This window comes from Pantherophis guttatus, chromosome 1 (assembly GCF_059756535.1).
Source record: "Pantherophis guttatus breed Tessera chromosome 1, ASM5975653v1, whole genome shotgun sequence".
In the NCBI taxonomy this organism is placed as follows: domain Eukaryota; kingdom Metazoa; phylum Chordata; class Lepidosauria; order Squamata; family Colubridae; genus Pantherophis; species Pantherophis guttatus.
In genome coordinates this window covers 169,446,552-169,678,804 of record NC_142063.1, presented here as the reverse complement: position 1 = coordinate 169,678,804, position 232,253 = coordinate 169,446,552, and the positions used below count along the sequence as shown (strand labels likewise).

General features: G+C 38.9%; 4 protein-coding genes, 3 long non-coding RNA genes and 3 other non-coding genes across 13 annotated transcripts; 2 read left to right on the top strand and 8 right to left on the bottom strand.

The window, feature by feature from the left end:
- Positions 1-17,618: 17,618 nt before the first annotated feature.
- On the bottom strand, positions 17,619-45,412 carry NOP58 (NOP58 ribonucleoprotein). The gene is made up of 15 exons (XM_034431003.3): positions 45,219-45,412; positions 43,617-43,693; positions 42,296-42,348; positions 38,691-38,815; positions 37,442-37,578; positions 35,794-35,858; positions 33,949-34,083; positions 32,948-33,093; positions 31,369-31,495; positions 30,670-30,833; positions 30,024-30,158; positions 29,418-29,479; positions 27,065-27,195; positions 22,979-23,127; positions 17,619-21,740 (listed from the first exon to the last, which is right to left on the bottom strand). Exons 1-15 carry the CDS (start codon positions 45,261-45,263, stop codon positions 21,684-21,686), a joined length of 1,608 nt encoding a protein of 535 aa, XP_034286894.2. The 5' UTR covers positions 45,264-45,412; the 3' UTR covers positions 17,619-21,683.
- LOC117675080 (small nucleolar RNA SNORD11) lies at positions 31,167-31,252 on the bottom strand. The gene has a single exon (XR_004594112.1). It is a non-coding gene; the product is annotated as a small nucleolar RNA SNORD11 (small nucleolar RNA).
- On the bottom strand, positions 32,059-32,146 carry LOC117675084 (small nucleolar RNA SNORD11B). The gene has a single exon (XR_004594114.1). It is a non-coding gene; the product is annotated as a small nucleolar RNA SNORD11B (small nucleolar RNA).
- On the bottom strand, positions 38,996-39,083 carry LOC117675070 (small nucleolar RNA SNORD70). The gene has a single exon (XR_004594109.1). It is a non-coding gene; the product is annotated as a small nucleolar RNA SNORD70 (small nucleolar RNA).
- A 355-nt stretch (positions 45,413-45,767) lies between the features above and the next one.
- Positions 45,768-47,615, bottom strand: LOC148116623 (uncharacterized). The gene is made up of 2 exons (XR_015731189.1): positions 47,414-47,615; positions 45,768-47,320 (listed from the first exon to the last, which is right to left on the bottom strand). It is a non-coding gene; the product is annotated as an uncharacterized LOC148116623 (long non-coding RNA).
- A 47-nt stretch (positions 47,616-47,662) lies between these two features.
- SUMO1 (small ubiquitin like modifier 1) lies at positions 47,663-57,742 on the top strand. The gene is made up of 5 exons (XM_034431015.3): positions 47,663-47,831; positions 51,016-51,090; positions 52,189-52,266; positions 52,456-52,527; positions 55,816-57,742. Exons 1-5 carry the CDS (start codon positions 47,820-47,822, stop codon positions 55,882-55,884), a joined length of 306 nt encoding a protein of 101 aa, XP_034286906.1. The 5' UTR covers positions 47,663-47,819; the 3' UTR covers positions 55,885-57,742.
- Positions 57,743-58,650: 908 nt separating this feature from the next.
- On the bottom strand, positions 58,651-146,754 carry KIAA2012 (KIAA2012 ortholog). 4 transcript variants are annotated; one of them, XM_034430988.3, is made up of 23 exons: positions 146,670-146,754; positions 142,199-142,330; positions 132,566-132,835; positions 126,910-127,078; positions 126,332-126,487; positions 124,411-124,604; positions 121,899-122,088; positions 120,663-120,793; positions 119,509-119,659; positions 117,494-117,742; positions 116,628-116,759; positions 104,629-104,720; positions 102,127-102,192; positions 87,708-87,783; positions 87,454-87,615; positions 72,982-73,075; positions 72,026-72,191; positions 71,246-71,381; positions 68,941-69,323; positions 65,306-65,508; positions 64,663-64,835; positions 60,151-60,370; positions 58,651-58,895 (listed from the first exon to the last, which is right to left on the bottom strand). In XM_034430988.3, exons 2-23 carry the CDS (start codon positions 142,283-142,285, stop codon positions 58,751-58,753), a joined length of 3,645 nt encoding a protein of 1,214 aa, XP_034286879.2. In that variant the 5' UTR covers positions 142,286-142,330; positions 146,670-146,754; the 3' UTR covers positions 58,651-58,750. The 4 variants fall into 4 exon arrangements, with proteins under 4 accessions (XP_034286879.2, XP_034286882.2, XP_034286883.2 ...); XM_034430991.3 differs by having other exon boundaries at positions 72,026-72,188; XM_034430992.3 differs by having other exon boundaries at positions 87,708-87,762; positions 146,670-146,749.
- Positions 146,755-153,212: 6,458 nt separating this feature from the next.
- Positions 153,213-170,100, bottom strand: LOC117673596 (uncharacterized). The gene is made up of 3 exons (XR_004593517.3): positions 169,860-170,100; positions 156,737-156,849; positions 153,213-153,932 (listed from the first exon to the last, which is right to left on the bottom strand). It is a non-coding gene; the product is annotated as an uncharacterized LOC117673596 (long non-coding RNA).
- Positions 154,163-157,757, top strand: LOC148116622 (uncharacterized). The gene is made up of 3 exons (XR_015731188.1): positions 154,163-154,483; positions 154,953-155,082; positions 157,604-157,757. It is a non-coding gene; the product is annotated as an uncharacterized LOC148116622 (long non-coding RNA).
- A 2,436-nt stretch (positions 170,101-172,536) lies between the features above and the next one.
- FZD7 (frizzled class receptor 7) lies at positions 172,537-177,476 on the bottom strand. The gene has a single exon (XM_034430974.3). The coding sequence runs from the start codon at positions 176,584-176,586 to the stop codon at positions 174,880-174,882; it is 1,707 nt and encodes a 568-aa protein (XP_034286865.1). The 5' UTR covers positions 176,587-177,476; the 3' UTR covers positions 172,537-174,879.
- Between the last annotated feature and the right edge of the window lie 54,777 nt (positions 177,477-232,253).

The window sequence follows — 232,253 nt, the reverse complement described above, 5'->3', positions numbered from 1 at the left end:
TGCGACCCAGAAAAGCGTTTGCTCCTTTTTCAGCACTTGGTGCCAAAAAGGTTCGTCATCACTGAGATAGAGTGTGGGATGTAACAGTTGCAGCTCAGTCTTAAAAGGATATTAAGAACTTCCTGCTTATGTGGAAAATCTAATATATGCTGCTGCAGAAAGTAATGTCTGTATCAGGAATGAGCAATCGTCTGTCTTGTCAGATTAATGTTTAATGTTTATTCATCGAAGGAAAATTACAAATTTGAACAAGCAAAATGAATACAATTTAATTGTCAACAGATGATAGGCACATTAGTGCCTTTACACATGCCCCCTTAAGGACCGCTTAAATATGGGGTGAGGTCCACAGAAATTGGAATTAAAACTATGAAAGTAAGATAACTGAATCAGGTAGGATATTCCAAACTTTGACAACACTATTAGAAAAACATTTTTTTACAATCAAGTTTAACATGGTTTACATTAAAGCAATTATTTACATGTGTATCTTACAATTAATACTAAAAAAGTCATTTACAAGCAAAACATTACTATGTACAATTTTTTATGCAATACCTACGTCCAGTGATGAAATCCAATTTTTTTTACTACCGGTTCTGTGGGTGTGGCTTGGTGAGCGTGGTGTGGCTTTGTGGGCATGGCAGGGGAAGGATACTGCAAAATCCCCATTCCCTCCCCACTCCTGGGGAAAGGATATTGCAAAATCTCCATTCCCACCCTACTCTGGGGCCAACCAGAAGTGGTATTTGCCGGTTCTCCAAACTGCTCAAAATTTCTGCTACCGGTTCTCCAGAACCTGCTGGATTTCACCCCTGCCTACATCTAACTACAAGTATCATAGTTCTAAGCTTGAAACCTAATAGCATAGAATATTCTATTATGGACAGAAGAGTGCAAAACTTTTCATGTAAAGTACTTCTGAACTCACTTGATTATATTAATATCCAATATATGGTAAGGATTTCGAACAGTGAAACAATATTCTAGGATCTCTTTTGTAAGCTCTAGTGAGCAATACAGTATTTCCAGAAAAGAAACTTCATAAAATTAAATTTACAACTGTTAGTGCTTTTTCAGTGGTGGGATTCAAAAATTTTTACTACTGGTTCTGTGGGCATGGCTTGATGGGCGTGGCAGGGGAAGGATACTGTAAAATTTCCATTCCCACCCCACTCCAGGGGAAGGTCACTGCAAAATCCCCATTTCCTCCCAATCAACTGGGACTTGGGAGGCAGAGAATAGATGGGGGCGGAGCCAGTCAGAAGTGGTATTTACTGGTTCTCCAAACTACTCAAAATTTCTGTTACCAGTTCTGCAGAACTGATCAGAACCTGCTGAATACCACCTCTTGTGCTTTTTAGCAATGCTGTTTCAATGAACCTTAGAACATAAGTCATTGAAGATGAGTACATCTAGATCCTTAGCAAAATAAAGGTCATCTGCTAGATCAGTACCATCTAACTTATACTTTACATTCTGGTTTTGCTTTCCAATATGTAAAATAAGCATTTCTTAACCAACCTGAAGTTATCAAATAGATGACCATTAATAAATGACTACTAAAAACATAGTCAATGTCATTTTACAAAATAAGTGAATTTTCTGTAGTATTAAACAATTTATATCATCAATAAAGAAGACACAATTTATTTTAAGTTGATCAAATAAGTCATTTATCTACTTCATGTATTACTAAAATTCCAAAATCTGTCCTAACCCTAACCTTCAAAGATAAAGAAACTACCTTCTGAGTGCACTCTCTCTGACCATTCCACTGGAAAGTTCTGGCATTTCCAAAAGGCTGATTTACTTTGGCTTCTCCTAATTCCGGGCAGTGCCATAGATCCAACCCTGCTACGCAACATAGAGAAGCAACCATTCTGAAGCAGCACTGCAAATGAAGGAAGGAGAGGATATACAATGGCAAGAATTGGTGCTTAAATTATTCAAGGCTTTTCAACTGTTGGCCTAGCTCAGGGGTTTGCAACCTTAAACACTCAAAGAGCCATTTCACCCATTTCCCACAGAAAAGAAAACACTGGGAGCCACAAAACGCTTCCCGTGCCTGACTATTTCTTGAGCGGCTGCAAAACTAGCATATGTAGTTGAATTAAACGTTCTGTTTTCTTCTGAAACTTTACTTTTCTTGGATTTATCTATGGTTGGCCTACCAGGGGTTGAAAAGCTCAATAAATCGTGTGCTAACGGGTGTCGCATATTGGCGGTTGTGACGCATATTTTGAGTGACAGGGAGCCACAGCAGAGGGGTGAAAGCCCATGCGGCTCCAGAGCCACAGGTTGCTGACCCCTGGCCTAGCTGGAGATGAATTCATAGGCATCATTTGGACTTTATTTCAATCAAGCAAATAACTTTGGCAGGCACTATCATTAAGGAAGTATCACTCACAAATTACCCCTTCGAAAGGGATTGGTAAATTTATAAGATAATCACATCTTGAAGGTATTTTCTATATAGATAGTGACTGTGAAACACCCTCCCTTTTTTTTTAATAGCTTGATTGATAGCTGCCTTCCCTCAGAACATATGGGAAGTTCTTTTAAAACCACCAAGTCCTAGAGTTGTTCCCATTTGCTACTTGTAAGTACATAGAAAATGAGATTTCTTCTCCACCTAAGGAATGTGCTTTGCCACATTAATCTGCTGATCAATGCAAAGCTTGTCTGCTTCTTCGTATCTTGAATAAATTGATGTTTAAAATTCTAACTCATATCATTCATCAGTTTCAGTCCTTCATGTATATATAATACACAATACATATATATGTGTATATATATTTCTGTGCAGGTACATGTGTGTGCATGCACATATGTATATCAGTGATATCGTGCCTCTGTTGCCTTACCCCAGTTACACTATTGCTAAAGAATGCAACATATAATCTGGCAGATGTTTCCGATTCCCATTGTTTAATATGTAATGTCCCAACGGATATTTAACACCCATTTCCCTGAATTTCATTGTTAGAGGGATGACTTCTTCATCTTTGGGCTAAATTTAGCTATCCTTTCAAGCTCAATACCAGGCTTCCTGAGTCTGAATTCTTGGAACTGTAGTCTCAGCACGTCTAGAGAATGCCAAGTTGGAGAAAGTTAATGCTTCTGAATGCAAGCTGTGCTTTGTGTTTTTGTTCTCCATGCTTTGGAACATAGGTGATCGTCCTTTACAAGTCTCTTTGCCTCTATCACACTTTCCCTCTCTGCACTGGACCTGCTATTTTAAATTGTTGACCTTATTCCACTCACAATTTCCTATTATATGAATCTTCAAATATTCAGAACGTGCATTATGATCAACTTGTAATGAGAACACCCATCCTGGACTTACACTTCTTGTTTTGCCCTTTAGTCCTCTTTCTTAAAATCCCACTGGAATCTGCCCCCAGATAAAACCAAATGCTCTTGGGTGTGTGTGGAAAATCTTTGGCAATGAAAACCTTAATCTTAGAGCAACAGAATGCAATTTTATATCAAGAGAAATGTAAACATTAAGAAATATTTATTTCTGGAGATAACTAAGAGAACTGTGTGTCTTGTATTGGAAGCACAAAGGATCACGAAGCTTCCCTCCAGTGATACTGTTTGATGAACAAACTAAGCTTTGCTAAAAGTGAAATATCGGGACTTTATTCTATTCCCCTCCAATCAGACCCCAGGATATAACAGGGTTTAAGCTTTGATTTTAATATTTACACCATGCATTTTTATATGTAACTAACACAGAGGAACAGAATTGCAAAATCAGAAAGTGTTGTTGGCTAGATAGGAGACATGGGTATTCTGCTGAAAAATCTTGCAATCTCTTTCTGTTGATATGTGGCAAATGCTTATCCAGGTCTTCATGACCTCCAGGCAGCGGCAGTGGAATTTCAGAAAGTGATTGTGTCCAAATAATCAGCTACTGTATTTTTCTACAAATATAAGGCATGAGAGAGGATTTTTAAGGCTATGTTCAGCTGGTTATTTCTAAGGAGCAGAAAAGGCAGCTGCTCCACAACTATTTTCTATGAGCCTTGATCCGGTTTCAGTAGATTGAATGTTGAACATTTAATACAGAAGCAAATTGGTTTAGTTTCAATGAAAGGTCTTTGTCAAGACCTTTCATTGACCTTTCAATGAAAGGAGAATATACTCTTGTTTTTTAAAAATCTCTCAGAAATTGGAATAAGCATTTTTTATGAATAATTATTAAAATTTATACCCCAGTTCAGATCCCTATTCAGCCATGAAGCTAGCACTGAGCTTTTGGCTGTCATTGCCATTACAAAACAGAAAATGGCCATTGTTCTGTGGAGAAAAATGAGATAGAAGTTGAATATTTATGAATAGGATTGCTTTCTCAAGAAGGATTAGGCCCATTTCTAAATGCTATAATAAGAGCAAGCAATTATGTGCATATGTGAACAGACTTTCTGAGGTCAACCTTTCCTGTCACCTCAAAGGTAAATCTTTGACATGGAGTCAAGGCAGCGTATTCCACAATTTATGCAGTACAAGTGGTGATGAGACCAATAGATATATGAGACATTTGGCAACCCTTACAGTTCTGAGTTCTCTTACCCAGTTCAGATAAAAGTAATTCAAGGATCAAAGCTATATTCCCAGAGTTTAAGGGATGATCTGCTCTTGGTTCTGTAACAACTTTTGAGTATTCTCTTCAAGGCTATCTTCATGTCTCTTTACATTATGGAGTGGGGTAGTGGGGTGCAAAAAAGAAAAGAAATAGTAAATAAGCATCTAATTTGAAATCAACTTTTTCTGATATAAAATTTTACTTTAAAAAATATAATTTCAGTGGTTTGCTGGAGCTGGTTTGCATGGTTTACCCATCTCTAGCTGTGTTGCATATTGCCAGCAATAGAGCTGTGAGAGCTGATTCTTAAACATATACCAACACACCATTGGGTAGAATGCATAAAAGCACAGTAGTCATAATCTTATTCCTGAAAAATATAAATTCTCGTGCTCTTAAAGACAAGCATATAGAAGCTATTAAACTGGATGGTCCCCACATTCTCCGGTCATTTTCTTAATAGTTGCAAATATGATCACAGAACATTTGAGAAGCACTGGGCTAGAGGCTATGGGAAACCAATGCTTTGTAACTTGCAATGTCTTCCATTAGTAAACATTTTATGAGCAGGCAAGCCTAATCCAATAGCTACTTTACATGCATGCTCACAAATTCCTAATGTGCCAGCTCAAAGCGATCCTTTTTCTTACGATACACTTCTTGGTTTTATTCATTATTAGTTTAAACAATTTTACTAGGTTCCAGCTGGACAAGTACTGTACATTCTTGTGAACGCTATGCATTCCTTGTCCCAAAACTAACAGATCTGGAAAGTTGGAGAAGGAGAGAGTGGTTGTCAGTCAATTCCCAGGGTTGGTTTTGCTGCTCTCACAACAGCAGGCAAAGTTGACAGAATCTAAACCAGTGCCAGGGGGGAAGAAAAAAAAAGACTGGAAGGGAGCATGAGTCAAGGAGCACGCAATCAGCCTCCTTGCTGTCCACAGTTGGGTGTTAGCACTATGGAAAGCAGATGTTGTGCCAGAAGGAGACAGCTTTTTGCAAGGGGGAGGGGAGGAAATACTTTAAATCAAAAACACACATCCTTTTCTCTGTGTGTCTTTTCCTAGAGTAGCATCTAGTAATATAACAATGAGTTCTGCATCCCTGTGATTTCATCATCTGAAAACATCACACACTCCCAGGAACTATGAGATGGTTCATATAATCCCCTTTTAGATTATGATTTGATTTCAGACTTCAGGAAAACCAATATTCCTGCTTGGAAGTCTGAGTTGTCTTCTGTACTTGTTTAAACAACTAACTATGGGAACAACTGTTTTTATTCGTTCTGGCAAACAAGAATTCAGCAACAAGAACTTAGCACAACAGACAAACCCAAAAAATATTCCTGTTACAACTACGTTCCATCTCCTTCCTCTCAAGGATTAAATCAAGGACCTTTAGCATGACTCACTGATTGACTGCTAAAAGATATAGTAAATGAGGAGTGGTAAGGATGGGGATACATACATCTAAGTGTCTCAGTAAACCCTTCCTGACCACCGGTAGCGGAAATTTTGAGTAGTTCGGAGAACCAGCAAATACCACCTCTGGCTGGGCCCAGAGTGGGGTGGGAATGGACATTTTGCAATATCCTTTCCCTGCCACCTCTACCAAGCCACACCCACAGAACCGGTAGGGAAAAATTTTGCATTTCACCCCTGCTATAATGGTAGTCTCCATTTTTTGCAGAAAATGTCAACCAGTCTGCACCCATACTCATTGCTTCCAACCTGGCTAACAGCTGTGCTCCCCCTCTGAGCTTCCAGAGACTATCAATTAACACAACTACTTTCACTCACACTATCAAAAGGAAAGGACTTCCAGGCATTTCCCATCACTGTTGCTGCCTCGTCCATGTAATATTCTGTGTGTAATGTCTACATTTTTCCAGGGATGGGTAAAATACTGTTTGCGAAAGGTTGCCCTGTTGTGCAGTGGTGAGGGAAGATTGTTGGTAGAATTATGTAAATAGATACATTTAAAACCCTTTGTGGTTGTCATGGTAGCAAGCCTGCACTTTGAGAGCTTCAGTAGCCCAAGTTTTGTAATTGGCATGGTGGCAAATGAGCACTGAAATCCTTTGCATTTTTGATATCCTTCCCCTATCACAATGGCGAATGAGAATAATGAGACTGAAAACAATTACATCTAGCAAACACCAGGATGTTAAATGTTGCTTGTGGTTGCTATGGCTATTCTGATTTCATATGGAACTGAAATGGTTAAATTGAACATGGTAAAAATTCCTTCCAATGGATGAAGATATTCTTTTGTAGATGCTGAAACTTCCCCATGTTCTAACTGTTGTACTAACTGTTGTACTAACAATTTTTAACAGTATAATTTTTAAAATTCTATTCTATTTCAGAAAAGAACTGGGAGTGAGGAACATACATTGCTTTAGAAATGAAATAGCTTCCGTATCATGAAGCCAGCAATTAATGAGGTGTTCTGTTGGTGAACTAAAAGGGATATTTGGATGCCCAACTTTATTCTGCTCCAGCAAGCAAATTGAGTGAGTTGCAGTTTATACCATTTCAGCCGTCACCAGTAGCAAACTTGGGGCAATGTAGACTCCAGCCAGCAAGGATCTGTACAAGGTGTCTTGTTCTTTTTGGCTTCTGCAACTTCAGGCAAACAAGAACTGCCAAAACAGATGCATGTTACTAGAAAAATACAAGTCATTTATTCTAACATATCCAACTGGCATTCCAAGAAACTGACATAAGATTTTAAGACAAAGCTTGGCAGTTTTTTTAAAAAAAACAGTCTTCATGAGGGCAACTTAGTTTATGTAATAGTCATCATACAGGCAACTGCTTTCTTTTAGTTCCAGAAAAAGAAATTAAAATTCATAGGCCTGGTCATATAATTGAACAGATCTTTGTTGTTTCCTGTGTTACATCCTACGTAATACATGACCTATATTTGGAGTTGATGGGATGTGAGGAATACTAATTTGGTTTCCAAGAAAGTCTTTAGGCCAGTATTTGTAGCATGGTGCAAAATGGGGCTTTGGTTGCATTTGTAGCCAAAAATCTGCCAGAACTGACTAGTACTGACCAAAACAATGGTGTGCAAGTCACATGTAGTGTGGGTACAGTTAAGGTTGGCACAGAAATGGTAAGTCCATTTCTGTGACTTACTTAAAAGCACAATGTTGAAGCTCAATTGGTCAAAACCAAGATTGGCACTGGAGGTTAATATCTATGGGCTCATTTGGTAATGACCATAGTATATGGACAAGTACAACCTAACATGGAAGAAATAAAGAATGTAAATTAGACAGAATGAAATGAATGAAAGAAAAACTGATATTTTGCATGTTTGTGAAAATAAGAGGCAGAGAAGGATGATATAATAGGTCTGAATGAAGCTGGTCTGATCTTGTAGAATGGATTCATGAGGGAAAATGAAAGTGTATGTTTAATTATGAATGAAATGACTAAAATGTGTATTAAAATATGAATTGATGATATCTAGATTGTTGTGAGTGCAAATGAAACTAGGAGTTCATAGGTTGATGGTAGTAACTTGTTACAATCCAGTGAATGGTGATAATGGAGTTGTGGTGGGGGGAGGAAATCTGCAATATTCTGAATGAATTTCTACTAGGATAGATGGATGGATGAGAAGTGAATGCAAGTTGGTAATCAGATGAAAAGGTACAGAAAAAGGTTATGCTGTGCCAAAACAGAGGCAGAGAGGACATTCTCAGTATGCCTGAAAATGTTTTTTGCCATGTCATTAAGTAGCCAGGTACACTTAGGGCTTGAGGTATCACTGATGTTGTTATATTGCAGTTTCAGGCTTGAGAGTAATGTTGCAACCAGTTGCCAGTAAATTATTTAAAAAGCCAGTATCCAAATTAACATTTATCCTGTTTAGTCCCTCCTATCTCCCCCAAACCCATTCAAATTTGTGAGACATGTTACACTTCAAGAACTAACTCAATGGAGAAGAATCCTATTCTCTAGAATACTTCAGTCTCCAACATGCAGTGCTGTTGCCTGCATTATACACGCTCCCCTGATGTTACTACTAAAGTTTTCTACATTATTGTTATAGAAAAATCTTCTATTACTTGCATCGGACTGGAACTCTTCAAAGCCTTTGCTTTCTGTAGCTCATGGGATTTATAAATATAGTCCTCGACTTACAACAGTTCATTTGGTGACCATTTGAAGTTACAACAGCAGTGAAAATATGACATGATCATTTTTTACACTTATGTCTGTTGCAGCATCCCCATGGTCATGTGATCTAAATTCAGATGCTTGGGAATTAACTCATGTTTACGATGGTGTCCCAGGGTTATATAGTCACCTTTTGGGACTATAACAAATATTCTAACCAATAAAATTAATGGAGAAGCAATGACTCACTTAACTGTGGCAAGAAAGATTGTAAAATAGGGCAAAACTTACTTAACAAGTATCTCACTTAGCAACAATAGTTTTGGGCTCAATTGTGGTCATAAATCAAGGACTATCCACATTTAGCAGAGCATCAAGTTGGCAAAGAATGCTTTTAATATGTGCACAGAGGCACACATCCACACACCCGCCTTGCTAGATGCTAAGAATGCTATTACCTTTTGGGAAGAACTGGTTGGAAGAATGATTATTTTTTGCAGTACAGAAGTTTGTTTGCTTATCCCTGTTACAGCCTGAGCTTTAAAATACACTTAACATCTAAAATGAGCTCCCTCTGCTGTTTCTTTTAGCAGTGTTCATTGAACAAAGAATAGTTCATTCTTTGTAGAAATAGAAAGTTTCTGAGGCTCTCTTTGTAATTATTCCTTTTTAATTTCCAGGAAGAATTCTAGTGCAAATAGATTTCTCCACCTAAACCTTCATTGCTTGACTCTTAAAACAGCTGTTAGAGATGCAAATTATTTTCTTTCTTAAAACATTCTTGGAGGTACATCTTGAAATATTTGGATTTGTTTTCCTAATCAAAGATGCCTTAGTCTGCTGTTTTGGAATAGAAGCTCTTGTTCTTTTAGGTAGAAAACTAAAATATCCAGAGCAGTGGTGAAATCCAAATTTTTTTACTACCAGTTTTGTGGGGCGGCATGGTGGGCATGGAGGGAAAGGATACTGCAAAATCCCCATTTCCTCCCCACTCCTGGGGGAAGGATATTGCAATATTTCCATTCCCACCCCATTCTGGGGCCAGCCAGAGGTGGTATTTGCTGGTTCTCTGAACTACTCAAAATTTCCGCTACCAGTTCTCCGAACTGCTCAAAATTTCCGCTACCAGTTCTCCAGAACATGTCAGAACCTGCTGGATTTCACCCATGATCCAGAGGCATTTTTTTTTCTTTGGGCATATTTTGAAGTTTTCCTGATAGTTCATCTTTCAGTTATATCACATTTAGGAGCTCTAAGTGATATATGGTACATGGCCTTCCCTATTCCTACTTTTTATCATAAGACCAATCTTGTGAGGTAAGTTAGGGTTGAGACAGAGTGATTAAACCAAAACCATTCAGGGCACTCAGAGCTACATTTCTGATCTCTTCAATCCCCTTTCTCCACTTTTGGGTGCCAAACTAATATTTTTGCAACTATGTCATCTTATCCATTTCTACTTATATTTTTAGATTATTATCAGTTGACATATAGTCAAAAAGTAGAATGTCACTTATTTACTTACTGTCACTTTTCTGATCTGGCATGGATATGATTGTAATGTTCTCCAATTTGTTTACTTTCTCAGCTGGCATTGCAGAGATTATCATACATTTGTAAGCGTCTTTCATTCTGAGCCCAGTGGGAAAAAATAGCTTGATTTATCTACCTTAATCCATATGTATTATATAGTCAATTTATTCCTCCCCAAAGCACCTTTTTAAAAAGATGAATATATTTGGGTTTATTTTAATACATTTAAGAAATAGCACTGCATGCTGATAGTTGTGGTTTCCAGTTATTGTAACCTTGACTCAATACTGGTCCTGCTGACAACAGCTGAAGATTCCAGAGATAAGATGCATCTCAGAAAGATTTAGAAGGTCCTGGAATCAACCTCCCTGAGTTGATTTCCTGTGTTGAAGACTGATAGCCATTCTTAGAACTTGGTAAAGGCTGACTGAGACCACTGTTAGATGTAAATCTAAATCTTGTGGTTTGTATAAGGAGCTTATGTTAGAGAAGATTTCAGACTGTTCTGACAAAGTCCAAGAGGGTAATTTACCAGTCACCTATACAAGTTTTATAGTATCTTTCAAAAGAGAGATTACTGAACCTAATTGGTTCTATTCTTCATAGAGAAGACAGTAAGTACAGATGTATTTTGTTAGAGGCTGATTAGAAAGACCTCAATTTTTGTTAAACGGTTTGAACTATACGGTGACAAAATGTAGGGCAGTCTGGAGTGGCTTACTTTCATTTCCATAGCATTGTTAGAAATCTCTGCTTATTTCAGGAAAAGATTGACTCCTATTCATGAAATAGATTGAAATGCAGTCCACATATGGAGCAAAGGCTGTCAGGTTGCTGAGTGGCTTCATGCCCTGCCATAAGCGTCCCCTATAAGGCAAAATTCTTCTTACACACTACAAGATACACTAACATTCAAGTATTTTGGTAGAATAAATTTTTCTTAGTACTATCACTGAAAAGTAAAATGGGGATGATGAAAAGCAAAAGGGCACAAAAGTCGGCCAATCATTCTTTAATTCCTACCTAAATTACTAGGATTTTATTTATCTAATTCTCCAACTAGAATTCCAGTGGGCTACTCTTGGAATAAATAAAAGCCATTCCTTTATCTAGATCGGTGTTTTTTCAACTTAGCAACTTTAACATGTGTGGATCTCAACTCCCAGAATTCCCTAGACAGCTTTCTAGGATGGGGAATTCTGGGAGTTGAGATCCATGCATCTTAAAGTTGCTAAGGTTGAGAAACACTAATCTAGATGGAATGCTACACAGAACTGACAAAATGAGAAATGGGACCCACAATTCACTACTAGGCCAAACAGGCCAAGTGCAAACAGTCCATGTAAGAAATACTCCTGATCACAATAAAATGGTGGGAGCAAAAAAAATGGGGGTTGGAGCATCTATGTACACACACACACACACAAACATGCACACATACACAGAGAGTAATGTGTGACCAGTTTCTTAGCCTTTTTAGAAGTTCGTTTTGATTATAATTGCCTTTCCCTGGCATAAGGTAATTTATTTAGTAAAGCCAAGACTTTGACTTCCCTTGAGAGCATCCCGTTCCTAAAGAAAGAATTATCAAGAGGGGAGAAGCTTTGAAGATTAAGTATGAATCAGTGTACGGCTGCAAAAGGGGGGGGGGAAGAGAGAACAGAAGCCTTTCTACCTTGCATTTCTGGACACTGGCCTCAAATAAAATAAATAAATATATAATTGGGCTGTCTTTGTTGTTGGCAAAAACATTTTTTCTTTTGTGGCAAATTATAAGTATTATATTTTAATATAAAGTCTTCCATTGAAGTCCCAAAGGTGCTTTTTCAAGAGGCAACTGGACTTTCTGGTTTTTTTCCTTAAAGATGTTTCACTTCTCATCCAAGAAGCTTCTTTAGCTCTGAAGAAGCTTCTTGGATGAGAAGTGAAACTTCTTTAAAGAAAAACCAGAAAGTCCAGTTGCCTCTTGAAAAAGCACCTTTGGAACAATTGTGACTTGGATGACAGAGAATCTCCATAGACATCTTCCATTGAAGACCTGTATATAGGTAATCCTCTATTTACAACCACAATTGAGCCCAAAATTTCTGTTGCTAAGTGAGACATATGTTAAGTGAGTTTTGTTCCATTTTATGGCTTTTCTTGCCACAGTTGATAAGTGAACCACTGCAGGTGTTAAGTTAGTAACATGGTTGTTAAGTGAATCTAGCTTTCCCATTGACGTTGCTTGTCAGAAGGTCACAAAAGCGGATTACATGACCTTAGGACATTGCAGCCGTCGTAAATATGAATCAGTTGCCAACTGTCTGAATTTGACCACATGGTCATGGGGATGCTGAAATGGTCGTAAGTGTGAAAAATGGTCATGTCACTTTTTCAGTGCCGTTGTAAGTTTGAACAGTCATTAAATGAACTGTTGTAAGTTGAGGACTACCTGTACTGCACAAGCCAGGAAAAGGGCTGAGAAAATACCTACAGACCACCTCACATCCTGGACGTAAACTCTTTCAACTCCTCCTCTCAGGACATTGCTATAGGGCATTGCATGCCGAAACAACTAGACACAAGGACAGTTTTTCCCCTATGCCATCACTCTCCAATTCCCACAGCACTGTCTTATGTTATGTATGCCTAATGATATTTACCCATGTAATAGGGCTGTATTGCTACTATCCTTCTGATCTTTCCTATTACCTTCCTCTTTTTTTTCTTTTTCTTCAGGGGAAAGCGCGAACGCAGTCCCCCACTACCTTCTTCTATTGGCATCTTATGATTTATCACTTCATTGTTTGCATATACAACTGAGAGCTTATCCGCTGGAGACAAATTCGTTGTGTGTCCATCACATTTGGCCAATATAGAATATTCCAATCTATTCTTCTGTGTGTGTGTGTGTGTGTGTGTGTGTGTGTGTGTAGAATTTATATATATTCTAATACTACTTGCATCAGAAAAGAAAAATTGTGTGTATGTGTGTGTAGGCATTGAACCTACACATAATGCTCCTGCCTTGTATGGTCCCCACAACAACAACTCTGTGAGGTGGGTTGAGCTGACGGAGAATGACTGGCCCAAAGTCACCCAGCTGTTTTTCATGCCTAAGGAAGGCCTAGAAGTTAGTTTCCTGGTTTCTAGGCCAGTACACACCTCCTCACAGAGTTTCTAGCTCACATTGCCCCACCAAAACCACATACTGGCACATGCTTAGATTGAAACAGAATTAATATCTTGACCTCAGAAATAGGTTGTGCTCAACTGCCAAAAAGGAAATGCAATTGTAGATTGTTATCAACAAAACTGTGATGTTTAGATCAAAAGTCATTTTCTTTCTACTTTACTGCTAGTTTTGGGCACTGCATTTTAGGAAGGGCATTGGAGCATGCTGAGAGGAGAACAATCAACATAATGACTTGGAAAGGTGAAAAAATAATGATTTGAGGCACTCAGTTTAAGCTGGGGAAGATTGCAGAGATCTAATCAGTCTTCAAGTATCTGAATGGTTGTTACATAGAAAAAATAAAGCAGAATTGTTCACTTATTTCAGAAGACAGATCAAAAGACAATAGGATTAAATTACAAGAGAATAAATTTTAGTTGGATATCAGAGAACAAAACATCCTGACAGTAAGAATTTTTCAACAGTGGACCAAATTGCTTTGGGAGTTAGTGCCTCTTTTCACTGGAGATATTTAAGCAGAGGGTAATGTCTCAGAGATTCAAAAGTTGTGTACTTCTGCACTGGATGCAGTTGGACCAAATAGTTTTGAAGGCTCCTTAAAATCTCTATATCCCATGATTCTGGGATCAGGGAAAAAAACCCTCCTAAGTCTCTGGTGGAACTGCCTTGAAGACCAACTGGAAGCTACAGCTGGTTTAAAATGTAGTAGCACAGGCAGTAATGGGCAATAATGGGCACTGTGCCCATGTGCCACTGTGCCTACAAAAGCTGCATTGAGAAAACTAGCTGGCTTGCAGGTGCAATTCAAGGTTCTGATCGACACCTCAAAGCTCATAATGGTTTAGGGCCTGATTACTAGAGGGACTGTCTGTCTCCAATTATTTCTGCCTGCCGGATATGTTCAAGAAGAGTAGGTGTGCTCCAGGGGTGGGTTCCACTCAGTGGTGGGATTCAAATAATTTAACAACCGGTTCTCTGCCCTAAAGATTTCTTCCAACAACCAGTTCACCAAACTGCTCAAAAAGTTAACAACCGGTTCTCCCAAAGTGGTGCAAACTGGCTGAATCCCACCACTGGTTCCACTTACCTTTACTACCGGTTTGCAGCGGGATCGCGCACATGCTTGCTTTGCTGGCATGCACGCATGCTCTTCTGCACATATGCAGACCACCAATGATGATGTCGTGCTGGGTGGGCGGAGCCTCCCACCGCTTTTACTACTGGTTCTATAGAACTGGACAGAACCGGGAGCAACCTACCACTGGTGTGCTCCTAGTCCAGTATTAAACAATGCCATCTCATGGGACCAAGCAAGTGTGTGTTTTTTTGTCATGGCTTCACCCTCTGGAACTGTCCCCACAGTTATATTTTGCATCCGCTCTTCTGGAGTTTTGGAAAGCCCTTAAACCTTCTTTTGTTTCCAGACCTGGGGTTAGTGTGTGTGTGTGTGTGTGTGTGAGTGTGAGAGAGAGATTGATTTCTATTAATGTGGCTATTTTTAGTTCAGGGTGCCTCTTGTTAAGGTTTTTAATTGCTTTAACTATGTATTAGATTTTGCAAAGCACCCAGATTCTGCTGGATTGGCAGCCATAATAAATCTAATGAAATAAAAAAATAAATAATGCTAACAGTAAATCCTCACTTTAAAAACAATGTGCTATTGCCAAGGAATCTCAAACATGTCATTAAGATGGTAAAATATTTCCTTTCATTGCCCTCAGTTTACCAATTTTTAAAACTATTTGGAATGGAAGGATGAATTATTTTAGGGCATATCAGTGCTAAAATGTGTACTGCAACACTACCAAGCATCTGTTAATGCCACCTGAAGCTGTAGGCACAAAGCTTATAGCCGCAGTGGCGCAGTGGTTAGAGTGCAGTTCTGCAGGCTACTTCTGCTGACTACCTGCTGCCTGTAATTTGGCAGTTCATATCTTACCAGGCTCATGGTTGATTCAGCCTTCTATCCTTCCAAGGTGGGTAAAATGAGGACCCAGATTGTTGGGGGCAATATGCTGTAAACCACTAGAAAGGGCTGTAAAGTACTGTAAAGCGGTATATAAGTCTAAGTGCTATTGCTATTTGGACCTTCACAATACCTCTTGCCATTAAACATCCCTTTTTTGATTAGTTAATATCATCTCTATGGCTTCCTGATTGATCAAACTTGAACCAATTCAGGAAAGGTTATTCAAGAAGCAGGGTGGATGTTGGTCATTAGAAATCCTGATGAATCTTGACTTTCCACTCTCTTGATAACATTGGCTGATCTACTCCTCTCTCCTAGGCCTCATCCAGCATGTAAGAACTTATTCTAAGACAGCCCAGACACTCCACAGCGTGCAACAGCTAAATTAGTACACGCAAAACAATGGATCTTTTTGATGTTACGAAAATCAGTATGAAAAACAATGCTAATAGCAAGGGAAAACATTTGAGCTTTGTAGAATGATGTGTTACTGAAGTGTCTGTTTGGGAACAAAAGAACTACACAGTCAAATCTGACACAAACAAAGCTGAGCTCTAATGCAACAAGAAGCTCCAGTCTAGCATCTGGACTTTGAACGTGTAGAAAGACTTTGTATTATTTTGCATGCATGAATTAGCTCATCAGTGCATTAATATTTGTCCCTGGAAACCTGTTGGATGAATTATTATTCTTGATTAGACAGCTTCAACTTCCTATACCTTTTTCATTTTAATGCCTCCTGACGGTTATAATTTCCATTGGACCAGATTTCTAATTTAGGCAATATCTCATGTAGTGGTGAAGCAGGCCCATGATGGGGCTGCCTTTGAAAACTAGTGCAAAATAAAGCAGTCCCCACCTACTGTAGGTGACAGCTACTATAAGCACAACAATTTTGCAGACATTGCATTGGTATCTAAGAGCTTCTGAGTACAATTCAAAATGCTGGTTTTTTTTGTAGTTTGGTACCCAGGTATCTTCAATGCCAATCTCCTTCAGATAGAACCAATTTACCCAATCCACTCATCCTGAGTTGGGATATTGAGGGAAAGGCCATCTATTCCTCTAGAAATCCATAGTACTATTTTAAATGTTTTACCAGCTTTCAGGAGGACAGTTTTTTTTCCCATACAGTTGTTAACATATTTTATTGCTGGACTCTGAGTGTCAGAAAGGGTTGAAGAATTTTTAATATAATTCCTTCTTTTGTTTCATATGGAATATTTTCACTGTGTTACTCCATGGTAACTTTTGCTGCATAAAGATACTCATAGTTAGATTCTAACATCCCTTATTAGGCTTTCCCCAGACTAGATAAATTTTATGATAAACTCCTTCTAGAAGACACTCTAAAATGCTAACTCACAAAGTCTGCATTAATAGACTGCAGAACTTGTGCTTTGCTAATGTCAAATTGAGGATTGATTACTGCTGTATTGGGCAGGATATTAAGAGCCTTGTATAGCTCTCATTTTACTGCATTATTTCCTTTTTACTGTGCTGTGTTTTATCTTACTACCTTATTTTTCGGAGCATAAGATGCACTCCCCCCCCCACAAAAGAGGGTAAACATTTGGGTGCGTCTTATACATCAAATGTAGTCCCGCCCATCCGCCGGAAAATGGGGCACACTGAGGCAATAGGCTATGGCAATCCCTGCAGACTGAAACAACTGATCTTCGGGAGACCGATCCAACTGACAATCAGCTGCTCGTGCTAATCAGGCTATGCTGAAGCTGAAACGGATTGTTTGCTGCAAGGAGGCAAATTGCTGGGAGGCAGAGGCAGATTTTTTTTCTTGTGCTAATCAGGTTGTGCTGAAGCTGAAATGGGCTGTTTGCTGCAAGGAGGCAAATTGCTGGGAGGCAGATTTTTTTCCTTGTTTTCCTCCCCCAAAAAGGTAGGCGCGTCTTATAGTCCAGAGCATCTTATACTCCGAAAAATACAGTACTTTTATTTTGATAGGCTTGGTGAGTTGTGATCTATAATCAAATCATTTGTTTGTCCATCCATCCATCCATTGGAAATCTTAGCAATAATCTAATTCTACCAAAAGGAGATTTATTATGAAGAGCTATATGTATATTCTTTGATAATTAAAAAGTACTGTGCAATGTGGATTTTTAAAATAGTTTGCCATAATTTTCCAGTTGTCTAATTTATCAGGCCCAATCCAGTCAAAACTCAGTGTTATTACATTCTCTTGGTTTTAAAGTGAACAAGTTTAATATTTCTGTAAGTTTTCAATACTGAAACCAACTAGATGTTAAACTACTGAAATTTTTCCATTTTGTGTCTATCATTTACAGCATATTAACATATTTAAAACATTTGTAACCCAGGTTTTCAAGGAGTGCCACTTTAATTTCATTCTGTGGGTTACCTGATGACCCAACTAACAAAAGTTGCTTATGTAAACATGCTGAATAAGCCAGCTCAGGAATCATCAAGGCTTAAGACATTTGAAAGAGTACTAAAATGGACCCATGGTTTAAGACATATTGCAGTACCCTTCAGATACCACTCCCAAGTTGTACTTATCCTCCTTTTTTGTGTTGCAATCTGCATAAACACCTATTATTTTGGGATCTTTTCCCTGCAAATATTTTAATATTTTGGTTATAGAACTAAGTGCTCCCTGCTCAGTTGACGCAGTGCCTGGCCTCTCCCTTTGTCAGGTAGACACCCAAACAAGGAAGATAAATGACTAACCTCTACAGTATGTGTCAATTTTACAAATAACTGAAGTACTGTCTGACCTGTTTTAAAGACAAACCATAAGATGGGTGATCTTGGGCCACTCCCTTTCTCTCAGCCCAACTCACCTCACAGGGTTGTTGTGATGAAAATAGGTGATGGTGTGTTGGATATGTTCACCGCCTTGAGTTATTGGTATAAATAATAAAGGTAGGATACGAATAAATAAGAGGGAAGAGGTCCTAAAATTGCAATTTGTAGCTAGAAAACAAACAAAGCAGTCATACTAGTCCACTGGCAAGAGCCAAGACGTATTTAGTTTTACCGGTAATTTATAAAATACCCTCAACTCTGCTCATCTGTATATTTTCTTAGCAATGTTTTTCACAAGAGATTTGCCCCTGCCTAATGCTGGGAATGGCTGGCCCAAAGTCAGCCAACTGGCTCCATGCTGAAGACAAAACTAGAGCTCACTCTCCCTGTTTTTAGTCCAGTGCTAACTATGTAATTATATGTAATTAGCACTTACCTATGTTATACATCTCTCTTTATTTTTTGACGCATTTCCTCTTCTGGGGAGAAAAACACAACTCCCAACCTTCTGGGAAAATTCTCTGTCCCATTCTAATCCATGGGGAAATATTTTCTGCAAGCAATATGGGGCAGGAGCTTGAAGAATTAGTCTAGGTAATTTTGCTGCAAAAGCTCTGCTCCATAATATAATTCAGGACCTCAATATAATTGGATGGAGAACAAGATGATTCTAATTGATATTAAAAAAAAATGGTGACATCACTTGACTTATACTGCCTCACACAGGACCAATTAGGATTTTAGGAATGATGTTATAAAATCCTCCACTAAATTTAAAAATCTATGTGGCATTCTAGCAATATATTTTACCAGATGTTAAAAACCAACAAAAAAGCTGATACCTAGAACATGCATAGCTAATTGTTTATAACCATGGTTATTGAACACATCCAACCTTATGCCTGAAAGTCATTTCCCAAGTATTTCCTTTACAGAGAAGCCTCTTGTTTTCCCCCCAATTTTCCACAAGGAAGAATAACATTTGCTCCTGTAATTCCCAATATTGTTTTCCCATCCCAGTACATGTGCTCAGAGAGTAAGTAGAACTATCTGTGCCCTGGAGCAACAACTGCTTCATTTATGGTTTTAATGTGCAATGCATGCTTACACTGCATTTTTAAATATAACCCAGCTACTGCACAGAGCATACTTTTAGAGAAAATGTGCAATTATATTCTTTAGAATAGAACACGAACACTTGGCTGCAACAGCTTTCTCGTGTTTATAATTAATCTGGAATTTTGTTCTCCCTCTCCAAATAGTATGTGATCCCCCAAGCTTCCACGAAGAAGCAATTTCCAAGAATAATTTGTTGCTTTAAAAAAGAGGATTCATTTGGTACTATCAAGAAAAATAACAGCTTGGTAGAGGTTTTTTTTTCATCAATTCAGAATAGAAAAGGAGAGTGAATCACAGCCTATCCAGCTAAGCAACCATTTTCCATAGCAGCCAACCAGCCATGTCCCTAGGAAACAGACAGGCATTGACGTAAAGAAGCCACTCATCTATTCTTTTACTATAGATGCAGCTTCTGAATCTGAAGGCAGCATGTGTTCCTCACAGATAGCTGTAGTCTCCATCAGTCTGTCAAATTCATTTTAAAGGTGGGTTTAATCATTTCCCACCCCCAAACAGAAAATACTATTGGTTTAGGATTGGGGCACTTGATAAATGTGCACCATCCTTAACAGTAGATTGTTGTTTTAATAATGCAACAATCAACAGACATTTCCAACACTCAAACTTATGATCATTTTGACACTAGTTTAACTATCAACAACAATAACATCCTGGCCAAAGATGCAAAATTCTTCCATGCATGTTTCTAAGATACTGCCATATCTTATTAGCAGAAAGGAAAGGAGGCGAGGCGAAGGCTTAAAAGATCACTAACTGAATTTTCCATCTGTTTTCTTCATGGTCCAAAACTCCTTGGAGTAATTCGAGCAGAAGTATGTTCTTTGAATATTCAGTATTTCATGCTTATTTTTCAGCCACACTTGGAACAATTTTAAGTCACGGAAGTGAAAGCTACCAATCTTTCAGCATCTCCATTCCAGGTAAATCTTTGACTACACTGTTCTGTAGGCCCAGCCAAAATATCAGCTTTTCAGTCATTTCAAAATATATCCCTGATAAAAATGCAGCCTCTTGTTTGGATCAAGAAGAAACAGACATATAGACCAATCTTTTCTCTTTATAATCAGTATCGTTTGGGACATAGCGAAGAAAGTATTGGATATAAGATTTCAAAAGGGGTATCTGGTTGGCAAAACAGAAATCTTACTCTACCATAAATACCATTTGGTGAAATATCAAAGCTGTCACATCACTGTTATTCAGGGATACCTGTCAGTATCTTCCCATGCCCTTTTCATGCTAAAGTTGTCCTATAAAGTTTGTGGTTTCCACTAGGACCCAGAAGTTTCTTCTTGCAGAGAACTTTTTAATTCTCCTGATATTGCCTCTTTTTCTGCTGGCCCTTTCTTGCTGCTTCTGAAGGTCACGGAAATCAGGGGCGCAACAGTTCATGTGAATTTGGGCTAGTTCCTGCTTCTCAACCAGCAGTACAAAGAGTGGGGTGAAGAGAAAGGAAACGACTTGGTTTCTTGCTTACCAAATACTGACACAGCTACCATTTGAAGCTGCAATGGTGCTGAACAAGGGGACTTATATCCCACTCATTGAAGTTTCAACTATTGCACCTGTCATACAATCACAATTTGGATGCTTGACAATCAGTTTGCACTTATAAAGGTTATAGCCATTTTCAATCTTCCCTGCTGGCTTCACACAAGCAAAGTCAACGGGGAAGCTGGGGGGTGGGGGCAGGTTGTAAGTTGTTTGGGTAAGTCAAACATCATGCTTTATGACAATTCTGGTCCCAATTTCCATCATAACCCAAGGACTACCTGTAAAGGGATTTAACTGAGTAGTGCTGATTGTACTTTTTTTTTTTTTTTAAGAATGCTGTTTCTCTGTATCAATTGGACATAGTTCTATTTCTGTTAAAAATTTAAAAGGCCATTATTTGTATATATTCAATAATTTGTATATATTCAATAAAACTATTCTGTATGCATTATTTTAGCATGTTCTGCAATAGAACCACACTGCATTCTATCTGCTAAATGTTGTTGCAAGAAAAGATCTTTGAAAATTTTCTTCATAAAATTAAATTGATAGTAATCCAATTCATCCCAGTAGGGGGTTTTGTTTGAGAAGGGAGACGCATTGTTACTCATTTCAAGCAATCATACTACTTTTTTGATAAGCAATTTCACAACAGTTTATAGTGTTACTGAAGCAAGACTATAACCATAACAGGGCAATGTTAAAACTAAGATCAGCTTTAAAAACAAAATATTGAAGGAAAATATACAGTTTCTTGATCTTAATGATTAGACAAAAATCTATTTCAAAAATTAATGTCCCCCAAGTCCAAATGTGAGCCAAACCATCCAAGAAAATTCCCTGTTCTTAATCTTCTAGCTCTTCTTTAATTTTCTTCTTTTTCTTTTTCTTTTTCTCTGTATTCTGAAACATAAGCATTGTTACATCATTTCACTATGATAAATGAAAATATAGTATCTAGTTTTTTTCCTGTAAGAAAGAGATGCACAGCACTTCATGGTCTGATTTTGCTTCTACAAGTTAATATATTTAGAGAGAGCAGCTTACCTAATTGTAGGAATACATGATTAGCTCTGATGTAACATTAATGAAATGAGTCAATGGAACTGCACAGTAGAGTATGAAAGCTTTTTATCTCCAAGCATCTTAGTGGAACAGTTCCACTTCTGCAATTTAGACAGAGGTTATCTGTCTAAGCACTTTGGGATTTTAAATGGAAAGAACATAACCTCAGATTAGATTTGGAAACCTCCTTTAAGCATATTAGTGGTAGAAAGGAAACTAACCAGGATTTCTTTAGTAATGGTGAGTGAAGAGACTTAACTGTTTTCGGAAAGGCAATTTTCTACTAATTAAAAAAATGATTTATTCCTTTCTATAAATCTTCCTTAGAAATCATCAATAAATAACATTTACAATCTTTTTTTTTTAAATGTAGAGAAGGCTATCAATAGAACATCAACATGGAGGCTGTACCTATTGGTATAAAACTTTTTTTTTTTTTTTTGCGATCACATTCTGCAGCAACTGTATTATATAACCTTGGAAGATTCTAAGCAAATAAGCTAGAAAAGAAATCTGGCTACCAGGTGCCTTCCCACCCTACTTTGTTGTGCCTGTGATTTTTGGTGGCTTCCCGAACAAGACCATGCGATTTTCTTGGCAATATTTTTCAGAAGTGGTTTACTATTGCTGCCTCCTTCCTTAGACTGAGACACAGTGACTGAGCCAAGGTCACACAGCTGCCTTTGTATCTAAGGCAGGACTAGATCTCATGGTCTCCCACTTTTAACCCAAGGCCTTTAATTACTGCACTAAACTACATATATACCCCTTTTTCTCTTTGATAGTCCAGATTCTTCTAGGCTAGGTATGCTTGGGATAAGGTTGCTAATCTGCTCACCTGTGAATCAAACATATGTTTCCAATGAGTCTACATTTAGCTAAACAATTGGGTTTTGTTTGTTCGTTTTACTTAGGTCAGGTGCATAAATAAATAGTAAAGATGGCTTTGTTAAGGCAGTCAGATTTGTTGCACCAGAAAATATACAGCCCTGGCCAGCATCATTCACATTCAAGGTATACAGCAGATACAATTCTGGAGGGCAGCAAGCTGGGAAAGGCTATTTTCAGTGTCCTACCTCCACCACCCTACTGGTCGATGGCTCCTCTGCATTCTCTTCTACCCAAACAGATGTTTCCTGAGTTTTCTGTTTTTTCTTTTTCTTTTTCTTCTCTTTAACATGTTCCTCCTCTTGTTCAACTTGCTCATCCTCATCCTGTTCCTCTTCTTGTGTCAGGCAGGAAAAAAATTACAAAAACAAGTTAAACAAAACAGAAATGCTAGGAGTTAGCCAAAGTTGTTAGTGGGCATTTTTGAAAAATGAGAGCATGCTGCTGGCCATGATCCATTCCTGACACATCAAGGAATAGTTATGGATTATCACAATCCCAAATATTGGAAAACAAGCTGATAAGAGATGTTTTCTGCAACTTCATCTAGTATTTTAAACACACTTTGCTTTATCACTCTGTGAGTATTTTCTGCCTACCTACGTAGATGAACAATTTCCAAATTGAATACATTCAGTAGCCACCTTTGCTACTCTCTATGGATGTCCTTGGGGAGGAAGAGATGTGGTAAGAAGGCATTCCATTGACTTAAAGCAATTACATTCATGGAACTCAACTGGAAGAAGTTATTGAGGACTGCCCATAATGTAAATTGTAGTATACTCAAAAGATACCATGTTTGGTGTTATTGTGAACCATCATATAATGTTATACTTATTCTTAAAAACATGTTTCCCCTTTGAATGATTCAAAAGAAAACAGTTTAGTACCCAAACCATTAAACTAAACATCTTGTCAAATAACTGACAAAATCTAAAACAGAAAATCTTAAGAGTATTTCTTGCTGAAGACATCTTTGGAAGTCCTTCCAAGATCAAGAATCTTTTCTTTTCTTTTTTTTTAATTAAAAAAAAACTTTATAAAACTTTCTAAAAAACTTTTTAGAAATGTTTTCCCATCCCCCCTCCTCCCTCGACCTTCCCCCCCCTACTTCCCAGAGCAAAATACAGGGTATAGCATTTAACAATCATATACTAACATGTGCTAACTATCTATAGACTCCTATCTCCCTCTTGTACTTTAACTCCCCTTTTACATGACTAAATTTAAATACTTTTCTAAAATCTCTTTATTCATTCGTAAGCTATTTGGAACTTTTTAGTCCGATATTTGCTTTGAATATAATCAATCTATCTTCTCCATTCCAAAATATATCCTTCATTTGAGTGGTCCTTCAAATATGCTGAAATTTTGGCCATTTCTGCTAAATTTGCTACTTTTAGTGTCCATTCTTCAATAGTAGGCAAGTCTTCCTTCTTCCAATACTGCGCCACCAAAAGTCTTGCTGCGGTTATTAAATTTAAAATCAGATTAGTCTCTAATACAATCTCTAATTATACCCAGCAAGAACAGCTGTGGAGTAAACTTTATCTTCTTTTTAAGAATATTTTGCATGAGCCACCATATTTTTATCCAAAATGCTTTGATTTTTTTGCATGTCCACCATATATGATAATACGTGGCATCATCACTCTCACATCTCCAACACTTGGGTTGCAAACTTGGATACATACCAGGTAACTTTTTAAGACCTAGATGCCATCTATAAAACATTTTGTAAAAATTTTCTCTCAAATTTTGGGCTTGCATAAATTTTACATTTCTAACCCATATTTTTTCCCCACGTTTCCATCATTATTGGTTCCTCAATATTTTGTGCCCATTTTATCATACAGTCTTTAACTAACTCTGTTTCTGAATCTATTTCTATCAATGTATTATACAACCTTTTTATATGCATTTGACTCTGGTCTCTGATTTGTTTTACCAAGTTTTCCTCATTTTGTGTGATACCAATTTTCTGATCCTCTTTCCATCTAGCTTGTAGCTGTCCAAGTTTGAATTATCCTTTCTTCTTTTAATACATTCAAAGACTTTAACTGTAATGTACCTCTTTCCATATTAAGAAGCTCTTTATATGTAATCACATCTTGTTTTTGTTCTACACTTATATTCTCTATCGCATGTCTGGGTGTCAGGTTACTCTAGTGCTGACACTGGGTACTGCCCATATAGGTATCTTATCGTTTAATTTATATTGATACTTTTTCCAGACACGCAATAAAGCATTCCTTAATATATGACTTTTTAAAATCTTGTCCACCTTCTTGTCATATAATAAATAGGTGTGCCAACCATATATCAAGTCATATCCCTCAATATTCAAGATTCTTTCTTCTGTTAAATTGATCCAATCACTGATTGCTGATAGGGCAGCTGCTTCGTAATATAGTCTTAAATTGAGCATTTTGAGACCTCCTCTTTCACGTATATCTTGCATTATTTTTAATTTTATTCTCAGTCTTTTCCCTGCCCAAACAAAGTTATTAATACCCTTCTGCCATTCCCCCAAATTTGCATCCTTTTTGAGTATTGGTATCATTTGAAAAAGAAATAAAAACGTAGGCAAAACATTCATTTTTACTACTGCTATTCTTCCCAACAAAGACAATTGTAATTTTTTCCAGTTGTCCATTTCTTTCTGTATTTTTTGTCAAGAATCTTTTCTGTTGTGGAGCTGGGAGTAAAAGGGATGGAGATCTCACTTCTCAAATTTTTCACCAAGAAACTTTAATCTAGAGGTGTGACTTAATTCACCAAAAGCAAAACAAAGTTCTTCAGCTTCAAAAGTACTGTAAGGTAGGAACAATAAGGCTGTGAAAAGGGCCCATGAGCCTCTCCTTCTGAACCATGGCTTACACCTATCCATCTCAAAGTGTTGGTCCATGCAACACTGCTTAAGGGCTTTGTACTCCTGCTTACCTAGATGTCCTGATACACCAAGGTTACCATCTGCAACTTTCAAACGTATCTATACAATAATCATACAAACCTCATTTTCACTCATAATGGAGGGTGATATAGAAATGTTTTATAGAAATATAGATGCTATGGAGTAGGACAGAGATAAGCAAAATATGACTCCAGATGTTGGAATGCAACTCTCATCATGCTGCTTAAAGACTGCTGGGAGTTAACATCCAACATCTGGACAAACAGCACTCAGTTCATTTGTAAGGTAATATAAGCCACATATTTTCTACCATCTTAGTTCACTGATGTATCTTTACAGTAATGTCACATAGAATCTATTCACAGTTCCTAAATTAACTAAAATGTACTTATGAAATGAATATAATTCCTAGGTTGCCAACTAAAGCTTGGCTGATAAAAGCTTTGCCAGAAATAAAATATAAAAAAACAACTGTTTTTTTTTCTAGAGATGCTCAGTTAGGTACAGTACTTAAGATTCAGGGCACAAAACCCTGAAGACCACCCTAAGATTAATTAGGCACGCAAAAGACTAAAATGCTGAAGAATGCTGTGTGCTCTTCAGCACACATGTGTTATGGCTACCTTGGGGAAGATTTCCTTATTCACAGTGCATTATAATGCGGGATGTGGCCAAATCATAAAACAGCAATTTACTAGAAGGCAAACTCATACAGTTGTGTCCCATCCCATTCTTTATTCCCTCCCTAGCAACTGACCTTGGTTTTTTTTTTCTGGGTTGATAAGGCAAGTTCAGTGTAATATTCTGGACTACAGCCACACACCATTTTTTTTTATTTTCTAAGAATGTCTATGAGCTGTACCTTTGCAGTGTGGCAGCTTTCCATTTATTTATTTATTATTAAAAGAATCTAAGAAAAAGTCACGTGGAGCAGGTAGCCTTGTATGAAAAGCAGTGAATGTAGGTAACAAACAACTTCCCTTTAAAATATATTTTAACACATTAAAAATACATTGATGCCAGGACCTGGTGTCATGGAATTAAATTTAATTAATTAACTACCCACATGGAAAAACAGTGGGATAAAGTACATTAGGATTTGAAGTAGGCCTAGAAATAGAAACCCAAAAAATTGCTAAAGGGAAAGAGACACTTTGCACTATAGAAAACAAGGAGTTGTTGGGGAAGAAAAACAAGATTGTTCCTTCTCTCTGGACTTCCAATTAGCAAATCCCCCTCCCCAAACAAATTGACGGAGAAAAAAAGGCCTACTCTTATTGACAAATGCAATTTAGCAAATCAGTATTCAAGTATACAAAATCCTTTTACAGAGCCACCTTTTAAACTTCATTAAACCAACCTTTGATTTCTATTTTAGCCTTCTTTGCCTTTTGTGGAACTGCCTGTTCTTCATTCTCTTCCCGTTCCTTGCGCTTCTTTGGGACCAGAGGGAGCGTAGATTCCCCAGAAGGATCATAGACCTTCACTTCACTGGAATATTTAAAGAGTATAAGCAAATTGTAAATGAGTGGAAACCCCATTAATGCCAATTGCTGGGTGGCAAAGTGAAGTAGAAGTACTGCCACAGCACCATTAAAAACCTTAAGTCTATTCATGTTGCAGAATCAAATATGAAACTGTTTCAAAATAATTATGAGGTGTTGTGGCGAGACGTACAGAAAGATATGGAGACTTGGAAAAAACTGCAGCTGTCTTTACTTGGAAGAATAGCAGCAGTTAAGATGAACATTTTGCCAAGATTTCTTTTTTTGTTTCAAATGATTCCGGTGCTTAAAAGTGATAAACAATTGAAAGAATGGCAAAGAGGATTGAATAAGTTTGTTTGGAACGAGAAAAAGCCAAGAGTGAAACTGAAAATTATGCAAGATGTTCCAGAAAGGGGAGGCCTTAAACTTCCAAACCTACAGTTATATTATGAAGCAGCAGCTTTGACGCAAGCAAGTGATTGGTTTGGAAGGAAAAAGACTGGAATATTGAATATAGAAAGTTTTGATCTTGAATTTGGTTGGCATGCTTATTTATTTTATGAGAATAAAGTGGACAAAAAATTCAAAAGCCATATACTTAAGAGATTCCTTGATGAGAGTTTGGAAGAAGCACCGATTCAAAGGGAATACAAAATACCGTTGTGGTTGGATCTTGGTCATATCATGTGGAATACAAATATAATGTCACTCGGGGGGTTGTTATATAAAGAAGTTCTTTTTACAGATGCGGGCAGATGGCAACTGAAGACATTAGAAATGCTGTTGGAAGAAGGGATTAATTTAACCTGGTTGCAGTATAATCAACTTCAATTGAGATGGAAAGAGGACCAAAAAATTGGTATAATGATGCATGAAGAAGAATGTTTAGACATATAAAAGAGAAAGGTCCAATGTATATTAAAAGGGTATATAATGTTTTGTTAGAAAGGGATTCAGAAACTGAATTGGTTAAAGTCTGTATGATAAAGTGGGCACAAAATTTTGCAGAACCAGTGATGTTGGAAACATGGGAAAAAATATGGGTTCAGAATGTTAAATTTACTCAGTCACAGAATTTGAGGGAAAATTTTTATAAAATGTTTTATAGATGGCATTTAGATCCTAAGAAACTGTCATGCATGTACCCTAATGTTCAACCAAAATGTTGGAGATGTGATTGCTAAGACGCCACATATTATCATATGTGGTGGACTTGTAAGAAAGTGAAGGCCTTTTGGGTTAAAATTTGGTGGGTTATGCAGAATGTTTTGAGGAAAAAAATTCAGTTTTCTCCACAACTGTTTCTGTTGGGTATAGTTAAGGGCTTTACATTGGGTGAAACAAAGTTGATATTGTATATGATAACAGCAGCGAGATTATTGATAGGGCAATACTGGAAAAATGAAGTTATACCTACTATTGAAGAATGGACTTTGAAGATGGCCAGTTTTGCAGAGATGGCGAAGATTTCAGCATATTTAAAAGATCATTCACAAGAGACTTATCTATGGGAGTGGAAAAAGTGGATAGACTATGTGCAGAATAAATATCAAACTAGGAAATACCAGGTAGCTTTTAATTGGAAGTATTATATAGGGATAGAATAATAGAATTTTTGTGAAGATGTGAAAAACATATAGGGGGTGGATGGGTTCAAGTTTTATAAAAAGGGGATTTTGATTTGGATTATATTCTGAGGAAGTCAGTGGGGGAGGGGAGGGTTAGGGAGGTTAGGGAGGGAGGGGGGGAAATGGGGAGAAAATGTAATTGTAAAACTTTTTCAATAAAAAAAAAGAACCTTAAGTCTGTTTCAGTACAGTTCTTCTGTGATCTAATGGACGTTGTGAAACAGCTTCAATGAATTTATGGCGATTTGTGAAAAGCTTAAAGGAGCAGATATTGGGTACATTACACCAACAGTTTTACAGTGTAAAAGAGAGGCTCTTTTTAAAATAATGTTAAATACAGATGCTAATTAAGAAAAGTAAACTTCACAGGTAGGTATACTCAATCTTATCAGTTCATTATGGCAAAAGTTGGGAAAGCCTTTATTTAAAGATTACAATCTACAGTTTCACAATGGCTAGAAAAGCAACCAAGCTAGGTGGGCCTGAAATATTTATTTTGACAAAAGGGACATTTCTATGAAAGTGAAGTATCTGAGCAGAAAAATTAAATGCTCTTGGCAGTGTTACCCATGAGTAAAGTGAACATTCATATACCTACCTCTTGTGCTGGTATTTGTCAGCACGGGCCACAGCTTTTCCAGTACCACTTATTCGTCTTATCTGGACAGGAGTGGATGGGGAAAAAAAAGAAAAGAATTAAAAATTGATACAACCCAATGAAGTCACTTAAAAAGATTAACGGTTAAAAATAGATGATAGCGGAAAGAAAAAAAACCATAATCAGCAAGGGAACCAAGTGCTCTTTATTCTTACAGGTAAAAAGAGACAACTGGTTAATAAATATATTCCATATATTTATTCAGGATATTAGTTCTATATCCCAAAGGGAAGGGAGGAAATTGCCAGGGAAAAAGAGCAGCCTTCCCAACTCCATCTCTACTCAGATGTGTTTGGGTGATCGATTCCCAAACTCCAAGCTATTGTGGCCATCAATCTCCCAAAACATAGGGAGACCATGGACAAATGAATTTTATAACTTTCTAAATTCATAGACCTTTTGAAACAAGGTTCTTATCTTTCCTGTTCACCCTGTAGCCACCAGCTGCTTAACCACACAAGCCTGAGGTATTTCTGAAACATTTTCAAATAATTATTTATCCTCAAAGGTGCATTTGTGAAAAACACGAGGCTTTTATAAACATACTCCTTTCTCCTCCAGGTGCCGTAATCTTGTTTCTACTTTCAATCTGTTCTCGGCTCCCATCTCAGCACTTGTGCTCTCTCCAAGGGCATCATAACGAATAGTCAAAGCTGTTTTGGCTGCTAGCATACGTGAAATCTGTGGGGGGAAAAAAGTGAAACAAATCTCGTAATGTCACAAATTATCCCATAGACGAGTGAGAGGTCTCCAGAATGTATCTATCAGCCAAGACCTGTACAAGCTGAATGCTCAGGGCAGAGAATATTTAATCACGCTTGCTGGGACAAATCCATTTGTTCTGGTTCCTCATGCCAAACTGACTAGGAAGAGACAAATTCAGACAGCCCCGCTTCTTTGTTTAAACAAGCATTCCTTGGGTATGATTTAACTGATGGATGGGGGCAGTGATTTTGTTTTATTTTTTTCCACATAAACACTGGATCAATACAAGAACCACTGTATTAATGGTTCTTAGGCCATGGAACCATTCAGAGCTGATGTAGAGTAAAAGCACTCTAGAAGTAGAACTTTAAGCACCCTTCCTTACTTATTTTCTTATCTCCTGCCAATTAAACTTGCCATATCTCAATCAGCCTGTTTCAGAAACAAAAGCAAGAAGAACAAAGCAAGTGATTGTCCAACCTCTTACCTTTCCTTTATTTTTAGCTGTTGTTTGCCCTACAAGGGAAGCATGATAAATCAGACCAAACTTTGGAGTGTCACGCTTAGTCTTCAGTGCTCTAAAAAGTGCTTTCTCAGCTCCCAGAATCTGAACTGTTGATGCTGGATGCTTCGCTAGATTCAGCAGGGAACCTATTGCAGACAAGATAATAGTAGATTATATGAATGAAGTAAACTCTGAAATAGGCCCTTTACAAAACATTACGTTCAAGATTTGGAAATGACAAAGCCTCATACCTCCTACCTTCCAAACCGACTAAAGATCTCTAGGAAACAGGAACAAAAGGCCTCACTGGGATGGGCATTACTGTACAATTGTACAGTTGTACAATTCCCAGGAACTGTAGGGACAATCCTGAACCTAAGTTTGTCTGCTCCATTACATGATTTGAAAATAACCTAAGGGAAGCATAAATCTGGCATTTGGGAGTGAATGAGTGAGAAAAGCAGAGAATGGCTCAAGAAGTGTCTCAGAAGAGGTAGTGACTAAAGTTGCTTTCACCTTCCAAGAGGAAATCAAGCAAAGTTCAAATAATGTCATCATCGTCAACTTCTTGACCTGACAATGCAACTTTGCATTATGGTTTCTTGTTTAGTTAATCTCCAAGATAATTATAGTAAGGGGTGCTGCATGCAACCAACATACAAACTCAGAATTGCAACATACCAGCATGGGCAATAAGCCTTGCTCCTACTAGTTCTCCCACCATAATAGTGAGGTTAGGTGCAATGGCCATCATTCTATTTTTCAGATAGTCATACAGCGTTGCTCGATATTCAGAGATCTCAATAACCTGAAAGACAAAATAACAGAAGGTTCAAACTATGGAATATTGCCAAAGAAAACTGGGAATGATATTCCTTAACAGGTATTAAGGCATCAGGAGTATGATAATCTATTATTATGCGCAACCAGTCACGATGTTGACTGGATTTGGCATTTTTATCCATCAATTGAGACCTACCCAAGGACCTGGGATAGGAGTTGTTGTTGTTAAAGGTATTGTCAGAGGATGCAAACTGACATCCAAGTAAAGCTACTTTTTGCAATTAACCGATAGTGATTTTTATTATTATTACTAGGAATAAGGATTTAAAGTATGAATACTTCAACAACAAAAATTCTAATCCAGCATAAAGAAATAAAACAGGATTTTATTGTGATATTTTTGCCCCATTACCACTAAGTTATATCGGCCTCCTGGCACTATAATGACCTGAAAGATACCATTCTGCTATCTTAGTGTATACCTAGAAAAGCTTCTGCAGATCTCAGAACAGAAAGAAACAAGCAAGTATATATATTCAACCAAGCAGTTGTCCTGAACATGTTCCAATTATGATAACCAGTTACTTGTGATGGCATCAGAAGAGGTAGTGACTATGCAACCCTCATAGGTCGTACATCAGGAAAGCATCATTAGAGGAATCATCACTTGCCACCGAAAACTAATATAATTTGCAAATTTGGTTGTCTTCTAAAAAATTATAACACGATCAATTTCCAAACAGATTAAAAACTAACCACAAGATTTGGGGGCAATCATATTTTGATTTCATAAATTTGCTTATGTATGCAGTACCTATGTGTTTCCCTTTTGCTTTCTACTTCATGTAAACCAATTAAAGCATGATAGGTTGTGGTTTCACCAACATTTTTTAAAACTTGGTTGCCAGTCTTGGTACAAATCAGCATATTAAATTAGCAATAGCAACTTCAGACTTATATACTGCCCCATAGTGCTTTACAGCTCTCTGGGCCGTTTACCATGTCAGCATCCAGTATTGCCTCCACCAAGCTGGGTCCTCATTTTACTGACCTCAGAAGGATGGAAGGCTGAATCAAACAAGCCTGTCAAGATCAAACTCCAGAATATGGGCAGTTTGCCTGCTGTATTGCAATCTAACCACTGGGGTGCCTATCCTTAACTATCATTATCAAAGCTAGTAATCACCGTTTCTAAATAAACTGTGGTTAAATAGATGTTTTCTGAATTAATTAGAACATGAGATATAAACAACTACAAGGACTTTGACTATTTGTGGACAAGTCTTTCTTCATGCCTGAGCTCATTAAACCAAGATATGATCAACCAAACTGAATTAATCCACTCAGATTCTATTTCTTTAGCTTTAAAACTTATTAGGAGTAAGCCAAGTGGCACTTAGATGTGTTAAATGGCCTTCTGACTGGTAACTTTTAACCAGCCTACTACTGCCTCTGTTCATTTGCCACTACACATCACCTGATCACAAAGATGCTGTATATTGCTTATATCTTCTTCTGACACTTCAGTCCCCATGGAGATCTCTGCAGCTGCTTTCACTTCTTCTTCCACCTCCTCCGGAAGGAGCTCAGACAGATCAGAAGAGGAAAAGTTTATTCTGTCTCCTAGGGAGTAAAAATATAAAGTAGGAATAAGGACAAACAGCAAACAGAAATTAAGAGTTCATCTAGCTATAGGTTTGTCATACCTAGATGAGCATGAAAAGGAAATTAAGGAGCAAATGGATGATTTTCATGTGTTTATGTCTAACAAGGAATTTCTACTTAGCAGGGTGGATTTGATTTAAATCGAGTTGATTTAAATCAAGATTTAAATCACTAGTAAAAAGGCTTGATTTAAATCAACTTGATTTAAATCATAATTTTTAAAGCGCAACTGTCATCTCTGCTACTCCTTTGACCCACTGTTGACTCACCGATAGTCCCAGTGTTGCAGAATATACAGCCTCATGCTACATAACTAAGCTCCATTTCATGCTGAATAAACTAAATTATTTATGTATCTTAAATAGAAAACTATCTTACGATAGATTTTTACCCCAAGTTTTTTATTAAAATAAATTCGATAAAAATAAAAAAAAAATCCAATTTAAATAAAAAAAATCTGATTTTTTTGATTTTTTTAAAAAATCATTGATTTTTATCCATCCTGCTACTTAGTAATTTAGATAAGAATCTATAGTTAAGAACAACTTTTCAATATCTAGTCTTTTCATTTCATTCCGCATACAACTGCAAAATAGAGTATCACTATATGTAGTATTTTTCAATATTGAAGAAGTCGGCAGAATACAGAAAAGAGTTTTGTTGTTTATGTAAATAAGAAGACAAAGTTAGTAACCCAACTACATTCTTTAGCTGTTATAGCCTGGTCCTCACAGCTGATAGGAAAACTTGAATAACTTCAGAGATACTGAATAGGTCAGATTGTTCACCATTTGCAGTTTAAGCATTACTTACCAATTTTTTGTACACATTTACAGTATGCTAGATTATCTGTGATAATTTTGCCCAGTTCAGGAAAATGCCACCCATACCATTCTCTACAACGCATAATGTAGTTATTCAATTCTTTGTCCAAGTCATCAAGAAGAGCTGGAAAAGGCAACATACGTGTTTCATTTAGTTTGGTTATATTTTGGAAATAAACGTTTTTGAAAATAGTATTATTATCATGTAATGTCTCAATTATATTTATTTTTTGAACACTCCTGTGAAACATGGCAATTTAAAGTTATCAAAGGATTTCTGATATGTTTTACAAGAAGACACTTAGATATAAAAGGACATCTCTTCTAACATTGTAAGGTGCCCCAAAAATATCAGCCTGAGAAGATGGAAAAAAGGTACCATTCATATTTTTACCCCTCAATTCAATAACTATAATGGTATATCTTAATTTCTAGGATCCTTTTAAGTGAAGGCTAATTCTGTTTTCCTTCTAACATGAGAACATGCACAGCCATATTTAAAATGATCTCTTCAAGATGTATCACATACTAGTAATTTTTTCTGTATTATCTTGGAAGGTCACCATGCTCTGGTTTCAAATACATGCCCACCATCCATACTGTTCATTAGTTACGGTCTATATAGCTTTAGAAGTTATTTTCAACTTCTTCAGAATCTCAACCTAATTAAAATAAAAGTATGAATTAATGTCTGTAGTGTTTAACCAATTAATATGTAAAGAGCTTCCAAGAATGCAGAAATGTTTTAAAAGTTATGTAGTCTTATGCTGGAGCAACTTACAATCAAAAAAGTTTTCCAGTTATGTATGGTGTCTTATCTTATATAAATGGCTGCCTTGAGCATAAAGAATCTCTTTAATTATCTAGGACAGTGATGGCTAACCTTTTCTGGACCGAGTGCCCAAAGCACTTTTGAACTTTTTTTGCATGATCACACCTGCAAAAATGTTATTTTTTGCAACATTTCCAACATTTGTTGTTATGGCATCATATACTATCTATAAAACATTTAGTACCATAATTTCCCCCCAAATTATAGCTTGCAATAAATTTGATTTTTTCCATAGCTCTAGTGTTCTTCTGTGATTATGCCTTTGAGGTTTTCCATCTACTTTCTCAAGCAATTTTAATTTGTTCCCTCTGCATATCATATTTCAATGCCAATCTCTATATGATGCTAATAGATGATCTTGGGGTTTTTTTTTGTGTTTCAAATTCTGTCATCATTCTCAAAATCCCTCCTTTCTTGAGATCAAATTTTATTCTTCCAGTAATTTGTAATTACATCAACCATCAAGATGTTTTTGCTGTGTTTTTTAGTCTTTAACCATTTATCCTTTGTCTTGCAATGCTACTAAGCAACTAGCATTGTGCTGTATCAGCCAAAATTGTTCATTTTATAGCTTGTTCAACCTTTAGGGTAAAGTCTTGCCATTATACATGGTATTTTCTGACAGATTTCTTAAAAGGCCGATGATATATCTTTAATTACACCACTTTAGGAATTGTGCTGTCTAAGATGCATTACAATATTAGGTCTATACTAAATCATACACTTAGCCAATTCTATAAAACTGACCCTATGTATTAAGCAAATCCCACAAATCTGAACTGAGGGTCTCATCATCAACCTGGTTTCCTTTTCATCTCAAAGACTCTGTCATCTTGATGTTGGCATTTGACCACATCATAAATTGGATATAGCAGGACTGTTAGGATTAACAAGAACAAAACCCAAATTCGCCAGTATCATGCTAGGGAGTTTCATACTGATCCCAAACTTGCAGACCCTAATACTGTACATCAAAAGCATTTCACTTAAAAATGTACTTACATATTGCTTGGATAATCATTGTATCAACTTTGTCTGGGCTGAACTTCAATTTATATCGTGAGAGGCTAAAAATAAAACACGAAAGAAATAATTTTGTATACAAGCAGGTGACAACACTAATGAAAGTTTATTGAAAAATATTCATTATTAGCATTCCCTGTATTGGAAGCATCTATTTGTTAAAGGCATACTGCACAGCTATTAGTTAAAGAGAATATTTGTCTGGAACATGGGGAGAGATTCAAACCCAGGCACTCATATCCATGAAATGTCTTTGAATATTAGTAGCTCAGATCAGTAGTTATGTTATGGGTTTGAGCTCCGAGCATAGTAATTTGGTTGCAAATATTTTGTCTCCTTTTGAGGAGACAATCCAAAGCACACTGAAGATGTCTCCTCGAATGGGGATGGAACATTTGCATCCAAATTGCCAAGCTTGGAGCTCAAACCAACAACATAACTCATATCCATCTTTTAAAACTGTTGATGGGATTGTTTTTACTTTATGTGCTCACTACTTTGCAGAAAAACGTAAGTTTAGGTCATAATCAAACTTGGTATTTGCCACAGATTCTTTTGTTTCATCAAAAAGTAATCCACTCATTATACTGCGGAAATTAACTTTCAAAGAACTTTTTAATGTTCATTATTCTCTATACAGTTACCTGAAATTCAGTAACTTTTTCCCCAAAGCATGGGTTTGGAAGCATTAATAGAGTTGGAAGAGACCTTGTAGGTCATCTAGTCCAACCCCCCAAATACATACTCATGTATAGAAGTGAAACTTATATTCTACTTCATATATGATAAGCCAATAGGTAAGATAGAAAGCTTTCCTTAATGTGACACCCTCCAAATGTGCCAAATGCTTCCATCATTTCCAGTCTGTGTTTAATTACTTAGGATTTATATCTAACCATTTTACTTGACATTCAAGGAATCCATAGCAATTAAAAATACAAATTACAAAATATAAAAATAAAAAAACAACTGAAATCAAGATAAAATTCTAAAATCAGTACCACCGAAGTCAAAATTCAATTAATGAAAGAAATTCTCCTAAGTGTCAGGAATAATGGGATGTTAAACATGCCTCCTTTTATCTACATTCCGGGGGGGGGGGGAAGTGAGTGGGAGGGAGAGGGAGACACACAGAGAGAGAGCAAACTATGCAGGAGAAAGTCTTCTCCTGCATAACAAATAGACAAATTTCTGACAATAAAGGGGCCAGAAGGGCCTTTCCTGATCTAAATAAACTAGTAACAAAATCTTTCAGGTTCAGGGAGATGAGATTTTTGATTGTATCATACAACTTTCTCCCTTTAGAAAATGGGAAGACATCCCTCACTCCACAGAGTACACGGACCGTCTCTCATATCCATGAGGCTATCTTAATCAGTCTGAGACATACAGTAAGCCAGTAATGGCAACTTTCATCTCTTCATATATTAGTTCACATTGGGTGAATATTTGGGTTATATTTGCTGAAAAGAATCCACATCAACATGGATACTTTCATCTGGAATCCAAATGATTAATCCAATTAATTACAATTATTCTGTGTTGGGGGTGATTTTGAGATCTAATATACCAGAGATACGCCCCCGGTTTCAAAAAGCTGATATAATCAAGAATGGGAAAACAATACCTGTGTGCCAGTCCTAAACACATAGCTGCCATCTCCCGGGATGGAAGGCCACTGATAAGTCCTTCTATTTGAGTGCGAATGCCCCTCATCAGCTCGGTAACCATTGGACTATGGATACAACTTAAGTTCAGTTTCTCCTGCAGAATTTCAAATTGTATCATTTTGATAAAAATGCACACAATATGGTCAAAGCTGCAAAAATATAACAAATATAAGTTTGCCCAAGACTAAAGGTCTACATTGTTGTATACTCCATACTTCTTCCCCAGACTATTTTTGCCCTCCAATCTAACTAGCCATGAAGGCCAATGGCAAAGGACTTATAAATGGCAATCCAGGTTGGTCTCCACTGTTTGTGTGTGTGCAGCTGCATATATACACACATATTCATACATATGACGTAAGAATCAACAGGCCACGAACTTCCAGAAAAAATGGCACCATCAATTCAAACAAGGACAAATCAGACAGATTGATATAAATATAAAATTTCATTTTTTTCCTTTTGTACAATGTTTATTAAATTAGAACCCTGCAGGTAAATGTCTTGATTTTTTAAATTTAATTTTTATCTCTACATAGTGACATATACATACGTAGTTATGTAAGCCATAACTAATAGGATTGCAGAGAATCCTACTTAAATATGGTAAGATTTTAAGAGCTTGTCTTTCCCATGAGATCCTGCAGAAGAGGAATGTTGCACCTGTCATCAATCAAAGCGGGTCATCTGGTGGGACCCAGAAAGCTAGCCTTGTCGTGGGGCTATAATAATCATAGTTTCATTGGTTTCAAGATGCCGGTTTTTGCAGTTGGCCAGGGTTTTTTTTTAACCGTTATTAACTGCCCAGAATAACTACGAATAACTGCCAGCTGTGATTTCAAATGCTCATTCCTGTTCTCTGCACAGGCCTTTGGAGAGGACAATCAATGTCTCTTTCTTCCTTTCTGTTCCCCTCTCGGTTTAATTTCCTTGTCATTAATATGCCTGTTTGTCTTATGCTGTTTTTGTGGTTTTTATATAGTTTTTAAACCGTAAGAATCGTAAACCACCCAGAGTTGCTAGGAGTTGAGAGGCATATAAATTTAATAAATTAATTTATGGTGTGATGGGGCACCATCACACCATAATGCATATAGTGTGATATGCACTGAATAACTGAATAAATAATGAAATTATTACAGGCCCTTCGCACATGCCATTATTGGAATACCACTTAGCCGTTTCAATTTAGATATTGAGACTCACCTTGATTACACCTCCCAGTTTGGCATCTGCTACAGCTAGCTGTTCATGGGCATCTTTGGCTACTATTTTCTTTAAGATTTTCTTTAAATTTTTGCTGATTTTGCCTTCTACCAGTGCTGTGGATGCTTGAGGAGAAAACAAAAAGCTTTTAAAAATCTAGAATTTTCTAAAAGACCCAGTCAGAAAAATAAGCATGGAATAATAAGAGAATAATGCACCCATGTTATTAGTTTAGGTAATGAAATGTTTGCAAGAAAACAACCAAGTTCAGAAAGTACCAAGCATAGCTCACAAAACAGTTCATTTTCTCTGTTGTCTCAGTGGTAGTGACGAAATGTTGTATGCAATCACAGTGATTCAGTCCACTAACAATACATCATTGACAACAGAAATTAGTATGAAGCCTGCAGATTCAGTTCTCAGGCCTGTAATCTAGTTTTACTAAAATCTAGTTAATACTACACAAATCCCACTATACTGGATATATCTTATAACAATATTTTTTAAAAAAAACATGATAAAGTCACACAGAAATAAAAGCAGTGAGCACAGAAAGGATAGCAAACATATAGTGTGCACTCGCTCTCTCAGCTGCTATCAAGCATCTTTACCCAGAACAAGATTAAATATATGGGACCTCAATCAAGGTCAATGCTACTAGGCACAAAAGAAGAAAAGGCTTTTTTTAACCAAGCCCTTTGTTTTTAAGTGGATTTTACCTCCCCGTACTGGTTAATGAAAAGTAAAATGTTATTTAAATAGAGATACAGTATTTTTCGGACTATAAGACACACCGAAATATAAAACGCACCTTAGTTTTTGGGGAAGAAAGCAAGAAAAAAGCTGATTGGAGTGGATCGGCCTCCTGGAATACCCCCAATCAGCTATTCCCAGAGGTGAACTTTAGCAACAAGTTCATTGGCTGTGAGCTCTGTGCCTTGCTTTTTTTTTTTCAGCCTCTGAAATCTCCGTTTGAGAGGCTTTTTTTTCAGCCTCTTAAAGGGAGGTTTTAGAGGCTTTGTTTTGGGGCTACATTTGGACTATAAGACGTACCCAGATTTTCACCTCTTTTTTGGGGTAAAAAGGTGCGTCTTATATTCTGAAAAATACGGTAATCTTATAAAAGTAAAGTTGCTCCTAACATCCATCTGTGCTTGGAGGTTGGAAAAGGGTAGCCATTTTATGTCACCCAATCTGGCTTCAGATACCATGAGACACTCTAGTTTAATTGGATTAACATCCATGGCATTAGATTGCAGAGGTACATTGTCTGCACTACAATCTTGGCCACGATTCAGTTTTGGATGATACCAAAGCATGATGACATTACAAATATGCTGTAGTAGCACCAACCCGATTAGATTATTCTCAGTTTATCTAACTTGATGCTCTCCAAATATGCATTTTTGCTGGAGATAATGGAAATTATACTCCAAAACGTCTTGAGGAAAACAAGTTGGAGAAGGCTGCTTTAAATGGTGAGAATGCTTTTGTTAATGGATTTTCTTGCATACATTATATTTATTGATATGTTCAGGTGAAACTCGAAAAATTAGAATATCGTGCAAAAGTTCATTTATTTCAGTAATGCAACTTAAAAGGTGAAACTAATATATGAGATAGACTCATTACATGCAAAGCGAGATAGTTCAAGCCTTGATTTGTCATAATTTTGATGATTATGGCTTTCAGCTCATGAAAACCCCAAATTCACAATCTCAGAAAATTAGAATATTACATGAAATCAATAAAACAAGGATTGTACATAGAACAATATCGGACCTCTGAAATGTATTAGCATGCATATGTACTCAGTACTTGGTTTGGGCCCCTTTTGCATCAATTACTGCCTCAATGCGGCATGGCATGGATGCTATCAGCCTGTGGCACTGCTGAAGTGTTATGGAAGACCAGGATGCTTCAATAGCGGCCTTCAGCTCTTCTGCATTGTTCAGTCTCATATCTCTCATCTTTCTCTTGGCAATGCCCCATTCTCTATGGGGTTCAGGTCAGGTGAGTTTGCTGGCCAATCAAGCACAGTAATCCCATGGTCATTGAACCAGGTTTTGGTACTTTTGGCAGTGTGGGCAGGTGCCAAGTCCTGTTGGAAAATGAAGTCAGCATCCCCATAAAGCTCATCTGCGGAAGGAAGCATGAAGTGCTCCAAAATCTCCTGGTAGACGGCTGCGTTGACCCTGGACTTAATGAAGGACAGTGGACCAACACCAGCAGATGACATGGCTCCCCAAATCAACACAGACTGTGGAAACTTCACACTGGACTTCAAGTATCTTGCAGTGTGTGCCTCTCCATTCTTCCTTTAGACTCTGGGTCCTTGGTTTCCAAATGAGATGGAAAAGTTGCTCTCATCAGAAAAGAGGACTTTGGACCACTGAGCAACAGACCAGTTCTTTTTTTCTTTAGCCCAGGTAAGACGCTTTTGACATTGTTTGTTGTTCAGAAGCAGCTTGACAGGAGGAATACGACATTTGAAGCCCATGTCCAGGATCTGTCTGTGTGTGATGGCTCTTGATGCACTGACTCCAGCCTCAGTCCACTCCTTGTGAAAATCCCCAACACTTTGGAATGGCCTTTTCCTGACAATCCTCTCCAGGCTGCGGTCATCCCTGCTGCTTGTGCACCTTTTTCTTCCACACTTTTCCCTTCCACATAAATTTCTATTAATCCAACTTCTTTTGCAATTACCTTTTGAGGCTTTCCCTCCTTACGGAGGGTGTCAATGATGGTTTTCTGCACAACTGTCAGGTCAGCAGTCTTTCCCATGATTGTGATTCCTACTGAACCAGACTGAGAGAGCATTTAAAGGCTCAGGAACCCTTTGCAGGTGTTATGGCTTACTTAGCTGATTAGAGTGGGACACTTTGAGCCTAGAATATTGAACCTATTCACAATATTCTAGTTTTCTGAGATTGTGAATTTGGGGTTTTCATGAGCTGTAAGCCATAATCATCAAAATTATGACAAATCAAGGCTTGAACTATCTCGCTTTGCATGTAATGAGTCTATCTCATATATTACTTTCACCTTTTAAGTTGCATTACTGAAATAAATGAACTTTTGCACGATATTCTAATTTTTCGAGTTTCACCTGTATACTAGCAAATGTGAAAATAGTTGAAAGTGCATGTCTACCTTTCAGAAATTTATTTGCAAAATTAGACATTTCCAAGGACGTAAGTAAAGCTATACAAACTTGGCAAGAAAGAAAGGAAGGCAGGGTGGCAAAATGACTCAATACAGCATATGTTAAATGCTATTTCCAAGTCCAATTTAAAGCAGTAAATTTAATTCACAAAAAATTAAAACTTTATCCTCCTCACACCTAATCACTGATCACACTCATTAGAGCTGATAAGAATTGGAATCCAACATTCCAGATGCCAAGAACTTCTCCTACCTTAAGCAGCTTGCTGGTAAGCTAACTGAAGGGCCACCTCCTTCAAGTAAATCACTGTTTCTTCTACAATAACAGCTCTAGAAGGTCAACTTATGTATCCCTGAAAATTGCACTCAATGTCTGGAAACTAGTTTAAGATAATGCTATCCTTAAAAGTGATCAATAACCTTAATAGAAAAAGTATTACCTGCAAGAGCTTCTGTTGTGTCTTGAAACTTCTCAAAGTGTTTCAGTTTTACGCTAAATAAAAAACATCAAAATGTTTTTGCAAAGATCATCAGGACCAGAGCAATTGCTCTCAATTATAAATATTTTTCAGGAAAGTCAAAAACTGATAAGCATGCAATCTCTGCCTTTTTTTTTTTTTTTTGGATTAATTAAAACTCCCAGTTCATCAGGTCAATGTCTCCTATACGAAGAGGAAAGTATACTTTAAAAGATTTTGGTTCAGGTGTTAATTAACTTTTAGGCAAGTTAGCCACCCATCTAAGAATTATACGTAGTCCTCGCTTACCAACTGCCTTGGAGAACAACTGTTTGCCATTATGACAGTGAGGAAAAAATAACAGTGACCAATGCACAAACTTTGATTCATCTCTACCTCAATCCCATTTGCCATTACAGTCGGTTAGTATGAGTTGTCCAATGTAAAATGTAAGCAGTTGAAGTCACATGATTTTTCACTTAGTGACCACTTTGCTTAACAATGGAATTTTTGGTCCCAATTGTGATTGCTATAATGAGGATTACCTGTACAGCCTACTTTATAGAATATGTAACTATTACAAGTGTAATAGACACAAAATATAAAAACATTCTGCATACACATATTCTATACAAACATGAATTTTATAAAATTATAAGATACACTTAACTACCGGTAGTTCATTAATCAATTCTATTATTTCCTACTTATTCCTAACTAATCTGTGTTATATAAATCCTGTTCCACTTCAGCAAGCCTTCTCGTACAGATACCTAGGCCTAGTGGTCATTCAGATTTTTGCAACTCAGATCTGATAGTCCTAATTACCATAGTGCTGCAGAATTAAACATAGCATAAACCTAACTCTTAGAATGAAATAGCTTTGCCACTCATTCCAAAAATTCTAAGTGGCTAAAAATGTCAACTTAGTTGTCAGATATTTTTTAGTCCTTTGGAAGAGTTTACAGGTGCAATAAAACAAAAATAGGGAAATACAGAAAGACAAAACCCACAAAACATCAAAAGATACAATGCCAAACGGCAAGGTATCATAACGCAAATTCCCATCAGAAAAACTCAGTGTTCACCATCTTCTGGAAGATGGCCAAGACATAATAACAACAACAAGTTGATTTCTAGATGCTTTTTCTACCAATGAGAACATGACTTAAGTATTTATATCCTGTATTCAAGAATTTAAAGTAATTCCAGAAAACCCCATAGAAAAAAATCAAGACAGACAAAAAACTAGTGGCCATGCTCTTGAAATATTAGTTACGACTTCTTGAAGAACTTTACTTACACTTTATTAGCTTTTTCAGGTGTTTCAAACTCTTTCCATAAATTATCAATTTCTTGAAGCTTTTTCTCATCTATAACCTGTGGTAAAGATAAAGATTAATGAAATATATGCAATATTTGGCAACAAAATATCTGTCTTATTTGTCACTATGAGAAATTAAAAATGTGAAACTATATTCCAAGCTTTGAGGTTAAAAAACAACAACAGGTCTATTTTATGAACTGTATATCCATGCCACTTAACTTTTCCAATTTCAGTTAGAATATAGTCCAGGGGGAAGTTGTAAACCTTTTTACTAATGTTTATTTAGCTGGCTTAAATTTGGCTTCAAAATTGTGACTTTGAATAGCAGGATATGAAAGTTCATATCTTATTATAACCATCTAACCATGGTTATTCTATGAATAAAAAGATAAGAACTTTTATATCTTGCTATTCAAAGTCACAATTTTGGAGCCAAGTTTATGAATCAAGCCTAAAATTAAAGTCCATCAGTAGAGGCAGGACATAAACTGAATGAATACAATAACAGAGTGAGGTACTCCTGCCTCAGACAAGGGCTATTTTTTTGGGAGGGGGGAGGGAGTTCCTTCAAGCAGCTCTCTACAGAGAAATTAAATATTATCAAGAATGTCCATGGCAATTAAAAAGATGATTTAGATTCAGGTTTTTGCGAAATTATACAGGTAGTCCTCGACTTACAACCACAATTGAGCTGAGAATTTATGTTGTTAAGTGAGAAACTTTTTAAGTGAGTTTTGCCCCATTTTACAACTTTTCTTGCCACAGTTGTTAAGTGAATCACTGCAGTTGATAAGTTGACCCAGGTGTCAAGTGAATCTAGTTCCCCCATTGACTTTGCTTGTCAGAAGGTTGCAAAAGAGGATTACATGACTCTAAAACGGTTATAAGTCACTTTTTCATTGCGGTTGTAACTTTGAACGGTCACTAAATGAACTGTTGTAAGTCGAGGACTACCTGTAGTTTGTTAATGAGTTTTCTCTTTCTTTGGAAGTAAGGAGCCAGCATACAAAACGTCAAGAGCCCTTCCCGGATTAAAAGCAAATGCCTTAAAAATATATAATTGCTTGTCCAGACAACCAATTGGATAAAGATAGAACCATGTTCATTGCAATTGTATGCCTCTAAGTTATGAGAGCCTTTAATCACTAGGGGACTCATCTCACACTAAAACCAGAAATGCATTAAGTAGGAATGTTCCAAAACTTGCTTCTTCCCCATTTTTAACAATTTGTCCTCTCTCCTCCACCGACCCACCCACGGCAAAGGAGAAAAGATGATCCATCCACGAGCATAAAGTAGGCAGGACATCGCCAATCAATTTCGGGGACATTTCAAAATGGATTCGGAAAGCTTGAGAAAGCTGGTCATCTAAAAGGTTGGTCAACATTTCTTTCAAGTTGCTAGCCCAGTAGGAAAAGGGAAGTCATCCTTTACCGCGGGGGGGGGGGGATAACGCTATATAGCTCCTTCTGCCATTCAGCGCAGCAGAGGCGAAAACAAAACCTTCTGCTTTCGACTCCCGCCATCAACCAAAACTCCCCCCCCCCCCAGCCAGGAACACGTGCTGCCCATCCTCACCTTGAAGATGGCGTACCCAGCCGCCGTCTCAAACAAAACCAGCATCGCTGCGGCGGGATCGAGAGCGGGGAGCGCAGCTGCTCCCCGGGAAAAGGCGAGGGGATTATGCGCGTGGCAAAAGAAACGAGGGTGAACGGACCACGCGCCGCAGGAGCGGAAGTCTCTGCCTCGCTTCACCCGGAAGTGCTTTTGATGGCCTGCCGGGAAGACGGAACGGAGCAGAGGGCGGGGGAAAGGAGCGAACGTTTCGATTTTTTTTTTTTTTTGAAACAGCGGAGCTCGCTACTTGATTTCGTCCCGTAATTGTTTATGCGATCTAAGGGGGCGGGGGATCCTTTTAATTCCTAGGCTTTTCTAGGTTTCAGTAAAACTCGTTTGGGGGATTTTTCGTCTGCGTTTCTGTATATTTTAAATCCGGACCCAAAGTAAATATTGTAAAGTGTATATAAATTGACCAAGATGTCAATATTTGCTTCTTAGCAAAACGTGCATTTTTCGACAGGAGCTAAGCTTCCCTACAACAGCAAGAATACATCGCAACGTTAAATATATTGATTATCTTTATGATAAATGAATGTCTTTGCATAAGTTTGACACAAAAAAGCTTAAGAAAAATATGCTTGGACACAGACCTTAGAATCAGACCTAAACAAATATAATAAAGCCTGCACCCTCGGTAATTAGCTTGGAATAGCGTCTTTCTATTTAAAATTATTATGCAATTTAGAAGATAAAAATGCTGTGTTAAACCTGAAAATGATGTAAAACCTAATGATTTGATACCGTAAGTTTTTTGCATCATTCTTGCAAAGGTGTTAAATAATCTTTAGTCAAAATAAGTGACCCCAGACCACGTTGGTGTAGAGATATGAAAAATGACAGATATATTGACACTGATAATATGGAAAATAAGAATCATTTTTTAAATTTTATTTTTGTTGCTTTTCAAATTACACAAAATAGGAACAAAATACAAAAATACATTATCAAAAATATACATAACATGCTTAAAATAAGTGAAAAAATGCAACAGAAAAATAAGAGTATAGTTTACATTCAGTTACAATTCTATTTATATATTTTATTAGATGTTTTTATATCTGCCTTTATTACTTTATATTTTTATAACTTAAGGTTACTTATAAAAGTTACTTATAACCTTGAGTTACATATTACATATGTAATATTCCTTCCTTTTTTCTCATTACAACCCTGTGAGGTGAATTGGCTGAGAGAAAATGATTGGCCCAAAGTCACCCAGCCAGCAGCACTAGAACTCATGGTCTCCTGTTTTCTAGCCCGATACCTTAATCATTAGACCAAACTAGCTGTTCTGGTCTCAATTGTGATTGCAAGTCCAGGACTACTTGTAGACACACTAGATCTGTAGATGGTATTTGCTTAATCAGTTGATCTCTGCATTTTTCCTCTTTGGTGCAAACCTACAAATTGAAGAACACAGTGATTTGCTCCACATCTCTTTTCTGCAATTCCTGCTGCTCAACTCCCCCGATTATTATTAGCTTGACATGATAAAATTAGGATTTTAGAAAAGTCCAACTACGTGACATTCAAATAGCAAGCTTTCATATTTCAGCTGTATAAATTGAGGGGGATGGGAGAAGAAAGTAGAACATGCCATTAAAGTTCGAAATCTGCAGCTGTGTTGGCACCTGGAAGATGGTTCAGCGCAGCAGCCAATCATGCTTTTTCATAACCCTAACCCTAACCCTAACATAGTCTCCGAGGTAATATATCTTCTGCTTGGAAGTCCAGTGTCAAATACCAAGAGAAAAGGGGGCTCTAGTTGTTGCTTAGCAGCACCTATCCATGCCAAACTAGCAGACATGCAAGCTGTGGTAACATTATCTGAGACAGGCTGCGTTGCTCCATAATTTTTTCGGGTTTGCATATTAATATATGCAAATATCACAATACAATTCGTGTCTTTTTTTGCAACTCATGTTTTGTCAATGAACACTCTTATCATCTGCCGTCCAATCCATGTGGGTTGCATCACCCCTCTTTTGTGACCTGGTTATGGTTGAAATATAGGTAGATGGTTCCACATCGAAGCCCGCGTAGCCGCCACCTCTCTCTACCTGGGCACAAGATGGAGGAAAAAGTAAATCAGTGGCTGATCTTTTTCAGCAAAGTTGGAAAATACGCCGCTTTCCGTCTTCCAACCTCGCTACCATTAGGAAGGACAGCGTGCAACCTCGGAGGAAAGAGATGAGCGATGCAACGCGGAAAGGCTGCAAGGCGTAACCACCCCTCTGCTCCTAGGAGGCCGTGCGCAAAGCCGGAGCAGCAACTAAGTTGCGACTGTCGTGAACGCTGCAAAGACCGGGCTGCGAGCGGCTCTGGAACTCGCGCAAAACTGTCCGCGGAGTCCCTGGGCGGGGGCGGAGCAGAGTTGCACTGCGCTTCTTCGGTGGGCTGTGCCTGGAGAGCGGGAAGTGAGCTCAGGCGCAGAGGAAATCCCGCCTGCCCGCGCCCGGCCTGTGTGTTGTGCTCTCCGTGTTGGCGACGCCGAGAGCGAGATCGGCGAGGCGCTTCTCCGGGGGTGGCGGAGGGGCCGGCTGCGTCTGCGAGGGAGACATGTCGGATCAGGTGGGAGGCTCGCGCTGGGCAGGAAGCAGCTCGCAGTCGGCCGCCCCAACCGCCCCGCTGAAAGGCGCCCGGGCAGCCCGCAGGCGGCCAGATGGGGCCACAAGAAGCCGGGTCCCCTCGGCCGGAGGGGCTTACAGGCATGGGACACCCCGCTCCCCTCGGCGAACCTAGGCCGGCTTGGCCTCTCCGCATCCGTTTCGTGCCCCGCGTTTAGCCCTCCTAACGTGCTTCCGGGCCATGAAAATAGAATCGCCCCGATCCCCCCGCGGTAGAGATCGGAGTTGGCTCCTATGTAGGAAGCCCATCGGGAGAAATAACAAAAGGCCAAAGTTTCTGTTTGGGCTCCTTTTTGTCTCTTTCCCCCCTCCGCGACCCCGCTTCTCGTTCGATGCGGCTTTCATTCCAGTCTTGACTTTCAGAAAAGGGGGCGAAATTTCTTTAGAAACGACCACGATGATCGTAAAGGAATCATTGTTGTGAGATGTTCTGCAAGGCTGCTGCTTGCACCGGGAACATCAAGACTTGTTCACCCGACCTGACATTTCCTGTTTCGTTTACTCGAAGCATGTTTTGGCAGGATAGCCTTTTTTTAATTGCATAAATTTTGACATTAGTTGAACAAAAATCACACTAGAACAAAGATACGGCAGCATAGCCTTTTTGTTGCATTTGTATGGCATACTAGAAGAGAAATCCATGCAGTGGCCAGACGGAGTAAAAACCGCTCTCTTTAGCCATTAATTCAAACGGAATTAGAAATTAAATGTAATGGCCCAGTTTTATCATTGGACTGTCTTAATAATATTAGCTTATACCTATTATGAGTCTTTGCTTCATGGGGCCCTTTTCAGCCAGTGTGAGCAGGAATTTACAAAAGGTTGCTTTCAGTTTCACTTCCATGCAATTAATTGAGGATTGTGGATTATTTTAAGAACAATATAGTGGCAAGGTCAATTGGTAATCTGTGTTTTAAAATTGTCTTGCTTCAGGAAATAGTAATTGGAAAGAGTTAAATATAGTAGGGCAAACTTCCAGTCTCCTTGCAAGCAAATGGAGATTCAACATGGACCCAGGGCTCATTCATATAATGCTATCATAAAGTGTTATATTTGAGCAGTTGGACTGTTTTATGAATTTGCATAGGGAATCCCTATCTTTTAAAGTGGGGAAGAAATTGGGCTGTTAATTTTTTTAAAAAAACTATTGTCTCTAAATATTTAAATCAGTGATGATATTACCCCAGTGCCATGTTAGTCGGTAATCCTGCATTTCAGATTTTCTTCAGTATCAAAAGGAAATAGTACTGGTTATATTTTTATGCTGCTGCTGCTGCTGCTGCTGCTGCTGCTGATTATTATTATTATTATTATTATTATTATTATTATTATTATTATTATTATTATTATTATTATTATTATTCTTTGTATAACTTTGTTAATTTACATTCATAGTCAAAGAAAAAGGCACCAAATACTGTCCTCACATGTTTTCTATAGGGTTCCAGAGCACTAAATACTAGAGAACCTTGAAGTCAGTTAAGATTTAGAACTGCCCTGTCCCATGATTTCATTGAAGTATTTCATGGAATTTTTTTTAGTTAGAACTTACAAGTTTCAGAATATATACTAAATAGGAATGAAATTGAATCAGTAAGAAGACCATTAAAAGCAATGTAAATAAATATCCTGTTCTGGTACTTTCTGAACTACGGTATATAAAATTGAAACTTAGAGGTCAAACTCTCCTCTTCAGAGAAGCAAAAGGAGATTTACATTTAATTAGGCACTACCAATAGATTGTTTTCCCTGTGAATAAGTAGACTAGGTTCATTTTATGTATTTACTGTATTTTTAGGTACTTGCACATTGTCTGCATCTAGATTGTGACTAACAGAAGCCTCTTATTCACTATTCATTGCAAAATAAGCTGTAATTTAACTATGTTCTGAAGTGAAGAAAGGCTAAGCTTGTTTATTTCTAGCTATATTTTATCTTGTGATTTGAATTAAAGGAGCAAATACAAGTAGTCCTTCACTTATGACCACAATTGAGCCCAAAATTTCTGTTGCTAAGCAAGGCAGTTAAGCAATTTGTGCCTCATTTTATTACCTTTTTTGCCATACCTGTTAAGCAAATCACTCCAGTTGTTAAATGAATCATGCGGTCATTAAGAGGAACCTGACTTCCCCCACTGATTTTGCTTGTGGAAGCTGGCTGGGAAGGTTATCAATTGTGATCACATGACACCAGGTCAGTGCAACTGTCATAAATACATGCCAGTTGCCAAACACCTAAATTTTGATCACATAACTATAGGGATGCTGCAAAGGTTGTAGCTATTGACAACTGGTCATAACTCACTTTGACCTCAACTTACAACAATTCATTTAGTGACTGTTCAAAGTTAATACAGCACTGAAAACAGAGACTTAAGACTTTTTCACAATACTGTTGCAACAACCCCATGGTCACAAGATCAAAATTCAGATGCTTGGCAAATAGTTCATATTTATGACAGTTACACTGTTCCGAGGTCATGTGATCACCTTTGTCACCTTTTGACAAGCAAAATCTATGGATAAGCCAGATTCACTTAACAACTCTGGCAAGAATTTTGTCCCATTTTGTGAAACAGGACAATATTCATTTAACAATTCTCTCACTTAGCAACAGAAATTTTGGGCTCAGTTGTGATTGTAAATCTAGGACTGACTACCTGTAATCATTTCTTAGATTTTGAAGATTGGACCAAGCACCCAGACAGCTATAATTTTGCCCATTGAGAGTATTTCAGTGATTTTTCTTCTCAGTTTCGTAACTACATTGATTATCATATAGGTATTAAAATTGGAATTTAGAGCCTTTTTTGAAGCTCTGAATTGATGCTTTATCAAAAAATATAATCAAGTATAAAATGAATGAAATTAGAATTCTAAAAATTGGGAATTGTTTAGTACTTTGTAGCATCTTAGTTGTAACTTTAACAGATACTTTATATTTTTATTAATGAAGCTAGTCATGTTGAGTTTATTTTATGTTCTTCCTCTCCCTCTAATCTTGTCTGAGGAGAACAAAAGAGCTAGAGGAAATTCCAAAAAAATCTTATTATGAACTAATTCACTGTTAATATGCAAAAAAGAGAAGCATGAAAAGAATATTCTCATAGTTACCATTTTTTATTGCAGGAAGCCAAACCTTCAGCAGAGGATTTGGGTGATAAAAAAGAGGGAGAATATATTAAACTTAAGGTCATTGGGCAGGTAAGTTCTAATGTATTCTAGTTAACATTTATCCTTCCTAAATTTATAGGTATAACCATATAGATAGAGTTATACAGTACATGAGTTTTTTTTCTTTCTAATACTTTCCTGCAAGTACAGGGTCTGCCTTTTTTTGTCTTCTAAAATATGTTTTAATGTAGTACTGTATATATGTAGACTAGTAAATAGTGTTTGCATTTTGTAAACATAAGTATTCTTGCATAAGAGGACTCTACAAAAATTTCTTAACAGTCCTATCATAATCAGGAGTCTGATTTTGTATTAAATTTGAGCTTTCCTGGAATAATCAAGTTATAAATTCTAGAAGCAAAAACAGATGTAGCCATTCTTCTATGCATGCTTCTAAAGTAGACTTTGAAAAATAAACAGGTTGATGAATAAGAATCAATGTGTTAAGAGTTTTTATGTTTTAAAATCACAAAAATGTTTCCTATAATAGGATATTTGAAACATTTTGAGCTTTGTTGCAAACTCGGAACAAAATGTTATTGTGTACTTCATAATTCGTTTTATTTTTAACATTGTTTTTATAATGGAAGATTATACTTAGAAGTTTATATTTCAGCATGGATTCAATGGTAATAAAGAATCTGACAGTAAAAATCTATTACATTTACTTACCAAATCTATATTAAGTTACTTACTTACACTTTACCTACAGAAAAGTTTTTATTAAAATATTTTTATTAATAAGTAAGAATCAACAATTAAACCTTGCTTTCAGGCAGATTTCAGTCTGTCTTTTATGTCCAAAATGGTTCTTGATCGCTGAGCCCATGTTTAAAAGGTTTCTTATTCCTAACCCTATTGCAAGCTAGTGGCAGTAGGGATGTAATCTCTTTTATTGGAAAATGATTTCCCTAAATCTCTTATGTGTGGAAGAATTTAAGAAAAAGCAAATTGTGAGATGTAAGAAAGCTTGAAACTCAAGTGTGGAATGACACATTCTGTTATATTTCAAGCATAGTTAAGGAATTTAAGGAAAAAGTATTGGATCCAAGCTCAAAACATTTTACATATCTATAATAAGTGCCATTTTAATACTATATAGAATTATATTTTGTGTTCAATTTGCAGGACAGCAGTGAAATTCACTTCAAGGTGAAAATGACAACGCATCTAAAGAAACTTAAAGAATCATACTGTCAGAGACAGGTTTGTGACTTGAAGTTTTCCTTGCTCACATGATGTTAAATATAAATTGTTCAATTTTATGTTCCTCTGCACCTGACTGAATGTATTACTACATAATTCAAAAATTAAAATAAAGAAATGGATGGTAGACAGTATCTGGGTTTTTGTTCAATCAGTTTAAATTGACTTTCTCCATTTCTCTTTGTTTAGGGAGTCCCAATGAATTCACTCAGGTTCCTCTTTGAGGGTCAGAGAATTACTGATAATCATACTCCAAAAGAGGTAAGTATTCTTGGAGATCAATTCCTAGTACTGTTTGTAGTTATTTCAGTATTTTATACCTTTTTGGCAATAGCTATTCAAAGAAGTTAGATTGACCCAAAACAAGCAAACAATCCAAACCTGGTTATTTAAGAGTAGAAATGAATTTATTTAACAAAGTGAATTTCCATTTTAAATTACCGTATTTTTTTATGTATAAGACACATTTCCCCGCTCCCCAAAAAAGTGGGTGGAAATTGCTGTGCGTCTTATACAGCAAATGTTGGTGAAGCCCCGCCCTCCTGCTGGCCCCCACCCGCTGGCCTCTGCCTCCCAGCAATTTACCTCCTTGAAGCAAACAGCCTGGTCAGCTTCAGCACAGCCTGATTTAGAACAAGCAGCTGATTGGCGGTTGGATTGGTCTCCTAGAATACCGCCTATCAACTGTTCCAGGCTGCAGAGATTGCCACCGCCCATCGCCGCTGCCACCTATCACCGTCTCTGCGCGCCCCATTTTTGTCCACCATGCATCCTGTTTTTGGGCTGTTCCAGGTGGCGGGGATAGGTGGTGGCAACGAAACAGGATGCGCATAGGCCAAAAATGGCACATGCGGAGGCCAAAAATTGGTGATAGGTGGCAGCAGCGATGAGTGGCGACGGGCGGTGGCAATCCCTGAAGCCTGGAACAGCTGATAGGCAGTATTCCGGGAGGCCGATCCAACCGCCAATCAGCTGCTTGTTCTAAATCAGACTGTACTGAAGCTGACCAGGCTGTTTGCTGCAAGGAGGTAAATTGCGGAGAGACAGAGACAGAGTTTCCCCCCATTGTTTTCTTCCCCAAAAGCTAGGTGCATCTTATAGTCCAAAAATTATGCTATATTACTGAATTGAACAAAGCTTGAAGAAACCTGGGGTGGACATTTGCTTTGAAGAATTGTCAGCACTTTTCAGTTATTGCAGTACAAAACAAAATTCTGCATATTTATTATTTATAAACATCTATCTTTTGTACCAAGTTCTTAATTGTTGCATCTTAAGCTTCTAGAAAAATTAAATTAGATTCTGGATGTCTCCTATCTCATATAAATGTATTAAAGAGTTTGTACTACACAAAAATATTCAAGACATGTTTTCTTGAAAAGCAACTCCTACTTCCCATATGTCCAAATGTGAACTATGCTTTAATGTCCTCATGTTTGACAAGGTTCTCCAGAATTGTTCAAAAACATTTGACTGGATAGTGTTAATCTATAAAACATACAATTTCATTTTCTGGCAAACAAAAATAATTGATACTGATTCACTGATTTAAAAAAATTCTAAAGTTCCCTTGATATACAGTTTTAGATATCTATTGTACATGTATTTCCTTTGGCACAAAATTAGAATATCTAGTCATTTTTCATCTGTATGTATATTAGAATGTAGAATGGTGAATAAATTTTGATTAAATTTACAGAAATGAACGTTGCCTGAAAGGGCACATTCTGAAGGTTAAATTGTGGCTCTGAAATTGTTTTGTATGACCCAAATGGATTCAAATAAATAAAAATTATGTCCCATTATATTATAGAACTTATTTTCAAGTAGGTTAGTTAAAACCTTTTTACAGTTAATACAGTTCAATACAGTTCTGTTTGAATTGTAAATTAAAGCTTGTATGTGTAATTCATGTTTTGCTTTTGCTGATTCCTGACGGAATAAAATATATCACTTTCCAGAAAATGAGGTCCAGATATTTTAAAGGTAGCAAAGTGCTATTAAGAAGCCTTTCTTGCAGGTGCAGTCCATGTGATTATTACTATGACAGTTCTGTTGGATCTCTTGTAAAGGGCTTTATCAGTAACTTATAAAAGTTAATCCTAGATTTTTTAAAATATATTTTCTAAAAACTGAACAATTTTAAATGTTACCTGAATTAAGTGAAACAGCAGAATAACATTTGCATTTTATAAACTGATTTTAAAATTTATCCATTAAATTCGTAAGTGCTGGTTTTTCTTTCAAGAAAAAAAAAAATCCTCCAGGAGTTAGGGAAACAAATTGAGGAGAAATGCATTGGTCTTTGAAAATTGGAAGGCAGGGCACATGAAAAGTTATCTGTTTTCTTTCATATTTGGAATTTTGGATTCAACCTGTGTTCCCCTAAAATATATTTAAAATTGGTATCAGAACATATTTTGGATTATTTTATTAGGTAAATAATATAATTCAGTTTTGGGGATTTGAGTATATATGAACAATATGCATTGCTTGCTAGTTGACAGTGAGTAGTCAACTTTAGTGATTTAACCTACTAAGGAGGCTCAAACCTGGCTAGTATATGAAAGGGGAATCTTCAGAAAATGTACAGCTGTAGGCAAGACAGGACAGTTAAAAAAACTTCCTAGAAGATGGCAGTGGCAAACCATTTTGTTGCTATAAAAACCATGAAGTTCCCAGGAAATTGTAACTCTTATTAAATGTTTGTTCAGCATTTCTATCACTTAGAGAAGAACTTCCAGTTCCAATTACTGTTCTTGAGAGGACTATCTGTATACATAAAAACTGATAATACTAAAAAATTGACAAGGCACTAAAACGTTAGCTGCTGTTCCTGGAGTTACCACCCTGCATCTTTCCTACATTATCCACAAAGCTCATGAGAACGACCGTTTATTTCATTCTATAACTATTTATTAAATTTATTTGCCATCCATCTCAAGTGTGTGATTCTAGGTGACTAAGAATTAAAAAAAAGAAAATGATTACCCAAGCTCTGCAAAATATTTATAATCTATACAATTATTGATTTATTTTAAAATGTATATGATAATCCATTTTAACCAAGCTCATAACTATACTATCATATAGTTATGATGGTATAGTTATAAATAGCACTGCATTTCACAGAAGTCAATAACTTCTTCTCTTATGCATGGAGAAAGTGAAACAGATCTATAGCTTATATAAACAGTTTGATAATTATCTTACTATTGTGCAGAAGACTATAGTAAGATAATTTACTAAGAGTAAGTTACCAATATGTATGGGAATATTATTTTAATTTAAAATTAGGGCTTAAATCATGCTTTGTGGTATAAGATTTTTAATGAATGTGTATTGTGGCATATTTATATTTTTAAATAAAGTTTTAGTAAACCCGATACCTGCTGAGAATCTCTTTATATAAGCACTGTTTACTTATTTGTCAACTCTGCTGCTAGATTTTTCTGCAGAAAATCCACAAAATCAATGTGCATGGTGAGCATCCAATATGGCTGTATATTTTGGATTTTTAAAAATAAAATTGTGGTTCTTATTTTACAGCTTGGAATGGAAGAAGAAGATGTGATTGAGGTTTATCAGGAACAGACAGGAGGCCATTCAACAATTTAGAATGTTTGTTTTTTTCCCCTTTCCCTTTATCCTTTTTTATTTTTAAATAATAGTTCTTTTGTAATGTGGTATATAACACTGAATTAAAACCAACACCACATTCCTATGTTTTAAATATTATTTCCAGTTGTCTGTTTTGAATTCTTGTGCTCATTATACACTGTCATTGTGTCAGACTTTTGTGATCCTACTGCAGTTGTACTTCCCAATTTTTCCCGTTTCCTCTTTAGAAAAGCAACTGTCTACACATGCAGTTACATGTTGGCAAGGGTCATGAATCCAAGCCTTGACTATTTGGCAGTGGGCAGAGGTTTCTACTATTGACGTTGGCCTGAAATTTAGGTGTGTGACTTTTATTTGTGGATTTTAAGAGAAGAAGATACAGAAACTTTTTGAAATATAAACAGGAGGATTGTGTCCTAATATTAAGAAGAGTTTTCTGTAGATTTTACTGAGAAGTATCCAAATACTGATGGCAAAAATGTAGTTTCTTTATGGTAACATTATCTTTGAAATGGCTTCACTGAAGATAACATGGAAATTGTTTGGGGTTTTGTCAACAGAAGATCCTAGGAAAGTTCTAATTAATGTACACCTTCATGCAACAAGAGTAATGATTTTTATGTTGTACCTTTTATGTTTGCCTGGAATGTGGTTTTTCAATGGACATAGATTGTATTGGCTTCCCTTTAAATAAATAAGAGGAAACAAATTCATAAACCTTTGCATTTTCTTTTAAGACATAGATTTGGAAGATTATTTTAAAAGCTAGTGAAGAATATTTAAAGAAGATAATTTTTTATCGATGCTGGAGGATGTTACACAGGAAAAAGATTGATTCACCTTTGAGAATTGAACACTTTCCCTGCTGCTTGCTCTCAGTATATAAGTAGAAATCAAGAATTTATCTTTAACTGGGAGTTGTATTTTGTAATGTGTAGCTCTGGAACTCTGAAAATTAATGGTAAATGAAGAATAAATATGGAAAAAATAAAAATGCTATCCAAACACCTTCATTGGTGTTTAAAAAACAGGGATGTATATTGGGACTCAAATTAGATATGAATAAGCCCTAACCTATTGATTTCAATACAAGTTAACTCTACCTTGTAATCTATATTGGGTCATGGATAACCTAGGTACTTTGCAGAGTTACATGCATCCCATATGCGTGCACTACCGGTATTAGTGTGATAAAGGTTAGAGACACTGAAAAAGCACTGATCTAAAATCAGTATCCTCACTTTTTAGAATTCAAGTTTTTCTTTTGACTTCAATCGGTTCAGGATTGAAGACCTGGCATTAAATCCTGTTTGTATAGAGAAGTAAACTAGTTGATTTTTCAGACAGCTCCCATTGGCAATCTTAGAGTGTAAGTACCTCTGAAAATAAGTTAATTTTCTGGAAATAAATTATTTGTGTTTGGAAGTTACGTGAAATAGTGTTCTGGAATGAGGCCTGATCAACAAAACCTTTTTTTTCCTAAGTGATTGTCTAATTCAAAATGTTCTATCTTCATATCTCTTTTAGCCAATTGCAGAACTGTCAGAAAACCTGTCAATGCTAGAAAGATTCTTTAGCTCAGGTTTGCAATATTGATGGCAGGGCTAGAAACGCTGCTCTACCTCGGGTTTATTTTTGTTGCCAGGGGAAAGGGAAAGGTCAGAAATTAAGACTGCAATGTTCTTAAGCATTCTTTAACAAACCATTTAATTGTATTTAATTTTCAGGCACTTAACTGTAAAGTGTTAAATGGATCTTCTCCAATGCTTGTAGTTTCCATGTCCCACTTCTGATGCCTTTTTGTACGCATGCCAAACTTTTTTTAAAAATTAAAACTTGTTTTCAAAAATCAAAATCTGGACTTAAGTGTTATCCATATCTTTAGCATTAAACATCTGAATGAAGTCAGTGGGAAAGATTTGTAACTTGATCCTTGTAACATGATTATTTGTCCCTTACACTGCAGTTCCTCCTAGAGGGCGGGCAGCAATTTGCAAGAGAAAAGTTTTAAATGTCTACAATAAAACGCATAGTTACTAAAGAATAAACAATTAAAAAAAAGGCTCCTTTTTTTAAAAAATAAAAGTAATAGCATAATTAGTCTGAAAGAAAATTTGGGGTCCAGCTGAACTTGCTTTAGAACTTCTGCAGCTGAGAATTCCTTACACCTGAGCAGTACATTACACCAAACTAATTTCTAGGACCATAAAAATTCATTCACAGTGAAAACACAAAACACCGCAGAAATGAGAATATGAATCATGCTCTTAGGTTGTCTCTTAAATAGAAATCCCAAGGTCCCTATTTCTGGAGATCACCTTGCTATTTCAAACGTGTTATTCGTCAGGAACATCTATATTTCTATTTTACAAAATAAAAATATAGTTCATATCTTAAATTTAATCTCGAGATTCATAACCTAAAAAACAGTCTCTTATGCCTTAGGATTTTTCAAAGGAAAAAGCCTACTTGTAGCCTAAAAAAGAAGTAGCTAGAAGGATAGAGAAAAAATAATTTAGCAAGTTTAGAGATGAAACTGCATAGGAACCAATCAAAAGCAGGACCCACAGATGGCATTTACTACGACCCATCAACTGTGGTTGGGTCAGTGTTAAAGGAAGCTCAGCATGTTTGCAATAACAGCAAATAGATTATATTTACATATATCCACACACATCCCAGTATGGGTTAAAAATTATTTAGAACGTTGTCTAGATATGTCAGTACTTAGAGATCAGACAAAATTTGGAGAAAAGCACTTAGTAGTTCTACATTTTACTTCTTAGTCTGTTGGAAAACTTGTCAGAATGCAAGTTTGCTTTTATCAAACTACCCAAACAGATATTTGGGCATGGCTAGGACTTTAATCATCTTCTGTTGTAAAAAAAGGACGCTGGAAGTAGGAATAAACCCACGGACGCGAAATATCCTGTCTTCGATCCAGTCCACAGGCTTCTACAAGTAATTGATACTGAAATTGTTGCTCCTTCTCCAGTTCTGCCATTTGTCTGGAACCAGATAAATTAATAAAAGAAAATCTGTAATTTTAACGAAATTATAGGGAACAGATATGGAAAGTTGAAGTGGGTTGAAAAGCAAAGATCAGTCCCTAGCTTAGTGATGGCTAACTTTTTTGCCATTGCGTGCCAAAAGTGGGAGCGTGGGGGGGTTGCGCATGTGCCCATACCCATAATTCAATGTGCCCCCCCCCCATGCATGCACGAGCGACCCACTGGGCTCCCCCCACTTTTGGCAAGTGATAGCATGGTGGGCCCGGTAGACCCATTTTTCGCCCTCCCCAGGCTTCGAGAAAGCCTCTGGAGGCCAGAAATGGCCATTTGCTGATTTCTGGTGGGACCGGAAGTCCCGTTTTTCGCCCTCCCCAACCTCCAGAGGCTTTCTAGGAGCCTGGGGAGGGCAAAAACGGGCCTTCCCCATCCTCCAGAGGCCGGAAACGGCCTGTTTGCCAACTTCCGGTGGGCCTGGAAGGCCTGAAAATCAGATGCGCGCGCCGGAGCTGAACTAGGGCAACGCTCGCGTGTCCACTGATATGGTCCGTGTGCCACCTGTGGCACGCGTGCCATAGGTTCGCCATCACGGCCCTGGCTGAACAAGGAAGACATAGGGCAAGGGACTTCTTATAACTCATCCCCTGTTGGGACACAGAGCAGAGCTTCCTCATGACACCTTCAGTTATGGGCAAACTAGTTTCAAACTGAGTCTTTCTTAAATCTTGATCTCAAGCAATATGCAGCATTAATGCAATAATTACCAATTTGTAACTTATAAAATAAGAATTATAGTATGTGTTCCACTAAAAATCCTTGCCATAGCATTTGGGAGCAGCTAAAAATTAAAATTTCACAGGCAACTCACTGCCATTAACATTAAGCATTAATACTGACCAATTGGCAAAATTGTATTGCTAATAAAAGCCACTCTTCCTTATCACAAACTAGAGGAGCATATTTACTGGTAAGGGGCGGAACACACTAGGATGAATAGTTATTGGATGCCTGGACATTTAAATGAAAGACATAGCTTAATGGGTGAGGTGAATATAATAATGTATTTACTGGATGCAGGAAGAGGTTCTAATCTAGAAATGTGACTCAGTTCACTTAGGCTAAGTCTAAGAGGAAGACTGAAGTTATCTGACATTAAGTTAGCCTTCTGGTAGATCGAGTGCTATAACACCTGAAAACAGGCATCCTCCCATAATTCACTATTAAGAATGAATTTTTCCTAGGAAATTATGTATACCTTGAGAGTAATAACGCTTGCTTTCTTGCTTCTTCCAAGGCAACTCTAGCCTCTTCCTCAGCTCTTCTCCTTTTCTCTTCAGCCTCAAGCCTCATTTTCTCTTCCTCTTCTTTTTTTCTCTTCTCATATTCCAACCTTTGCTCCTCGGCCATTTCTGCTAGCTGTCGCCGTTCTTCCTCCAGCTGCACCTCTATTTCTTTCTGTCTGCGTTTTTCTGCTTCTAAGAAACAGAGAGCAAGTGAGCGAGTTAATAGCTATTTCTATTTCAGGAGAAATAAAGTAATTGAAGTGAAAAGATAGGAAAAGACTGTATTTAGGGGAAACTCAAGTGCATGATTAATTAGATTTATTGCAAAACATTTATATTTTTGCACTGTGGTGCACTGTGTGCTCTTGTGGGGATAAAACAGGAGTGTGGTGAAGTGGAACCAAAATAAACCTCTAGTTCAGCGGTTCTCAACCTGGGGGTCGCGACCCCTTTGGGGGTCGAATGGCCATTTCACAGGGGTCGCCAAAGCCCTCTCTCGCCCCCCCACGCCTTCACTCACCCTCACTCTCTGCTCTGTTGGATCGCTGGCCGTTCGCTTACCCCGACCACTCCCAATCTATTGCTGCCTCCTGAGTCCCAGCTGATGGCTAGAGGAAAAAAAATGTTTAAATTCTTGCCGCGGGGCTTCAAAGGGCTGCCCTAGAGCCAGTGGTGCAGCCGAACCATTTGTTAAATTGCTGGCTTGCCCCGCCCCTCCGCACCACTATTTATTGCCAATAAGTAGTGGTGGGCGAGGGGCGGGCGAGCCAGCAATTTAACAAACGGTCCGATGTTTTTTTGTAATTTTATTGGCCCGCGGAGCTTCAGCATAGGCTAATTAGCCCTTGATTAGATCGGCTCCCGACTCTCAGCTGATTTGCTCTCAGCTGTTTTGCTCAGGGCTCTGCTGCTTGTTTGCAAAGAGTGCTGGAGCAATTTTTTTCCCCCTAGCTATGCTGAAAAACGAAACTGAAAGTAAAGAGGCTGTTGGCTTTGCTGTTGCTGCAACGTTGGAAAATTAGGCAGGCAGATTTCTTTTCTTTTTCCTCACCAAAAAAGGTAGGTGCAAACAATGGGAAATTTAGGGAAAAAGAGGAGAGTTCAAGATTTTAAAACACAAAAGAAAAAAAGCTCTATTTAACTAGGGAATTGTAATAATTGAGATACTATTAATTGTATATTGTGTTGAAAGCAGAAATAGTTAAATTGTGGTTTGGAGGAATATATGGGGGAAATTATTTGGTTTATTATTGGTAAATATAATTAATTGATTTGTAAGAAATTGGATTGCATGGAAATAATTGGAATATTCATGTTCATATTGATTAATATACAAAAAAGGTAGTTATATAACTAATTGATTTATATTAAAATGTTGAATTTATATTAAACAACTGTAATATTACATAATTAACCAATGTGAGGATGGATATAAAAATAGATGACAATGGGAAGGGGTATAATATAGAATAGAAGGGAAAAATTGAATTTGATTAAGATTAGAGATGAGGATGAAGGGTAATATTGGTTTTTTTACAAACATAGATGAGGAATAAATATGGCAAAAAGGAAATATAGAAATTGTAAATTTAATTGAAATGACTAAACACTGTTTAAATTTGTGAACCGGCCAAATACTCTGTTCAAAGTGTTGGAAGAAATCTTCTAGGTTCTGCTCCAAGTGGGGAAAAAGACACTGGAAACATGGAGACTACTTGGAAAGATGGTTTAATGGTGGACAGGATCACATGGCTTGCGTTCCTGAACAGAAAAAGGCAGATACAGTAAATCCTCGGGTTTTTATGCTCTCTCTGGCTCTGCATTTCTTGGGGCCCTGAAAGAGTATCCTAATCGGTTGTCAGACTCCCAGGGGGTGGGGGTCTTAGCTAGCCTTGCTGGCTGATGGTCACATGTGCTTCCCAGGTCACATGTGGTGAGTTTCTGCTGCTATTGTGTAGAGGGCTAATCCTATCTTTGTTGGATCTTTGGCAATTCCTACTATGGCTCTGCCTGAAGGAGGTAGATCTTTGTTATGTAGAATAGACTGGCCCAGGCCTTAATGGCCATTGACAAAGGGTGGGGGCAGGAAGATGGGAGCTGCTTCAAAACATGCTTATCCCAGGGAAATATAATATTCTGCCTTTTTCATATTTCCTAAAATAATTCACCCTTCCAGGAAAGGGGTGGGTGCTAACTTCCTACAAAAGAAAATACATTGTATGTTTGTATGTGTGTTTCTAATTATTGTTATTTATTCATATTTGTTCTCTTTTATTCTTTAAAATTTAACAATTCATTCTTTATCTTAATATCTTTATATTTGTTTGGGGTTGGCTTTCTTCCCTTTCATCTTTTTTATTGTACAGCAATCTTTCTCCTCAAACCTACCACCTCTCTCTTTTCTTTCCTTCTTACTTTCTCTTCCTCCCTCTCTTCTTCTCCTCCCTACTTCCTCTTCTTTTCTCCTTCTCCTCCTCTCTTCCTCCCTCTTACCCTCACTCCTACTCTAATTTCCCTTCCCTTCCTTCATCCCTCTCTATTGCTGTATCCTTTTATGCATATGGACTACTCAGAGGGTTGAAAAAGTTATTTCTGACTGGTCCTCGCACTTTTGACCAGTCCTCAAACTTACGACTGTCCTCACATTTTATGTTTTTGCCCTATCTTGTCACCATGGTGAAGAGAAGCAGTTGTGAAATGAGTGACACGGTTGTTAAGAATGCTACAATGGGCATAAATGATGACCAGTCATAAGTGCGAAGACCGGTCAAAAGTGCGAGGACCTGTCAGAAATGACTTTTTTCAGCCCTCTGAGTAGTCCCTATACACATAGCCATGGCCACCCAGTCACATGACCAGCTAGCTACGCCCACCCAGTCACATGACCTCCACGCCACGCCCACAAAATAAGCCACACCCACAGAACCGGTAGTAAAAAAATTTAGAACCCACCCCTGGTTGGGGGTCACCACAACTTGAGGAACTGTATTAAAGGGTCGCGGCATTAGGAAGGTTGAGAACCACTGCTCTAGTTGATAATAAGTTGAACGCTTTGGTGTTTTCACCAGAAATTGAACACTTATTTATTTGCCCACGCAGGCCTTTCCTTAGCTATTGTGTTGCTGTTAACATTAAAATTGTTTTTAGATTTTTATGATCTTTACTGGTTTAAATGACTGTACAATTTATTATATTTATAACAATTATTTTGTTTTTATGACAAGCAGTATAGAATGTTGAAAATTAATAAGAGTTGTACATGATAACAAAATTTGTCTTGAAGATTTCTTTGGAGATATAAATAAAACATGGAATTAAAAATAATTCTTCAAATCCACTAGATAAACTGAAATGAATTTCACGAGACCAATAGCCAGAGCCATAGCACTTACTTAACATCAGTAATCGGATTTCCTATAGAGTTAAATGAGCTCATATTCATTGATTCAATAATCTTAGCCTCTAGCTACCATTGAACTGAACTGCTGAAAGAAATGCCTAAGAATTCCATTGGAGAGCAGAACTAAGGAGAGGGGAATTGAAAACAGTCTTGAAACAAAAAATAATTTTTTGTTAAAACAGGAATATACTTTCTCCAAGCAGAGGATTACCCTTGGCCTTTGAGAGGTGCAGCTGAGATAGCAACAGCCATAGCCATTCAAAAAGCCATTTGAAACATCCAAAGATATAATAAAGGCAAGCTTCTACAAAATGGATATATATATTTCTTATAAACTACAGTAAATAATTTTTCACCATGAGGTGAAACTAAAGAACTAATTGTCCTTCCTTGGCCTGATTCTAATCTCTAAACTTTGCCAAATACTTGATTACAAATACTTCTATTTTGCTGCCTCCCGTTAATCCAGGAAATTTGTCAATGATATCAAAAAAAGCTTAATTTTCTATAAATGGCACAAGAGCCTTACTGACACTCTAGAGTCTAGACCACTAGAAAATTAATATTTCACTGGGAAATGTTTTGCACTTGTCTATTAGAATGTGCACTAAATTGGTAAAATGTCACGAAAATGTTTCTATTCACATGCTAGGAATAATGACTTTGAATTCAGAATTTATCCTTTGCTTATGGTTTTCTTCTTTACCCCCATGTCCTCTGGGTATTGTTTTGAATTTGGGGAGTGGTATGTGTAGTCAAATGAGATTTTGACTGATTTTTTAAAAACGGGGCAATTTTTCAAGGATAGGAAAGGAATGATATGGGTATATTTGAACCTATTGGCAACTTTTAATATTATTCCAAATACACAAATACACTTTACTTTTGAAAAGCCCAAGGCATTATAAGATATACTAAAGTAGCATTTCCATCTAGTGGACCCTGCTATTTTCCTTGGTGACCCCCAAGTATCAAAGCCAGGCACTTAGGAACTTCCTAGGAAATTAGAAAGAGGAGTCCCATCTTACTAAGGATCTCCACAGAGCTGGTGTTGGCTCTGACATCACGGCCCTTCTTAGGTTACCTGCCCGTTCCAGTTCCTGTGCCTGCTTCTTCCTCTGTATCTCCAAAAACCTCCGGCGCTGTTCCTCCTGTAGCCACCGGGCCTGATCTTGGGCTGCCTTCTCAGCTTGTCGTTCCCTTTCTGCCTCTTCTTCCTGCAGCTGCCGCTCTGCTTCAAGCTGCTGTTTTCTTAAACTGAGAGAAAATAAAGTTGGTCATAAAAGTCCAGTAGGACTCAGGTAAGCATTGCCTGGGAATGTACTGTAGATGAAACAGATAAGACCGGAAATAGACATTAGAAACAATTCTTCTCAAGCCCTAACTTGGAAATATGTCAAGAGCTATTGGATTTGCAATTTACTTTTTCCTTTTTTTCTATATGATGGGGCAAGAAAACTTGTTCCAGTAACTCTAGGAGCATCATCATAGCTAAGAACCATTTCTACACTCTTCACTGGGTTAGCTGGAGGGAGCACTGCTGGTTTGTGATGTTCCTTGCCTGTTCTTAATTTCTGAAGCTTCAAAAGACTTTGGGGAAACAGGGACAGAAAAGGTATCCATGGTTTCTTGGCAGTTTTTGGATGGGGGTGGGAAAGGGAAGGGTGTGGAAGCAACCCGCAACTTCTCTTGTATCAAATAGGAGATTATTATTTCTTTCTGCTCACCGAAACTCCTCAATCCTCCTTTGCTTTTCCTGTTCCATTTCTTCTCTCATTTTCTCCATACGCTCCTGCTCTTCCTGCTCTTTCCTTTTCCGCTCTTCCTGTTCTTTTCGCTTTGTCTCCACTGCCAGCCGTCGCTTTTCTGCCCTCTCTGCTATTAACCTGTCTCGTGATAGTTTCAGCTCTTCTTTGTACAGAGACAAATCCTGATCAATTGAAAAAGGAGTATAAAAGAGGATTAGGATCAAACACTAAATCAGGCCTGGACTTCACTAATGGAGCAGAGAAGGGCATTTCCAATATATTTGGTATCTGAAGACGGCAGATGCGGGATTTATTTAAACTGTCAGAACTCTGTCAAACTTTATCAAGTTTATAGCAAGCATTATTACATGTATTCCAAGGGCCTTTAAACACCCCACCCCCAACACACACACACTATTACCTTCACAACAATTTTGTACAATTGTTGTGGCCCCGCCCTCTGAGCCTATCCCATCGGAGGAAGAAAGCTCCGAGCATGAGGAAGAGGAGTCAGCCAGGCCTCCCTCTCAAGGCCCCTCCCCTCTGGCACTGTCTCAGGTGCCGGCCGAGGGAGAGGAGATTAGCTGGGAGACAGGTGTCTCGGATGAGAGTGAAGGAGAGACATCATTCCTGGACGCACGCCTCCGAAGGCGTGATAAACGATTGCAGCAGCTCAGGAGGCGTGCTAGGGATTAGAACTGAGTCACTGGACCACACCCCAGAGACTATATAATAGAGGGTGGTGGCCAGTGATCCCTGTGACGAACAAAAATAAACCTTGGATAGTCACTAAAGCATCGTCCGGAACTACTGAGAGGAATATTATTTTCTGTTGGACTCTTGTACGCTGAGTATATTATCTTTCTGTTTCTGTGGAAATAAAAGCACTTGGCAGACGGTGTGTATATCGCTGCCAAGTTGGAGATAAAGACCTGGGTGTGTGCCAAGTGCTTCCTTAACCCTCGGCTGGCCGTGTTCGTGTGTGTGTGTGGACGGGGACAGATCAACAATAGGTTAGGTTGAGAGATGATGATGGGCCAAAGGTCACCCAATGCGACTTATCCTGGCATGGAGATTTGAACTCAAATCACCCTATTTTACTTAAATGCTGTAATGACAATGTTCTGATTGTCCCCAGGCTTTTTAGAGTGCTTCCATGTGATGACTTTACACCAGTTTCAAAATCAGTTTTCATAACATTGAAATACAGTATTGAGAACTGGCATTTTTTGGCTTATAGTGAAATGGAAACACCATTTCCCCAAAAATAAGACCTATCAGGAAAATAAGCCCTAGCATGACTTTTATGTGTGCATCTAATATAAGCCCTACCCCCAAAATAAGCCCTACTTAAGAGCCTGTGCCCGTCCATTCTGTCTGGTTGCTCGGGATGCCAAAATGAAGTGAGGCAAGGCAGTTAGGGGTGTGGAGCTGCCCCATGTGCCCTGTACTGGCTTACCACAATGCCCCCGCAGCCAGGCTACCCATGTCCCGACAATGGCCTCATGGCAGCAGCACTGGCAGCAATGTGCAGCAAGAGCCCATGTGACCGCCAGCCCACTTCTGTTTGCTCACAGCTCCAATGGAGCAGGAGGCCAAACGATGTGTTGGTGCCATGGCTACAAGGTGAGGCAGGTGTCAGGGCATGGATGGCCTGGCTGCAGGGGCCCTGAGGTAAGCTGTGTGGAGTGCATGGGGGAAGCTCCACCCACTGCCTTGCCTTGTGGCCATGGCATCGGCATGCCACTGGACCTTCTGCTCTGTTGTGGTTGTGAGCAAGCAGAAGTGGGCCAGTGGCCATGTGGGCTCCTGCTGGACATGGCTGCTGGTCTTAGCCCTGGAGCCATCTTTAATGGGAGTCTTCAGGGCTACCACAGTGGTGGCTGGGCAAGCTGTGGGAACGGGAGTGGGGAGGTGGAGATAGCGTAGGGTATATAATCATAACATTCTTTCCCTGGGGAATCAAGGATGTCTCGGCAGCACCTGGGGAGGCATGAATGGAAATTAACCCGAGTTGGGACAGTGACCCGATTGGACCATGTGATGCACATGTGGATTGAGGGGAAGGAACTTTGACTTTACTTTGGGTGGGAAGAACGCAGGGCTTTCAGATTTGGGTTTTCCCCAGATGTGCCAATATGACATCTCTAATAAATCTATACTTTGAGGAAGATGCCTGTCTCGGAGTTTTGATTCTGTTGGGGGTGTTACTTGGAACCCTGACAGCTGGTGCTGCCGCTGTGAGGCAGTTGTCAGGGTGTAGATGGCCTGGCTGCTCCATCCCTCCCATCTCACCTCATGGCTGTGGCACCACGAGCAACCAGACAGAATGGGTGGCCGGCCGGCTGCGCAGGCTCTTAAGTAGGGCTTATTTTGGGGGTGGGACTTATATTAGACATATATGTAAAAACATGCTAGGGTTTATTTTTGGGATAGGTCTTATTTTCAGGGAAATGGCGCACGCGCACGCACTCATAGAGACACACACAGTGAGAGGGAGACACACATATACACACTTGCTAGTAAAATGAGGCAAGGGAGCTATCTCTCCCACATGCCATGTTAGGAAAAGGACAACAGGTAAAGAATATTGAAATATTGGCTCATCCATATGGCATAATCTGAAGCTTCAGTTAACAAGGGCAGCTACATTATGTGTTATAAAGTCAATGTCTTTTAAACCTCTCTGCAGATCTCTTACAGGGTCTCTAAATGGATTGGTGCCTTATTCCTGGCATTTTTTCTAAGGGTTTTTTATATTTGAAATAAAGATATAGTTTCAGAAACTGTAATATTAATAAGTGGACAAAGAAAATGACTGAAGTTATTTAATAATATAACATTAATAAAAGATAATATCAAACCAAATACACTGAATTGTTTTTATTATATGAAGAAGAAGTATAATTCTTTGAACTCCATTATAATTGTATGGGAAAAAACTCTTTTGAGGGCAAAGCTATGAAGTTAAAAATTAAGCTCATACAATAGCATATTTCTTCATCGTCTGAACAGAATTGGCATAGCTGACCATAGCTATAGATGGACCCAATATTTGTTACAAATCTCACTGTATGAATACTGCACAGTTTTTCAAGAACAGAGAATTATCATATGCAAGTAAAGGAGGATGACCTGAAACAGGGCTCCTATAACATACCTGAGTGGAAATGTTAAATACAGCAAGCAAGCCTTAGCAGGACTACTGCTATAATTTTTAATATTAGCTGGAGGTCCAAATACCACATTATTTTCAACATGCTTTTTTCTGTGCAATTTTGTTTTCTGAAATGCCTTGGAGCAATTGAGGAAGGCAACAAGCTCAAGGCCTTGGAATATCCTAGTAAATGCTGTAGTTCCACACAAAAATGTTGGAGGAAATCCTACTAAGGCAGTGGAGCTTACTTTTCATCAGACATTCATGAGAATCTGCTGTTTATTGTCTGCCTGGCAGACAATAAGCAGTGTCCACTTCTAATTCAGATAAATCTGATACAAAGGTGGCAATGAACAGTTAACTTCTTATATTTTATCATAAGCTGCAATAAACAAAAATTATGTAAGGAAAATTTAAATGAGCCTTTATTCGGAGGGGGGTGGGAAGCAAACCTTACCTCCATTAGCTGATTTCCCTGCTCGGCATCAGCCTGAGAACCATTTGCAGTGGAGACTGCTTTGTAGGTGGCAATGGATGTTTCACTAGCAGGTCCTGGATGAAACCCAGAAGTATTGCCAAACTCTTCACTAAACGTTTGGTTCATATCATGTGTCAAGGGATGCTCCTCCATAAAAATGCTAGAATCAGGAAGACTTTGGTCACCTTCTCCTCCTCCTTGTTCCTCTATAAGACAACTAATAGGTTCTGCTTCAACATCGTCTTGCCCTGAATCTGTCTCGTGGGTTCGCTCTTCCACACTGACTAATCGTTTGGCAAGTGTGGGTTCTCCCTTGGACTGAGCAATTGTTTTCCTAATAATTCTTTTTTTTCTGGGCTTCCCTGTAAGAAAGAAGTATTTTTGTTGTTGTTAGTTGTGAAGTCGTGTCTGACCCATCGCAACCCCATGGACAATGTTCTTCCAGGCCTTCCTCTCCTCTACCATCCTCTGGAGTCCATTTAAGCTCATGCCTACTGCTTCAGTGACTCCATCCAGCCACCTCATTCTCTGTCGTCCCCTTTTTTTGCCCTCAATCTTTCCCAGCATTAGGCTCTTCTCCAGTGAGTCCTTCCTCTCATTAGGTGGCCAAAGTATTTGAGTTTCATCTTCAGGATCTGGCCTTCTAAAGAGCAGTCAGGGTTGATCTCCTCTAGGACTGACTGACTGACTAAAGTATTTTTATTCTGCTCTATTCCACAGATCTATAGCTGGGACTAAAATTACCTTTTGTAAGTCATTTGGGTGGGGGGATGACTTCACAGAGATTTTAAAATTATTAATTGTAGGATTAGGCCTATGCTACAGAAAATTGTGCAATAGTACCTTCACAGCAGTAGTGGGTTTCAATTTTGGCGCTACCGGTCCGCTCGCAAGTGCTCACGACACTTCTGCACATGCACAGAAGCTTCTGCACATGTGCAGAGACGTCAGGGCAGGTGGATGGAGCCTCCCGCCACCGCCGCTACTGGTTCGCCCTATCCAGGGCGAACCGGTAGCAACCCACTACTGCTTCACAGGCGTTTGGAAGCAAAGTGATAAAGAAAAACAGCTGAGTTTTTCTGTTCCCCAAATCTATACCTTAAGAAGGAACCTTGTCCCACCTGTTTCCCTCCCCCAGATCTGTTAAAGCATCAGCATCTTATCTGCTCATATGCTTTTTTTTTTTTTTAATAAAATGGGCAGTCAGCCCACCAAAGCTTTCTATTAAGATAATTTATCCAATAGATCATTAGGACTGAGCACTTAGAAAATTAAGAGCCCTAGAACTCACTGGGGAGCAGCACTTCCCAGCTATTCATTAAAGCAGCTGAACTTTATTTAGGTTTCTGCCTCAACCTGGAAAAAATGTAACTGGTTAAAAAAAGCCATTGAAGTTCATGAGTTGGCTTGTCAAAAATCCCACATCTTGTGGAAGCCTGAAAAAGATGTGCTGATTTATCACGTCACACACAGGTGCTACCCTCATGTAAATTCTGAAGTATTTTCTCCAAAACATTAACTGCTTTTTTGTATTTGGGGGGGAGAGTGAGTCCTTCTATAGTGCTTTATTTGTAGAAGATTTGGATTTTTTTTTTCTGTATTTTAAATGGTGCTCCATTGTTATTTCGCCAACAGATCAGACTGATTCACACAATCTTTTTAATGCTTAGAATAGCGTTCCTTCCCCAGAGGCATCACCAATGATTTCCAATAGAAGAGAATATATGTAGCTCAGGGTTGAACTGTGGAGTCCTTGGTGGTCTCTGAGCTGGTTGTTTGGTTGCAGATGTTTTGTACCTAACTAAGTAACATCATCAATGCCCTAGTCTACCAACGACTTCTTTATATTAGTGGCCAGAAAAACTAAATGAAAACCAAGGAAGGTTCATCAGGAAAGGAGGTCGAAGATGGCACAAATGTGCCAAAATCTTGCCTCTGCCAATTTAAATGAGTATTTTCAACTTTAGAAAAATAATACAACTAATATAATCTCACCAAAACTCCTTGCTCATTGGTAGATAAGATAGTTTCCCAGTTTTCTTTTATTCATTTCTTGGCTAATTTTCTTTCAGTTTACCTTGAACTTGACAAAGGGTTGCTTTTTGTAAAGCAGGTTACATGGCCACCAATCTAGCCCTTGCTTATTAAGAAACTGTTAGAAAATTATGTCATTCTCTCTCTCTCTCTCTCTCTCTCTCTCTCTCTCTCTCTCTCTCTCTCTTTCCCTCCCTCCCTCTCTCTTGACTTTTTCCTAAATTGTCAATATGTAATAGCAAAGTCGTACCTACAACAAACTCTGTCTGACTTTGGTATTTCTCTTTCTTCAAATTCTTTTTTTGTTTTTTCAACCCATCTCCAGTTTTCTGTATTGGCTGTTTTTTTTGTCTTTCAGTCCTTTTGCTCTTTAAAACTCCTTCAGCCTGGAAATAAGAAAAGAAGAATCAGATGTAGACATTTCTTTTTTAATGTCACCCGATCCTCTGTCTGGGAAGTGAGTGCATGAACAAAAGCAGAGGCTGGGCCTAGTCCAATTCATCCTTATTGTAATTTTTCCAGAAAGTAGCATTTTTTTCTCATCTGCACTGAGCATCTCTGAAGTGAACTGCATCAATCTACTGACTGACTGACCAACCAACTACCAAACTTCCTATGTCTAGTGACAATTAAAGGATAAATAATAAATGAACCACTCCTGGCAGAAAGAATACATGAAGCATCTCCACATGATCTAAGAAGTGTAGAAAGCTGAGTCTAGGACAGAATGGTAAGAGAAAAGGAGAGAAGTTGCAAGGGAAAAGGCAAGTATTTCATGACAATTAAGAGAGATCAACATGAGTATTGCCTGCCAGCAATGCTAAAGCCGATCTGGAAACTGACATTACATTTGCCAAGTTCCAGTTTTTCTAAAGTGATGAGATAATGGTACTCTGAAATTTATCACCAAGTAAGTCCATGTCACCCAATCTAGCTTTGTTTCTCTCCTTCCTCCTCATTTCCTCAATAACTCGGGTCCAGATCAGTTTTGTTTGTATTGCAGGCACAAGATTGAAACCCCAGCCCATACCTGTTTGAGATGGGCAACCTCAGCTGGCTGGCTGGTTGACTCTGACATATATTCGTCCATGCCAAATATTACAGAAGCATACAGGTCAATTCTTGGATTCTTCATAACTTCTTCATGGTAGTCAAAAGGTTTTATGGAAGCATGTTCAGGATTTGGAGCTTGCCTTCTTTGATAATACAATTAAGGAATCATATTTAGGTCAGATAAAGGTCTTTTCAAAGCCAAATGCTTTTCTGGGGAAGCACTACCTGGTTTAATTCTCTAGAGTTACTACACGTTCAGCCTGATGGAGCCTTTGTATTCTTGCATTATATGAAAATATGGTGGGTGGAAATATATTATCCTGAAAGGCCACCCTGTTTTGGATCCACAAAGGTAGAGCACAAACTGTGTGGCCCAAGTTGGTTGAAGAGACCCTGAGGTTTTTGATAATGTTTGATGAAAGTACCTTGTTTGACAAAAAACCCTTGTTTGTTTGCTTGTTGATTTATTACTGGTATTTTTATGCAGCTCTACTCTAAAAGAACTCTGAGCAGTCTATGGCAAAGATAACAACATTATAATTATATGAACCAATAGAGATAGAGCTTAAAAAGAAATCTAACTTCCCTCAAATACTACAAAAGTTGACTGTTCTTAGCTATTTTAGCAATGTAGCACCTACCAGATGTGTTGGACAATAGTTCTCAAAACTGACAGCCAGTTTAGACAGTCTGGAATTCTAGAGTTTGTAATATAGTTGGAGTGTCTCTACTAGTTGGAAAATAGACAAATATACAACCATCTACCCATTATACCTACATACACAGTATACTTCTCAGGTATCTAAATAAATCTTCTATCAAGAATTTAAAATGTTTGTCCAAGTTTGCTGATGCATCGGGTCTATGTGCTTGACTGTCTTATTTTCTTGCACTGAGCTCTTCTACAAGTTAGTAGCTGTCCCATATACTTACATTTCAGATGTAGAAATCTTCAAATGAGCAAGATGTGGTTCATAGTGGAAGATATTAGTTGATCGAGCTGAGGAATCTAGTTGTTCCCCTTCATCTACAAAGGAAAAGGGGAGGTAAAAGAGCTACATTTTAGCAGGTTACACTTTGAATCTTGGCAAGAAACCAGGTAAACAGGCAAATCATCAGCCAGATAAGTCATTTCTTTCTGAGAAAATTGGCCCTTCCATTAAGGAGAGTGAAATGATCTTCTCAAGCAACTGATCTTGGTATCATGAACAGCAGCAAATTGTTAGTAATTTAATGTGATGTTAACTATATTGTATTTGCTCAGCATGAGAGTGAATGCTGTGGCCTCATTTGCCAAAATTAGATAGCAAGGATTTCTAATATCTGTTTCTAATATAAATTAGAACCTATTAAGGTTGACTTTGGTTTTATCCTAGTCACATAGATAGATCCCTTAACAGATGGGATTAGGTGCAACTTTATTTAGCAAACTGGTATAATTTAGGTTGTTGGTTATTTAATGAAGAATTTATACAATTTTGTTTCTTCTCATTGAATTTATAAACCCTTCTCATAATTGAAGTGTGATGAAATCCATTTGCATATTTGAAGGTTCTCAAGAATGCCATCTGGATACATAGGCTGGTATATAATCAGCCATGATCTTGTCATCCTTGCCATGTTTTAATTTTTCCCCTACCCATCAATTTTATTGATTTCTTTTTATTTAAAAGACTTATATGGCTGGTCATCTTATGTACTATAACCCCGATGGCTCACAAAACAATAAAACATCAAAGCATATTTAGAAATCATTAGCAGGAAACTCCTGGCACCCTCCCACTCACCTCCAAACAAACAAAATATGTTGTTGTTTTTTCTGCGCTCCAGCCTCACCCTACCCCAATCTGAAAGTTTAAAGTGATTACTTCAGTGGTGGGTTGCCCCCTGTTCGGTCCAGTTCTATAGAACCGGTAGTAAAACTAGCAGGAAGCTCCGCTCACCCACCACGATGTCATCATGGGTGATCTGCACATGCATAGAAGCTTCAGCGCGCATGCTCCCATTGTGAACCAGTGGTAAAGTAAGTAGAACCCACCCCTGGGTTTCTTCAGCTGGCCTTATAAGGGCAGTGTCTTTATATCTTTTGCTTTCTTTGACATTACCTCTATCATGTGAAAATGCTAACTGACTGCATGAGAGCAATTTTTTAAGAGTGAGCTTCTGAGGAGAAGAACGCTACTGTCTGGAATAATTACAATCACTTTTGTTAATTCACGTATAACTACAAGAGCATTATATGGCAAAAAAAACAAAACCTGGTAATGCTAACTATAAAAATGAAGTCTCTGAATCTGCAGTGTTTAGCCAAGGGGCTCCTTGCAACAGCGTGGAATGTCTGGAAGGTAGCAGCTTCACCATCCCAGCCCCCTGTCTGCACACAAAGCGCAACAAGTTGTAGCTTTAAAAGTGAAGTCTCCAGAGGATTCTCTTTATACTACCTGGGAAAATCTGGAAATTGAAGGTCACATTTCTTAAAGGTACCAAGGTTAAGAAATACTAAACTACTAACTAGACCAAAATCCTAAACTGAAGAGACTTTAGGTCTGATCTGTTAGCAATGGGCTATTACCAACAGAGGGAGCTCTTGATCCAAGAATAGACAATCAACCATACAAAGTGTTTCCTCAACCCCTTGATTTACAAGGGAAAAGGAGCAGATGCAAAGCTTTTGTATTAAGTCAGCTGACTCAGTTTGATATCCTTCAGGTATATAACATTATAAATCCGATTTCATCTAACATCATCCCTGCCCAGAATGACAACAGGGATTAATTAAAACCTAAAAGAACGAAGGGATATCTAGTAAGGAAATATTGTTTTAAAGAAATACAGATATTACTCTTCTTACAATCTTTGGAGTTATGAACTTTTGCTATTACGAATAAACCCGTCCACAATTCCAACCGCGTGGGTAATTATGGGGGCGACATGGCGTGAGCTGCACCGGCTTCCGGTGGTCTTCCGGGTGCGCTTCAAGGTATTGGTTCTCACCTTTAGAGCGCTCCATGGCTTAGGGCCCAGTTATTTACAAGACCACCTTCTACCACCGATAACCTCCCACCGGCCAACTCGGTCCCACAGAGAGAGCCTCCTTAGGGTGCCGTCGGTCAAGCAATGTCGACTGACGACCCCCAGGGGGAGAGCCTTCTCTGTGGGGGCACTCGCCCTCTGGAACGAGCTACCCCCAAGAATACGACTAATCCCAGACCTCCGGACCTTCCGTCAAGCTTTGAAGACCTTCCTATTTCAGCAAGCTGGACTGGCTTAAAATTTTAATGGGTTATTTTAAGGGTAATGGGTTTTAATTTTTGGGAAGCCAATTCGATTTAATTCTGCTTTTAAATTATTTTAAATTTTATATTGTATGTATTTTCACCGCCCTGAGTCCTTCAGGAGAAGGGCGGTATACAAATTTAAATAATAAAATAAATAAATAATAAACCTACAAGGTCCCAAAAGTTGAGACTTTTCAGTGTGATGCACATCTATGCTTGTTTGGACTTGCAAATAAAATGTATTTACAAATAGCCACTTGGAATATAACCTCTGTTTATAAATAGAACACTCTTTGTACTAAAATACATTTTGAAGTATTCTGTTCCTTTGGCTCTGTTGTATCATGTAACTGCTATAGAAGAAGTTGGCCAAGAGAAACCACTGTTTTCAGTAGACTCTTAAACTCTTAGATAAATTATGAGCACTATAGAAGATCCTACACTGACTCTCTCTGAAGAAAGAACTGTTGAATTTAGTGTCTTGTCAATGGACACAAGATTTCAGTCTGAAGGTACTGATCTGATACCTTTACACAAAAATATGGAGAATGATTTTTTGTGTGCAGCCCAGGGGTGAAATCAAGCAGGTTTTGGAGAACCGGTAGTGGAAATTTTGAGTAGTTCAGAGAACTGGCACATACCACTTCTGGCTGACCCCAGAGTGGGGAGGGAATGGAGATTTTGCAATATCCTTCCCCTGCCACGCCCACCAAGCTATGCCCACAGAACTGGTAGTAAAAAAAATTGGATTTCACCACTGGTGCACCCTTAGTGTACACCCCGTAAAAAGACAAAACAATTCTTCAACAGAGTACTCAAGACTTCATGTTATTTAAAATTTATTGGCCATCCAATTTCAATGTACAGTGGGTGCTGTTCAAAATTAGGAAGAAAATATAAGAAATAGCTAAAAACATTAAATCAACTAAAAACATTAAATCAGCTAAAAACATTAAATAATATGAACAACCCAACATTAAATCAGATGAAAGGTCCAATATATAAATAGCCATGTAATGTGTGACTGCTGATATCTGATGTAGTAGCAGTGGTTCCAAGAAGAGGCAGCATAAATCATAGTTATTTTTAGTCAGCAGAGCTCTGGGATATATAACCATATCTTTCTAGCCTATTGGAAGCCATTGTTCTTAGGTTATCTTTACACAGCAGCTCCAGGGAGCACAGAGAATGTCACCACACTACAGGTAGGGAACTGTTTCCCAATGATGACCTGTTTGTGAGAACCTGTACCTCCTTATCTGCACGTAGAGAGAAGGCAACTACCCCTGGCACAATAGGTTTAAAGTCAGAGTCTTCTGTTTAAATTAGCTCTGTATCCTCATCCTCCATGTGATAAATAGGCCATTTAAGGGATAGAAACTTTCATTCGTAGTCAGGCTTCCCAGGGCTACCACTAGGACAAAGATATTGTACAAAATGGAGAATTCTAACTCCACTGTAAAGGTATTTTGGCGCAGAATGATGGAATATTTTGATTGCTTCACTATGTGCCCAGATAATTGCCAAAAATGAGAGAGAAAAATAATGTTGCCGACATGTCTAAATGGCAGTAAATCAATGAGGCACTGAGTTAGACTTTGGACTGTTTAAAATCTAATTGGGGGGAGACTTTATAGCATCCTGGCTCTGTCATTTCCACATTTGCTGGGCCCTTTGCCAGGCGCCACTTGTAAGGCAGGAGATGGGAAGATCCCATAAGAGGAGCGCATGATGTGGCTCCTTTTGGTGCCAATGCTGGTGAGGCAGAAATCTGTCAGAAGCGATTCCCACTTTCTGATTGATGGAACTGCAGCGCAACTTGCTTCACACAAACATCAATCACCTGCCTAAAGTAGTAGAAGTGACATGGAGAATTTGTGTGAATGATAACAACCTGGATAAAATCAAAGTATTCTACTTCCATTCCACTGAGGATCACAGTGACAAAAACACAAGAGTTCTTACTCAATATGCAAAATAATTTGGAGATTAGTTAATAAGACAGGACTTATGTGTAGCTGTCTTTAGAAGGCAAAAATAGATTGTCTTCCAATATTCTGAAATTTAAACAGGAAGCAAATCAAGAATAATTCAATAACATAACAATATACAGTAACCAAAAAGCATTTTTTAAAAAAAATCTAAAGCAGGTTAATGGTTTGTTGAAACTATTAGAGCTGGATTTCAAATTATATGTTTAAAAAAGGCTATAGCACTATTGTTTAACTTATGTATGTAAAATATAGCTATTTTACTGATGAATACCGGCTGGTGCAAAACACTGAAAAACAAATTGTTTCTGGATAAAGATTGAGACATTTGACACAAGGTCGCATCATGCTCTCACTTCCTAGCATGGATTTGGATTTATGTACATTGTATTATACACACAGAGACACCCTCATTATGCATTTAACACATTATTATGTGCATTTGGAAACTTTACAAATCCAGATCCAAGAATCAATCACCCTAAGGGGGCATATTGGTGGCATCCATTTATAGCCCTTCTTGCTGTGAGAAATTAGGGAAGCTCCATTTATACATAGCCTACGGGCCCTTCCCCTTTGCTGAGTTAAAACCCATTCATCAATCAGCAAAAATTAACTGCCTTCATGGCCCATCCTTATCCTGCATTTGTTGTCTCCATTCTGAGTCACTGTCAAATAATGCTTGCCTTGATTGTGGGTATGCAAATGTATGGTAAATAAGGCATGTGGTTGACTATCAGTTTTGCTGCTTTCTCTCTTTAGGCCCATCACTAGGAGCAGGAAAGGCAACTTTACTCTGCAGTAGAAATGAGGCATACCTGATTGCAGATCTCCTCTCAACCTCACCAAGTTCTTTGCTATAGCCCTTTCTCCTGCACCCTGTTCAATTATAGGCAGCAAAGGGAGGGGAGGACCCATTCCCCCATCAGTTGAAATGGTCAGCAATTGCTTCTCTAACCTCACCGGTCACTCTCTTCCCCTGTGGTGTAAAGCAGGGGTGAAATCCAGCAGGTTCTGACAGGTTCTGGAGAACCGGTAGCAGAAATTTTGAGCAGTTCGGAGAATCAGTAGCGGAAATTTTGAGTAGTTCAGAGAACCGGCAAATACTACCTCTGGCTGGCCCCAAAGTGGGGAGGGAATGGGCAATATTCTTCCTCTGGAGTGGGGTGGGAATGGAGATTTTGCAGTATCCTTCCCCTGGAGTGGGGTGGGAATGGAGATTTTGCAGTATCCTTCCCCTGCCATGCCCACCAAGCCATGCCCACCAAGCCACACCATGCCCACCAAGCCATACCCACAGAACCGGTAGTAAAAAAAACTGGATTTCACCACTGGTGTAAAGGGTGATGAAGAATAGCAGATTTTACACATCTTGAGGTGCCCTTAGATTTTTAAATCTTTGGCACAGCTATCTTTTCCTGCATATCTGTAGAACTAGAAAAGACAGTTGACAGATGTGAAGATTCCCTCCCTTGGGCTTCGTTGGGCTAGCTGTTGTAAGAAGAAGAAAAGGGAAATACTAACACAAAATGAGCTCTTTGGATACAACTCTGTAGGGAGTTTTCAGAAATTGTCTCACTGTTACAGGCTTATCTTACTCACAAGAATCTCTCTGTGTGTGAAGTTCAGAAGTAGAAATCAACTAGCAATAAAGCCCAAGTTTCACACAAAGGTGTGCTTTAGGAACTTCCCCGGTGTGAGCAATGGGTAGCTGGGGTTGTTAAGCAGTTTAGCTAACAAATGTTGGAAAATCACAGATCAAGAGAATGAAATTCCCCTGCTAATGCACTGCACCAATTCTTTAGCACTGCCAGCAGCAGCAGAAGAAAACGGTCTTTGGTTAGCTATTGTCTGATATGTACAAACAGGCCTTAGCTCAAGTCCCCTAGAAATTTAATTTAAAATTTGTTTTCCTTTTCTAAAAACTAACATCTGTCATTTCTTAGCTGCACTTTTATATTGTGACTTCTATTCTGAGTTGAGATTTCAGCTGTGTCTGGATGTGGATGGAAAAAAAGCATACATAAAAGATTGAATTCCGGTTTATATACTGTAAGATAATTCTACAAATTAAGCACAAGAAATCTAATCTGTTCTAGATCCAGGTACCTGTAATATGGTTTCACCATCCCATTTTTACAGTATTTCTTATTAATCCTTTTTTTGAGCAGAATATTGAAAAACACTTCTAAATGTTCAAAACTGCAAAAGTAATAAACTAAATTTTAATCTGTGTATAAGTTCAGGATAAGTACATGAAACTAAATCGCATCCGATTTTATACAACATCTGATTGACAGGCATGATACATCTGTTGTGAAAGGTGCACCTATTTTACTTCTAAATGCCATTTTGCCCTAAGATAAATGGAGAAATTGTGACTAGGAAGCAGCTAATATTTTGTTTTGCATACTAGAAGATATCCAGATATCCAGCTAGGATTGTAAAATCATAAACTATAATTTTCAAACTATAATGACTAGGGTCACACAAGAGGTTTAAGTAAAAAAACCAATCAATCTCATGTAGGTTTAATGCAATATATGAACTATGTCAGCATTGTTGGTGTATATTGTGGAGAAAAATGATATAAACAGGCAAGTCCCACTGTTCAAACTGCTGTACTGTAATCAGTGGTGAAATGTAAAATTTGTTGTTACCGGTTCTATGGACGTGGCTTGGTGGGCATGGCTTGGTGGCAGGTCATGTGACTGGGTGGGCGTAGCCAACTTTAAAAAAAAAAATTTAAAGCATTTTTTTACTACCTATTCGCCCGAACCAGTAGTAAAAAAATGCTTTAAAAATATAAAAAAAGAGGTTCCAATGATCACAGCTGTGCACACGATCTTCGGAAGCTTTTTTTTTAACTTTTAAAAGTGTTTTTTTACTACTGGTTTGGGCGAATAAGTAGTAAAAAAAATGCTTTAAAGAAGTAAAAAAAAGATTCCGACGATCACAGCTGTGCCGTGTGATCGTCGGAACCTTTTTAAAAACTTTTTTAAAGCATTTTTTTACTACCGGTTTGGGCGAATAGGTAGTAAAAAAATGCTTTAAATTTTTTTTAAAAAGGTTCCAACAATCACGTGACAAAGCTGTGATCGTCGGAACCTTTTTTTACTTTTTAAAGCATTTTTTTACTACTGGTTCACCCGAACCAGTAATTTTTATCACTACTGGTTTGCCCGAACCAGAGCGAACCGGTAGTATTTCACCCATGCTGTAAGTTTTTATCTGCACTCAAATACTTGTCGGTTCTTAAGCAAAACAGGCTCTTTAGTTAATATTCCCTGCGTTTTAGTCCAGTTCATATAAAATGTGTTGCTGGTTTGCACAAGTGTTTATATTATCTAAATCCATGGTGCCAAGTGTTCAGAGCTACTAACAAAATCACCTCCCTACAACCCAAATGAGGGTGTTAAAATTATTGTTTACAAGATTGAAGATTGAAAGGAATATAATTTGATTTCACAAGAAAAGAACAGGAACACTCATTATTAACATAAATAAATGTCAATCTCTTAATCACTTTCTAATTCTTTCAACCCGCCAAGAACTTCCAGAGTAAAGTAGGGGGAAGTGAAGAGGCTTCAAGAAACAAGGGAACAATGCTTAGAACCAGCACTTACTTACCTACTTACTTATTTATTTATTTATTTATTTATTTATTTATTTATTTATTTATTTATTATATTTCTATACCGCCTTTCTCCCGTAGGACTCAAGGCGGTGTACAGTCAAGAAAAATATAGACACACAAACATCATAAAATTGCTAATTAAAATTGTTACTTAGTTTGGTCAATTAAATAAAACCCAGAATTAGATAACATTTAAAAAATCATTCGCATGTTTGTATGTTTAGCCCTGCCTGTTGGAACATCAGGGTCTTGAGGGCACGGCGGAAAGCACAGAGATCAGGGATATTCCGTATCTCCGGGGGCAGTTCATTCCAAAGGGTTGGAGCCCCCACAGAGAAGGCCCTCCCCCTGGGAGTCGCCAGTCAACATAATTTGACTGATGGTACCCTGAGTAGTCCCTCCCTGTGAGAACGAACTGGTTGGTGGGAGGCTATTGGTGGCAAAAGACGGTCTCGTAGGTACCCAGGTCCTAAGCCATGGAGCGCTTTAAAGGTGATAACTAACACCTTGAATCGCACCCGGAAGACCACCGGGACCCAGTCCAGCTCGCGTAGGAGAGGTGTTACATGGGCGTAACGAGCTGCGCCCATAATCACCCGCACGGCTACGTTCTGGACCAGTTGGAGCCTCCGGGTGCTTTTCAAGGGGAGCCCCATGTAGAGAGCATTACAGTAGTCCATACGGGAGGTAACTAGGGCATGAGTGACCGTGCGCAAGGCGTCCCGATCCAGAAAGGGACGCAACTGGCGGATCAGGCGAACCTGATAAAAGGCACCCCTAGCCACGGCCGTCAAATGATCTTCTAAAGATAACCGTGAATCCAGGAGGACACCCAAGTTGCGGGCCCTCTCTGTGGGGAGCAAGATCTCATCCCCTATTGTCAGTGATGGTACCAGCTGACTATACCGGGACGCCGGAAGCCACAGCCACTCGGTCTTGGAGGGGTTGAGTCTGAGCTTGTTTCTCCCCATCCAGATCCGCACGGCCTCCAGGCAACGGGACATCACAGCAAGGGCATCATTGGGATGGTCTGGGGTGGAGATGTATAGCTGTGTGTCATCAGCATACTGATGAACACTCACCCCAAAACCATGGATGATCTCACCTAGCGGTTTTACATAAATGTTGAACAGAAGGGGTGAGAGGACTGACCCTTGCGGCACCCCACAAATAAGGTGCTTCGAGGTCGACCTCTGCCCCTCTGCCAACATAAACTGCGAATGGTCAGAGAGGAAGGAGGAGAACCACCGAAGCACGGTGCCCCCTATTCCTAACCCCTCCAGCCGGTGCAGTAAGATACCATGGTTGATGGTATCAAAAGCCGCTGAGAGATCTAATAGGACCAGGATAGAGGAGCAACCTCTGTCCCGAGCCCTCCAGAGATCATCCACCAATGCGACCAATGCCGTTTCTGTGCTGTATCGTGACCTGAAGCCCGACTGGAACGGATCCAGATAGACAACTTCATCCAGGTATCGGGGTAGTTGTCGCGCCACCACACTCTCAACAACCTTCGCAAGATTCTGAAATGCTGACTCAACTTAATGTGTGAATCAAAGCTAGAAGCCTTTCAGTCATAATTTTCATCACAGTTTTTGGAACTGTAAATCTGTGAACATTTTAATTACAGTGTCATGCATATGCTTCTAGAAACAGGTGACCTTATATCAGGGGTGAAATCTAGCAGATTCTGACAGGTTCTGGAGAACCGGTAGCGGAAATTTTGAGTAGTTCGGAGAACTGGCAAATACCACCTCTGGCTGGCCCCAGAGTGGGGTGGGAATGGAGGTTTTACAATATTCTTCCCCCAGGAGTGGGGAGTGAATGGGGATTTTGCAGTATCCAAAGCCACCAAGCCACACCACTCCCACCAAGCCACGCCCACAGAACCGGTAGTAAAAAAAATTTGAATTTCACCACTGCCTTATATGCACACTGCTTTGAATTCCTGGCAGAGAGGTAGATATGGATAGATAAATATTAGCTCTCACCCAATTAAAATGTTCATAAGCAATTGAGAAAGTTGATTGCTTTCATTCTTCTGAAGATGAGAAACAATCAATGGCTCCAGACCCAACTATTCTGATCTTGTTGACATGGAGATATTTTTGAGCTGCTATGTATTCTACATTGTTCTATCACAGCTTAAACCAGCTGGCTTTGTAATAACTGTGCCCTAGATAACTCACACTCCTCAGAATTCATCAAAGTTTATATTTTGACTGATCTTCCTTTGCAGAAGCTGCTTAAATTTACTGCAAGTAAAATGGGATTAGAGTTAATTCCTAGGGGGATATGCTCAGGCTCTTAATTCAATTTTTTCATGATTTATTCTTGTGCAAATACAAAAGAAAACATTGTGGCTAATTAGGAAGGATCCTGAGATATTTTGTGTTAAATTCCAGCCTGAACACAAGTTGTACAACTGATGGCATTTACAAATCCATTTAACACATGATGGCAGTAAAATATATTCAGTGCATCATTGTACATATACCAAGTGACATAGCTTAGCTAACAATGTCTGTACGGTGAATATACACATGGACAATTAACACTTGCTTATAGAAAACAATTGTTTGATTATGAGTAATAGACAACTAAAAAGCATGAAACTATTTCTACATGTTACATGGGCATGGAAAATTCTGGTTCTGTCCATTAAGCAATATCTTCTGATAGGACATAGAAGGCACACTGCCTCTATTGCAACTCCTGCCATCTGGAATAGTATCCCCTAAGAGATTTGAACAGCCCAACAATCTTGCCAGTCTTTAAAAGAGCATGGAAGAACTGGCTTTTTTTTTGCACAATTCTCAGTCAACAAGGATGTGTGTCAATTTGAGAAGGTATTGCTGACTGTAATGCTAGGCGAAATCACAGTATAGAAAGAACATTCTCCTCCTATCTCTCTGACTGATCGCAAACTGTGTTGACGGGGGGCAGCGGTCGACCCCGAGGTGCCTTGTTTGTGGGGTGCCATAAGGGTCGGTCCTCTCACTCCTGTTCAACATTTATGTGAAGCCGCTGGGTGAGATCATCCGTGGTTTTGGGGTGGAGTTCCATCAGTACGCTGATGATACTCAGCTGTACATCTCCACCCCAGACCATCCCAACGATGCCTTGGAAGTGATGTCCCAGTGCCTGGAGGCTGTGCGGGTCTGGATGGGGAGAAACAGGCTTCGACTCAACCCTTCCAAGACTGAGTGGCTGTGGCTGCCGGCGTCCCGGTATAGCCAGCTGGCGCCATCGCTGGTTATTGGGGGCGAATCATTGGCCCCCACGGAAAGGGCCCGCAACTTGGGTGTCCTCCTGGATGCACGGCTGTCTTTAGAAGAGCATATGACGGCCCTGGCCAGGGGGGCCTTCTATCAGGTTCGCCTGATATGCCAGTTGCGTCCCTTTCTGGATCGGGACTCCCTACGCACGGTCACTCAAGCGCTCGTCACTTCTCGTCTGGACTATTGTAACGCTCTCTACATGGGGCTCCCCTTGGGGTGCACCCGGAGGCTCCAACTGGTGCAGAATGTGGCCGCGCGGGGGATTATGAGAGCGACGGGGCGCTCCCATGTGACTCCTCTCCTGCGCGAGCTGCATTGGCTCCCGGTGGACTTCTGGGTGCGCTTCAAGGTGTTGGTGATCACCTTTAAAGTGCTCCATGGCTTAGGGCCGGGGTGCTTACGGGACCGCCTTCTGCCACCAATTGCCTCCCACTGGCCAGTTCGCTTCCACAGAGAGGGCCTCTTCATGGTGCCGTCGGCCAGGCAATGTCGGCTGGCGACCCCCAGGGGGAGAGCCTTCTCTGTGGTAGCACCTACCCTCTGGAGCAATCTACCCCCATCTGCACTGTTATGAAAGGTGTTATGAAAGTCATATTTCAGGTTGATAATAATTGCATGTTACATTTGTTACAGCCCAGTGAATGATGGCAATGGATGCTCATAGTAAAAAATTCTGCAACATTTTAAATGAATGTGATCCATTTAAACATTTTTCCATTAGGAGACATAAAGGAATTAGTGAGAGTGACAAAGTATATAGAAAATGTATTTGTACTCAGAATTCCAAGAGCAAAGGGGAATTGCAATAGTTTGGTGCATATTTGCTTAGAAAAGATTTATTTGTTTCAAATTTGTGTTTTAAGCATAAATTTACTGATGGAAAATGGAAAAGAAATGAAACATGTTTGATTTAATTGTTATTTATTTAAATGGATGAGGAATAATTGATTTAATTGTTTATAATGAATTAATGAAGGTTACAAGTATAATGAAAGTATAATTAAATATGAGATAGATCACTTTTTCTAGTGGTGTCAAGAGTAGGTTTTTGGGCAAAATGAACATTGGTAAAAAGGAAAGAAAATAGAGAGAAGCTGCAGACAGAGAAAGTACAATCGTTTTATGAAAAATTATTATGAGAGATTAATCTGTCAACTGAATGAAGGGAGATTGGATTCATATAAAAGAATAATTGCTGGAAAAATAGAGGATGACTGACTTCTATTGTACACAGAGAAAAAGAGAGTTGCAAAGAATGTAATCAAAGAAAGCAAAGAACTGTTAAGAAATGAAAAGTTTATTTTGGAAGGGGAGTGAAAAGGGATAAACAAAAATCCTCCAACAAAATGAGCGGAAATAAAAAAGACATACAAATGATCTGGGATGACAGGGAAGTGAGGGAATGCTGGAAGGAATACTTTAGAGATTTATATGGGAGTGATAATATGCCAAAGAGTGAAATTGAAATTAATGCTATAAATGTTACTTTCAAAAAAATTATGCAAGTGAAGTCATATATGCTCCGAGCACATTGAAAAATGATATGGTTGCAGTTTAACCGGAGACATGTTAAAATAAAGATGTGGTTTATTTATGGGATGACTGTGGATTAATGTAATAGCTATGTGAAAACTGAAGCTGTGCCTGATAATTGGAAGAATATGGTTATTGTTTTCCCAAATAAAAAGAAAGGTAGCAAGAACGAATGCAAAACTATAAGGGAATTAGTTTATTAAGTGTACCCAGGAATGTGTTTGGCAGATTTCTGCCTGAAAGATAACAAGAGGTACAATGAATGAATGTGATGAATGCTATATGGCTCGATGTCAGATAGGGTTGCATGAGCACTTCAGATTTTTACTTTTCAGCAGCTCATTAAGACTGCATGAATGTGAAATAATATTTACTGTATGTTTGTTGATTCAGATGACAGTGAATAAGCTTGAATTATCAAATAGTTTGTTCAAATACAAAGTTGACGATTGGTTGTTGAATACAGAAAGAGCTGTATTTGATAGAAGTAAAGCATGTGAGAATGAATAAATGCTTAGTGAATTATTCAATATTTCCATAATGTGCCAGGAGTAAATCAAAGATATATGATGTCTCTTTGGTTATTTGTTGTACTGAGGGATACCTGTAAGAAATTCTTTGGGGAAACATTACAGCTACATTTGTCAGGATACCTTTTACTGTATATGTTGTTGATGCAATTTTATCCGCTGATAATACAAGTTTTCGATTGACTGTATGATATAACTAGAACTATTGATCTGAAAATTAATGTATCAATCAGCATGTGCTATAGTTGTGTCTTGTAGAGTAAATGGAATAAATGATTGAAAATTACACATCAGTGATGAAAACTAGAATAAGATGAATTTGTGTATATTGGTAGAATGTTTAATAAAGATGGATGGAGAAATGTTAAGATATACAAATGCTAGTAAAAAGTTAGTAGGTAGCATGTGGTCCATTTCATGGAATGAATGTTTGTCACCAAAAAAAGCACACTTCTGCTCACTTTCTAATCGAAAAGTGAGAATTGGTATGTCGGGAGAAACAAGTTGAATGCAGTGGGAATGAGTTACTTAAGAAGTGTGCATGGTAAATAAGGAGAGATAGGATCAAGAATGAATGGGTTCTGAATAACTGTGGATCAAAAAGGTAACCAGAAGGAAAGAAGTATGTTGAGGAGATTCACTCATTATAAATAATGAATGAGGATCAAAGCAAAGCAATTTGAATAGAACAAGAGGAAGGGGAAGACTGGGATAGTTATGGTTGGATCATGGAGCAGATGCGATTGATTTTCAAAAGAAAGACCTGAGAAGTTTTAAAAAAACAAAGGCAATATATGTGTTGGTGTAAAAATGTGGTTTGCAAGGATAGAATGGATGGAGAATTTGGGAACCATCTGAGCATGGTAGGACATGGAAAGTGAGAACTCCTTTGAAATATCAGAATAGATTTTTACAAGCTAGGGATTTCTCCATAGGGCTTGTGATGCCTATAGAGGGCAAATGCCTAAGTATATTGCTTCTGAAGCTAGTTTTGTTGGGTACAGCTGTAACAAAACAATTGATGGAATACAAGTATGCTTTTCCAATGAAATCCAATCTATAACCATTCAGCAAGCTAGCATTGTTCACTTCAAGGGAGTTATCACTATATATGGGCATATAGAACTATAGCCTTAATGCATTAATGAACAATACCTTGCATAATGTCACTAGCATTCCTCTGCTTCATGCTGTGTGTTTGTGACAAGCTGGAATAACCCCTTTCCTCCTCACTCTGCTGTGGGTAGCTGTTTCTGCAGAGACCAGTTTGACTTGGCTGATGTCTTTCTCCAAACTCAGCAGAAACACCCTCATTTCCTAGTGTACAAGACAAGATAGCAGCTTTAATTCCAATTTCTGTTCCTGAAGCAAGAATAAATACTTTATGAGAGAAACTGAGGTAAATTTACCTGTGATGACTTCGTGATTTTCAAAGCCAGTCCCATTTCTTGGTAAATGTTGAGTCTGTTGAGTTAGGGGAAGTTCCTTTTTAAAAAGATAAGCAAATTTTGCAAATTTGAATTATGTTATTCTCTTGACTCTTTAATAAGGTATGTGCTGTGGAAAATATAGCCTATTATGGTATCTTGTGTCGAGCAATTACAGCACATAAAATAACAACATTCTTAGAAAGATCCATCCTAAATCCTTTCCTGCAAACTATATTTCTGTCACCTCAGCACTTTATGTAGATTTCTTTTTCATTTCTGCATTTTAACAAGTTATTTTGTTTGTGCCATTGAGTTTTCTGCTTCTTGTGGAACAAAATGCTAGAGGTCCAGTAAATATTTAACTTTATTTTTATGCTATCATGTCTTAATTTAATTTCATACACAGATAGTATTCAACGTATGACTATAATAAGCCTGACAATTTTGGTTGTAAATCATGGCAGTAGTAAATGGGCCATCATCATGTGACTGACCCGATTGTATGAAATTTTTATGTGGCAGTTGCAAAATGAACATCACAGTTGTTAAGTGAATCCATTATTTGTTATGGGGCATTTTTTGCCAAAAATCAAAGGAAAACATTGTTTTTTGGCAAAAATGTCATAAATCATCTTGTACATGTGAACGACTCAACCATTGCTAGACTTGTCAACTGGTAAACTGGCAATTTGAGAGCTAAATACCATGTAATGGAGTGAGCTTCCCACTCTGGTGGAAAAGTAACAATGTTCCATGCTCCTTCGGCACATAGTCATGCTGGCCACATGATCAGAAAAGCATTTTCGGATAACACTGGCTCTTTGGTTGTGAATTGGAATGAGCACACCCCTATAATTGGACACAACTGGCAGGGGAGACCTTTACAATCGCTAAGGTCATAAATTGAGGATTACCCATACTTTATTAGCATGTAAACTGTTAAAAGCTGGATCTAGCCCAATAACTCAAAGACAGACTTCGATTCTTTTCTGTAACTTTATTATAGATTTAATGGTACTGGAGGTCACTGACCTTGTACCTTTCTCTTTCAGGTATACATCTGGAATAATCTGTGGACCATGTGGTCAGAGCCTTTATACCCAGGATGAGGGGCAAAGAGGTAAGGAGTGGCTACAGGGGTTATGGGATATGTGGTCAGTTAACCCTTGCAGGTCCGGGTGATCAGGGAGAAGTAGTAGTTAGACATTTACCATGACAAAACCTCCTCTAAATGTCTAACTGGGTACCTGGGGAAGTGGTTGCATACATACAGAGAATATACAGGCACAGGCACGAATTACATGTAAACATGCATTTTAGACATGAGGTACGCATGCTGTTTATGTGGTAGGGGTTTAGTGAGAATATCTGCTGTTTGCTCCTCTGTGTCACAGCGTACTGCCTTAATGAAACCTATTTCTGAAAACTGCCTGACGTGTTTGTATTTAATGTCAATGTGCCTAGACCGCTGACCTATAGCATCGGCCTTTGAGATCTCTATCGCTGCCTTGTTGTCTTCGTGGATGACTATTGGATATGAGGGTTCAGCCCAGATGTTGCAGAGCAGGTCATCGAACCATACTAAGTTGTTTGCGGCCTTGGATAGGCAAACAAATTCTGCTTCCATAGTTGATGTGGCCACCAGTTTTTGCTTTCCAGTGTACCAATGGATGGGGCAATTGTTGAGTAGTAGCACGTAGCCAGAGGTGCTTTTTCTGCACTCTATGTCCCCAGCCCAGTCAGCGTCAGCATAGCAGGTTAGCTTTGGTTTCTCGGATGTTTCTGGCTCTAGGCAGAGTAGGGCATCCGCACTGAATTTTAAGTATCTAAGTAGTCTTTTGATGGCGTTCCAGTGTGTTACCATGGGTTTGCTTACATGTCTGGACAGTAGATTGACGGCCAAGGCAATGTCGGGCCTGGTCCAGTTGGATATATACAGCAGTGACCCTATCGTTGATCTATACAACTTATTGTCTGTGAAAGGTTCAGATTCCTCATACATGGTCTTCAGGAACTCTGGTTGCATGGGGGTCTCGCTGGGTTTTGCTTCGGACATGTTGCATTTGGACAGCAGCTCGATGATCTTTTCTCTCTGGGAGAGGCGGAAACCCTTGTTGGTTTTTATCACTTGGACCCCCAGGTATTTATCGATCTTTCCAAGTGACTTTAGGGAGAAGTGGCTACCCAGCTCAGTGGCGAACTTGTCACATCTGTCCTTGTGCTTGCTGATGTACAAGATGTCGTCCACGTAAACGAGCACACCTTCGAATGTGTTGTTTTCTCTTTTCGTGAAGAAGCATTTGTCGGCTGAGGTGGCCTCGAAGCCCATGGATCTGAGAGCTTTGGCTAGGCAGTCATACCACCTTTTGCCCGACTGCTTGAGCCCGTACAGACTTTTGTTCAGCAGCCAGGTTTGGTTCCCGCCCTCGTTATACCCAGGCGGTGCTTTAACATATATCTCTTTGTCCAACTCGGCGTGCAGGTACGCTGTTTGTACGTCGAATTGGAAAACCTCCAAGCCCAGGATGGTGGCCACCACCAGGGCGCTTTTGTCTTCTTTTTTCTTTTTTTTTAAGTTTTATTAACATAAACAAACATAAAACACAAATACATGTAAACACTTATACATTAACAAAGAGTCAATCGACTAACTTCTAGAAAACCTTCGCATCGGTGATTAATGTCCATTTAACCAATTTTCCTTAATCATGCTATTTACAAATTCACTTGCTTATACCTTGATATATTCATTGAAGTTCAGCAGTATCTTTCTACAAACATATTAACCATTTATTTATACAATCCTACGGCTCATCTCATGTATCTATTTCTACAATTCTTGAGTTATGTTCTCCTAATGTCCTATGTTGTTGGCCCTATCCTTCTTTCTAACCATGTGTACCATTTTTGCCAAACTAAATAAAAGTCAGTGTTCTCTTTATCTTGGAGCTCTTTTGTGAGTCTATCCATCTCTGCGCATTCATTTATTTTTGTTATTATTTTTTCTTCTGTTGGTATTATCTCGGATTTCCAATTCTGAGCGTACACTATACGTGCCGCTGTCAATATGTGGATGGTAAGATATTTTATCTCCTTGGTACACTGTGCTGTAGTCATTCCAAATAGAAAGAGTTCTGGTTTCATTTCTACACTTTGCCTCGTTGTTTCTTCGATTATTCTCTTAATCTCTTGCCAGTAGCGTTGTGCCTTCCTGCAAGACCACCAGAGATGGTAATATGTCCCCATTTGTGTCTTGCACTTCCAACACATTGGTGATGTGTTTGGAAACATTTTAGCCAAATGTGCCGGAGGAAGGTGCCATCTATAAAATATCTTGTATAAATTTTCTTTGTATGGAATCGACAGTGTCATCTTATAATTTTCTGCCCATAGCTTGTCCCATCTATCCAACTCTATATTGTGACCTATATTTCTTGCCCAGCTTACCATGTTTTCTTTCACTGTTTCCTCCTCTAATTTATACCTTATTAAATATCCATAAATTTTAGATATTATTTTCTCATCTGTGCCTTTTAAAATTTTATCTAGTTCACTTGGTTGGCTTTGAAAATCATAATGTCTCCGGTCTGCTGTATATTTTGACTCAATTTGAAGATATGGCCACCAATCAATCATAATGCCTCGTCTTTCCAGTTCTTGTCTCGTAAGTAGGTCTCTCTCACTACTCAACAATTCTTGATATTTCCGCATCTTTCCTATTTCTATAGTGTTTGGATAAATTAGCGCCTCCATAGGCGACAACCATCGTGGGATTTTACTATAGTGTTGCCTTCTGATATCTTGCCATGTTTTATATAGTGCACCTCTTATTACATGTCTCTGGAAGTACGGATGTTGCTTGTCTGTGCCTTCCCACAGAAAGGCATGCCAACCTCGACTCAGATCAAATCCCTCCAAGTATAGCGTTCTCCTATTTGATAGATCTATCCATTCTCTGATCCAATTCAACGCCGCCGCCTTGTAATATAGCTCCCAGTCTGGTAGACCTAGGCCTCCCTTCTCCTTTGTGTCCTGTAAGCATCTTATTTTAATTCTAGCTTTCTTTCCTTGCCAGATGTATTTCATTATTGTCTTATTGAGATCCTTAAAGAAATCTTTTCCCGGACCAATTGGTATCACTTGGAAGAGATATAGGAGTCTTGGTAATATGTTCATCTTTACAGACGCTATTCTGCCAAGAAATGATAGTTGTACCTTATTCCATCTTTCCAAGTCTTTTCTAATTTGCTTCATCAATTTAATGTAATTGTCCTCTCTAATAGTTGTTGCTTTTGTAGTAAGCCAAATTCCCAAATATTTTACTTTCTTCGCAATTTGCATTCCTAATTCTTCTTCTAATTTTTCCTCTTGTATCATTGTCATATTTTTGGTCAAGACTTTGGTTTTTTGTTTATTGATCTTAAGCCCCGCCACTTTGCCATACTCCTCTATCTTCTCTAATAATTTGACTCCCGCTACTTCCGGTTGTTCCACTATGAAGACCACATCATCCGCGAAAGCCTGTAGTTTATACTCCTCATTCCTTATCTTCAGTCCTTTTATTTCTTCTTCCTTTCTTACTTCCTTTAGAAGGACTTCCAGTGAGATTATAAACAGTAGAGGCGATATCGGGCATCCTTGTCTTACCCCCTTTTGGATGCTTATTTTTTCGGTCATATCTCCATTAATTATAATTCTCGCTGTCTGGGAAGAATATATTTTCTTAATCATTTTCAGGAATTTGTCGCCGAAATTCATAATCTGCAGTTGTGCTATAAGGAATTTCCAGTTCAAATTGTCGAACGCCTTTTGCGCGTCGAGAAAGATTAGCGCTACCTGATTATTGATGTTTTGCTCGTAGTATTCGAGAACGTTTATTATTGTCCTCATGTTGTTTTTTATTTGTCTCCTTGGGACAAAACCATTTTGGTCGGGGTGTATATAATTATGTATAATTGTTTTCAGCCTCTGTGCTATAATTGTCGTGAATAGTTTATAATCTACATTTAACAGCGAGATGGGTCTATAATTTTGGACTTTAGTCGGATCCGTATCTTCTTTGGGGATGAGTGAGATAATTGTTTCGGCCCAAGATTTAGGTGTTTCTGCTTCCAGCAGTGCCTCATTGAGAACTTGTAGTAGTAGTTCGTCTATTGCAGACTGGCAGTTTTTATAAAATTCCGTTGGAATTCCATCTGGACCTGGGACTTTGTTGTTCTTCTGTTTCTTTCGGGCTTCCATCAACTCCATCATTGTTATTGGTTTATTCAGTATTTCTCTGTGGGATTCTTCTAATTTCTGGATATTTGCTTTTTGTAGGTATTCCATAATATCTTGGTCTTGAGTTTCTTCTTGTGTGTAGAGGTTTTGATAGAATTCCCTTACTATACGTTTTTTATCTAAATTCATACTATATAGTTGTCCTGTTTCATCCTGCAATTGGTATATTATTCTTTTTTCCCTCTCTTTCTTCAGTCTGTATGCCAGCCAGCGACCTGTTTTGTTTGCATATTCAAAGTATTTCTGCTTGACCATTTTCATTTTCTGTGCGATTTCTGCTTGTGAAATTAAGTTCAACTCATGTTTAGTACGATTCAATTTTTCCCTTGTTGTTTTGTCGTCAGGCTGTTTCTGTAATTGTGACTCATATATGTTGAGTTCTTCCATTAATTTTTTCCTCTTTTGTTGTTTATCTTTATTTTTTTTTGCTGTGTATGCTATTGTGAGGCCTCTTATATAGGCCTTAGTAGTGTCCCACAGATTCTGTACTGAAGTCTGCTCCTTTGTGTTTATTTGATAAAATATTCTAAGTTCGTTCTCCATCATCTGCACATAATCTCTATCTTTTATTATTCCGGTATCCATCATCCACCTCTTCTGCTTTCGCTGTCCTCTCCATGTTATTTTTATAGGATTATGGTCGGCCCATGTATTCGGTATAATTTCAATGTCTTGTAGATCCTTCCTGAGGTCTGGCGTCATCCAGGCCATGTCAATCCGAGACCATGACTGGTGTGGGTTTGAGTAGAAGGTATATTGTTTGGTTTGTTTGTTGGCCTCTCTCCATCCATCATGTAATTGCAATTCTTCAGTCATATCCTTAAATGTATCCGGTAAGATTCTTTTTCGAGTCTTACTTTGTTTATTACTTCGATAGTCATCTTGTATATTCACGATTGCGTTGAAGTCTTCGACAACACAGATATTTTCGTACTCCAAATCTTTAATTGTATCCTGTAGTTTCTTGTAAAATTCTCTCTGGTTTCCATTAGGTGCATAGATAGAAGCTAGCAATATTTTCCTTGTTTCTGTTTGTATTTCAGTTATTAAAATACGTCCTTCCGAATCTGTATATATCTGTTTAGCTTTTAAATGGTTTTTGACATAAGTTGCCACTCCTCTCTTCTTATTATCTCCTAGGGATGTGAATAATTTTCCTAATTTTTGATTCTCCAACAATATTTGTTGCTGTCTTTTAATGTGTACTTCTTGTAAAGTTATCACATCTAAGTCCAATTTTTGCAATTTCGTAAATATATATTTCCTTTTCCTTGGGGAGTTGAGTCCGTTTATATTAATTGATATAATTTTTATTTCTCCTTCCATCTCTATCGAGTTTATCTATTTGTGATTTTCAACTTTGCTGTGTTTCTGGTAACTCTTTGAGTCTTTTCCCTCGCTCCCTCTCTCTCCATTCTTTCTCTCTCCAATCTTTTTGCCTCTTCCTGATCTTTTTCTTCCTTCTCCATCCGCCGTGTCCCGGGTTCCGCTTCTCTCCTTGTCTCCTGTTCCTCTTCCATTGTAAAGTGCTGGTCAAAGAATTCTTGAGCCTTTTCCAGATTATCAATCTTGTACTTTCTTTCATCCCAGGAGATAAGTAGGCCTTCCGGTAGTAGCCAGCGGAATTTTATTTTAAATTTATTTAGCTGGGTGGTCAGGAAATTATAATTTCTTCTTTGATCTCTCGTTCTTCTTGGTATTTGTTTGAGAGTTATGATTTCTCTTCCCTTATGCATGATTGTCTCTTCCCTCATCTTCCTGTAGATCTCTTCCTTAATAGATTTTTTCGTGAATCTTATGTGAATTTCTTTGGGTAATTTGTTTCTTCTTGCGTAGTTCGTGTACACCCTATATATTTCATCCATTCCGTTTCGCAGTTCATCCTTATCCACCTGGGTTGCCTTTGCCAGTATCTCAATCATTATTTCACTTAGATCCTCATCCTTCTGCTCTTCTACATTTTGAAACCGTAAGTAGAATGATGCCTTTTCCATTTCCAGATAGGTTAACGCGTCCTCAGTTTCCTTATTAAATGTCCCTTGATCTTGTTCCATTCTTTCCATTCTGTTGGTCGCATATTCTACTCTTTCTTCCACCTTTTGGATCCTCTGCTCGTTTTCTGTTATGTTTTGCTGAATTTGTTCTATCTTCTCATCCATATTTTTGATGTTATCTTTAATTTCACTCACATCTGACCTCAATTCTTCATGATTTTTCTTGGTCTCTTCATGATTATGTGCCATGGTTTCCTGCATTCTATTCATGCCTTCCTGGATCATTGCTAGTGCGGAGTGGATGTTCTGTAGGGCAGGACTCATCTTCTCCTTTTCTGTGGTTTCAATTACTTTCTGTTGAGCTGGTGAGGTCATAAGTATCATTTGGCCCGATGGTGTTTTCTTACTTATTTTAGCTGTTGTCGTTATACTTGTGGTCGCCATTATTATCTCTTTTTTTATTCTTTCCCAAATTTTCATATACTGGTCAATATTTCAGGGTCTGTTTTAAAATTTCACCCAAATTTATTTTTCTCTTTTTTCCAGGCTCCTTTGTACTTATAAATCAATCAGCATGGGAAGCTAACTGGGAGGGTACCAGGGCGCTTTTGACGCTCTCCGCCCTGATGGTTGGCGAGTAGGTGTCTGTATAGTCTTCGGGGTATCTTTGGGTGAAAACCTGCGCGACTAGTCTTGCCTTGTACAGGACCTTGTTGTCTTCTAATGTCTTAACTCTGAACACCCATTTGGTTCCTATTGGTTTTTTGTCCTCTGGAATTTGGGCAGGTGAGTATACTTGGAGGTTCCTTAGGCTCTCCATCTCCTTCTCCATGGCAGACATCCATTTTTCTTTCTCTTTCTGGGGGAGCCCGAGGATGTCCTCGTATGAGCTGGGCGTGAAATGGGTGTTGTGGATGGCCTTAACGTAGTCCTCCAGCTTCCTTGGCAGCTTGTTTCTGGTTTCTCTGATTGGCCTGCTGGGGGTTGGCTCGGTTTCCTGCATGTTGTCTGCCTCTTTGTCTGTCAGGTCATCTATCTTCAGGGAAGGATGCCCTTCTTTCCACTCTTTGATGCTCGCCTTGCGATTGTTGGCTTTATGTCCTCCGACCTCTCTGACCTCCTTTTCCCCTTGGCCATGTTCGAATGTGACCCCATTGGTGGGAATGTCGTTGGAGTGTACCCTCGACCAGTTTGCATTTTCGTGGAAACTGGCTGACCTGGAAACCACAAAACGGTTGTTGTTGTCGACAAATCTGTAGCCCTTTGTGCCCGGTTCGTAACCTACAAATCTCAGTCTTTTTGATAATTTCTCCCCTTTCTTTCTTAATTGTCTGGGGATGTGGACATCGGCTGGGGCGCCGAATATGTGTAAGTGTGCGATGTTGGGCTTTCTGTTGTATAGCATCTCGTATGGTGTCTTATTGATAGAGCTTGACCACAGTCTATTCAGGGTGTAATTAGCGTAGTGTAGTGCCTCTGACCAGAAATGCTGCCCCATCCCAGCATCCTCCAGGGCGCACCTCATCATGGTTTGCAATACCCCGTTCTTTCTCTCTGAGACTCCATTTTGGAAGGGGGAGAAAGGTGAAGAGGTGTAATGCGCTATGCCCTGTTCTCTCAGCCACCTTGTGAATTCCTTGGCCATGAATTCTGAGCCCCTGTCTGTCATTATCTGCCTTATTCTCATGTTATGTTGCATATTTACTCTTCTGTGGAATTCCTTAAACCTTTGGAATACTTCATTTTTGTGTCTGAGTGAGTAGACATACCCGTATCTGGTGTAGTCATCCACAATTGTGAGGAACAATCGCTTCCTATGCCCTACAGAGGGTTTCAATGGCCCTACCAAGCCCATATGCACCAATTGGAAGGGGGACTCTGTGGTTCATTTGGATCCCCTGGGGATGGCCTTAACCTTGATCTTAGAACGCTTACAGATCGAACACTCCAAGTAGTTTTCGCAGTTCTTTACTTTGAGATCCTCGGTACATTCCGTCATTTTCTTTACAATGGGGAAACTTATGTGTCCCAGCCTCCTGTGGAGGAGGTGGGCGCAGTTATCATGCAATGGCTTACCGATAGATACAGACTTCTTGGCATTCTCATGGCCACTTCCTGCCTCTTGCTGCACCCCCTCTATTTCTGGACACTCATCTACTTTGTGGTTCGTGTTGGTATCAATGCCTTCTTCCTCCCTTGCGCTGGGTGTGAAGTAGGGAAGTCCCTCGTGTATGGTTACCTTTCCTATCTCTTTCCCTTGCTTGATCAAGTGTGCCTTTCCATCTTTGAATTTTATCTCTATGTTTGTGTCCCGTGTCAGCTTTGTGATGGCTAGCACGTTGTGGGGTATCTCTGGCACGTACAGTACCCCTTTTAAATCCCCTATCTGTGTGATGTGTACATTTCCTTTCCCCACTACTTTGACCTTGCTTTGGTTTGCCACCTTTATTTCTGAGTCTACTTCTGTGAGTGAGTCTAGCAGCTCTGGGTTACAAGTAGTGTGACTTGTGGCCCCTGAGTCCAGGAGCCATGTGTTTCTCTCTGCCTTATGTTTGTCATTTGGGTCATCGTGCCTGATCCCGTACATGGAGCCAGAGTTACTGTCCCTGGAGTGGTCTCTGCGCTCGTGGTGTTTCCTGGGGTTGGGTGACCACCCTCGCCCCCTTTCCTTTGGGTACCTGCGTTCAGGTGACCTCCCCCCTCTACTGTCGTGCTGTCCCCTGTCCCTATGTTTCCTGGGGCAATCCCTCTTTAAGTGGTTCCTTGACCCACAAGAATAACATTCTGAGGTATCCCTGGCCCTATCTTGGAAATCCACCCTCTTCGTGGGTCTAGGATCCCTTTTGGATAGTTGGCATTTCCTTCTCAGAGTGTCCTCTGCGACAAGCTGACTGGTCGGTGCGCCTAGTGTTAGGTATTGCAAGCTGAGGCTATTTAGTTGGGTTATGAAGCTGTCCCAACTGCTATCAAGAGAGTTTATGCTTATGCTTATCATGCTCTCTTCAGTGATGATTTCCCCCCTCTGCATGAGCTCTGCCCTTGTAGCATTCATCTTTAAAATGTGCTCACTCATGGGGACCCCTACCTTGTGCTTGGTGGAGTGGAACTCCCTAGATATTCTAGTGGTAGTGGCTCTACTCTGGCTATAAAACAGGTTACATAGTTTTTGCATAACATCATAAACAGTCAGATTGTCCTCAATAGATGGATACATAGCAGATGGAATGGAGGTTAACGTGATACAAAATGCCCTGTGATGAATACAGTCAATTTCCAGTGACCAGGGCTTTTGGGGAGGTCTGTTAGCTAGGAACAGTGCATTCTCTCTCATGAGAGCAACTCTTAATTGTTGACTCCATTCTATAACATTACCCCCATCTAACTGTAATTTTGGCAAATTGGCATAATTTGCCCCAGAAATGTTAGTAAGGTTACTTACTGGGGGGAGCTGTCCATGGTCCAAACTGTGATTGAACTCACAATAAGGCTTTGGGATGTCTGTGGCCATTCTGTACTTGCTTGGATCTATGTAGCTTGCTTCTCTTGTTACAGGCAGGTACTGGGCATGCGCGAAACTCATTCCGCGCTGGAGTCCATCGGGTGAGGTTCCTGTTGCTGGAGCTCCCAGGCCTAGGCCTAGGCCTGTCGGTGGGAGGCTGGACCCACTCCCGGTGGGTCCGAAGATTCCTCCTGAAGGTGGACACCACTGCTGGATGGCCGGATCCCCGGCGAAGAAGGGTAGAAGGTGAGGAGGTGACGCGGTCGTAAGTCGAGGACTTCCACGGGTCGGCGGTGCGGCAGCAGCAGAGGTCGTAGGTTGAGGATTCCCTGCACCCAGCGGCTTGGTGGTAATGGTGGCGGCGGCAGCGGATCCTCCCTCGTGGTCGCTGGTCCCTGGTCGCGTGGATCGGCCTGGTGGATGTCGTGGCGTTGGTGAGTAGCCGGTTCTTCTCTTCTCCCTCGGGCCTCGTGTAGTTGGTGTAGCGGGTGGCGAGTTCGAGTCCTGCAGTTGATCCTTCCTGCAGGTGGGCTGTCTTTTGTGCCGGCTGTTGGTGTGCACGGTGTCTTTAGTTGGCTGTGACTCGGTTGCCTGGTCGTTGTTGGTTGTCCTGGCCTTCTTGTGTTTTCCAGGATTTTTTTTTGATTTTTTGATTGCTGCAGGAGGCTCGAAAGCGAAGCCCAGGGCAGCGGTGATGGTCTCGATTGCCTTTTGCAACTCGAGATCGGTAGGTGGTTTTTTCTTAGTGATTGTAGTTTCTTTGTGGTCGCTTTCAGAGTTGGGTTCTTCGTTGTTGCTTTCTGAGTCCCCCTCGTCTGTTTCGGGGTTCGGGCATTTTCACGCCAAGGGATTCAAATCCTGGCTTCCCATTGGCTGGTGCTCGTCCCAAGATGGCCGCCGGGAAGAGGGCGCGAAAATGGGTTCTGCCAGCTCAGGATCATCGGGTTTGGGTGGCTTACCCTTTTTTGCTGGCTTTTCTCTCTCGGTGGTCTTTGGTGCCTCAATCGCTGCTTTTTGCTGCTCGAAGAGGCTTTGAAGGTCCGCGATGAGGTTTTCTTTGTCGCTGCTTGCCTCCATCAGTTTCAGGATGGAGAGTTTGAATTTATTCATTTTCTGTGCTGTTTCTTCTTCCAGGGCAGTGATCTCCTTGGATGGCCCCTCTTCATCTGATTGTGAGTCCAGGCTGGAGTCCTGCTCGCTTCCAGCTTCTGTCTCCTCCATGGCTGTGGCTTTGGTTGCAAGTTTCTCAGCCATCTTCTTGGTAAGAGCTCTGGTCTGTGCTCTGTTTGCTTCTTCAGGGTAGGCGTTGGGTTCAGTCATTATCTGGAGTTATGGGCAACCGACCTCTGCTACCATTTTGTTAAAAGCTGGATCTAGCCCAATAACTCAAAGACAGACTTCGATTCTTTTCTGTAACTTTATTATAGATTTAATGGTACTGGAGGTCACTGACCTTGTACCTTTCTCTTTCAGGTATACATCTGGAATAATCTGTGGACCATGTGGTCGGAGCCTTTATACCCAGGAGGAGGGGCAAGGAGGTAAGGAGTGGCTACAGGGGTTATGGGATATGTGGTCAGTTAACCCTTGCAGGTCCGGGTGATCAGGGAGAAGTAGTAGTTAGACATTTACCATGACATAAACCTTGCTCCCCTTTTCCTTTTTCCAATCAACGGTCACCTTTGCCTATTCTGATGAGGCTGAACTTCTATTAAACAAGTATTAATTCTACCTTGATGTGCAATAGATCACATTAGTAGGGTGCTTATTTTAATTTGGTTGTTGCTGCAACAACTATTCTGAGGAACAGGGAAAACAGAGCAATTTCTGGCTTGAAAAGAAGACATGGCTCTAGTTCCAACAACATGTAGTTCAATGGTGAGAAAAGGAAGGTCCTACACTTAAGGAGGAAAAACAAGATGCATAGGTATGGGATAGGCAGTACCTGGCTCAACAGTAGTGCCCATGAGAAGGATCTAGGTATCATGGTGGGCCACTGCTTAAGTATGAGTCAGCAGTGTGCTGTCCCTTCTAACCCTATGATTCTATGAGATGGGCCTGATTCAGTCTCAGAGGCAGTCAGCTCCAGATGCTGAGTACAAGTTACTGACTCCTCTTTTGGCTCCTACATTCTCATTATTTTCTCCCTCAGGTAATAAGCTGAAATGAAATGAGAAAAACAGGAAGTGCTGGATTGGGGAGGGAAAGCCATTATTGAAAAGTGATGAAAGAAGCATCTGGGTAACAGCCATTGGGGAGGGAGCCTTGCCTTAACTCAGTTTCTCCAGACAAGAAAGCTGAAGAGCAAAGTTAACCGAAGAGAGATTTCCTGCACTGGGATCAGTTCAGCTTCATGATGGATTTTTGGGGCCAGATGGATTTTAGGGGCCAGAAAAAAATCTGCCTTCTTGCCAGAGAAGGACGAGCACAAAACAGACTTGTTTTACAGACTATTTCAATCCAGGACATGTCTTCCCTTTCAAGGTTCAAAATAACTGATGGGAAAAAAAACTGAACCCTGCCTGATACTCCATAAAGTTGTTACCACATGGAACAGCCCAGGTGTTCCCATCCTGATGCCTATAAATGTGTTAAATCTCAATAAACGTTAAACAAACTGGGGAAGGATTATGGGAATTTAAAGTACAGTTTAGCATACCTCTGATCTGCAGCAATACCATCTCATACAAAGTACTCCTTAAACTAATACAATTAAATGAAGTTACAAAACCAGGCAAGCAGTTAAGCACCTGGAAATACTGAAACTTTCCTTTAAGAACCACTGAACTTTAGTTGTACGAAAGTGCCAGGAATCTGGAATCTGGATTATAGTCTCCAAAACAGAATTATAGTTTCTCGTATACTTCAGCTGGAATCCTTTTCCATACTAAGCACATTCAAAACTGGGCTGACATACCTTATCTTTATTTTACAAATATACTGATATTGCAAATAGCTCCACACAGAAGGGTTATTTCTAACAGGCAAAGCAGACATACATTAAGGTAGTGATAGGGAATGTTCCAAATATTAGGTCAGTATGAGTGGTCTTTAAATGTAATGTGTCAAGGCCTATCCTATCATTTGGCGGATAAAATATTAGTCTCAAATGGGCAAATTCTAGAGAACAAAAGGTTATCAGTTATCTTGCCATTTAATTTGGATTCCTCAGATGATCAGCTCTGCTAAAGGGCACATGCTACCTACCTAGGCCACCTGATCTACTGTACCAGGTGGAATGAAGGATGCTATCTAGATGTTAGCCTGTTTATATGTAATAGGCATGTGCCCAATTTTAATTTCATCTTGGCTTCTTTTTTGCACATCAGAATGTGTATTTCCCCAAACTTTGCCCCAAGGAAAGTGGTATTGTGAGAATAGAGCCCACCCAAGATCATCATAAGGTTTATGTTCTACTTGTTCAATTATATAAATCAAAATTTATGTTATTTAGGATCTATGTTGAGGATTTAGAATTCTAGCCAGTAAAATTAAGATTGAACGTATTATGCATGTTTGGAATTATGTCACAATAGATTTCTCTGACTTTGTTTCTGAACAGTTTATTGTTTCCATATTTAGTTTTCTTTAACTGTGGTTGAAAATAATGTATGCTTAAACATACCAGCCTTTTATATGCAGGTGGGGCATAGTGTCCATTCTTCAGTGTAACAGAAAGTTGGATGGTTTCCTAGAATGAAAATTACAATTGTAGACACACTTAATGCTCTTGTGGTATAAATAGGTTCTTTATATCTCCCTCTCATCATGTCTGAAATGCTCCACTTCATACTATTGCCTTAAAAGAAATTGTTACTCTAAAATTGTTACTTGTGGACTTCAGCTCCCAGAATTCCCCAATTGCCAAGGTTGAAAACTGCTACTCTAGAACTATGCTATTTAAACTATACCCCTCAGAACCCCATTAAATCATCCAAGGATTCAACATTTCTGTTTACATAGTATGAAATGTATAATTGCAACATTAACTTATTTTCTACAAATAAAACTTCTTATTCGAAACACATTAATGCATTGATTTTTCACATTGAAAAGTGTTCCTTGGGTATCTAAAATTAGAAGTTTGCTGCTCTAAAATTACTATTCCTATGTATGGAAAGCTATTACAGTTGTCAAGAGAAAAAGTTGAAATTGTCTGCAACCCTGATGTGTAAGCCTCGGCTATGAATACATATAATATAATTACTCATTACTATTGGACTAACTTAGACCAGTTCTGTAGGAAATGCATTCCATTTTACTGTCTGAAGATCGGTTTTTCTCAGCTGGAAAGGAAAATATTTTATTCTAATAGTTGGTTTCCAAGATGAATTCAGTGAACTCTTGTACACTATCAAATAGAGTATGTGAACCTCTTTAAGGCCTTGTGCTAGCACATATTTTGAAACATTAGCCAATGTTTGAGCATGCAGAGAACATCCTGGGGTCACAGTTGTATTTTCACGCAAGGATTTTATTTCTTTAAATGTATTTCTTTAAAACATTTATATAGCCACCCATATTATTACCAACTCTGGGCAGCTCTCAAAGTATAGTGTTTTGCAATATTAAAACACTCTTTTGTGCAAAGAAGAGGACTTATGAAGGCCCTCTCGATCCATCCCCTAGATTGCAAATGAGGTTTTCACGCCAAACAAGTTCAGCCACACTATACACATCCTTGAGTGAGAGATGTTCTTTGTCACCATATACTTAGACTCATTTTTGTTAATCTTTCCTCTGTGGGAGATAAAGAAAAGCTTTGGCCATTTTAAATGAAGATAGACCTAGAAGAGGAAACAAACAAAGAAGCCTGTTAACCAAGGCTACAAAAAGTAAGGATTAGGATCATTCCATTTAGGCTCTGGTTAAAGTAGGGATTTTATTGAAATTAGTTCCTTTTTCACACTCTCAAGGCTGAGACTGGCCCAAAGTCACCCAGCTGGTTTTGTGCCTAAGATGGGTCTAGAACTCAGTCTCCTGGTTTCTACCTTAGAGACTTAACCCGCCCCCATTCCCCCCTAGCTCTCCTTGGCATATTACAAGGTCTGTTTTCTAGTGGAGAACTATACTTCACTTCAAAATGGTTTCCTTCATTCTGCTTCCCAAGTAAAATATCCCTTCAGAATTCAAAGAATAAGCCTGTACAAGTACAAGTAGTCTTCGACTTAGGATCATATTTGATCCCAGAATTATGGTTGTAATACTCATGCTGGTCTTTAACCAGGTTACTACATGATTGCGCCAGGGGTGGGTTTTTTACTACTGGTTCTGTGGGTGTGGCTTATTATGTGGGTGTGGTTTGATGGTCATGTGACAATTATTTAGGATTTAGCAGAGGTACTGGTCTACCAGGCTTTTAACTGCTTGCAGAGCTGTACCAGTCTATCCATTTGTTTTTGGAGGCACCGGTCTACCACCACACTGCCTTTTAACACTGATCAGCTGTAGGGGGGCCCTTTGAAGCCCGGTGGCAAGAGTTTAAACAGGTTTTTTTCCTTCTAGCCGATCAGCTGGGACTTGGGAGGCAGCAAATAGATTGGGGGTGGGGCCAAATAAAAGGTAAGAATAACGCAGGGGGGGCGGGGGACCCCAACTCCCGAACAAAGAGAACCGGTTTGGTGACGTCATATCGTCACCACTACTGGCTCGGCCGAACCGGGCCGAACCAGGAGGAACCCACCACTGGATTGTGCCCAATTTTTTGACCTTTTTTGCAGTGGTCTTTTTTACATGGCAATTATAAAGTGAATGCTACAGTCATTAAGCAAAGACCAAGGTCGTTTAGTGAATCCATTGTTTACAAAAGGCATTCTTTCCTGAAACTACAAGTAAATGCTGGTTTCTGACAAAAAACCAAAACCAAAACCCAAGTCATGATTATGTGACTGCAGGATGCTGCAAATGGCCGTAAATGCAGGCCAGTTGCCGAGTGTCCAAAATGTGAAGGCGTGACTGCTGGGTGGCGGTGATAGCCATTGGAACTTTGAATCCAGGTTGTAAGTAGCCCTGAGTAGATCTGTTATAACTTGAATAGTTGCTAAGTGATCAATCATAAATTGGGGACTATCAGTAATCATTTCTTACCACCTATGTATCACAGATCAAACACTGTAATTGATGATACCTTTTCATTTGATGCTTGATCTTCAGAGCAAATCTCTGGCAGACTACTGGAAGCAGGTCTTCTTACTTCCATGGATAGTTCATCTTCTAAAACTAAAACCATAAATAATTAAAATTGCTGAGTGTATTGTACCAATCAATGGCTGAACTCAAGGATTCTAACATTTCCTACTTAATTAAGTCAGAGAAGTATACCCCTTAATTATTATATCTCTTAATTAATAACACAAACTGTAAGATTTCCAATTCCAAAAATTAAATCATCAAATAAGTAAAGCCTTTAATGTGTTAGGCAACAACATTTGATCATAATTAATATTTATGAATTAGGAAGTAATCACTGAATTCCTTAATTAAGTAATATTTGCTTTGACAAATTAATCAAATGTACACATTATGTTTCACTCTTTGAATAAAATGTGTTTAATTTCTGCACAAATTTGTATTAAATAATCTAATAGACACCCCTGGAGATGACTGATGTGGAGACTTTCTAAACGTTACGGAGTGGCAGGAAGCCTTTGATTCTTAGTATTATGGAATATTCTATAGTTCTAAAGTATCATGCCTACTGTTAAAAAGGGGAAGAATGGATATATAATACAGATAAGGAAGGACTATCAATTGAAGAAGAAAAAATAACAACAATAACAACAGAGTTACAGACATGAAACAGCACTGTGGCATTGAGTAGTGAGCACTAGAACTTTTTTTTTTATTTTCATATTCATTTGGGAAATATAGGGAAACCTAATCCATGCTTTAAAAGCTCCTTTTTCAGAAAAGTGATGGCTAGCTCCTTTGCACACACATGAATACTCATAATAAGTTTGTAATGCACACACAACTGCTATAGAAACCAAGCAATAAGGCTATGACACTTCTGCAAGATACACTATAAAATAAGCATGCTAGCTAGAAAGAAACTATGTAAAATGCTTATGTTTGGGGTGTTGAGAAACAGATTTTTTCATTAGCAATAGAGAAAAGATCTTTGGATCATTCTTAAGAGTTGAGTAATAATTGATTAATGTGCAAAAGAACCTTTTCATTGCTCTTTAGATGGAGGAGAAATAAAAGGCCAAACGCAGAACATATATCTTGAGAAACTATCCTTCGGAAATGGAGTCATCTAAAGAATGAGACTGGAAAATTATTCCACATAGAAGGGAGCATGATATTCAGTACCAGAACAGCTTTCACTTCTATTATTATTCCAATTCCACTAATTGTGTTTTGCACCTAATGTTGGCCACTTTTCTTCTTCATGATTTAAGCCCTTCCAATTTTAGGAATCCAAACTGTTTCCAAGACCATGTGGAATCACACTTATGTCACCCAAATGTTGCCAATCTCAGTAATTTGAAAATGTTTTCTAATTTCTTGTCTTCTGTGTTACTGTCTCTTGGAATGGCTACATCAATAAAACAACAATGATTATTTTCAATTTCAATAATATTTGGTGTCCCAGGTGTCAATTTAAATGTTAAAATCCTATATGCTCTGTTGTTTTCCATGATTTTATTTGTGGATCTGTACTTTCTACAGAAGTGCCAGTGTAATGTCTTCCCAACTCCATCATGCCTTTTTCGTCATTAGTCTGTCCAGTTCTGCTATGCCTAATTATTATAAAGTCAACTATTTGATCCCTATTTCAGCACAACAAACATTTACTATCCAAACTGATCTCCATTTTTACCTTGGTGATATTTATGACTAGTGCTTTTCCTTGGGCAACACTCCTCCTATTTCTTTTTTAATGTACCATTCTTAAGCCATTACCATGATCTTTCATTCCCACATTTTCCTTCAGCATCTTTAAAAAAAAATGCCCACAATGACCTTTAGTTTTCCAATGTTCTAACATTATTTCAAGCTGTTTGTTTTGTTTTTTTATGCTATAAAGGACAATTTGCGTACTGTAATTAAAACTAATCAGAAAAATGATATGGGAAAGGGAAATAATTAATTAGTTTGATGGGAAGAAAAGAATCTTTTCAATACCCTGTAAGAAATCTGCATGTGAATACACAGTCTAGTATTCTTTACCTTCTAGCATCATGGTGGATTCTCTTTTCCCTAAGAAAAGAATCTATAGCCTACGGCCACTTTCTGAAGTTGATACCTTCCAGGTGTTCTGGCCTGATATTCTGCTAATTTCCAGCCTGAATTCTGGGAACTGTAGTCTATCCCTTTTGAAAAGCAACGGGATACTGAAAAAGGCCATGCTTTTTATTTAGATCAGAAGTGCCATCCTTTAATGCTAGGCTCATGCAGTTACAGTAAAGGAAAAATCTCCACCAGAGACGTTGGATTCTATTACAGGTAGTCCTCAGCTTACAGCCTCAATTAAGCCCAACATTTCTGTTGCTAGCAAGACATTTGTTAAGTGGAGTTTGCTCCATTTTATGACCTTCCTTGCCACAAATGTTAGGTGAATCACTGCAGTTGTTAAATTAGTAACACAGTTGTTAAGTGAATCTGGCTTCCCCACAGATTTTACTTGTCAGAAGATTGCAAAAGGGGATCACATGACCCTGGGACACTACAACAGTCATAAATATGAATCAGTTGCCAAGTGTCTGAATTTTGGTCATGTGACTATGGGAATGCTGCAGTACCATTGTAACTTTGAACAGTCATTAAACTGTTGTAAGTCGAGGACTATCTGTGTTACATGGGATAGACATTCTTTTGCTTGAAGCCAGTGGAAGAGCAGAGTTGGGATAGTTCCCAGCTGCAAAGAAAGAGATGGCCTTGAATACTTATTCATGCTTGCAGCAGGGAATCTGTGCTTACTTACATGTTTAGTGCTTCTGCAAAGCAAAACCTAAAATTATGATTTACATCTTTCAACTAAAGAGATAAATATCCTAATTTAGAGCAAGGCTAAATCTCAAGGCTGTAGCTGGGTAGTTGCAAAAAGAAAAGATAAGGTATCTGAAATCTCATTAACTACCACAGTGACATGCAAACACTAAGTTCCAACCCTACTTTCAAGTAGATAAATATGTTATCTAAAAAAACAAAGCATTTAAATACCAATCCTCTCTGTCTTATTAGTCTCTGGATTATATTGTTTAGCCAGCTTCTATTTATTGCAGTAGAAATGTTTGCAATCTCAGGAATGTGGATAAAGGCAACCACAATTAAAGAGAAAGCAGCCCAATAAGAAGGATTTCCTGTAAACAGGCTAAAATTGGATTTGAGGGAACTAACACCATGCTGTGAAGATTTAATTAAATGTTAATTCTTTGGCATGAGTTCAAGGGTAAATACTCTGGGGCATGAAAAATTAAAGGACTTTCTTTAATGAATTTTGAGCTTGATATATACTCTGACTGAAAATGCCACATGAATTTATTTTTAAGTGAGAGATGGCAGATCAATCCTTCCAAAAGGAATGTAGCAATAGAAATAGGCAAAGTCTCCATGAAAGTGTATTAAAACACATTTAAAACAAAATATATTCTAACTGCAGCAGAGACCATCTATATACATTCCATTTGCAGCCATTCAGGTACACCAAGAAAGTGTCAAGCGATAAGGAGATTTGAAAATTTGGGGAAGTCCAAATCTTTGCTCCCAATTTAGTAGCTCTTGAGGTCAACTGCAGCTCTGAACATGGCTTGTTCTAGACATTTTATATTTTTCCCAAGTTATCATTCATTCATTTTATTTTATACTGCTGAATCAATCAGGATTCATGACGGTTTATAGCAGGGCTGTCAATTCATGGCCTGCAGTCCGGATGTGTCACACGCTGGCCACACCCACACCCAGTATAGCGAAGGGGGAAAACATCGTGATATGTCATGTGACACCACCATGACGACACAAGTTTGACACTCCTGGCATCCAATAAAGCATACAATCAGTTAAAATGTACATCAGAAGCCTCATTAAAATCAAATTGTAACCAGTATAGAATAGCAATAAATGGATGGCAATGGAACTTAGTGGTTAATTTAAAATTTAAAATGGAAAAAATTAACTAGTCACCAAATGCAGAACAGAAGAACATAAGAATGATTTGGACAAAGAATCTGGCTATTTTATAAGTGAGTAATTCTGAAATAACAGCATGTAGTCCTTGCACTGTATTGACTTGTTTGGTTAGGGGAAAACTAACATGCATAATTACATTATTATTATGTACTTTATTTCAAGAATAATTATATCTAATGTTATAATTAGGGCCACATAATCTACTTTATGTGGCCCTGTGCTTGTCTGTATCATAACTAAATAGGCATTGAGTTCAAAATAGCTGCTTTTAATTTATATTTTAAAAAAAACTTTCTTGAACAGTTTTACAACAATCTCAGTAGAACCCTAGATAGGGAATTTTTAAAAATCCAAGAAAAAGGCAATGTTAGCAGATATCGCATGATAAGAAAACCACATAGATGAGGCACCTAGAGTTGAGCTTGACTTAAAGGGCCCTTTACCTTATAAGGCTGTCAGTCTCAATGTCCAGATAATAACAACTGGGTGGTAAAAGTATACTTTGCTCAAGGCAATCTACTGGCAAAAGAATCTTTTAGCCAGAAACTGTATGATTCACACTGTTCCCACCTTTCAGCTGCACAGCAGGAAGATTGCATCAATTTGTACCCAGTTAATCTTGCACATCACTATGGCTCTGGTTGGAGTAAAGACCATGGCATTTGAGAACATCTCCTGCATTGGGCTAATTGGCAACATGGGTTCTGGGGTTTGAGAGCTGTATAAAAGTATGGCCCCTTTTTCTAAGAAAAGTAGTACAAAGGCAAAGCAAACATTAATGAACCAGACCATTACTAGAATCCATCTGACTTTGTCAAAGGCTTGAGAATTAATTGCTCAAGCTGTGCAATTTCACTGCTTGAGCCAAGAAATACACCAGATCCAAGGTAGCAGCATTATATGAGTCCTGATCAAAGTCCCCAGCTTGGCTCCTCTCTAATTATTGTCTAAGCTAAAAAAAAAGAAAAACTGAAGGAGATGTATTGTCCTTTCAAAACCCAAGCCCAAATCTAGGATTTGTTAAACACCATTTTTATCTTATGTGCCTTTTCTTCCTCGAAACAGAGACAGCAGATGCCTTCATCCATTAAGATCCAGGATCTTCCAAGATCAATCCCTTTCTGCCAGCCTCTGGCTTTGAAATCTTGCATTGTTTGGCAAATTCAAGACATGCCATGCACAAAACTGGATCAGGTAAAGCTTTTTTCCGGAATGGTGATGAACTGTTGGCTAAATTTTATTTGTTTGATGTTTTGCATTTCAGCTATTGGGAATCTGAAATCAGCTATCTGAAAAAAGGAGGTTAGTATCAAGAATCCCCAAGGGTCAATAATATGAATATTAATTGTGGTATTTGGGAATGAGAATGAGCATGCTCAGGGACATATTTAGGATGTGAGTCCCTACTCCTGCCTAAGTGGCTGTCATAGTGCCTTCAGAAATATTTTTTTTCTCCAAGACTGTTTATTTTATATCACTCACACCATGGAAGGTAATAATAAATTGACAAACACTGTTTCGGCATCCTTCCTCATTCTTGCAATTGATTTCCTTAAATCTTGCAGTTAATAGAAAAACAGATGCAAAGATTTATGTGGCAGGATCTGGGTAAAGGTAAAAGTAAAGGTAAAGGTTCTCCTCGCACATATGTGCTAGTCGTTCCCGACTCTAGGGGGCGGTACTCATCTCCGTTTCAAAGCCGAAGAGCCAGCGCTGTCCAAAGATGTCTCCGTGATCATGTGGCCGGCATGACTAAACGCCAAAGGTGCACAGAACACTGTTACCTTTCCACCAAAGGTGGTCCCTATTTTTCTACTTGCATTTTTACGTGCTTTCGAACTGCTAGGTTGGCAGAAGCTTAGTAAGTAACAGGAGCTCCCCCCGTTACGTGGCACTAGATTCAAATCGCTGAACTGCCAACCTTTCGATCGACAAGCTCAGCTTCTTAGCCTCTGAGCCACTGCGTCCCTTAGAGGATCTGGGTATATAGCGGTAAATCTCCAAATCAAGTTATCTTGGCCTTAAGGCAGAATAGAGAGCTCATGCTCACTCAGCCCCAGATCCTATCCCTACCAACCAGATTTTGCTGAAAAAGTGGCTTTGTCATTTAATTCTTATTAAAAGTATTTTTACTGAAACATTTTAACAGTATTAAAGATAATATAAAATAAGTTTAAAAGAAACAAAACAAATAGACTAAAGAGAAATAGAAGGGAAAAATAGAGGCAAGGAAAGATAAAAAAAGGGAAAATATATTTAAAGAACTGATATTCCTCCTACTTTGAAATTAAATTACATAGATCACTTCTTCCCATACCCGGTCATTTTCAAGGGGCAAATCCAAAAGTCATTAACTCATTTCTATCCATTTTCAACAAAATGTCCAGAAAGGGTTTCCAGTATTTTGTAAAAAATACTGTTGGAAGAAATATCCTTCTGGGTTCAGCTCCAAGTGGGGAAAAAGACACTGGAAACATGGAGACTGCTTGGAAAGATGGTTTAATGGTGGACAGGATCACATGGTTTGAGTTCCTGAACAGAAAAGGGACGAGATACAGTGAGTCCCCGGGTTTTATGCTCTCTCTGGCTTTGAACTTTCTGGGGCCCCGAAAGAGTATCCTGATTGGTTGTCAGACTCCCAAGGGGTGAGGGTCTTAATTGAAAAAGTTTTCAAATACAAATCCCCCCCCCTTTTTTCCCTCCCCCTCCCTAACCCCCCCTCCCCACCCATCCCCCCCGTGACTTCTTCGTAACAAAAAACCTAATTCATAACAGATTACTTACTCCCTCCTCTAAATACTGACCTTTACTTACTAAAAATATTATTAATATTATAACATCCCCCTTTATCCATACATTTCAAGAAAGAAAGAAAGAAAAAAAAAGACATTATACTATAACATTGTAAAATAACTTCTAATTTAGCATAATAGTATTATAACTCCCAATTTGGCAATAATCTGCCCTTTTTTTTCTTCTCCCAAACTTATATCTATATATTATTACAACAAATCAAAACCACCTTCCGCTTTAAAACTATACAATAAATCCTACTTTAACATTTAATGCCAAGGGGTGAGGGTCTTAACTAGTCTTGCTGGCTGATGTAATCTTCCCAGGTGCCATGTGATGAGTTTCTGTCCTCGATGGGTCCCATTGTGTTAGTTTCTGTTGCTATTGTGTTGCAGATTATGGCCCATTAACAAAGGTGTGGTGGGGGGAGGCAGGAAGCTGCTTGTCTTTTAAAACATGTTTCTCCATTTCTCATCCAGGAAAATATAATATTCTGCCTTTTTAATATTTCCTAAAATATTTCATTCTTCCAGGAAAGGGGTGGGTGCTAACTTCCTACAATACTTATTACCGATCCCTGATCAAACAGCCAAGTTGTACTATTTTCTCTTATACATTGTTTTAGCTTTATTAATCCTTAACTTGACATTAAGATGTTATTGTAGGACCTGATATCTATCCATGTCTTCTTCCTCCCACTCTAATTTTTTTAAAGGTTCCAAAGTACTCTTATTACTGTTTTCACCAAGTGAAAACCTTTTGTCTGAAACATGATTATTTATCTTGTAAGCCCAGTAATAGTCCATTATCTAAGGGGTTTTTTTTGCTCTTGACTTAATATTTATATTTTATCCCTGGATTTCTATTTTGTTTTCCAAAATTGCCATCTTGAGTTGTATTTGCTTCACCTTTCCACTCAGTTATCCTGCAAATTATTCAGATTTGTTTTTCACATCTTCTTCCATCTTTTCTTTCCTCTCTTTTAAATGTTGCATTCACAAAAGCAGTTACTGATGCTGCTATTCTAGCTGTAACATTCTTTCCCAGTTCCTCAATGATCCTTTCTAATATCTCAAGTGTAATCCTTTTTCTGTCATTTCTATGTTTTACTACTGTTCTAGTAATAGCCATTTCAACAGACAAAGAAGAAATAAAAGTAAAAGAAGAGCTGATTTTTTATCCCACCCCTTTGTTTTTTCTGGATCATTAAGTCTTTAGTTCCATTTAACATTTTGTAGTTCTGCCCTCAGATGGTCTTAAGCAACTTTCCTTTATCTTTTCTTTTGCAGAGCTAACCAATCATTTCCAATTATTCCATACAAAACTCTCCCATGGAAATATAGATTACTTATTTGTTTCAAAAAATTTTTAAAGTCAATAATTTTAAATTCAACAATCTCCTTAGTTGATTATAAAATTTCTTTGTTTAAACCTTTGGCAACAATTTGCCCTTAATCGTTTTTAAATCCTTTAAATTGGTTCATCCTTAATCTGGGGAGAAGGATCACTCACTGGGTGGCTTGATTGCTCTGCTCCTCTGAAGATCTCTTTGACTTTAAGATAATTGTCTTCCAAATTTATTTAAAAAGTTGCGGGGGGGATGGTTGTTTGCAAAACCAATGTCTTTATGCAGGCTGTGAGCTTGCTATCTCTTCCATGGCTGCTGTTGTTCAGACTCGCAGAATGCCTGCAAAACCTCTTTAGATCTTGTAGGTCTTCTTATGAGGAACAGACCTTTGGAGCAAAGTGGGCAACCTCCTGGACTTTCCTTGTCCGGAGAAGCACCATTGGCTTTCTTTGCCATATTGTCTCTGCTGTTTGTGGAGGCACAGACCATTTCTCCCCTACCCGGAATCTGCTTTGCAATTTAATTCTATAGAGAATCTCTATCTTCAGCTCACAGCCACCAAGGATCAGAGAAATTGGTCTCTGATTAACTTACAGCATTGCATAATACCAAAAAGGAATAAGCTTCATTTGTGGAGCTCATATCTTAGAGAATAGAGGATGAATATGACTCTATTATTCTATCATTTTTGTTTTTACTACTACTACTAATAATAATTTGTACACTCTTTTTCTTCTAGCCCAGGATATTATTTTGCCTTTTTGTCTTATAAAGTGCCAGTAGAGATGGCCCTGCATCTCAGAACATTTTGCATAATAGAAGACCCAAACAACTGTCTGTTCTAATCACAAACTCCAAAGAGCAGGTTGCTAATGCCTACAGGTGGCTGGCTGTAGGACCCTGGCAAAATCCATCAGAAAAGCACAGAAGGGCTATGCCTCTAACTAATATGTCTCACTGCTTGGAAGATCCTTGATTTAGTTTTGAGCAAGGCAAAGCATTACTGAATATAGTTTCAGTGAAAACTTTTGTATTACAGAGAAGCTGTATCTCTCCATTGGGGTTCTTAATCATACTTTTTTACTCTTTCAAGTGTCTAGTTTATTTGAGTGTAGTCTTCTGTTTTGTATATCGTTCAAAGGCACAGAAGCCCAATTATAAAAATAGCAGCAACCCTCTTCATCTCACTGCTTTCAGAGCTCACTGATGTTCACTGGAAACTCACAAACTTCAGTGTGATTCTATAAAGGATTGCAGCTTTAGAATCAAAAGTTTGAGCCAGAGTGAGCCTCTACAATAATATTGTAGAGATATTATATCTCTACAATTAGAGGCCTACAACTCCCTTTCAGGCCATTTCCATGCTAGCTCAGTAAGATGTACTATATCCCGAGGAGATTACAAAGGCCTTGACAACTGGGTTAATGCATTATTTATTTGATGTTTGAATGGTGTCAGTGAATATTGGAACACAATTTAGTAGTATCGGAAAAACACAATCACTGGAAAAGAGTAATGAAACTAGTTTTAGAAAAATGAAAAGTAGGAGAAACAGCATTAATAAGAATAATGCAGAGAGTGCATTGTTGTCATTCTAGTGAGCCAGACATGACAATACAGAGAAAAAGAAGCACCAGGTTAGATTGGTTCTTGTGCTTGTGATGAGAATAGCCATCATTTATTTGTATGGTTTATTTGCCTATTAACAAGAGTGTTGCTAGTTGCACAGTAGTCTCTATTACAAAAAGAATATATCCTTCATCTGCAGAAAATCCTGCAATGTGTATCACTGGAACCAGATCCTGGTTCTTGTCTTGTTATTGTATTCTGATAAGGTAATGCTCTCATATTGGACAGGTGGTGTTCCCTGTGTATATTGGAGAGACCAATGAGTATTGTACTCTAATTGCACATGGACTGATAATGTGGAGGTCATTATCAACATGGAGTATATGGTAGTAAGTGGTTGGAAGTGGCAATCCCATGAAGACTGGGATGTTATGCTATCTTTAAAGTGGTATTGTGTTGCTGTTTTCTTTGCTGGTGTGTGTGTGTGTGTGTGTATACGTGTGCACACATAGAATCCCCAGCTATGTGATCCAGACATTATACTGGTGTTAATGGTTATCTGAATCAATCAGTCAAATGCAAAAAAATGAGGCAATGAACAGCATGCACAATATCCATATTCTGGACATATGATGTAGACAGATGGTCTAGAAAAAACAGATAGCTTGGCAAAGCTGAGAGAAATAGAAGAATGGGAAGACCAGGGATAACACAGATGGATGAGATCAAGGAGATTATAGAATGAAATTGCTGCTGATGGTTACTAAGGATAGGCTGAGATGGAAAGCATTTCTCTGTACAAATGAAACTGTTTGAATAGCTCCTATCTAACTAGCAAACCATCACTGTTAACAGAATCACAGGAATGCTCTGTTAATTTTGTACAGGTGCTAATATATGTGCATATTTATTGGAAAAGAGTGGGGAACATAAAAAATGAAACACATTTTAAAAAAATAAGATTCTTTTTTTCCCCTTTGCACACCAACAACCTCAATCAAATTCTGAAAATTACATCAAAGTACTTCTGAAAAGCTTGGCTGGCTGACACAGAATATCACCACCTGACCAGGATAAAAATAAGCTGCCTTCTCCTTTAGAAAAATCAAAATAATGCAGGCAATGGTATTCCTTGTGACACTTTATTGAAGTGAAAGTTTGAAGAAACAGGATAGAAAAAATATTGACACTTTTGAATTCTGGTGTTGGAGAAGACCCCTGGGAATAATATAGACAGCCAAGGAAACAAACAAGAGGAGCATTGAACAAATCAACTTAAGAGTTCTCACTCAGTGTACAAATGACCAGGCTCCAATTACCCAACTTCAAACACATGCGAAGACCTGTCTCTCTGGAGAAGGTTCTAGTCAGGGGTGGGTTCTACTTACCTTTACTACCAGTTCGCAACGGGATCTTGCGTGTGTGCTTGCTTTGCTCACACATGTGCCTTGCTTCTGCGCATGTGCAGAAACTTCTGCGCATGTGCAGAAACTTCTGCGCATGTGCAGATTGCTAATAGCAACATCCGGGGCGGTGGGCAGGGCCTCCAGCCGGTTTTACTACCGGTTTTTGCGAACCAGTCTGAACCAGGGGCAACCCACCACTGGTTCTAGTGCTGGCAAAGGTGGAAGAAAAGGGAAGAGGACAAGCAATAACAAGGTTGATAGACTCAATTACAGTGGCAATGGAGAAAATCTCTCAGTATGGTTGCTAAGAGTCAACATTGAGCCATGGTGGCACAATGGTTAGAATGCAGTATTGCAGGCTAAATCTATCCACAGCCAGGAGTTTGATCCTGACCAGCTGAAGATTGACTGAACCTTCCATCCTTCCAAGTCGGTAAAACGAGGATCCAGATTGTTGGGGGCAATATGCGACTCTGTAAACCACTTAGAGAGGGCTATAAAGCAGTGTGAAGTGGTATATAAGTCTAAGTGCTATTGCTATTGATTTGATAGAATGTTATCAACCAATCAATGCTTCTGTAGAGATTTACTATAAAGAAAAGAAAATATTGCTTGTAGTGAGCAAATAGCAAAAGTACAATGATAAAAAAAGTACCCCTTTGGAGGAGGGATGATGCCTCTTCCCTATCTTGGCTCTACCCTCTCATTAAGTAATAATTTACATAAAGGAACACACACATTAGCAGTTTTGTTAATACCAAAAGTAATATTGTCTGAAGAAGATCTATTAATCTGGCTACACTCTTTATTCCTGCTGTCTGACATTTAAATTATATGAGCAAATCTATTCTTTTTAAAGCAAACTTTTCTCCTTACCTTCTTCATCTGTAGCTAGTTCAAATTCCCTGGGATTATCTGTAGTTTGAACAGATCTCAAAAGTGATGGACAGATCATTTCTCCATTAGGACTGGTCAGAAGGATATTGAGCGATGTGCTTTTATGGCTTTCTTGAAATTAAGGGGTTGAGACAAAGAGGAATAATATTATATCAATGGAAATAAATTCTCTGGACTAAAAGAAAATCTCAGATTTAACCAGTATTGGAAATTAGCAACATTTAAAATCCTAAATATTTCTCTGTAGTTTACTGTTTCTTCTAAACAAACCCTTACAGGTAGTGGTTGACTTACAACCATGATTTCTAACAAGGCAGTTAAATGAGTTGCACCCAATTCTCACCTTTTTTTTTTTGCCATGGTTGTTACACAATTCACTGCAGTTGTTAAATGAATCATGCAGTTATTAAGTGAATCCTGTTTCCCCCATTGACTTTGTCTGAAGCTGCCTGGGAAAGTTGCAAATGATGATCATATGACCCCGGCATATCATAAATATGCCAGTGACCAAGCCCTCAAATTTTAATCATGTGACTGTGTGGATGCTGTGATGGTCATATGTGCGAGGACTGGTTATAAGTCATTCTTTTCAACGCTGTTGTAACTTCAAACGGTCACTAAACAAATGGTTATAAGTCAAAAACTATCTGTATTTTAGTGGTTATATTCATGACTATCTGCAGTCTTCATATCTGCAAATTTGCGAGTTTGGCATATAATTTAAGAAAACTCAGCTATTTATAATCTTTAGAAAATTGAACCATTGAAGAAAACCTGTTTAAAATTGAGCAACTCTAATTAATGGCCATTTAAGCTCATGCTATTGTTAACTAAATTTATCTTACCTATTTGTTCTGTGTTGTCAGTTCCAATGAACACTTCTCTCTTTCTTTTCTTCCCATCATTCAGTGCAAACTTGCCTGGATTTATTAGGGGTAGATAAAAAGTATCTTGGGAAGCCCTTAGAAGGCCATCATTGATAGTTTGCCTCTGCTTGTTTCTACGTTTGGTGTCTGAAACTAGATCATTTGGCAAAAGGGCCAATGGCTTATCAATGACATCAGTCTCAGATTTGACTTCTTTAGAACAAGTCCCTGCAAAGTAAGAGAACAAATCCTAACAGCTGCTGATCCACAATCAAAATATGAACATAGCAGTGGTGGGTTTCAAAATTTTTTACTACCAGTTCTGTGGGTGTGGCTTGGTGGACATGACTTGGTGGGCATGACAGGGGAAGGATACTGTAAAATCTCCATTCCCGCCCCATTCCAGGGGAAGGATACTGCAAAATCCCCATTTCCTCTGGATCAGCTGGGACTCAGGAGGCAGAGAATAGATGGGGGCGGGGCCAGTCGGAGGTGGCATTTACTGGTTCTCAGAACTACTCAAAATTTCTGCTACCGGTTCTCCAGAACTGGTCAGAACCTGCTGAAACCCACCGCTGGAACATAGCCAAATTAAAACGAACATGTTAAAAGTTTAGAGTTAATGTATAATCACATATAATGCAATTATCTATATATCTACTCAGAAATAAACTGAATTCAGGTAAATATGTATGTAACTATGGCCTTGATAGCTACCTTGCAGAAAGTATGGAAACTTTAGAATTATATAATGCTGACAATGAAAAACTCAATGCACTCTGTTTTAGTTCATTTCTGCAATTGTTTAGCATTATTGTAGTAATGCATAAGCTGAAAGGAGGCCTGAAAGTAAACTTGTAGTAAAATGGAAATGGTCATCCATTTTGCACAATATTGACTAAATAATTGTGAAATTGATATTTATCTCCAAAGAAATGTGCAAATCCTTATACAAAAAGAGTAAGAGTTAAATTAGTGTAACAGTACACCATATATATTTCTGAGCTTGCAAGGTTAATCTAGATAAGAGAACTTGGCTTGAACACTGTGCATATCCTTGGAGTAAATCTGGACTTTAATTGTGTTTGAAATATGCTACTCCAAATATGAGTTTACATATATTGTGTGCCTGTAAAATTAAGAGAAAGGGAATGTAATAGATCTGGACAAAGGTAAACTGATATTGTGGAACTGAGTTGACAAATGCAGACATGGAAATAAAGATTCAGGTTTAACTATGAACGAAGGATTGAAACTGTATATCAGAAGCTATGAATGGGAGATTATAGGTTGTTGTAGAGACACACTTTCCTTTATACTTTTGATGTATGATGTATGAAAATAGAAATTCATAGGTTGTGGTAGTTCCATGTTATAATCCAGTAAATTATGATAATGAAAAAATTTGGGATAATTTTGGGAATTGTACAAGAGTTTAAATAAATTTAAGCTAAAGGAAGAAATGATTAGGTCATGAATATCTATGCTCGTGAAACCACTTTGATGGCTAGAAGTGAGGAAAATTTTAAAAACTATCTTGCTGAAGAGGCTGGGCTGCTGCTCAATAGTAAAGAAAACAAGCCAGTTAAGATTATGTCAACAGGCAATGCCAATCCAGAAAATCAAGGAAATTCTTGGGAAAGGGAGATTAAGATTGTTTTCTTTAAGATACATGAAAGAGAGCAAGTAGTGATGAGGACCCACAAGGTAAAAATAGAGAGACCCACAAGACAAAGCTAGAGAAAGAATATGTGTTTGGAGTTTGGCAAGTATTCTGCTGGTGGGAGCAGCACCCTTTGAAATGAGCTGACAGACAACTTTTGATGTATGCATCGTGTTTCAACAGAGAAGGGAACAGCCACCTAAACCAAGCCTATCCAGAGGTAGCTATTTTAAGCAGACATCAAGTTATCAAACCCATTCTGGAAGTTTGGTTTTGCTGACTCTCTACCTGTAATGAGCAAGTCCCCTTCATCTGAAGGGTGTGGCTGTACCTCTTGAGCTTTTTGCTTTAGCTGGAGACTCCGACTGAACCAGCAGTGGAAGGATCATAAGTTCTTTTGAAAGCTCACTGGGTTTTATTTTTTCCCTTTGAACGCTGGGTGAGCTTTCAGTTATTTGAGGTAACTTGCAAAATTCTGGCACCTGGAGAAAAACAGAGCTTCAAAGCACTTTTTAATATAGCGAATGCCACAGATCTTAAGACAGTTTTTGCACAACAAATTGTTCCAAATGACAGAAAACACATCAAAATCATGTGCCTAAAAATGCACACTTACCCTGCTATGGACAGATTTTATAAAAGGGGTGTGTGTATGTGTATCATTTTTCCCAGCCTGATCCCTCTTGATATTGGGCATTGCTCCCATAGTTCAACTAGCATGGCCAATATAGCCTGGGGATTAGAAGAATTGAAGTCCAATTCCCTTGGAGGGTACCCAGTGGGGAAGGCTGTGTTAAGCTTTTCACCATGCTATTTAGGAGACTTTCTGTTATATATATGCAACATGAAAAAAAGTATACAGGACACAGTGCAATAAACCGTTAAACAGGCTTAATTCCCTTTGATTTTAATGAGACACACAGTCTGATCTGTTCAGTGGAGTTCCCTCCAATTAAAATTGAATTGCAGCCTCAGGGACACTGAATTACATCGTATTGTACCCCAGAGTACAATTTCTCCTTATTGGGATATACTTTCGGAATGATTAATTGTTGGACGTACTATTGCATTTCAGTTGATCTGTGATACAATGTTAGAATAGGAGGCCATGCAGAATGCTGAAAACTAGATCACTAGCATATTTATTAAATTGGTAGCCTCTCCTCCAGTCCTAGACTTATTAATTCATTGATTTAATATTTTCTTAACTTTGGAACAATTGTCTCCTTATCATTTTTCATGCAGGAGACCTATAGAGGCATACTTGAAATCTCCTATGTAAACCAGTCTTGCCTCAGACTTGTCTTGAGCAGAATAGTAATCTCCAGTTTATTCCATATACATATGTGCGTTTTTCCAGAATTAATCCTTTTTTAAAGCTAACAAATTCTAAATATTTGAACTATTTTTATGGTTCTTAAGCATTCAGACTCATCCTTCACCCCTCAAAATAGTAGGATTTGGCAGATGGGCAAAAGAACTGACCAGCTTCCTGTGTTTCTTTGTGTTTTCATCTTGCTCTTTACTACCTCCTAGATTAATCAGGGGAAACACTTCTGTGTCTTCAGAGAGTCCTCTTCCTCTGCTAGCAGTGCTCTTCAGATGATTTTGGTTAACTATGAAACAAACAGGAAAACAGAGAACCAAAATTGCCTTCCTTCTCTCTAGCCATGGTTAATTCTCATCAAAATCTATGCAGAAAACTGTTACAGCTGAATTGAAGATTGAATCAGTGTTCACTCTGTGATAGGCTGTAGATATTACATTGGAAATGGAGCCTACATGACAAAATGCTCCTTTACAACTTTACATGCAAAAAATAGCAGTCTTTTCCCTGATATTCTCCCCACCATCATCTTTTGGGGGTATAAAACTCTCAGGTGGATACTATCTACAAATTATTATGTTAAATACAAATTATTATGTTCCAGTTGTGGCTTGATCATTTCAGCAAGGATTAAGCTATTTCTTTGTAAGGAAGCTCTCAGATTACAAAAGGCAGCTATGTTGGGCAATGTAATGTCTGAAATAGTATTATATTACGGTAGAATATGGTTTCCAACCAATCATTATACCAGCTGGCAAAAACCAATTTCCAATTCTTTGTATCTTTCTCTTTTCCAAAAGTTGCAGTATTTGCTTCTGATATAAAAGAAGCTATTTACCGGAAAGCAAGTGTAATATAGCAGAGTGTAGCCCCATGGTGATATTTGTTGGTTTTTGTACTTACCGGTAATTCAAAAAATTCCAGCAGAGGGAGGTATAATGACTATGTTTGCATACCATGCTAACTCTCTGTTACCTGGCTGTGCTTTACTCAATTAGCTCATTGTTCTCAATCCACATAATATTATGAACCTTTATTTGTTTGCTCATTAAATAGTTCTTCTTTCCTCCAGTACAAATCTAGGTCTTCCTGATTCTAGTCCAATTTCTGGACCACTACATTATGCAGACTCGATTTTTACCAGACAGTAACTACAACGTAGTTGGCATTTCGGTTTGTGGTTCAATGTGTCATGTACACAAATATACAAATACAACCATTCCTGCAACATCATTAATTCCTGCATTTATTCCTACATTCTGGAATACTGAATATCTTTATTTGAATGGCAGAAACACTGGGCCATTAATGGTTCTCAACTACCCACTGCCTCTACAAATAAAAATATAGTGGTGGCTTTTAATTTGGCTCATAAATTTGCAGCATTTTCTTACCACTGTATGTGATCTTTTTTCCAGGAAAGAAGCCACCATAGAAATTCACATGGGATTGCTCACACCAAAATTCAGAGGTGTCAATTCGTGTATTTCCCAATAATGGAAAATTTACTGATTGGTTTGGCATTTCACAGTTATGTGGCTCCTTCTTGGTCTTTCCACCTTGGTGACGTTCTACCCCTCTGTCCTAAAAGAAGGTAAACAAGACCACTTGAAAGGCTGCATTTAAAAACCAGTAAAGAGAAAAAAACCAACTGTTCTATTCATAAGAAAATAAAGAGTCCTTTTGCATTAGCAGTTTGTAACATCATTTAACCACCACTATGGGAAGACAAAGCTGCAGTGATATACAGTAGCACCACAACAATGGCTGGATGCGCCATAAATTGCTAGCCTGTCCAGATGAAAGACATTTCTGTCCTATCACTTTCTTCTCACAATGGTCAACCAGATACCAACAAAAAGCTCACAACACAATATTAAGTTCATAGCATTATGTTGGTTGTGTTGCTCTGCAACTATTATCGAGAGGAATACTGTCTCTAATACTGGTAAAATAATGAAGCAGTCATTAAGTAGCAGTAGCCTCAACTTCCATTAAGCAGCCACTGACGTATCCTCCACGGATCTGTCTAATTCCCTTTGAAAACTCTCACGTTGGTAGTTAATATTGTGTAAAGCAAAATTTCCTTTTATCTATCTTCATTAAATGAACCCCAGCACTTCTATTTGATGCCAGCAGAGAACAATTCACTAGCTAAATAAAGCTCTCCCTATAGTAACGTTCTAATAACTTCTGTATATCCCTCCCTGCAAACTGCTAAATGTAAGCAGCCTGGTAACTTATAAAGCTATTGCACTGTATATAATCATTCAAATTGCCATGAGTTCAAGTCCCAGTAAAGGATTTGCGCCTCACAGAATAACATCTGGCCACTCACATCTGACAATCTGATGACTGATCTGATGATCAATAAGGTGAAACCAGCAATGCCATGCCTCCTGGTGGCCAAAAGAGATAAAAATGAACTAAAGGCTGTAGAACCTACCTTTCTCTTTGATATCAAGATAACAAAGGGACCCTCATTTAACTTTCCAAATTGCCATTTAAAGGTAAAATGCTTGCCTTTATTTCAGAAGAATACAATATCAGGAGAAAAGGAAAACAAAAGGGCAAATGATATTCTTTTCCTCTTTATAAAAGAGGAGGAAATTTAGCAGTTATACTATTCTCATTGCTTCAGCAGTAGTTATAGTTTAAAGGTTTTATTTGGTTTATATGGGGAGTGCAGTGAATTATCCATATATTTGAAAGCTTCCTACTCCTGAACAATCGTATTTGGGTAGGCCTCACTTTTATAATTTACTTAAGGGTATTATCTCTGTATGTATGAAACACAATAGGGAGGGAGGGAGAGGGAGAGAGGGAGACAGACAGCATTTTGTTTTGAATCTCTCTATTTTTCCCTAACATGCAGATATTCCTACACATTAAAAAAAAGGAAGACATAGGATGGCCAACATCTTATAAAAACTGAGAAGGAGAGAAGCACATAAGAGTTCGCTACCAAGCAAGTGCTAATGATAGAAATAACTATAACACAATAGTAGTAGTAGTAGTAGTAGTAAAATTATTGCAGCTTCTTCCTATAATACTCTTTGTGATTGCAGTAAATTGTATGTAAAACATAATATAACCTTAAAATAAAGGTGGGAGGGAAAGGCTGCAATTCATCTCCAACTTTCCTATGTTCCCTCTCTCCCATCCCATTACATCATCACACCCTCACCTGTTCTAGGATATACTCCTTTCCAGTCAGCTATTAGACAGAGGCCTAATTAAAGTAAAGGAGCTTTTTAACTGCTGCCCCTCTTTTTTGGAACAGTCTCCCCCCATTTTTTAAAGCCTCACTAAAGTGGGCCCTAGAAAAGCCACAATTTCATTTTCAGCAGGCCTTGGCAACAGGCACGTTATGAGGCTTCCCTGCTGAGGTCTGATGCTCTGTTTTGAACTGAGTCTGTTTATTGTCCCTGGCAAAAAACTGTGATTTAACAGTTATTCAATCTTGATGAAAAACAATTATGGAATAGCAGATGTAAGCCACTCAGACCCAGTGACAATAGGAACAGCATAACAGGTCAGCAAATACATACATCCCCACATATTTTAGTTGGGATGTTTTAAATCTGGGCCAAAATTTGTTTAATTCTTTTAATAATTTTAAATTTTGTATTGGATGTTTTTTATTCTTGGCTGTTCACCGCCCCGAGTCCAGCAGGAGAAGGGTGGTATAAAAATTTAAATAAATAAATAAGTAAGTAAGTAAGTAAGTAAGTAAGTAAGTAAGTAAGTAAGTAAGTAAGTAAGTAAGTATGTCCTCTGAGGCATTCAAGCCACCCTTGCATCTCTGCAAGTTCATTCAACCTTTTATTTTATTGATGGGAACAGGACATCATTAAGCAGTTGGGAGCTGGAGAAACTATTTTATGGGGAAAGAAAGTATAATACCTCAGAGATCTGCCAGTGTGCCTCATTCTGATTCCAGATGCTTTCTCTGGAATGCTGTGGTTGAAGATGAAAACTCAGTTTTCTTACAGAAATTCTTAAAGGGATTCGACCTGTTTCTCTGGCATTATGTTCTGCGTCACCTTTCACCAGGCAGGCTTTATTTTCTGACTTTTTACGCAATGGAGGACCAAGACCTAAGAAGTAAGGAACATCTTAGCCCGGAAATAAATGACCCAAATGGCTGCATTGTACATCAAGGAACAATTATCATTCAGCCTAATCTTGTCTGTGCTATTCATAAATACATCTAAGCATGTTCAGTGGGTCACTCCTAAATAGGATGGGCAGCTTTCACAAATCAGGCTTAACAAACTACCATCCCATTCATTTGCTTTAGAAATTTTAAACTTGGTGTTTTCCTAAAAATAGTATAGGTAGTCCTCGATTTATGACAATTGAGCCCAACATTGCTAAGTTAGACATTTGTTAAGTGAGTTTTGCCCCATTTCACGACCTTTCTTGCCACAGGTGCTAAATGAATTACTGCTGTTAGTATTAAGTGAATCTGACTTCCCCATTGACTTTGCTTGTCAAAAGGTTGCAAAAGATGACCATATGACCTTGGGACACAGCAACCGTCATAAATATGAAACCATTGCCAAGCATGTGAATTTTGATCACATGATCCTAGGGCTGCTACAAAGGCTGTAACTCTGAAAAACAGTCATAAGTCACTTTTTTCAGTGCTGATGTAACTTTTAATAGTCAGTAAATGAACTGTCATAAGTCAAGGACTACCTATACTGCTCTACCTATAATAACTAGAGGTATTCACTTGAATTGGAAAATATTGGTGCTTTTTCTTTTTTATGAATATTATGACATGATGTGACAATATGATTCTATAAAATGATATATTATGGAAGATATTCTCAGTGTACCTTAGTGAAATAAAGAAGAATAATGCACCAACATTTATTTTATTTTTTTAGGGAATGTATATACTGCCTCAATCTCATTAGACTCTCAGTAATTTAGAAGTTATATGTATGTTGGGTAGTTAAATGATGCATCAGATCTGATCATCTCTGATAGGCACTGTTAAATGGTCTATAACTCTTAGTAACAAGGCCATCACCCAAGAGTTTAACAGTTTGGCAGGCTTATTATAGAGAACAGGATACAGTACTCCAGGATCCTCTTCCAAAACTTCTTAGGGCAGAGTTCCCCAACCTTTCTAGCTTTGTGGACTGGAGGTCGGGGAAGAGGGGATGGTTCCGCATGAGTGGCTTGCAGCTCCATTTGTGCAAGCAGCAGTAATATTTACCACTGCCTGTGCAAATGGATCGTGCTTGCCTGTGCTTGCCTGCTGCACATGCAAATGGGGATGCGTGGCTGCATACTTGCTGCCGCTTCCGCAGCTCAGTTCCAAATGGCTCACGGCCCAGTAATAGGCCACAGCCTGGGGTTAGATACCTCTGCCTTAGGGAGTTAAAGTTAATATTCAGACCTTGAATTGTACTTGGAAACAGACTTTCAGGCAGATGGGAAAAAAGGGGTCACATATCCCCAGAATTTTTTCTCCCATCACATTTGAAGTTTGAAAACCAATGTCAACCAAGATGCAGTAATTCCAATCTCATGAATGTAAAAACATGGCCAAACCAGGAGCAGATATAGCAGATACTCCAAACCATTCCTGGCAACAACCTTGGAGGCATCTGCAGAGCGGCAAAGGGAGAGCTAATAATTTTACATAATTCCATTATCATTGTGATGTAAGCATGTAATTATGGCTTTTGTGTGATGATATCATGCATGTTGCCCCTTTGACATCGTCCTAAATTGTTATGGATGTCTTTGCAAAAATTAAAATCCAATGGTAACTAATTCTGTTAAAATATATGTATTTGTACTGTACCTGAATAAGTCTGTTCTTCTAGTTCACTTTGTGAGTACAAGCAAGGAGTGTAGAAAAAATGAAGATTATACTTTGGTGGAATAGCTGATAGATCCTGTAATTTCTTCCTGAGAGCGGCTGCATTTTCCTTAAACAACAAGGGGTCACTGATATATCCTGAAAAATATACAGTATACAGCTGCCGTTGGGTAAAATAACTCAACATTGATCTGTCTATTGAGTATTGTCTATGATACATCAACTGGGAACGGAAAGGGATTGAAATGGAGACCCGTTGCTCATAAAGCATATGTTTTAATTATTTAAACAGAGGATGGGCATAGCATATGAGGAAAGAACCAAATATTTTCTCTCTGCAAATTATTATTAAGCACGATTTGTCATCCAGGAATGTAGCAATTTGGGCCCAATCTACTCTCAAGTACAATGTTATTTTCTTCTATTTATTTGAATTGATTCTGTAGTGAAGGTCAAGACTGATCTGAAAATATACTTTCTACCATTTTATTTTCTGTTTCATCAGAGAAGGTAAGAATTACTATCTTAATAATTTGGGTTTGTTTTCTTATAATACTAACCTGCATTCTGAAGCTTTTGCAAAACACTTGGATCCCAGCTTTGGGAGAGTTTGAGGAGGTACCTCTTGGCTGAATAGCCTGGTCTCATCGATCTGACCATCTCACAGTCTGAATCTTTCAGGAAGTACAGATAGGGCTGCTGAGCAATTCCTTTCTTATCTTGCCACAGCTTTAATATGAAAACAAAATATCAAAAGCTTAAAATGGGTGCCTCTACTTAAAACTGAGGAACAATAGATTTTATTCAGTGTCCTCCCAACATTTCTTTGAAAGTATTGCCAGCTCGCTGAGTTAGAGAGGAAACAATGTGGTGGTTCAGACAGACAGACAAAGGAGAGAGCCTCATTATGGGTTGGGGATGTCTTGAGTGTTCTCAAATGCCAAAGCTTTTTATGATTTCAGTTTAATTGCTAATGTTTATTTTGTTGCATTGGTTCTTATTTTTAACCTTCTTACTGAAAAAAAAAAGTGCTCAGAATTCTTTCAGAATGGAAGAATCATATAAATCCTACTAAATAAATAAATAATGGAAAACTACAAAGAGCCAAGTGAGTGTGAAGGTAGGCATATTGTATATTGTAAGAGCAGGTTAGAAAGCAGCCAGGCATATATGGCTTTGGCAGCACATGCTAAAAAGAATAATTTGACATTTCAGTGTATTTTGAACTGAAAAAGAATAAACTCTTTTGGCTAATAGCTGGGGAATAATCAGCCCTTTCAGTAGTTTTGCAACTGGTCTTGAAAGGTTTGCAATTTTTTATACCACAAAGCAAGAATACTTTAGTCTTTCAAATTTATTTGAAATGAAATCTGTGCCATTGTAAAACAACCTAATATTCCATCCAGAAAAGTGCTTTTTCTCTCTCTTTTGAGAGAAGGGACTCCCACTTACCTTGTAGTAAGATAGCCGGCCAATAAATTTAATAAATTAATAATAAATAAGTAAATTAGGCTTTCAGGAAAATCCAGGTCCAGGTGGGGATTTTATAAATATACCTGTAGGGGTCTCTGCATGCATATCTCACTGGATTAGGAGCAGCACCTAATTGTCCAGCATCAGTTAGATAAATTCCCACTGGACTTTCAGAGACATTTACAAATGTATGTAACATGCAACCCCCTTTTGATTTCTGTAGTGTGACTGTTTTACAAAACTGAATAATCTGATGTATTTGTGAAAGTGAATGACTGCTTTCCTTGGAGGATTGATGGGGAATCCTCACAGTAAAGAGGAAATACAAGTTGTGATAGTGGGAAATAGTCTCCCATATCTGGGATGTAAATAATCAGAATAACAAAAGAGGGCAATTAGGAGTTAGAACTTTATTTTGCTCTCCTCTGCCGGTTATGTGGACTCTTTCAGCCCAGCTATAGTAGATTTATAGGGGAACTATTTACATTGCCTAAACCTTAAAGTAATATTTACAAACAATATACTTTAATTCTTGAAGCAATGCTGAGAAAAGGAGAAAATATTTTTAATGACTCACAAGCACTTTATTTATTTATCAAAGTTATACACCACCCATCACACCTAAGTGATTCTAAAGTGACTAAAGTGACTTTAAGTTGAATGGAAATAAAACAATGTCAGCTGCTGGGTAAAATGATCTTCATGCTGATAGGCCCTCCTAATCTTCTCTTTTTTAGGAAGTGATTATTTCATAGTGCATTAATAAGCTTCTCCCTACAACTTTTTAATTTAATTTTTTTTTTCAATTCATGAAAAGAGCATCAGTTTCCTTTCTGGCAGCTAACATTTTATTTCTATTCCACCCCCAATGTGCCATTTGTTTTCTGTCTGAGACAACAGAGGGGAAACAAAATGACAGCAATTAGAAGAGCATGGGGCTCCCTCCTACACATCACTGTGTTGGATTGGTATAAGACCTCCTGGGCCAATGATGGAGCACTAACCACCAGCAATGGATTACTATGAAGTTCAATTCCCTAACTAGGGAACAATGGGCCTTGTCAGGTCACAGGAATTCTGCTACTACTTAGAGGTACTGCATGCTGACATTGAGTTTAATCTCAGACACTTAAGAATACATGGGAACAGAAATTACATTATTGACTATGTTCATATTATATGCACTTATGAACAAGAATCCATCCCAATAGATAGATGTACTGTGGAAAAAGATTTTGGGTATTTTCAACTTTTCTCTGATTCCGTGGGGCTCTAGAAAACACCCGGTCTCTGATCAGATGAAGCTTGAGAAAGAGAAAGAGATTCACAGAATGGATTGTGCTTAGAGATGACTGAGAGGAATCTTTGGTTCAGAATCCTTTCTTCTTTCTTTATTGAGCAGAAATTGTCTTCTATAATGATTTGAATACTTAATTTTATTGTCATATTACTATTGAAACTTTCCAGAATTGAAACAATTTAATTGAATCAGAAGCTGGAATAAATCAAGGTTTCTTTAGTTTCAATTTTTTTAAAAAATTCTCAAGGTACTGAGATTGGGTTACCTCATGAAATATGCTTCCTGATTCAAATGCCCTTCTCCAGATTGCGGTGGCAAGGCAGTCCTTCTCTTCTTCAGTCCCCTTATCCTCCCTTTCATATGAATCAAGATTTGAAAAGCAGAGAGTTGACAAAACCTCTTGGTTTCTACCTAAGCTGAATGCTACTTTGTCTCCTACTTCTAGCATGTACTGGGGCTTTGTTAAGAAAATGACTCAAGTGGATTGAGTCAAAGCAGACATGCGTAGACCTGTTTGTTTTCTTTGGTATCAGCCAGTTATTTTCAGTTCTCAAGTTTCAGTTTATACACTTGCGCTCCAGGGTATTTGTATAGGCATTTCATTTCTAGTACTTTATAGTTTCAGCAGCAAATCTTCAATAAGGCCATTAAGTAACGGTTTAATGTGGAAGGAGCTTAGCACTACTACTAGTTTATTTCAAACTTTGTCTCATTATCATTCATGTTCATAGTGGCTAATCATTTAAAATGTAACCATAAAAAAGGAATTTAAATGTTTCAAAATGTGCCATTTAAAATACTTGGTCAAAGAGAACATTTTCAACTGAAACTAATGCAAAATGATGGCTGTGACCAGATGATTGTAGCCCTGCTCCTTTTTTGGTGCATGGATGCATATAAAAAGAAGTTAAGTGTTCCTTTTACAGTTCTGGCTGCCATCTTGAATTCTTTGGCTTTACCTTCAGGCACTCTTGGTTTTAGCTCCTTTTCCTGAAAATGGAAAGAGACTTAAACACAATTCGCAATTCCCGGTGGATGTCACTCATAGGAATGACACAGGATGGCAGCCCATGGAGAGTCCTTATTATGGATGTTATTTTTGGGGTACATCTAGAGGCTTTTAACACTAAATCTCACTGACTAATGGAGCTGGACACATTTACTTGACATATGTAATATTCCCATATTTTCCTAATATTTCCTTACTTGCTTTTTTAAAGAAAAAATTGTTAAGGAGAAAAGGCCAGAATAATTGGGTAGTGCTACTTCAGCTCACCATTTGGAATTAGCATCTGTTTACGGCTGCCTCCACAGGCAACTTAGCCCACCCCCCAAATTCCTCACAATCCTCTAAAGATAACCTTTGAGTCAGTCTTTCTGAAGTAGAGTTTAGGCAGCAACTCATTATTTAAGACAGATCTCTGCTACATCCAGTCCAAGATTTTTTTCCTGACTGAGGTGGATCAGTAACTTGCAGGTTGCATTACATAGATCACAACTTTTAGCATGAGGTATAAATACCGGTGTGTGTGTGTGTGCTTTTTTAAAAAAAAAATTAGATACAACACAGCATCAAACAAACTCTCCATACCTTATATACTGCAAGTGGGAAGGTAAATCACATATTTTATGAATTAACCAACAAAACAAAATTGTTTTCCATGTCAGTAATTGATTTAGAAAAGCAGTAATTTTCTACACCCTACATCCACATCTTGGAAGCCTCAAGAGTAACTTTGAAAGGAAAGGTCTAGAAATGCAGCCTCCTAAGACTATTTCCTGGAAAGAATGCAACCCTGTGCCTGATCTCAGTCTATGCTCTATCTTAATTTTCCGCCTCCTCTTATGGCCACATGCATTGAAAGCGCCTGGAGTGCCCCTGCTGGACTCTAATTGTTGGTGGCAATCGGCACAGGATTTCATCTGTTTCATCACAGCAGTCCTCTTTTTCTGCTCCTTTAATCTTTGACGGATGCAATGCTTGGGTACACTGATGGACTCGTACCACAGGCAGTGATTTTAGAGACGTCTTTTGTCCACAGTCGAGGCATGGTGTCTGCACTGGGCTGGACAGTATTTCTGAATGGATCTCTTCCCAGAGTATTCAACAGAGAATTGACTGGAAGGGAAATGTATTCAGATATGCCAAATGCTTCTGGCAATCACTAGCTGAAGCATCTGGAGGCATTCCTGAACTGTTTGAGATCTCATTTAAAGGAGCCGTTGAAGGGCATTTGTTTCAAACTCCCAAATGTATAAACAGCGGCCTGAGCTGGACTGTCTTCTCATGAAACCTGAGACTCATAATTCTGGGCAGAAGAACAAGGGGTTTCACAAAGCAATGAGTCAAAGTACTTTCCCAAAAGATACTTCTAAAAACATTTGTGGGGAAGCAAGCCACAAAGCAATAGATATGTTTATACACAGCTACCTCTTTCCCATGAAAGTGATTCTTGCTTAATTAGATGTGAAATTGACATTTGCTGCTCCTGTTGCTATTATTAGTGTTAATTTGATATACATAACACTTTTCTGCCCAAAGCTACCATTACTAATGTAAAATCTGATAAAAGAAGTAAAAATCATCATAAGTAACATTTTTTTTTCTCTTAAGTGGGGACCTGAGTGAGCTCGTAAGAGAAATGCTGCTTCAGGTCAACTGCAAAGAAAGGCTGAACCTTAAATTATGGTCAGTTATCTACTTACCATAATATGTTAATCTTAACCGGGTTTAATTTCAACTTGTTCACTCCCATCATGTGAAACTCCATACCTAACTTAGCACTAGTCAATAGAATTTATTACTTGCTTGGAGTTAGCTGGCAAGTCATAGTAAAGTCAGAGCCATGGATTGCAAGTTGATGTTTGAGGATGATGGGCTTTCTAGTTGCCCTGTGGAATGACCTCCCTTCCATTGTTCTTCAGACTTCAGTAATGGCATTTTTTAGGTATCTTTTAAATATTCTTCTTCTTTCTGTCTTTACCTTTCCCTAGTATTTGGGATTTCAAGAATATCTATCCATCTGTCCAAATTATCTATCATGTCAGTCCACAAGGACTGTGCATAATTTAGTGATATTAAAATAGCAATGAAATAAAATTATGTACTAAAGCTTCAATAGCAAAAATATAAATGTTAATGTCCAATAAGAAAGCTCTATATATGGTAAGTGCCTATGATTTTACAATCAGTTCGCAAAGATCTTCTGGAAAAGTTAAGCGTTAAAATTTCTGGAAAGTCTTGAGCATGTGGCCTGTTTGTTTTAAAAGCAAACCATTCCAGAGATATGCATCTCTTATTTTTATCCTGTTTTTCTCTTCTGCATTTTTAATGAGTGTAAACTGCTTTGGGATTTTTAAAATGACAAGTGGTATAGAAATGTTTTAAATAAATGCCATCAGCCTAACTAAACATGTGTACATCTGAAATATATGAACAATACCTGTTTGCTTCCATATACTAAGATAGCCCGTGCCAAATCTTGGAGTGTGTGAAGATCTACACATAATGTCTGGCTTTTGTTCTGACATCCTTGCTGCAACTTCCATTTCCACGGTTGGGCTACATCTTCCGAATAGAGAAAGAGTGTGCCTCTTCTTGTGCAATATGTTTTGGGGGGATACAGCCCCCAGTACTCCTTCATGATCTGCCTGTGATCCAGTAGTCTGTTGACATTGCAAAGGCCTTCAGGAGACATCCAGTTCAGGTCATCCTAATATGAATAAAAGGAGGAGGAGATGCAATAACAGAATGGATTTTAGAAACAAAAATTCAATACAACTTTCTGCAGGATCCAATCAGGGTCGGTCACAGGGACTAGAGGTTTTGTCTTCCAAGCTTTTGGACTTGTGCTGCAGCCCATCTTCAGGGAACGTCTCTCTAGCAATGTGTGTGCTGTTCTGTATGTGGTATTTATATGGTGCCTATTTTATGTGGCTTTTTAGATGCTGATTGGGGTGTGTTGATGGCTGGTTTTTAAGTCATTGGCTGTCCTTTGCTTGTGCTGCCTATCCTTCTCCTTCAAGTACTTGAAGTATTCAACTTGGCAGCTATTAATATTGTTGGACGAGCAGGCACAAAAAAACGAGGGAAGTGATTGAAGCCTGGGAAACAGGCCCTTTGGCAGTCAACAGGAGTGCTGATTTACCACCAGCATACCACACTCCAATCAGCATCTAAAAAGTCGCATACAGCAGGCATCATATAAATACCACATACAGAACAGCACACACACTGCTAGAGAGAAGTTTCCTGAAGATAGGCTCCAGTAAGAGTCCAAAAGCTCAGAAGACAAAACCTCTGGTCCCAGTTTGGATCCTGCAACATTATCCTGGGACACATATATTCACCTTCATTCATACCGTGTTTTCCCCAAAATAAGACCCTGTCTTATATTTTTTTGAACCCTGAAATAAGTGCTTGGCCTTATTGCCATGAGCTCAAAAGCCCTATTGGGATTATTATCAGGGGATGTCTTATTTTGGGGGAAACAGGGTAATACAATTTTCTATTTGCATGTATCGTACAGGGCAGTCCTATTGTTAACAGCCAGTTTGGTACATAAGACTACAAACTGGGGGAGTATGAATTCTAGCCCTTCTTAGGACAAAGCAGACCTTGGCTCAGTCATTTTCTCTCAGCCCTAGGAAGGAGGCAATGGCAAACCACTTCTGAAACCTTGCCAAGAAAACTGCAGGGATTTGCTCTGGCAGTGATCAGGAGTCAAGACTGGCTCAAAGGCATGAGTCTGCACAGACATATAAGCACGCTCACACACAGAATTGTTAACTGCCATTTGAAGAGGACTTATCAATCACGTTAATAAAATGTGAGATGGTATAGCAGATGTTTTCATGAATTTTCCAATTATGCCAGCAGCATATTTGACAAAACTGCTTTCTCTTCTTATTTTGAAACATTTCATTTTATATGAATCTCCTTCCTCCTCCCGAATGAGCACAGTAGAATAGACAAGTAAGGGGGTGGAGGCGCAGAGAACTCTTCAGTTAAAGCAATGTGATAAAGAGAGTAGACAATCAAACATATTCCCCTAAGCAGAGATTAGCTACCTAATACCCACCAGAAGTTTTTGCTTCTAGCTAGGGTGAAAGATTGCCATAAATCAAACATCTGGCCAATGTCAATTCACCAATCCCTGCTTTAGTTTGAGATTATTCACTACAGAAATAATCTAATAAAATGGGTAATGAAGGGATATGAAACTTATATAAGTACATACATACTATATTGGAATGGCTGTCATCCAGTGAAGCTTTTAATTTTTTTTCTGGATTTTGGAAGGTGTATTGAGTTTGGAGGGTATAGGAAGTTTTTAATTTGGATTTTAAGGTTTTTTATGTTTTATTATTGCTTGTGAGCCATCTAGGGTTACACTGCAGCTGGATACATCTAATAAATAAATACTGTATTTTTCACACTATAAGATGCTCCGGACCATAAGACGCATCTAGCTTTTGGGGAGGAAAACAAGGAAAAAAAATCTGCCTCTGCCTCTCAGCAATTTGCCTCCTTGCAGCAAAAAGCAAACAGCCTGGTCAGCTTCAGCACAGCCTGATTTAGCACGAGCAGCTGGTTGGCCATTGGATTGGCTTCCCGGAATACTGCTTATCAGCTGTTCCAGGTTGCAGGGATTGCCACTGTCCATCACTGCCACCCATTGCCGCTGCTGCCTATCGCTGCTGCCTATCACCACCTCCCATGCCCCATTTTTGGCCTCTGTGCATCCCATTTTTGGCCTGTTCCAGGTGGCGGGGATTGCAGCCACCTATTGCTCCCGAATGGATCCCCACTACCTGGAATGGGCTGAAAACAGGATGCACGGAGGCCAAAAATGGGGCATGCGGAGGCAAAAAACAGGATGTGGAAAGGCAAAAAATGGGGCACACGGAGGCAACAAATGGGGTGCACAGAGGCAGCAATAGGTGGTGGCGGCAATGGACAGAGATTCCTGCAGCCTGGAAAGCTGATCGGTGGTATTCCGGGGAAGCTGATCCAACTGCCAATCAACTGCTCATGCTAAATCAGACTGTACTGAAGCTGATCAGGCTGTTTGCTGCAAGGAGGCAAATTGCTGGGAGGCAGAGGCTGAAGGGTGGGGGCCGGCGGGCAGGGCTTCGGCAAGTCCTGAATGCGGCCGCGCGGGTAGTTACGGGAGTTGCATGGCGCTCCCATACAACACCACTCCTGCGTGAGCTGCACTGGCTCCCAGTGGTCTTCCAGGTGCGCTTCAAGGTGTTGGTTATCACCTTTAAAGTGCTCCATGGCATAGGACCTAGATATCTTCGAGACCACCTGCTGCTACCGACGGCCTCCCATTGACCCTTGCGCTCCCACAGAGAGGGCCTCCTCAGGGTGCCATCAGCCAAACACTGTAGGCTGGTGACCCCCAGGGGGAGGGCCTTCTCTGTGGGGGCATCTACCCTCTGGAACCAGCTGCTCCCAGAGATAAGGAGAATCCAAGACCTCGGTGCCTTCCACCGTGCCCTTAAAACTTTCTTTTTTCAGCAAGCCGGGCTGGCCTAACACTTTTTAAAATGTTTTTAATTGGTTTGTCATTGCTTTTAATTATGGGGCCATATATATATATATATATATATATATATCTTTTTAATTGTATTTTAATGTTTGTAGTTTATGTTTTTACTTTGGCTGTACTCCACCCTGAGTCCTCAGGGAGAAGAGCGGTATATAAATTCGATATAAAATAAAATAAAAAAAATAAACATTTGCTCTATAAGACGCACAGGCATCTCCACCCACTTTGGGGGGGGGAGTGCATCTTATAGACCAAAAAATATGGTAAATAGTTATAATTTTATTATAACCACTGAATTGCACTGTGGGAAGGGTCTAATTCAAGTGGGTGTAATATACAACAAGCCTTGAAATTGGATCTTAGAAGCTATTCCCCACAAAGCAATAGGTGGATTCAAATCAGAAACTGAATCCATTGTATTTAAATAAAGATTACTCTCTGGTCCTGTATGACCACTTTAAAATTTACAATTTGGGAACAGTCCCCTGGAGTCCTCTAGGGTTTTTATTTATTTACTATTTAAATAATAATAAAAAAGCTGAAGACAGTTCTGATGTTGCAGCTTGATCTTCTCTGGATCAGTGAAGCAGAACCCCAGCAGCTTCTCAAGAGCATTGCATGGGTTGCACATATTAAACCAATGAGAGAAGGAGGGGGTCATCATGTGACTACTTGGAGGGCCCAGAAGCTGCTGGCAGCTAGCGAAGGCCATTCCTGCAATTCCCACATGATGACAGAGTCATAAGATTACAACCTCAGAAAGAGGGATTACATTTCAGCATCCACAGGGGATCATCATAGCTTCCAGTAGTAATTTATCCAGACTTAGCCATGGCTCGTGACTTCCGCTGTGGACTATGGGGGAAGTCCTGAGGCATAACATTATGAGGCATTGCTATTCAAGTGGCGGCTTCTGAAGTCCTTTCCAAATAATATGTCTGATAGAAACATGCTTCTGCTATATCATCTGATTGATGTTTTGATCCAGCCTGCAAGATGTGATACTTTCTCACTGCCTAAAAGTGAGACTGTGGAAAGCTATTTGAAGAGGCACTGCAAAAGAGTTCCTGAAGAATTGTATCTTCTTGAAAACTTGGTGCAGCTGCTTCAAGGGTCCCTCCACTTTTTCTGTGTATGTTTGTGCCTACATACATGGTCTTTTGTTATAAGTGTAGCCAAAGCAAAGCAGCTGTGCTGAGCCTTTGGAAGGAAACATTGCTTTGAGTATTTGAGCAAGGATTTGGAGAGATATGCTTCATAAAGTTCCCCCTCCCAATTGTTTTTTTTACAGCCATAGTAAATATTTATTTATTTCTTTATTAGATTTATATTGCTGCCTATTCACCCATGACGACTCAAGGCGGCTTACAGAATATAAAAAACCACATTTAAAAAACAGTAAAACTCATAAAAAAATCAAATAAATTAATGTAATAAAATCACCCCTGACCCCACTTCCCGCCCCAGTGACAGCCGATCACATGAGCCATTTAATGGACTCCATCCAGCTCTGGGTTCCTCAGGCCCGCTGGTAGAACCAGGTCTTCAGCGCCTTCTGGAAGAGAATTAGGGTGGGGGCCGTTCTAATCTCTGGGGGAATGATGTTCCAGAGAGAGGGAACCACCACAGAGAAGGCCCTTCTTCTGGGTCCCACCAGGTGTATCTTCCTCGGGGATGGGCCTCGCAGCATTCCCTGCCTCCCCACTGTAATGGGTCGGGTAGATATGACCGGCGAGAAACGGTCCCTCAGATAACCTGGTCCCATGCCATGAAGGGCTTTAAAGGTGACAACCAGCACCTTGAACTGCACCTGGAAGTAAATCGGCAGCCAATGCAGCTCCCACAGGAGAGGTGATATATGTGCACACCGGGGTCTGCACAAAACTGTGCGGGCTGCTGCATTTTGCACTAACTGGAGCTTCCAGATGCTCTTCAAGGGCAGCCCCATGTAGAGCATGTTGCAATAGTCAAGACAGGAAATGACTAAGGCATGAGTGACTGTGAGTAGGGAACTGGCGCACAACTCGCAGTTGCATGAAGACCCTCCTGGCCGCGACCATCACCTGCTCTTTGAGCAGGAGCCATGAGTCCAGGAGAACCCCCAGATTATGCATAGGGTCTGTTTGGATAGTGCTACCCATCCAAGACCAAAGATGGAAATTATCCATGAACCAAAGAACCCCAAACCCAGAGCCACTCGGTCTTGCCAGGGTTTAGTTTCAACCCATTGCTCCCCATCCAACCCCTATCAGCCTCGAGGCACTGCGAGAGGGAGGACCCAGCATGACTTAACTCACCACGGGCTGAGACATATAGCTGAGTATCATCAGCATATTGGTGATACCTCAGTCCATGGGGATGGGTGATCTCACCCAGGAGCTTCATATAAATGTTGAGTGGAGAGAGTACCGAGCCCTGTGGCACCCTGCACAGCTGTGGACGAAGGCTGGATCTCTCCCCTCTTATCAGCACTGGTTGAGAACGGCCACAGAGGAAGGAAGTGAACCAGGATAGCACAAGGCCTCCCATTCTCATCCCCAAAGCTGCTCCAGGAGAATACCATGGTCGATGGTATTGAAAGCAGCTGAGAGGTCAAGTAAAGCAAGGATGGATGCACTACCCCATCCCACTCTCGCCAGAGATCATCCAAAAGTGCAACCAATGCCATTTCTGTCCCAAATCCAGGCCTGAATCCTGACTGGTAGGGGTCAAGATAACCCATTTCTTCCAGAAACCTCTGGAGCTGCCACACAACCACCTTCTTGACAACCTTCCCCAAAAAGGGAAGATTGGAGACAGGTTGGAAATTATCCAACTGATAATGGATGGCTTCTTACGAAAAGAATGGACCACAGCCTCCTTAAAGTGCTGGGGCACTGCCCCCTCCTGTAGGGAAGTATTAATCACCGCCAGAGTCCACCCGCCTGTCACCTTCTGGGACGCTTTCATAAGCCAGGAGGGACATGGGTCTAATACACAGGTGCTTGCGCGCATACTCCCTAGGATCCTGTCCACTTCCTCAGGAGCAAGAGGGTCAAATATGAGTCTACTCCTAACAAGATACATAGTTATTGTAAACACAATATAAAAATGCAGATTTGAACCACAGCTCTTCAGACTTGACTTCTTTGATGGAGAATCAAAGGAAGGCATCTAACATATTTGGCAGAATTCTTGACTTTTCTGCTGTTTGGAAGGAACAGAAATGAATTGGATAAATTCCTTCTAGAGCCCACATAATTTGCTCAGAGACGTTGGATCAATTGTAATCTACACTCCTCCTTGACAGACTTCCCTAGTTCCTGTTTCTGTTTTGACCCTCACTGTGATGTGATAGGTTCTTTCATTTCCCATCTGATTCTGCCTGCATGAATCCCTCCTGTATATTGTTTATGGCCCAGCGTGACACCATCTCTACACATGATTGATCTCTGGGATGGGGGCTTGTAGTGTGTCAGCTCTCCAGGATATCAGAGATATGCAAGGACAATGACGCTTAGGGGGTTTACATATTTACTTCAGCCACTTGTCCAGTAGATTTATACTGGGCTTCCTCGACTGCCTACATGAATGACTGTCTGAATAAATGAATTGTGGAGATAAAGATTTCGAAAGTCACAAGAAAATAAGCCAGGGCATTAATAAAGATGCAAGATTTCAGCCTATGTGTGATCCACGGGGTAGGTTTGATTCTAGAGTTTCCTTCTACATTTTTCATTAAAAAAAGAATTTGAAAAGTGAAATCCATAACAATAAAGTTATTTTACCACCATAAGAACACTGAAAGAAAAAAAATAAATAAAACTGCTTAGTCAAAGGTACAGTAGTTTGGTCTATTGTAGCATTTGCCATTAAGAAAAATGGATATATAAATATTTAAAAGCAGAAAATGAAACAGTCAATCATAATAAGCAAAGGAAAGGTTTTATTATATGGACTGAGAACAAATTGAAAACTTAAAATGCTCGGAAAATTAATACTCATAGCACCTAATTAAGAAGAAACAAATATTATTAGCTAAAGTGTTTATTATTATTATTATTATTATTATTATTATTATTATTATTATTATTATTATTATTATTATTTATTATTAAATTTTATACCGCTCTTCTCCCGAAGGGCTCAGGGAGGTGTACAGCCATATTAAAACAAACATATACCCATAAAATTTAAAACAATTTAAAATTTAAAATATATAAAATTTGGCCCTTATGTTAAAAGCTACAAACACCCAGTTAAAATTCATTTTCTAAGCCAGCCCGGCCTGTTGAAATAAAAGAGTCTTAAGGGCATGGCGAAAGGTGCGCAGGTCTGTGATCATGAGAATCTCCAGGGGCAGTTCATTCCACAGGGCAGGTGCCCCCACAGAGAAGGCTCTTTCTCTGGGTGTCGCCAGTCAACATTGTTTGGCTGACGGCACCCTGAGGAGTCCCTCTCTGTGGGAGCGTATTGGCTGGTGGGAGGCTATCGGTGGCAGAAGGCGATCTTGTACATACCCAGGTCCTAAGCCATGGGGCACTTTAAAGGTGGTAACCAACACCTTGAATCGCACCCAGAAGATCACCGGGAGCCAGTGCAGCTTGCGCAGTACAGCTCGCACAGTTTAATTTCTCTGTTTTAATACTATATCATAATATATAGGAAAGCTGCAAAATATTCACTCTTTTCTGAGAGTAAGCCCCACCAGATATAATGAGATTTGTTTTTAAGTAAATATCCATTGGATTTGGCAGGACGCTTATTTTTTCCATCACCATAGATACTATAATTGGAAAATAACACTGGAACAATTTAAATTTATTTTTCTTACTAATTCAGTGACTGAAAGATCAATAATATATCATTCTAAACATCTACTTTGATTATTACACATTATTTCTCTTCCAGAATTCTTCAGTGTTGCTGAACAAAACTATAATCAGCTGAAATAGAATAAAATTTGGAAATTGATATATAAACATATACTATTTAATGTCATATTTAACTATTCAAAATCATCCTATGTCGTCTGCTTATAAAAGTTTTTTTTTTAGCTATAACGTTACTTGAAAGCTTCCTGTTAAGAAATTCTGCCCACTTATTCTTTTCCAGCTCGAAAGAGCTGATCTGTTTTCATTATTTCTCTTTTCCCAGGTTAGGCAAATACATATTTCATTAAAATAAAGAGAAAAGGGAAGAATATGTGCAGAGATATGATACTTCCAAAAAACAAGCATAACAAAATAAAGCAGACAGTTTTGAAATAAAACAAATGGTTGTCTACAAATACCACATTGCTTTTCATATTACTTTTGCACTTGCATTTTTAGGTCAAAATATTTTTATAGATAAAATCTGACAAAACTGGGAACGATAACATCAAAAACAAAATTAAAAACCTAGAGTGCAATTACTTCATATTGGCTCTGTACAGATTTCCCTTTCTAGAGCAAAATGCTAGTAACAAAACAGAAGATTCTGAAAATCTATTTTTTAGCAGAATTGCTAAATCATTGCACTCTAGATCAACTCTTTTGATACATTAGCAAGATCTTTGATCCTATTGTACCCCCCCTCCCAAATATTCATTTATTTCATTAGATGTAGAAGACTGGGCAATAGTGAGGAAACTACTTAACTTAATAGTACTAGAATACAGAATAACCAAGTTGGAAGGGACCTTGAAAGTCTTCTAGTCCAACTCCCTGCTGAAGCAGGAAACCCTCTACCATTCTGGACAAATGGCTGTCCAATCTCTTCTTAAAAATGTCTAGTGCTAAAGCACCCACAGCTTCCGGAGGCAAGCTGTTCTATTGATTAATTGTTCTTTGACAGGAAATTTCTTCTTAATTCTAGGTTAGATCTCTCTTGGGCAAGCTTCTACAGTATATGTTACATCCATTTATTATTACAGTTCTTACTACAATGAGCTAAATTGCTGTTACCATAGCTATGCAGTCTGTAGAAAAAAATACAACTGTTCATCTTCCCAGATTGTGCCGCCTCGATACCATTTTGGAACCCTATTCTTATCATCTCATTGATCTACCAAATCTCCAGAATCAATGTGATTTCTCCATAGTTCTGATACATCATCATACTTCACATTGTTGCCCCAATTGGTGCAAAAGAGGCATATTAAAATCCTTAATTAATAAGAAACAACACTCTCTAGCCAAGATTTAAACTGACCACCACCAAAGTCCATCATTCTGGAATCACTGAAGTTCTGGCATGCACTATGTTACTGTCAGTTTTAAAACAGAAGAGGATAATTTCACAAGACTCCTAGTGTTGAAATACTATCCAGGCAAAAGAAAAAGGCACCCCATCTCTCAGACAAAACAAAACCAAGAAAAAACAGTCTTTCTTTCATTTTGGAATTATTTTCAAGAGTCAAAAATCTTATTCTTGTTTAATATTTATCCTAAGACTCTGCACAAGATGATCAGAGACTCAACACACTTAGTGGTGTATGGGGAAGCATAAGCTGATTTGTATTAGTAACTCATTTTTTGTATTAAAACCTCAACTCACCTGGGAATCAAAATGCACTTCCAGCTTCTCCTGTTTCTTTCTGATCACCTGCCCAGTGCCACGACTTAAGAGGGACAGATTGGACATTTCTAAGATGAATGCAATGCAGCTTCAGGAATCTTCCCTTTGCTTCTAAAAGCAGAGTTATATTTCATTATAGGACGTTCTCATCTGATTTAAGAGCTTAACAATGCTATTAAGTGTAGCTCAATTTCATAACAGCAACATTAATCCATAAAGAAGTTTTGTATGAAACCAGAACTAGAAAAGTAAAGAAACCTGTTGGAAAGCATAACCTGATATTATCTCCCCTTGAGGTTACATTTCTAGTATTCTTCCTGGTTGTTGTTGTTTTTTAATTCTGTTCTGGTTGGTCCCAGGATTCATGAAAAGACTGCCATCCTTTTCATTGTGCTGAGATTGTTTTTGTGTTGCCATGGCAGCAAAGGAAATTGTTTAAACTACAGCGGAGGGAATGTTGGGAGGAAAGAAAGAAAATGAAAGATTTTTGAAATGATCAGGATCAAATTTCAAGACTGTGTTGCCCTGCAAATCCCCCCCTCCAGTCAAAAAGTAACATTATCCTCCAACTCTTACAACTCTTGACATCCCATTGTCTCTCCTCTTCTTTATTATTACTACTGAAGCATTTTATATGTTCTGCAGCCAGTGAATACCTCCCTTTGTGCTGCTCCAGAATTAACTCTGCTCTTCTGTTTCCACAGTATTATGTTTGTTGGGCAGCTAGGCTAATTTATTTCCCATTCAGCTGCAGGGGAAAAAATGATATTTTCATGTGTATTATTGAAAATAGGCAGAGCTTCTGGAAAACTAGGGTTCCCATTGGCAGGAATTCTAGGCTGATGTTGGCTTCTGTCCTATATCCTGGAACAGGAGAAGCAGCACAATGACTTGATAGTTATCTAGGCTGATTTATTAATTTGGATGTTGTCAAATCCAGACCGAATATGTTACAAGCTGTTGTCAAAGGGTCTCAGTCTTAACAGGATTCTTTAAAGCCAATTTAGAGTAACGTTGGCATGAGTGGAAAATAGGAATAATTTAAGAGGCAAGCCCTACCCTACAAAGGCATTTATCCATGGCCATGATAATAGTGCTATAGTTATAGTTAGCATATAGGTAATAAAGGGAGGGGGGAACCCAAGGTCAATTAAAGTGGAAAGAATTCTAGAGGTAACTACAATCATTAGATACATCAAGAAAGGGATGGTCAGCCTAAGTGCTGCTTGCTTTTACAGTGTCTGCTTTTTTAAAAAATTAAATGAGTTCTTAAAAGTTGTCTGAATTTACTTGCAAGTGTGATACTTTAGCAGAGGACTGAACCCTGAACAGTTTATGATGACCCATGTAGCAACTGAGATCTAGCCCCTTAACCAACAGATCATGAAATAAATATGTCTAAGGTTCAGAGTCTGCTCATTGTCATGGAGAATGCTGGCATTTGAAATTCATGCATCTTAAAATTCCTGAAGGTGCAAAACATAATGCTAGAGCACGGGTGCCAAACTGGTGGCCCGTGGGCTGGATGCATCATGCACAGGCCACGCTCACCCCAGCTCCGCGAAGGGAAAAATAGTCACAAAACGTCACATGATGGCAACGTAACATGGCGAGTTTGACACCCGTGTTCTAGAGGATGTTGAAGGTGGATTGTAATGGAAACAAGTAGCTCCTATTAGAATTAACAATCAGCCATTTATACTATTAGAACAACTATACAATACACATGTTGTTTAGCTGTTATTTTGGTCTGCTGTGATTCTGTTCTCCCCTTTATAAGCATTAGTGTTGATATTCTCAGGGCTGGAACACTTCCTCCAAATCTACCTTTTACAGCTAATTGTCAGGAGAACAAATATGAATCTTGCTCTCAAGGTAGGAAAATGCTCTGCTTTTCCTTATGCAAGTGTCTTCACTGCCAAAGTCGGTGTAGCCCATCAAGCATACTTGAACATCTGCCATGTATAAAGTTAATACAGCAGGCTACTTTCAGCTGGGTTTTGTAGTGCCTTTCACATAACAAAGTAAAGCAGCACTAGAAACTGTACAAAACACACAAGCCCTCAAAAAGGTGATCTGGCCTCCAAAGCGGGCAGCATTTTTAAGTTGAGCATTGGAAAATAACTAGAGCCCCCAAATGGGATGTACTGAAGTTTTTGCATTCCTGTAAGTAGATACTGAAATGCCGTGAATTTGGGTGTGGATCAGTAAATCTGACCTGACCCTGTTCTTTTTGTGTTTTCCTTAGACCTATCCCCTCTCCCATTTTCACATTTTAGTAAAGCATATACAGTATATAGTGAAGGCATAGGATTGTGTATCCTATTTTAGAGGGGGTACTATATTTTTATATTGTATGGCACTTTGTAAACCACTTTGAAAGCCAAGATGTAACTTATGTCTTTAATAAACTAATGCAACATTTCTGATGTTAAAGGATAAATATCATTTGTCTGTTTCAACACTTAAATGATAGTTACAGTTACAACATTTTATTGGCATCTCAATTTGGAAAAAGTGACATTTTCAGCTTCAGGGACACCTAAACAAATAGAAGTGATCACTATAAGATTTTTTAAAAGCCCCAATTTTAGTCTTTATACTGGTTACTGATGAACAATTGTACATGCACGTTTTAAAGACTTCCTTATCTTTAAAATTTCAAGGAACAAGAAAATTAAACTTCCTATTTTGTCTAAACAATGGGAAATTATCCTGAAATATGTAATGTTTTACTAACCTGTAACTTACTCAATGAAAAAATATTTCAGACATATTGGACTCTACTGTATTTCTTTAGAAAGTAAAATTGTAAATCACTGTTTTATGTAAGAGGCAATCAAAATAGTGTATCATCAAAACATGTTTTTGTGAGGTTCTATAATGAGTATGTTCTGGGAACATGTAATTACACATATTAATTAAATTTCAGGAATGGTTTAATATTTTTGCACCTTCATATTCTTTGGATGTACACATCTATTTCAAAGAAACTGGAGGGCTGGATAATGTATTTTTCTTTGTTAAAAGACTAGTTCTTCAACTTTGGAAAAATAAATTTACAGCTCCAAATACCTGATGCTGCTTACCATTAATGCAGTTGCTTGCAGATGTAGATTGCACACTGACATTTACATTGAAAAAAAGTAAACTTTATTAAAGTTAGGCTGTCTAATAGTTGCATGGATTGTTTTTAAATACAGTGGCTTTTTTTCATAATTTGTGAATTTTTCTGGCAATCTTTAAAAGAATCTGCTATGTCAGATAAGGTGGCTGAAAACTCATCAAGGCTCCATCCTACTTTTCACATCCTATTTTATAGAGCTGATAACAATGGTTATATGCAAGACTATTTATTTATTTGACTATAGTCTGTATAGCTACCAATCTCAAACCAGTGATTCTGGGCAGTCAACAATCATAAACGTAATTAAAAGCTAAAACACAATACTAAAAGCTAAAATAAATAAATTAAATACATATATTTATTTATTTATTTATTTTATTAAATTTCTATACCGCCCTACTCCTGCGGGACTCAGGGCGGTGTACAGCCAGGATAAAACATAGCATATAAAATTTAAAAACATTTTAAAAAACAATTAAATAATATTGGCCCGAATTTAAAACAACCCAATTAAAACCGAAATTCAATTAAAAACTAAGAGGATGGGATCATATAGTATAGTAGCCAAGAGATAACATGTCAACATAACCAAGAAACACAGCAATTTGGACCCTTGATCTAGGCACATATCAAAATCTTCAAGGCCTCCCAAAAGACCAGCAGGGTTGCAGGTCATCCTAATTTTTGGAGGGAGAGTATTCAGAGGCCAGGGGCTATTCCAGTAGAGAAGCCATGTCTCCTGGCTCTCACCTGCCAACATTCCTTGGCAGATAGAACCCATAGAACCCTGGTAACATGCTGTTACAGGTTAGACAGATAGAAGCAACTGGAAGTAGATGGCTTCTTGGATAACCAAACCCGAGCCATGAAGAGTTTTAAAGATGACAACTAACACTTTGAGTTGCACCTGGAAACACATTGCCAATCAATCAATGAAGAAATGATGTTATAGGTGCCAAATAACCAACAGTATAACTTGTGCAGCTGCATTCTGTCAGCTGAAGTTGATTCTCAAGGGCAGCCCCATGTAGTGTGTGTAACAGGAGTAGGTCCTACCTCTGGTAGCAGCTTCAAGCAAGGCTAGAAGCACAGCCACCATTCAGCCTACCCTGTCCAAGGCTCCAGCTGCACCTCATATTCTACATCTGCAGCAAAGAGGAACTGTGACATGAAGGGAAACCAACTCTCAGCCCTAATTCTCCTAGGATACCTCAGGTGGAGGGGAAGCCTTTCACTGAGGGTGAGGAACAATGACAGGATTTCTGAACTCAATGCAGCATTGACAACTTAGCAGAGATTCTAGTATGTCAAGATAGACACTACCTATCACAGTTCCAGCATGCATTGTAAAATCATACTGGGATCCTTCTAAGTTTCCACTTTGGCAGAACTGCAGCTGATCTGAGACAATGTAGCAGAATTCTAGAATGTAGGGCTTTGTTTTAAGTCCAAAAGGAAAGCCAGGTTCCATCTTGGGCATCCCTAGAAAACCCCTCTTTCTGACCATCTCCATTTTTCCAGCCAGATCTGATAGCCCTAATTTGCCCAAATGTGCGCCAAGTTTCATGAGATAGAAGCAACAGGGCAGGAGTGCACATGTTGAAAGAACAACGGAGATTAGACAATCTGGATAAAGCATTTTCCCGCGCAATCCTATCAAGGCCTTCTTAAGAAGGCAGCTTCTCTGCTTGAACTCTTTATAGCGTCTCTTTATACCACCCATTCCCTTCCCTGATCATCTGAGGTACGGGGAAGCCCCTCGGGAGCTGCGAGAGCTAATCTTCCGAGGCCTCGTTTCGTCCCCGCACGAGCTCAACCGGGACTTCGGCTTTGCCTTCTTAGCTCTCGGGAGTAGCGCGTCCGCAGGCCCCGGTTTCTTGGCAACCGCTACTAGGGCTCCTTTCGGGTCTTTTCTTCTCAGGACGCCCCGCTGCGACCACTAATCACCCCCGTAACTGAACGTTTAGGAGGCAGCTGGGAGGGGAAAAGCGCCCGGGAGCCGGGGCGGTGCTGGGTTCTCTGCTGGCTGGGAGAGGCGGCGGGAGAAAAAAGCCGACTCCCCTCGGAAACGATCGTTTGCGGGACACATGCCGGGAAGCTTGATCTCCCGAGAAGCAATTTCCTGCGCTTGCACTGGGGTGGAGAAGAGGCCTTCTAGGGCTCCGGCGAAGGCCGGGAATGGGGGGGGGGGACGCCGCCGCGGGGTGCGACATGGAAACCCATATTGCTCAAGTCTTGTCTGCCGGGCAGGAGGGGGAGGGAAAAAAAAGATCGCTCCCCTCCACGATTGCCTTGGAGAAAAAAGTGGGCGGGGAGAACGGGGTTTCTGGGAAGTCCCCTCCAGGTTCTCACAAAGGGAGTTTAGTTAGGCCTCCTTTGTAGGTTGCACGGCGGTTGGGGGAAAACAAAGCCGCGGTCTAGCTCGGGCTTGAAAACCTGATCGTCTCCCTCCCCCTCCTTCTTCTACCCCCCCCCCCGGAAAACTCTTCTTTGCGCCGTTGCCCTGGGAATAAGGCTTTCATCTGCCGCGACCGTTCCTGATTGCAGGGTTTTTGTCTTCGCCGGGTGGGCCTGACGACGAGAAAGGCCTTATCCGGTGTGATAGTCAGAAGCGTGCGCATTCCTGGAGAGTGAGGCCATAGGGAAGGGTCCGTAGCTCGGCGGGGGCGGGAGTGGGTTGAGGCGCCCTAAGGGAGAGAGAAAGGGGGCTTAGAGGCCGCCGAAATGTTTGCGATAAAGAACCGAGATTCCCAAGATAGCGCCCATATTTGAGTGGACACGTTTCACAGCTAAATCTAGAGGAAAGGAAATTCACTGTTCTAGTAAAATGAAGAAAAGGGCTGTATTGTTGCATGGGGTTTTTATAGATTGCCTACCCAACAGAAAAGATCATAAAGTTACAATTAACTTTATACGTTGTTCGTATATTCTTTGCTGCACTGCATCTACTCATGCCCGACTGCTGATGAAATATATATATATATATAGTATTATTTCACCGATTTAGTCTCTGGATATTAACCTACACATTAAGTTTGTTGAACTCCACGGAACTTGAGCAAAAAAATCCAAAACCGTAAGTTTGAGTATGGTACAATCTAAAACATATTTGGTAGGGGAGAAGTTTTGTTACATCTTTCTGTAAAGACATGTATTTCAACACACTTAACAAATGCATAAATTTATTGGGAGATTGAACTGGCTGAGAATATAAAGTTGAATAAATGGAAAGACTATCTATAAGCAAAAACATGTTGCTCACATGCACATCTAATATTACATAGTCCAAACAGTTTTGATAGGCAGTACTGTCCAACTTTTGAGACCTTCAGAATTTACCGTACTTCAGTCCATGAAAAGACTTAAACTAGGGCTACTAAATCTGGACTAAAACAATATGCAACTGCTAACAGTTTTCAATCTAGTGGCGTTTTAAATTGTGTCTCCTCTGCATCAAATGTGAATACCACCAATGGACTTTGAGAGGATTATTGTGTTGAAATAATTTGAACATTTATCTTCAACAAATATACAACGTAATTTATGTGGGATAAATATTATGTTTCAGATTTTAGTTAAAGAAATAATTTTTTGAATATTACATACCAGTATGATGTATTTATTTACTTGTATCCCACCTTTATTATTTTTACAAATAACTCAAGGCAGTCTCTCTCTCATACACACACACACACACACAAAATATATCAATAAGTTTCCTATTGTCGGCACACCCCCTCTACTTAAGCAGAGAGAGAAAAGTGCTAACCTTGATAAAAGAAATACAGTAATTCATTTGGATCACAAAGAAAAGGGGAATGTTAAATATCAGGCTAGAAACCAACAGGCAAGAGACCCTGAGTTCTAGTCCCACCTTTGGCACAAAGGCAGTTGGGTGATCTTGGGCCAGTCACTTTCTCTCAACTCTACGAAACCACTTCTGAAAAACTTTGCCAAGAAAACTGCAGGGATTTGCCCAGGCAGTCTGAGAATTGGACACAATTGAATGGAAGAAAAAAAAACGATAGGGAAATGGTACAGATAGTCCTCACTATCATCTTTATTCTTTAGTGACTGTTCAAGATTACAAGGGTTGAAAAAGAAAAACTTAGCTTTGTGATATTTACAGCTGTCACATGCATTGCAGTCATGTGATTGCCATGTGGATGTTTTGTAACTGGTGCGCATTTATGTAACTGCTTCATAACAAAATTAATGGAGAAGATGGCAGTGAAATCACAAGTCATAGTCACATGATGCCTCTCTTAATGATCTCTGTGATTTGCTTAATGATGGAAACAGAAGTGACGTAAGTCCAGCTGGGTCGTAAGATTTTTCACTTAGCATTTGTGGCACTTGGCAACAGAATTGTCAGTCCCAATTGTGGTTGGTAAGCAAGAACTTTCTGTTTGTATATAACTGACCTAAACCGAGGATCCTCCCTCTGCACAATGTTGTTTTCAGATAAAGCAGTTGTGCACCCCTGATATATATAATTAGAAATTTATGTAACTAAACTATCAATAGTTGTAATAATTGGTGAATATAATTGCTTTTAAGTTACAATACCTTGGTGTTATATGTGTTTGGGATGGATAAGTAAGGCATAGACAATTTACAGTAAGTGATTCAATGATGAACAAAAAAATTATTTCTTATATAAAAATTGCCATAATGTTCTTATTTGGTAGCAATGAAGGAAATCTGAATTCAGGAGTTTATCTTGAGCAGCTTCAGGTATTAACAGGAAGCTGAATGACTGGCAACAGCTTTTTGGAATTTAGCTTAACACCTTAAAAAGAAACTTGTTGAGAGATATGAGGTGTCTCTGTGCAAGGCGCCAGTCGTCTTACTGCGGGGAAGTCATGTGAATTCCCTGTATAGACATTACACTCCAGATGCACAAATCACACCTCTGCTTCTTGTTGCTTCCTCTTGCACACAAAGCCATATGTGCTTTCCCTGTTTTGATGTTAATGAAAGCGCCTTATTCATCATTCCCTGATGTTTAGAAGTGAAATATTTCAGGCTTCCTTAATGGAAGAGCATTTATAATAGCAGGCATAGAACACAGAGGGTGAAATCCTGTTCCTTATTTCCAAACTACCATCTTCACCCCACCCCCAACTTACTTGCCCTTTTATACTTGGAAATGCTAAAGCATTTTCCCAGTAAATTCCAAGAAGCTTATAGAGCCATTTTATACACATATCACAAGTTATACATTGTCAAATATTCATGTAATTTTTTTTTTTTTTTTGCAGTATTGAGGCAGGATACTGGTGATTTTTCATACACGTTTCCATCTATGTTACTGGACCACTGTATCACTGAAACTGATATAAACAGGCATCCAATTTTGTTTTATACAGACAGTGTAGCATCCTGTTATTTGTTCTCTTTTAAAGGTATGTTAATTTCCACTTTCTGAGAATCACATCTTGTTTTTTGCTAAGTATTGTATCCCTACCAATATAGCAGGGATTCAGCTATTGCACAAATTAGTAATCAGCAGGAGCAGGAGCTTGGCTACACTCAGTTTTAGTATGGTTTATTTAGAGAAAGAAATTTAATTTCCATACCTATCCTAGAGCAACCCAGAAAATTACTGGTATTTCTGACACTGGACGCCCTTCAAATATTTTGAAAATGCTGTTTCTCTGCTTCTAAGGATCATTCAGCAGTATCTATGTTCTTGTGTAAAAAATATCTCTAGTCCCAAGTCTGATTTATTTGGTCTCTTTTACTATAGTTGAGGTGTGTGTGTGTATGTGTCTGCTTAATTTATGAGAATTTCAGTAATTGGCGTACAATAAACCCTCTGGCATTGAGAAATAACAGCTCCTACACAGCATACCTACCTATTTGTGTGTGTGTGTGTGAGTGCACACAAGCACAACACAAAAGCAGCCTGCAGCCCGTCCTTGACAATAATGATATGAAATTGGTTTTTCACCACCAAGGCTAACTGCTATATCAGATAAACTTCAGATTTATTGGCTGTATGATTGCTGGAACTTGGTCATCTTTAGAAAGCAGTTACAGGAATTCAAATGATTATCATTTAAATAAACAGTCCTTTCTCAGCTTTCCTTAACAGAAGGTCATTATTCATAACTAAAAGCTAGAACTAATTAACCAATCTGATAATGTAAATCCTATTAGGAATATTTCTTATCCAAGTTAATTCTCTCCCAAAATCACAGCTACTGTTACGGTAGTATATGCTAAGTGATTTTATTTGAAAATCCCTCAGTGTATGCTTCTCCCCTGCCGCCCCCCAAGTCTGCTAAGTACTTTATTTTTCCAACAGATGTAAGAATTTTTATAACAGGAAACAAGGAACCAGTAACCCTCCAGATATTGTTGGCTTCTGATTCCATCAACTATAAAAAAACTGAATCATGGGAGTGGTAGTCCAATAACATTGCGGGGGAAAAACATACCTGCTTTATAGAAGTTCTTGCATGCTGGTCTTATCCAAGTAGCCCTTCGTCTAATGTTTGGAGTAGAGAATACATTACAGGTTAAAATGTCAAAGTTCATAAATTGTACATTTGGGTAAAAAAAGTTTTGCTCAGAATTGGGAATCAACCTGTGCACTAATGAATTCATGCTGAAGCATTCAGCTTATTTCCTATGTTTCTTTTTGCAAACCAAGAAGACAAAACAAAATGTTAGAACAAATGGCTTGCATAATAAACCCTGGATTGTGGATAAATAAATAGGGTGTGTGTCTTGTTTGGAGTTAGTGTTGATTCCTGGTGACTGCTTGGACAGATCAGAAATTTTCTTGGCAAGATTTCAGAAGTATTTTCCTTGCCTCTTTCCTAGGGCTGAGAGAGGGTGGCTGGTCTAAGGTCAGCTTTGTGCCTAAAGTGGGACTAGAATTCATGGTCTCCCAGTTTCTAGCCCAGTACCTTAATTGCTACATCAAACCAGCAGCTGCATTGCAATAAAGTAGAATTAGACTTACATTAGTTTACAGGATTTTACTGTATTTTTGGTTTTTTTTATTATGTAACTCTGGCTACTATTTTCTTAGTCTGGGGCATATAAACAGAAGTAAATAAATACACAAATTATAAACTCCCGTATTCTGATGCAGCTCAGCTATACCCCTTAGTACGTTTTGAAATGTGAAATCCTTGTTGTGAAATCCAACAAGCTTGAATAAGAGGGCATCCTGGTCTTTGTCTCTGAAGATAGATCCAGATAATACTTTGCTTTTTTTTTACATACTAACATTTTTAGCACCCCCTTTTGAGATCTGAGTTAAATACCATTAAGAAGCAAAGTTCAACCACTCTGTTTTGATGATTCAGTCTCATAAATCTGCGTAGAAGTGAGAGTCATGTTTGATAGGACTTGCTTCCAAATAGAGGGTAAATAGCAGCACTGCTTAATTTAACTATAAAAGAGTGGAAGAGGAAAACTTTAATGTGTTAAGCTTTATTGAATAAAGCACTATTGGCTGTGTTCATAGAACACACTAAGCCACAGTGTACCATAAACTGCAGTTATTAGGGCTCATGTGCATGAAGTCAAATCCAAAGAAATCAGATTAGGTTAAGACAAACTGCAAAGCATCTGAATGAAGTCTTGAAATATGCAGAAGCATGTATGAGGCATTTTTCTCCAAATCATTAAAGCAGCTATGTCTTTTGTAGAGTTCATGCAGCTGCTTCAAAAGCTGTTTCTGACTCAAGACATGCACAGATACAGTGGGGCAAAAAAGTATTTAGTCAGCCACCAATTGTGCAAGTTCTCCCACTTAAAAAGATGAGAGAGGCCTGTAATTGACATCATAGGTAGACCTCAACTATGAGAGACAAAATGAGAAAACAAATCCAGACAATCACATTATCTGATTTGGAAAGAATTTATTTGCAAATTATGGTGGAAAATAAGTATTTGGTCAATATCAAAAGTTCATCTCAATACTTTGTTATATATCTTTTGTTGGCAATGACAGAGGTCAAACGTTTTCTGTAAGTCTTCACAAGGTTGGCACACACTATTGCTGGTATGTTGGCCCATTCCTCCATGCAGATCTCTAGAGCAGTGATGTTTTGGGGCTGTTGCTGGGCAACACGGACTTTCAACTCCCTCCAAAGGTTTTCTATGGGGTTGAGATCTGGAGACTGTCTAGGCCACTCCAGGACCTTGAAATGCTTCTTACGAAGCCACTCCTTCATTGCCTGGGTGGTGTGTTTGGGATCATTGTCATGCTGAAAGACCCAGCCATGTTTCATCTTCAATGCCCTTGCTGATGGAAGGAGGTTTGCACTCAAAATCTCACGATACATGGCCCCATTCATTCTTTCCTGTACACGGATCAGTCGTCATGGTCCTTTGCAGAGAAATGGCCCCAAAGCATGATGTTGCCACCCCCATGCTTCACAGTAGGTATGGTGTTCTTTGGATGCAACTCAGCATTCTCTCTCCTCCAAACACGACGAGTTGTGTTTCTACCAAACAGTTCTACTTTGGTTTCATCTGACCACATGACATTCTTCCAATCCTCTTCTGGATCATCCAAATGCTCTCTAGCAAACTTCAGACGGGCCCGGCAGCAAAATTGATCTTTTGGATTAGAGAAAACACAGTAACTATAGTTGTTGTTAGTGACCGCAAACCCTATATGGACTATTTGTTGAAAATGAAAAAAAAAAAGCATGAAGTTGTGACTTAGGGATTTGATGATAAGAAAGGGTAGAATATAGGGAGAAGAGAGCCATGATATAACTTATATAAAGACAGGCTAAAATTCAAATTACAATTTACAGCATTTTATTATTTTTTTTCCCTTTCAGACTTTTTTTTTTTTTTTTACTTATCACAGGCACACAGTTGGCAAAACTCTTCCTAAAGGCTTGTCAGAAGAGTTTTGGCGGCTGCATGCCTTCCCTCCCCCCACCATTAGCCAGGCAAATGGCAAGGAAGAGAAGAATTCTTTCTCTTACCATTTGCCTTCACTAGGGGAGGGAAGGAGAGCATTTAGCCAAGAAAGGAAAACAGAAACATGCACCAGCATCACAGAGAAAGATGGCCACTTTTCTGCCAGGTGGCCCAGCCATCGGGTAGCTGTCCTCCTTTTGTACCCTGACATCCTGAGCTTTGGAGAGCTTTAAAAGGTAAGTGACAGGGCGGGTGTGGAGGAGGCCCGAACGTCTGTGGGGACCCAATGGGTGGGAAGTGGAACATGGGATATCTCAATGGACCGGGGGGGGGGAGGCCTTGGGAAGCCAGAGCAGGTGGTATTGTTCCTGCACTTAGCCCCCCCCCATGGTCTTCTCCACCCATGAGGCACCCCATGAACACTTAACAACCCATACATTTGTTTAACAGATCCATTGGGGAGAGTTGGGAAGGACTTCATTTACTTAACAAGGTTCAATTAGTGTCCTCCCAACCTTGAACCATAATGGGCAGGCTCCATTGTGATCCTAACTTGAGGACTATCTGCAGTTGTTTAATTAATGTAGACATGGTTTGCCATTATGGTGTGAGATTTATTTTTTTTAATTTCCTAATCTAATTTACAGCTTTGGGACATCCTGTTGTTCTCCCATCTAGCTATTAACCAGCTCCAATTATGCTTAGGTTGCAAGATGAACTAAAGCCACGCACTATCATTATCTCTGAGGTTTCTATGGGTAGAAGCTCTTATATCTGGAGAACTGCGAAGTGGGACAGCAGAAAAATCATCGAACTTTTCATCAGCAGCAAACAGGTAATTCACTTCTAGCCCTTCCAGCTGGGCAAGATGCATTATTGGGTTTATGGTTGTTTCCAAACCTATACATGTATTTTATAATATTCTGCTTGTTCCTTCCCTTTGTAAAGTAAGATTTCCTCTAATAGTCCTAGTTTAGTGAAGAGAAGGACCAGAGGAGACATGATAGTGTTCCAATATTTGAGGGGCTGCCACAGAGAGGAGTGGGTCAAGCTATTTTCCAAAGCACATGAAGGCCAGACAAGGAATAATGGATGGAGACTGAACGAGAGAAATAAGGAGAAATTTTCTGACAGAGCAATCAACCAATGGAAAAGCTTGCCTTCGGAAGTGGTGGGAGCTTCATCACTGAAAGCTTTCAAGAAGAGACTAGACTGCCATCTGTGAGAAATGGTGTAGGGGCTCCTGCTTGGATGGGGGGTTGGACTCGATGACCCACAAGGTCCCTTCCAACTCTATTAATCTGTATCTGTATCAATGTGACTGGCCAATATAAGTCCATGCAAAACCTGCCATGATCACAAGTTTCTTTCTTTAACAATATGGACAATTTAAAATAATATATGGGTATGACAAACATATATTAGAGAATCAATATGGTGTAATAATTAAGGGACTGAGCAGGAAATAGGAGACATGAGGAGTATTACTGCCTTAAACATAAAGCTAACTGGGGGACCTTGAGCCACTGGGTCAGTCATTCTCAGCACTAGGAAGCAGACAAAGGCAAACCACTTCCAAAAAATCTTACCAAGAAAACTGCAGAGATTAGTCCAGGTGATCACCAGGAGTCAATACCGGTAATGACTTGAAGGCACAGACAAAAAGACAAACATTGATTTGTACTTACAGTTACAATCAGAGCAGTGGTGAAATGTAAAATTTGTTACTAGCGGTTCTGTGGGCGTGGCTTGGGGGGATAATGTGACTGGGTGGGTGTGGCCAACTTTTTATTAAAAAAAACTTTTAAAAGCATTTTTTCTACAACCTCTTTGGCTGAAGAGGTTGTAGAAAAAATGCTTTTAAAAGGCTCTGACGATCCCAGCTGAGCCATGCGATCATCAGAGGCTTTTTTTTTTTTTTTTACTTTTAGAAGCATTTTTTGGCCGAAGAAAAAATGCTTTTAAAAGTAAAAAAAAAGCCTCTGATGATCGCGTGGGTCAGCTAGGCATGGCGGGGGGCAGGGATTTTTGCTACTGGTTCTCCGAACAACCCGCTGCCATTGCTACCGGATTGGGTGATCTGGTCCGGATCGGGCAATCTGGTCCGAACCGGGAGCATTTCACCCCTGAATCAGAGTATACAAAGAATTCATTGGTGAGTCTATAATTTATGAAGGGCTTTGCTAGAAACTTCCCAGTCTTTCAAAGAATGGGTCCACTTTGAATCTACATTTGTAGAGCGCTCATCTTGTTGGCAGCCAGAATTCCCTTGCAGATCAGTTTGATGTTGCTGGTTATGGTTGTCAGTATTTAACACTTGGTATGCAAAACAAAAAGCTACGATTGAGAAATAAAATCTGAGATAAATATAATGAAACTACAGGGCATGAGAGAATCTCTTTTAGAGAAACCAGAATACAGTAGAAGATTCTGACTTCCCAACTGAAGACACAAGATTTTGGACGACTGCCTACTGTTTCCCAACTCACCTCCTCCTTTGGCTGAGGATCCCAGCCAGCATGGCCAAGGCCTCATGGATTTGAATCCAGAATATCTGTTGGGCATCCGTTTTTTCACATCATGGTTACTGTATAGGGATTTTCTGGAGAGAGAGCAGCAAGGGTAGTCAAGTACATACATATAGGCACCCAGACCATATATTACATACATTTATAACCAGAATGAACATCTGGATGAAGTACAAAAGCCTCTAGAAAATTTGGAGAACATGATTACTAATCTTACTACATCTGGGTAGATGATGAAAAGAAAGATCAGCTGAATGGAGGACAAAGTTTCCCTGACTTCTGCTGTTGCCCCATTTAGGGCCAGGCTGCAGTGCAAAAGAAAAATGGGTTTGCATTTATCTTTCCATTCCATGCGCAATCAGTCTCTCTACAGTTTGTGAGGAACCTTTTCAAGTTAAATTCTAAGCATATTGGTGGAGAAATGAGATGTAGAAAGGCTGACAGGGTTTGCAGAAGGAGCAGAGGAATAATAAGGCTGCAGGCAAGAGTTGAGCTGCATGCCATTTTGAAATCCATGAGGTGTGAGGGGTAGCTGATGCATCTAGGGATTGCTGGTGTGGGGAACTCAGAAGAGAAAATGCCAGCTTCCTCACTCCCAGCAGTTTCCTGAGGTGACATGACAAATGGGCTGCTGTGAAAGAAAGAGGAGGAAGAGAAGAGGTAACAAATAAATGGAAGTTTTGAACAAAACCTGAGCATATGGAAACTCTGGGACTAGACTGCCAGGAATTGAGTTAAATCTAACTTTCTTGTAGCTGTTTAGATTTATTTGGGTATGTTAAAATAAAAACCAACAATTTTTCTTTCTTTTCTTTTTTAATTCTATAGGTTACTCTTTATTAATGCAATGCTATGATAAGGAGAATCATCAAATTAGAAAGCACGACTGCACCATCCTCAATAAATGATAATTCAGCCTTCAGTGAAGAGGAAACTACTCTATTCACATTGAATGAAAGCTCTTACTATCAAGAAGTTTTCCTAATGTCTAAGTCTAATCTCTATCTACATCCTTGAAGTTTCATCCCAGTAGTTGCAACTGTTACTATCTGGAGCAAGTGAGGACAAGTCCAAACCCTCTACAACATGACAACCCTTCAGGTATTGGAAGACAGCTACCATGTCCCCTGAACATACCTAGGTTTTTAAATAGTTCTTCATAGGACTTACTTTGCTCCAGTTCATCATTGTCCTATTTAAATTGGAAGAAAAAACCTAATTGGCAAAATGTGCTGAAAAGCAAAATAGGTATCTTCCAAAATCTATCCTAATCCTGACTCGGGTACTAAAAAACTCTACATCCATTTATTAATTTTGCTTGGGCAGCTCCTTCTAAAAGGCATTTTAGAAGACATTTCACTGAAAAGAGAAGCACACAACAACAACAAAGCCACTCATAAATGAATTAAGTATAAATAAATGAAAGATAAGGGAGTGAAGTATGTTGCAAGTAAAAACTCCCCACAGCTCAGTTCTGCAAGTGTTCATTTACCACTATTATTCATTTGCATATTTAGTGACTGACTTATTTACCATCTCTTCCATGAAAAATACATATAAATAAACCATTCAGTAGACACTTCTGCATCACAAAAGTTTAGCCTTTGGGGCTGCAAGGGAGGGATGTTTCCATTTATAGGAAATGAGGACCTCAAAGGACAGGTTCTCTTCAGTGCAACCCTTCCACGCAGTGCTTTGATGGCTCTCTGGACCTGCTTGCATGTACTGGAGTTGTGAATGCTCCAATACATGTTGCAATTGTTCAGGCTATCTTGAGAAAGCAATGACAGATACCCTGAGAGTTGGGAAGAGTTGAGTCACAACCTTGAGAAAGGAGGGGGAATAGTTCTCTTTCTGGTTTTAGAAAGCTTAACAAAAGGCCTTTCAGCGGGGTCCAGGAAAACTCAAACACTAATTTCTTTTTGGGGGAGGCCCAAGAGAACACCATCCAAGCATTCCTGTTCCTCAGAATCTCAACAGGGAGACACTTAGGGATGGACAATAGGAAACAAATAGCCTGTCACTGACCCGAAAACCCATTAGCCTTATTCAGGTATTCTTTGCTCAAGGGGCAAGTGTGGAGGAAGACTGTGCTGAGAACTCTGCTGCAGTATTATGGATGTCACAGCCCTTCTGTCTCTGCTGTGCTCCTATTCAGGGCTATCATATGCAGAAAGTGGCCTTTGGCATAACATTTTATATGCATAGAATATGTCAGCCAATACCACTAAAACAGGACTCTGACTTGTATATTGCAGTCCATTAGGCTTTTAAGGCATGAACAACCAGGCCCACGCGTGTAGAGTTCAAACTAGCTACTTTATTGTTTTATGCCTGTTCCACAGGAATCTTCCCAGAATGGTAGCATTCACCTGGGGAAAATTAGATAAGACTCGAAGGGTGTATGTGTGTCAGATCTTGCCCTCTTGTGTTTATGTAATGAGTCCAGACTAATTTCCTGTTTGAGGCTTTCTCCTGCCTGGATTGGTTGCTCTCTAACAAGGTTGCTATCTCCAGAATCTTAGAAGTTAAAAGTTTAGAGGTATCAGTAGTTCATCTTAAATCAGATTTGAGGCCTTCTGAGTCATTTTGTGCAACACACAGGCAACCGATGTGGAATGGTGAAAATGTAGCTCTCTTCCAGAGTCAAGTTATTTCATTTACATTTAATGTGAAATCCTTACCTTCAGATTTGGCTCACTGGAGTCCATTGTATCAATGTAGGAAAATACGGACTTCCGGTTTCCTTGTCTTCGGCGGCGGCGGTGCCTTTTGAAGCTCCGCCAGCCCCGCCGCTTGTAGAGCCGCTTCGCGACTAAGAAGCGGCTCGAAAACTTCAAAAATCTCTAGGATTTTTGAAGAGAGATCGCAGGGCACAGGTTGAGCCCCTGCAACCCCCCCAGGGAATAGTTTCTGGGGAGGGAACAGGAGCGGCTCCCATTCAACCTGCTGGAACTCCGGGCGGCGTGGGACAAGTCTGCTTCTGCAGAACAAGCCGGCTACAGGAAACCTTAAATTGAAAGAAAAGGAACCAGCTTTAATGAGCAGCATACTGTTACTTGAACCCTGAAACTCGGAAGCGCAAGTATTAGAGTTTTCTTGGCTTTCTAATCTGAGTGAAAAAATGCAGATGAGTGAAAGTGAATTGTAAAAACATGGCGCTTAGCCTTAGAGCTAACGAGCTGGCGAGTGTGGATTGCTGAACTCATCTTGCTTTGTTACAAAGTTTCTAAACTGCTACGAAGTTGCTTCGCTTGCAACAAGAGAAATAAGAGAAATTTCTCCTTTTTCAATACTGGACTTTGCTTTACTTTGGTTCTTATTTGATCAAATCTGGGGGACTTTTTCAGAAGTCTTTGTGGAGGTGGGAGAGGAAGAAGAACTTCCCTTTTTAATAAAACCAGCCTACGTGGCAGGATGGCCTCAAAGAAGCAGGAAGCGAAGGCAACAGGAGGTGGATCTCCCACACATAAAGCACAGCCTCCCCCAGTACAACAGATACAGACTCAGAAAAAAGATTTTGATGTGGGAGATTTAAAAGAATTTATTTCTAAAACTTTGGATGATAAATTTCAAAAATCTCAACAGGAGATAGATGATAAACTTCAAAAATCACATCAGGAATTTATGCAGGAAATTAATGAAGTTAAAGATATGGTGAAACAGAATCAAAACAAGGTGACCAAAAAAATATCAGAAGTGGCGTCTGGCCTGGCAGAATTTATTGTGAAAGTTGATTCTAAAGTTGAAGAACTTAAATCAGAAGTTAATGTTAAGATGAAAGACAATGATTATAAAATTGCTGATGTGGACAATAAAATGCAAAGAGTTGAAAATGAGATTGTCATGGTACAATTCAGGGCAATGGAGTTTGCCATACGGCTTCGAGGAATTCGAGAAGAGGAAAGACAGGATTTGAGACAGGTTTGTTCTGAGGCCCTGGCCAAGATTCTACAAGTTAATCCTGATGTGGTTTTTCACAAAATAGATAAAATTTACAGAGTGAATTCTTGGGTGGCCAGACAAAGACAATTGCCCAGAGATGTGGTCATATATTTTACTGATAGAGAAATAAGAAATGACATCCTGCAAAAATCCTTTTACACTTCTGTGCAAGTGGGGGGCTCACGAATTGGAATTTATAAAGAATTACCCCCTAAAATGCTGAAAACTAGAAAAGAATTTGGCTTTCTTGTTAAGGAATTACAAAATTTACAGATACCATTTCGGTGGGACGCCCCAGTTGGTATAATTTTCAGATACAAGGGAGAAAGATATCGCTTGAATACTGTGGAGAAGGCACAGCACTTTTACACTACTATTCTTAAGGAAAGAACACCATCTCCACGTACATCTACAGTTTTGGAGATTAAGGAGAGTGAAGAGAAGCAACTTCAATGAGAACTGCAAGAACAGTCTAAGCAGGAATTAGAGGAAATGCAAGGCGCAGAAGGAGGTTTTCTGGATGAGCCTTTGCTGGAATCTTCTCCAATCTTGGACCCGGTTCAGATGATTGAAGTTAAGGATCAACGTATAACTCGAGCTCAATCTAAGTTACTTAAACAAAAGCAACAACAACAACAGGAAAGACAAGATAAGAAGGCAGTTAAGAGTACTGCACAAGAGACTGGAGCCATGGGGGGAGCGAGATCGAAGCTTTCGGATGATCTTCGATTATTCTGCTCTTTGCTTCAGAAAGATGAAGATGATGTTTAAGTGTTTATCTTGGAATGTTAACGGGTTGAATTCAGCACAGAAAAGGAAGAAATTATTTACATATTTGAAACAATTTAATAATGATATAATTTGTTTACAAGAAACGCATATCACAACTCAAGATCAAAAATATTTGATAAACTCCAAACTAGGAACACATTTTATATCTTCAACTTCGCAAAAAAAGAATGGTGTGGTTATTTATGTAAATAAAAAGTTAACAGCTAAAGTTATAGAAGCAGATGAAGATGGTAGGTTTGTAGCAATTGAATTGCTTACAGCAAATGGCCAAATTCTTTTGATTGGAATTTATGCTCCCAATCAACAACAGGACCATTTCTATAAGATGTTACATACTAAAATACTGCAATGGGACTACAGATCTATTTTAATTATGGGAGACTGGAATGGAGTAATTGATTCTAAATTAGATAAAAAGAGTTTGGCAAAGTCTAGGATCAGATTACCACAGACCTTTTTTGATATGAAAGAAGATATGGAACTAAAAGATGTTTGGAGAATACATAATCCAAAAGAATTGGACTACACTTTTTTTTCTGACAGACACAGATCCTTCTCTAGGATTGATTTTATTTTGTTGTCAGATGACTTACTTGTTAAGACAAAAAGAACAAAGATTTTTCCAAGAACTTTGACTGACCATAGCCCAGTATGGATAGAAATTGAGATGGATAAGGTTGAGAGATGTTCTTGGATATTAAATGAGAATTTGTTTAGATACGAAAAAAATACAACAGAACTTAAAAAGCATTTGAAAGAATTTTTTGAAATAAATTTGAATAAAGGTACCCCAATTGAAATTGTGTGGGACGCAAGTAAAGCTTATATGAGAGGGGTACTTATCTACATGAACTCTAAACATAGACTGTTTCGACAAAAGAAAAGATCTGAATTGGAAACAGAAATAAAGAATAAAGAACAGTTACTTATTAAAAATCCAACAGATGAAAGAATATGCAGTGCTATAAAACTTTTGAAAGACCAATTTCAAATGCTTATGGCGGAACAAGTTGCAACAAATTTACAATATGCGAAGCATAATACATTTTGTAACGCTAATAAACCGGGCAGATGGTTGGCTTACACATTGAGGAAAAAACAAAGTATACGGACTATTGATAGTATTGATATTGGAGGGAAAGAAATCTTTCAACAAAAATTAATTAAAGAAGCTTTTGTGGACTATTATACCAAATTATATGCCAAAGAGGAGGTGCAGAATGGACTTATAGAAAAATATTTAAACGATAAAAGAGTTACAAAAATTACTGATCAACAAAAGGAAAGAATGAATTATCCTATAACAGAGGAGGAGATAATAGTAGCAATTAAACAGTTAAAAACAGCCAAAGCTCCTGGCACGGATGGTTTGACCGCAGTGTATTACAAAACTTTACAAGCTGAAATGGTGGGACAACTTAGAGATTTATTTTGCAATATTCAACAAGGGGGTAAAATACCCCCATCATGGACAACTGCTTATATATCTTTGATACCAAAAGAACAAGTTGGTCCTAAAAAACCAGAGAACTATAGACCAATATCTCTTTTGAATACAGATTATAAAATCTATGCAAAAGTATTAGCCAACAGGTTGATGCCAGTAATCCAAAAGGTGATTCATGATGATCAAGCGGGATTTATCGAGGGCAGATACATGAAGGATAATGTAAGGCAAGTAATAGATTTATTGGAATATCTTGAGAAGAATAAACAGATCCCTGCAGTGCTGGTCTTTTTGGATGCAGAGAAGGCCTTTGATAGAGTGGATTGGAATTTTCTACTAAAGACTTTAAAAAAGATGGATTTTGGGGATCAATTTATACAGGCGATTTCAGCAATTTATCAAGAGCAAAAGGCACAGATCATTATTAATGGAAGTTTGACAACAGAGTTTAAAATTGAAAAAGGAACAAGACAGGGATGTCCGTTGTCCCCACTTTTATTTATTTTAACACTAGAAGTCTTGCTAAATACAATACGGGACTCTAATATCTTGAAAGGTATAATGATTAGGCAAGAGGATTACAGAATAAAGGCATTTGCAGATGATCTGGTTGTTACCCTATCACAACCAATGGAATCAATAATCCTGATGAAGGACATTATACAAGACTATGGTAAAGTTTCAGGTTTTAGACTGAATCCAAAAAAGACTAAAATGATAGCTAAAAACATGACACAAGATCGTAAACATGAGCTTGAAAGGAGGGCAGGTTTTGAGACTGTACCTAAGGTAAAATATCTAGGAGTTCAGGTTGCAGAATCAAACATGAAATTGTTTCAAAATAACTATGAGGTGTTGTGGCGAGAGGTGCAGAAAGATATGGAGACTTGGAAAAAACTGCAGCTGTCTCTACTTGGAAGAATAGCAGCAGTTAAGATGAACATTTTGCCAAGATTTCTTTTTTTGTTTCAAATGATTCCGGTGCTTAAAAGTGATAAACAATTGAAAGTTTGGGAAACTGGAGTGAATAAGTTCGTCTGGAACGAGAAGAAGCCGAGAGTGAAATTGAAAATTATGCAAGATGTTCCAGAAAGAGGAGGTCTTAAACTTCCAAACCTACAGCTATATTATGATGCAGCAGCTTTAACTTTAACAAGTGATTGGTTTGGAAGTAAAAAGGCTGGAATATTGAATGCAGAAAGTTTTGATCTTGAATTTGGATGGCATGCTTGCTTATTTTATGATGACAAAGTTGATAAAGTATTTAAAAGTCATATACTTAGAGACTCTTTGATGAGAGTTTGGAAGAAGCACCGACTCAAATGGGATTATAAAATACCGCTATGGCTGGATCTTGGTCATACTTTGTGGAATACAAATATAATGTCACTCGGGGGGTTTTTATACAAAGAGGTTCTTTTTACAGATGCGGGCAGATGGCAGCTGAAGACATTGCAGACACTGTTGGACGAAGGGATTAATTTAACTTGGTTACAATATAATCAATTACAATTGAGATGGAAAGAGGACCAAAAAACTGGTATTATGTTGCATGAGGAAGAATTGGTTAGACATATAAAAGAGAAAGGTCCAATGCATATCAAAAGGCTTTATAATGTTCTGCTAGAAAGGGATTCAGAAACTGAATTAGTTAAAGATTGTATGATTAAGTGGGCACAAAATTTTGAAGAACCAGTGATGTTGGAAACATGGGAAAAAATTTGGGTTCAGAATGTTAAATTTACACAGTCGCAGAACCTGAGGGAAAATTTCTATAAAATGTTTTATAGATGGCATTTAGATCCCAAAAAGTTGTCATGTATGTACCCTAATGTTCAGCCAAAATGTTGGAGATGTGAATGTTTGGATGCTACGTATTATCATGTTTGGTGGACCTGTAGGAAAGTTAAGGCTTTTTGGATAAAAATTTGGTGGGTCATGCAGAATGTGTTGAAGAAAAAAATTCAATTCTCTCCACAATTGTTTTTATTGGGTATAGTTAAGGGTTTTACATCGGGTGAAACAAAACTGATACTGTATATGATAACAGCAGCAAGATTGTTGATAGGTAAATACTGGAAAAATGAAGCTTTGCCCACTATTGAGGAATGGACTTTGAAGATGGCCAGTTTTGCAGAGATGGCGAAGATTTCAGCATACTTAAAAGATTGTTCACAAGAGACTTATGAATGGGAATGGAAAAAGTGGATAGAATATGTTCAGAACAAATATCAAACTAGAAAGTATCAAATAGCCTTTACTTGAAAATAATGTTTTAGAAATATTTTAATGTAATGAGGTAAAAAGAAAAATCATACAGGGGAGGGAGGGGTTCAAGTTTATACATAAGTGTCATATTAAGGGTTTTTTTTTTACGAGTTATGAGTATATTATAGGGAAGTCTGGGGGGAGGGGAGGGTTAGGGAGGTTGGGAAGTTTGGGGAGGGTGGGGGGGAAAAAAGGGGTGAAAATGTAATTGTAAAACTTTTGCAATAAAAAAAAATGTAGGAAAATACTTCAGTGTTGCTGCCTCTAGCTGATGGATATCCTATGGCATTCATGATTTGTGTTTTGAGTGTTCTAACTCCTGTCACGAACTTCAAAATAGAGCCCCTGGCAACAAGATGCGATAACAGCATTATTATGGAAATTATTTTTTTAGATGTGGAGAGAGATTATTCTGGACATGAGCACCCCAGCATCTGCACTACAAATCCTAAAAACAGGCATCGGCAGGATTTGTGGGAGTTGTCACCTCAAACATCTAGAGAACCCCAGTAGTTTACCCTTGATGCAGGCATTTGAATAACACCAGTTGTTTTCAGATTGCTGAATTATACCATCACTTTGTTCTTATATAAATGAAAGATGTACGCACATACAATATGCTAGTGAAAAAAGCATAGAAAAGGAGGAACAAAGATTTATACCATCATGGTGTATTCCAGCTACTTTGGCTTAGGTAGCTAAAGATTTGGGGTAGATCTTTAGCATTGTAGAATGTTCTGCTGATATCTCCCATTTGGCAGAACAACTTTTATCAGCAGAAGCAATAATTAAAAGATTGAAGACTGTCAGAGAAGAATGGACTTTGTCCAACATCTAATCTTCAGCTCTTCCTTTTGGAACCTATGCAGGCACAGAAAGGCAGCCTTTTTCTTAAAAAGGCTGAGGCTCATACTTCTCTTTTGATCCTGAGGAGTGCACTACTTCAGGATTCTTTAGCAGCTCCAGTCCACTCTGCTTTCCCAACTAGGAATGTGTACTACCCATCTGATACAGGTGGGTAGAAGCAATGGGAGTTGCAGTTCACTGTTCCTGCAGGGCTACAGTTTGCAAAAGGCTGACTAGGGATATGAAGGTAATCAGAGATGTGAAAGCCAAAAGCTCCTCTTCCTCAAAGTTTTATCCTGGACCCTGCTATGGCAAGTGACACGCAGCTCCATGAATCATGGGAAAGGAGAAGCAGCAGAGGTTCTTTTCCATGTCTCATCCAAGGTCTGTCGTCGTGAAAACATTGTTATGATACCATTTTCTATTTCTCCAAAAAGACCTCTTTCCCTGCACATGTCTGGTGCCAGCAAATCTTGGAAGCTCCTGATTGTTTAGCAAGTATGTCCCCTGGTTTAGTCAAAAGATTGCTTACTTGTCTGACAGGCCAGTTGTCAAGCATCCAAAATGTGATCATGTGACTGTGGGGGGAGGGAAGCTGTTAGAATTTTGAATAGGGGTCATAAGTACCTCTTTTTGGGTCATTGGAACTTTGAAGGAGCCACTAAGCAAGCAATTTGTAAGTCAAAGACTACCTGTGGTCTTCCAAAATAGATGTCTGTGCTGTCACTGTAGATATTGGAAAGATAGGATGATTGTTGAGTTCTTGCTCTTCTGATGGGCTTCTTCCTTCCCTTCCTATATCTCTTGGATCTGCATCAGGACCTTACTGAATTATAACTATAGTATATCACAGTGGCTCAAGTAGCTGGCTGGGCAGATCAGTTAGACTGCTTTGTTTGCCACTTAAGACAACATATGAGATTCTTTGTAGCTCAAGGTTCACCAAAGGTGAATGGCACACTTTTAAATGATCTCATTGACTCCAAAAAGCAGACCTGGCAAATTGTGGCATGGACTTTGGAGGTTAACAATTTATGTTTATTTGAGCTTGCCTTTTCCTGAAATATATGCATGGGACATGAAAAGATTGGATTCTATGGTTTCTTACTCTATTTATTATTTATTAAATGTATTTGCCATCCATCTCACCAGCTGGACAGCTACTTTAATGATGATGAAGTCTATACTTCTTACCTCTATAAACTTCCATATTAGGAAGGATTTTTTCTCTCACAAATATTAAAGCATATATTGAGTATCTGCTTAACAAGAGAAAAAGCACAATGAGCAACAATTAGCCCCCAAGTAGTTTTTCCATCCACCCACATAATCCTGCTCCATTCCAAGCAGTTCTTGATTCCTATTCAAGGGTGTCAGATGACATTAGTCTTACTGGTTGCCAATCCCAGTAGAATGCTGTTCATAAACAAGAGCAGGAAATGCTAGTTAAAACTTCTGGCTCTTTTAAAAGAAATGAATATAGCATTACCAAGGCTTTACGAAAATTAAAATTAAAAAAAAATCCCTTTTCATCACAGATTACATTAAAAGATTCTGTCTTCATGAGTTCTGACGGTTGCTTCAAAGAATCAAAGCTAGCTTTGAACTTCTGGTGTGCTTGCATGCATACACATATTTTTCCTTTTAAAAATAGTATTTTACACTCACACACACATACCCACACCTTACTGCCTTCTTTTTTTTCCAGAGAATTTATTTTTTGTGAAAATGGGAAAATGATCTAAGGCAAGCTGTATGCTTATGCATTTCTCTTAAAACATAGCAAGATATAGACAAACAATGCCTATTAGCTCCAGTGTTTAATTGGAAACCAGTTGCAGTGACTAAGGAGGATTTTAATTCTTTGCCTTTGTTATAAATTGTTGGTTTTTACTTATGTTGGAATGTTGGGAAATACTAGGTATATAGATAGGGGGGGAAAGGGTATGCAAGATATTCTTGGATCCATGCCATGGAAGACACCCGATCTGGTTCATAGTTTAGATAAATATTTGGGAAGCTATTCAATTTGACTGTCTCCAGTACAGACTCTCTATTAAAAACAAAAATATGATTTTTGGCAAGAATACGCTTTGATGTGTATAGAAAAAGAAAAGGAAAAAATACCAAGAATAAGAGAATAAGTCTGAAGAAGTGTGGGTGGCATAAACTTCAAAAAATATGCACATTTTCCATAGACAACTTTATTATATTTATTTTTATTGTGTTTGTGTCACAAGTTTCAAATTTTCTGACCTCATTTGTGCAGATCTGAATATTACTTCAGAGCAAAAATACGTGTTAAGTCTGCAGTCTCATGGTAAATCTTTTCTAAACAAAAGAGAAATCTTTGAACTCTGCAGAGACACTGAAAATGGTGGCTTAGCTTGCTCTCACATTTTTTGGTTCTCAAAAAGCAGCAAATGGTTCCTATGAGTTTGTAGTAGAGTTCATTAGCAGTTGAATCTAGAGGTCCAATCTATGGTATATGGACCAGTGTAATGCTTTGAATTATACACACTAACCCCACAATTGTTTTACCCATGGTTTGTTGTACAAGTCTCAATGGCTGGATTCACATATAATGTACAACAATGAAGTATGGTTTATGTAAAGACTGGGGTCACACAATCTGTAAGATAAAATCAGCTGAACATCACTATAAATGTATGTACCCAGCCACTATATGCCTAAATCTAATCGTGCTAACAACCTTCTCCCACATAGGGGCCAGGGGTCATGCTTTCACCACCGCCATTTTTTCCTCTTCCTTTTTTGCTTCACAGATCACTTACTTTCACTAGCACAGAATGGAGTATGTTACTCTGCAGGAGCAACTGGTTAATCTGTTGCCAACATGCCTGCCTGAGGAGGCAGTGAGCACCCACAAAAGCAGCATTACGCACTCTCTCATGCAGACCAGATGGATATATTTCTTTTGGGGTGCTTTCCAGTGGTGGGCCATGTGCAGCCCATGGACTGTAGGCTTCCAATGCCTGATCTAAGTGATGGCTATTGGGAGACAAAATGGTGGGTGCTTGAGGGTTGAACTGTACTTGGAAGAGATCTACTGAAACTGGTGATACTGGATTTTGTTATGACTAGCTTAGGTCCTGTGGATATCTAAGCACATTATATTTAAATCAGGATCCAAAGTGGAATGCTGGATTTGGTTGAATGTATTTGTTTTGCTTCTTAAAAGTACAGTTAGTCCTCAACCATAATTGAGCCCAACATTTCTGTTGCTAAATGAAACATTTGTTAAGTGAATTTTGCCCTATTTTATGACTGTTCTTGCCAAGTTGTTAAATGAATCAGTGCAGTTGTTAAGTGAACCTGGCTTCCCCATTGACTTTGCTTGTCAGAAGGTCACAAAAATTGATCACATGACCCTGGGACACTGCAACTGTCATAAATATGAGTCAGTTGCCAAGCATCTGAATTTTGATCACGTGACTATGGAGAATGCTGCAATGGTCATAAGTGTGAAAAAGGGTCACAAGTCACTTTTTTCAGTGCTGTTGTAACTGAATGGTCACTAAATGAACTGTTGTAAGTCGAGGGCTTCCCTAAACCCATCTCAGCACAATAAAAAAAGAGTAGTTGATTGGGAGTTGACAGAATTCTGCTGCAAAGTTGCTTCTCCCACTGAGAATAGCTGCTAGAACTTCTTCAGAGCATGATATGCTTGTCAAAGTGCTATATCAAGTTAGAAAGAGGAATCCCGGGACTATGAAAAGAAAGATTTTAAAAAATGGCTCTGCATTCTCAAGGTGGAAATCTTACCTCCTATTAGTACTCTCCCTGCTGTGAAATTAAGCAAGTCCTTTTTTCTGAAGATCTTCTTAAGTGCTGCTCCTTCTCTTCCTCATCCTCTTGTTCAGTGTTCTTCCACATTCACAGAGCCTTTGGAACCCCCCACCCCCCATTTGTGTCTCTAAGAACTCCCTCACCCAACTGTGGTTTCTTAAGCCGATTCTGTTGCTTGATAAACAGGCTCCTCTCTTGCTGGGAATGATTCACAACCTTGTCTGAAGGGAAACCTTATGGGTATGAGTTCCACCCACAGCACCACATTGTCAGGATGATGCCATCATCTGCACTCTGCATTCCTTCCAGTAAGAGCCATATAAATCATATAAGGGGAGGGGGGAGTGTGTGTGTGTGTGTGTGTGTGTGTGTGCGCGCGTCAGTCTCAAAAAGTTTATTGCTAGGTGTGGGTGCTTCAGGCATTCTGAGGGACAAAACACTGTGAAGATGTCTAACACATGCCTTTTATTAACATTTGTTAGTTGGAAAAGGTGCTTTCTGATTTATTGCAAAAGGCTGACATATTTATGATTGCACCAGTCTTCATGGACCCAGTCCATTTCATCTAATGCAAGCTTATCTTATGGTACATGTGTCAAATGCTCCAACAATCTCACTTGTTTGCCAAACATAGTATTATAGCTATTATATGGCCGTAATAGTAACATGTCACTGTCTCCATAATGTGCCTCACAAAACTCAGGATATCTGCAGAAGATCTCTTTCAGGCCAACCCTTTTCACAGGGTTGTTGTCACCCTTTGTTGTTATGGGAAAATAGGAGGTGGAAGGAATATTATGTATGTTTGCTGGCTTGTGTTACTTATAAAGTAATAAAGATGGGATAAAAATCCAAGAAATAAAGACAAATAATATTGTGTCTAAATTGTTTGTGTTTGTTTTGTATCTCAAGTCAGCGTTGACTCCTGGGGACATTTTTTCCAAGGAGAAAACCACACTTCCCAACACTGGCATGGAAAGCTACTATATATAAACAGGGAGCAAACCACACATTCACAAGCACTGATATTACCTAGTCAGGTAATGAAATGTTTGCAAGCAAACAACCAAGAGAGTACCAAGGATTCCGTAGTTCAACCCTGAGCTACATATATTATTTTCTATTGGGACAAATAAGGAATAACCATGAAGAGGATAGAAAGCCACTCTATCATCCAGTTGTGAAGTCCCTTGGACTGATTACAAGTGCAATTGTTTTATTGTGTAATAGAAAATCCCAATAACAGTGAGGAAACCATGCTATGTATTTCACACATACAAACAATGGCAGAGGGGCCTCTGCAGGGGCAAAGTAAAGTCTTATTTTCTGCTATCCTCAATTGTAAGATGAAACAGGACCCCTCTGAAAAAAAACGGACCACCTAAAACAGGGGTCTCCAACCTTGGCAACTTGGAGGACTTCAACTCCCAGTTTTGTTGGCTGGTGAATTCTGGGAATTGAAGTCCACCAGGACTTAAAGTTGCCAAGGTTGGAGATCCCTGACCTAAAAGACTGAAGCCCTCTTATATGTTACTCTTTATAATGGTAAATAAGTTTCCACACACCAGTAACTTCCTTAAAGAAAAGGAAACAAAGCATGGAAGAAGTGATGAAAGATAGATAGCAAAGAGCTGAGGCTTTCTTTTTCAGTTCAGCAATCTTCTCTGAAAGCTGATTGTTGCCTAGAAGGGGTAGGAGACTTTTATGCACTGTAAGTTCATTAATGGTGTCAGGAAGGTCTAGCTAAGCAAGGTCTAAAGATTTGGGTCTTCCCAAATCCCGAATATACGCTTCCTCCCCCATCCTGATTGCCTTGGGAGATGTTTGCCTTAAAGTCCTTCTTACTTCCAACACTGAAGTCGTCTTTCCGTCTACTACTCTGTGGCCTGGCCTGTTTTGAGGAGGATGGGCTCAGATAGGACATCTTGCGTTTTTTGAGATCAGAAATGCTATGAATAGTGGCTACTAATCACAATGGCTCTACATTATCCCTAATGTGAGAGATGGAATGCTTTTGACTATCAGTTGCTGGTAACAAACCACAAGTAAGAAAAGGCTTTTGTGCTCCTTACTCACCTGTGGGCTTCTGAGAGGCATTAAATTGGCTGCTTTGGGAACAGGAGACTGGTTAAGATAGGGCTTTGGACTTTTCTTAAGAGAGGACAGCAAAGACACTAAATAAATATCAGAAGAGCCACTAGGAATCCAGAAAATGTTAGCTTTGAAGACAATCCTTATTGATTTCATAAGAGTTATTTCTACTTTGTGGTAACAACTATTGCCTAAAACAAATATATTGTAATCCAGCTATTTAGGATCTGGAATCTTCCAGGTGTGTTAAATTCCCATAATTTCATGCCACTAGAAAAGGCTGCCTAACCATACTGGATCACAGTAGGAGCTCATCTTGGAAATCCCTTTGGAATCCCTTCAAGTAGACACTTGCAGTCAAGTCTGAACATGCTGTGTTGCACTGCCCAGTCTTAGACATATTCATTTAAGAGACCCATTCAGTCCAAAAATGTTTATTTAAAATAAATATATTTAGGAATGGCTCTTTAACCAACAATTTTTCCCTTCAGTGTGATAAAGATTTAACACTTTCAAAGAAGTGCAGGGGAAAATATCAAATTAAAATACAACTTTTCACAAATTATATTAAAAATCCATTTATTTTTGTATCTTGTACATATACAAAAAATGCGTCTTACACGGAAATTTTGAAAACAAAAAAGTTAAGTAAAAACATAAATACATATATATTTTCTTATGAAATGTCAGATTTACAAAATGTACATTATGCATTTCTAGCTTGTCTTATGCTCATTTTAAAAATTCCCAAGCAAACCAAAATATCAGAACCAGGAAGATCAGATATTACAAATGAATCAATAGAACATTTTTCTTGCTGTTTATTCCCCAGTACTATGCCTGACATTCTTTTCTCCCTTCCTTGTCAATTCTACATTTCTTAATAGTGGTAATATTTTGTAAAGGTATCCATTCATTAAAAAAAGATACTGGTGCATTCTGGAGAACGAAGGGGAAATCCAAGTATGGCTTGTTAAAAGCCCCCAGTTCTCCAGTTAGTATACTGGGTAAAATTAAATAGAACCTCCTTATGTTTCCAGAAAGCTAGCTTGTGAAATGTAGCATTTCAGAAAGGCTTCTGAAATCAATTTATTTCCAACAGTGGACTCTTCGATGAAATGTTATATATAATGATGTAAATCTTTAACTTCAGACATATTTAATAGGCTGATCATTCAAGAAAGGAATGCAGGGAATCTTGGGAAAAAACCACATAGTTTATGAACAAGACACATCAATTCCAGCATTTCCTTAAGCTGAAAAAGCCTATCCTTATCAGAAAGCAGATTTCACTAAATTCCACAGGACCTTTTCTAGATAGAAGTTCCTAAGACTGTGTAGCACTTTCAACAGAGTGATTGTGTGCCACCAGAGGCCTAAATGGGTGGCTAGTCTCAATCCTTGAATCTGAACTGGATGCAGGATAGAATGGGGTCTTTTTCCCATGGAACATCAGCATAGGACTTCAGCCTTAATCAAGGCAATCTTTTGTTGTAGAATTAAGGCTGTATTCCTAAATGCCTCCACTAATGAATAAACTCCCTGAAGTTGTTGCACTTCAAGTCCATGTAAACATCTGCAAGAAACTGATTCCCAATGAAGGCCACAATTAAGAATCTACTGGTTTCAAGGGAATCTAAGAACATATTGAGGGGAGCACTGAGGTGCCTCCCTGATTGGACCAGGACTGCAAAATATCTTTTCCTCCCCTTAGTTTCTAGGTCCTTCCCTCGGCCCCACTTACAAACCAAAGGGTGATACAGATGATCAGCCAGGGAAACCAACTCTAACCTTGTGAATATAAAACATTATAGATGCTTTAAAAGGCTTGTTTGATTATTGGCTGTTTTGTTAGTTGTTCTGAAAAAAAGAGGGGGGAGGAGAGAGAGAGAGGCAACCTTAGCTTTTCTCCAGTTACATCGGGTTTCCTGAAAACACTTTTCCTTGTGTTCACAAAAAGAAAATAAAGAGCTGCATGGCTCGCAGCTCTAGCTGAACCTCAACAAATTCTTTGTTAGTTTCCCCATAAAAACCAAACCCCTGCTTATGCTTTGCTGCAGAGAAACCCACTTTTGTTTCTCTTTTGTCTCCTCTAACAAAAGACAAGAGAGTTAAAGCCATTCTATCAAAAATCAACATGTCACTTCTTTTTCTTTCCTCTCCCCCCTTTTGCTCCTCCCTAAAATCTCAGCAAGACTCTTTTGCCAAAGCCCAAATCAGCCAGGAAGAAAACTTTGAAAACAGGAATGCAGAATTTTCCTTACAGCCTGGCCAAGCCCATGCAATGAGGATTCAGAAGTTAAGCTCAACTAAGTGTGAGGTAACTTGCTCCCAAGGCAAATTTGCATAGCTGGAAACCATTATGCCTTTACTTGGTAGTAAGTCCCATTGAATACGGGGGAGTTTAAATTTCCAAGTAGGTTTGCAATGAACTGCACTGCTACAATATGAAGGAACCCCCAGTAAGATTTATTTGGCAATTTCCTTTTTTAAAAGGAATGAACATGCACACGGGTACACGGGTGCACGCACACATATACTTTCTCCCTTCTCAGAGCTTTTCTGGATAACTTTAGAAAAACTGTAAACTAAGATTCTGATTTGGGGGAGGGGGGTCTGATTTGGCACCCTATCACACAGTAAAAAAGATAGCTTGCTTTTCTTTCTTTGTCCCAAACTTCCATTCTTGGCACTATGCCAGATACTCTAAACAGATACTGTAGAACCATTTAGAAAGTGAGAAGGCCAGGGTGAGGGAATAAGCAAATTCTCAAAGGATATTTACTGCCCCGAAGCACAGTCTAGAGATGGAGGGTCTCTCGGTGAGAAGCAAAGATAGTCTGAAGGAACAATGGTCCAAGCCCTTGTTCCTTGCAATACAAGGGAAGAAGAAGCCAAGGGAGCCTCATACAGCAGTCTCCCCTTTGCTTCCTGTGCTGAGTCTGTGGTAAAAACGCCTCCAAGATTGGAGAGTTTTGCCAGTCCAAATCCAGAAGCCAGTTGTGATGCCCACAATCATGGTCATGAGATACTTGATCAAAAAGACAGTGAAGTCAGGGCTCATTGGGGCAACGTTGGTGGGGCAAGCAATGGCATAGCTTTTGCAGTTCTGCAGGAGCCAGGTTTTCTCCCACGTGTCCCGGAAGGCCTGCTCATAGAAGTAGCAAGCCAACACAATAGTGGCAGGCACTGTGTAGAGGACACTAAAAATGCCAATCCTCACCATGAGCTTCTCCAGCTTTTCGGTTTTGGTGCCATCATGTTTCATGATGGTCCGTATACGGAAGAGGGACACAAAGCCAGCCAGGAGGAAAGAGGTGCCAATGAAGAGGTAGACAAAGAGTGGGGCCAAGACAAAGCCCCGCAATGCGTCTACACTGTAGATGCCCACATAACAGACTCCACTGAGCACGTCCCCATCGACCTGTCCCATGGCTAAGATGGTGATGGTCTTGATGGCAGGCACGGCCCAGGCAGCCAGGTGAAAGTACTGGGAATTGGCCTCAATGGCCTCGTGGCCCCACTTCATGCCAGCAGCAAGGAACCAGGTGAGGGAGAGGATCACCCACCAGATGGAGCTGGCCATGCCAAAGAAGTAGAGGATCATGAAAAGGATGGTGCAGCCTTCTTTCTTGGTGCCCTGCACCACAGTGCGGTAGCCGTCTTCTGTGAAACCTTCCACACAGACCACTTTGTCCTCCAGCAGGAAGCCAGCCACATAGGCCACTGCCACCATGAAATAGCAGCCAGAGAGGAAGATGATGGGTCGCTCAGGGTAGCTGAAGCGTCTCATGTCCACCAGGTAGGTCAGGACAGTGAAGAGGGTGGAGGCACAGCACAGGATCGACCAGATGCCTACCAGTAGACGGGCAAAGTGAACCTCAGCCTCCTTGAAGTACATCAGCCCATTGGGGAGTTCTGGTTCACAAGGGGCCCCACAGTCCCTCTCACCCAAAAAGCGGTAGCCCAGGTACGGGGGTACTTTGAGTTGCCGTGGGCAGGAGAAGCCAGAGTTGGTGGGGCCCAGGGGGTGAGAAGTGGGATGGGGCAGATACGGGGTGGGAAAGACGGTGGAACTTTCGGGGCTCCCTCCGCCCGCTCCCGAAGTGTCCGAAGTATTCTGCCCCACGCAGATCTCACCTGCGCCGTGCATGGGGAAGTTTTCGCAGCGGAGCCGCTCGGGCCACTGGAAGCCAAACTTGTTCATCAGGGCCTCGCAGCCCTGGCGGGCCCGCTCGCACAGGGATCGGCAGGGCGGGATGGCCTGTTCCAAGACGGTGCAGACGGGCGCGTACATGGAGCAAAGGAAGAAGCGCAGCTCCGGCGAGCACTGCACTTTCACCAGCGGGTAGAACTGATGGACTTCCAGCCCGGCGTCTTCTTGGTTGGTGTGCCCCAGGAGGTTGGGCAGGATGGTCTGGTTATAGGCGATGTCCGTGCAGAGAGGGATGGAAATGGGCTGACAGAAGCCGTGGTCCGGGACAGAAATCCCTTTCTCCCCATGGTAAGATTGGGCGCCGGAGCCCCAGGGAATCCCGCACAGGACGCCCAGGAAGACGGCCAGGCCCAAGGAAGCAGGGGCCGTCCTCGTCGCTCTCGGTCCTCGATCCATGATCCGAGGCAGCGGCAAGGAAAGGAACGAGCGCGGCCGGCAGGGAGCAAGCGGCGGGAAGCGGGTCTTCGCAGCCCCAGAGGCGCTGGAGTCTCAAAGCATCGGCGGCGCCCAGCCCAGACCCCCGAGAGGGCCAGCGGCCAAAAGGCTTACGCGGCGGCGGCGGCGGCGGCACAAGGCGCTCTTCCAGCAGTCTGCTCTCGGGTGGAGGAGGTGAAAGAGGCGGATCGCTCGCCAAACCGGCTCTCTCGTTGATCGCTCGCCAAGGGCTGGATGATAATTCTTTGCTAGGATTGCAAGGCGAAACGCTCTTCCGATGCTATTTGCTTCCACCGAAGAGAGAAGAGAGCTTGACGGCGCCTAACAACGTCGTGTTTTTCCTTCGGTCGGCCACGAAGCAATCTTGGAACGGAGGAGGGGGTGGGCGGGAGGATCGTTCACAAGTTCGACCGCAGTAACTGGCTCCGCTTCCCAGGTAGCTCTTCAACCCCTCAAAAGTTCGGGAATCCAAGAATTTGGCTTACTCTTACTTCTCCGTTTCAGGCGTCCTTGAATTGAAGAGTTGATTGTCGGCTTTTTTTGTTGTAAGAAAAAAAAAATCAAATCACTCCGTTATCTCCTTTGCCAGCAATGGGGCTAATCCTTTAAACAGAAACATGGGTAGTCCGATATCCCGTCGGCGCCCTTATCTATCTCTCCAGCAGCAACAGGAGAGACTAGATGCCGTTGGAACAAGCAACATCCACCCTAAAAGCATAAAAATAAAAAAAAAATAAAGGAGGGAAAAAGAGACGTCCCTGCACTTTGAATATATATATATAATTTATCCGTGTATGTGTAAATCTGGTATTCCATGGAACTCCACCCCTTCGCCCCATTCACAAACCAAACAGTGGGCGGGCCATAGAACTCAAGCTTCTACCAATTGCATAATCTGTTGCTTCCCTTCCTCGGTTGAGGATTGGATAGAAAGATAAAAGCCTCTAAAGGGGAGGGGAGGAATGGAGGGAGGGGGGCGGATTCTGTAATGGTGGATTCTTCTGCAGAAAAGTTGAAAGAAAGTTTCAGACTCTTGAATGGAAGAGAGGGACGCGTATACGCGCCGAGAGTGGAGGAGGAGAACCGTGGTAATCTGTGGTAGGCAAAAATCAGAAGGAATCTGGTTAAAAAAAAAGATGCCGAGAGAGTGAGAGTGAGAAAAACCTGGATCTGGATGCCTGGATCGCGTACAGCTGTCCTCGAAATTAACTTTTCTCTTTTTATAAAGGGATTTTCCGAATATACAACTGCTACGGCCCTCCTGAAATAACTTTTTCAAAGCCCGAAATTCACACTGCATGATGGCCTGAAAAAATGTCTTTATTCTCTGAGTTTTGTGCAGTTCTTCTACCTCAACTAACTGAATAAGATTCCCCTCCATCATAAACACTTAAGAGATGACATTCAAAATAATAGCAAATACTTTGAAAATGTAAAAACTAATTGAGGTTGTGGAAGATAAATCTGAAACCACTTAGGTTACAAAAGAAATAAACTTGAAGCTTATCTTTTAAAATGTTTTTGATACCAGACTCAGTCCAGTTCTTTAAATTCAGTTCTGTACTTTTGAGAATATATCTTTTTTGAAATGGTGCAAAACTCATAAGATTGACCGTGCTGTACATGTTGTTTCATCAGGAAAACCCCATCCCCCAGTTATGTGTACAAGAATTTGATTAAATACATTCCATACAGCAGGAAATATTTAAATCCAAATTCACAAACCAAACTGGTTTATGGCTTGGTCTCAATTTCTTTAGCAGGACACAAAAAAATTTAAAGAAATGGTTTGAGGGATGCAGCTTGAATTAGAAACATCTATTAAAATTCATTTATGCTGAAGATTTTTCTTTGCTTATAGTAAAGTATATTGAACACTTTTGTTCGTCATAATTTAAATCTGCTGGGGATCTGGAGGTGGAAATTACTTTAAAGGTAGACTTGATTAAGAACTGGCTTTGTGGAGCTTGGTCAAATATGCAGTGTAAATGTGAGCAAATTGCCTCATGAACCTATCCCAGGAATTAATCTCCTAGCCCAAGGATTTGGGTTTTCAGCTTTAGCTTCCCAATCATATGCACATTTTAGAATAGAATAGAATACCGGCAACAGGGGATTTTGGAGATCTTTTACTCCAACCTCCTGCTCAGGCAGGAAACCCTATATGATTTCAGACAAATGGTTGTCCAATCTCTTCTTAAGAACCTCCAGTGTTGGAGCACTCACAACTTCTGGAGGCAAGTAATTCTACCAATTAATTGTTCTGCCAGGAAATTTCTCCTTAGTTCTAGGTTGCTTCTCTCCTTGATTAGTTTCCATTCATTGCTTCTTGTCCTTCCCCCTCAGGTGCTTTGGTATTCAGGTTGACTCCTGAATTCAATAGGAAGTTCTTCTAAATTCGGAGATGTGCCATTAATCTCAGGAATTCTGGCCCAACCCCAAAATAACCAATAAACAATGAATTAGCATGGCAGTATTCCAGTGCCTCCCAACATCTTTTTCCTTATTTCTTACTATCTGTGGAAGAAAAATGTACAGTATTCATTTTTAAAGGGGGAACACCCATACCCCCACCATGAGTGCTTTAATATAAGATGCAGAGAACACAATCTCTTGAAATGAAGAAGATGCAGTCACTTGAGTCAGTTTTACAAACTGGTTTGGGTTTGTTTTAAAGGTTTGTTTTAAAGGCCTAGCCTTATTTCTTAGAGCAAAATAGAACAGGTGAGTAGACAGTGTCACACTAGCAAGTCTGATCACTCTGATCATCTTGGTTCTCTCATAGCATACTGCAAGCTATTTTGTTAAACATGTTCTGCTTCTGAAATATGGAAATAGGGAAGGGAGGGCTATTTATTGCAGCAGCTCTGGAACTGGAAAAAACCTCAGGTTGCCACTTCTACATTAACTCCTGTTAATGAGAATTAGAATGTCCACAGGGAGCTTTCAGGAAGAACTTGTTTGTCAATAAGTGAGACAAGGCATTTTCTGCTGAAGCCTCCAGACTTGGAATTCCCTCGCTTGGAAAGTACAGGAAGCTCCAAGTCTTGGTAACTCTTTAACAATTTTATTAAGAGAGCATTTTTATTTTCATTGTTTTAATTTGAAAGCATTGGCCGAATAAAAACAAATCAGAGAGTTATACTGCTAAGTTCACAAATTCCAGTAGATGATGAGGGTAATGATAAGGATGGGGATGATGGTTGCTGTTTAGACAAATACTCCTGGCTGGATTTGGTACTTTTGACTATGAAACCTTCCCAAGGACCATGTATATATCGTCACAATATATATCGTTGCGAGTACTGCATTTTTTTTTTGGTCGGTTGATAAGTTGAAAGTGTGCCCATTCACCAACCACTCTTGACACCACCACTATAACTTTCTTTTTTCCACTCTGAAGAACATTATATTTCCTTATTTTGTCTTAGGTTTTCTTATTGACTCTTGTCTCTTCAGCTGCTGCAGTGTGAATTGTCCATATATTTTTTTTCTTTATAATCAGTCATATTTAACTTACGATGGGCTAAATGTTTATCAGTTTGTATTTGGAATCTCCATAGAGTCTTTTGGTTCTCAATTACTTTTTCATTATTGTGATTCTGACATTTTCGAATCAAGCAGCCACTTTATTTATCAAAAATTCTGTCTGCACAATCACATACAAGGTATTCAACAATCTTCAGTTCTTTGTATTAACAGTCTTCTTCCATTGTTGTCCTCATTAAACAACTCCTCCTCCTGCTCCTCCTTCTGCTCCTCCTCCTGCTCCATGTTTGATAGCACCTAGGAAATAAATTCTCACCTAAAAGTAATAAAGAGTTATACAAAGAATTGCAGTCTTACACCTACACAATTCTATTTTTTGCATGTAATCAGTGTCATGTTGCAATATATTTTTAATGGCAGGATTTGACTTGCTTTTAGTTTGATTCTGGAGAGAAAGCAGTCTTGTCTTTTATTTGTAATTGCAAAATGATGAAGCTAAAGCTTTGTGGTTAAAAACATTTTGTAACCACATATAGCTTAGTCATATGAAACTATTTTAGAAGGGTTAGACTAGTAACATACCAATAGTGAGATCTTCAGTAGGAACCATTGTGTTTAACATTACTAAATCCATGGTAGTATTTGTTTTAGCTTAAATAGGATTGAGAGTGTTTGTCATCCATATTCAATTGTTTGTATAGAATGCCTATCTTTATCACAGATTTATATTTCTCCTAAAACATTTAAATACTTCTAATATTTAAATTTTGCTTTTAAAGGAAGCCTTGATCTCTTTTGTTTTCTTGAAAGTTCAATAATGCCACAATCACCTAAAGTTTTCATTTACCTCATTAATTGTTAAAAAACGTCTGGTTTGATTTGAATATCCTGCACAAGAATAGCCATGTTAATCTGTTGCAGCAAAACCAGCAGAACCTGAAAGACTAACTAAATTAATTACAGCATATGCTTTTGTTAATAAACCTCTAATGAAGTGGACTGTAATCCATGACAGTTTAGGTCATAAAAATAATTGGCAGTCTTTAGGGTGCCACAGAACTGTTGTTTTGGAACATTCTTCTTATTTTAATTAGCTGCACTCCAATAAATGCTCATTAAATTCACATGCCATTTACACTGTGTATTTATTTATCATATCGATATCCCATTTTTCTCCAGAAATTCAAGGTGATTTATATAGGAACCTTCCTTCAGTTTATTTCCCCAGGGGTAACTGGGTGAAGTAGATTGGGCTGAGACATAACACATGACCCAATGCATTTTCAAGACCAAAGGTTGATATGAGTTTGATCTCCCAGGGGAAGTCAGCAGTCCTACTCCATCAGCTGATGGAATGTTCTCCCCCAGAAGATGTGTGTGGTCTCCGCTCTCCTAGTATTAAGGGACAAAAATAATGAAGTCACATCACTTTTGTCACTCTTAAATTAGAACTGATCTTAATGATACTGGTTTTAATTTTGATATCTGTTGGGTTGCTTCGACTAACTTGTTTTAATTACCGGTACTGGATTTATTGTTTTTAAATACCTTGAGGGTTTATATAAGTATCAAATTGGGGACTATATTTAATAACAAAATAAAAATGAAATGAAATATTAAATGTACTGTGTAATTGTGTACTGCTTTTGTATACCACTTGGATTGCATAAAATACTTTAAATAAATAAATAGAACCAGTAATACCTTACAACAACTCTGTAAAGTTATTGAAGTAAAAATAACATGTGAATATGTGAAGCTGAGAAACACTGACTTATTTATTTATTTATTTATTGGTTTGATTTATATGCCGCCCTTCTCCGGGGACTCAGGGCAGCTTACAATGCGTTAAGCAATAGCCTTCATACTTTTGTATATACCTGCTTAGTAGGGCTTTTGCCCCCCTCCCTAAATGGTGTTCTTTTTTATACAAAGTCAGCTTATTGCCCCCACAATCCGGGTCCTCATTTTATCTACCTCAAAAGAATGGAAGGCTGAGTCAACCTTGAGCCTGATGAGATTCGAACTTGCAGTAATTGCAGGCAGCTGGTGCGACTTGATGAAAGTTATCTGGTAAGACCAAGGCTACAGTGAGATTTGAATTTAAAACTTTCTATATTCAACCCATCTACTGTGGAATTTGAAAAAAAAATTCTTTCAGATTTCTTAATTTGTTGCATTTGTAAGATAATAGTTTTTGGATAAAATAAACTAACATCATTTCTAAATACAATGCATATTTAGAACATTTTAAGTTTACCATAATCAATGATAAAAATTTGATCAGGATGCCAGAGCAGTTTAATTAGGGAAACTGAATGGTCTTCAGTTGTTTTTATTACTAGAATTTGTAAGAAATGCTAATCCTTATTGCAATTAGGAAGCTCAGAAGATTAATTTAAATTCAGAATTGGAGAATTAAAACCTTGAAAGAAGGATTTACAGCTTTATTTTTTTAAGAGTCTAAAAGGTTTTTCACCAACCTGGTATTTGCAATAACTGGCAGGGAGCATTGTTGTGTAGTCTGGTAGATAGTCTGACACATTGGATGGGCATCAAGTCTTTTACAATTCATTTCTTCGATTTGTTAATATTGGACTTCACCTTTGGTATCACCTTCTCCCATTTTGTTTCTGTTGCCTTCTACAGCCTGGACATCTACATCAGGGGTGTCAAACTTGCGGCCCGCAGGTTGGATGTGTCACGTGCTGGCCACGCCCATCCTGTTTTAGCGAAGGGGGGGAGTCATGATACGTCACATGATGACGTGACACCATGAGTTTGACACACACACACCCCCGGTCTATATCCTTTCTACCATCTTTTTGGCCAGCTGCTTTTACTTTTTTTCTTCAGTAATTTCTTTCTATTTCCCACCCCACCCCAAATGCTGGGAATATTTCAAATGTGCTCTTGCACAGCTGCATGCCTGGGCAGCAGCATGCACAAATGTAATTTTTTTCTTCTTCAACAGCATAGCTCTTCAGCTGCACCAAGTTCCCATTTTAATTTCATATTTAAAAGTTTGGTAATAGAATGAGACTATATGAGACTATGAGAACCAGTTTGGTGTAGTAGCTAAGGCACTAGAAACCAGAAGACTGAGTGCTGCCTTAGGCATGAAGCCAACTGGGTAACCTTGTGCCATTCCCTCTCTCTTGGCCTTAGTAAGAAGGCAAGGGCAAAGCTCTTTTGAAAAACCTTCCCAGCAGAGACCTGGCAGTCACCAAAAGTCAGCAATTACTTGAAAGCACCAAAATAATAAGTAAAATGTTGTATAGGCCCTAACAGGAGATACAAGGTGAAAGCAGTATGTGGGGGAAGTAGTTCACCACATCTAAAATGGCCTTTTTTGGTTTCAAACTGGACCACTTAAAATTTCCTTGGACACAGCATTTTGACTTTACAAAGATCATTAGATGAAGTCCACTTTTACCAAAAATGGAATAGTGAGTTGGCCAACTTACTGTGGTCTCCAAAGACTTGTAACCCCTTCATAATGTTCCAAGAAGTGCACTGCATAGGAATCCAACCTCAGAGGTGTTGCAATTCCAGAAGAGATAATTTGAGCAGCAGAAAATGACAGATGGACCTGGAGGTGAATTCACTGATACCAACTAACTTGCCAACGTGGCCATCTGGACTCTAGTCTCTGGAGGAATATGCCATGGTGCTTATATGCATATAGAGAAAGGGTGAAATAATACGGTTTCTTTTAAGAAACAGTAGGGAATTAAGTTATGCTTTGTAGAGATAGCTCAAAAATGCATGTTCAAAACTTGACTAAGAGCATTTTTATGGAGACTGTAGTTACCCTAATAACCACAGTCTCCACAATTTCCTAACCAGCATGGCCTTGTAGATAAACTGACTTTTCTCTTACTTTTCTCGTGGAGTGTGGAGGGGGGAAGTTAGGCCAGAGTTGCAAAACAGAGGTGAAGAAACACTAGGATTGAATGAAAGATCTGAACCATTCCCTGGTTCTTAGATTAATTTACTCATTGGGTTGTGAACACAAAACGGGGGGGGGGGGATCATGTCTGCTATGTTGAACAATATTAAAAAGAAAGATAAGATATACTTCTAAAAATGTTTAAATAGTTTTTTTTTTAGCATTCCACAATCCTGAATGGCACTAAACATGCATTAGGCTTTGATCTTGCATAGTGGAATACTGTTATCTCCTGTATGTAAACTTTAAAATTATAGGTTTCTGTATATGTAGTTCTTTAATCCTATTTAAATCAAATATCTTTTATTAGGGGAAGAAAGTCATGATCCAACAGAAACTCTGCAGACCCTCAGGTGATGATTTTGGATTATCTTCCTGAGGATTTCCAGTCATGAGTGGTTTTTAAAATTACAAAGACTTTTTTATTTCCATGTTTCCCTTCCATACAAAGTCTTGCAGACAATTGCTGCATTCAGTATTTATCAGTCTTTATTAGTGGTACTTAAGCTGGAAACCTTTCTCCCTCCCCAGATTTATCTGAAATTCCCCTGCGATTGGTTTACATTTAGCTAAACCTCACTCTGATATCTTGACCAACATTTCATAGAGTCACGTCCTTCATGCAAGGTGACATAAAAAAAAGTCAAAGCAAACACTTGTGACGCTCTTGATACCCCCTAGATTGCTTGAAACATGTCAGCTTTTGGCTCCCATATCAGGGTCCAAGAGCACATGGGTGAAATGTTTGAGATCACACCCTTATTGTCCTTCGAGGAAGGAGTAAACATTCCTCATTGTCTGACTGCTAAGGCAAATGGGTGCAGGGCAACTTCATAGGCAGAAAGGAGATAAGCTTGCCTTGCTCTCTCCAAAGAGCAGGCAGGATAAACAAAAGGAAAGCCACCCTGCTTTGAGGGATTCACTGCTGCACAGGGAGAGACTTCAATGGAAACAGGCTTCATAAGCAGCAGGACAATCAGAATCCATAAGAATGATCCCTCAGTTGTCAGGAAGACAGATGGGCTAAGTAACACCTTGTTTCTTTTTCAGAATGCTAGAAACAAGGCAATCGGACATTTATTTATTAATCTATTAAATGTATATGCTGCCCATTTCACCATTGAAGGGACTCTGGGCAGCTTACAAAAAAGATCATCAATTAGCAAGAAGGATGTGGCATGAGAATAATATTTCTCAGCTGAACCCAAGACATTTTGCCATCAGATATAATATAAACCCCCCTTTGTCCTTCTAATTTCTGTTCCAACCTGAATTGCAATTCAGTCTTACTTCAGCTTCCTCCACCGCATATGCAGATATCCACCTAAGCCTGTTTTCTGGTACAGCCAGCTCCAAGAACATGCTTATTTTTGAGCAAGAGAATTCCAGTTAGGTCTACTTAATATGGGAAAGATCAACAATTGGCCCTATATAAAGGGATTTTGTGTTGCTCAGTACATACAATAAAAGAATATGATATTCATTAAACACAAACATCATTTCTACAGGAGTAGCATTGGCAAAGATCTCCTAAAAGTTTTTTTTTTCTTAAAATGTTAAAGTGTAAATCACAAGAATGTGTAAGCCATTACCTATTCTTCACAAACATAGCCTAGAAAACCTGTGCAATGAAAAGGTTTGGTTGCCCATCTCATAAAAAGAGACTGGGCGCAAAGGGAGGGAACCAGATATTAGTTGCAACGGAGCTGCCATAGCAACTCAATGCGGCCCTGAGGCCTGATGGGATAACCAAGTTTTCCAGGCCTTTTAGAAAACTAATGGAGATGAAACAAACTCATTTCTTCCATGACAGAAAAGACTTGCCTCTTGGATCCTTTCTAGTGTAGCTCCCTGGCAGACAGGACCTGCAGCATGCCTCTTCTGCTGGATCTGATGGAACAGGCAGATGAAATGAGGAGAGGCAGTCCCTCAAATAACTCTGCTCCATGCCATGAAGGGGTTTAAAGGTCAAAACCAGGACCTTGAATTGGACTTGGAGGCAAACTGGCAACCAATGCATCTCACAGAGCAGAGGTCTAGTCTAATCAAGAGGTGACCAGGACATGAGTGACCATGAGCAGAGCTTCTCAATCTAGGAATAGATGCAACTGGCACACAACCTGAAGCTGTACAAAGGCCCTCCTAACCACAAATGCCATATGCTCTTCCTGTAGGAGTTGTGAGTCTAGAAGGATCCTCAGATCTGTGTAGGGCAATACAACCACCACCACCAAAAATTGCATAGAACCAGCAATCCTCAAAACCCAGAGCCATTTGGTTATGCCAAGGTTCAGCTGAAGCTTTTTGTTCTCTATCCAGTTCCTCACAACGTCCAGGCACTGGGATAAGACATCAACAGCATTGCTAAATTTGCCAGGGGCAGAGGTATAATTGACTATCATCAGTGTACTGATGATTCCTCACCCCATGATGATGAATGATCCAGCGGCTTCATGTAAATGTTGAATATGAGGGAAGAGAGAAACAGTAGGGGCTGAGGGCAGAATCTCTTGCCCCAATTAACACTGATTGATATGAATCCCAAAGAAAGGAGACAAACCAGCACAGCACAGAGCCACCCCCCTGAAATCCCAAAGGATACCATTGGTTGATAGTATTGAAAGCTTCTGAGAGGTCAAACAGAGCAAGGGCAAGGATAGATGCAAAACTCTTACCCAAGCCTTGCCAGAGATTATCCAAAAGTTTAGTTTTTGACTGTTTTGCACATACGGTAGTCAGAATTTTGCTTTTATTGTGTATCATGCCAATCGAAAACATCTCTCTTTTTTCTATTGCCAGAAATGACACAGAGAACCTGTATAGAAGGTTTTAATTGCAGAACTTCACCTGCAACGTGCAGAGAATGGTCAGGAAAGGATTCAAGTTCCTGGGCACTTCATTCTGTGTTTCCAAACCCATTTATAAGCCATTTGTGAGGACATGATTCCCAATCAAAATGTTTGGTGGTCACATTTGGCAACTTCAGAAAGTATTGTTGGTGAGCTCTCTTACTGAATAGCTGCCAATCTGTCCAATCACTAAATGGCTGCCAGAAAAAACACATATCCACAACTCAAGCTGGTAGATTGGTTTGCATAAAGGAAAAGAAACAGTACACAATTAGGGGTAGAGGGAGCATACACAATAATCATCTATAGTTTGAGTTGCTTTTAACTATAGGTTTAGCACTCTTCTGGGATTGCGCTAAACACTTGCACAAAACCAGAGCAAGTTTTGAAAGATGACTAAATTAATCAAGCTAGTCATCTGTCAACACTTACTTCTTCCCCTTTCCCTTTCCCTTGGGGAAAGCCCATATATTTTAATATACATGTTAAAATTAAAATTATCTATCTATCTATCTATCTATCTATCTATCTATCTATCTATCTATCTATCTATCTATCTTCTATCTAAACATTCAGATGTGAATCAGGGCCGTCCTAATACCTTTTACAGGATTTTGAAATTGGTTCTGCCAAACCACATGGAATCCTAGCTGAAACTATCTTTCTCTGCCTAAAAGAAGGACTGAATCTGCAAGAAGGCTGTAGGTTAATCCATACCTGAACATTTCTTCTTATTACTGTATGTTTCTCATGAATAACAATGAATAACAATGAATAACCCTTGATTCTTCTGACATTCACTTTGCATTTTTCCTCAAAGCTGTGTGGTGAATTTAAGGTGCTTATATATCCACTGGGGATAATTTTAAGTATTTTAGGTGACACTGACTTCACTTTCAAAGATAAGTCTTGGAATCTGCCCTAAATAATGTCCCTTGTACAGGCATAAGTTTCTTACATATCCTTAATTTCCTACCTAAAGTTATAAAGAATTTTGGGGGATCAAAAAAGGGAAGAAGGTTTCCATTTTTTTTTTTACACTACACAAAAGTCCAGGTCACTATTATACCACCATTGTGGAGAAATAGCTGAGGTTTGTAGGAGAGGCATCTGAGAGAGAGGAGATTGAACTCTACGTCTCTATTCAAAATAACTTGGTAATACTGTATTTTGGCAGCGTATAACTTGCTCATATTATAATTGCATGGCTGTGGGGACAGAGAATCTGAGATAGTTATTACTTCCTTTTGGAGATTGTTTTCTCACTTAACAGATCCTGGTCTGGAAATTTTCTCTGGCACTCGAAGAAATAGTTTATCAATGCTTGATTAAAATTCATGGGTAATTCAAGGAGGGACATATAATCTTAGCTCTGAAAGGAAAAGAGCTGTTACTCACCATGGCATTTTCCAGGTGCCTTTGAAAGTGTGTTTAAAGAAATTCCTGAGCTATGTTTACAGAATCTCCCCCCAATCCTCCTTCACCCCTCCTCCTCCCCCCAGTGCTCAAGAATTGCTTACATTTTCATGGATAGCCATAGTTTCAGTGTGTGGGGGAAGGGAAGAGAAGGGAAGGGAAGGGAAGGAAAGGGGGAAAAAAAACCTTTTTAAGAAGGGCAGATTTCAAACTCTTACTAAAAAGAAAAAACAATGGCTTTAAATTACTTGTATTTCCAGTTTCTGAGACAACCTATGGAAAGTGCTATTACAAAACAATATTTATTTCGGAATTAACCAGGTGAGTTTCACTACTGAACTTCTCTGTTGATGTAAAATAAACTCAATCTTTTGTTAAAGATTGAGACTGCCCTTAAAATATGGAGGTTGATTGATGTATAAACTTAAGGTAAACTGCTCCAAACTTGATTGCAGAAAATATGACTTCAGCAACAGAGTGTTAATGCCTGGAATACACTAGCTGACTCTGTGGTTTCATCCCAAACCCCCCACAACTTTAACCTTAGACTGTCTACTGTCTACCTCACCCCATTCCTAAGAGGTCTGTAAGGGGCGTGCATAAGTGCACCAAGGTGCCTACTGTCCCTTGTCCTAATGTCCCCATTTCGTATCCATTTCATGTAGTCATAATCATGTTTATACTTATATCTGTTATCTTATACACGCTTGACAAATAAATAAATAAAATAAAATACATGTTGGTTGATTGATTAACTAAGCCCTGTAAATCAGCTGTCCCCAATCCGGTCCCTGCCAGATATGTTGGACTACAAATCCCATCATCCCAGTTATAATCCAACTCATTACCTTCCGCTTCAGTTACTATACTTCTACTGATAACATGATCACAGAGTAGGAGAAGAGTTTTGTTTCAGTGGGCACCGTTTACATCCTCATCAAAAACATGGATCAGCATATACAAGCAGGACAGCTTATTTATTTTAATATTTTACATGATTCTCCGCCCCTCATTAGTTCTCTAGATGGTTTACACTACAGCTTTTCATATAATATTCTTTAAGGAAAATAATTCCTAAAAATGTCTTTAATTTAAAAGAAAAAATCCAGAAGGATTGGGCAAAACAAAGGGTTTAAGCTCTCTCGTAAATGATGACGAAGAAGGTTGTTGACTTTAGTAGCCAATTTGAACAATTTTAATGGAAGTTCATTGTATCTTTCAAAGGAGTATTTAAATGCAGGTAATTAATTATGCTTGCTCATAATCATAATTTGTTCCTCCTGGTCTATTTACCAAAGCAGTCCTCCCAGAGGGATATTGTTATTGTTGTTATTATCATCTCATAGGGGAATGATGGCTAACCTTTTTGCCATTGCGTGCCAAAAGCAGGGGGAGCACAGGGGGGTCATGCGCATACGTGCCCACACCCATAATTCAATGTGCCCTGCCCCCTGTGCATGCGTGCGTGACCCCCCTGTGCTCTCCACACTTTTGGCATGTGATGGCACGGTGGGCCCAGTAGGCCCGTTTTTCACCCTTCCCAGGCTCCAGAGCCTTTCTAGGAGCCTGGGGAGGGCGAAAACGGCCTTCCCCACCCCTCCAGAGGCCTTCTGGAGGCCGCAAACAGTCTGTTTGCTGAGCTAGGGCAATGCTTGTGTGCCCACCGATATGGCTCCACGTGCCATCTGATGGCCATAGGTTCGCCATCACGGTCATAGGGCGATATTCTATGGATTCCAAGCTGGGAAGTGCTGGTTTAGGCAATTACTTTAGGTTCACATATTATCAGACAAAGGGATCGCCAAGAGCCTGTGCTCAAAACTGAGAGTGACTAGTATATTATTAGCACTGGTAAGGGTGAATTTAGCCCTGCCCAGAAGAATGCAAAAGAAAGATGAGGGCATTGGGATGAGAACTCCATGTCTTGTCATCTCCAGAATGCAGGGCAGTCTTTTTTATGTAAGAAATCATGACAAAGGTACAGTTTTTGGATCTTGGAGTATGTGCTAAGTGAGGGCCATAGAATTCCTGGAAGAGCTCAGTTTATTTTCCTGATGGAGAGCTAGTAAGCAAAAACTGCCAGCTTCCTTTCCACCATGCTAATAATTTGGTAGGAATTAGGGCCTCCTTGTATAATGACATGCTTTACATCTCACGTTCTCCTCCATATTTCCACCTCTGTATTTGTCTGAGAGTAGGTTTTGTCTGAAGCTAATTGTTAAAGAGCAGAGGTTTGTTCTGATAGCATGTAGGAGCTACAATTCTCTGTAAATAGTTTGTGTGATGTATAATTGGGAATTTCTACTCCTGAGCACTTTTGAAAAATACTTTCTATTCTGGGATACTTGCCTAAGGAGAAAAGAGTTTTTGGAAAAAGTACCCGAAAGCTTTTTCTTTTCTTTTTTTTTTGGCCCAGAATAATAATTGGAAACATATGTGAAACTGTGTGTTGCTTCAGAAAAAAATGTGTGAGGAGAGCCAGCGATATTACTCTGAAAACACTTTATTGTATCCCAAGTAGATTTCAACTGCAATTAAAATTCCTAATACCAACTGAAATAGAAATAACTTTTTATTCTTTGGTAAACCTGCTAAAACACACACACAACCTAAAAATTAAGATTGGAATTCAGTTTTCGACTTTCCCTTCATTGTGCCTCTCCACCAGGAACAGCTCAGACTGCAAATCCTTTGCATGGTTGTGTTGATTGCAGCCAAACAGCCTTTCCCAATGTGGCCTCTTCTAGTGTATCGAACAACAAATATAATGTTGAGCTCAGCTGGTCAAATAGTTTAAGAACATAAACTTCAAATGATCTATACAAAATCATGGCCAAAGTGTATCTAATGATACATGAACAGTCAGCCTTCCTTCCTTCTTCTCTTTTGCTACAAAGCTGAATCTGTCCATTAGTATTTTCTTAACCCAGGGAACAGAAGGCTGTACTTTGACTAGAAGTTCAGATCCCTGCTTAGTCAGTCCTAGGTCACTTGACATAGCTTACATTGCTCGGTTATTATCAGGATGGAAAAAATGGTACTAGCTCGGGTACAAATATAATTCTCATTCATATATTCATAAACACATGGACTATGAGAACTAATTTGGACTTCAGCAATAAAATGCTCAGCTGTTACGTGTTTTTTATTTTACATCATGTCTTTATTTGTATTTATCTTATGTCAAGCACCCTGAGTCGTCTATGTGAGATAGGCAGCTATCTGCCCATCTCACGTAAAATATGTGATGAATGAATGAATGAATGACACATCAGGATATGTGAGAATGTTTTTATTTTATTTGCCAAGATATATTGAAAGCTGCCCTTCTGAAGCCTGTCAGATTAATCTGGAATCACACAAAGGCTTCAAGTACCACAGCTTTAGATAATGGTGCACAGAAGGCATTCCCAGTTTCCTTTTATTATTATTATTATTAGTTCAATTTATATGCCGCCTTTCTCCGAAGACTCAGGGCGGCTTTTAGGGATTCAGGAAGTTGTCTGGCAGAAATCTGAAAACAAAACACCAGGGGTATTCATGGAGTGTGGTCAAAAAGTGAAAATGGCAGCCACCAGGGTTGCCATTGAAGGTCCACCCCCTTTTTATTTACATCACACATATAAAAAACAGATGAAGCTCAAATGCATCCTCAGGGCTACCATCTTGAATGAAAATTGTTGGTGTGATTTTCAATTGTTAAAGTTAAGTGACAGGCAAATTCGGTTTGTTAAAATGCAATAAGTTTACATTTGGATGCTCTAAAGGGTAGGGGGGAAAATCAAAAATTTCATCCCCATGCTTATGGGTGGTCTGTGGGAGGAGGAGATTCAAGTCAAGATGAAGAAGGTAGCTGCAGTTTCACTCGTAAGATACCAGGAACTATGCTCTTGTCAAATATATTCCAGAATAACATTCAGGGCACCCTAAAAACAACTAAATAAATGGACACACTGTGAGGTAGGATAAGATCTACCATCCTTACTGGCATTGTATTCAGTATTACAGCAGAGGAAAGAAGATCTGTGGAATGCTGCCTCTCATAATCTTTCTTAGATAGTAATATCACAGATGGGAGTACCATGGAAAAAAAATAGACTTCTAAGAAAAAAGAGACCACCCTCTCTCTCTTGGACATGGTATGGATTTACTTAGAGCAGGGGTCCCCAACCCCTGGGCCATGGCCCACTACCAGGCCATGGCCTGTTTGGAACTGGGCCATGCAAGTGGCTGGCTGGCACATGCACACCCACACACGCAACTCAACTTGTGTGAGCGGTGGGCTGCCTGGCCCGCACCCGTACAGCTCAGCTTGCATAGTGGTGGGCATATATGCATAAATATATAGACTCCATTTTCAGGTTTAAAATATCCCATTTGTAAAATGGAACAGATGTGCAATATAAGAGAGTTCAAGAGCTTCCATTTCCTCCATTTATAATAGCCTAAGACCTGGTATTTTCCTTCTCATCCTCCCACCTCCCTTTTTTAAACTTCTGGCCCATATATTATTTTCATGCTTTTTAAATAGCTTTTCTGTCTTTAGTTCTACTTTATATTTATTTCTTCTTTTTTGTGGTAGTGAAGAGAAGAGAAATAAAGCTGAAATGTCAGAGATGTATCCATGTCAAATTGGGCAAGAATATAATCAGGAAAGAATTTCTTGATAGGAAATGTGAAATGACCATGCTCCTTCCTTCCTTCCTTCCTGATAGGTGAGCTCTGAGGAGCCATATGGTCAGAAATTTTAAAAGGACAGATCTAAAAGAAGATCAGGACTAAACAGAAGGGAAGGGGAAATGGGTTGGTAATCTGAACCGAGATCTGGGAGGTGAAAACTGGTCAGAGTGAGATAAATTGCTATAGCCAACTCTTTCACTCAGTGCTGTTTCATGTACCTCTTTTTCAAATATGCTGGGAAGGAGGCTCAGTTTCTCCCAGATGTTTGAAATAGTTCTCACAGAATTGTAATCAAAAACTTGCCAGGCTGGGAGTGAATTGGAAGTGCAGGACTTCAATAATATCAAGCAGAATGCTGAAGAGGGAATGATATTTTAATTGACAGGATTTCTGGAGCGGATTTATCTCACAACAGCTGTCTACTGCGGCCAACTTCAATCTTATTTAGGGACAAGCAATGAGTGTCCTTCTAAGGGTGAACTCCAGTCCCATCAGAGCTACTGAAGCATGACAGAGATGGAACCCAACAAAACCTGGAAGGTCGTAGATTGTCCTGAAATATTACAGGTAATATTGGACTTATGACTATAATTCAACCCACAATTTTGGTTGTAAGTCATGATGGTCATAAAGAGAGTTATATTGCCCCCCTGATTTTATGACCTTTTCCACAGTGGTCATTAAGTGAATATGGCCTTTGTAAAGCAAAAGCAGCAGTCATTAAGCAAATTCCATGGTCATTAAGTGAGCCTATTGTTTGCTATGGAAACCAGAAGTAAATATTGGTTTCTGGCAAAAATGTCATAAATTGTAGTTGTGTGATTGCGGAATGCTGCAAATGGCCATAAATGCAGGCCGGTTGCCGAGTGTCATGTGACCATAAGGAGGGAGACATTGCAATTTTGACTCTGGATCATAGGTACCTTTTTCAGGGTTCGTGGTAACTTTGAACAGACACTAAACAATTGGTCAAGGACTGCCTGTAACTAATATGCTGCAGAAGAGATACACAGCCCTCCCAGGAAAAAAAATGCTTGCAAAATTTTCACAAGGAAAACAAAATCTTTACATATATTGGATCATCATGCCCCCCCCTCCCTTCCCAGTGAGGTTTGCAGCCATCCTTTTGGCCTTCCGAAAGGCCTTCAAGACATGGCTGTGCCAATGAGCCTGAGTCCCCAATGGGGGTGTGGAACTTCGGAGGTGGCTAATGGAATAGATAACACCTCATCTCATTCCTGTGTGCACTTTGATCCCTCCCTCTCCGTCCTGGTGAGTTTTATTTCAATTGAATTTTAAATGTATGAGCCTTATTTATTGTTTTAATATTCTGTAGTACATTTTAAATGAATGTCTGCAAGCTGCCTAGAGTTGCCTCTGGCAAGATGGGCAACATCCAAGTTTAATAAATAAATAAATACAGGTATAATGTGTACTGTATATTATAACCTCCATTGAATGCTGTAGATTTGATAGTTCCAACAATTCTATAGCTCTAAGCAGTTTTGGAATTGATCTGATCTATATTATGCCTGAGACACTATTGGGAAAATTATTGAAGAACTGGGGGTCCACAACCCCCAGGCTGTATCATACTACCAAGCCTTGAGCCCTTCAGAACTGGACTGTGGAAGTGGTGGGTGAACACATTCATGTGCATCCCCACTTGTGTGAGCAGTGGGCAAGTACATGTGCCCGCTGCTCATGCAAATGCTTGCCTGCCATTCACATGGAACCATCCCCTCTTCCCCCATGCCCTCCCCAGCCAATCTGCAAAGCTGGAAAGATTAGAGAACTCTGGTCTTCCAATGGAGTGATTTCTTCCCAAGTAAGTAGCACCTGCTTCACCTTTTGCCTGAAACCCTATGCCCATGTGGCTACAGCTCAAGAACATCTGCACAATGTTTTGTAATTGCGTGGACATGACTGCCATGTTGACTTTTTTTTTTAATCTTCTTTGTGCACACTTCTGCCTGGGATAAGCTTAATGAATCCACCAGCAGTTACTTCTGAGTGAACATTCAGAGCATTGTATTCTTGGTCTTCTCTACTTTATTCTTAAGAAGATTTGGTATTAGTGTTGAAGTTCAGCTTTCATAATCTGCAGCCAAAGGACGTTGGCCTGCATCTCTTGATGGAACAATTTAAGGATTTCTCATTTAGCAAGCTTTTTCATCTTAAAGCATGAACAATAACAGTTTTAGTTAAATGTGACATTGCACTGTAGAGAATTTGTATCTTATATTAATGTGTATTGATGAAGTTTATAAGCTGTAGGAGGAAAGGTGTTACTTGGCTGAACTACAAGCTTCTTTTAGTATTTTGTTATTGTAAGGTCTAAAAGGGAGAAGGAACTAAACACACTCTGAATAGATAGTTCTAAAAAATTCACTGTCGATCAAAGATGATATTAAAAAATGTAGGAGAAAAAGTGAGGAGGAGTCATGGAAATACTGGAAAAAAGGAGAGAGAAACTGCAAGAAGGCCAGAGCAAACTTATAAATAAAACAAAAGCTTGGTAAAGGAAAACATACCTTGTCAGAAGAAAAACATTTCTCTTTTTCTCTTTATAAAAGGGAGCTGAATTTATTAAAACAAAAACTCCAAACACATACACTTTCTGGGAGCTGACTCCAGAACTCTTGCCCAACTCAGCCAGTGTGTGCCATGCACTGATCGCATGTTCTCCGCTGGAAGCAAGGCTGAGGAAGCAGAGAAGAAAAGGGGAAAAGAGAAAGCGGTCATGTGGCCATTAGCATCTCTTCATGGAGCTGGTGCCACACAAGGAAGACAACGTCCCAGAATGCTTGGCTTTGATTAAGTCAGAATTGCCATATAAGCAGCTGTTAGAGGTATCTTTTATAATTTTCTGCTGGGACAAGATCATCCCTGGTGAGGATGGCTGCATAATACGCAACATTGAATTAAAGGATTTGAGAGCCTGTAGCTGGATCACCCATTACTACACCACATCACTCCAACCCATGCATTGGATGAGCCTTAAAAATAAGATTCCAGAAAGTCCTGGGTTGGAAAACTAACACCAACTGTCAACCATCATACGAGAAATGGAAAGTTCTTCCCCTTCATCCACCCCTTTTTTATTCTTTCTTCCTTTCTGCCTGTTGGCCAGTTTTAGTTTTTTTAAATATTGGATGCAGAGGAAAGACCTCCCATAACTACTGCCTTGCATGCCATTCTTAGTACATAAACTGACCGGGCAAACATTTCACTGGACAATGCTTCATTTAGAACTAAGAGGACCTAGGATTCAGCACAGTTTAGAAATCACAGTTTCTCACTGAGACTTTCTCTCTTTGTAGTACCATGTACTTGAGGTACTATTGTAGTTGCTCTTTCACTGATAAAGTCAATATGCACACAATGCCCTTTATTGTACCATAGGTAACAAGCAAAGCATTCTCTATTTTATACACAGTAAGCCAGCTGGTAGCTCTGCAGGGGATCATACAGAAGCAGACATGGCTCCCCTCAGTGTTAACAGCATAACAGATAGAATTATTACTACATCTATAGGTGTAGCAATGGGGCAATTCAGTTGTTGAATTTCTATTCATCACAAATCTGAAGCACAGAAACAGTCCAATGAGTTCCAGTCAGTATTTAGAAATGAAAACATGGGGTGCCCTCTTAGACCAATCCTGTTTGTGTATTTTGCATGCTAAAACTTGTTTAGCTTCAGTCAACAAAAGTTAATTAAATTAGCTCCTGTGCCTAATATAAGTAACACAATATTATAATTTTGCCATGGGGTGCTTTACTGTATGCTCTGTGGAAATCAAGATATGTTTATTGACACAGTATTACAACAATATACTAAGGAAATTTCCATATAAAAATGGAGATGAGGTTAATCTGGCATTGTTCTTGACAAATCTATTGACTTCAAGTAGTAACAATTTTCAGATTAATTGATCATTTTTTCATCTGCTCAGAAACCTCTCAGACAGCAGTGTCAAAAATAACTGTTCTATAGTTACCAGATTCTCTTTTTCTCCTTTTTGAAGATAAAGGACAACATTTGTTCTCTTCCAAATAGCTGATAACATCACCTTTTCTCTACAATTTCTAAAAAGTAATGCATAAAGGATTACCCAGATACCGAGAAGTAATGGTTTCAGTTTTGGATACAATCTATCTGGCTCTGAAGATTTCAGGTCAGGAATAGGTTTTCTTTGGGGACCTATTTTCTGTCCACCTCAAATTACAGTACATTTTTCCTATCTCATATTCATAATCTCCTGGTGGAATACTTATTTTCTTGGTGATTTTGTTTTGCTAGTTTTCCTTTTGTTCCACCAAGTTAAGTCATATTGTCTTATTGAATTAAGACCTCCTGCTTATATTGTTTATTTCCAGTACCTTGAGCATTAGTATATAGAATAGAATAGAATAGAGTAGAGTAGAGTAGAGTAGAGTAGAGTAGAGTAGGGTAGAGTAGAGTAGAGTAGGACAGAGCTGGAAGGGACTTTGGAAGTCTTCTAGTCCAACCCTCTGCTCAGGCAGGAAACCCTATACCATTTCAGAGAAATGATTGTGCAATCTCTTCTTAAAAACTTCCAGTGTTGGAGGATTCACAAGTTCTGGAGGCAAGTATTTCCACTGATTAATTGTTCTAACTGGCAGGAAATTTCTCCTTAGTTCTAGGTTGCTTCTCTCCTTGATTAGTTTCCATCCATTGTTTCTTGTCCTGCCCTCAGGTGCTTTGGGGAATAGCTCGATTCCCTCCTCTGTGTGGCAACCCCTGAGATATTGGAACACTGCTTTCATGTCAACCCTAGTCCTTCTTTTCATATAGGCAATCCATTTCATGAATTAAGAGCCCATGTTCTTCCTAGTTCCCCCCCTCCCCAAATGAATTAATAGGACATTCTGTATTATAAGTATAGTCTCCATTCCAGCTCCAGTCACAATTTGCTAATTTTGTGATCAATTTTGTAGACAGCCTGCTATCTTACGCCCCATGGAAGACCCAAATGAGGAGCAACCCATTTTGTGCCTGCATTTGCCAATGCACCCTGTGGGTCTCAGAAACCAAACATTACGTATCAACACAATTTCCATTGTCAAGGGTTTACAATCACCTCTTTCTATTGTATAGAATAGAAGGATGGATAATAACAAATCCTTAATCTAGTTGCAATACAACACACTATTTTAATATTTGCTACTCACAATAACAACAGTAATGCAAAAAAATACTGTCCTCTGCTAGGGATAATGGGAGTAGTAGTTCAGCTAATCTGAAGGATGGCTGTGTCAACTCGCGGAGCATCCCTGACCTGCTTTCGAGTTGCCATAGGCAAGGGGAATGGGGAATCGAACCTCGCAGCTGCATCAAGGAACTTGCATTTCAATTAAAACAAAACACATTCCAGCTGGCGACATCAAGGTCCAGTACTAGCACAATATAGTATCTAATTACCTTTCTCTAATTTTGAGCTTGAATTTTTTTCATTAGGAATAAGCAGCAGTTCTTCAGCCAGTGGTAACATTTTAAAAATGGTAGGAGGGGGAGGTCCTCTGGGTATTTGGTTTCCAATAATTGTGAAGGCCCTAACTGGTAATGTCATGGCGATGTTGGGGAAGAAAGATAACATTTTCAGCCTAATGTAGGGAGTAAGAGTTGGAAGGATTTTGAAATAACATGGATGCCTTTATCATTATCAAGTCATCAGCCCTCATTCTTCTTAAGATTTCAAAGACATAGAAAATGTTGATGCCATTTTTGTAATGTGTGCAGATTTGAAAAGACTATATCAATAATTTAACCCTCTGCATGGGTTTAAGCAATTTGCCTTTAACAGCCTCCCCACTTCCCCAACCAATAATGTCCCCAAATTTTAAAGTTAATGTTAAAGCGTTTTTTGAAAAAACTGGCCTCACGTTTACCACTAAAGACATGCAACTCTACCAGAAAGATACACTTATTGAACCCAATGCTGATGCTTACTTTAAAGTTTAGATGCCAATGTATCAATTAAAAAATTGAGAATGTTCCCACCTTTATTTTTTACAGAAGATGATATTCTTATAAAAACAACAGAATTTTTTGTATGTCTGGAGCTATTTTTGACAGATGCCATTAGACAAAGAGAACTGTCTCTTGTTCTTCCCCAGCAGCTGTTGCACCTGAAGAAATAATTTGAAAGAGAGGCCAGAACACTAATTTGCTACATGCAAGCCTTCCCTGAGAAGGTATCACCATCACAAAGGGAAAGAATAGAACTCTTAATCCAAGCAAAGGGGAACTGTCCAGAATTTTTCACTCCATTTGCTGGCAGCTCAAGGGTGACCTTTAACCTGTTCCCACCAGCCTCTTAAAAGAAGAAACAAGATTCAGATGAGGAAAAGAGAACATTGTCAGTATACAAAATGTTGAACATGTTCTTATAAAAGTGATAATTATTCCAGTGCCCAAGCTTTACATTTCTTTCTGTAGCTTTAAAGGAAACAACAAAATTAATTTGTTGTTTAATTTGCCATTTAATTTCTCAATGTATTTAGGCTAGAAAAAAAATTACTAAAAGAATGAAATGGAAAAGAATAGTACCCAAGGGTCTAAAGAAATGATGTGCCAAGCAGAATATCTGAGTTTATCATTAATATCTACAGTTGATAATATGAACGTTAAGATGCCTTTTCAGTCCCAATTAATAAGACTGGATTTTTTAAAAATTGGTACTGACTGCAAACATTTTACATTTGTAAAGAATTGCTTGGAATAGTGCAAAGTCTCCATGCACAGACAATTTAGACACAATTAAGACACTTCTCAGACACAGAAGGAGCGTAATCCACTCACTCTGAAGAGTTCAGAGTTCAGACATCCTCTCCAAAGGTCTTCATTTGCAGCTTTGACCAAACTCTTAGAAGACAAAATCCTAAGGTATCACTGTATATGTGTGAGCCAGGTAATCTAAGTTATTGGGCCTTGATTGAGCAGAAAGGGGCTCAAATTAGTATATTTTATTTTACATTCTTCTCATATATGCAGTACACTAAGTAAGCCTGGAGTGACAGGAACTAGATTCTCATGATTCCTAAACATTGTGGGAACATCCTGGTTTTAGGGTAGCATTCAGGGTTGTAGGAATCCTACAATGAATACAGCATTATTAGACACCTCTCGTCCTTCTTCAAGGGCTGAAAAAAACTGGCACAGACAATCTCATCCAATATTTAAACACTCACCCTCAACCCCCACATGCACACACATACATTTTTCTCACAATAAAGTATTGTGAAGTAGTTTGTAATCAAGTTTGCTAAAATAATTAATATAAATTAGGATGAGAAGATATAGATTGTCTCCATATTCTTAATTTGTTTTTATCTCACTAGTACAATGACTTTTTTCTAGCTGTAATGTCTTGCACTACGCCTCATGAAATGCCAATTGTACCAAAAAGTAAGCATGGCTTTTTTAAGGAAGTACCTTCAAACAAGCTTCAGCATTCTAAGAGTCAGTGCTACTTACTTTATGATTGCTATTATAATGCCAACAGTTAAGTAATAAATGATTTCTATTGTAATCATTAGACCAGAACCAGGGAAACCCATGTTCAGTTTCAAGTCACACACTCAAAATCTTAGAGCACTCTTACTTCTCAGTCTAATTTGCCAGGCTTGGAGATACCCAAGAAGATAAAGTGTGTGCTGGAGGAACCACAATTAACATACTCAACTCTTTGGAAGATCCATAAAAATGATAACAATGAAAATTACCATAACAGCAAAATTTCAACAGCTATGTACTAAACCAAATTAAGCTGGCTCCTAACACTCTCTTATCTTTCATCCAGTAACATGATGATGGATACATATATACATACTGGGGATTTGGTCTAACTTTGATGCATTTTATTACTTTTTAATTAAGCTGAAATATACTGCTCAAAAAAATAAAGGGAACACAAACAGAAGACATCCGAGATCTGAATGTATGAAATAGCCTTATTAAATACAGTACTTTGTTCTTTACATACAGTAGTTTATACACTGCTCAAACAACTAAAGGGAACACAAAACTACTGTATGTAATGAACAAAGTATTTAATAAGGCTATTTCATTCATTCAGATCTCGGATGTCTTCTGCTTGTGTTCCCTTTATTTTTTTGAGCAGTGTATTTAGGAAAAAGTTGTGGTAGAAATTAAAATATATTCCTTCAGTTTTGGGAATTAAGGGTTACCAGGCAAGAAAAGATTTCCAGTACCTTGAACCCAAAGAGCTGATCTAACTTTTACTGGATACTGAATTTAGGATAGAAGTCAAATACGCCAAGAAAATATATGTTTTTGTAAAAAGATGAGTGGTACAAGAGAAGGATGTAATTGCATATAATCAATTCTAGCTACCTCATTATTTACAGTAAATAGTTATTTCTAAGTTTTAAAAGTTTCAAGGAGAATGAACTAATTATTGGAGGATATTTAAACTGAATTGGATATCCTAAACTAGACCAGACCAAATAAACAACTATTAAACTGATCAAGTAACATCAAATTAATGAAATCTTATGTGATTCTGATTAAAAGACTATAAGGCCCTACATTAAAATGTTTATTCTTTTTAATTCAGTCAGATGTGGGTCTTTATATATCAACAGTGCTTAAATATTCTACTGCAGTTTTAAATCAATACCTTAGAGGACCAAATGAACTGTATTATATCTACAATTGTTATGCAATGAAAAGTTTTAAATTTCAATGTATTCTGTGTGAAGAACATAGTAAGAACAAACACAACTGTTTTAAATGGCTGATGCCATTGTCAGTGCACTACAAGTCACTTTTGCTTGTTTTATCCTTATGCAATGCTTATAGATAAATGCCCAGCAATTTGTGTGTCAAATTGCTTCAATATTTTTCCAATCTTGTGGCATTCCATATATTTTGTATCTTCTTATCTCAAGAAAAAATGGGAAGATAGCATGTTTTTATCACAATTTGAAAAACTCTACAGACTGCAGATTATGAAGGGAGGAAGTGGAAAAAGGAATTATCTAAAACTATGATAGCATATTGTTCTGTTACACATAAGTATTAAAGGAAAACTTGCCATCTTGTATCTTTTCTTGAGAAATTCATGTTAAGCTTCCTTATCTCTGTCTTGATGTGAAGCTGGATGATTGACCATTAGAGACCATCACCAACAAATAAATCATTAAGTTAAACAATGCAGTTTTAAATTTGGATCATTGTTAATAAGATGGCTGATAACAAACTTCAGTTCAAATATAAGAATATGTCATCATTTGGAGCTTTTCTGAGTCTTCCTGTCAACTAGTTAAACACCAAAGATGGTAGTATTTGAATTAGGAATATCTAGCATCTGTGAAAGATTTTCCATCTCAACTGGAATGCAATGATGTAATACTGTATTTCCATCTATTTTTGAGAGGGTGGGTGTTGTATCTCGGGATAGTGAGTGTCCTACATCACAGGACATTGGAGCCGGAGACTGCAGCATCATAGAAGATGCTGGAAGAACTGAGCTGAACTTCACCTAAGGGATAATTTCTAAAAGTGGTAGAATTCTTAGAAGACCATGTAGACTGAATGACGTGCTTATGTATTTATAGGTGGGTCTTCTGTTTGTGAATATATTTCATGTTTAGAAAAGTGATACTGTCTAATGTTAAGGGAGTGGGTTTATTATGGTTTATTGTTTTTATATAACAAAGGGAGAGATGTGGTGTAGTACTGCACATTTCAGGAGACAATGCAGCAGTCAGGAAAAAGAAGGACCTAGGTGAGGAAAGGAAAATAAAATTAAAAACCATGTTTCAAACTTGTATATAATAAAGAGTTGGAAATTATAACTTTTAAGAATAGCAACAGTCTGTAAAGAACCATTTAAATAAATCGTAACACTGACGATAAAAACAATATGGTCATTCTAAAGAGTTTTTTAAAAAATATATGTTTGCCTCTATAAATCAAGATTGATTACTGTATGAGGGAACTCTGTAAGAAATGAAATGTTGAACCCTTTTCAGGCAGAGTTCAGGCATGGAATGTTAATGTTAGTAGTCTCTTATATATGACCTTATAGACTTAAATGTGGGGAATGCAATTCTACTAGTTCTGCTAGATCTTTCATGGTATCCTTTTGGACTACCCATAAGGGTTGGGACATAGTTCTTCATGGTTCAAGTTCCTTCCCAAGTAAGTGGTTCCAGTCAGTGTCTAGTGGGGAGTACAAACTGAGTTCTTGGTACTCCAACTTGAAGTCCATTCCCCCATTTTATAAAAATATACATGACACTAGTGAAAAAGTCATCAAACAACATTAATATGCATCTCTATCTGAGAGTGTCTTGGTGATGTGTTGACATTTTTTAATCCAGTGCCAAGAGCTGAAGGGTCTGGATGAGGAAAAACAGGTTGCCACTCAACTCTAGCAAGATTAAAGTGGCTGTGGTTTTGGACTGACTCTGGAACAATGCCAACTTTAAGTCTAGATAGTTTGTGCTGTCAGCTTCTGTAGAACAGCAGATGTAAGCTTTAGTCAGGAGGACCTTTGCAACTGTTCCTAGAGCATAAGTCACTGACTGCAGCCACTCCAATGTGCTCCAATGAGATTGCTCTTAAAGACCACCCATAAACTGCAACTAGTGCAAAATATTAAGCAGGAGAACTTGGAATTGTCACATTACACCAATCTTGTAGAAGCTGAAGTTGGTTGTTGATTTGTTTTCTGGTGCAATTCATGGTGCCAGTGATCACCTGTAAAGTACATAAGTTGGAACCCAGTTATCTATAAAACCATCTGCCTATTTAGAGCATGTCTGTAGCAAGTGTCTATTGAGATTTCCATCCTGTTATGATGGATGAGGATAAACTGAATATTTTGTGTAGGAGATCCCTTCCTGTTGAACAATCTCTCACCAGGTACAAGAACCACACACTCACTCCAGGTGTTTCAGGAAGCTTTTAAAGTGTGGCTTTTCAAATATATGTTTGGGGAGGGTAGCAAGGCTCTGACTGCTTTTGGTATTCTGATTTTATGATGTTATTATCATAATTACTATGTTGAATTTTGTGATACTACTAATTATTGTTATTGTTCAATAATTTTGACAATTGTTGATTTATTATAATTTATTGATGGATTTAATATATGGACTTTATGTTATGTTGTAAGTAACATAGAGTCATTATAATTGAAACGGCATAGACGTATTTGTAATAATAAATACATATTCCCAGAAAATTATAATTTTAAAGAATTAACTGAAGTACACCCATTCAGAAGAGGAAATACATATGGCACAGTGCAGTCCCCTTCTTCACAGTTCTATGCTTGTTCCTTTTTTAGTAGAAATTTGTTGGTGTTTTTTTTAAAAAAAATCTTGTTCAGCGCTTACATCACTAGTGGTGTCTAATCACAGACACTGGAAAGAGCCAAAGGGGCCTCATTCTTTGTTGAGAATTCAAATCCATCCAGATGCTGCATAATATCATTCTTCCTGCCTACGCTACATTCCATGCCAATCAATGGGGTCAGAGAGAAAGATTCTCCCATGGAAAAGCCTCAGCTGAAAATTTCTAGCCTAAGGGGCCAACGATGGACTTACTCTGGAGCATATTTGCACGGAATCCTCTGCTCATGCCCATAAGACCTCTTCATAAAACAGTCTGTAGGAAGACATTCATCAACCAAATCTCTTCAATGACATAGTAGCTCTTCTCGTCATTACCTTATGAGCTGATGTTTTCTGTGTTAAATGTTATAAAGACCACATTTCAAAAGAGATTTTAATTGGGCTGCAGATTTTATAGTTATGCTTTTTTAAAAAAATGTGTTGTATTGTCAGTTTTAATTGTTTCAGATTTTGATGTAATTTTAATTCGCTTTGAAAAAAATGGCTTTGAAGAATTCCAGTTCCATGGATGCATAGAAATTCCCATAAAATCATCTCATGGGTTCTAATAAAAGTTAAACATTTGAAATTAGTTCAAATTAGTTCAAATGTCCACCCCAAGACTGTGGAGAAGTGGCCTCTCCTGTTTGAAAATAACACATTGTATTCATGTAGTTTGACATTTTGTTACAACATTTCATGGATCATTTCAATCACTTGCTAGAAAGTATCACAAAATCAGGAATCGTATCTGGCAGAAGTTCACTGAAAAATATACTAGGGAAAATAAGGCTTCAGTGTTTGTTTTTTTGTTTTTCTGGGTTTAGTGAAATCATTCCTTGTCTTTAAAAACCATTTAAAGCAGGGGTGTCAAACTCAATTTAATTGAGGGCTGCATCAGGGTTGTGTTTGACCTTGGAGGGACTGGGGTGTCTGGGGGAGGGTGTGGCTATGGTGGGCGTGATGCAGGACTCCGATTGGGGACACCTGTGGTGGCCAAGTGCTAAGGCAGGACTTCCCTGAGACCCTCCCTCATTCATTATAATCTCCTTCCTTCCTTCCTTCCTTCCTTCCTTCCTTCCTTCCTTCCTTCCCTCCCTCCCTCCCTCCCTCCCTCCCTCCCTCCCTCCCTCTTCCTTCTCCTTTCTTCTTTCTTTCCCTCTTTCCTTCTTTTTCCTTCCTTGCTCTCTTCCCACCTTTCCTTCTTTATCTTTGTCTTTCCTCTTTCCCTTTCTCCTTTCCAGTCCCTTCTTGCATGCTCAAATGCAAAAGGGGAAACATTTCTCCTTTTGTTTTGTTTTTAGTTTGTTTTGATAGCCCTGTGTCAGTGAAAATGGAGCTTGCGGGGGGGGGGAGAGGACTGCAGGAGACCATCATGGCCAAAAGTGGTGTACAGGGCCCCCTGCACGTGGCCCCCCACACGTGCCCCCCCAAGCTCCATTTTCACTGGCAGAGGCACTGTGGGCCTCCGTGGGCCAGATCTAAGCATCCCGCGGGCCGAATCCATCACACGGGCCTTGAGTTTGACACCCCTGATTTAAAGCTATTAAAATTGTATTGTGTATCCTGCTCCATGGAGCACAAGAAAGACTTTCAGGGACCACAGGAAGGTCTGGTGAAATAACCAGTACAATCCAAATCCAAGAATAATTAATATGCAAGAAGTAAAAGTTTGAGCTGAGCTGGGAAAGTGGCCTGTGCTGTGGAATGGGAGAGTGTTTCTCAGTTCACTGCACACATCTCCCCCACTCATTCAGGTGTTAGTCAAGTTCCCTTTGAATCCAGATTTAGCAATTAGGAAACTCTTTGAACTTTGTTCAAAAAAGTCAGTCCAAAGTTGATCAATGCTGTAAGGAGAAGTGCAGTGCAGCAGGAAGGTCTTTTCTCCCTCCTACTTCACCAAAAATTGTCCCCTTCCTGTATAAATCAGCTGTTAGCCAAACTCCTTGGGAATGGGTGCCTACAAAATGCTTGCCTAAAGCCAGGAACAAATTTTGACCTATGGTTAAATTTGCTGTGATCTAGCCATCAGTCACAATTATCTCCCTTCTTGCTCCAATTAAGAAGAATGATATCAGATGAGTTTTTTTTTAAAAAAAAGATTATTTTTTTTAAACTATTCCACCAGTTTTCTGCTCTGGTGTGAGTGTAGGGCAACTAGACAGGGAGATTCACTAATTTATTTCCTTAACAGATTGCACACTGTTAATGAAAGCATCACCCTTTGGTGGCAACCTAGAAGAGTGGCCGCAGAGGCAAGATAGGGATTACTAGTTGAGGCATGCATATTGGATGCCGGTCTGTTTTTATGGCTTCTCAAGAATGAATGCTTTGTGTTTTTTAGCTCAGAGGTGGGGATGACCTTGACCCTTCTTGAGCCAACAGCAACTGTAAAATTTACTGTCTGTAAAATCTGTTAGGGCTTGTCATCCATTACCCTGGAGGGAAGTCAGGTGACTGCAGTAACTGGAGATAAGACCATAGAAATAGGGATGGGACCAGCAGTGGGACTAGAACAATTTATGCCAGTCTGTTGATTTCATGATGGGGAACACTTCGACTCAATAGTGGAGAAAGATGTTAAATGATTAAACTAGCATTAAGCAACACCAGCTCAGCTTGTGAAAGGTAATGAAATTCTCAGGCTGTAATGACAGAACTTGCTTTGGGCTGTAAATTATGGTAAAATCCTACTTCATACCCTTCTAATAATAAAGGAGCTTGATCATCAAGGATTTTGTTTAAGTTTTGCTCCTTACCTTTTGAAACACTTCTTAATCAAGGGTCAGATTCCCCCAACAGCCAATTAAGAGGGCTACTGGAGATCTGCATGGCTATTGGGTGCATCAAACACCAAAGCGTCAAATGTTTCCCACCACTGGGGGGGGGAGGGGAGAGGAGAGAAGCCTATGATACAATGCTCACTATACATGCTACCTTACATGGCATGTCAATGAATGATTTAGATATTATGCACATATATAGATGCTTCTCTCATATGTGTAAGTCTGTCAATACTCAAATACATCTACCCAGCCCCCCTAGCTAAAAATGATGGTCTCCATGGCTTTCTTAATACTGTTGTTTTGCAATCCTGATCTGATTTTACTTCAGTGGGTTAAGATTGCAATCCTTTAAAATAAAATAGGCAAGCCTTGAAGAACTCTGAAAATCTAACACGAATCTTTGCTATGTATTTCCAGAGTTCTTGGTTTTGACTATCTTTGCTTTTTTTTTTTTTTTTTTGGTCAGCTGCCACTCGTATTTTGTATTGATTTTACCCTATGGCTGCTAGGGGCAGAAACTTCAGGTTTATATTATGGTTAGAGATCAGAGGCCAAGTTTGTCTCTGAGCAAATTGAGATCTTCTGTTCCTTAGCTACACTAGAGAATGTTCAACATGCAGATCTCCTCCAACAAAAGCACAATCATTTGTATCATTCACTGAAAAGAGTTGTGTGTGGGTGGGTGCACATACACATTTTTCTCTCTTAAGCTCAGATCTTCTGTGATCCTGGGTATTTTGGAAACCCCGTTCTTCTAAAAGTCAAATAATAAAATAATGTATTACATCAAACATTATTACATCAAATAATGTAATTTGTACAGGCAGAAAGATAGCAACAGGGGAAGATTACTTTAAAACAAAACAAATCAAAACCCTTCGCTGTTATTTAACATTAGCCCTTTATGTCTTGCCTGGGCCCTTGCCTTTGGGTAATTCAAACCTTAGTTGCTTGTGACAGGTTGTGTGTGCATGAGTGTCTCTCTGCCTCTCTTAATGTATTCCTCCCTCTAAACCCACCTTGCATGGGAAAAGGCCATAGCAACAAAAAGCAGACTGTTCCTTGTTCATGAATATTAATCAGTAAACTCCCCCTGGGTTTTGAAAAGGGAGGCTCAGACCATCCCTTCCTTGCATCCCAATTGTGCAGGACCAGAGAAGAAAACCTAAAAGTCCTGGGAAAACTGACACAGAGGCTGTCCTGACTAGAGGCCTTCCCAGCAGGGACAAGGAAAACCCCAAGGTCAGGGGCCAGAGAAAGAGGCAGAATCAGCTATTGTTTCTGCTGTGTGTTGCTGAAAGCTAAAGCTTTATGGAACCTTCTGAGCTGCATTTTTGGCTATTTAACCTTGAAAACAAAAGGCTTATTTATTCACACTCACTCACACACACACATTCACACACACAAACACAACCCCCCTTCATTTCCCCCACCCCAAGTTGACAGCAGTGACATATGAAGGCAACCTCTTCCAGAAGGCTAAGGCCTATTAGACCACATAAGGTTCCGCAGGAAGAATGCCTGCTTTTCAAGATCCTCTCTGATGCAGATCTATTAGATCAGATCCCAGATCTGTAGTTGGACAACAGCTGTAATTCTGCCCTCCAGGAAAAATATGTTGGCTTAGTTCTGGTATGGAAACCAAATCACTCAGAACCCTTCAGAAATGTCCTCTTCCTTAATTCTGGTCCCCTTTCATTTTTCTGAGCCCTGACTTTGAGTTTGGGGGGGGAGGGGACAAAATAGAGCACTTTGTTTGTTTCAAGTAGGCAATTGTGCCAGATTAAAGATAATATGTGTGTGTGTTTTATGTGTATGTGTGTGTGTGAGAGAGAGAGGGGGGGGTTATGTCAGTGTTGATTCTTGGCAACTCCCTGGACTAGTTCCTACAGTTTTCAAGGCAAGATTTTGGAAGCCGTTTGCTCTTGCTAGGACTGACAGATTGGCCCAAGGTCACCCCGGCTGGCTAAGGCAGGACTAGAACTCACCATCTCCCATTCCTAGCCTGGTATTTTAACCACTATACCAAACTGGCTCTCAAAGATCATTCAGAAGTAAAATGAATTCACATGAAAAAGCCCCCTTGAACAGTTTCTCTGTTTCAAAAAGCTATAACAATAACAGTACCATGTAAACATCAGGCTTTTGTTTTGCACATGTGGGTGAATCTTAAAGAGAAAAGGAGATGCAATGGTTGCCTCTGCTTATTCCTGATGCTTATAATGAACAATTATGCTGAGAAATCAAATTATCCAGAAAGAACAATGAACTGCAAACACATAAACAAACAAGGGTGATTTGTTCCCAAATAAGAAGCAGTAGTACAAATAGCAAAGAGTCTTACTTTCTACAAGGATCTGTTAAATTCCCTGCAAGTTCACCTTCAATTCACTTGAATTGAATAGGTTAACAAAGCTGGAAAGTGGGCAGAAGACAGTAATCAAAATGATCGAGGCTTTTTGGCCTGAAAAAAGGCAGCTCAGGAGGGACATTTATACTGTCCCCCTTTTTTGAAAAAATGGGACAAGACTCCTTCAATGGCCTTGAGTGGAAGGAGATTTAAAAGAAACCAACCAAAGCATTCCTTCACACAGGGTGTAATTAACAGATGGAATGATGGCCAGCAACCTGGATTACTTTGATTGGATAAATTCAGGGTGGGTGGGTCTATTGGGGGCAATTGGTCTTGAAAACTCAATGTTCCTCTGGGTTGGGGCAGAAACCTCAAAAGAGTAATTGCAGAAGGACCAGGGGAAAGGAGTATGTCTATACCCTCTGCTTGCAAGTTCCTCAGATGCATCTGGTAGACTACTAGGAAAAGCGCTGGTCTAAGATGGGTCACGCAACAGGGCTCTTCATACATTCTCCTCATTTATTCAATATCTGAAATAGTTCTATTTTGCTATTCTTGAGACATGCCGTGCCTTGAGGAAAAGAAATAACCCTTTCCTTTAACAGCATACCGGGTTTAAGAGACAGATCTGTTACTCATCGTTGAACCCCACAGATTGCCCACTGACATGTTCTTTGACATCCGCTGAATTCTCTTCCCTACTTAATTTTGTTCATATTAGAGTATTTAATTTTTTAACAGAATGAATGGGAAGTTAGATACTGTAAAGCAGCGCTGCTAGTTTAACCGGTATTTCTAATAATGCATTGACGTAATCACATACTGACATAAAGGGTGACAGAGAAACCTTGAGCAAAGGACTGCAGCCTAGGGCTTCATTAGCCTGGTAGTCAATGGGACCTATCGTGGCAACCCAAACCCAAATTTCAGCCGTGTTCCTTGGTCCAAAATGCTGGGGACCTTTGCCCTGATATATGACATTCCAGTTCTATTGGTCCTGAAATGCTCAGCCCTGCTTGCCACATGCCAGTGAAAAGATGAAAAAAGTTGAGCAAATCCATGATATCACAGAGGATGTGAAATCTGAACCACGCCTGACTGAGACATTGAAATCCCCCTAAGGAAATAATCCCCCAAGATACCCCAGGGAGCTCACGAAAAGAAGACTGAGCGAACCATGTATTAACAGTATCTGTGCACTGTCCTGGCATCCCAAATCAGGAGGATGTATTCAGAACTGGCAGGCTGAAATGGAATATCTGGTCAGAAGGATGGAATGCCAGACCTTCATTTACTGTATTCTCAGCATCCCTCCCATTTTTAAAATTATTTTTTTCAAATTAGTCTATTTTAGTTACATGCAGTGTTCTCTTCCCTGTTTCTTTCACCAGGGCCTCTGCACTGGGATTTCCAAGGACAACAAACCAGTGAAGATTTGTTACCTCTGGCAAACTTTCTGGAGAAAATAGCCTCTGTCTCGTTCCTGTGGGGAGCTTTAGAGAATGCCAATTCTGCTGAAAAAGGAGAGAGCTGCCATCTTTCTCTGCTCTTTCCATGAACTTCAGCTATTGGGGAATTTCTGTTTCTATAGTCTATAGTCTTTACTCATAGGTGAGGCATATGATTGCCAGTTTGATCTAGTGGTAAAAGCACTAAGGTAGAAAGTGGGAGACTGTGAGTTCTAGTCTTGCCTTAGGCTGGGTGATCTTGGGCCAGTGTTAGTCTCCTTTCTTTGTCTTTCCTAGTACTGGTGGATTGGGATATTATTGGTCTGTAAATACATTTATTTCCTCCATTCTATCCAGTCCAGCAAGAGAGGCTTGGGAATGTCTCTGGATCTTGGAAATTTTGTTAGGAGAAGGCACTTAAAGCAAATGGAAATAGATGATTCCCATCTCTCAGCTATTTTTATCATAGAGGCATGAGTAAAGGTGCTGAGCCTAGTGGAACTGTTGGGAGGGCACTCTGCAAATATTATTCATATCTCCTTAAATATTCCCTCTTCCTGAGACACCCTGAAGTGCTGTTCTAACAACTCCTGAATTTTATCAAGGTGGGTAGGAAACAGAAACAAAAACAAATTGCACTTTTCCCTTTGCTTGTCTTTTTGCTTTCAAGCATGCATCCAGGGAAAAGGCTATTACTATGCAAATCCTGGGCCTCATTTGTACAGTTTTTAGAGGTGATCTTTCCACAAAAATCTATTAAGGAGGAAAAGAAACAATTTAAATTAGAAAGGGGATGCCAAAGTAGAGAAAAGAAAGTAATGGCCGGATCTGGTCTGTTCACATTTAAATTCCACCGAAGTGGGGATAGGATTACTGTATTACTTAAGAAGAAAATTCAGCTTGACTCAAATTGGCTTCTGCTCTGTAATGGGACCTTTGTTTCCAACTATTCTCCTACAACTTCCACATTGTATCCAGAGGATCCCCTGGGTCTCTCCAACAGACTATCTGATTGAAGCCTTTTCACAAGAAGAGTTCCTTAGATATAACCCAAAGGTTGTCATCAGTTGTGCTAAAAAATGCTAAAAGATGCAGTAACACTGACACTTCAGCTTATAAGCAAGTTGTAATATCCCAGGGCATAAATAAGTATCCCTGAGTGAGCAAATAAAGTTAAAGAGCTGTTTTTTCCCAAGCTGTTTTTGACTGACCTGCATCTAGTCTCTTCTGAAGCTCTGTTTGGCTTCCCTATTTTCATATATATACTCTTGCTAACCCTATGCTACTGCATCTAATTTCTCCAATTCTTCCTTAGCTTGACATAAAATGTCTCTAGCTAGGATTAGCCCCAGAGGAATCATTTGTAAGTCAATGAGGTGCCATTCTTAATGCAAGTTTTTAAAGCCTGTTACTTTATCTGATTAGCCAAAATCTTTGCAAAATGGTTCTGAATGGAAACATTCTCCTGTGAGAACTTGTTCTGAATGGAATAAACCAAATATAAAGTATTAAAAGGGCCTTGTTCTGAAAAACATGAGAAGAGGCTCTTTTGAGAGACAGCTACAGATGGTAGTCTTGGGGCAAGGATGTCTAAAAGGCAGCATAGGTGATAATCAACACAGGGCAATCCAAAAATTCAAAGGCTCAGTCAAACCAAATGTTAAATAATTTAACAGCACATACTTGCTATTAGCCATAGAATCACTGGGATTAAGACTGATTCTAAATTCAGTGTATCTGTAAATTTTAACACAAAAGTTTTTAATTTTGTATGTGGTGTATAACTATAATACATAATTGCTTTCCAATTCTGTTTAGCTTGATTACCAAATATTTATATATTTCTGAATTTTCATTCATTCATTTTTGCCCATTATAATTCTTATAAATAACTCAAAATGGTGATCAAAGTGAATAATCCTTTCCTCCTCCTATTTTCCCCCAAACAACCCTATTCTATTCACATGCTACCAAATAATGCTTAGGATCCTCCAACATAGTTTAGAACCCTGTGTGAAAAAAGAAATTTCAGATTTCAAACTAGCTTTAGGAAAGGCTGAGGAACATGAGACATTTTTGCGGATGCCTGCTAGATAATTAAGAAAGCCCCCCCCCAAAAAAATACAAAAAAATAATAATCAGTTTTCACTGATTGTAGAAAAGCCTTCAATTGATCAGATCAAGCTGTGGAATGTGCTCAGATAAACCCCAGAATGGCTCATTGTTCTCGTAAGAAATCTATATACAGTCAGGAAAACACAGTACGGATAGAATATGGTGACCCGGACTGGCTCCAGGTCGACAAAGGAGTGTGATAAGACTCTATTCTTAACTCTTATTTGCTCAATCTATATGCTATATGCTAAGGGAAGGTGGATTGGAAGAAGATGAGGGTACAGGTAGTTCTTGGGTTACAACCACTCATTTAACAACAAATTAAAGTTATGTTGGTGCTGAATGAAAAAAAATGTACAAGCAGTCTTCAAAGTTGTGGTGACTGCAATATCCTTGCAATCCCATGATTGTGATTCAGGCACTTGGTAACCAGCTTGCAATTACAATGGTTGCAGTGTGTCGGGGTCACTTGAATGCCTTTTGTGACATTTCCTGTCAGCCTCCCACAAGCAAAGCCAATGGGGAAGCTGACAGAAGATTGTAAGTTACTCCCAGAAGTTGCTATTGCTCTTCCTGCTTTTTCACCCAAGCAGCTCCAGAGCAAAATGGGAACCTCATACTCTGTAGCACCCCCCTGCCCATAATCTATACTACATACCTCTGGCACCAGCACACCCACCCATACTCCATAGCACTCGCTTATAGTTCTCATCTGCCCCTCTGTACTTCTTGAGTACCAGCCTGCTTGGCTAGGATATGGTTTCAGAGCCTCTTCCCATGTCATGGTCACATGAGGTCCTCATTTAATGACCCACAATCCTTGTTTAATGACAGCAATAGGGACTACCAGGATTGCCATCACTGAACTATGTGATCATGTGACATAATACTACAACTGCATTGTTTACTAACAGAAATTCTGGTCCCAGTTGTTGTCATATCCAAACACTTCCTGTAGTTTTAAAATTGGAGGAAGAAACATTAATAACCTGCACTACACTAACGATACTACCCCGACAGTCAAAAATGCAGAGAATCTGCAAGCTATAGTGCCTTGGTGGCACAGCAGATTAAAGTGCTGTTAAAGCAGCACCAGCTGCCTGCAATTACTGCAAGTTCAAATCTCACCAGGCTCAAGGTTGACTCAGCCTTCCATCCTTTCGAGGTAGGTAAAATGAGGACCCGGATTGTGTGGGCAATAAGCTGACTTTGTATAAAAAAGAACACCACTTAGGGGGGCCCAAAAACCCTACTAAGCAGGTATATACAAAAGTATGAAGGCTATTGCTTAACGCATTGTAAGCTGCCCTGAGTCTCCGGACAAGGGCGGCATATAAATCGAACCAATAAATAAATAAATAAATAAATAAATAAATAAATAAATAAATAAATAAATAAATAAGTAAATATAATAATAAAAAGTAAGGTACAAAGGAAAAAAGGGACTAAAATGAAAGAAAACTAAACTAATGACAAAGGGTAACCAGCCTTTAGAAATGCCAATGAAGATATCAAAGTAGTAGATAGGCTTCTGCCTTTTAAGATAAATTATCAACAGTAAAGGAATAAGCAGTCAAGAAGTACACCATAGACTAGCACTAGTACAGCAACCAGGAATATATTCAAATGCTATGATGTTTCTATACCTACAAATATCACAATCCTACAAGCCATGGTATTCCCCCATGACACATTATGGAAGTGAAAGTTGGACTCTGAAAAAGCAGGATAGGAAGATTATTATATTTTATTATTAAAACTTTTAAACAAGAAAGTAAAAGCTAACACAAATTAATGGACAGTAAGAAAGAAAAAAGAAAAAGAAAAGTCAAAAAAGGTAAAGAACAGGAAAAAATGAAAGTTAGGGGAAAAAAGGAAAAACAACACAAATAAGTCATTTCCCATATTCCTGACAGCAGTTATAAATGCAAATATATGTTGATCTTTCTCTCTAAAGTTAAATCATATTACTCTTCTTTCCACAATCTACCATGTCTAATCAGCAAAATCATAACTCACAAATTCATTTTTTCATTTTTATGCAAAAGCTTATAAGAGGTTTCCAGTTAGTAATAAATGTATATAATGTCTTTTCTCTAATGAAAGAGGTTAATTTATTCATTTCAGCCAAATCTGTCAAATTCAGCATCAAATCAGTGGTAGATTGCTCCCGGTTCGGTCCAGTTCTTGCGAACCGGTAGTAATGGCAGTGGGAGGCTTTGCCCACCTTCCCGTCATCATGAACGATATGTGCATGCGCAGAAGTGCATGCGCTCCCGTTGCAAACCGGTAGTGGAGGTAAGTAGAACCAACCCCTGCATCCTAGTGGGGTGTGACAGATCTTTCCATCTCTGTTGTATACAGTAATTCATTGCTGTGATAATATATTGAAATAATCTTCCATGCCTTTTTTCTCATTTTTATCTATTAATCCTAAAAGGAAAAGTCCTTGTTTCAGTTGAATATTGTTATTTAAAATCCTCTGTATCAAAAATCTATATTTGGATTCAATTTGTTTAGCCTTTTTACATGTCCACCAAGCATGATAAAATGTTTCTTCATATGGTTCACATTTCCAATACATTTGGATGCGCTCAGACATTCTAGATAATTTCTCTGGTATCATGTACCAAAAATACATCATGTTATAAAAATTATAATGCAATGTAAGCAGGATAGGAAGAATATTGCCACTTTTGAATTTTGATGCTGGAGCATTATCTTACTTTGGACACATTATGTCAAAACCCAGTTCTCTAGAAAAAGCTCTATTGCTGGAAAAGGTGGAAGGACGTACAAGAAGAGGACAGTGAGTAGTAAGGTGGACAGACATAATTACAGTGGCAATGAATGCACAGTTGAAGACCTGAATGACCAGATGTGGAACAGATCATCGGTATTTATATGATTTTAAGGATCTGAAAATGACTTGATGATCTAGAATAATTGCAGAAGTCATAATATCTTTTTTGGATCATGTAAAATCAAGTGAATAATTAAGAAGACTCAAGTTAGGCTTTCCCAACTTATGTGCCCTCCAAATGCATAGATTTCAACTTTTGCATTTCTCAACATGGCCATCTGGAAAGCATCTAGGTTGGAAAAACATGAACCTTGGTACTGCATTCACTAGAAGCAAAAAAAGAGCTGTCCTATTATTGTTGTAGGAAGTGTTATCTTTAGCATCTTTTGGTTCTCGTAGAGCAGGGGTCAGCAATCCGCAGCTCTGGAGCTGCATGTGGCTCTTTCATCCCTCTGCTGCGGCTCCCTGTTGCTCAAAATATGTGTCACAACCGCCAATGTGCGACATCCGCTGGCACGCGATTTATTCAGCTTTTCGACCCCCAGTAGGCCAACCATAGATAAATCCAAGAAAAGAAAAGTTTCAGAAGAAAACAGAATGTTTAATTCAACTATATGCTAGTTTTGTGGCCGCTCAGGAAATAGTCAGGTACGGGAAGGGTTTTGTGACTCCCGGTGTTTTCTTTTCTGTGGTCCAAATGGCTCTTTGAGTGTTTAAGGTTGCCGACCCCTGTCGTAGAGAATGGGACATAGGCAGTTGACAAAAGCCTTAATCGAATAACTGTGATTTGATAAAGTTTAGTAGTACCCATAGAATGCTTTCCCTATGCTGGATGTTTGAGGGTGTTTTAAGATGCAAATCAAGGCGGTTTGCCTTTTAAAAGGAGACTTATTTACCTTAAATTTATCTTAAATTATTTTAGAATCAGGACTTCTTCAACATAAGAAAAAAGCCAAAAGTTTTTCCAGAAATTAAAAAGCAAAAGATGCTCACAGTGTACAAATTCATATCTGTTGTTTCTCCATATTCTCTGTAGTTGGGTGAAGGTATCAATAGAGCAGTTTTAAAAAGTTATGAGAATCACCCTCAAACCTTTATCTGTTCAGGTGCTGGGGATTATAAAATAGAACTCAAATTGCAAACTCAAGGATCTGGAACAGCTCCAGATTTTGTAAACAAAGCAGGGATCTTAGTTTGCAATCCTGGCTTATTCTGGACACAATTATCTATGAGTCCCAGTTCAGATAAGTACTAAACATTCAGCTCCTAGCAAGTGGTTAGCAATTTATGCTAACTGGTCGAGCCAAATTAGTGCACATCAACTGCATTTATTTCAAATTTCAAATTTTTATTGTCAGTGCACAACATATGTACAATGAGATTGGTTGAGCTCCCTCAGTGCACCCCCCCAACACAATACAACTCACAGTGAAGACAGAAAATCCCTAACCCAATAAATCATATTAACAAAACACCCAATCCTATTGCACCAGTGTGAACATGTTACACATTGTGCCGGCCCTGCAGTCCATCATACTACGTAGTTATGATGTTATTTCTCATTCAGAAGTCTGACAGCCCACGGATTATTATTGCACATAGTTTAATAATGGGATGGATACATCAGATAAAATCGGAGATAAGTGAAGTTTTCTGAACATTTATTGGACATCAGTCACCTTAATGTTTGCTTTCTTCCTTGAGCTGAGTGTGTTGCCTGCAGCACTTGCTTAATCTGAGTTACATATTTCAGGACAGATATCTTGAAGGTGGATCTATTAATTAGTAGGGTGCTTTGTGCCAAAGAGATGGTGGATTTATTCCTGTGCATCACTCATAAGTAGACAGTGAGTGACAGATTATGCATTAATCCCCCAAACTGGCCATTTTATTTAGTGGTGATGAAAAAACATATTAGTATTTCCTACTCAGAAGTGGGTTGACACAAAATTAAAAATCTTGAAAAAATGCTGAGACCAACATTTGCAGTGACTGGAAGAGAGGGGATTAATTTCACTTTAGTTGTAACTGCTCCCTACTGAAGCTGCTGCTATCTGAGCACTAAAAAGCCACCCTACTGTAGATGTCTGCCAGAAGTTTGGCCAGGTATGTTGAGTGGCTGACACCCTGAGCTGTGCTTGTTTGAGAAAGATCTAGAAAGGAGGAAAACCTTTTCTTATTGAGAACTGTAGAAAGTATATGTCTAGAACTGGGTTAGAACCACTGGGTATCTGGGGAAACAGAGTTCAAAGAGAGGACTGTGTGTTGTTCCTATATGATGGTCTTGTTATCCCTTTCCTTTCCCTAGACAGAAAGGGATACTTGAGTCTTATGATGAACAAACATCATCTCTTTCTAAGTTGGGTGGGAAGCTGAAACAGAACCAGGGAAGGTCACAAGATTCAACATGCATTCAAAGCTGCTTTCATTCACACATTTGCAAGGCCAAACGGATGTAATGTTTTCTTCCCAGTTTCATGGGAAGAAAAGGTTATAATTTCTGCAGGCCCATTATGATCCTATTCATCATCAGTCCTAATTGGCATGAAAATGGGTGAAGTCTGGTCCAGATAATTTTTCAAACTGGATGCAATTACTTATTTATCTTGAATTTTTTTGTTTCAGATCTAGCTTAAATGAGAGCAGCTTCCTTTGTTTTTCATATTTCCTCCATTCTCTTCTGTATTGAGAAAAAATATTTTGAATCCTGCTCAGTTTCTCCCTAGCCTCATTCCAATAGGGAAATTAACTGCATGGCAAAAAGTTAATCTTCCATCACTTCATGCCCATTTTTCTTCTTTTTTGTAAAAAGAACCTTCTTAAACCAGATTTTAGAGAGGAACAGACAAATCCTATTTCAGAACTTGGAGAAATGGTTTGCCAAGAAAATTTTTCCAAAACCAGTGACTCGCTTAGAGAAATAGCCTTTCAGGTAATTTGAATGATGCCTTCTTGAATCCTGTGACAAAGAATAACTGGGCAATCCTATGCTTTGGATCTCAAGCAAAAACATACATACTTGTCGGCGTTGTAGATATATATATATGTATTCCCATGAACTCCAAAACACCTTTTTGCCTTCAAATTCAAAGCAGCATAGCTCTAAACCTTTAAAAAAAAAAACAACAACTAGCAAAACCTGTTTTCTCAGAATTCAGCCCTGCAGACAATGAGATGCATGATGTGACAAGAACACAAGTGTGTCTCCTGAGTGCAGTGACTTCTCCTTTTATGTACTTCTCTAGCCAGCCTAAAATGCCAAATTAATCTTGTTCTGCGATAAGCCTACAGGAGCAATAAAAAAAACAGAGATCTCTAGCAAATTCCACAACCAAATAAATAATTGGACAGAGCTCTAACAAATTTAATAAAGGCAGTAATTTATATCCTTCCTAATCTTGAGAAAATGTTTTGCTGTTTCAATAAAAATCAATTTTAAGATAACCTACATTTAAGCAAGAAGTAACAAACTTTATCAGTTTTTTGAAGCAAACCAAGTAGGAGACAAGTCATAGGCAGCACAATCTTTCTTCAGAAATCAGTATTATCTATCCCTTCCTTAAGGAACTTCCGAGAAGCACTTCATGACTTGCCTTTAAAAAGCATAGTCGACATTAACTTTGAGAAAGTGGGAGCACAGGTAATATGTCCAATGGATCTTAATGTGTTTTGATATGTCCCCCTCAAAATATGCAAAAAGGTGTTTTGGAGTTCATGGGGATGCATATATATATCTATGTATCTACAATTCCGACAACCTAACATCCCCGCCCCCCCCAAGATTGTTGGTAACTGTGGAGGGCAGCCATGCGCTCTTGTGAAACAATCTAGCTGCTATGTTTGCCCAATACCCATGTGCTGCAAAATATGTATGTTTTTGTAGTGCTATTAAAAACTAGCCTTGGAAAATCTCAGAAAGGCATCTGCGTAGCAAGAAACTTGAAAATGGCATGTGTTTGGATTCCTTTCTAGATATTTATATTAGTTTATCAGGACAACTGTTTTGATACCATCAGAGCCTTCCTTTTCAAAGCCAATATTCCTTCCACCTTCCTTTTCTGCATTTTCTACAAAAGAAAACACTTTTTTTCACTAAAAATTATATGTTGAGCTATCTGAAACTTTAGATACACACATCTCCACATCTCTGAAAATCAGCATAGAAAAGTGAAAGAAACTCCTAAGTATTTTATTTTGATTTAAATGCATGGTATAAAGCCCTGGCTGACAAATGGGCTGGTGGTCTGGAGGGCCTTTTGGACAAGGCTGAATAGGCATCAAATTGTTTTAAGCTAATTGGCTGGAGATCATTATTTCAAGGATAAGCAGCACACTGAGCTTATTTGATCACTGGGACTCTTGACTCTCTTCTCTCTCTACTATCTGCTCCTTCTTCTCTACTCTTCCTGATGCTGTTACTGCTAAACTCCAGTATTGCTATTGATCTAGCAAGAGCATCAAGAGGATGTTCTTGTCATGCAAAATAAAGAGAGAGTGGAGGAAAGAATGGGATGCTGCATTATATAATATGGAATATGGATACTAGATTTCTGTATATTTGAAAGCAATGATTGAGGTATCTGAATATGCACACCTGGTGTAGCCTGATTTCTCCTTCTTAGACCTCCACTACCAAGATGTGCCAATCGGAGCACAAAATGAAGAGTCTGCTGTTCCTTTCTAGATGGGCCTTAGTCACTCAATTAATACAAAGGGATGTGGCAAGGACCAATTTGAGGAAGACACAAGGGGTTGACATCATGTATCTTATATTTTGAGAAGACGAGATGAAAGAAATTTGGCTGTAGATCTTCATATTCCTTTTAGTGTAACCCATTTCCTGATAATCAATGGGCATCCATTATGGGAACAAACCAATGGTGGGTTGCTCCCAGTTCTGTCTGGTTCTATTGAACCGGTAGTAAAACTGGTGGGAGGCTCTGCCTACCCGGCATGACATCATCATTGGTGATCTGCATATGCGCGTGATCCCTCTGCAAACCGTTAGTAAAGGTAAGTGGAACCCAACCCTGGAACAAACCTAGTGGCAACTGAAGGAGCTTCCTATTCATATTTGAACTTTTAAATCTAAAGTTCCATCTTAATCATCTGGTGATTAAAAAATGGGGCTGGATGAAGAGATCCAAATCCAATTAGTTTAATGTAGGATAGGAAAATCTAACCCATTCTCTCTAACATTCCTCTCTTACATGAAAGAACTGGAGAGGTGGAACAGAGTCAAAGGAATTTTCCAAGCTCACATTTCATCCCTCCTCTCAAAATAGTTTAAACCAGGCTTCTCCAACCTGGTGCCTTCTAGAAGTGTTGAATTTCAATTCCTCTCATTCTCATGGCATTGTGGTTAGCGAGTTGACATTCCCTAACCACAGTGAGAACAATGAAGAAGAAAGCACTAGCCTCCAGTATAGCTTTTCAGGAGAATGAGTAAGAGATGGAAAGAAAAAGGACACCTCTTAACAAGAGAAGGAGGGGGCAAGGGACTGATTCACAGGAGACCAGTGCCTGGCACTATCAAGCCACTGTTTTTCTGTCAACCTGCTCCTCAAAAATATCTAACCCCATACAAGAAGCTACAGAAGATGTCTCTTATTTGGAGAAACTGCCAGATGGACTGGGAGGGCCTTGTTTCCACAGCCTTCCCACCCCTCAACTAAAATCTGCTTTGTAAAAACCCATTTTTGCCATTCTTGGCATTGGTGTATCAGATCCATCCTTTATTCCCATGATGTACTATATATACCTTATCTTTTCTGTGATCTCTTTGAAGTTCTTTTACAGTGCCAGGGCTCTGGAGTAATGTTACCACAATCAACACTATTATGGGCATATTCTCGAGCAGGAGAATAAGGGAGTGAGCAAAGCAAAGCAACAAGCTAATTATATATATATTATGCATTCCCATGCTTTGGCTCTCACCCTTTTTTTTTTTTTGCATATGCAACAGTAGTATACTTTCAGAGGGAAATATTCCCAACCTGAATTAAAAGACACTTTTAGCACAATCTACTTATGTTCCTTCCAGATGGCAACCCAACACCCAGAACAGGGTGGCTGTTGCTAAGAATTCTGGGAGTTGAAGTCTACACAACTGAAGGGAGATTGTTTCAGCAGTTTAGTGGGGCCCAAATGAACATTAGGAAGCATTTTTATCATCTTATCAGGGATGGGAGAAGCCTCCTGGGGCATTGATGTAAATTTCTTTCTCATCTCTTGGGAATTTCAGATTTCCAAATTGCTTAATGTCTGTCTTGCACGATTGCCTTATAGGAAAGCAGCAGGCAGATGTTAAAGCATGTCACTGAAGCTTTGCAAATAAGGGCAAGCAAGAAACAAAAGAGCTAAAATAAGTGTTAGTTGGGAAGTAAAGATTTATTACATAATCAGAAGTAATCTGGGTTAAGGATGACATAAATTCTTACCTTCTTTAAGGCACTTGTGGACAAACAGCCTTTCTATTTCCCATCCCTTCTTAATATCAGACTATTCCGAAGATAGTCTGTTCTGTATCTTCTCTTCCTACGAACGCTTCCTTCACAGCCCAGGGAAAGTGAGTAAAAGTGAGAGTGTTTGGAATAAATTAGCGCTAAATGAGTATTAGCAAAGTCAAGCTACTGTGGGTTTGTAACTTTGGCAAGACCTCAGAACAGGGATGTGTAGTGAGATTTTGCACAACTGGACATCATGTCCTTATTTGATCACAAGAGTTCATCTGATGCAAAACCAAGTCTGTACTTTCATAACCTCCTTTCTTAACTAGTTAACCAATTAGCAGTTATCTGTCAAGTAATCTAGGCACTACAAACATTTGTTCCAGCATCTGTCAGGCTGCCAGTCTTTTTCTTCCTCACCTTTGGTGGGAAGTGACCTGAGTAGGAGGGGAGGAAACCAAACCAGAGGAATCTACCCAAAATAAGTTACCTATGGCAAGATAGAAATGGCTACTGAGAAAGAAAATGTTATGCCAGCCTAGCTTTTCTGTCAGCTCAAGACTGGGGGGGAGAGGGACACTGAGGGGGACACTGAGGAAGAACCCTCCATCTGATGAATTTCTGTGCCCAGAATGCAAGGAGGAATGTGCTCCATTATGCCTTTTCTCTCAGACAAATTAGATTGGGGGATTCTGAAACAGATTGTTTGTTGATAAATTATCACAGAACCAGCTGAACATAACTTATTTTCTCCTAGGATTTTTTTTTTTTTTTTGGCCAATTTTGACTGTCTTTCCCTCCACTGGACAATTATTCAGGCTGCTTTCAGAAGACCATAAATAGAAACAGAGGAGGAAAAGGCATTATCCTCTTCCACAGAAGGATAAGAATATACTACCGTAGGAATAAACAGACTTCTTTCTCTGGGCTATCCTGGTTTCATTTAATTCTATTTTTATCCATTAGTATCCATTAGTATTTTTGGAACAGGTTTAGCCTCAGTAGGATTTCTATCCCTTCCCTTTGAATCATTTCCAGTAAGGTCATTAAAATGGTTGCAAAGTTTGCCTGGATCATTGTGATTTCAGTGGCAATAAGTGACTGTTGCAAATCCAAGGACATTTATTCTTGGACTGGACTGAAAAATTGGATGCACAGAAATGTTAATTGCCTTCATCAGGAAAAGAACAATCCTTTCCACTTGAAGACAGAAAATTATATAGCACCAACTGCTGTTTGAGAGTTTGCTAATCTGATTACAGATGTGTAAACATTGAAGGAGACTGGATGGAAGAGGAGATAATACAGTAACCAGTGAATATATTTATGATTTTTGTATTTTTGACTGAAAAGCTATTGGAGTAAAACTTGGTCTTGTAGATGATCTGCATGGATCGTTCCCTGGTCAATGGGTCCTATCCTATTCACATTAAGGTAGAAGTATGTCTTCACAGCAAAATGGGTGGACTCAGTTAGAGCCCTCATGTCACATATACTATATGAGTATGAATTTGCAGATAAAATTTAACTGTTATTTCCAATTTTATTTTAGGATATTTTGGAAGAGTCTGGCATAGGGTTCTAAACAAATGAAAGGTAATAAGGAGCCAGTCCTAAATGTTTTATTAAAGGTGGGGGGAGAAAGTCTGTTAGCCACACTCAACTCTTGGTGATTATATTATCACAGATTTCTTGTCAACAGTACAAAAATGGTTTGCCACTGTTTCCCCCCCAAGATTTTTCCTCACTTGCCAGTCTATTTTACAGCCTTGGTACTTCTTGATGGTCTCTCATTCAGAAAACTAGCCAGGTCTGCTCCTATATGGCTTCTGAATCCAGATAAAGCCAATTTGTGGCTTTACAATGTGGCTTTTTAGTTAATCTTGCTGGGATTTTCAGTGTAGCCCTATGGCATATTAATTTAAATAGTCCTACATATGTTTCATATTTTCATTGTTGAGATAATCCCAAAGTCAGATACTTGTTTAGAAAGAAGTTCTCTCATGTAAAGTAAGAGCTACAACCAGGAAAGTGCATAGGATTGCAATTTGTGGTCCTCTTTGCCCATCTATTCATTCATTTATTAATTCATAATATATCATGCTTTTTAGTTTCATTACCAGAGAATAAAATAACACAGAAAACAGCACATCTATAAAAGCTACGTAGAAATTATATATAACCCACAACAAAACATACCAATAACGCATGTCACCTAAAGCTAGACAGGGGAGCATTTGCTTTTAGAGAAAGAGCTAAGTCTGAAGATCACCAGTGAAAAGATATTTTCTCTGATAATTACTAGTTGCACCTCAGATGGGAAGGGATGTACAGATAAACCCCTGCAGAGGCAGCTGATTTTGCCGAGACAGTCAGCTAAAAATATAAAGTTTCCTTTGCTCCCCTGTAGAGATTACTCAACTGGATTTGAAGCTGACATCAAGCGGAAGCAGTGTCATGCAAGTTATAACTGCTGATTTTCCATAGGCTGCATTTGCACAAATGCTCAACTCTATGTATCAGTCATTTCTAATTTCCCTGCTTAGGGCTCTTTGGTCAAAACTTTAGCTTTACTATATTGTGGGTGCTCTCCAAAATCATCAGTAAAAATCCTTTTAATCCATATGTGCAGCTTAGATTTCTTATTCATTGGGGCATCCAACCTGAAGGAATCCAAGATGACAACTGTCTAGGGTTTGAAAGAAGATACCTTAAAATGTTGGATCAAGAGTAAAGTTTAAGGGAAGAAGGTAAAAATGGTGCTGCATGTATGTGCACTAAAATGAGATTTATTGCCTAATATATTGTGGGAACACTGACAGAAATCCCTGAAGAAAATCAATGTCACACAAAAGCTAGTGAATAATTCCATAAATTCTTAAAAAGAAATTGGAATCTCAATGGCCACATGTTAAAGTGTGATGTTCTTTTCCACCTAGTCCACTTTTACATTCTACACAGTTGAAAGTATGGCAGATGATGTCAAGTGGACACCACATCACAAATCATTTAATGCCCTAAGAAAACCTTATGTTTGGAAGCTTAAAGAAGTGTACTGGGGCTCAACATTTATCAGTTTGCCAGAATTCACTCTTAATATTTTACAGCACAGAACTTTATTTATGGTAAAAACAGCCTGGCTCAGCCTGGATAGGAGACTATATGGGAGTTACCTGTTTCAAATTTCTCAAACAGCAGCTTTCAGAATTATAATAATTAATGACTTGATAGATTCCATTACTCATTCCAGATGTGCTTTCCCTTCCAGAAAACAAGGGGAGATTTTCACAGAGCCAACTGAATAACCATATGTCTTTCTGTTAAGGGCAGACTCCCCCTATTCCAGCCCTCACCCCTTTCTTTCATTGCAGCTGGGTTTTGGCAAAGTCCTTGTTTCGCCAATAATCCTGCCTCTTCCCCTTGTTTGCTGTTCCATAGCTGAGGTCTTGCTGGTTTCAAATTCTTTCAGTAATTAGAAGGAACAGCTTAAAGCCTGACTTCAAACATGCAGCCCCCAATCTGCTGAGTAAACAGAGGACTTGAATAAGATCCCTAGAGGATCATTAAAATATGTTCTCCTGACCTGGGGGAGGGGAGAAGGAGCCCAAATGTGGAATGAATCAACCAATGTTTTCCCCCTAATGTTATGGCTAACAAGGGATCAGGTATTTATGTGAGATTTGGGGGTAGAGGGGAAGCCATGAGGCACTGCAGAGGATTCCGGCACTCTGTCAAAATATTTCTCAGCACATGTGAAACTTGATTTGTGTGGCTGTGTCAAAAAGTTTCTCTGGCATATGTGAAATTTGAATTATGTCCCATAATTCCATATCCCAATAGCATAAGGAGGAGGGGCAGGGGAGAACCACAATAGGCTTCAAACGTCGAATATGACGTGCACTGGTTAAAATTAATGTTAAATAATGTATATTTCTGATGAAAAGCTAAGTAGAATCTTTCTCAACAAGGCCAGAATGCCAGGCGATGTGACTTGCTTCTCATTGGATTAAGACTATGAATAACTCAAAGGACCTTCGCTGGAGCTTAAAGAAGGCTGGGGTTCTGGGTCATGAGAAGCCCAGAAACACAAGTGCAATGGCCCTCTCCTCTTCATGCTCTCTAAATAATTGGAAGGTTGAGAATTCAATCCTAGATAGCGGCAGATGTTTCTCTCCCAGGGCACAAAGAACAAATATCTGCTGTGAACGTGTCATGGCATCAGGAAGGGTGTACGGCCAATAAAAGTTCAGCTCCATCCAATTGCCCTGACTCTACCCCGAATTAAGGGATTACAGGGTTGTAAAAAGGGAGGTTTTTAAAAATTTAATTTAATATAATGCCATCGATACTTGTAGCTACTTGGTAGTCTTACCCTCCTTACTTCTGGCTCATGCCATTTTAAAGCCACTTTCAGCTGCTAAAACATACTCCAAGAATGAATACTGTTAATGAGGGAGGTAAACTTTGGAAGACATGTCATTAGCCAATTTATTGCTGATTGGAGAGAACAGACAGCAAGCATGGGTGGGGTGAGGGCCAAGATAGATAGTGGATAATAGTAGGTTATTTTCCTGTGGTATAACCTCATAGTCTCTCCATAATCCTAATTGTAGTGAAAATTATTTGTTATAAATTCAATTTTTCAAAATATTTCCAGAAATGTATTACTTTTCCACAAAGGGGGAATAATGCTGCCTTCTGTTGATAACATCTAAAGCCTTTTGTTGAATAATTTGTTGAATAAGATTCTTCTTCAATTCTTATGGGCATTAAATACCATTAATGAAAAAAATTCAAATCTAATGCCCCAGATCACTACAATGCTTGCCACATGTTAACATCCATTTGTTTTCCCAGTTCAACCTCTCAAGTTTCTTTTAAACCCAGGAAAGGGGTTTTTTTTAGCCTCTGTCTCCAATAGCAACATGTACAGTATATTTTGAAGGTCATGCCCTTAGGCTGAGAGAGATAATTTACCATGAGTTTCTCAAAATCAGTTAAAGGACAATTTGTAAATTCCATTACCAGTCTAGTACATAAAAATGGGTTTATTTTGAATAGAAAAGTACTAAAGTATTTTTTATCTTAATTGCTGTTTATCTCCTCTTTGTTTTAAGGTAAGGTATTTTATAAACATCTCTTACTTTTTATTATCCCATTTTTTCACATTTGGCTAATTCTACATTGATTGCAAAATTAGATATATCAAAAGAGGTAAAAAGAGAGAGAGAGAGAGAGAGAGAGACTAAAATGTGTGTAAAATTGCATACACCTCATGTTCCCATTAGTTGTGTGACTTCCTAAGTTATTTCGATTCTAGATTCATCTTTTGGAAGAAAAAAATGTCTTCAGTATTTTGTTTTTTATTCTTGTCTATATTCCATTTCTATCCACTGTTTGGATTGCCTTTCATTGTAGTTTTATGTTTGCTTGTTCAAAAAAATGAGTGCACAGCAATTGAGCAATTAAATCTTAAACCTGATACTTCTGCCAAATCTTACAACTTCTTTTTAATATGAAGAGATGATATCATATCATCTTTCAATAAATGTAGCAAGTAATTTCTTCCCTGTATTTATCTCTGTGGTTTTGTTATTTATGTATAATCCTGTTGCTAAAGTTTCAATTACTGAATTAAATAATAAAGGAGATAATAGTGAGCTAGGAATATTATTCAATATCTCAAGAAGCATTGTTCAATAATATTAGAATTTCCCAATTCATAATTATTAACCCCTATTATGGCTTATAGAGCTAATCTATCACATCTAAAACAATTTTGCCAGATTAAACTTTTTGTAACCTTTTCATAATTTTTTACACAATGCAAAGCTTTCAGGATATGTAATAAGCATATAAATTAGTAAATTGGTTTTACAAAAAGGGTGTAGCATTTATATTGCTTAAACATTAGCTTTAATTAAGATTGCCACATCTCCTTGATTTATTTATTTCCCCAGCAAAGATTTGTTTTCCAAAATACTTACCCTTAAATGCTTTTCACTGTATGTTTCCTGTAGCATTCTATACAGTATATGTGGCCTTAAAAAATCTTAAATATTTTCATTTTTTTTATGGCAATCTCTTACACTCTAACATTCAAAGAAATAGCTTTATAGTGATTGTTCACTATGATTATCTTTTTTCACTAATTTTAACTTAATCTTTTATTTAATTTAGATTATTTTAGCTGGAAGCTCTTGAAGGGTTTGTGAAATTAATGCATGTAACTATCTTATTTAGCAAAAAACTTGTCACATATTTTCCCCTCTGTCCTCTTCCTCCTCCTCCCCACTTCCTTCCCCTCCCCAGTTCCAGCCCTCCCACTCACTTACATGAACATTTTTTAGAAAAATGTTCTTTATGAGCCCTACTTGGTCTAAGGAAAGAATGCTATGCCCTAGTCCTCCCTCTTCCCTCCCAGCTAATCATTTTTTTTTTACCATTCAGCCTTTTCCCCATTTCCCTAAAGTTACGTTAAAATAATATCATTCATAGAGTTCATACTTCTATCTTTTCTATTTTCTCTTCCCCTTCTTGCAACTACAGGTGTCCTTCAGAAGCTTCAAGGCCGTATTTTACACTGACAGTGCAGGTGGTCATCCAAAGCTGTTTATTTTTTTGAAAAGTAAAAATTATTTCCTTTCCTTGGGGCTTGAATATAATTAGCCTAAATGGAAACTCCCCATTTTTTCTCTCTTTTAGTCAGTGGTTTCTTAAAGGGTTTTAATGTTCTGTAAAGTAGTTTGGCTGATATCCTAACATGACTATCTCCTTTCTGATTTTTTTTCTTCTTCTAGTTTTAGGGACTTTAAAATAATTGATTGCAGACTCCCTCTCCCCCTTTGTTCTCTGCTCTCCACCCATACATCTTTTTAGTTATTGTATTGATATATTTATTCTTGTTTTGTGTTTTCATTGTTTATTTTATTGTTCTATTATTTTACTACTATTCTGTTTACATGTCTTTCATTTTTCTTCCTCTTTATTATTGTAAGCTCCCTAGAGTAGCCCTACAGTGAGATAAGCAGCAAATAAACGTAATGAGTCACTGAAGCAATAAGCATGAGCTTAAATGGACTCCATAGGATGGTAGAGGACAGGAAGGTCTGGAGCAGGGGTGGGTTCTACTTACCTTTACTACCGGTTCGCAACAGGGCCGCACATGCGCAGAAGCATTCTGATGAAATCGGGGTTGGTGGGCGGAGCCTCCCACCAGTTTTACTACCGGTTCTATAGAACCAGTGCAAACCGGGGGCAACCCACCACTGGTCTGGAGGAACATTGTCCATGGGGTCGCAATGGATCGGACACAACTTTGCAACTAACAACAAAAGATAGATAGATAGATAGATAGATAGATAGATAGATAGATAGATAGATGATAGATAGATAGATAGATAGATAGATAGATAGATAGATAGATAGATAGATAGATATTTCTTGAGCCTTAAGTAATAAAATGTCTTTTGGTCTTTAGGATCATGTTCAAAACCCAATAATTTTTGATCAGGAAAAATTTAATTTTTTTTCAGAAAAAAAAAATAGCAATAGCACTTATATACCACTTCATAGTGCTTTTAAAGCCCACTCTAAGTGATTTACAGAGTCAGCATATTGCCCCCAACAATCTAGGTCCTCATTTTACCCACCTCAGAAGGATGGAAGGCTGAATCAACTTTGAGCTTGGTGGGATTTGAATTGCTGAACTGCAGCTAGCAGTCAGCTGAAGTAGCCTGCAGTACTGTACTCTAACCACTGCACCACCTCGGCTCGAAAAAACCCAGTTATATCAGCTTTCTCAGCATTTTCTCATCTATCCTTAGAATATTTCTTCTACTCCAATCTGGTACATCTGCCAATTAGATACTGATATCTGAAACATGGAGTTGTTTGTTTTTTAAATTTTTCAATGTTAACTGCATTCTCTACCTAGAACCATATGCTTGGGTAGCAGTTTGAGTTGTGTCAGACATTTCTGCTTTGACATTTCTTTAAATTGTTTATTAATTTATTTGGACATTCCTGATAAATCCCCTTTTATTGAAGTTCCGGATAATTCCCATTCCAATTAAAATTCTTGTTTGAGTTGCTTAATCAAAATAGACTCTGAGTCAGAATATTCTTTAGTGTGGTAACTTACTTTAGGCTGGAAATCTTAGGCTGGAAATCTTCTAGCTGGAGGATTACTGAGATTCACATATCTCCTATTCTATCATACAGGGTTTAATGCCATTGCCTTTGCTGAACCCTTTTTCTTGACATTTTGCTTTTCTTTGGGAAAAAAAAGTTTTACTAGGTTGGAAGGCTGAAATCTGTCAAATAAGCAACTGGCTCATTATGCTATCTTCTCCAGGAGCTGACCATTTGCCACACAACCCATCATCCACCTATTAAAGAGATTTAAGAAATCTATGTCAAAATTGGAGCTGGATAGTCAAATATTGTCCTTTTGATACAGGGATTATTGATATGTCCAAAGGTTTGGGAACTGTAAATTTCAGGCCTTCTATCTAGACTACAGGTAGTCCTTGATTTGTGACCATTCATTTAGCAATCATTTCATTTAGCAACAGGGGCACTCACTCTTCCTTAACTCCTTGTATCTCATATTTAGCCAGGTGTGCCTTTTACCTCCTTCACAGAGGCATTTTCTTTTTCAGACTGATGGTTCCTTTATTCCCTTATCTCTCCTTTGCATCTTGCAGTCTCTTCTTTCATCAGTTAAGACTTGTGTTTTTCTAACCAGCTCCTTTTGTCTCATTTATTATATGAATATTTCTTAACAGAAATAGTACTTAGACTTATATACCGCTTCACAGTACTTTACAGCCCTCTCTAAGCAGTTTACAGAGTCAGCATATTGCCCCCAACAATCTGGGCCCTCATTTTACCGACCTCGAAAGGATGGAAGGCTGAGCCAACCTTGAGCCAGTCAGGATCTAACTCCTGGAGTAAGCAGTGAGTTAGCCTGCACTACTGCATTCTAAGCACTGAGCCACCACGGCCAATAGCTGAAAAATAGCTTTTTCAATTTTTTAAAAAACCAACTACTACTGCATTTGGAGCAACCTTAAAATCCCATTACTATTCACATCACTAAGTAGTTGACAGACAGTCATGAAAAACGGATGTGGGATACAGTACATTTGCTGCTCAACTACGCAGGAATTAGTAACAACATTATTTTTTTCTGTTGTTGTGGGAAAGTCAGTAAAATCTTGCTCTAATTGTTAATAATTTATTGGTAGGTTCTGTTTCCACCACTTTTTAGTTATTAACAAGTAATATCCCTCCACTATTTGCTAATGAAAAGCAGGAGTGATTTACATTTCAATTTTTTTATATGCTGGGAGTTCCTTGTCTTTCACTGTAAACCCTCTCAAATGGAAAATGTCTCTCTCCTATTGTTTCGAGGCCAAGGTTTAGACTTAAAGATTTTAAAGACTTTAGATTTTAAATTAGACTGCAATCTGTGAATGTGTCCCTAGGAAAATAGGCAGGATTTCTTTGCTGCACTCAAATCCCACTGTTCGTCTGATAAATTTGGTTCAGTGAACCTATGGAAGCATTATCTCCCTAATTATTTTATTTCCAGTACAATTATGAATTTGAAGTTGGAATTGACCCAATGAAGTTAATCACCCAACATGAATAGGAATCTTATTTAACTCTTGATGACCACAGTTGCTCCTTCCACCACCCCCTCCGCACTGATGGCTGGTTTCATACATCATGCTAAAGCATAGCTTGTTTAATCATTGTTTCTTGAATAAAGCTCAGTTGCCTGGTTCTCATAATTTCAAAAGCCAAACATCATGGTATGATACAACTTACAACAAATCTTACAAAATATGAGCCACTGTGAATCTTGCTCCCTGCCCCCTGCTCATAGTG

Excerpts from the sequence above, each read along its gene's own strand:
- SUMO1 (XM_034431015.3), top strand. Across the intron at positions 51,091-52,188 it reads AACTTAAGGTCATTGGGCAG|GACAGCAGTGAAATTCACTT; the intron begins GTAAGTTCTAAT and ends TTCAATTTGCAG. Across the intron at positions 52,528-55,815 it reads ATAATCATACTCCAAAAGAG|CTTGGAATGGAAGAAGAAGA; the intron begins GTAAGTATTCTT and ends CTTATTTTACAG.
- KIAA2012 (XM_034430988.3), bottom strand. The coding sequence starts at position 142,285 with ATGTCCAATCTGTCCCTCTTAAGTCGTGGCACTGGGCAGGTGATCAGA. Across the intron at positions 126,488-126,909 it reads GCAAAAGCTTCAGAATGCAG|GATATATCAGTGACCCCTTG; the intron begins GTTAGTATTATA and ends TATATTTTTCAG. Across the intron at positions 73,076-87,453 it reads TGCTAGTGACATTATGCAAG|ATGAAGGGGAACAACTAGAT; the intron begins GTATTGTTCATT and ends TTTCCTTTGTAG.
- NOP58 (XM_034431003.3), bottom strand. The coding sequence starts at position 45,263 with ATGCTGGTTTTGTTTGAGACGGCGGCTGGGTACGCCATCTTCAAG. Across the intron at positions 30,834-31,368 it reads AAGGCTTATTGCCCATGCTG|GTTCCCTGCTGAATCTAGCG; the intron begins GTATGTTGCAAT and ends TGTCTGCAATAG. Across the intron at positions 23,128-27,064 it reads GGCTAAAATAGAAATCAAAG|AAGAGGAACAGGATGAGGAT; the intron begins GTTGGTTTAATG and ends GCCTGACACAAG.
- FZD7 (XM_034430974.3), bottom strand. The coding sequence starts at position 176,586 with ATGGATCGAGGACCGAGAGCGACGAGGACGGCCCCTGCTTCCTTGGGC.